The sequence below is a fragment of the Girardinichthys multiradiatus genome, chromosome 21 (assembly GCF_021462225.1).
Source record: "Girardinichthys multiradiatus isolate DD_20200921_A chromosome 21, DD_fGirMul_XY1, whole genome shotgun sequence".
Taxonomy (NCBI): Eukaryota; Metazoa; Chordata; class Actinopteri; order Cyprinodontiformes; family Goodeidae; genus Girardinichthys; species Girardinichthys multiradiatus.
The window spans coordinates 31,829,261-32,117,618 of NC_061813.1; the positions used below are offsets into that span (position 1 = coordinate 31,829,261).

Here is a 288,358-nt window from a genome sequence, read left to right on the forward strand (position 1 = left end):
CCAGAATCAACATATGCCAAGGGTTTAAAAAGTTAACAGTTTCAAAACCACAAAGCAATTTTATTAATGTCATTCCTAGGATTTAAAGTCATTTTAAAGAAAGGTCAGAAAAAGTGCCAGACTCATTTTCCTTTTCGGCATAGGGTGGCCTATCGCTTCCCCCTCTCACACCTGTTGTTACGCATTGCTGATCAGCTGGCTGAAAAAATGCCTCCTAATGTAACTGGGAAGATAAATTCGGCTGCTCAAAATTATTTCTGCCACTTTATGGTGTAGAAACTAGGGCAGCTTTTATTAAATGCGGTATATTCTTAATGATTTATTTAATTTGTTTATTGACTCTACATTCCTAAACGAGGGGGGTCAGTTAACTTCATTTTTTGTGAGCATAAATAATTAGCAAAAAGCTCCTCAAATGAGCATTGGTGAGTCTCTCAGTCATCACACAAGCGTCTGTGGAGAATAAATGCTTTGTCAGCTACAAATCCATAGAGTGAGCCCTTTTCTGGTTTTATGAGGTCCCCAATGATGGCAACAGGTTCAGAGTCATTGGTTATTACTGTCACTGTATATGCAGCCTGTAGTTTCTAGCCAGAGATTACCTTTATGTTCAGGTAGCCTGAAATAAATCCCTTAAGCCTTTTAAGGAACTGAATGTCAATTTTATTTTCAGCAAAAAAGATAAAAACATCATTTGCACAGTTCTGCCTCTTTGAAATAAATAATAATACACAGCAGTTGCACATGTGCACACCCAGTTGTAACATAACTTGTTTAAGCTGGGAAAGAAAAAAGCAAAAATAAAATCGCCACAATATGATTATCATACAGTATTTCCTTTCACCATCAATATTCAAACCATAAATTTTTTTAAATTTAATTTTCAAATGACAATATATGCTGGACTTTGCAAACTACAGAAGCAAAATTAATTTACTTACAAACCGGACCTCTGTTAGGTCTGCCACTTTAAAAACAATTATTTTTTTCCTAGAGTCTAGGTGGCGTGAATCTCTAGTACAACATGGACAAATCCATCTTAAAGGCTCTTTGATCAGACCCACCTGCCTCTTAGAAAAGTTTAACAACTAAACCCCGACTGTTCATAGCTGAGAAAAATGTGACTGTTGGTAATAGAAAGGCAGAAGTAGAAACAAACTGAGACATACACTATCTTTCGACATTTGCAAAATGTACTTTCAGGAGAAGAAAATGTTTGTGTTTCTCTGTGTCAACCTGCTGATATATAAAAAGGATGGATGTTATTCTTTTTATGATTCACACAACTTCCTTAGCACATCAACTACTGTACTTGGTTATACTGTATTATATGTACGAATCGGTGTGTCATAAAGATACTAGCCAGAGGAGTATTTCTTTTCCGAAATAACTGTAAAACAATAATAAAAATACAGCTTATTAATGAAGCCTGGAATGCTAAGTTTTTCAAAAGCAGACCTAAAAAAAAACCTTCTAAGTCCAGTGTGTTTGTATTTGAACTGATGACATCACATGAGGCAGTAAGAATCAACAACGTAGATTTCGAAGGATTTTCATCTATTGAGGAACACAATTCAGATGAAGAAGAATACAATACAATGACATCGGACAGAGCGAGAGTTCAAGTTGTGACACATTCAACTTTAGCTGTTTGAACCCGGTGCTGGACAAGGATGATCTCTGATGATGAAGCTGAAGCAAACATTGACACGGACATTGATTGGCTTTTGAACATAAACTGGTTTAAATGTATGTACAGTGTGTTGCAAAAGTACCCATAGAGCTTGAACCTTTTTATAGTTTGTCACTGTCAAACCCCAAACTTCAATTTATTGGGATTTGTATGTGATGGGAAAATAATAATACATCCCAAAGTAGGGGTGGTGGGCAAGTGGCTTGGGAGGGCTGGTGCCTACCTCCAGCAGTCATTGGGCGAGTACACCCTGAACAGTTGGTGGACAGGGCGACACAAAGACACACAGGACAAACAACCATGCATGAACACACTCATACCTAAAGACAATTTAGGGAGACCAATTAACCCAAAAGTCATGTTTTTGTACTGTGGGAGGAAGCCGGAGTACCTGGAGAGAACCCACAAATGCACAGGGTAGACATGCATAGAAAGACCCCAGGCTTGGATTTGAACCCAGGACATTCTTGTAGCAAGGCAACAGTGATACAAGTTGTGCCTTCGTGCAACACCTAATAATGATGTTTCATTAAATTTAAAAGCACCTTTCAGGTCACTCAAGAACACTGCACAATAAAAGACAGAATAAACACAACTGACACAAATTACAGCATTATTGTTTAAAAAGGGATACTTGGTATTCAAACTTTTACAATTAATAACCTGAAAAGCATGGTGTAGATTTGATTTTAGCCTTTCTGGGTCAGTACTTTGTAGAACCATCTTTAGCTGCAATTATTCCCCAGAATCCCTTTGGGGAATGTCTCTACCAGCTTTCCCCATTTTGAGACTCAGATTTTTGCCGATTTCACTTTGTTTCTCTGTTTAAGGTTTCTGACCTGCTGAAAGGTAAATCCTCACCCCCAGTCTTAAGTCTATTGCAGATTCAAACAGGTCATCTTCTAGGATTGTTCTGTATTCAGCTCAATGCAACTTCCCACGAGCTCTGAACGGCTTCCCTGTCCTCTACAGTCCCTATAAAATGAAAAGCAGTATTCAAAAACACTCTTTGTGACAACGTGCAAAATGTGAAAAGGTTCAAAGGGTATGAGTACTTTTTGCAGGGTTGTGCATGTTCCTGAACTGTTCCATCTGACTGGTTTCCATCTTTACCACTTGTAAATGCCTATTCATAATTGTTTGGCCTCAACATGGCATGTAGTAGCAGTGAATGCTTGTTCTGGACTACATACTAATCCAATATATTATACAGAATAGACAAATTTACTTCCCCTTTTGCTCTTTCTGGCTGCACAGCAATTTGAAAAATGGCGATGGCATACAATGGTGGAGCTAACTGGTAGGATTTGGCTCATCATAAGTGAATATGCCTGGCAATCATTGGTGGTAGTGGTGGGTGATGCAGCAGCTCTGCAGCTACCAACAGGAAACACTGTTTTTACTTTCTAATCTTCTTTCAGTTCCAATTTAAAGTAAAACACTGACTAGACTGTTTGGTTTTTTAAGAACTTTGCATACATGGTCACTGCAGTACCTAAAGGATGAAATTCTGGTGATCTCAGCAAATGATTTCCATGTTTTCTTTTTTCTTTTTGCTATTATTTGGAAATTCATGCAGTACTTTTATGTACTACTGAGAAATGTTGCTGCTACCATTTAGAATACAGGTAAACACAACTGAAGAATAAATTTGATTAAACAAACATGCAAATAAAAACATGACCAGAATAGACTGGTCTTTAAAATATGACCTTGTCCTCATTTGAGAACACCCAATACTGAAAGGTCACTTGTTGGGGATGATGTTACTGGGTGAAGAACTTGTGTTCAAAAGTGAAAACAGAGAAAGAACAACATAAATAAATTATATTTTATACCGTGTGGAATTTTGTTTATTTCTCCTTAAACAGTACCATACTGCATTTGTAAGGAAACTACACGAACAATACACCAACACCTTTAACCCTCACTGGAAAACAAGGATTGTCATTAAAGGAAATATCAATGCAGAGAGATGTGAAAATTATATTCTACAACAATCCTACACTCCACTCTTAGGTGCCAAACACTATTCTCCAAGATAGCTACACGCACCCTACCAAAGTGGGGTTTATCAGAAACAACTTACACAATTTGGGAGTGGAGAGGATAGAATGGTCTGCACCAAAGCACCGAATTGGCTAAATTGGGTTCAATGCTGGTTGAATAATAGGATGCCGTCCCACAACTGTGTGTGACCAAGCATGTTCTCAGCAAGATGAGGCGCTGCAACACGGTTGTAGTTTTGTAGTGATTTCTTATGCGCTACTGAGCCCCATTTGTTAAAGAAATAAACACTTAAATTGTTATGTCTTGTTTCTTCAAACTTTGATCATTTAACCCAATAAACCACACCAAACAGGCATTAATAGTAGAATAAGGTGTTTGGGATTGGCAGAGAGGATTTAGCATTACTCAATTCTGCTGCTCAACCTACAAATGCATTTTCCTTACAAATCTGGTGCCATTTAAGGGAATACATACAGGCTTTCCAATTATATAAAATGTAGTTCCAAAAAGCATTGTTACTACAAAGAAATAAACTACCAAACGAAACTGTCCTTGCTTTTTATGCTAACTATATGTTTTTGGAGGTGCTGTATGTTGGCTGTTCACTCAGGCTACTACAAAATAAATTAAGACTTCATCGACTAGAAGCCATTGTGCTTATTTGCCAATCTGTACTTTTGCAGTTTCAAAACTACACCAACCTTGGGGTAGTTTTGTCAAACTGCAAGAGGGCAACCCACTTTAGCAGACAGCAGGAGGACTAAACATGTTACAGCAAACCTATGACATATGTTGGATTCAGAATTGTTTAGCTTTTTTAACAACCTAGAGTTAAGAATCTATATTCTCTATTATCCAGAAAATACACATGGAGACGAGTGTTTACTGTAATACTAACTGTGCTAATTATGCTAATACCAACTACAAAAAGCTGAAAACAGTTTAAAATATGAACTCCAAATCATTTTATCATGGCTTATAAAAAGCAAAACAATGGTTTACAACGATTAGGTGATGTTTTCTCTGCTTCTAATACAAATACGTTTTTACAACTCACAGCAAGAAGGCTGTAAAATATAGTATAAGCTTCTGATTGAAGTTCCTAAAGAGAACTGACAAAAATTGGTAGGTCAAAGTTTGACAAAAACTGGAGATCATACACATATCTTTGATTGCTGCATCCCCAAAACTAACTGATCTTTGCCTTTTGTGACATCAGCAGAGGTCTGTGCACTTTTAGGGATGTGATTTTAGGAAGGGGATATACAGCAGTGATTTACAACAAAATGCAAAAATAAAGAGAAAAACTGATATTACTATGTTGCATTATACAGTAGGTTAAAAACAATACCTACGCTGAGTTTGATCGGATTTTAAGGAAAAGTCTGGCTAGTAACTTTAGGAGGTATGACTGAGTCCATGAGTAATGTGGCTCTGGGTGTAAAGGTTTATAAAATACAGCCAATTTTCAACTGTCATCTGCAAAAAAAAAAAAAAAAAAAAAACGGAAATAAGAAACATAAATTGTTCTCATATTTCATCTGAGCAGTTCAGAGACTACTGATTAGCTGCCAGGGGGACAGCCTTTCATGAGAAACTTTTTGTTTTTTAGCACAGGGATAGCAAAGGAATGCATCAAAGCAGGAGTGTTGTGCCTGTGCCCATCACTGAAATGAAAGGACAGGCTTCTCCCTGTAAATAAAAAAAGAAAAATGCTTCCACATGTAATGCATTCTGCAGTCAATGGTTGGACTCAGGCCCAAAATGTGAAACCTTTAATGTCTTTTGCACACAGGGCTTCCTCCTCAGTCAAGCCACTTTTGAAGTCAGTGTCAAAACTCACCATGGCATGCTTTTTAAAGCCCATACAGGGAGGTAAACAAACCAAAAAAACCTTTGAAGTCAAAGTGTTTTTCCTTCAATCACTTGTGTTGTCTTTGAATCTCTTCCTCAGCTGCACCAAGGCAGACAAAACCACTTGCTCTGACATTATATTACTCACGTTTCAAAGTTCCAGAACTGTTAAGAGAGATATTTGGGGGCTATGAGAACACGCTGCCGCTGTCACTGTTGCCGTACAGATCGGCCAGCTTTTTAAAGCGCGGCCCCCAGTTGCTGAGGTAGTCGTAGTTCTGGTCCGAGTCTGTACTTAACGACTCCAGCGAGCTCAGTGACTCAGCTACGGAACCGCTGCCCTCAAATGCGTATGTCTGCAGGGAGTCGTACGGGGGAGCCGTGGGGTCCACGTCAGCGTCCTTCAGCCGCTCCCAGATGAACTCTCGAAACACCACGTTGTCAGGCAGCGATTTGTAGGGGGGCCGGGAAGCCGAGGTATAGTGGTAGAAGGTGGGAGTGTCCGGCGTGACATCTCGCCGCACGGTGGGATCTCTGATGATGTTGAGGTTGCGCAGGGTGACCATGTCGAAGGCCTCTGTGTCCTCCTCTCCCCCTCCTTCATCGTCATAGCGGACAATGTTCTCCCTGATGTCCCTCTCCTCCTCCAGAATCAAGGGCTGCTTCCTTCTTCGGCGCATTGTAACAATCAGCAAAACCATCACTGTAAAGAGAGAACGAGAGATCTTTGAGTAAGTACAAGAGGATGATGTGGATTATCTGTGTGCTGGTGAAATTATTAAGATAAGGCTAAAAAGGATTTAAAATGAAATTCCTAAAGTTTTTACTTCTTGACACTGACTGACACTGACACTGACATATCAAAGGAAAACTTGGGACACTCCTTCTCCCTGGTTGTCTTCAGAGGGCAAAGTGGTAGAGCCCTTCCAGTCCTTCAAAATGTGATTAATTAGGAGCATATAAGCAAAAGCGAAAATATTTTCTCTGTTAAAAATATTCCATGTTCACAGCTACCACTGGAATGTTAAGTTCCATGTATTTTAATGTGCTACATCATTGTCCTTGTTTCCTTACAAGAACAAGTGTAAAATTGTTTCTGTAAAAGATAAAAATTTCTAAACAATCACTAAATTTGGTATAATTTAAGATTTTTCATTCATCCATTTTCTATACCTGCTTCTTCCGTACAGCTGGTGGTTATCTCCAGTGGTCTACGGGTGAAAAGCCGGGTACACCCTCGCCAGGTCACCAGTACATGCCAGGGTAACACAGAGACACACAACCATGCACACACCCATTCATACCAAACGGCAATTTAGGGAGACCAATTAACAGTACTGTTTTTGGACTGTGGGAGAAAGGAGTACCCAAAGAGAACCTATTAATGCACTGGGAGAACATGCAGAAAAACCCCAGGCCAGGATTCAAACCCAGGACCATCTCGCTGCAAGGCAACTGCACTACCAACTGCACCACCATTTAGCATTCACCATTCAAGACTTTCCTTAATTCAAAACTGCTATATTTGTTCCAACATGAAATTCAGTTGCTTCCACATTTATTAGTGGCCTTAGTAACGATGTGTAAAAAGCCCTAGAATAAATTCACCTTTTATTTAAGTAGAAAATGTTGATTGATTTCATCTATATCAAGCTTTCAAGTTAAATTCTGTATCACAACCATTAGACACTATTTGCATGCCAGCTTGTTTTTCTGGGAAGCATGTAAGGAACATTTGCTAATCTGTTACAGGCCTTCAACTTGAAATATGTGCTTTGGTTACATGGATCTAAGATTGAGCTTTTCAGCAACAATCAATAGAGGTGGTATGTGAAATGAAGAATAAATATGAGGAAAGCCATGTTAGACAACATGGCAACATGAATACTTTAAAATACCCATTTTAAGGTTAAAGAAAAGGTGGCTTCCCAGGAAATGCCACTGGGTCTTTCGAAAGGATAATGATCCAAAAAGGCAAGTAAGCCCCAAAATCAACCTTCTTCCATGGCCATGGGAAATAGAATAGGAGAAGACAAAGTGCTGTGCAACTGGCAAAAGGGGTTAGTAAAAAGTATTAATAATGTTTGTATATTCATAAACATGGAATTGAATTATTGTACAATATGTGTTTTTGAAAGTAAAAGACAAACCTGCAAGTATTAAACTGAAACTAAATTATCAAAATGATTGGACCAGATAACAAATGGTTAACAGTCGAAAAGATGCTAAGAATCATGAATAAACTGTTCAAATATTAAGCAGAGAACACATAGCTAAACCTTTTATGTAATTTACTTTTGTGTTTTCCGTCACCCACATACCGCTTTGAGGCTTTTTCACAGCTTCACCATACTGAATGTACGGGCGTCTGAGATCATATAGCCTCCTTCAACCTCTGCTCCCTCTTCCCATACATTATTGCTGAAAATAACTCCACGCCCAAGCAAACTGGCAAACGTCTAATGATCCTCTATCCATCAATGTCAAGCCAGAGCCTGTGAAATATCGTTCTATGGGTCCATATTTCTTTTCCTGCCCAGCATCCACCTACTGCTGGCGGCAGAGACAGAGGCCTAGGAACCAAATTCAAAGACCACTTCACACCCTCTAATAAAGGAGCAAACAGAGGGGATGGGAGTGAGGGTGTCACACCGAAGGACTGAGATGAATGGGCAGCCGGGTTAGCCTTTTGGCAATCCATCCAGGGTACCTATGCAGTCTGGAATTTTTAAATTTGATTTAAGTTTTTCCAGAGAAGAATGACGTTGGGAAAAAAAAATTGGCATGTCCAAAATTTATTCTCCAAATTTTTTATCCTTCCTTTATTCTGTCCCTTCTTCTCTCCTTCTTACCTCCCTTATGTTCATTCCTTTTCCTTTCATTTCTTTCCTCCTGCATACTCCCTTCCATTATTTCTTCCCCTCACCATCCCTTATGACCTTTCTTCTTTGTATCCTTCACTCTGTTTTTCCTTTCTTCCTTGCATTGTACCTTTATTTTCCGTGTTATTCCGGCTTCCTTGTACTCCCCGTGTGTCCTGTCTTCCACCTCTTCTTGCTTTATCCCGTGTTTCACGCCTGCATCCCTTCCTTCCTGTCTGCCTGCCTTCCTGCTTCGGGCCTTACCTTGCTTCATCTATTCTACCGATTTCATTTTCAAAGTCTGTCAGCTATATAAATATATCTAATAAAAGGTGAACTCATGGTAAACTTCAGTATTTTATATTTTGAAATTAACATAAAGAAGTGAGAAGTCGAGAATGTTGAGTACAGAAAAGTCTGGAATTTTTACATAAGAAATAAGTAGGAACCCTACAACACTGGTATGAATATTACAACTCACTGGGTTTTGTAAAAGACTTTGAGTGGTCCCTTTTGTCCAATAGCACTCCTTAGATCCTGGACACATTTTAGTGCTTCCAAGCATTTCCAAGGGAGACTGTTTCCTCTGTTTTTCGGGATTGAAGTCATTCTAAATTCTATTCATTCAGCAAGGCTCCGTTAAAATGAATTACAAAGTGGCACATCCAAATAGAGTATTCCAAGTGCTTTCCAGCAAAGCTCTTTAGGCTTTAATGCCTAGAAGGCAGCCACAATGTTTCACAGACTGGAAACAGGCCAACATCCAGTTACAGCCTTCTAGGTGGAGCAGGTTGATGGCGGAGAATACAGATAGTTTGTGTCGAGGCTCTTGTGAGACATAGTTTGCTGTCTGGACAGTTTAGCAAAAGCAGCCACGGTACGACAGGTACCCCCTCTTCACTTTGGAGAATGTGTACCGAAGATGTAAACTAAGTGAACAACAGAAGAAAGAAAGGAGATCAATTCTGCACTACAAAGGCTTTTGCTGTAATTGAATTGTTTAAATGATCTACCCCACGTAATCAATAGTGAACAAGGTGAATTTTCTCCGCTGCCCTTTTCTTACCAGCAGCCACCACTTTCTCATTAGAGTATTTCTGTGTGTGTGACTCAAGTGAACATGCGACAGATTATTTACTCACTCCATCACCCACACAGTCTGTTTCTGTGCCACAGTGCAGTTTAATAAAGATATATTAATCAACAACTTTGTGAGACTTTCTGTACTCCAGGTTAACACATCCTGAAAGCCAGGGCTTGGTTGTAAACTCGTAACATTAACTCAGTTACATTTACTTGAATAACTGTCTGAAAAAATTTACTTTTAGGAGTAGTTTTACTGCACTGTACCTTTTATTTTTTTGTAATATTTTAATGAAGTATCACTACTCTCACTTGAGTAAAATTTCCACAAGTTACTTTACTAAATAAATAAGATAACAAGCTTGTTTCAGCGACATATGCCACAGACATAGAAAAAACATTAAACATGGAAGCTTGTAAACATACAAGAAGTCTCACTTTAACAAAAACGATGAGTGTATCTTTCTACTTAGCCTGCTATGCCATTTGGAGGTCAACATACAGTAAAGAGTAAATATTGTCACTGGAAATACTTCGCATTGTTTTAACATATAAACATAACTTACCGTAAGTAGTGATTTTTTCAACATCTTTATGTTGGATGTTGAAAAAAATTGATTTAAGTGTTTTTTGTGCCTGGATGTGTTATGTAATTAGGTTATTTGTATATATTTTTAAGTATAACCAGCGTTTGCTATAACTTTATAGTTTTGTCTTTCTAATTGCATCGTTTTAAAATATTTTACATAACCATAACCTTATAATTATGTATATTTTGGTAGAGATAGAATGAAATGGAAACATCCATTTCTACAGTTCAAACCTCATATTATTAGCTTTTATAAAAAGCATTCATAACATGTAAAAAGTCAGCCCAAATAAACATTATGCTTTAGTGAAGGTGAAGCATTTGTTTAGTTATTATGAAATGTTTCTGTTATTTAGCATTTTGGCTCAGTTTCATTATGTACAGTGTTTAAGCGTTATTTTACTAGTTGTCTTGTATTCAGTCTTACGGAGTTTCTTTATCCTTTGAAATAACTTCAGGTACCCCTTTATTAAACAGCACTTCACCGTGTTTCCCAATATCCAAGTACTAATACACATGATCCTTAACTTTCTTTATTTTCTTCACACATTTATGTTTGTGACAGTGGGCCAAAAACAAGTTTTTCCCAATTGTTACGACTTGGCTCAAAGGCCGCAAAAAAAGGCAGACACACCATGTATAGGAGTGCTAAAATATAGATTTATTCAACACAAACTATTATACAACATATGATAACCGGTATGCTACTCAAAGCATTAGACATTCCTATTATAATTCGTGTAGTGACTTCCTACGATGCAGAAGGACAAACTATTCAAACAAAAACTACATGTATTCAAGTTGCTGAAAATTGATTGACCAAGGTGTGCCATAAAACAGAAACAATGCTGGCAACATGTGACCAACAAGAAAAAAGTTTAACCAAATGAATTATTTGCCACACATACCAAAAGTAGCAACTAATAATGCGAACCAAACATGAACTGTTGTCACCACAACACAAATGGTCACACAACAAAGTGGTGCAATACCACAGCAGGTTACCACATTAACAAGTCAGCTAAACATACAAGTGACCAACAAAATATGGAGATCCACACCCACAAAGTAATCCCTATCATCATGTACATCAATCAACCATCACCACACCTAAAGTCACTGCTTCTACACAGCCAGCAACACCAGAAGTGATCCAACCAAAAGAGGGCTGACCTCTCCACAGCACCAGATCACAACACAGGAACAAGAAAGACGCTCCTTATATCCACGTCTTAATGACAGCCAAGCAACGTTTAGATTAAACACAAAAACATATATTATAACCACCACAGCATGATTAGACCTCGTGTATGTAATGATCAGTTTAAAAAAAAAAATATTTACTTAAGACTTTATCTTTGTGGTGAGTTTTTCAACTTGCAACAGCTATTTATAACTTTCTTTATTTTCTGCCAAGTTCTCTGCTAAGGTCCCATCAATCCTTATTCACATCAGTAAGACTTTGTTTCCTTCACTGCCTTGCCTGAACTTTGTTTGGCTTACTTTAATTGGTACCTTTGGTATGTTTGGTTTAACTCCTCTATTTCCTGCTTTGCCAATTGATTTTGTCTCATAAACAGCTATTGGCTCCATGATATACTTGCTTCTGACATGCTTTATAGTGTTTTTGGGTCTTCATTATGAAATAGATTTTGTATTTATTTATGTTTTTTTGCCTTGGGTCAGACCTATGCAAAATTGATTACATTTAAATATACAAATAAAAGTGACTGACTCACCCCTTCTAGCATACTGATGAGCTACAAGAGAAATATCAATGGTGCTTAAACATTTGGACTACAGAAACTAGAGGGAAAGTCTGACTTATCAAATGTGAATGTTTCTATCCCCCAACTGCCATACACCCACACATTGAGCTTTGTTTACTGTGAATTCAACCCGAGTAAAACAATTCTTTCCAAAAGAACAAATACATTTGCAACATGAGCAACACACTGAAAAAAGATAATAAAAAAACTGTCTGGTCACATAAAGAGGTGTTCTGGCAGATATCATTCTCCTTCAAGGATGTGACTGTCTGTTGCAGCGAATGTACAAAGTGATGAATCATAGTCGACAGCCACAATCAGAACACAGTTATACGGGACTTATTTTCATCTTCAGCAATGCTTCTAGAAGAATTCTGTGTGAATGCAAGATAACATTCAAGTGATACTTTTGCAGTTCTTCAGTCACAAAAGAACTCCAACGTACTTTGTGGTATTTCAACTATTCAACTTGTTCAGCTAATTCAGCAGATTAGTGTTTTGGCTTCTGTTATAACTTTTATACTTGTTAAAATATTTTACATTAAAAAAAAAAATTTTTTTCAAAAGGTCTGAGACATTGGGCTATCACTAAATGATTTGTTTTTTGAATACTATTTGTTTCATGAAGCCTTTGGACAAAGACTGTTTTTTCCCTGCCTAAAGCTGATGACCTAAACCACTCTAAAAGCTGAGCTCCCATTTGTTGGATAAATATTCATCCTGCTGCCACATGTTGACATTACATCAACAAAGTATAGCTCAAAATATGAGAAAGTTCCTTCTGTTTCACATTGTGTGATTTTCCAACAGTGTCTTAAGAAATTTGAACTACATGCCTCAGAATCAAGAAAATCCAAGCATATTTAACAAAATGAATATAACATGAATTGTTTTATTTAGGTTGCTGCTGTCTTTTGAACATCTGACATAGCTGTTTAACTAAGATAACTTAAGGTTCAGTTCTAGGTTTACACTCTTACAAAGATGGTTCATACCTTCTCAAGCTCTACAGCACCATCTTCAAATAAACAGGCCCACATCATCACAGATCCTCCACTATACTTAATGAGCATAAGGCATTTTTCCACATATCCATGCTTTGCTTAACACCAACACCCCTAAAGGGTTTGTTTCGTTATGTTCAATGTTATTCTCAACTGACCAAAGGAAAAGGTTTCTGGAAAAGTCCCAGCAGTGTTTGGAAACTCCACACATTTATGTTTGTGACAGTGGGACAAAAACAAGTTTTTCCCAATTGTTACGACCTGGCTCAAAGGCCGCAAAAAAAGGCAGACACACCATGTATAGGAGTGCTAAAATATAGATTTATTCAACACAAACTAAGGTTTAATCAAAAGTTTATATTATGAAGTGTGAAAGCCTGTTAAATCAGTGGTTTATGGTGTGCATAAGTGGAGGATGTATGTGAAAGTGTTGTAATGTGCAATCAAAATAATCCAGAAAGCAAAAGATGGCAGCATACCTGTGAAGGACAGCAGAGTCAAGTTAGCTGTCAGTGAGGGTTTAAATAAACTTAGAACCTTACCAGGTCCTCAGGTGTCCCATATCAGTAATCAGTGTTGCACATGAAAAGTAAATGCCCAACATAAACATAAGGGGTCGTACCACCCCTATCCTTAAAATGGTGTCCCAAAGGAATCACCAAAACAAGGTCCTTCTACTGCCTCCCCAACATATGATAACCGGTATGCTACTCAAAGCATTAGACATTCCTATTAAAATTCATGTAGTGACTTCCTACGATGCAGAAGGACAAACTATTCAAACAAAAACTACATGTATTCAAGTTGCTGAAAATTGATTGACCAAGGTGTGCCATAAAACAGAAACAATGCTGGCAACATGTGACCAACAAAAAAAACGTATAACCAAATGGATTATTTGCCACACATACCAAAAGTAGCAACTAATAATGCGAACCAAACATGAACTGTTGTCACCACAACACAAATGGTCACACAACAAAGTGGTGCAATACCACAGCAGGTTACCACATTAACAAGTCAGCTAAACATACAAGTGACCAACAAAATATGGAGATCCACACCCACAAAGTAATCCCTATCATCATGTACATCAATCAACCATCACCACACCTAAAGTCACTGCTTCTACACAGCCAGCAACACCAGAAGTGATCCAACCAAAAGAGGGCTGACCTCTCCACAGCACCAGATCACAACACAGGAACAAGAAAGACGCTCCTTATATCCACGTCTTAATGACAGCCAAGCAACGTTTAGATTAAACACAAAAACATATATTATAACCACCACAGCATGATTAGATCTCGTGTATGTAATGATCAGTTTTTAAAAAAAACTATTTACTTAAGACTGTATCTTTGTGGTGAGTTTTTCAACTTGCAACAGCTATTTTGTTTTTAATTATCCAATTTTTCATATTAGTTCAGGAATTAAATTTGTCTTGGTAGCAATATGTTGCATTAAGCCCATGACTGTAATTGGTTGTACAATTAAATTCCTTTTGGCTTTCTAGAAACAATCACAAAATCTGGAGTAGAAAGGCCTGGGTTCTATCTAGCAAAATTACATACCAGCATTCTGGTACCAAAGAAGGTTCTAAATCTCAGAGTTAGTCTCGATAATTAGAACCTCTATACAGACTCAGAAAAGTTTGTTGGCAACCTGGAAGAAGTGAATTACCATCTTGAATTTGACGACACCTTAAACATTCCCATGTAAGGAAGTATTTTTTAGGATGAAATCCCTACTGGCACAATTGTTTGTTCCTCAAGGAATCCCTTTAAAAAAGGAAAGTTAAGTATTTCTTAATTCATAATCCACTTGTATCACAGTTTATATGAACTACTAAGAAATATTCCATGACTTTATTTCCCTGGGTTAGAAATACATAGTAACACAGAGGCCCATCGCTATTAGCCAGTGGGTGCTAGACTACATGAACATCCGTATTTATATGGCAGTGAGCCGTATAGTGAGAGAGGTTTAAAGATATTGTGGTCACTAAGTCTTTGTAACAACCATATGACATCTATGTGCCAGCCTAATTTTATTGAGTAATTCTGCAGAAAACAAAATTGCTTTCTGACCTACCATTACGAATGTAAACATGTGGGGTTTATTCAACTCTATATGGCTTTTATCTAGAGCTGTGTGCTTTGGTCTGATGGGTCTGAGAATGAACCTGTCCCGATCTGAGGTTGTTTCGGACCAAAACCCAGACAAGAACTGGGCAGCAGCATGTTCAGAGAAGGCTAGTTTTAATAAGGCTTGAAATCAGCACTTACAATTCCGCTGGGAGGAAATACTCCGTAGCACAAAAACAGGAGAACATGAGTTGCTCGAGGAGAGACGTGACATAACACAAGGAACCAGCAGGGAACAAAGAAAACAGACCAACTAATACACAGAGGGAACTGAGTGTGGAACAATAGGTAGGTAATCAATGGAACAGGAGACAGGTGTGACATGGCTAGCAGGGAGGCTGAAGGACAGGTGAAACTAATTACAAAACTAAACCATGGGAGAAGGGACTGGATAACAAACTCAGAGAAACAGATCTAAGAAAACCATAACAACCTGGAAAATAAGAACTAGCAAAGTAACCTGAAGACATAGTGGCAGACCTACAGTACAGACCAAAAGTTTGGACACACCTTCTCATTCAAAGAGTTGTCTTTATTTTCATGTCTATGAATATTGTAGCTTCACACTGAAGGCATCAAAACTATGAATTAACACATGTGGAATTATATACTGAACAAAAAGTGTGAAACAACTGAAAATATGTCTTATATTCTAGGTTCTTCAAAGTAGCCACCTTTTGCTTTGATTACTGCTACGCACACTCTAGGCATTCTGTTGCTGAGCTTCAAGAGGTAGTCACCTGAAATGGTTTTCACTTCACAGGTGTGCCCTGTCAGGTTTAATAAGTGGGATTTCAAGCCTTATAAATGGGGTCGGGACCATCAGTTGTGTTGTGCAGGAGATGGATACAGTACACAGCTGATAGTCCTACTGAATAGACTGTTAGAATTTGTATTATGGCAAGAAAAAAGGAGCTAAGTAAAGAAAAAGTGGCCATCATTACTTTACAAAATGAAGGTCAGTCAGTCCGAACAATTGGGAAAACTTTGAAAGTGTCCCCAAGTGCAGTTGCAAAAACCATCAAGCACTACAAAGAAACTGGTTCACATGAGGACCGCCCCAGGAAAGGAAGACCAAGAGTCACCTCTGCTGCGGACGATAAGTTCATCCGAGTCACCAGCCTCGGAAATCGCAGGTTAACAGCAGCTCAGATTAGAGAACAGGTCAATGCCACACAGAGTTCTAGCAGCAGACACATCTCTAGAACAACTGTTAAGAGGAGACTGTGTGAAACAGGCCTTCACGGTAAAATAGCTGCTAGGAAACCACTGCTGAGGACAGGGAACAAGCAGAAGAGACTTGTTTGGGCTAAAGAACACAAGGAATGGACATTAGATCTGTGCTTTGGTCTGATGAGTCCAAGTTTGAGATCTCTGGTTCCAACCACCGTGTCTTTGTGCGGCGCAGAAGAGGTGAACGGATGGACTCTACAAGCCTGGTTCCCACAGTGAAACATGGAGGAGGAGGTTTGATGGTGTGGGGGTGCTTTGCTGGTGACACTGTTGGGGATTTATTCAAAATTGAAGGCATACTGAACCAGCATGGCTACCACAGCATCTTGCAGTGGCATGCTATTCCATCCGGTTTGCGTTTAGTTGGACCATCATTCATTTTTCAACAGGACAATGACCCCAAACACACCTCCAGGCTGTGTAAGGGCTATTTGACCAAGAAGGAGAGTGATGTGCCAGATGACCTGGCCTCCCCAGTCACCGGACCTGAACCCAATCGAGATGGTTTGGGGTGAGCTGGACCGCAGAGTGAAGGCAAAAGGGCCAACAAGTGCTAAGCATCTATGGGAACTCCTTCAAGACTGTTGGAAAATCATTTCAGGTGACTACCTCTTGAAGCTCATCAACAGAATGCCAAGATTGTGTGGAGCAGTAATTGAAGCAAAAGGTGGCTACTTTGAAGAACCTAGAATATAAGACTTATTTTCAGTTGTTTCACACTTTTTTCTTCAGTATATAATTCCACATGTGTTAATTCATAGTTTTGATGCCTTCAGTGTGAAGCTACAATATTCATAGTCATGAAAATAAAGAAAACTCTTTGAATGAGAAGGTGTGTCCAAACCTTTGGTCTGTACTGTAACTGAAAAGTAAACAAACCCCAACAAATACTGACTGAACTAACTGGGAGGGAAGCAGAGAAAGCGATGACCTAGAATCAATGCAAACCAAAACATAAACAATAAGTGGAACTAAGTATAACGGCAAACAATAACTAAAAGCTAACATATCAGAAGGAACTGAAACAATAGAGACTAACACGGGGAACTGAACTAAGGATAAGGCTGGGAAGAACTACAAATATATAGGGAAATGAACACTGAGTAAATAATAACTGAAGGGGAACTAATGACAAGAGGAAGAAAAGGGAAAATAAACTAATAAACTAGAAGAGTGCAGCAAGAACAAATAACCTAGCAATAAACAAGCACAGAAACACTAAGCACGAAAGTAAACTAGAAAACCCAAAGAAGCAAAGAGAACTGAAATAATAATAACAATCAGAGGAGAAAACCATTCTAAGTAATAAATAAATGAGAAAGCCACTACCAAGGGAACTATGGGTGAGGGGAGAAAGAACAACTAAAACTAGGAGGCAGGAGCGAGAACAAAATTATCAGGGAACAGAAGGAATAAATAAACATAACTACTAAACCCAAAGGAATAGAAACATCTAGCTGAAAAGTAAACAAACACAAAATCACAACAAAGTCCAAAATGGCAAATCTTGACAGAACTTTTCAGAGATAAAATCTGTGATGCTGTGGGCTTGTTTCTGCTCCAAAGGGCGTGGCAACCTTAGAGTGAATGGAATCATGAACTGAAACACTCAGCGGGATAATGATCCAAAACATATGACCAAAACAGCACAAATGGTTAATTGGACACAAAATCTACATTCCTTCATGGTTGTCTCAGACCCCAGACTGAAATCCTTAGAAAAAACAATGGGTGAGACGAGAGTTAAAGAGAAAACCCCACAATTTGGACAGTCCAGAGAGACTGTCTATAGAGAAAAACAAATTTAACTCTCTCTCTGGATGCTTTAACTTTGTGGAGTGTTGTAGCAGTAGACGAAGCCCTGTCCTATTGCCATAAAGGTGTTAGGAGCAGGGGTACCAATAAAGTTGTTGCTGCCGATTGTGTTAAAACAAATGATTACCTAAGTGAGTTTTTGTTTTGCCCACAGTATTACCAGTGGTCCCAACAAATTGGTATACATCTGTGGGTTTATCATACTGTATAGCACAGGCTTCAGACTCTGCATTTATTTACACCTCCATAAACTTTTGTGTTTATATTTTCCTCTATGGATTGTTTTAGGAAGCTCTGAGCCATTTCCTCCCACTTCTCCCATGTGAGGCCTTTCCAGCTTTTTCCATGTGTAACAACAGTTAAATCTGCTGGCAATGGGCTTGTTCAAGCAAAGAAAAGTCTGACTTCCAACAAAACAGCTTGAATATAAAATATCTTTGACTACTTTAGAGATGTCTAAACAGAGAAAAACACACAAAACTTCCACAGGGGACAGCCAGAGCAGATATAGAGATTAATTAAATGAGTCTGATAAGCAAGTCCAGATAGAAAAAACAGCCTGCAGATTTGGAGAGATACGTAATATCCTAATTGGTTCTCAGGAGGACTGAGCCATACCTGACCTGCACTAGGGGGAAAACGGCACTGGATCTTAACGAGATAATGATCTTCTCAGTAGTTTGGATGTACCTTCCAAAGTGGCTGGATCATAAAAAAATGGTTTTCAAATGACATTTTTCAAAAGTGCAGTTGTGTTCAGGCATTTTCAGAGGTATTAATGCAAAACGCAGAAGCTTGGTAATTAAATCTAAAAATACCAAGCCATGATTGAGGGCCACTCAGCTCATGAAAATGTAGAGGTAATGTAAATGTAAACACAGCACTGAGTGGTTTTTAGTTTGGCAGGTGAAAACAGCCCATTTTCTAACATCAGTTCTGTCTGAAGAACTCAAAGCAACTGATGCAATCCTGAGAAAATCAACTCTTTACATGCAACATATATACTAGTTATTATCAGTCATGATGATAGATAACTAGAATCGCTGTTCCTGGTGGTCACCTGATGAGAAAGTGAGAGACTGAAGGAGGAAAAGAAGTAAAAAAAAACAACGTAAAAGTGACGGCACCTGAGAGTGACAGCGGTGAGATGAAGTCAAGCTCAATTGTCATCCACAACAACACAATCACACGCAATCACGGCCTCAATTGCAACCTACAGATTGAAAAGGCTCCTGATGGAAGACTATCAACGGAGATAAGAATAAAGGATCCGACAGAGCGGTCACACATGGGCTGGTTAATACAAGGCAAGGACAAAGTCCCACTACAGAGAGAGAGAGCTTGGGCTAATATGCACAAGGAGGAAGAGCAGAAAAGGAGGAAAGATGCTGATCTAATTGAGCAAAATAGACAGATGGGGACAGAGAATCATGAACAATTAAGTTCACACACAAAAACAAGGCAACTTGGAGATGTATTAGTCTGGAGGCCTTAGGCATTAGCACTAGGCCAACGAGTGCAGTATAAAATAGGTATACCACAGCTTTAAAAAGTTACTACCACAGCAACTGTTTGTCAAAACGCTCCCACAGTTTAACCTAATTTTCTTGACAATATAGAGACAGTGTCCTATGCAAAACTAAGGATTGTGCCACAGGCTATAACTAGGTTAAATCTGGTCAAAAGGTGAAGTTCCGCAGAGTTCTAAATCAAGTTTAGGACATGTTAAAGAAGGACAACATCCAATTCTTTAAAACGTATCAATATCCATTCATTTGTCCAAGTTCAAACTTGGACTCTAATGTACTTTGTTCAGGTTTTAACGTGATACACTAATACAAAGCAGAAGATATTTGTAAAGTGGCAGAAAAATGATACATAGTTTCGAAAAAGTCTTCCAAATACAATTTTGGTCCGAACATGTATTAACCACCCTCACTCAATACTTAGTAGATTCACATTTTGCTATAATAACAGGTGCAAGTTTTTCCTCAGTATGATCCTGCCACCACTATTTTTCACAAAGTGTATTGCTTCTTAAGGGTAAATTGCAGTGTCAGAGGTAAAATAAGTAGCATTTCTGTTTCGCAATAGGACAATTTGAATGTGAACATTTAAATGTATTTTCGCTTAATTTGCAGATAAAATTCAATTCAGTTTTCAATTCAGTTTATTTATATAGCACCAATTCACAACACATGTTGTCTCAAGGCACTTCACAAAAGTCAGGTACATACATTACGATTAATCCTAACTATTGAACAGTGCAGTCAGATTCAGTTATTTATTCAATTTGGATAAAACGTTTTTCTGTCTAAGGAAACCCAGCAGATTGCATTCATTCAGTGACTGGCAGCATTCCCTCCTCCTGGATGAGCATGTAGAGACAGTGGACAGTCACTGGCGTTGACTTTGCAGCAATCCCTCATACTGAGCATGCATGTAGCGACAGCGGAGAGGAAAAACTCCCTTTTAACAGGAAGAAACCTCCAGCAGAACCAGGCTCAGTGTGAGCGGCCATCTGCCACGGCCAACTGGGGGTTTGAAAGAACAGAGCAGAGACACACAAAGAACACAGAAGCACTGATCCAGGAGTACATTCTATGGGAAGGAAAAGTAAATGTTAGTGGATGTAGCTCCTTTAGTCGTTTCATCTAGAAAAAAAGAACAGATAAACTTTGAGCCAGTTTTCAAGGATAGAGTCTGAAAGAGAGCAGATATAATTAGTTACAGTAAAAGCTCAGTCAACTGCTATATCTAGGAGAGAGAAAGGGTTAAACACTGAAAGACAGGGCCAAGTGGATCATCTGTAGAAGGTGAGCATTAAGTTGTTGCCAGCAGAAGCTCGGACAATGCTCCTCTCCAGAAAGGTGTCACAGGTAGACAAAGAGTCAGGCCAGGTGTAGCTTCTAGGAAGAGAAAAGAGAGAGAACAAAGTTAAAAGCTGAAATAACAGCAAATAATGCAAAATTGGAGAGTAGTGTGAGAATGTAGCGAAGAGGGTTAAAGTGGTCATTAAATGCACCAAACTGCTCCATAGGAAGCTATTTTAGCTAATCAGCTAGCAAACCTTAGCTTTGCAGTCTATTAGCGCTTAAAAAAAAAAAAGAAAAAGCAGTGCAACCAATTAAGAAACACTATTCTGTTTCCTGAACAGCTTTGTTCAGCATCAGTGTAGATTGTCAAAGGCGGCAGTTGATGCACGTTAATCGACGAGATGAACGGAGGTGCTCCTGAAGTGTTTTACTCTAAACACCTTCTCCAGTGCGTACATCTGGTGTTCTGGGCAACCTACGTTTTAGCGGTATCACAATGATTAAAATTCGATTTAACTTTACATTTCTAACTTCATTGATTCTAACTTAATTTTCTTTAACGCTCTTCATGTACATCTATACATCTAATGAAATATTTGAAAATATAAAAACCTAAATACTAATAGATAATAAATTATAGACCTAAAACATCCAGAAATGAAATTAGCAGCATTTGTGTTTTTAAAATCTTTTGGAGTTTTAAATAGCTGTTAAAATGCAATTCACTGCAGGCTAGCTACTAAGGTAGCTAATAACAGTAATAATCAAGTTAACAGTCCATTAGGGCTTTTTTTTTTTTTTAAAGTGGAGAAAAACAGGAGAAGTGACGTAGTCCGCACGGTAAATGTTAACTTTAAAACTGCTATAGATTTTCACTGGAGCTCACCTTTTGCACATTTTGTGTTTTATCTGAAATTGGTTTAAAGGTTTTTCTCAAGACTTTTTAAATTAGATTATATTGTTTTTTCATTTAGTCTCTTTCTGTACATTTGTGTTAAATACCTGTAGAAATTCAGATTTTTACTAGTTTTATTTATAAATTTGGCTTTACAACTAACATTCTGAAACTATTTAGGTAAAAGGTTATCAAAGTCAGAATATCATACCAGCAAACGGTTTGTTTAGAAATTCTGGTGTTGAGTTGTTCTACCATTTTCTTTCCCTTTTTGCTCCTTTAAAGTTTCAGTTCATCACACTAGGCATTCTCTGTTGCAACGATGGTGAGAAAAACTACTAGGCAATCAGAAAAAGAGAGACGTTTGACCTTATCACAGATCCTATCTCAGTTTTTAAATATACTGTTTAGATCTTCCTCCTTCTCTTTGAATGAAGATCAGCTAAGCGTTGAACTGTGTCTCTGCTTTCTGATGGGGTACACTGATTCTTTGTCTGTAGGTTTTTATGAGCTGTAATGCTCCATGGAGGTGACAGCTCAGCACTGCATCATCTGTGCGAGTGTGGTAATGAATGCTCATTTCCAAGTGCCTTTACTAACATCCTTACATATACAGGTCCTTCTCAAAATATTAGCATATTGTGATAAAGTTCATTATTTTCCATAATGTCAAGATGAAAATTTAACATTCATATATTTTAGATTCATTGCACACTAACTGAAATATTACAGGTCTTTTATTGTCTTAATACGGATGATTTTGGCATACAGCTCATGAAAATCCAAAATTCCTATCTCACAAAATTAGCATATTTCATCCGACCAATAAAAGAAAAGTGTTTTTAATACAAAAAACGTCAACCTTCAAATAATCATGTACAGTTATGCACTCAATACTTGGTCGGGAATCCTTTTGCAGAAATGACTGCTTCAATGCGGCGTGGCATGGAGGCAATCAGCCTGTGGCACTGCTGAGGTCTTATGGAGGCCCAGGATGCTTCGATAGCGGCCTTTAGCTCATCCAGAGTGTTGGGTCTTGAATCTCTCAACGTTCTCTTCACAATATCCCACAGATTCTCTATGGGTTTCAGGTCAGGAGAGTTGGCAGGCCAATTGAGCACAGTGATACCATGGTCAGTAAACCATTTACCAGTGGTTTTGGCACTGTGAGCAGGTGCCAGGTCATGCTGAAAAATGAAATCTTCATCTCCATAAAGCTTTTCAGCAGATGGAAGCTTGAATTGCTCCAAAATCTCCTGATAGCTAGCTGCATTGACCCTGCCCTTGATAAAACACAGTGGACCAACACCAGCAGCTGACACGGCACCCCAGACCATCACTGACTGTGGGTACTTGACACTGGACTTCTGGCATTTTTGCATTTCCTTCACCCCAGTCTTCCTCCAGACTCTGGCACCTTGATTTCCGAATGACATGCAGAATTTGCTTTCATCCAAAAAAAGTACTTTGGACCACTGAGCAACAGTCCAGTGCAGCTTCTCTGTAGCCCAGGTCAGGCGCTTCTGCCGCTGTTTCTGGTTCAAAAGTGGCTTGACCTGGGGAATGCGGCACCTGTAGCCCATTTCCTGCATATGCCTGTGCACGGTGGCTCTGGATGTTTCTACTCCAGACTCAGTCCACTGCTTCCGCAGGTCCCCCAAGGTCTGGAATCGGCCCTTCTCCACAATCTTCCTCAGGGTCCTGTCACCTCTTCTCGTTGTGCAGCGTTTTCTGCCACACTTTTTCCTTCCCTTCAGACTTCCCACTGAGGTGCCTTGATACAGCACTCTGGGAACATCCTATTTGTTCAGAAATTTCTTTCTGTGTCTTACCCTCTTGCTTGATGGTGTCAATAGTGGCCTTCTGGACAGCAGTCAGGTCGGCAGTCTTACCCATGATTGGGGTTTTGAGTGATGAACCAGGCTGGGAGTTTTAAAGGCCTCAGGAATCTTTTACAGGTGTTTAGAGTTAACTCGTTGATTCAGATGATTAGGTTCATAGCTCGTTTAGAGACCCTTTTAATGATATGCTAATTTTGTGAGATAGGAATTTTGGGTTTTCATGAGCTGTATGCCAAAATCATCCGTATTAAGACAATAAAAGACCTGAAATATTTCAGTTAGTGTGCAATGAATCTAAAATATATGAATGTTAAATTTTCATCATGACGTTATGGAAAATAATGAACTTTATCACAATATGCTAATATTTTGAGAAGGACCTGTAATGTTGCAGAACAATAGTAGCGGTGCGTCCTTGAAATGCAACACAAAGCCCTTACCTCTATTACTCTTAGATTCAAATGAAGTTTAAAAAAGAGAACATCAGGAGATTTCTTTAGAGAGGTTATTGCATTACTGACGAATGACCCGAAATGGCACAACACTGACAGTGGACATTATCATTCCCAAAGTGAAACATGGTGAGGAAACCATCATGCTTTGGAGATGCTTTCCCACAGCAGGGACAGGGAAGCTGATCACAGTTGGTGGGATGCTGCGGCAGACGTTCTCCATTTAGGAAAATGACCCTAAACATACAGCCAGAGCAACAATGGCTCTACGAATGGTTAAGATCAAATTATATTTATATCTAAGAGTGACCTAGTTAAAGTCCAACTTAAATCCAATCAAAAATCTAATTAACAATATTGCAAACTGATTTGAAATTTTTTTCATCCAAACAGATTGAGTCTCTGCCATTTTTGCAAGCTAAATATGTAATAATGCGTCACAGCCAGCTCCACTTTAGGAAAATCTATTTTCTTACATTTCTCCAAAAGTATTGTCTCTGAGGTCAGTATGACCAACTATGTTCGGTTTACTTGCTTCAGAAATTTGCAGGTTGAGATTTTACCTTTAATATTTTTAACTGAAAATGCTCCAAAACCTCTTCCTAAACAAATTCAAAAAACCTTAACTGTACATTGATGTTTGCTGGTGCTAAACTTGTAAACATCAGAGCGACTATTCAGAGCAGCCTGACCAAGGTCACGTGTATTTACCAGATAGAATAATAATATATAATATAAGGGAAAATGTCTCCTCCCAGGCTTAATCTGCACAAGCACATCAGATGTCAAAGCTCTTCAACCGCCTGAAGATAGGTCAGGACTGCCTGCACACTCTAAGGTGCAATTTGCTTCCAAGTACGGGACTGTATGCCTGCATTACCTCCGCTTACATCTGAACTACTCTCTGAACTGCAGGGGTTGTTATTTTAAATAAACTCCCACTGCAGCTCAACGGACAAACAGAGCTGAGTCTGGAAGGTGGAAGTTCAGGCAGACCATGAGGTGTGTAGGGTGTATAAGCTGTCAATGTATGGCCCACTCCTTAGATTTGCTAAGAGACTGAATTTTAATGGGAGCACAGGGTGAGAGGAGTTTTTATTTTCTGTTTGCTAAAAGTAAATAAGTAAATTATTTGTTTTCAAATAATTTTCCATTAATCTTCTAATCTGTTTCTGTTAGCTGGGATGTTTTAAAAGATAATTATGGGCCAAGTGCTGCTTTCACTTAGAAACCTGCCTTTTAAAGTTGTGTTTATAGAATAAACACAAAAATTCTAAAAGTAAATAAAGCAAATTATTTTCAGTCTTCCTTCCTAACATAATTACACATTGAAATGAGATCACCAACCAAATGAAACATCTGGAATTGAACATAATGTGAAGACTGGATGTGGAAAAATAGAAAATATGCAAGAGCAAGACAAATGGAAGAGTCTGAAAGGTCTGCATGCATTTAATTGCACCTTTATCAGTTCCTAAATTGTGGCACACCAGTCACACATATGCATTCACTTCAGCCCAGCAGGTGGTGATAATATGACTAAAGTTTATTTGCCAGGTGTGAAAAAGATGCACAGCATGCACTGTGTGATAAAAAATGTTGACAAACAGTAAAAGCGCACAAGACAGCACTGCTTTGACTTGTCTGTTTGTGCAAATTGTGCATCAAAGAGATTTCATATCATCACAACACTTCCAGCCACCGATATCTCTACAGTGCACAAGATGTTGATTCGAGGATAGACACAAGAGCTAACGTTAGCTACAACTTTCCACAATATACCAGAGGAAAGGGTTCACCACAACTGCTTAACGATAAGGCCTCTACTTTATTCAATTAATTATTTTATTGCATTATATCGCAATTTAAAACAGATGCTGTTGTACCTTTGAAGTTTAGGTTGTTTTGTCAATGACTTTTTCAGCTAAAAAATATTGTTGCTTCTTTCCATTTGCATCAGTTAGTACTACCCATTGGGACCTTTCATAACTGATGATGATTATATGTTTTCTTGAAATTGTTTTATAAATGTGTTAACATTCCTGTAATAATTTTTGTGCACTTTTGCTACTTGAGTTGAAGAGCTACAGGTACAAAAAATATCTGTAACCTTTTTCCGATATTAAAGCCTGATCCAACCTTTACGCTGACTAGCACAGCTAAGAGAAAAGCAAACAGCTGCAACATGGCTTTGTATTTCTCACACTGAGGTCATCCAGTTCTTACCCAGAAGTGTGATGATGCAGCCCAGAATAGCCAGGAGGGCTCCAGTGCTAAGGCCAGTTGCCGTGTAGGCCACTGCTCCACAAGACAGGGCCAGGCCCTCAGAGTCGCAGTCGCACACTCGCACTGAGAGGGTGTTAGTGCTGCTGAGAGCGGGACTTCCACTGTCTGTAATCAACACGGGCAGTCGATACATAGGCTGCTCGCGTCTCCTGAAGCCCCCTCGCTTTGTCAGTATGGATGCTGTGTTGTCTGCAAAAGAGAGAAAAAACAGGTGTCAAGGTGTATCCATGCAATGTAAATACAGTATGTCAGGGGAGTAACATCTACATTGGTTTGGTCATGCATTTTTAAATGACTTTAACAGAAAGGCTAACAGATGGTATCATTAACACAGTTTATTATATGACACACTGTGGTGCCTTTCCCTGGTCCTGACCACCTGTTGGCTAATAAAAGCTTTGGTTTGATGGTAAAATTCTCAGTATGAAAGAGAGCATCAGGAAAACAAAAAAGGGCCATTATAGCTGCTAAAAAGAACAAAAAGCATTTTATGATGGCTGTTTCAATAGAATGAAAAACACTTTCAAACTAAGCCATCATGATTGAAATGTAGATTTTACTTTGAAAGACAGTTCCTTTATCTGAGTGGTATTCAGATGGCTTTCAGAAGTCTGAGGAAAAAGGTGAAATGTTTTACAAAGGGGGGTTCTATTGTAAAGAAAAGATGATCATGGAGGAATAAAAGCAACAGCTGGTAGACTTGAAAGATGTAAAAAAAACAATCAGTTAAAATATGAGGTAGATATTCTTAGTGTAAAAATAAAATGCAGATACAAGCCAGAAATTAAATGAAATGCATGGTATGAACAAAAACATTTCCTTAAATAGTTGTAAATGTTGCTCCCAACCATTGATCATCTGCTGCTGGTTATGTGATGGTTTTGGAAGACAACAAAAATGTGTCTGTCCCAAAGTTGTTAGTCAGGGTTAGAAATAGAAATCTACATAGACATGGCTTGCTTGACATATTCAGTTGGGACAGATGTCATTTTAGAGCTCTAGATTAATTAAAATAACAATTTTACTGTATAAATACTGCATAATTTACTTTATATTTTACTATATAAATTACATTATATTACCAATAGTATTGGTTCTCTTGCCCTAATGCAAACAGGAACTGGAAAAGATCTCCAAAAGCTTCAGTGGCATGTTTATGGGATTTTTGGACAATTCCTTCACAAATGCATTTGTAAGGTCAGACACTGATGTTGGATGAGAAGGTTTACTGTTTCCACTCTTACTTAGGTTGTTCTACCAGATTGAGGCCAGGACGTTTGTGAAGACCAGTCAAGTATTTCCACATGAAACTCACTCACTCATTAACTTATGGATCTTGCATTGTACTCTGGTGTGGAGTCATGGTGGAACTATATCTGCAAACTATTTCCACAGAGTCAGGAGTATGACATTGTCCAAATCTCCTTTGGATCCTACAGTATTTGGAGTTCCTTTCACTGTAACTCAGACCAACCAATGGGCCCAACCCATGAAAATAAAGAAAAACACATTTTTCTCTCTCTACCAAACTGTCCACATGGCAATATGCAGTTAGAAAAATACCCTTTTCCTGGGAATTGCCAAACCTAGGCTCATCCATTGGATGTACATGCCAGGTATGCATGATTTGTCACTCCTGAGAACACACCTTCACTGCTTTGGAGTATACTGGCATGCTTTACACCACTGAGTGTAAGCTCAACTGCTGCATCCAAGCAGCTGATAGCCCCATCTCAAGTATTTTGCAGCATCTAACAAGTTCCGGATTGCCTTATATTTAGCTCCACCCACTCATTTTTCAGTGCCTGATGAAAAAAAGACCCCCCAACAGCAGCTCTGTGCTAACTTGGGTAAATGAAAGACTCAAAATCAGCAATTCCTGTAAAAATGCCAAATTATATATGATCTGAATGTACTAGGCAAGTATGAATCAGTCCAAGTCTCTCTTGGACTGATTCTTAGTTCCTCAGAAATTGATTTGCCACAGTAGTTTTCTTTAACAGGCTTCCTAAAACTGTCCCCAGTTCAACTTTCTCCTAATCTGCATTGGGATTACTTTGAACATACACTTCGATGCCTAGCACGTGTTTGCACTCATGTAGAGTGCAAACTGTGTGGCAGCAGCTGCACCTTGAGAAAGGTAAGGAGAAAGTCTCAATTTATCTCCCACATGCGTGAGTGTACTACTCAACACAGGGTATTGCCCCAGAGTCTATCAGCTCTGAACATGTTTCTTTTTCTTTTCAAAGCAGCAGGGGTTTGTGCAAGAACATAACCATAGAGTCAGGTACAACTCTCGTAAGCCCATACATCTATACAAAAATTAAAATGACGTTTTCCACCCACTTTTATGTGTAGGTGGTCAGCAGATTATGACAGTATATAAGCAGTTTAATCTTGCATGCAAAGGTTAAAGGTATATTGTGATGCAGAAAAAGAATGTTGTCGCAAACTATGTTGTGTCGCAAATAGATATGTCATGTTGATTTTGCTTTGAGTCTTAAACAGAAATGTGGCGTAGGTGGTGTATGTCGTACAGAGTTCCAGTGAGTCAGTTGCTTTGACAGGTTATATTAAATAGAAGCAAGAAACAAACAACTCATATACAGGGGTTGGACAATGAAACTGAAACACCTGGTTTTAGACCACAATAATTTATTAGTATGGTGTAGGGCCTCCTTTTGCGGCCAATACAGCGTCAATTTGTCTTGGGAATGACATATACAAGTCCTGCACAGTGGTCAGAGGGATTTTAAGCCATTCTTCTTGCAGGATAGAGGCCAGGTCACTACGTGATACTGGTGGAGGAAAACGTTTCCTGACTCGCTCCTCCAAAACACCCCAAAGTGGCTCAATAATATTTAGATCTGGTGACTGTGCAGGCCATGGGAGATGTTCAACTTCACTTTCATGTTCATCAAACCAATCTTTCACCAGTCTTGCTGTGTGTATTGGTGCATTGTCATCCTGATACATGGCACCACCTTCAGGATACAATGTTTGAACCATTGGTTCGGTAGTCCTTGGCAGTGATGCGCTCATCTAGCACAAGTATTGGCAGCCCAAACCATCACTGATCCACCCCCATGCTTCACTCTGGGCATGCAACAGTCTGGGTGATACGCTTCTTTGGGGCTTCTCCACACCGTAACTCTCCCGGATGTGGGGAAAACAGTAAAGGTGGACTCATCAGAGAACAATACATGTTTCACATTGTCCACAGCCCAAGATTTGCGCTCCTTGCACCATTGAAATCTACGTTTGGCATTGGCATGAGTGACCAAAGGTTTGGCTATAGCAGCCCGGCCGTGTATAATGACCCTGTGGAGCTCCCGACGGACGGTTCTGGTGGAAACAGGAGAGTTGAGGTGCACATTTAATTCTGCCGTGATTTGGGCAGCCGTGGTTTTATGTTTTTTGGATACAATCCGGTTAGCACCCGAACATCCTTTTCAGACAGCTTCCATATAAAATCTATAAAAAACTGATTCATGTAGTTGGTTGAAACAAGTACAAATAATACTCTTCAAGTGACAGAAATGGAGAATAGACACAAATGGAAGAAACTGAACTAATGACAAAAGATTAAGAATAATTGAAAGTAAACCAAAGTAACAACTGTTGAACTAAACCAGAAATGACCAAATAGAGCCCATAATCATAATGCACAGTGTGTTCCATAATTTATTTATAAATTTAAGACTTTCTATTGACTCCAATGACTTTTTGAGTGCTTTTAGCAGCACACACATATTTCTGGGTATTTCTGGGTTCTATAAAGTCACTATTAATACAGTAGTAAAACACTATCTTTGAACAGCATCAAAGAGCAGCACAAAAAACGAAGTTGGACCTTTGTTATCTCGAAGGGTGAAGTTCAGATTGCCAGCGACGGTTCCATCCAGGGCAAAGTAAAAGCGATGCCCGCTCAGAGGTTCGTCCTTATCCACAGCACTGATCGTCTTAATAACCTAAAGAAGAAAAGAACAAAAAAACAGACATTTAGGATCAGTTAGATTGTTGATTTTTATCTGATCTCACAGTCCGATTAGCTGAGACTGAAACTGTGAATGAAGCTGTAAACTTTTTAATGTGTGAATGAAGTTAAAACATGCCCAGATCCTTTCTCACTGTATCACTTAGATGTGTTTATTAACATTAGGTTCTTTGTATAGTGTCATGTAAAACTATTTGTCCAAACAATGTCCTCAGTTTTTTTTTTAAACATACGGTGTTTGAATGCTTTACCTTTAAAATAATTGCTTTTTATATTTACTTAGGTTATCTCTGTCAAAAATGTAGTTTCCAAATGAAGATTTTATTTATAAAATGAAAAAGAAATTTAAAAAACCTGGCCATATGTAAAAAATAAAAGCCAGACAGTCAGTCATTTTCTACCGCTTCTTCCATAGTGGGTCGTGGGGAAGCTGTTGCCTATCTCCAGCGGTCTATGGGCGAATAATAAATGTCCCCTTTGTTAAATAACAAGGTGACTCTCATTAATCATATTTTGGTTCAATTTACTAACCACACAGCAGCCTAATTACTGCCAGACCTGAAAAATCCCTTAATTTGCACATTTCTGACAAAATAAATCATGGTTAAAAATCTTAAAAAGCAACACATTATGCCCTGATCTAAAGAAAGGAAAATTAAAACCAAAGTCACTGACATCTATCATTCTGGAAAGCCACTTATAAAGCTTTGGGACTCCTGCAAACCACAATGCAAGCCGTTATCCACAAATAGAGAGAACATACAACAGTGGTGCACCTTCCCAGGAGTGGCTGGCCTATCACAATTGCATCAAGAACATATGGACAACTTATCCAGGAAATCACAAAAGAACTAAGGACATCTAGAACACTGAAGACTCACCTCAGCGAAGGTCAGGGTTCCTGATTTTACAATAAGAAAGAGACTGGTTACAAATGGTAGGAGAGCTCCAAGGCCAATATCATTGCGTAGCAAAATAAAAGGCCCATTTTGTTACCAGAAAAAACATCTTAATGATCCTTAATACCTTTGGGAAAATATTCTGCACAATACTTAGACAAAAGTTGAAAATTTTGTAAGATATAAGTCCTAGAAAAGGCCTAGAAAAAGTATGGAACTAAACCCAATTAAGGTGCTGTAGCATGTTTATAAATAGGATGTTCATGCTAAAAAAAAATCCTCCAACGTGGCCGAATAAAATCAGTTCTGCAAAGAAGTGTAGCCCAAAATTTCTCCACAACAATGTGATCGACTGATTGCCAGTTATAACAACTCCTCAGAGGTAGATGTTGCCATCAAGGATGGCACAACCAGTTATTAGGTTCTTGGAACGGTAACGTTTTCATATTGGACCAAGTTGGTTTGGATTTTTTTTTTCTTAATTCATAACACCATTTTTTGATAACTACTTTTTTTGTATTTCCTCAGATTATCTTTGACATTACAATGTAATGATCTAAAAAATTCTGTCAGTCAGTCAGTCATTTTCTACCGCTTATTCCATAGTGGGTCGCAGGGGAGCTGGTGCCTATCTCCAGCAGTCTATGGGCGACAGGCAGGGTACACCCTGGACAGGTCGCCAGTCCATCGCAGGGCAACACACATACAACCATGCACACACTCATTCATACACCTAAGGGAAATTTAGAGTTACCAATTAACCTAACAGGCATGTCTTTGGACTGTGGGAGGAAGCCGGAGTACCCGGTGAGAACCCACGCATGCACGGGGAGAACATGCAAACTCCATGCAGAAAGACCTCAGGCCAGGAATCGAACCCAGGACCTTCTTGCTGCAAGGCAACAGTGCTACCAACTGCGCCACCGTGCAGCCTTCTAAAAAATTCTGTGTGACAAAAAAGCAAAAATGGAGGAAATTTTAAGGTGGTTAGTAGTCTTTCAAGCGTTGTATATCTGGTGCTCTTCACTATAACAAATTTAAACACTTTGAGGCACACATTCTGTTTGAAGGGCCTGTTTGAGTAAGTGGATTAGAGAAAACCAACTTGATTCCAACTGATGGAAAATGCTTGCTTTATAACTATTTGCCGTGGCTCTGTCATTTATTCCCTGTAGTACTGTAAGTGCTTATTTGGCAAGAGTTTAACAACCATTTAGGTTTAAAATCCTTTCTTTTAGGAAGTGATTGCTCCAAAGCAAATCATTTTAAAAAGATTATTTTTCTGTCCCAACTGTTTGTCTGCAGCACATTTCATGTGTTTACAATTCATGTAAAATTCCTTGGAAAATAATAACATTTCAGATAATTTAAATGCCTCTCCTATGTAGTTGTGATAGGAAAAATTGACTGTAGAGAGATAAATGTTTTCATCAATAGGTTATAAAACTGTTTATTGCTGCTGTAAAGTTGGGTATTTTATCATGGCGGTCAATGAGGAGTGACTTTTCTTTGGAGGCATCTGCAAGCAACAGTAAGGACCTGTAGTTTTTGACTGTTAAACATATACACTTCAAAGCAATGTTGGAAATTGTTTGCAAAGTGATGTTAATCAGGTGTTGTGGAAATTTGAGAATATATCGGGAATTGTGTCTCCTTGACCTGTGTGCCAAGTGAGCACTAAAGAGGATCAAGTCGGATTGACTACTTCAGATCTCAAAACATTTCTTAGTACAAAGACATTCATTAGCTTTTCAATCTGATACAAGATGATGTGTCTTAATTTCTTTTCTGGATTAAAAAATGAATTTATTTTATCATTAGTTTTGGATAAACTATGAAGCACTTGACTCCAAGCCAATCTAAATCTTTGCTAATTTTTACCACCATTTTCTACCTATGCATTGCCATGTTGTCCAGTGCTACTTCTATTCTGCAGCCCTACAAAACATTAAATACTTAAAATCAAACCATTTCATACCAATTAACCTAAACTATTGAGTATCAATACATGTTTAGTATAGTTAATTCCTGAATGATTGAGATAAATGGTCATAACAGTTCATAAATCTTATGTAATTTCAGGCAATTGTAAATTGTTTCAAGAAAACGTATTGCACTTTACTCCAAATTATGTTGGTTCTCTTTGCTGAGAACCAGTTGGGTCTTATAAAAAAATGACAGATTATGATCCCTGATTATACCAAATTAACTCTAAACAACCTCAACCTTCGAGTCACAAAACTAATTTACCTGACAGTAGACTACAAATAGATATTAGAAAAGCACTGCAGAACAAAATGTCTTTGTAAAATGGTAAAATGTGCTTGTAAAATGGTATGAAGCAATCCAATTGGTGAAATGACCGGAATCAGGAATCAGGCATCAGCGTTTGATGTATATTTTGTAAAAATAAATTTCATTCATTTTTTCAATTCCATTATTTATATGCCCCCAATTCACAACAAAATGTCCTTAGGCACTTTACAAAAAAATGTCAAATTATACAGACAGATTTGAAGTCAACTACACACATTCCAATTTAATATTGGCAAAATAACAGCTCTTGGTCAGCTGTCTGTACACCACTGGGGTAGAAGTGTTCAGTGCATCTTAAGAAGCGAAGCAAGAGATCCTCCAATCAATCTGCTGGTGACTGGAACTGAGCGGCTCATTGGTCACTTAAACCTCTCATTATTTTTAAGCCCTTAAGCTATGTGTAAATTTAAGCTAGCAGCAGTCTTCATTTGGTGAAAAGTTGAAGTGGTCTTCAGGACTCAGATATGATTCGGTATCACAAAACAGTTGATGAAAATGTTTAATATCAGAATTCTATACTTAGTGCTTTGAAAAAGTATTAGAACCCTTATAGATTTCTTTCGTTTTTACATTTCTGTCTTACATTTCTCAGATCACATAAAGTTTTACTTGATAACCTGTAAGTATTGTATAAGTAAATACAAAGTGTATTTTTCAAATAATAATTTCATTTATTAAAAGGAAAAAAAGATTTCCAAGCCAACCTGGCCACAGATGAAAGAGTAATTACCCCATAACATATTTACTGTTTGTGCCACACTTATAAGCAACAAGTGCCATCAAGTGACAGATAACATTTTCAATAATAATGAGTCTTTTATGTTGCTGGCCTAGGGTCTATCTGGCCTAGGGTCTTTCTGCATGGAGTTTGCATGTTCTCCCGGTGCATACGTGGGTTCTCTCCGGGTACTCCGGCTTCCTACCACAGTCCAAAAAAATTACTGTTAGGTTAATTGGTCTCTCTAAATTGCCCTGAGGTATGAATGGATGTGTGCATGTTTGTTTGTCCTGTGAGTTGCCCTGCGATGGATTGGCGACCTGTCCAGGGTGTACCCTGCCTCTTGCCCATAGGCCGCTGGAGATAGACACCAGCTTCCCCGCGACCCTGTATGGAAAAGCGGTTATAGAAAATGGATGGATAGATGGATGGATGTTACTGTAGAGCAATTTTGGTCCACTCTTCCTAGCGCAATCACCTATATAGAACCTGTTTGACAACATGAAGTAAGATAAAGTATTCACATGTCCTCCAAAACTGGACAATAACAGATTAGTAAAATGTTGTTGATGAATCTCAATTTCTGCAGCATTCAAATGGTAGGGTCAGAATTTGGTGATAACATGAAATCATGGATCCATTCTGCCTTGTTTCAATGGTTACAATATTCTCTTGGCATAATTTGGGCCAATTTAAGTACCAGTTGAGCATCCTAGAGCATTATTTATTTCTTCTGATGGCTACTGCCAGCTGCATGCAACATGTCACAAAGCTCAGGTCGTCTTAAATTGCTTCTTAAACCTTGTACTCAAATGGCCTACACAGTCATAAAAACCCAATGCAAAACATGACAAATGTTTAGCAAACTTTGTAATGCTTTTAGAATCCATGCCACAAAGAATTACGGTAGTTCTGACAGCAAAAAGGGGTGCAACCCTGGAGTAGCACTGTGTGTACCTCAAAGTAGTGAGTAGGTGAAGTTGTCAGAGAGAAATGAGAATCTTTCTTAATCAACATAGTGTCATAGTTTGGTTTCTTGTTGGACCAATATGCGGGAAGAACTCCAGAAGCTCGAGGTTTTCAGGTAAGAGGAGTCTTTATTATCCATGGCAGGACACAGACAGGGTGGCAAACACACGAGATCACACATAAACTCACATAACATAAGGAACCAGTGGGGAACAATAGAAACAAACGGGCTTAAATACAAAACTGAACAGCAGGGGGAACCAATGACAAACGTGACAAGACAATCAGGGGAAAACACAGAACAGGTGTGGACTTGGGGTGCAAGGAGACAGAAAACAAAAGACTAGACCAGGTAATTTAACAAAATTAACACATTTTATTTCTTAGCTTTTGTAACAAATTATTCAGTTTCTAACTATCAACAATGAAAAATAATTCATTAAACCTCTTATGGCAAATTCATTAAGACAATTATGGAAGACAGGCCTAATCTGTGTTTGCGAGAGAAATAAATTCCAACTCTCACAGGGAAAAGTTGACAACACACACACCCCTTATTCTAATATCCTGAGCAGCATCGGATCCATTGGCCTTGAGCACCAAATGAAAAATAAATACAACGTCAGGTCAGTCTGCTGCTGTGTCATGACACTAATGCTGTCCAAAATAAATGTGTACGCTGTGCAGCCAGGCATGTTTACTTCATTATCTGGAATAAAAATGAGTCACGATAAGAACTACTCTCGCTCGAGGCGTTACAAGACAAGAATTCATATCTGTGAGTGAAACAAGTCGACGCTGTTTGTTTTGGCCCTTTTTGTTCCTCGGACTAAGATGAGCCGTACACCCTTTATTATGCAGCAGTGCTGACACCTATAGAAGATTGGAGGAAGCATTACTAAATAATCCGATTTATCCACACCCAGCAGCATTTGCTGTGATGATTATTTTATTCATACAAACACACTTTCTAGAAATCAAGTTATCTCTACCTAATTTGAGTGGCAAACTGCAGAAAAAGAGTGGGAAACAAAATGGAAAATCTGAATCTGTACATCATGTACATGAAAGGAACATCACACACCAAGATGCCATATGGATGACAAATGATAGCCACTGGGACGGCCATCAAAGTTGGAGTTACTGTGGCAGTGCCCACATAAATTTAGATCAAGCCTCCTGAGTCTTTTGTTGGAGATCTAGGGACTCAACCTCGCGAAAGCTAACACTCATGGATGTGATCCAAGAGATTCTTAGAAGCAATTCACACATGATTAACACATTTCCCAGCCCAAAACAGCTTTTTTTCTAACATGAAGAAAAAAATAATAATGGGGGGAAGGGGGACTAGAAGGGTAAGGAAGAGAAAAATGAAAGTCAATGATCCATCAGGGCAGGGACATGGATTATCAGTTGTCAGCTGTGATTAAATGCTGCTGGTTACAAGCTGTCAGGTATTAAGTATTCGTGTAGGTGGCAAAAACATCATGCCAATTATTAAAACTGGCAGCGAGGGTGAAAAAGAACATAAATTAAAATACTGTGCAATGCAAAAATATTTGTACCCCATAAACTTTTCCAAATTCTGTTAGAACCACAAACCGCATTGTATTTTAATAGGATTTCATGTAGTGGACCAACACAAAGTAGTGGACATTTTTGAAGTGTAAGGATACAGAATTTCCTTTTTTTTTTTTACAAATACAAATCTGAAAAGTTTGGCTTGCATTTGTATTCAGATCCTTTGACTATTTTTTTTTTTTTTTGCAATTAGAGCTTCAAATGGAGACAATCTGTGAACATAAATTTTTAAGTCATGCCACAGTTTCTCAGTTGGATTGGTGTGGACTTTGACTGAGCCATTCTAACACGTGAATGTGCTTTTAAGTAAGCCATTCTGTTGCAGCTCTGGCAACATGCTTTTGGGGAAAGGTAAACCCTCAACCCAGTCTGTTGCAGTCCCTAATAGGTTTTCATGCAGAATTGTCCTGTATATAGCTCCATCCATCTTCCCATTAGCTCTCTCTGACCAGTTTCCCTGCACTAGCTAAAGGAAAGCAGCCCCATAGGATGATGATGCCATCACCATGTTTGATTGTGGGAATTCAGGATGTGCATCCCATCAACTAATTTGTTTTTGTGCTGTTTTGTCAAGTGGTTCACTGTGATGTTAACAGCACCTGGAGTATTGATAGAACAAAATTTTGTTTAACTGCATACCATGTAGGTAGCAAAATGACAAAACAGTTGAATTATTTTGCTTTGATTTGAGTTCCTGTCCGTGCGGATGAAAACTGGATTTATGCTAATAATCTGCAGAATAATTCTGTTTATGTTACACCTGGAGGCAGTTGCTTGCAGTGGGCTTCAGGGCTAATAAAAGAGGGCTGAACACAACTGCACACCTAACTTTTCAGATTTTTATTTGCAAAAGTTATTGATTGAACTATGAATTATTGAATTATGCACCACTTTGTGTTGGTTTAACACATAAACCCCCCAAAATATTAACTGGTTGCAACAACAGAAAATGTGAAAAACTACAGGGATGTGAATACTTTCGCAAGGCCATTCATCAGAAAGGTAATCGAAAGTATTATTATTTACAGCTCAGTTCTGCAGAGCTGGGGAGAATTTAAACAGAGCGGAGATGAGTAAAAGGTTATCATCAGCAGCTCAGGAATATTTGTATAAACAGACATAAGTGATGTTTGTGTTGGCGTCAGATCAACGACAGGCAGTTAGCGATTCAGCACCCATACATGCAGTGTATGCGAGCTCAGCCGCGTATCACCAAAGCTGCCATTGATCCTGGAAACATAATAATTCGCATGCCTCTCACTCTGTTATGGAAATTCCAGATCTGATAGAAAGCTGTTCTTGTGGCTCTCAACAGCAACAATGAATTCTATATACCATTTGAACCTTTTGATGTCCTTTGAATTCCGCAGGTGGATTCTGAGCTTATCTCAGGGAAGGTTTCCATTTCTCAACGACGAGGGAAAAAGGACTGTAAATCATCCCTAAATCAAACACTTTGTAATGTATAATGCCTTTCATTAGTGTGGCTCTTGATGGAAGGCGTTCCTGCGAAACCTTTGGTGGGGAATCCTCTAATGGGTTGAGTGGGAGATAGGAAGAGAGAGGCGCAGCTTTAGACATAAATTCTTGCTGAGAGACATTAACGGCAGCAGCCGACTGGTGCCTGTCGCAAGGCTCGATCGAGGAGGCCTATGAATCACAGAATTAAAGGTTTCTTGAGTTTATGCTTGGCTGCATGTCAGATCAAAAAGATACAGAGGGAAAATGTTTCAAGCATTTCTCACTTTTGAGCAGGATTTGGAGAATTTGTTTAGAACAGAAAAATCCACCCACTTGCCACTTTATTTGGTACACATTGTTAGGAATGGGTTGGACCCCATTTTGGCTTCAAAATTGGCTTATTTCTTTAAGGCATACATTTAACAAAGTGTCAAACCTTCCTCAGAGATTTCTTTCAGATTGATTTACTAGCACCACACCGTTACTGCCATCTTTATGGTTGCACATCCATAATACCAATCTTCCAATACAGTGCATTTGAAAAGTCAATGCTCAATTGTTACTAAAGGGCCCAAAGAGTGCCAAGAAAATATCCCCCAAGACATTACACCACCAATACCAACCTGAACTGTTGATACATGAAGGATGGATCTATGCATTCATGTGGTTTACACCCAATTCTGAACCAACCACCTTAATATGACAGCTGAAATAGAGATTCATTGGACCAGGCAATGTTTTTACAATCTATTTTTGTCCAACTTTGGTGAGCCTGCATGAATTGTAGCATCAATTTCCTGAACCTAGCTGACAGGAGGGGCACCTGGTATGATCTATTGCGGCTGTAGTTACTCACTGGGTACTTTCTGTTTTTCAGACCATTCACCACAAACCACAGATTTTTTTAAATTGTCACACAAGCCTGTCAGCTCTTTATATTTACATACAAATATATTGGGGTTTTCTTTATCAAATGCAGGACTGGCATACAATAAAGCATAAATATGAGGAATATGTGAGGATCTGTGACGCTGTGGGTTAACTGTAACTAATATCCAGTTACAGTGCACGACACAATCAACTCTTAGAATTACCAGAACATTCTAAAAACTATTCAGGTAAACTCAGAAAACTGAAAACAGATATTATGTGATTTATCTTTACACAGAATAATGTTCCAAAGCAACATAGAACTGGATCAGCAAACAGAATCCGCCTTCTCCTATGGCCATCTTAGTCTCACTCAAATGGCAAAAAGGAGCAATAGTTTTTGTCTGTCAGTGTTAGATATTATGTGCAAAGTGACGTGTAAATAAAATTTCTGTGAAACTTGTTACTGTCGATGTAGTAAACCACAATTTATGAACTAATTTAGTTATTTTTGAAATTTTTAAGTTCACAAACAAATGTATGTAGATATCTTTTATCATTTGCATAAAAAAAAGACATCTGGCTTTTAATGATGGAAAACCATTGGGAAACATATTTACATGTTGGTATGTTTTATAGCTTTAGGGAGAAATATGTTTAAAGACTATTTCAAATTGTAGGGATATTACAAGGTGCTGGATGAAGTAAGGCAGCATCTAATGAAAATTATCCAGGTGTATTTTGCAATATAAACATCTACTTTCCTGGATCTCGATCCACACAAGGACCTCGAGGTCAGAGTGCAGATTTCTTTGATTATTTGCTACTAAAACAATGTTTGGCAAACTTCCTATTTTACTATGCTCGAAGCACCCATTCTGGAGAGAAAGTAATTTGCAAAGTATATCCTAAAACTAACAGTAATTGGATTAGTACAGTAAAATTGAGTGTGCATATATAATACTCCTATGAAACAAAAAAAAACAAAAAAAGATTGATGTTCTTATTTCTGTTTCTGCTTCTTATCATAAAGTGAAAAAGTAAGCTCAAGGTGTGTGGAACTAAAACGGGAAACATCCATCTAACACTTGATATTTTTGATCCCATAATTTCTGGTCTAAACAGTTTCCCAGACTGAAATATCAGACAAAGATGACCTGAAGAAATACATGATGCAGTTTACCTTAATCTAGAAGAATATGTTCTGCAATGCTTTAGAAGTTGTTTCTGGTTCTTTTGTGACCTACTGGATGAGTTTGTGCGCTCTTGGGAGTAATTTTGGTTAGGGGCTACTCCTGGAAAGGTTTCCCACTGTTCCATGTTTTTTGTTCCCATTTGTGGACAATTTGTCAGGATTTATGGGTGTTTTGGGTTTTTTATTATTATTTCTTGATAGGTTTTGAGTCATGCATCTGTTTATTATTTCCCTAGTTTCATGTCTTTCAAGTTATATTTTCTATTATTGACTCAATTGCTCTCACTGTGATTCACTGATAGATGTCAATGTCTGTTTCTTATCTTTTGTCAAATTTATTTAGATCAGGTCATGCTGTGTTGATGTTTTTTTGCAGATTAATCCTACTTCCTGTTGTCAGACATCTTTGTTTTAGGTGATTTCTTAGGTCAGGATGGGTGTGGCTGGTGAAACTGAACCTGGAATGTGGTTAAACAATGTTAATTCCTGATTTAACAAGGGGTCTATAACTTTTTTTATTGACTTTTTATGTATTTACTTTGTCTGGTTTTAAAATTAGTTTGATGATGTTAAACATTTGAATGTGAAAAAAAAAAAAAAAACAGGAAAACACATCTGTTTTCTCAATGACATATTTTTCTCTCTGTAATTCTCATCCTGTGCAATAAAAAACAACTTTATCTTTATTCTAAAGTAAAATTTTCAGTCTAGACTTTGTGCAGCACAGTTATTTGGATTCCTCATGCATCTTGCTACCTGAGTGATGAAGCCGAGCCTTCACAGGTGAAATCCTCACTGTTCTCTTCACTCGCAGTAATTCCACAAAGAGTATCCTGCCAAGTAAAACGTTTCTTTTTTCTCACCAGCAAGCGGTTCAAACAATCGAGCTTTAACCCCCCACCCCTAACCACCCTGCCACCTACACCGTTTACTTCCACTTTTCCCGAATGTGTAAGTGAACTGCAATGACTACCATTCCCTGTAACTCTATCACAAAGCATCTGTTTTCCTCTGAGTCTGGCGGTTTGGAAATGTGGCCTGTTTAATGATGGAAGTAATGTCGGCTAATGTAGCATGGTTGGAGTGAGAAATTGCAATCTGAGTGATAACAAGGTCTTATCACGCATTTTATTTTTCCTTTTTCACACTTGGAAAATAAACACTACATTTTGATTTCCCTTCACTCTCCTCCTGTAAAGTCTGCAGTCCTGTTATGAGCGTCAGGCTGTCTGTTAAAGTGTAATTATCCGATTCTGAGCGGGATGGGACTGGCTCTGCCGGTTAAGAGCCTTTTCCTTTAAGCCACCTTAAAACCCTGTTTGTAGATGAGTCACACAATAAGATCAAGCCAGCCACTTCAAAGTTGAACTTAGAGTATAAATAAGCATCACATGAAATAGGTGGCACTCGTTGCCATGGCAATGTGACAGCTGTCACCAGAGAGTGTGTTGACGAAGGAGGAGGTGGGCATGCTGTTTTTGCACCACCTCACTCAGTCCCTCGCTGCGCCGCTTCCCATGACATCGACGCCCCAAACATCACCCACATGTGATGCCCATAACTCCTCTCACCCACCAGTCAGCAGCACCCACTCACACTTCACACCCTGATGCAGGGCACACATTTAAAAAAATAAATAATAATACTTGGAATCAATATCATGAGTTCAGCAACATCTGTCGAAATCATCAATTATTTTCCCTTCAGTGTGCTTCACTGACTTCCACCGACTCGGTCATTTGCTCAGACTGAGCTTGTTACAAGTGCACGTCTGTTGACACGATCCTGACAAGCCAAAGCTATCGAGGATAAGTCATCTTCTGGTGAGATCCAATATTAAATTTCACTCTGTCTTTTTATAGAGCAGACGGCAAGCTGCTGCTTGCTAATGTTTTCTTTGCCCCTTGTGCCGTGGTATATGTGTTTTCCTCTTCCACCGTGATGCGACACCTCTAATAAACTGATAATGTGAATAGTGAGCAGAGGTGCGAAGACGTCTTCTGTTCTGACAGCCAAGTCCTTGCTGTAATTAAGCAAGGAAAGTAAAGGTAGATTTAATCAGAGGAAGAAGGTGGGAAAAGGCCTTTCACAAGAGTGTTTAACGTCTGAAACTAAGGGTGTTGTAGGGAATTACAGGTCCTTCTCAAAATATTAGCATATTGTGATAAAGTTCATTATTTTCCATAATGTCATGATGAAAATTTAACATTCATATATTTTAGATTCATTGCACACTAACTGACAATACTTGGTCGGGAATCCTTTGGCAGAAATGACTGCTTCAATGCGGCGTGGCATGGAGGCAATCAGCCTGTGGCACTGCTGAGGTCTTATGGAGGCCCAGGATGCTTCGATAGCGGCCTTTAGCTCATCCAGAGTGTTGGGTCTTGAGTCTCTCAACGTTCTCTTCACAATATCCCACAGATTCTCTATGGGGTTAAGGTCAGGGGAGTTGGCAGGCCAATTGAGCACAGTGATACCATGGTCAGTAAACCATTTACCAGTGGTTTTGGCACTGTGAGCAGGTGCCAGGTCATGCTAAAAAATGAAATCTTCATCTCCATAAAGCTTTTCAGCAGATGGAAGCATAAAGTGCTCCAAAATCTCCTGATAGCTAGCTGCATTGACCCTGCCCTTGATAAAACACAGTGGACCAACACCAGCAGCTGACACGGCACCCCAGAACATCACTGACTGTGGGTACTTGACACTGGACTTCTGGCATTTTGGCATTTCCTTCTCCCCAGTCTTCCTCCAGACTCTGGCACCTTGATTTCCAAATGACATGCAGAATTTGCTTTCATCCGAAAAAAGTACTTTGGACCACTGAGCAACAGTCCAGTGCTGCTTCTCTGTAGCCCAGGTCAGGCGCTTCTGCCGCTGTTTCTGGTTCAAAAGTGGCCTGACCTGGGGAATGCGGCACCTGTAGCCCATCTCCTGCACACGCCTGTGCACGGTGGCTCGGGATGTTTCTACTCCAGACTCAGTCCACTGCTTCCGCAGGTCCCCCAAGGTCTGGAATCGGCCCTTCTCCACAATCTTCCTCAGGGTCCGGTCACCTCTTCTTGTTGTGCAGCGTTTTCTGCCACACTTTTTCCTTCCCACAGACTTCCCACTGAGGTGCCTTGATACAGCACTCTGGGAACAGCCTATTCATTCAGAAATTTCTTTCTGTGTCTTACCCTCTTGCTTGAGGGTGTCAATAGTGGCCTTCTGGACAGCAGTCAGGTCGGCAGTCTTACCCATGATTGGGGTTTTGAGTGATGAACCAGGCTGGGAGTTTTAAAGGCCTCAGGAATCTTTTGCAGGTGTTTAGAGTTAACTCGTTGATTCAGATGATTAGGTTCATAGCTCGTTTAGAGACCCTTTTAATGATATGCTAATTTTGTGAGATAGGAATTTTGGGTTTTCATGAGCTGTATGCCAAAATCAACCGTATTAAGACAATAAAAGACCTGAAATATTTCAGTTAGTGTGCAATGAATCTAAAATATATGAATGTTAAATTTTCATCATGACATTATGGAAAATAATGAACTTCATCACAATATGCTAATATTTTGAGAAGGACCTGTATCTGTGACCCAGCTGCACCAGATAAATAACTAATTCCAACATCTTGTATTTCAGGGTGCAATGAAAGTACAGTTACATCTAAAAAAAATTTTGAATATGGTGGAAAAGGTCCATATTTTCTGTCATTCATTTTAGAAAGTGAAACTCATATAGATTCATTACGCAGAGTGAAATATTTCAAGCCGTTTTGTAATTTTGATGAATATGGCTTACACATAATGAAAACCACATATTCAGTGTCCCAGAAAATCAGAATATTATATAAGATCAGCAAAAAATAGGATATTTTAAACAGAAATGTCAGGCTTCTGAAAAGTATGTTTATTTCTATGCACTAATTACTTCTCCTTTTCCATGAATTACTGCATCAATGCAGCGTGGCTCGAAAGAGATCAGTCTGTGGTTCTGCTAAGGTATAAAGGAAGCCCCAGTTGCTTTGATAGTGAACTTCAGGTCATCTGCTTTGTTGGGTCTGGTGTCTCATCCTTCTCTTGACAAAACTCCACAGATTCTCTATGGGGTTCAGGTCAGGCCAGTTAGCTGGCCAATCAAGCTCAGTAACACAAAATGGTCATTGAACCAGCTGTTGGTCCTGTTGGCAGTGTGGATAGGTAGCAAGTCCTGCTGGGAAATGAAATCAAGATCTCCCTAAAGCTTGCCTAGAGAAGGAAGCAATCGTCATTACTGTAAATGAGGGAAAGATGTAGCAGTCTTCTTCAAGCCAGCAAAGTGGCAGTGTGTAGCAGCAGAATGGGGGAGCACTGTGTTGCTCCATGTAGTTGAAGAAAATTGATCACTAGACAGTTTTTGCCAACTCAAAGGATTTTAATCTATAGAAACTGTATGATGTCAAATATTTGTATTTTTAAAGCCCATGTCATAAATGTACAAGCCCAAAATTATCAATACGCCTAGAAGATTTAGGTGTCAGATTAATTGTATTCAAAACAAGAATTTTTTTCTGATTTGGAAATGACACAGGTATTTCTGAACAGAGAATGAAAATAGATTTTGAAAAAAAGTTATTTAATGTTTTTTATTTACTTTTATTAAAAACATGGGGTGTGTTACACTTCTCAATAAATTAACAGGAACATCTTTATTGGCATTACAGCAATCAAACTCCTGTTATAATTATTGACCAGCTTTTTGGATGTTTCCACTGGTATTTTGACAATTTCTCTTTGGTGAGGAGCTCCAAGTCTTTGACTTTGGAATGCTTCCTTTCCATCACCCTAATCTTTAGATTACGGTAATCAGACTCAAGACTCTGACTGATCCACTCCAAAAACTTATTTGCTTACAGTCAGAACTTAAAAACATGTTGGTAAAATTAAAATATTACTTTAGAGAGATGAATAGTAAGCTTGTGTTTTTAGCTGTTTCACGTTATGTTAGAGCTACATTAGTAGCCTAATAGAGAAACACTTTTCACTGTAAGTGACTGGTTTTATAAAGCTCCAGTTCACAACACATATAGTTTAAAGGCACCTAACATAAAGTCATCTCAATCCACTCATACAGACAGACATATTTTGACCGAAGCGTTCTTCAGAGTGGGGTATTTACATTCTACGTTAAAAGGTACATTAGTAAGGGACCAACACAGAGTAACCCATAAATCAGTGGTCCCCAAGCTTTTTTGATTTGTGTACCCCCTGAGCCATTTTGATGCACCATAGATAAACCGTCCAATGGTTCCTCTAGGATTTTGGTCTTGGGGGTGAAGGTGGGTTTGACAGAAGGCATGTAGACACACATATATATAGTCAGTCAGTCAGTCATTTTCTACCGCTTATTCCATAGTGGGTTGCGGGGAAGCTGGTGCCTATCTCCAGCAGTCTATGGGCGAGAGGCAGGGTACACCCTGGACAGGTTGCCAGTCCATTGAAGGGCAACACACAAACAACCATGCACACACTCATTCATACACCTAAGGGCAATTTAGAGAGAACAATTAACCTAACAGGCATGTTTTTGGACTGTGGGAGGAAGCCGGAGTACGCACACACATATATATATAAACAGTACAGACCAAAAGTTTGGACAAACCTTCTCATTCAAAGAGTTGTCTTTATTTTCATGACTATGAATATTGTAGATTCACACTGAAGGCATCAAAACTATGAATTAACACATGTGGAATTATATACTGAACAAAAAAGTGTGAAACAACTGAAAATATGTCTTATATTCTAGGTTCTTCAAAGTAGCCACCTTTTGCTTTGATTACTGCTACGCACACTCTTGGCATTCTGTTGATGAGCTTCAAGAGGTAGTCACCTGAAATAGTTTTCACTTCACTAGTCATGAAAATAAAGACAACTCTTTGAATGAGAAGGTGTGTCCAAACGTTTGGTCTGTACTGTATATATATATATATATACTATGCATATTTGACTGAACATTCCTAAGGAAAAATTTTCTATCAGCAACAGAACACTTAACAAAAATAAAATTCAGGCTCACTATATCAGTTTTACTTCATTTTCATCATTTAACTCAGCTTTAATGAGACACCTGAGATTGCGTGTCCTTGATAAGCTTTGATAGATTGAAAACAGCTGTTACTTCTCTCTCTCTCTCCAGGTAGCAGAGCATTGTGCAGGTTAACAGCAATGACACCCCTGCTCTAGGCTTTCCCACCTGTAATTGTTTTATTGTGTCTTTTTTGTTTTGTTGGTTAATAAAAGCTTGGTGCATTTTGCATCTGGGTTCTAATAAAGCATCACACATCCAAGAATTACCCCTAACTTTTGATATTTACCAGTCATCTTGTAAATAAAATATTAAATATTTCCACATACCCCCTACAATGTGCTCTTGAGTACCTTCAGTTAGGAATTACTGCCATAAATAACCATAATGTAAATAACTGAAAATCTGAAGGAAAATGGTTTCTGGATGAATCCCGTGTAAAGTTTTAAGATTACAGTTGTTTTAAAATGGCAGAAATCAATCTGTCTGATACTCCATTAGCTTAGCCCTCCGGTAAAAAAAACTGTACACTGGATGTTTAAACTGCATCCTACTCCAGGTAACATAACAAACACACAAATTTTCATTTGAAAGAAATTCAGAATATCTCAAGAAAATTCAGATTATTTAGATAAACTTTTATGTGACATATATAATTTCTGTAGATTAAAAGAAAACGTGTTTTATTTTACTTAGCCTGTAAATAAGTACCCCGTGACCCACTATGGAATAAGCAGTAGAAAATGACTGACTGACTGTAAATAAGTAATTCCTAAGATAAATCAAGCTTGTATAATTGGAATTTTACCCTGTATATTTCAGCTTGGTCAGTTAAAATATGCTAAATTAAGTTTGGGCTGTAGCCTAACCTACACCTAATTACTACTTTGGCATATTTCATGATATTTATGAATTGAAGAAGATTTCTGCATTTATTAGTATGCAATGGACAAATGTAGCACCACAGATATCACAAATTACTTTATTTTTGTTGTTTGTTTGCATAAAAGTAAAAGAAAAACATCGTACAGTGGTGGTTTCAGGCCCCACATACATATGTAGGTCATAATTTCAATGCAAAAATAAACTCTTTAAAAAGGTAAACACAAAACAAACTAGAAGCAGAGACATAAACTCAAGAGAATTAGACAACAGGTTAAGCTAAACATGAAGTATAAGTACAAAGGGCTCTGATTACTGACTGAGGACAGGTGTACTGATTGCAAATAGGAGACAGATATTGCAAGCTGAACAACTATGACAATTGAGGTAAGACCAAAAAAACACTAAGGAACTTAATCAGAAACAGCTAAACAAAATATGACAAAATAATTGTAAAAAAGAGCATTGTTAATTTATATATTTGGAGAAATTAAGCAGTTCTGTTTTTGCTCCATATTTAATCTAATTAAACAATCCTTAAAATCCACAGTCTTGCACTTTTAAGGAAAACTGAATGGGCCCATCTTAATGCTATGTGCAAAAATGTATACTAGTAATTTTTGTGTAATCTTGCTAAGGGACAACACTAAACACATGCTTATATATCAAATAATAGAACTCTCTTCTCATAATTTTTTTAAATCCCTTTGGGAAGCTGCACAGCAGACTAGGGACAGCAAATTCCAAGGTCCACCCATGTGTGTAATGATTACGATGAAGTGATTGTACAATGTGAATCTACCCCTCCTCCCCATTGTCCCCCTCGCAGTCCACAGTGCCCTGGCCCTTTCCACCCCCATCATGATATCAATTTATATTATGGCAGAAGACAGACGCACCAATGAACTGTAACAAGTGGCATCTCTGGAGAGAGCCAGTGCCACGAGACTGCCTTAATTAGGCCTGAAAAATGGCAGGTTATTTCATCGCAGCACTGCCTGTTAATCTGAGCTACAGAGCCACAGAGTCAACTCTGGCCCCAACTGGCAAATGTTATTATTTCATCTTAGCTGTGGCTCTGAATAACCCATGGGCGTGACAGCCCGTGGGCAGCATGCAATATTAATTTATTTGTTTATATTTTAGCAAAGCTTTACAGGTTAGCAAGCACATTTAGTACAGCCAACTTGTTCACAGCCACGTCCACACAAACAGTATGCAACGGGAGCATTTTCATTAATTAGGAATCACCGAGGTGGTGGAGCGCATTTTAGAAAAGGAATGAGTCCAACCTGCCTGTTTGGAAACAGAGAGCAGACACCTCGTTGTAATTCAAACTGTGTTTTCACATTCAAATGTCAACCCCTCTCCTTCCCTTTGCTCTGTATGTGTTTTTGGGTGTAAATTTCATCATGAAATTTCCATCTTCCCTTCCTTCATTATGCAGTCTGAAGGTGGGATCCCACAGGTGCACTGCAGTGTTGCCCACCAGCAGGCTGTGTTTGAATGGGATTGAATAGAAATTGGAATACGTGAAAAATAAAAACAAAAATAAGCACTTCTTGTTTCTGGTTATGACTCACTATAGCAATAAAAGGAGGAAACACGTAAAAATGCATGCTTTACAGCCTTAATTTATGTCATCTAAAATACACGTACAGCACCACTCTTCATGCTTATGAAGATGTGTAAAAAGCTGTGTAAAAATTCAAGGCGTAATCTCAGGCAGAATATGTAGAAAAATCTAACATTTAATTTAACTATATTTATTCAGTGGGACCCTTAGAAGATAAACAAGCCCAAAGCATCACAGATCCTCCACTGTACCTGACAATGGGCATGAGGTACATCTGCCTACATTCATCCTTTTGTTTTACACCAAACCTACCTGGAGAGTTTGTTACTACAATGATCAACTGTAGTCTTGTCTGACAACAGCACACACTTTTCCGTACTGTTAAGGTAATTTCACGTTTATATTTTAGATAGTAAGGCAGAAAATGCTTTTTCCTGGCATTATTCCCAAACAAAAAACTGGCATTAAGATAGTGTCCAGTGGTTCTTATGGGAACATGGTGATTTCACTGTTTTTATACCTACCTTACCATTCTCCTCCCTGTGCATGGTGGGAAGACAAACTCCTCATACAGCCTAGGGGTCATTGCTAATAGAAATGAGGATCACTAATTTTAAGTTTCTAAATTTTTTTTAAAATAATGAATACATTCATAAAAAGTGTCACCTACTTTATTAGGAACTCCTGCCTATTACCAACTTAAATCCCATTTTGCCTTCAAAATTGCCTTTATCCTTTGTGATGTAGAGTCGACAAGGTTTCAGAAACATTCCCCAGAGATTTGAGTCCACATTGACATTATGGCATCACACAGTTCCTCCATATTTCTTCGGCTTTATATTGTATCTATGATGCAAATCTCTTGTTCCACCCACATCCCTAAGGTGCCCAATTGGATTGAGTTCTGGAGGCAGTGGAGGCCACTGCATACAATGAACCTATTGTCATGTTTAAGTAACCAGTTTAAGATGATTTAAGCTTTTTGATAGGGTACATTATCTTTTATAAGGTCACCATTAGAAGATGGGTACACAGTTGTCATTAAGGGATGGACATAGTCAGGAACAATGCTCAGATACGCTGTGGTGTTTGAACTGTTTCTTAACTGGTTCTAATGGGGGTATAGTGTGCCAAGAAAAGATCTCCCACACTATTATACTTCCACCACCAGCCTAAATTGTTGTTATAAGGCACAATCCATGCTTTCATGTTGGTTTCTGTTCCTACTGTGTGAATGTGGCATTTTTCCAATCTGTTATTGTCCACTTTTAGTAATCCTGTGTAAATTATAGTCTAATCTTGTGCTGCCATGGCCCACCTGCTTCAGGGTTTGAAAAGTTGTGCATTCAGAAATGGTATTCTGCTTACCTTGGTGCAATAATTTATTTGGGCTATTGTTAAATGTAAATCATCTCAAGCCAGTCATACTCTTATGACACGTGACAACAAGGTACTTTCATCCACACAATTCTTACCAATATAATGACAAGCAAAGAATGCGTTTCACAAATGGAGTGTAAGTTGAACCTTCATTTTTGTGGTTTGCGGTTTTTCATGTTATTTTTTCTAATTTTGTCTGAAGACCAAGTTGTACAAATTGAATTCTTTTCAAATTGCTTTTTACAGATTACATAATATGACTGTATATAACAGCAATTATTAGGACTGCCAATAAGTGTGGAATGTCTGATTTTGTTAGTAAACTATCATTTCTTAATATAGGATTATTTCCCCCATTAAATAAAAGGACAACATTTTAATGTCAGATTTTTCTAAATTGTTCAGTTTGAAATAACACAACTAAAATAGCAATTTACCTTAATTTAATTTAACAATGTCCTTTTCTTAATTACACCACATATTTACCATGTTATGATGTTGATTATTCAAGTCAGACAGGTCAATTGCATTGCTCAGATCTACTGACACAGGTAAAGTCAGATAGCGATACCTATCCAGCACATCCCAAGCATTCTAATTTGTTTATAGAATTAATTTCCCAAAATGTTTTAACTACTCTGCTTTTGCACAATGACTGTCATTATTGTTGTCATGGTACAAGCCGGTCTAAGATGTCAAGATTTAGTAAATTAGCATAGTCTTCTGACTCTGAACTCTAGAAACGACTCCAGATCACAACACTTCCCTAAAGGCTTTTATAGTAGACCCTAAGCATGACAGATATAGTCATATTCAATAAATTAGAATATTATTGGAAAGTTCAAATATTTTAGTAACTCATTTCACTAAGTGAAACACATTATGTAGATTAATTACACACAGACTGATGTTTTCAAGCCTTTATTTCTGTTAATTATAATGATTTTCCGCTTACAGCTAATGAAAACACGACATTTAAGATTATTACATCAGGCCAATAAAAAAAAAAAACATTTTTAGTACAGAAATGTAGGCCTAATTAAAAGTGTTTATTATTTGCTTAATGGCTGTTATTTTTAGAGGTTTAATCTCACAAATGAGCTTCATTGGAATGCATATTCTAATTGAATATGACTGTATCAGTTCATTCACCACCCTTCCTATGTAAAGAAGCCATCACTGTGGAAAAGAAGAAATCTAGACTCATCAGACCACATGACCTTTTTCCACTGCTCCAAAGTTCAATCTTTACACTCCATAGCCATTTTGAAGTCACCTTTTCTTCTTCTACCCCACTGATAAATGTTTTTCTTCAGGCTACACAGCTGTTAAGTCCAAATACAATGAACTCTCTATGAAAAAAAAAGTTAAGAGGGGATCATATTTGCACAGTTAACCATTGTTTGCTGTTCTACTGTTGATTTTCTTTGAAATTATTACACTGTGTTTAAATAAACTTGGTTCACAGTGGAGTTGTCAGTTGCATTTCCTCATCAAAGTTATTTCAGGGCGTGCATCAGACAATTTAGACAACATTGTCCTGATTTGTTTCTTATCTTGCTACAAATCAATATTCTAAGCATGTTAAAGCTGGTTAATAAAGAATGTATTGCTCTACATGGTTGTTAAAGAGAAGTTGTCACAATCCCCGCAGGTCTTTAAGCTGGTTCATAAAAATGTTTAAGCACATAAAGTTCCTATGTTTAAACACATACATGTGAAACATCTTATGCGTATTTGCTTTGTACTTTAATTGTAGGTTGGGAAAACCAACTAGAACACCTCTCAAAGATTAAATTCTTACCTGAAAAATATGAGGGTCTCACCGGCCTACAGTACAAATCCAAATGATTGCCTTAGGTTAAAAAGTGCTGATAGCAAAAGTAAAAAAACAAAACAAAGATTTATTTCCACTTTTGTCAGTTTGTATTATAAATTAGTGAACATTTTACTGCAATGCTTGGCTGCATTAAATACAAAACTTGCAACTCCAACTCAATAAAGGTCATTGTGATGTAATTTGCAGATTAAATTTCTATGTTGCACGTCAAAATTTTCTTCAGCTGAATCAAAACAAAATTTAAGTAATAATCTTTGGACAAAAGGAAGAGTGTTTAAAAGTTAGCACACAGCTGATGCACTCAGACCTGAACCTTCAGAGGCACATAAAGATAGTAACAAGGTCAGCCTTCTATCACCTAAAGAACATCTCCAGGATCAAAGGACTAATGTCTCAGCAGGACCTTGAAAAAATAATTTATGCGTTCATCTTTAGTAGAATTGATTACTGCAACGGTGTTTTCACAGGTCTGCCTAAAAAGTCGATCAGACAGCTGCAGTTGATCCAGAATGCTGCTGCCCGCGTCCTCACTAGAACTAAGAAAGTAGAGCACATCACCCCGGTTCTAAAGTCCCTACACTGGCTCCCAGTAGCTTAGAGAATAGACTTTAAAATACTTCTGTTAGTCTATAAATCACTGAATAACTTGGCACCAAAATACATTACAGACTTGTTGTCAGTGTATCAACCACCCAGACCCCTCAGGTCTTCTGGGTCAAATCTACTCTGCATACCCAGAACCAGAACCAAACATGGAGAAGCAGCTTTTAGTTCTTATGCTCCACTAATCTGGAATAAACGCCCAGAAAACTGTAAAATCGCTGAAACCCTAAGTTGCTTCAAATCAAGATTAAAAACTTATTCGTTTAGAGTGACCTTTGAATGTATCATCTAAACATTATTACTTAAGTTTTCAGTCCAACTTTCCTTTCATTTTCTTATTCATCATTATATTCTCTTTATTTTTTAATTATCTATGTTGTTTGATTTCCTGTATCATTGTAATGTTTTTCCATATGTACAGCGCCTTGAGTGCCTTGTTGCTGAAAAGCACGATATAAATAAACTTCACTTGACTTGACCTCCTGTGACTGACTGCATACATACCGTAATGTTTAATTGCACTGTTACACCCCAAATCTCTATATATCATATTTCACTGATATAATTGGATTTTTGACACCCACAAACAACTACTTGTTGCTTCTCTGTGGTGGCTATTTTGTCTGGATGTGTGCTATAATGCCTTTATACTGTCCTTATATTTAATGGTTTTCAATGTTTAGTAGGGGTGAGATGATACACGTATTTATACCAAAAATATCTGGTATAGCCAGGGGTCAAAGTGAGCCGGTACGGTCCGGTACTGCGTACTATTAAAAGATTCTGCGCCGGTACACAGTACCGGGAAGAGGGAAGAACCTGGCTGTCTGCTATGAAGCTGTCATCCAGAACCAGTTACGGCTGCAAAAACTCACGAGCACACAAAGAAGGCCAGATCCGCTACCAATAGGCAGTCTAAAACACGACTTAATCTGTTTATAAATATAGTTGTTTTCCCCTCATTCCAAATAGTTTCTGAACTGTTCTGCTATGCTGGAGCCTCAATGCTCTTGGTTTGCTTCTCTCCCCTCAGCCTTTAAAATGAGCACCGCTACGTTTAATGTCTGTCTGCTTGCTGCTAAATACCCCAGTTAAAAGCAAAGGGAGAGTAACTAGTTGTGTTTAGTGTTATTTTGCTGAATTACAACAACACAGTACAGCTTGAAAACACAGCTTATGAACAGACATTTCACATACACTACACGAGAGCGCATGCGCGCTTACCTCCAAAACAGAGCGGTTGCCAAGGACATCGGTGCGTTCGATTTAAAGGACTGGGAAATTTTACACAGGTGGTGCACAGACATAAAAAAACGCCGCTTCCATTAGGACAGGACGAACAATAAATCACTTACCATCTACATACTTTTAAATAAAAACTGTGAAAACAACCAAACTGTCAAATTTGTCATTTAAATGAATGTTCTTTAACAATTGAAATATATACATCGTCTACATTATCAAGTGATTCTAATTTCTGCATATACAGACAGCCTACATTAAAGTAAAATATTGATACATTTTAATTAGTTTGAGTTTGGACTTTGCTGAGAGAGAGAGATCTTGAAGGGGGTTCTCTCACAGATGAGAGTAACAGCACACACACACATTATATATATATATATATATACAGGTGTTGGACAATGAAACTGAAACACCTGGTTTTAGAGCACAATAATTTATTAGTATGGTGTAGGGCCTCCTTTTGCGGCCAACACAGCGTCAATTTGTCTTGGGAATGACATATACAAGTCCTGCACAGTGGTCAGAGGGATTTTAAGCCATTCTTCTTGCAGAATAGTGGCCAGGTCACTACGTGATACTGGTGGAGGAAAACATTTCCTGACTCGCTCCTCCAAAACACCCCAAAGTGGCTCAATAATATGTAGATCTGGTGACTGTGCAGGCCATGGGAGATGTTCAACTTCACTTTCATGTTCATCAAACCAATCTTTCACCAGTCTTGCTGTGTATATTGGTTGCTGTGTGTATTGGTGCATTGTCATCCTGATACACAGCACCGCCTTCAGGATACAATGTTTGAACCATTGGTTCGGTAGTCCTTGGCAGTGATGCGCTCATCTAGCACAAGTATTGGCAGCCCAAACCATCACTGATCCACCCCCATGCTTCACTCTGGGCATGCAACAGTCTGGGCGGTACGCTTCTTTGGGGCTTCTCCACACCGTAACTCTCCCGGATGTGGGGAAAACAGTAAAGGTGGACTCAGCAGAGAACAATACATGTTTCACATTGTCCACAGCCCAAGATTTGCGCTCCTTGCACCATTGAAATCTACGTTTGGTATTGGCATGAGTGACCAAAGGTTTAGCTATAGCAGCCCGGCTGTGTATAATGACCCTGTGGAGCTCCCGACGGACAGTTCTGGTGGAAACAGGAGAGTTGAGGTGCACATTTAATTCTGCCGTGATTTGGGCAGCCGTGGTTTTATGTTTTTTGGATACAATCTGGGTTAGCACCCGAACATCCCTTTCAGACAGCTTCCTCTTGCATCCACAGTTAATCCTGTTGGATGTGGTATGTCCTTATTGGTGGTATGCTGACATTACCCTGGATACCGTGGCTCTTGATACATCACAAAGACTTGCTGTCTTGGTCACAGATGCGCCAGCAAGACGTGCACCAACAATTTGTCCTCTTTTGAACTCTGGTATGTCACCCATAATGTTGTGTGCATTTCAATATTTTGGGCAATTATATAATTATATAATGTTCCTAAGTACCGGCAAGAATTTAAAACTACTTTCACCCCTGGGTATAGCCCTGTCGGTTCGGTTCACACCGTGGACTGAATGAATACAACTTTGTTTCACACCTGAACACATGCAGACTGTTTATATGTGGAATGTTTTGCCCTTGAGTGTGCAATGCAACGTTCTGTAACGCAATTCCAAAAAGCAACACCAAAACAAAACAGTGATGACTTCCATATATCACTAAACTCTGCAATTGGTGAATATTACCAATGCCTACATTAAGAATCCAACATTTTCGTATAATCTATCTATCCAGGCACTGACTATGTCTGCTTATACTAATTTATTAATTGAAAAAACCCAACCAAAGTTCCATACTTTCTGCTCGATTTTGCTTTAGAACTTACTAAAATAAAATTTAATTCAGAACTTGAAAAAAAATATTTACTGCTGACCGAAATAGAAAAAAAAATCATAAGCTTATATAGTTCTTATTTGATTGAAGTGTGCCAAACATGTATCGTACTGTATCCTTAAAATCCAAACACCTACCAAACCATGATTTTTTGGTGCACCGTTACACCCCCTAGAATCCTAAATTCCAGTTTCCTTAAACAATACAATGCTGGCAACGTTTTATTTATTTATGTTTTTAATTTGTACATTCGTGTGACTTTCAGGCTTTTAAAGTTTATGAAATATTTAAATACTGCTACAAAAAATACATCAAAGTTTCACTAAGACACCATTTTATAATTTAGACACCTATATTGACAGAATTTGAATGCATCACGTCAGTTGCTGGGTGGACAAACACAGATGCTGAAGCTTCTCACTTTACAACAGAGGAGCCGCTGGCTACACCAAGGGTGGGGGACTTTGCAGCTTAGCTATCATAAGGGTTAGGTAAGCGATCTGTCGGCTCGAGCTGAGTAATTACAGATCTGCTATACCTTTTTCCTCCTGATGATGCTGTCATCTGCAGTGGCTGTTTCTGTGTCCTGGAGGTTGTTATGATTGCTGAGGAATTACTTTGGTTAGGTTTAATTTTTCAGGTTACTTTGAAAGAAGTGCATCAAGTATCACCAAAAGTTCAGATGTTGATGGGTTGTAGGCATTTATTTTTTTGTAAATGTCAGTGTTTTGCACGAATTGTGGCTCGTCACAAATATCTAAAGTAAACCTTAGTTCAGTTAAGACAGAAAACACATTGGCTTACAAATGTATTAAAACATTTTGAACTTTTTCATATTTTGAATCAGCCCCATGTATTTATATTCAGGCCACCTGTGTCAACCCTAACCCTCACCCTACTAGCTTTGCATATCCAGATATTTGCAAAGCAGCTCAAGTTCTGTAGATTGCATAGAAAGCGTATGTGAGCTTTCATTTTCAAAATCATCAAGTCACAGATTATTAATTGGGTACAGGTGTAGACTTTGAGTAGTCCTTTCTAAGACATGAATGTTGTGGTGCTTGTCTCCAGCAGTCATTGGGTGAGAGGCAGAGACATCCATGACCGGTTAACAGATCCATCATAGGGCAACACTGAGACGTGTGAAACAAACAGCCATGCACACACACATTCACCTAACATGTTTTTGTACAGTGGTAGGAAGCCGGGATACGCCGGCTGGCATCCATCCGTCCGTCCGTCCGTCCGTCCGTCCGTCCGTCCGTCCGTCCGTCCCATTTTCTAAACCCATTTCTTGTGTACAGGGTCACGGGGAGCCTGGTGCCTATTTTCAGCGGTCTACAGGCAAGAAGTGGGATACACCCTGGACAGGTCCATAGTCCATTGCAGGGCAACACAGAGACACACAGGACAAACCACGACACGCACACCCTCACACATAAGTGCAATTTAACCTAACAGTCAGAGGAAGTCAGAGTACCTAGAGGGAACTCATGCATGCATGGCTAGAACATACAAACTCCAATCAGAAAGACCCCAGCCTGGGAGTCAAACCCAGGACCTTTTTGCATCAAGGCAACAGAACAACCCAGACATGGCACCTTTTAAGGCCTGCAGACTGATTGCCGATTGAAGATTTGTGTGCAGGAGTGTCAAATAGGTGCGATTCAGTAAGTTCAGACGGATCTAGGTAGCTTCTAATTGTTATGAATAGGTGACTTCTGTTTGGTTACCATAGTGAAAACAATGGAGTTTGGACTGTTGAACGACATCTGTGTTAACTGTTTTGCAAAAGGGTGGGGAAAATGTGTCAATCCAATGAGAAAGGGTTAATACATTTGCAAAAGGTGTATTCTGCTCTGCTGAGATAGTAATGGTGAAAACAAGTGGATCCCAGTTTCTTTAAGCAGGTCAAAGCAATCAGGAAAAACTATGAAGTCTATAGTTGTGACTTGACAAAATGTGAGACAGTTCTAGGTATTTAAATACTTTAGCAAAGCAATGTTCCTCCAATGTATACTTAATTCTTCATTTTAAGTCCATTTCACTCTTGGTATTTTCATTAAAATAAATATCTCAGAGCCTGCAAGGCTGCGTGACCTCTTTAAAATAAAGCCATACCACAGTCAAACATTATGCACAAAAAACAAAAGAACACATCCAGCATGAAATATTGTGTTTCATTTTTCCAAATATACCCATTTAATTTTTTGCACAGCCACCATCAACCCAATAATGAAGACGTGCAAAATATGAATACAAATAACACATTTAAAATGGCCTAATAGCCATTTCTAATAAAAATACATCATTCTGATCAATTGTACGTATTCAGGCATACACGCCTTCTTTAGCCTTTGCCTCCAATTGTATTTTCCAAATGCCATAAGCTGAAAAATGACAAAACACGCAAGTCATTCAGCAACAATGGGGCCAAATGTTCTGGGAAAAAATGCCATGCAAGGACACAGTTTATTTTCCCCACTTTTTCTTCTAGTAGCCAAAATTGCACTGGATACCATTGCGCTATACTAAGATAAACTTTCTGTTCTTGTTCCCGACAGGTTTATTATCAAACTATTACGGAACACCACTCCAACCCTCTATAAAATATGACATTCAACTGTGCAAAAAGACCACAGGCAGAGTCTAGAACAGTGACGAGAAAGTGAATGAGAGAAAGTTCCCTAATGAAAGGCAACTTCTACAATTCCTCCTATTAAATTTGAGGTTGTCTCCTACTAATGATGCTGTCCACCTGGCGTAACCCTGAGCTGCAAAGCAGATACAGTTTGTGCACAATGTAGTTGTTTAGAGGGAGGGGAGAGTTTTAATGGCTATGAGGCTCAGCAGGCTTTCTTTGTGTGTCAAACTTCAAGGGAGTTTAGAGAGAGAGAAGAAAAGACGAAAGAATGCTATACAGAGGTGTCTCTTGGTCTTACCTGCCCTGGCATTGAGTTTTCACACAGGATTGTTTCGTAGTCTATTGCAAAGACTGGGGCGTTATCATTTACATCCAGTACCGTGATAAGAGCGATGCCTTTCCCAATCTGGTTTGGATCCACTGGAAAAAAAGAAAGAAGAAGGAAAGAGTCCAGGTTCACGTCCACTACCGGTCAAAGGTTTTAGATTCACTTTCTCACTAAATGGGTCTCTTTCTTTTCATGACTATTTAAATTGTATATTGTCACCAAAGGCAACAAAACTATGAATGAACACACATGGAATTATATAGTAAACAAAAAGTGAAAATAACTCTAAAAATGTTTATATTTTAGATTCTTCAAAATAGCCACCCTTTGCTTTAATTGCTGCTTTGCTCTCTTGGCATTCTCTCCATGTCCATATGTTCAATCACTGTTGATGCCTTCAGTGAGAATCTATGTACAATGTAAATAGTCATAAACATAAAGAAAACCATTAACTGGTTAAAATTTGCATGTTACCTCCCAAAATTATTTTAAGCTAATGTTAGCATATAAGCAGCTAAAGCATATTATATATTTAATGCTAGCAAACATGCCTATGTTAGTTCAAATTAGCATTTAATGGTAATGATAGCATATAGCGTGCAACTACTACAGTAGCTAGAGTTAGGCCATGTCCCAATACTCGCACCTCCACCCTTGTGTCCCTCAATTGCACGTTCCTGTTGATGGGTTTGAGTGCATAGTGTGTCCCAATTCTCTTCATGGAGTGGTCTTTCGCCACGCCCTCTTTGCGCCCTCGATCCACACTTCAGCTAAGCACGCATTTAAGCAGACTTCGCCAAAGTATATTATCCACAATTCATTGCTGCATGTGATGTTTTGAGCAAAAACCAATCACAACCATCAATGTAATCAACCATCAAAACAGAATAATATGAACTTCCAGTAACCTGCAAATAGCATTGTAGATAATGTGAGCTACCCCCCTTCATGACAAAACAGCTAACAAAACAAAAAGAAAGTTTGGTGAAGGACGCAGACAATTTCTAGATTAAAATAAGATTGAAGAGCCATAGGATGACCTAAGCAGACTGTTCATGCTCAAAAACCCTCCATAGTGGCTGATTTAAAACAGTTGAACTAAGAGTTGACCAAAATTCCTTCAAATTTGTGAAAATGATGCAATTATTACAAATGCTTGTTGGCAGTTGTATTTTATCACATAACAACAGGCTAATTTGGATAACTCTTTTGCTTATTAAACAAAACTGTCATTTAAAGACGGCTTTTTATATTTAGTTAATCTTGTCTATATAAAAAAAAAAAATTCCAGAAATCTGTAAGGGCACAATTTTTGCACCACTATAATTTTCAGACTGCTTCAAAAAGCTGGCATTTTTGACCAATCTACTGTTGATCAGCTTGAGCGATTAACCTCAGTAAGGGCTTGTTGTTGGGGAAAGCCATGTGCGTGAACCATCTTCCACAGTGGGCTTCACGCCTCTGTCTGCTTGACACACACTGATGGCTAAATGGCAGCGTCTGGGTGCGAGACGATAATTTAGTCTGGCGTTGCCATGATGCAGGCCAGAGATGACGGTCTGACATTCGGGGCGGCTGATTTGATGGTGATAAAAAAGGCGTGCAGAGCCTCAGGCCAGAGACTTGTTGTCATTGGCATGGACTGGATGAAGCAGAGCGGAGAGCGGATGAAATGTGAGTGACTGTGGCTCAAATGTCCAACAAGCCTCAGCTGAAGCGTACTTGCTCTCTTTTTAGCTACAAAGAACACATTTACTATTAATAATGTCATAAGACTGTGCAGGGCAGGGAATATCAGCGCCAGTCCTTCAGTGCATGAGTATCACTGTGTGTCAGAAGTCCGTACCTCACGCATGAGGGACTGTTGTGACATTTCATAGGGCTATTATTATATCCTGCCTTTTCTTTTGTGCTATATCAGGCAACATTCCTGAAATGAACCAAGAAGTACATCTGTGTGCCATGAGACGTAAATAAAAACACAGCTTTGAAGCAGAGAAGCAAAAAAAGGTTTTGAAAAGAAAAAAAGAATGAGCACTCTTTAAACAGCGTTCACTTTTAAGATAGGAAAGCAGAAGAAGTAGGCTGACAGGCTGCTAGTCTTCTTTAACTTGTACTTGTGTGACGCAGCCATCTGAAGTGCCCAGGGGGTGCGTGCTGATAATAGTTGGCCATTGTGTTAGCGTAATGTCAGTAAAATGATGGGACTGCAAAGCAAAGAGGGAAAAAAGGTGTTCATGTCCTTGTAACATTGACAGATGAACAAAAAAAAAGGCATGTGGCAGTTCTTCACATCACATTAACATTGTTCACCCGTGGGTTAGGCGGTCCGCCCTTAGTCAGCACCTCGTCCCCACGGCTCAGGGAGACATGGAGGTCAGAGTGACCGTCCTGCGTGTAAATTAACATTCCCTGACAGCCGTGCGTCAACCCCAAGACTATGTGCCATAATTTCCCCTGTACTGCAGACTAATGGGCATTAGAAAGTCTGAGAGGAGCGACGATTTTTTACTGACAGGCTAAATGACACTGTTCTAAACCCTGGGGGGCATTTTTGTAGAAAGAGGAAAAATGATAGAATCTTAAATACGTACATGGTGTAATAAATTGACAGCCACAATTGAAGAGAGTTACAAAAATATGAAAAAAGGACCCGGCAGTACACTGGGCCAAACAATAAGAAATTAAGATGACATTTTAAAATGTTCTTCAAAATGTAATAAAAAGCATATTTCTAGTGTGGAATACATTTGGACTCCTTCACATTTTATTTCCACTTAAAACGACTAAAATCACTAGAGTATCTCATCCGGTGCAGTTAATGAGAGCGTGGTTACTCAGCATTTTGTTTGTCCTGTTCAAACCTCAAACATTCAGCTTGCTGTAAACCTGACTGTTGAACTATTGTGAGATTGAAATAACTATCTGAGGCCTTCATTAAGATTTTTGCAGCTTGTCAGTCTGGTACGGGATTTAAAGATGTCTCAAAATAATTTTAAATCAGTTATCCAACTGTATGGAAAATGGTCTACAAATGAAGGACATTAAAAACAGTTGCCAGCGTGTTCAAATCTGACCTTCCAACACAAGTTTACCTTGAAAGCATACTGCAAGATGCTACAAGAACACCTGAAAAACCCTAAAATGTAATTGCATGACCTAATGAGCGTACTTTTTATATGAATGTACATCGCGTACCCTCAGAAAGAAACGGCACAAGTTTAACTTTCATGCAACCTGTGCATTGAGGAAACCTTTGCTCTCACTCTTTAAGGCTTTGAATTAACTTTAACTTTATTTTTTTCATAAGTAGGATTGAAACTGTATATCAGTCACTTTATTACATGGGTTTTGCAGTATCTTAAAAGGCCTTAGATTTAATCATTTGAATTTTAGCCTTTAAAAATTCATATATATGGGAAAATGCTTTATACCATGTCTTAAAATACATTTAGCTACAGCAATAAGCAATACGCCCCCTGGGAAAGGATTCTCCCTGGAATTCAGCCTTCCTGGAAAATTTGCAAAACCTTGTAGAACTCAGCTTCCCAATTACCTTTTTTTCTTCCTTTTTTGCTTCTTTCATTTATTGCATAATTAATTATAATTTATTTTTTCTGCTTCGCCAGACCATGTCTGTATTGGCAAACTTGTATGTCTATCGGGTTGTTGTTTTTTGCCATCCTTTCACTTTATTGGTTCAAACAATAGACACTTGCAACTGATTGGATGAGGGAGGTAGAATGTGTAGAGGTTAATGTGTGCAATTGCTAATTATGGTTACTTAGTGATTGGACTAACAGTGGAGATTTTAGCAAATATTTCACTCATATTGAGAGCAGGTTGGATACTGTTGATACACTTACAGCTCTCGATGGCAAAAATGGTGAGATTGTGGATGGAGTTAGCTTCTCGGTCCAGAGGCTTGGCTGTACTGATGATCCCACTCAGAGCATCCACATTAAAAAAACGCTCCAAGTCAGTGTTCCTGTCAATAGAGTACCTGGGCACAGAAACTCATCTAAATTACACATGACATATATGTGAAAATTGATTTAACTTGTATTGATTTAACATTATGGTATCGCAGTTTATTTAACCTGGAGGAAAACATTATGATTATGTTCTTTTTCACCAGTTTGTGTGACATTAAAATAATAAGCTTCATACAAGCATCAGTGTATTGATTTTAAACTTCATAAAATATTTTTTCCAATTGTTCTCTAAATGTCATAGAAAATATCACAATTTTTACTTGGAACTTAGGACCACGAATGACATAAAAGCCTATTAAATTTTGATCAAACTGAACACCGTCCTTCAACACACAACACTTATCAAGCCCTTTCAATACTCATAAGCTCATTTTTCAAGAGAAAATTATAACTTCAATTAGCATATATCCAAGGGGTGTTATTGCAATGTAATTTGACTCTTGTGGCTGCATTAGTTCCACAGTAATTTTAATTCCAACAGATGTAGAGAAATATATTGCTGATTCTGATAACAGTCACGGGGGCAAAAAAGGCAATTTACAGCTACAATGGAGCAGTAATTAGATTTTCTGATTAAGATTACAAACAATTCTAACAGACCAAGCATGAATACCATACAATATTCATTCAATTAGAACAGAATGGGTGGTGGGGAGGGTATCTCAAGAGTGACACTGCACAGATTGACAATATGAATGCTTGTTTGGAGTCATAAATGCCACTGCGCAAGTGTCGGGCCTTGACCCTCCTGCAGGAATGCCCTTCTCTTGTTCAAGATGGCATTTTATATTTGCAAATGCAGCACTCCTTGGCCCGCCTACCATCTGCCGCTGTCTTTGTGACACCCACATTGGGGACTTTCAAGGGTCTGTAGAGTCTGTGTTTGTAGATAATGTTGAGAGGCAATTTGTTTGCATATTTGGGATATTATTATTTTCCTCTACAAAAAACTCTGTAAACTAATTGCAAAACTAAAAGTTGAAAGGAAGGAAAGTGTGGAGGCTTTTGTGTTCAATTAGATTTCTGGCTTATTATGTAGCACAGCAGACAAGCATGGCTTTTGTACCTGATTGCGCTGTTGGAGGTATCCGGGTCATGGGCAGAGACTCTCCCAATCGAAGTGCCCACTTTGGCGTCCTCAGAAACCATCATTTTGGAAAGTGGTGCGGAAAAGATGGGTGGCTCATTCACATCTTCCACGGCAACTTTGACAGAAGTTGTGTCACTAAATGGGCCCAGGCTCAAGAAATTAGAGTCAATGTTCCTGTTAGTGGCCTCTATTCGTAGAGCGAAGCCACTTCTTGTCTCAAAATCTAGAGGCTAAACAATAATACAGGACAAAAGAATAATGGAAAAATGTTACATGAAGGTCCCCACACAGGTGTTAAGCCAAAATGCCACATTTCCAGATTCAGATTTTCAGAGCTCTCGGCCCATTTCCAGCAAATTTTAAACATGAAACACTTCACTTGGCATTTAAGGTAAATATTTAAATACTGCTAAGCCTTTAAATATGAAATCTGCAAAAATTACTGACTGGATGAGAGATGAAACGAAGAAAGGATGACTGGCGGATGGATGGATAGATGGATGGAAGAATGGATGGATGGATAGATAAATAAATAAACTGTGGGCAGATGGATGGATGGACGGACGGACATGCATGGATGGATGCATGGAAGAGGAATGTTGGGCAAACTGATGGACAGATGGATAAGTGGATGGATGACAAATAGATGGATGCCTGAAGGGATGGATGGAAGGTGGACAAACATCCATTTAAACAACTTTTATATAATGAGCCAGATTAAAGTCTGGATAATCAAATATTTTTCCATACCCAGTTTTCCTTTGTCATGCTCACTCAGACGTACCTAAATGAAAATCCAGACTTTCCCAGACTCTGAAGAAACCTTGTTACTTGTCAAACATAAAAAAGTGCTGCAACTGGCAGGTTTTTTGTGAGTTTTGTCCTTGGCTGTACAACTGTGAAATATCAGCATTTTCTGTCAAGGATAAATGAACAGATTGTATATATATATCAAGTTATATTCATTTACCCAATGTGGTGATATTGATCACGATTAAGGTTGTGGTCTCAAGCACCATAAAATTTAACACACTGTCACACAAAGTGATCTGATGATGAATTGTAGTGACTTTGTCCCATGAATGAACAAACAGTGATTATAAAGAAAGGCATGCAGCGTGGATGAAAGCATACAAAGATGAACGCTTCTGAAACATTTTGTCTGGCTTATTAAACTCCCTGTGCAGCATATAATACTGAGCATGCTGATTTGACAGTTTCATTGCCAAAGACTCACTTCTTTTTTCTTTTTGTTTTTTACATTCAAACTTTATTTTAACCAGGTAGGTCAGTTGAGAACTAATTCTGATTTACATTGCCCTCCTGGCCAAGTGGCAGAATATGAGGCAGATACAAATTAAGAGCAAAAAAAAAAAACAAGAGACAAAGAATTAACAGATGAGTAAAATACAAAATGTGTACATACAAATGGTGATATGTATGTAAAAGTGACAAATGGTTAAACACAAGAGAGTGTGGTGAGTTTTATGACTTCTGCCTTGTGTTTGTCTGAATTCTGGCATGAAACAAACAAAGGATCAAACTGGCCAGTCTGACAAGAACTGCCTGTGGCCAACAATGGTTCTACCACTCTGACAAAGGAGAGGCACCAATGAGCTGTCACTTCCAGAAGGCCTGAAGAGACCATTTCAAGACTAAAACCCTGAAATCTGACCCATTACCTGCAAGCTGAAGCACACAAAACAGAGGTGAGTATGTCCAGTACTTTTCCTCTATAACTGAACAAATACAGATACCCTCTTATTATTATTATTATGATTAAAATTGCTAATAAGGTGACTTTTGAAGGCAATTGGTTGCCTGGGCTTTCTTTAGGAGCATCGAAATAAAGCAGGGGTCAATACAAATATACGGAACAACAATAATAAAAATTATTTAGGAAAAACGTATTTATTCATTATTCATTCTACTTCACAATAATGCGCTAAATGTTCGTGTTTGTATCATGTCAAAATGTGGAAAATTTCAAAGGGTATGACGCTGTATGTGCAGATAGCGCCCACCTATTAAATAATTACAGGCAGAGTTCATTTGTTTTTTTGTTCTGTGTAGATGTTATGAGCACTCAGTATTTTACCTGTGTTCTTTTTTAGCATGTTCAGTTTGTATAAAAGCAGACTGTATTTCACTGTAAAATAAAACCACGGCTAGTCACAGTGACCTTCATGATTACAAATCTAACATGAAAAGGCTGAGAATGATTTTTGTCTGTCTCCTCTATTCCAAGAACCACAACATCTCTATTGTCAACATCAATTCCTTTCACTCCCGGTAAAGACTTTACTGTAATCAAAAATGTGTTCAATAAGTAGGAAACCGTCAAGTATAACAAGGCTGTCTCAGTGTTTTAGGTCCGTAAAAAAGCTTGTGTATATTTTTACTGTGAGATTAATAATTATCACATTTTTGCATCACACCATGTGTAACCCATGTATCAACCATGTTTTTTTTAGATAAAATGCAAAACAAATTCATTCAATTATGCACAAGTTACTCTATGACACTTGCGTGGTTCTATATAAATATGTAGGTCATATACCATATTTCCAAAATAAGTAATGTCAGTTGGCAAGAACGCTTTATGGACTTCATAAATAATTTAGTAACACTCATTTGAATTTAATTAAATATTATTGCTGACAAATCTTGTAGGCACTCTGGTCAAAGACAACATATTGGCACTTAAGTTCTGCAATTATTGCTGTACCTAAAGTATCTTGACTTTTTAAAATTTTCCTTATACAGCAATGCACAAAAGACTTGCTTTTTTGTTGAACCTAAATGTTTTAGATCACAGGTAACCTGAGTAAATACAAACTGCAGCTTTCAAAAGATAATTTAATTTGTTTAGTGAAAATAGCTATCCAAACTATTTTTTATCCACCCTATGTGGATAAAATAAAATTGCTAATGGCAGCAACAGCTAACATTAAGTGTTTATATTAACTGCCAATGAGTTTTTATATTGCTGTGAAGAAATGTTGGTCCAGTCTTTCTTGAAGGGTTTTTGAGTTTGAAAGGCCTTTATGTTTTTTTTTTTAACCATTCAGAGGGGGACTTGCTGGTGTGCTTTGGATAATTGTTCTGCTGCATTACCCAAGCGCACTTGTGCTTAAGGTGACAAACTGATAGCTGCATATTATGCTCCAGGATTCTGTTAAAGAACAGAACTCATGGTCCAGCACCTTTACAGGTTCTAAAAACGTAAAGCAGCCCCAGACCATCATACTACCACCACCATGTTTAACTGTTGAATGATCTTTTTCCGAAATGCCGTGTTACTTTAAATTAACAAGACAGAGACACATTTCTGAAAAGCTGTTGTGTTTTTTGTGGTCACCTTTAACTCTACCATACATGTTATTTTTGTTAAGTTTCTTTCTTACTGTTGAATTAGGAACACTGACCCTTTCGGTTATTGTGGCCTGAAGCGCTTTAGATGTTATGTGTTCTTTTGTAGCCATTTGATGAACCATCGATGTACTTTTGGGGTAATTGTGGTAGGTTCAATCTTGGTATGTTTCAGCACTGTCCCATAGTTTTGCCATTTGTGGATAATGGCTGTCACTGTGGTTCACCAGAGTACCAAAGCCTTAGAAATGGCTTTGTAAAGCATTCTAGACTGATCGATGTTAATGACTTTTTTCTCATCTGTTCTTGAATGTCTTCAACTCAAAACATGATGTGTTTACTTAAGTTTGTCAGACAGGTTCTATTTAAGTGATTTCTTGATTCTGCAACTCTAGCAGTGATGAGGACTGGGTTTGATTAGTGAAACAGAATGACAATAATGTAGTTAACCACTTTTAATTCATGATTTAATAAAGTAGGCAAATACTTGTTCACTTAAGGGCAGGTTGATTTGGATAGCTTTTTTCTTTGCAAATGAGATTATTATTTAATAAACAGATTTTTTGTTTTTATTCAGTTTATCCTTGCCAGATAAATAATAATAATAATAATTGTCTGAGAGACTGAAGTGAGACAAAAAAGCAAAAACAAAAGGAAGTTTTTAGGAAGGCAAATGTTTTTTTTCATCCTAATTACTTTTTTATTAAAATTACAGATAAAAACCAATTTATTTGATTATTTTTTTAGTTGATGTTTATTTTTTATTTTAAACACAAGCAATTTATGTTTTGTCATGTTTATAACGTTTGAGTTAACACCATCACATGAAACTGTGATTATTTTTATTTAAGGTTATTATACTGTGAGAATCACATACTGACACATGTCCAGTCCACATAAGAGTTTTTGCCACAAGAACATACGTAAAGACTTGACTTCAAAGAGTGAAGTTTTTATGCTATTCTATGTTAGTGCTATGATACACAATTTCCACATAAAAACTGACAGTTTTTTTTCTGTTGTGACAATATGCCGGCTTTCTGAACTGTACCTTTTGCAGGATAATAACCCCCTCTTGTGTGTCCTCATCTGTCGTTATGTTGAACATGCCGGGGCCGTCACCGTCCATGATCCTGTAGTCCATCTCAGCGTTGGAGCCAATATCAGCATCTGCCGCTTTGATTCTGGCCACCACAGATTGCACCGGCAACGACTCCAACACTGTGTACTGATAGCTCTCTGGAAAGGGAAGGACAGGAGTGGATGTTTGTAATGGATGTGCCTATTTTTTGTAACTAGTACGCCTGCATTAAACTAACAGGCAGGAGCAGTGACACATAAATCTTTTTGTTTCCGCTACAATTTGTGGTAAAGACGGCAGAAAAAGCAAAAGGAAATTATGCTATTAGAACAGCAAGACCAGTTTTAGTTTATGGTGTTCTAGAGGTTTGCTTTTAGGACAATGAATGAGGCTGGATTAAAAAAAATATTCTCTTAGAGGCTGTTCCAGCAGGAAGTAAAGGAGTCTCATTTATATTCCTTTGTTAAATTTCAGAGTATTGTTTGTAATCTGTTTATTGTTTAGAAGAAGGCATAAAGGAGTAAAGAAGCTAAAACTGAATCAGCTTAGAGTCCGTTTGCCCTTTTACCAATTTGCCAATTCATACCTATGCAATGTTATTTTGTCTGTTCCTGTTTTCAGTTCGTACCTGTAAACAAACCGTTTCACACCAATGTACTTAAACCATTGTGTATCAGTTTATTTTTCATTAAAGTCAATCTTTATAAGGAATCATTGAGAAAAACTGTCATAAAAATGCACAAATGTCACCTTTTATTTAATTAAATTGGATATTATTATCTTAAACAAATTTCAAAGTACACTCTATTGCCATTTATGTTTCTACTAATTCTCATTTGGGCCAGTTGAGACTGTCTAACAAGAAAAGAGACATTATGAACAAAATAAGACAAAGGCCAGTTTAAGTTAATTTTCTGTATTTTGCTCATAGTGTAATGTAAGGAAATATCAATAAATGACTTAATAAAATTATATCCACCAGCAGAAGGTCACTTACAGGTCTTAGTGATCTGGGGTAATAGTTCTCTCTGCCAACTTGCCCAGATTGGTATCAGAACTACTATACATGGAAATAGATTGTAATACATAGTTTTGAGACAATAATATACAATAGAAAATATCTACAAGAGATCAGCATACTTTATGTCTATAATTCAAGAAAACACTCAGCTACTACAATAATTCAATTCGGACATTTATTTTAAGTTTATGGGTACTAAATGGTTCTGTTTTACAAAGCAGAAGTAAATCAGAATGAAATTGCAATTGGGTATGAATTGTGTTGGGTCCAGCCATGGATTACAACATTTAAAGGCCAGTTTGATCTTTCCTGGAATTTTCGAAATAAATCACAGTAAGCTACTCCTAACAGCCCAGGAACAGGAACAAGAGGGGTAACAGCGGACTTCCCGTGACATCACTGTTGGAATAAAAACCTCGCGTTCCAACAAACAGATCTCTTCCACACAGGTCCCAGTGAAGCTGGAAGGAGAGATGGCGTATCCTTGCTGGCAAACAGATATAACTCTTCAACTTGGATCCAGAGTGAGTACGATCACATGCAACAAAGTTAAGTAATGATTTGTTGTTCGAGTATCCGGCATTCATTCATATAAAGGGTGTAATGAGACAAGCATGACTTGGCTTTTCTTCTGAGGCCTCCAGAAGCAGCCCTAACGGAAGCGGATTTCCCCCATGGCCTGGAAAAGAAGGCCGGGACTGCATCGCACGTCAAGGCAGCGAGAGCTACGCCGCCGCATCACGGCCGCTCAAGGAGCCGAACATGCCTTTGTCGTACGGTTCTGCCGGGGCAGCTAAAAGCCCTTCCCCACAGCTACGGAGATTAGCTGCAAGCTAACCCTTTGTTTACCCACACGATGTTTCCTCAACGCCCAGGACAACTTCTCAGCACGATTCACGTAAGAGGTAGTGTGTGGGGAGAGGAGATTATTTAAAGTTAAATATGTTTGTTTAATGACGTTTGTTTTGTTTGTGTTGAGAAACTCAGCTGATGATGTGTTGTTGTTGTTTTTTTTTAAGTTAAGACATACTTTATTTAAAGGGTTGTTCTTAAACACAGACTGGCCACTGTAGTAGTGGTATTTTAAAAAAGTACATGTTTTATTCTGGTAACAACTATAAGCTTCTTTTGTTAGCTCCAACTGCTAATGGCTCAGAACACGTGCTCACCCACCTTATGAGTCACCTACACCATTTATCCAGAAAGGTTGTTGGTCCTCATTCAAAGTAATATTTTCTCAAATATCATTTTGAAATTTCCTTAATAACATTTCCTTCAATATTATTTGTACTAGATGAAGCCAGCTAATTAAACACCATTAAGACCCATTTATCCAAAAAGGTTTAGCTCTTAATCAAAATAATATTTCCCTAAATATTACTTTAATATATCCTTAATAATATTTATTTAAATATTATTTCAATAAATAAATGCAACTAATTATACACCGTTTAGAATTGGTCTTCCAGAAGGTTGGTTTTATTCAGCAAATCATTATTTAAAATATTATTTTATTAAAATAATGTTTTATCTGATCTTGCATTGTGAATGGTTGTTTGAAGGTATACCAATTATTGCCTAAGTTAGGTCCAAGACTAACTTAATTTCAATTCCAGATTCTTCAAGATAAGATAAGATAAACATTGCATGGTAATGTTGCATCACTCTTTTGGTCATGGTTTTCACCCATCCTTGATTCACTGAGTTATATTGTACGTAGCCCATTAGTCTTCCTTATTCTTTTATTTTGCTTGGTAGTTTAGTTGAGATGTTTTAGCATAGTAAAGAGTTTGTTGATTGAAATATGTTTGACTTGAGTTGATATGTTTTTGTTAATAAATTCTTGTATCTTAAAAAATTGTGTGAATTTATTCTATGTGTGTAGCTACAGAATTTTGCTGTTCAATAATGTCAGAGCTTGGCTCATCCCTTTCACTTTTGTCCTAATACCACCGCCTTATTGGGCTGGTATTCACAGGACAACACTTAACAGACCAAAATATATTTTTAGAAAATATTAAAATATTAATATTAAATAATACATTCATAATCACAACACTTGGCAAACAAGTGAAATGTCCCAGCGCCAATCTGATAGCTGAAATTGCATCTCCACATCTACTTTAAGTACAAGCTAGTGTTGGCATTGGTGTAAAGCTAACAGTTACAGAAAGCTAGTAAGAATAGCAAAACTTTGATAAACCATTAAATTTGATGTAAGGCAAGTATAGATTATATATATGATAGATTCTTCATGGCTATTCATTGTTTAAAAGAATGCATAGATGAGTACAAAAATAAAGATGACAGATTCACTTGTTTAAGTAAAATAGTAGAGTTTCTAGTAAGGATGAGCATTGCAGTATAGCTAGCACATAGAGGAAGTTATTAAAAGAGCTAAACTTCTGTTAAACGCTGATTCATAATTAAGACATTGACTGACTGGACCGGTTGTGATCTATTGACAGTTTTGGCCAGAAACAAATGTACAGTATATAGCTGAAATTGAATCTCCATATGTTGCTGAATGCTGCACAGAATGTTGTAATTTTGTAGAACAGATGGCAGAGAATTATTGTATTAGAACAGCAAGACCAATTTAACTTTATAGTGTTCCAGAAGTTTTACTTGTAAGAGAATGGATGAAGCCAAATGAAAGATTTCTTCTCCTAGAGGCTGTCCAGGCAAGAAGAAAAGAACAACACGAGTCACGTTTAAATCCCTTTGTTACATTTCACTGGATAAAATTGTCCACTCAAGGATTCTATTACTCCAAAAACTCTCTATTGTGTTCTCCATGCTTTTGTTTGATCTCCTGAATTTAAAGTACTCGTACAAGAATAAAGAAGGAATCATATTCATAATCATAATCTCCCCAATCACCATGGCAGAGCTCATTACCAGACCTTTCTGTGTTCCTCAGTGTCTCCCTTAGCCACAGTCTAAATGCTAATCTGCCTGACATTGTTTGCCACCATGTAATCTTTATAATGGTTTTTTAATTTGCCATGGAATAGCAGCTCTTTAAAAGACCCCAAAAAATACTTCCCTCCCATCCTATTACCCTTGCACCCACCTCCTCTCCTTGCCTATCATGAGCCTGTCTTCTCACAGAACTAACACCTACTTCAACCAACCTGAATTCAATCTGCTCTGACACTCTACAATAGTGTGTCGATTCTGACCCATGACCCTGTGAGCACAACAGCAGGAGTAAACCACCCCCAGATTTTTTCTTAAGTCTCTTTCTTCTCAGTGTGACAGCACTGGGTTAAAACAACACTGATAACTTGTCTTGCAAACTTGAATCTCTCTTTCCCAATAGGGAATGGCAAATTGACTCAGCTTCATGGCAGTCCAGTGCTGACTGTGCGGCAGCCGGACCAGTGGTGGGGCTATCAGCCGTAAACCGATTGCCAGTGCTTTGGGATTATCTTGAGAGGCACTGCACACCTTTGAATTCTAAAGCTTTTCCTGGAAGCCATTAGTAGCCTCTGCAAAGGGCTGACAAAATGAAAGAAAAAAAAATAATAAACCTGATTGATCTTGGTATCCAAAGCTAAAGGAACAACCGTCTTTGATGAAGAATGAAGCTGGGAGGTGCACACTTTATAAGAAGGCTGGTTTTCCATTTTTCTGTAAAATTCCAAATGCTTGCTGAAAATATAAATGCAATTCAGTTGCACAAAATTTTTTTGTCAATTAAATGGAGGATTTTCTTCCACATAAGTGAAGTATTCATCTCCCTTTATTTTTTTTTCACATTTTCTATCTCTGTTTTCATAATTTGATACACCTAAATAAAATCCAGAGCTACCAATTACCTTCAGAGGACACCTAATTAGTAATACGAGTCCAGCTTTGTAAGATTTCCACTGAGTGTTCTGTGAAGGCCTTAGAGGTTTTTTAGAGAACACTAATAAACAAACAGCATCCTGAAGACCAAAGAACAGTTGACAGTTCATGGAAAGATTTGTTGAAAGGTTTATAACAGGCTTAAGTTCTAAAATAATATCCCTAACTTTTTAGATTCCACAAAGCACTATTAAAAACATAATCTGAAAATGAAAAGAGTATGGTACAACTCCAAACATACAAAATTTCAATTCAATTCAGTTAAATTTAATTTTATTTATATAGCGCCAATTCACAACACAATGTCGTCTCAAGGCACTTCACAAAGGGTTTGGAATGGTGCGGGGTTGTTGGTGAGGTTAGAATAAACTACTGAGTGTTAGAGTTTGGCCATTTCAGAATGGGCTATGTGTAGGGTACTAAGTAAAATAATACATTGATAAAGTTTGTCCATCAAGGGCCCACTGGTGGTCATTGTTATACTAAAAAGCACAAGGATTGGCGATACATCGCTCTGTCAGACTGATTATAACCATTGGAAAAGAGAAGGGGTCGCACAGGTAGCAGAAAATGATGGCCCTTCACCTAAACCAGACATAAATCAAATTGAAAATCTGTTGCAAGGATTGACAATTGGTGTTCATAGATGCCTCTACATTCAAACTAACAGAGCTTGAAAGCTCTGTTAGAGCTGCAAAAACTAATTGGCAAACATTTCAGTCTCTATAGATGTGTAAAGCCAGAAGAGACATACTCTTGTAGGTGTCATTTAAAATAAGGTTCTACAAGTATTGACATAGGAAGGGTTGAACACAAATGTCCTTCCCAGTTTTCAAATGTTTATTTGAAAAAGACTGAAAATCATTTATCAAATTTCTTCTTCACAATTAGGTGCTACTTTGTTTTGGTCTATACTGCTAAATTTCAATAAAACCCATTAAAGTTTGTGGTTTTAACATAGAAAAATGCGAAAAGTTTTAATGGGTATTAATAATTTTAAAAAGTGTACTTTATGCATTTTCTGTGAAACTTTATTCAACAAAAATTACAGGAAACCAGTACTTGTTGCTTTTCTTTATAAAAAAGTTATATAGAAAATGTAACACATGTAGAAAAAGTAGTTTCTTTTATGAGTGAAAAAACATGCCAGCTTTCTTTGTACCATTATGTTCATCGAGTACCCTCATTAGGTTCTCTTAGTTCAAGTGGTCTTCCAGTGATATAAGATCTTAACAGCTGTAGTCTGACAGGAGAAAAAATTGGTAAGAAAGGTTTCATTCTGATTGCTAAGTAGCTGCTGAACGTGGCATGTACTGTGGAGGTAGTCAGAAAAAGGTATCTTACTGTGAGCAAACCGTGGTGGGTTGTCGTTGACATCTGTAAGCGTGACCGTGACAGAGGTGGTGCCGGAGAGGCCGCCCATTTGGCCCACCATGTCTTTCGCCTGAATGACCAGCACGTACTGGTCCCTTGTCTCCCGGTCCATGTTGGGCAAAGCTGTCCTTATGACACCTGAAGAGTAAGAAAGCAATAGAGAGTAAGAGAAAACAGGACAACAATGGTTCTTTCTGCCACAAATCCCATCTCAATATCCCACTATGGTTAGTAAGGGACCCATACCTATGGATCACTTTATTGAAAGGTGAATTTTAATCAATTTGAATATCATCAAAAAGTAAATTTATTTAAATAGTTTAATTCAAAATGTGAAACTCATATGTTACATAAATCACACAGATAAATGGATTTCAGGCATTTATTTCTGTTAATTTTGAAAAGTAGAATATTATATAATCCAGAATGTTGGCCTGCACATTCTTACTTTGGAAAGACCAACAGACAGTAACTGACAACCTCTACAATAAGAATGAGCACAAAATGTTATTGCTTAGGAAGCTGGCTCTTCTTAGTCCATATATTAATGGAAAGTTAAGTTAAAAGGATAAGGTTTGACATAAAAATGTGCACAAGAAAAAATTCTTAACCACAGCCTCAAAAAGATTAAGACTACGTTTATTAAGACTTTTAGGAAGATTGACAAGGCATGCTCCATGGGTGTTATTCCTCCTATTTACCTCTGGCATACCACACACAATGTATTCATAAAACCTGTGAACTCGTAATTTGTATGCAGTGTTGTGTGTTTGCTTTTTTTTTTTAAATCAGCCATTAGGTTTTTCAAGAACTTATTTCAAACCCCAAAATTACTCATTACAAAAAATTTGTAAGAAATTATTTATTTTATTAGCCAATGATATTAGCTTTCACACTTTCAATCAGGCATTTTTTTAGCACATTAGCAGACAAAATATTTTGACTTTTTTATAGTTTTTTTTTAAATAATTATTTTCTTTATGAGTTGTTTAAACTTTAGACAGAGGACACAAATTGACATAACTACATTTTAAATGCAATCCAGTATTAGCAATGTAGCTAAACGTCTTCAGTTTTTTGCTTTTTTGCACCAACCTGATTAGTGCCTGACCTGTATAATCAAGTCATCACCTAATTGAATCTGTCTGACAACATGAAGTAGGTAACAATATCTACACAAAAAATAACTCATCATGTCCCAATGTGAGAGGGGTATATCTACAGACTTTAAGTTGGAGGTTTGAAAGTTCATGCCTCTCATCCACACAATAATTAATTGGTTTGTTCTGTTGACCCTGTTTTCCATCCATTGTCTCAGTTTTCCCTCTTTTTCCTTTCTTTCGGCAGTTGCAATCCATGATGAAAAGACTGAAGATAAAATTATCTTCAGTCATGAAGTTGTTGTTTCAGAATTATTTAAAAAATTTTCCTCAGTTTTTATTGTGCACGTGTATAAACATACTGTCATGATGTAGGGTTGTTTGGTTTTTGGTTTCGGGGTTTTTCCTTATGTTTTTCACTGTTTTGTTTTGAATCATGTTTCTGTTTATTTTCCTGGTCATGCTTTTGTTTTGTCGTCTTGTTCATGTTTTGTCAAGTTTGGTTTTCGGATCTGTTTATGCTTTTGCTTCATGTTTTTCTAGTTTGTGTTCAAGAGTCTCTGTTTTGCTCCAGTCACGTTTTGTTCTGTTAATTAAGTTTATTCATTTCACCTGCGTCAAGTTAATCTGTCTCCTTACTCCACCTGGTTTTCACGCCATACATTCACACCTGTTCTGTTAGTCTTTGCGGAAACATCTTTCATTCTCATGCTCATGTCTTGTTCTAAAACCAAGTCTTGTCTTTTTGATCTTGCCATGCCTGTCTTGCCTGCCCGTTTGTTTTGTTCCTGCCTCCTGCTAAGTGTGAGTTTTTGTAATTAAACCTTTTTTTTCACTTAAAATCACGCTGCCGGCTCATCTGCATTGTGGGGTCCAATATCAAGACAGAACCGTGACACATACATTGAAAAGTAACTAATCAGATAAGCCCTTAAGCTAAAGATACGCCCATGGTGACATACTCATCCAGTCAGGTGTTTTGCATTAGGTTACACCTTCCTTTAACTTGGATACACCTTCCCTTGTTGCAGATGTACCTACTTGCCCCAATGTAAAGAAATTCAGCACCAAAGTCATCGACTTCTGTCAGTCTGGACTGGGTTACAAAACCATTTCTAAGGCTTTTTGGAACTCCAACAAAAAGGAAACAGTGGTAAACTGGTCCAGAAGTACCCAAAACAACATCTAAAACACCACAGACCTCACTGGCCACAGTTAAGCTCAGTGCGCTGAACTTAAGAGCTTGAAAGAAACTGGGCATAAACATCATCCACGAGAAAGTTGCAAGGCCAAAACCACTACTGACCAAGAAGAACACAAAGGTTTGTCTAATATTTCCTAAAGAAAAACATCCCGATGACGCCCTAGGCCTTTAGGAAAATTTCCAGTGGACTGACAAAACAAAAGTGGAGCTTTCTGGAAGGTGAGCACATCTGGTGTAAAACTAATGCAGCATTTCAGTAAAAGACCGTCACACCAAAGTCAAACAAGGTGGTCGTAGTGAGATGAGCTAAGGTTGCTTTGCTTCAGGATTGGTACAACTTGCCCAGTTCTTAAATTTAAGGGCAATTGATTTTTCACATATGGTCTGGTTGGTTTGGATAGCTTTGTCTGATAATAACATTGATTTGATGGTCTGAAACCTTTAGGCATGACAACAAAGCAATAGGAAGAAATATATGATGGGTAAATACTTTTTTACAACACTGTGTATATTTTACGGTTTTTATTATATGATTAACTGTGATCAGAGCTCATAATAAAACAGCTGGAGCTAAGTAAAACTGTAATTCAGTTTTTGATTACATCCACCTGTTATGTTTGTTGGCAAGCACTCCACTCAAGTCCTTGAATGCTGCAGTTTGCCATCTAACTGCTCTGAAGATATCACTTCAGACTTGAAAAGACAGTTAAGATTAATCCTTCAGTTGGCAATTCTGAGCAGTCTGCGAGTCAAAGTTAACATCTATGTTGGCTGTTGCCTCTTATACTGTGACTGGTGTGTGTTCTCTGCTTGAGAGGTCCTGTCAATCAAAACAGTTTAGTAGTCAGATGTATGATGAGGCAAATGTTCAGACACTGTCACAAAAGTGAACACATACAAGGGGACAATTTGGCCCCCAGGGGAGGAATCATCTGTCTATTCCCGCTGTCATGATTGATCTCTATCGAGAAAAGACAAGAGATGTGACAAAGCTGGCATCAAGTAACTGCCATTTGTCTAGTTTCACCTGAGCCCCTCCAAATAACAGCTACAAAAGCACAGAGCCAAGCTGTGGTAAACAAACGACTAAAGAGGAAAATATTTTTATTTATGGCACTTTTCTAATCTATCCCTTAAATGCAAAGATAATTCCAGAAAAATTAACGCAGCCCATTTAAATCAAAGAAAAATGTTGTAATCCTTCAAAAGCAATCAGGGGTGCTTTCAAAGTTAATGATTTGCCACACAACGTGTTTCATTCATTAAATGGCACTTATTAAAGATTCCCACAGAGTATGGAAGATTACTCATTAAGAACCACATAAAGCCGCAGAGCACAGTTCTTGAATAAATGAATCATATTTTCGTGCTTTATCATATTCACAGTCTGATAAAGAAGATGAAAATAGGGCCTCGTTCTTGGAGCTGAAACCTGATGAATTTCAATTTCTAATCCTTAAAAAATTGCATAAAACATTGCATAGGATTCAATTTAATAAAAGGGTATGCGGATAAAGGCAGATGTCTTTAGGTACCCATACAGTATATTGCAAGTTACATGTGTTTTCAGTCAAAGTTGGTTTATGTTAAAAGTGCTAATGTAATGCTCTTAACCCACGACAGCCCTTGTAAAGCCGTTTAATCATCCAATTGAAAAATTACCTACCTGCATCTTGTTTCGGGTCCCTACACTATTGTATTATATTGTGTATTAAAGTGTAATCCAACAGGTAGTCATAAACAACAGAAATTGACCAGCTTTTGAGTAATTTATCCTTGTTTATTAAGTTTAAACTGCTGATAACAGTTTCATACCTTGCCACAAATCATGGTAAAAATATTTGACATGGGTCTGAATGTGAAAAAAGGAAGTGCATTTTGTGAAACATCAAGTCCTGTAACTTAATGTGTGCGTGTCTCTGTGATCCATCTTGTTTTGTATATTGTGTGTGTCTACATCTCTATTTTTTTTTAATATTCTTATATGTAATGATCACCTGACCATCTAATTTCTAAGGTTCCATGCTTTAAACAACTAATTGCTGCCAGTTGGGCAAACATTTATACGCTGAATTACTAAAATGACATGGGCTAACTCCCCTGTCCCCAAGACAGCTGCTCCAAACATTTGTCATGCAGAGGTTCTTCATCTGTGCAGAGAGAGGGGGTCTGCATAGCATAGAATATAATTAAATAACGTTATCATCAAATCCTTGCTGTGAGATTTGCCTAACAGTTACAAATGAAAAGGTATTTGGTTTTGATGTTTTTGTCCCTTAAACGTTTCAAATTATCAAACATATTTTCTGATCAGACGAGAATAATCTGAGCAAATACAGAATGCAGTTTATCAGATGATTCTAATTTATTAAGGGAAATAATCTATTCAAACCAATCTGGCTATGTGTAAAAAAGTAATTCCCCCCCCCTTAACCTAATATTTAGTTGTGCTACCTTTGGAATCAACAACATTAGCGGTAACTGGCTATGTCTCTTTTAAATCCATGCAAGGGGAGTTTGACCCACTTATCTTTGTAGAATTGTTTTAATTTAGCCACCATGGAGGGTTTTGAGGCATAAACAGCCTATTTAAAATCATGTCACAGCCCCACAACTGGATTTAAATCAGGACTTTAACTTTGCTAAGCCAAAACCTGTATTTTGGTTTTTTTTTTTAGCCCAACAGAGGTGCACTTGCTTGTGTTTTTTGGATCATTGTCTTGCTACATAACCCAAATTCCTGCTAGAAATCAACACCGACAGTTCTATTAATTATGTCAAATTCCCAAGGTTCTGAGGTGCACAGACACCATAGACACCCAGTTTGACTATTGGTATTATGCTGTTTTTCTATAAATGTTTGTAACTTTTTCCACCAAATGTGATGGAATAAACGCATTGCAACTCTCTGGTGGATGACTTTTTTTTCTCTGTTTCTTTCTTATTGTTTAATCATGAAAACTTGGGGCGGTGGAGCATGTCTTGTGCCTGCACTGGGGCGGCTGGTGGGTTGTGCTTGGCCTGGAGCGGTTGGCCTGCCCGGCCCGGTTACCCAGCTTGTGCATGTTTTCCTCTTACAAACTGATGGGCATGGGCTGCTGGAGCTGCCGAATGGTTGGGTGGGCTTGGCAGTATGCTGCTCTGCTAGCTGTTGTGTCGGGGGGATCAATGCAGTGGGCTAGAGGGTAGCGTGGGGGGACAGCAGCGTGTGGGGTGGGCGGGTTGTGACCTCTTCTTGGATGTGGGGTCACCGGCATTTGGATCGGATGACCGGCGGTGGTAGAGCTGAGCTGGATAATGTTTTTCCCTAGGCTATCATTGCAGTGGCAGTGATGTGGTGTGTCTGGGTGGTTGCAGGGGCGTGGTGGGGGCAAACACTTGCCTGCCCCAAATGCTTGCCACTGGCCAGGGACCTGTTGCCGGGTGAGTATGTTCCATATTGGTGGGCGCGGTGCCCGATGGTGTCTGCCCTATTGCACCTGTGGGTGGGGGCTGGTGTAAATTTGCGCGGGGCCCTTGTCTTGCCGTCACGGCATGCCATGTGGTGGGGGCAGGATGTGGCGGGGTTGCTTGGAGCGGGGCTGTGTGTGGAGCTTGCGCTGTGTGGGTGTGCCCATGTGCTGTAGGGAGGGGATTCATGGTGTTTGGGGGCATGTGTTCAATTTCTGTGTCCTGGTTGGGGGTGGTCCTGTGGGGAAATTCATGTTGGGGTTCATTGAGGGTGGGGGGCTCATGGGGTTAGGATCGGATTTCATTGGGGGGTTGGGACTATTTCATTCTGTGGTGGCTGTGGTTGGCGGGCTAGTTTGGACCATGTAGACCCCTCTTTTGTACATGGCCCCCTCTCCGGATGAGGATGGGGGTCGTTGGAGACAGGTGTTGCTCAGGTTCAGGCACCAGCCCAGGCTAGCCCGGACCAGGTTCAGGTGCTGGGGCGGTCTGCCTGTCTCCACCCACGGAGGGAAGGGGACCTCCTCCTGGGTCCGGGGGCTGGTTGCCCCTATGGGGTATCGGCACCTGGACCTGGGAGTATAGAGTGTGTATGGAGAGTGTGAGTGAATGTACGACGTCCATTGTTTGTCTTTACGTTGGGTGCGTGGGTGTAAGCGTTTTTATGTGTACGCATGAGGGTGGGAATGTGTGATTGTGATTGTGACTGTGTGTGCCTGTTTTTTTGCGTCAGGTTGGGTCTTGGGGTGCTCCCTCTCCTGGATCAGTTTATGCACCCCAATAAATGTGGGGCCTGTAGGAATTATGATTATTGATTAATTAATATTTATCAAGAATTATCATTTAAAATCATAATTTGAGAAAAATGTATTTCTTAACCAAAAATCTTTACTTACAAATCAAAATCAGAGATGTCCTCTGGTGTTGTAATTGTAGCTCAAAGCCCTTGGTAATTAAAATTATTAAATTCTCAATAATAATTGATAATTATTATTAGATGTCACTGTTTAATCAACCATTTCACCAAAACGTGGGGAACTTTGACCTTATTTTGACAGACAAATCACTCTTGCTCAAAATAAACACAAACGCTTTCTCTTTAACTATGTAAATTTTTATTAAATCAACAGCCCTGATGCACCTCGCTATTTCGATTCAATAATCTTCACCTAATCAAGCATGCAACGTTCTATACAAAAGGGGTAAAATAACTAAGTAAACAGGATAAAACAGCATTGAGTGTTTATGAAATCAAACCAGCAGTTATTGCAAAAACAAGAGATAATATGGTGCTGAGCGAAGCTTTGGGAGTGGCCCCGCCAAAGTGTAGCTCAGTGGAACATACAAAGGGTCATAAAAACCCCCAAAGTTGTAGCTCAGTGGAACACACAAAGGGTTACTCTCACTCACTTAAAACTGTGCACATATATTTATATTATATTGTAGATATGTTTATACTGTTTAATTTGTACTGTATTGCACCGACTACGCCAAAACAAATTCCTTGTATGTCCAAAAACGTACTTGGCAATAAAGCTTTTCTGATTCTGATTCTGATAAAACTTTTCAGCAGCAACCAGTGAAAAACACAAAAGGGTGAAGACAAAGGAATGGTGAGTTTTCCACCATGAGGTTCTAACAGTCCAACGTTTAAGTTTACCTGAGTCTGCGCTCAGGTGTTCAAAAACACCGCTAGACACACACAGCTTCAAAGCGCAGCGGCTTTCAAGACCCAACAGCAATCAAAGTTTCAATAAAACATGGCATGCACATACAACTTAGAACACATTGGACTATAAGAGAGGTTTCTAAATCGCCCTAAAATCCTACTCTATCCTGCCAAAGCTATTTCTAATATAAATAAAACAAAACGGGATTACTTGGTGCCGGGTCGCCTCTTCTGGAGTAGGGGGAAAAAGAGGGAGACTAGCTGCACTTCCGCAATTAACTCCAAAAAGCGGTCGTCGTCGTCCTTGGCCTCCTTTGGCAAAAAGGAACAATATGACGGACCTTCAGCAGTTGACTGGAACAAAACAAGGAGAAAGATTTCGTCTCCTTGAAAACCTCCGTGGGTTTTGGTCACGTGTTAAATCCACGTCTTCGATGGGTAAAGTAAAACTTACAAGTCTTCCTATTCTTGTAAGCAGAATTTGTTGAATTTTTTGCCAGTGGGGAGAATTGATGAAAACCCACGTGTGAGTTTCTTCTCCAGAATGATGCGCTTCAGTTGCGTGGCTAACCGGTCCCGGTTTCCAGCATGAAAAGCAAAGATGAGAGAGACCTCATATTATTATATAGTCCACTGTGACGTCAGAGCTGCAACGCCCCCCTTCCTATCAGCTGCAATTCCTGCTGGTAGTTGTAGTAGCAGACTATCCTGGGTTACATAATGGCAGCTGACACTGGAAGGCATAGTAGCGCACAAATGTTCCAACATTCAACAAACAAATGGTCCAACATTCAGCAAACAGATGGTTCAGCAGGCTTATTTCCTCCCTGCCACACTACCTGCCAGTGGTTGGTGTCTCTGCCCGCTGGTGTACTTGTGGTTCTCGGTGTCTGAGGCTGGGTGCTTTGGTGTGTGCTGGCTCACTCCCGGTGGCTGCTTACCGGAGCATGGAGCCCTGGGCTCTGTCGGGCCTCTGCTTGGGGAGTGATGTGTCCCGGGGTCTTGGGTCTCTGGGTCCATGGCTGGATCTGCTCGGGCATAGACGGCTGCCGGGGGGGCCTGTGGGCTCATCACTGCAGCCCCTGGGGCTTCTGCACTGTGGCTTCTGGGTGGTTCCCCTGGGACTCTCCCCTGCTCTTCTCTGGGGAGGTTGCAGTAGTCCCGGCGGTGGTTCTCCTGGGGTTCCTGTGCTCTGGGGGGCCTTTGGATGTCCGTGGCTTGGACCTCCTCCATATCTGTCCCGGGTCCAGCGGAGCAGGTCTGTGGCTCCTCACACTCGCTATTGCATATTTTTTATGGAGAAACCGTGTATACAAAAGCACGCTCACACTCAGACCCAAGGGTGTTTAGATTTGGGTGTTAACAGATACAGAAATGTTCTATTGAGATGCATTTACCACTAAATACATCTTGCATTCATAAGTACCTTGCAAGTTTTGGTAAAAAAGCTGTTAATATGAATGTTTCTGCAGGTGTAGAAGCAGGGTGTTATCTTGTATTCTTTTCATCCTTCTTTATTTCCTCCATTCTTTTCTCCTTCTCTCCCCTTTTACGTTTTGCTCCACCTCTCTCTTTGCCATGGCGATTGTGGCTCAGAAGGAAGAGTAGTCGTCATGCAATCAGAAGGTTGTGGGGTTGATTCCAGCTTTCTCCTGCCATATGTCGATGTGCCCCTGGGCAAGGCACTTAACCTCAAGTTGCCTGCCGATCTGTGTATTGGTGTATGAATGTGTGAGCGATGGTGAGTGCAATTGGGTGAATGTGGCTCTAAGTGTAAAGCGCTTTGAGCGGTCTGTATAACTGGAAAGGCGCTATATAAATTCAGTCCATTTACCATTTTTCCTTTTCCTTTCTGTCTCCGTAACAATTGAAATAATCTGAACGCAGTTTGTAATAAAGTTTATTTTATAAATATCAAGCAGAGCTTTAAAGCGTTAGCTGTAATGCTCCACTTGTGAAAGTAAATCTGTTGGGCTTTTTCTTGGCACTCCGGTAACAATTCTAAGCACTACTCTACCAGACAGGACATGGTTAAAAACAAAAACAAATCCTAAAAACTTAACTCAATTGAGGCCTGCATTGCTTTAGACATTGTTTTGGACTCTTTAAGACCTCCTGGATGAGTTTTCGATAAATTTTAGGAGTATTTTTGGGAGACTGGCCACTTCTGGGAAGATCACTCTTCCATGTTTTCTTTATTTGCAGATAATTGCTTTCACAGGGTTTTGCTGTTATCCCAAAGCCTAGAAATGTGTCTGGACCTCTTTCCAGACAATGATTTTGTTTTTCATTTCTTCTTAGAACTTCAGCTGGACATCAAATTGCTTATGCTATAGTATGACAAGCATAGAAAATAAATTTGGATTGTTGTAACTTAAAGCAGCGCATATTTATTTGCTCTTGTACACTGAGCTTGTTCTGTTATACTTTCTCTCAAATACTTTAATACAATAAATGTTCAGAATGAGTCACAAGTATAACCTATTTATATACAATGGGACAGCAATATTTTCTTTTCCCTAATCTCCACTCTAGATTTCAAAAAATGTCCTAGCATCATAGTTATTCAATCTCAAGAGAGTTAGTAGACCTTGACCCACACAGTAATGGTATAATACAAATGTCATTAGATAAAAAAGCCAGAATGGACAACTTCTACTCAGTGAAACAATGCTGTGATCCCGAGTACAGACACATCTGATCCATCAGCAGCAGAACCACTCGGATCACAAGTCTCTTGAAACAGATACCCCACAGCAGGCCTCCATCTTCTTCTAGAGCCTCGTGCATTTCCAAAGGTAAAGCGGGATTTCCCTAGATACCAATATTGTCAGTTTACTCCTCCCAAGCTATTTTGCTTATTGTATGATTGACATACATTTTTCATTTTGAATTTTTTGTTTTTCACAAACACATCTTAAAGCATCACATTCAGTTATATTCATTCCTTTTTCTTCCTCCCGTTCCCACTTGCCCTTTCATTCTTGTGAGGCCACCTGACTGAACTTTAATCTCCGCTCACCTGTTTCCCCTCAGGCAGTCAGCCTGTCCACATTGGGCTTTTATTGTTTTATACCTCATTGTCTTCTATCTGACCTAAATTGTTTTAATTGTGACACTGGAATTTGTACAACGGCTGTCTATATCCTTGAAACACTCCCAGATGGCAAAGAGAAAGGACTTGTAAGACATTCTGCTATAAGCGAGGATGTACAGGTGCTTCTTTTAGACACCCAAGGCATACAATGATGTGAAAAGGGTATTTGCCCCCTTCTAGATTTGTTTTTCCTTTTTTCCACAAAATCTTTCAAATCATCATACAAATTTTAATATCAAACAAAGAAACCTGTGTAGAATAGAAAAGAAATACCCTTTATTAAATTAAGGTGCAACCGTAAAATTAAAGTCAAATGGATGCAGGCTGGTACACATAGAGATACAGATATTAGAACAGACAGAACAATGTCGTCTCAAGGAACCCCACAGATTTTTGGGAAAATATTCTGTGTACTAATGACAGAAAAGTGGAAGTGATGTTAATCCCGTTACATTTGCTGTAAAGTTAACACAGAAATTACAGAAAATAAACAACAAACTGACAGTCATACACTGTGGGTGAAAGGCAATAGTCAGAGACTACTTTGCTACTTTGGCAGCTTGACATTTAGCCCTAATTGATGGAACCTTGAATTCTGTTCTCTGTAAAAAAAAAACCTGATTGTGAATGTCTGGACATCAGTTTGTGACCTTAAGTTCAAGCTCACTTGGGTTGTACAGCCGAACAATGATCCAAGAACACCAGCAAGCTATCCTCTGAATGACTCAAATTAATAAAGGAAAAAAGGTTTTTGGGAGGCCTAGTCACAGTCCAGACTTAAATGCGATTGATAAGCTATATCATGACTTCTGTTATTACTGGAAATGAATACTGGAAATAACGTCCAGTGTGGCTAAATTAAAACAATTCTGCAGAGACATGTAGGCCGAAATTCCTTCATAACAATGTGAAAGACAAAGAGATTAATAGTTTTCAAAAACAGTTGATGGCAGTTGCTGCTACCAAGGGTGGCACCACAAGTTATTATGTTTAGGGTCCATTTAGTTTGTTGCAATTATTTTTTCCAATAGAACGGGGTTGTTTTGGATAGCTTTTTTAAATAAAATTACCATTTGAAAACTGAGTTCTGTATTTACTCTTGCTCTCATTGTCCGATATATACATTTATTTAATGATCTGATTAATCGCTAAAAAAATAAAGAAAAGATAAATGTGTGAGGGGGAAATAGTTTTACACAGTACTGTGTGGTAATATTCTGCCTATCCACACTGGGCTCTTCTGCATTATAGCTCTTTGTCATCTCTCTCCCCAATAATTCTACCTGTGACATGGAAATTTGTTTAAGGGTTTCTAGATTGCTGTAATGCTCCCAGCTGACAAAGGAGCAAGAAGATGGAAGATTTCTGCAATAAGGAAGGATACACAGGTGTGTCTTTTTAAGAAGTGTTTCTGACACCCAAGGCATGTACAGGAAACATGACTCATCAATCAGACATTACATTGTGCACCTTTTTAGATCATCTTATAGCAATCATAAGATAGATAGAAGCCTGTATTAACAAAATGGACAGAAGATGCAGCTACGCTATATGCTATCTTTAATTGATGATGCATTAAAAAAACTGCTGTGAAAAAGTATTTTTTCACTTTCTTGCTTTTAACTGCTACCTTGACTTTGTTTCTTTCCTTGTTCACTAAGAGAACACAAAAGAACTAGTATTGTCTTTCGTTTATACAGGCCTTGTTTAGCAGCTTTGGCTTTTCATTATAACTACTACAGGGTTCTTGTGCATTCCTAATGCTTTGGACCTACTTTCACTGTTAATTTTCCTAATGTTGCTATTGTTTTTTTAAATGGATAGATAACGGGAACTGAAAGCTCTAAAAATAAACTTTGTTGCCATTTTTCATTAAAAATTATAGCTTCGTGTGCTTATATCATATTTTAAAGATGGAAAACCTAATAATCTTGAAAGTATGAAATATAAATATGATCAGACCTTCCATTGGTTTTCAAAGCCACAAAGTAATTTTAAAGTGCACATTTCTGACACAGCGGGAGAGTTTTGGGAAATTCCTAAAACTAATTAAACAATGTCGTATATAAATGATGACATTGCAGATATATTGGCCTCATCTCTAAGCATGCCACCCAGATAACAAAATGTTCCTTGATGAAGGATACATTTTTAATGGGCATATATTAAATGGATGTGTGGCAACAAGGGAAAGGATATAGTTAGCACTTTTGCCACAAACACTGTCTACGTAGGAAGGACTCCATATTCTCCTGACCCACAAAATAACCCTCTCGGTTGGAAACACTTTTTGCCCCAGGATTATTTAACAGTTGGAATTTTGGACCCAAGGGTCGCAAAAACCCAAAGCAAAGGGGTTAGTACTTAACACAGTTCAGTTGCTTCAAGTGATAGCTCAAGGAAAGAGTCAACAGCCAGTAATAACTTATTACTGAGTGAGCAGCAAAGTGACTGTTAAGGCAGTGACTGTTTTTGGAGCAAACAACTTGCTGCTGAAAGAAAACTAACTGGACTGACAGAGTTTAAGTGTTGTGATAGTGTCATAAAGTGGGTTTTTGATGGACCAAAATGCAGGGAAGAACTCCTGAAGCTCGAGGTTTTCAGGTAAGATGAGTCTTTATTATCCATGGCAGGGCTGACAGGGTAGCCAACAGACGCGATCGCACATACACATAACATAAGGAACCAGCTGGGGCCTTTGGTGAGGCCGTAGAGATCTGCGGCGGGGAGAGGTTGCATCCTCGCACCCCTCAGGGACAGAAACAGGAAGTGGAGGCAGTACATCCACGAGCCCCTAACGGACAGGAAAAGAGTGTGAGGGCGGCTTGGCTTGGGACCCCTCCGGAACAGAACTAGGAATAGGATCGGGGGGTGTGGAGGTGGTTTATCCATGAACCCCTCCGGAACTGGACCAAGAACAGGATTTGGAGTCGGAAGCAGCGGCGATGGCTGATCAGGAGGATCCGAGGTTCAGGAAAAAAATCCTTCCTCACCTCGAGCTAGTCTTGAAGGCTTCCAGCTATTTCCAGCCTTCTCCATGGTGAGCTGGGAGAGGTCACCAGGTGAGAAAATAATTTGACCAGAATCTCACCCCTCTTGAATTCCCTCACCATTCCTCCTGCTTGGTCCCAATGGCTGGTTCCTTCTGTCATAAAGTGGGTAATTCAACAAAAACACAAGTTCAAGAACTCAAAACACAAGCAGGTATGACAGATAGACAATGTCTTCTGAATAATCTTTTGACTGCTACATTACTGCAGTGCTGTAGCTGTAGTTGAACCCTCAAAAGTAAAACACGGACTGGTCATGTGGAAAGGTTGAGACTTGCACAATGTCTGTATGGCTCCCTAGTATTATACATTCTTGTGACAGCTGTTTGGAGAAATCAAAGTGCAAAAGCATCTCAATATAAAAGGAGCCAGAATTTAAGTGTTTCAAATGACAAATGTTTTTGAAAAAAATATTTGCTCCCACCTATGGTAGATTTTCATTCAGACTGGGCTCACCACAACATGCATTTAAATCCTTGGGTAGGGAGCCAGTTTGTTAAGTCTCAAAGCTTCCCTTTAATTGGAAACAAATTACTATCATTAGTTTATGAAGTCAAAATAGAGACACTTTTCAACCACTGCTTATTTCTTACATGACCTCTGTGTTATATATAGCGTTTCAACGTAACGTCATGAATCTTTTGGAAAACTTGTAAAAATGATCATGTATTCTTGCCTTAATGCTATACTAAATCTACCTATGTCTCATTAGGTCCTTGCTATCATGCAATCCTTTATAACCTTGCCAAAATTTTCCTTGGTTGAAAAAAATATTGAAAGACAAATATTTTCACTATTGTATCAGACTGCAAACATTCTTAAGTTCTAATACTTTTTAAAACTGTATGTGAACCATGGTAAAAAGAGAATCTAAATTAAGCTTTTGTCACACAAAAAGTATTGGTGAAACCTAATTAACTTTTTTAAGTTAAACATTTCTGAATACTGTAGAGTAAACAAATCTGCTCAAACAAAAAACTTATTTTTCTTAATCACTTAGCTTCAATTCTTCTAAGAAGATTAAAGCTAAATTAAAACTATTTCACAGTTATGAAAATAAAACCAATTCAAATGTTTTGAAGTAATTAGATTTTAAGTTCTATGGCAGTTAAGGTTGGCAGTTAGTTTCCAAATTCAAAAATAAATTTAAATAAATGTTAATATTTTTTTCCTTGGATTCCACTGTTAGCAAATTGTGCTTTGGATGAAAACATTTTTAATACTGAAATCTTTTTTAATAACCTCATCATAATCATAAGGTTAGTTGGCTGATTCATGCTGCAAAAGTTATTTGTTAGAATAAATAATTGTAGTATAATTGTAGATATACAGACAACATGGTATATATTTTGATACAATTTTCAAAAGATAGAAAACTGATTCTGAGGTTACCTGGATATATTTAAGTATATTAAAGCATAATGAACCACTGTTTTTCTAGTCAGATTGATAGTTTATTTTTTAACAATGCTTTGACTCTGCTGCTTTGTGTGCACAAAGAATTATTTCCACATCTGGGTTTCATGTAAAATGGGATGCACATGAACTTTTCCTCCCTAACCCATAATTGAACCACACCTTGTTTTTGTATCCTCAGTTGAAATAATATACAGCTCAAAGAAGTATAATTTTCTTGGGCTATTGTAGAAGTACAAAAATAAATTAGGCTCAGGTAAGGGTAAAATTAATAGAGAAATTTTAGAAATTTCCAGACTGATGTTGTAAATGTACAAGAATAGATTTGAGTATGTCTTTAATTTCTAAGAAATTAAATGTGAACAAAACACCGAGATACCTGAACTCCTACTTGAGGCAGGAACTCCCCTCCAACCTGAAGAGGGCATGCCACCCTTTTCCAGTTGGGAAAATTGCCTCGGACTTGGAGGAGGTGATCCTCATTCTAGCCGCTTCACACTCAGCGGCGAACCACCCCAGTGCATGCTGTAGGTCTTGGCTAGAGGGGGCCACCAGGATCACGTCATCTGCAAATAGAAGAGACCAAATCCACTAGTCCCCAAATCAGACCCCCTCTGGCCCTTGGCTGCGCCTAGAAATCCTGTCCATTAAAGTTATGAACAGGACCGGTGACAAAGGGCAGCCATGCTGGAGTCCAACGTGCACTTTGAACAGGTCCGACTTAGTGCCGGCAATGGGGACCAAACTCCTGCTCCACTTGTACAGAGACCGGATGGCCCCTAATAAAGGGCCTCCAACACCATACTCCTGGAGCACCCCCCAATGGGCACCACGAGGGACAAGGTCGAATGTGTGCTCCAGGTCCAAATCCCATGCAGATCGTTTGGGTAAACTCCCATGAACCCTTGAGCACCTGGTAGAGGGTGTAGAGTGTGGAAGCATTTTGTGTGGTTAAAAAGTGTTTTGTGTCTCAGGCAGACTATTCCTGGACCTCGGGTCCTGCACGGCCAAAAAAGGAAATAACAAGGTTCCAGTTGAGGCTTGTTATTGTGTTTCAGCTGGGAAAGTTGTGATACCTCTAACTGCTGCCAGGTCACTCTGACATTAGAGTTTTGCATCCAGATAAATGATGAGAATGTTATTGTAAACTGTCACGTCCAGATGTCTGGAGTGTATTCCCGGAACTGCTACCGAGAATCAATGTTGTGGATGCCAAAAGTTTTATGTAAATGAGTATGATGATTTCAATTGGCCAAAAAGGACCAAATACACATCAATGCTTTGTATCTGCATAAAAACGCCCTGTGAAGACTGAAAAGCAGGAATACTTTGGGATTTTGTTGAAGATGTAATTCAGAGATGTGTCCTGAATAAAAGGTCCCCGCGTCGGCTCTTGAAAGGAAACCAGTTGTCTCTTCATCATTTTTAAATTTGTAAACTTTCTTCCCCTACAAGAGCTGGTCCAGTGTTCCACAGCTGGGATGAAAACCACACTGCTCCTCCTGAGCCTGAGGTTTTACTATTGGCCAGACTCTCCTCTCCAATAATTCAATTTTCAATTCAGTTTTATTTATATAGCGCCAAATCACAACACATGTTGTCTCAAGGCACTTCAAAACAATGAGGTACATACATTCCAATTAATTCTAACCATTGAACAGTGCAGTCAGAGTTAGTTATTTATTCAAATTGGATAAAACGTTTTTCTGTCTAAGGAAACCCAGCAGATTGCATCCAGTCAGTGACTTGCAGCATTCACTCCTCCTGGATGAGCATGTAGAGACAGTGGATATTCACTGGCGTTGACTTTGCAGCAATCCCTCATACTGAGCATGCATGTAGCGACAGCGGAGAGGAAAAACTCCCTTTTAACAGGAAGAAACCTCCAGCAGAATCAGGCTCAGTGTGAGCGGCCATCTGCCACGACCGACTGGGGGTTTGAGAGAACAGAGCAGAGACACAAAGAGAACAAAGAAGCACTGATCCAGGAGTACGTTCTATGGGATATGAGTCAATACCCTGACATAGGCCTTACCAGGGAGGCTGAAAAGTCCAATCCCCCCTGTAGTTGGAATACACCCTCCGGTACCCATTCTTGTGAAGGGGGACCACCACCACGGTCTGCCAGTCCAGAGGCCCTGTCCCCAACTGCCACGCAATGTTGAAGAGGCGTATCAGCTACAACAGCCCCACAATATCCAGAGGCATAAGGTACTCATCCACCCCCGAAGCCTTGCCACCTTGGAGCTTTTTAGCCACCTCTATGACTTCAGCTTGGGTAATAAAATAATTCAGCTCCGAGTCCCCAGCCTCTGCTTCCACCAGGGAAGGCGTGACGGCAGGATTGAGAAGATCCTCAAACTACTCCTTCCACTGCCCGATAATTTCCTCAGTCGAGGTCAGCAGCTTCCCACTCCTACTGTAAACAGTGTTGGCGAAGCACTGCTTCCATCTCCAGGGGCGACAGATGGTTTGCCAGAATCACCAGTTGTCTCAAGTTCCAGCTCAGCCAGGCAAGGTCCTGCGAGGAGTAACCCGGCCACCAGATGCGTGCCGACGAGTACTGACCCCAGGACTGGCTCCAGGATGGGTCCCCAGCTCTGCTGTACCAGGCCACTTCATGTGCCTCATTCTAGTGGTCCTCATGAAGGCGTCTGAACCGCTCTTTGTCTGACCCGTCACCCAGAGCCTGTTTTCCATGGAAGACCCTACCAGGGTCATTTAAGACCCAGACAACATAGCCTCTAGTATTATTCGACTCAAACCCCTCCACCATGTTAAGGTGGCAGTTCAAGGAGGGGCAACAGAAATCTCTCACATAAAATTTTTGTCAGATGGAAGACAATCCAGAAGAATTAGGCCTCCATTTGAACATTTGTCATGGTTGTAAAAATAAAAATAATTCCATTTGGTATTCAGTTTCCTTCTCAGCTAATCTTTAATAATGTCATTACAGTTTTACCACCTGACAACAGTATTGGCTATTTACTAACTGAGTAAATGACTCAGTTAAATCATAGTGAGTTGTCCATTTCTTTTTCTCTAAAGCCACAGGTTGTTGGCTCAAACCTGGATGACGCAGGTCAAGAAAATAATAATCCTTATTTTGTTTTACAAAACATGCCGTTTAATGAACAGTGCAACAAACTGTGTGGAGGGAAATAAATGTCTTTCTCTTCTAAACAACATGTTTTCTTTTATTCCAAATTAATGCCTTAATATTCAAACATTTGCTGTTTATCCATTGCATCCTAACATGCATACTTAACATTTATACGCAGCGAAACCCAATTAAAGAGCGCAACTTACATCATCGACTGCTCCCCTGGTGACTCACTTCCATCAGATAGCTGACTTCAATCCTGCAAAGCTCCGTAAATATCAGCAAGATGCAAACAAAAGTTGTTTTGTTCTTCTGGTTCTGTGCTCCATAAACATCAGACAGATCATCTTTAAACATTCGGGACAAGTAAATCTGACGAGAATGCTGGTTAATGGTTGGATTATCATAAAAGCTAAGGAAAATAAAAATATGCTCAGCTTGTGGAGCTGGCAATGGGAAAAATAAATGTTCTCACCAAAGCACAAAAACAGTTCCTTGCAAAAGTATTATTATCTCTAACTTTTTCAACATTTTGTCACATTACAACCACAGTGTATTTTATTATGGATTCTATGTGACAGACCAACACAAGGTAGTGCAGAATTGTGAATTGGAAGGTACAGTGTCTCACAAAAGTGAGTACACCTTAGATTTTTGTAAATATTTTATTATATCTTTTTATGGACCACACTGAAGATATTACACTTTGATACAAAGTAAAGTAGTCAGTGTGCAGCTTGTATGCAGTGTAAATTTACTGTCCCCTCAACACTGCCATTGATGTCTAAACTAAGTGAAAATGTCCAAATTTTGCCCAAAGTGTCAATATTTTGTGTCGCCGCCATTAATTCACCGCACTGCCTTAACTCTCTTGGGCATGGAGTTCACTAGAATTTCACAAGTTGCCACTGGAATCTTCTTCCACTCCTCCTGGATGACATCTTATAGAGGAGTGGAGGGGTTTGTTGTTCTATCACATAAAATACTAATAAACTACACTGACGTTTCTGTCTGTTACATGACAAAATGTGCAAAGGTTCAAAGGGGTGTACATTTGCAAGACACTGTACATTTTATACACCTTAAAAATATTAATTTAATAGTTCTATAAATCTGTAATTCCAAACATCTAAAGCAAAACACAATAAAGGAGTAATATGTTTCCCCTGCTGGCTCTTTAGAAGCACATACGCTTTACACCAAGCAACAGTGCTAATCCACACGGGGATGTTGCAAGCTGCTTGTTTGTCTGCTGGGTGCCAGTCGCCTTCCCCTCACTCCCCTCCTCCACCCCACCCCACCTCGCTCTCTGTCTTTGTTACCCCGTGTGGCGCTGGTGTCATTCCTGGGGAGCGCTGATGATTAAAACCCTTCTGTCGTTATCACAGCACGGCCTCCTCTTTGCACCGTGACTCCTTGCCTCCGGTGTGAGCCAGACGCATTGTAGCCATGCATTCATCTAGCTGTCTCCAAACCACTGGCGGCAGACGGGTGGGCCACGCTCCCTCCTAAAGCCTGGATACTTGACATTTGTCTTGTGAGGGGAGGAAAATAAAGGCACTGGCTTTAGAGGAGCCCTCTGGCTCGGCGTGCAGCTTTGAGATCTCCTGATGAAGGTGATGTACACTTAAACATGAAGGGTGTAGTATGTGATTTGCAGAGCCCTCGGGCAGTCCACTTACAAGGAATAGATTATTTCAACAGACACAGAAAAAAACGGCCATACAAACAGGGAATAAAACCTCCAGCTCAGGTAGTTTATTACTGAGTGACATTCAAGCCTTGTACTTTAATCACGAGTTACTATAGCCACCCAGGGATCCACAAGACTGAAAGAGCCACATGATACTATGGCTGAAAAGGCTGGAGTGTTAGACTTGTACATCATGATGACCAGTGTGTGGCAGAAAACAAAATCCACTCATTGCAACATCAGAAAGAGGGGAAATGTATTAGTCTGTGTGTGGCCTGTGGTAAGAATTAAAAAGAGATATCTATTAGATAATGTATGAAAACACTAATGGTAAACCAACAAGAAAAACAAAAGGGTAAATTGTTGTGGGCCAAAAAATTATCAAGATAATTTTTTTTTTCAAAATGTACCTGTTTGTGAAAAAAATGTATGCCTAAAACTGTTTTATGTGTTTTATTTCTTCCTGAAGAGAAATAGGTTCAGCAAATGGCATATTGGGTCCAAGTCTAAACATGTAACACCAGCAGTAGCCTAAAATACAACCAATTTGATTTGCCTAGCATGCATGGTATTGAAGGCCAAAAGTGCCACATTGCAATAAATAAAAAATTGATAAATATTTTAAACATGTGAAATTTCCAATAAAGCTGGAAAAGCATGTGCCAGTTAGATTAACTGATCTTTATCTTAAATACATGAATTAGAAAAGCATTTTTATTTTTATTTTTAGTTGAATGTATTTATTAGAAATAATTATTTAATCATTGTTCATCTTATGGTTATGTGCTACAGCCACCATGAATTTATTTTAAGTCTCTTCTTTACAAATGAAAATCAATCAGTCGGGCTAACACTAGTATAGAAAAGCAGCTCAGTTGCTGCACAGGTTAACAAATCAGATGTTAGGGTTTATTAAGAGAGACACAGCAGCAGTTAAAGTTTCTTCATGATGTGCTGTTGCTTAGGAAATAAAAAGTAATTTAATTAGACCAAAAGAAAAGTAATACCTTAATTTAGTAATAAATTGAGGCCTTTAACATAAACAGTCAAATCTTAATTACAGAATATGCATTTCGATTAGGCTTGTTTTTAAGATTAAAAGTAACTTTTAACATAGTATATTGTACAAACATGAAAAGCATATTGTTAGACCAATAAAGTTTTTATATTATAATTTGATAAAGCTCTGTTTAACTTTTCCTGGGTGGCGGCTCTATGTTTCAATAAAATTGTGCCCAGTACAGGTTATATGACAAAAAGTTTCAAAACTGACATTTTTTTCATGAAGCTAGAATATTCGTACTCGTATTCGTCGTCTTCCAATTCATCTGGGACTGGGTCGCAGGGGCAGCAGACTCAGGAGAGACACCCAGACTTCCCTCTCTTCAGACACCTCCTCCAGCCAAGAGACATAGTCTCTCCAGCATGTCCTGGGCGGTCCTCTGGCCCTCCTCCTGGTGGGACGTGCCTGGAGGCATCAGGTATAGATGCATGAGCCACCTCAACGGGCTCCTCTCGGTGTGGACAAGCAGCGGCTCTACTCCGAGCCCCTCCCAGATGGCCGAGCTCCTCACCCTATCTCTAAGGGATTGCCCAGCCACCCTACGGAGGAAGCTCATTTCAGCCGCTTGTATCCAAGATCTTCCGAGTTCATGGCCATAGGTGAGGGTAGGAATGTAGACCAACCGGTAAATTGAGAGCTTTGGCTCAGGTCTCTCTTCAAAACAGACCGACACAGTGTGCCCATTACCGCGGCAGCCGCACCAATCCGTCTGTCAATCTCCCGCTCCATTCTCCCTCACTCGTGAACAAGACCCCAAGATACATGAACTCCTCCACTTGAGGCAGGAACTCCCCTCCAACTTGAAGAGGACAAGCCACCCTTTTTCCAGTCGAGAACCATGGCCTCGGACTTGGAGGAGCTGAACTTCATCACAGCCACTTCACACTCGGCTGTGAAACGCGCCAATGCATGCTTGTAGGTCTTGGCTAGAGGGGGCCAGCAGGACCATGTCATCTGCAAAAAGAAGAGAGGAAATCCACTGGTCCCCAAACCAGACCCCCTCTGGCCCTTGACTGCGCCTAGAAATCCTGTCCATAAAAGTTATGAATAGGACCGGTGATAAAGGGCAGCCCTGCCGGAGTCCAACATGCACTTTGAACACGTCCGACTTAGTGCCGGCAATGGGGACCAAACTCCTACTCCGCTTGTACAGAGACAGGATGGCCCCTGTTGAAGAGTCCAACCCTAAGTTCCCAGCCTCAGCTTTCACCAGGAAATGCGTGATGGCAGGATTGAGAAGATCCTCGAAGTACTCCTTTCACCGTCCGATAATGTCCCCATTTGAGGTTGTTTTGAAGTAATTAGATTTTAAGTTCTATGGCAGTTAAGGTTGGCAGTTAGTTTCCAAATTCAAAAATAAATTTAAATAAATGTTAATATTTTTTCCTTGGATTCCACTGTTAGAAAATTGTGCTTTGGATGAAAACATTTTTAATACTGAAATCTTTTTTAATAACCTCATCATAATCATAAGGTTAGTTGGCTGATTCATGCTGTGAAAGTTATTTGTTGGAATAAATAATTGTAGTATAATTGTGGATATACAGACAACATGGTATATATTTTGATACAATTTTCAAAAGATAGAAAACTGATTCTGAGGTTACCTGGAGATATTTAAGTATATTAAAGCATAATGAACCACTGTTGTTCTAGTCAGATTGATAGTTTATTTTTTAACAATGCTTTGACTCTGCTGCTTTGTGTGCACAAAGAATTATTTCCGCATCTGGGTTTCATGTAAAATGGGATGCACATGAACTTTTCCTCCCTAACCCATAATTGAACCACACCTTGTTTTTTTATCCTCAGTTGAAATAATATACAGCTCTAAGAAGTATCATTTTCTTGGGCTATTGTAGAAGTACAAAAAGAAATTAGGCTCAGGTAAGGGTAAAATTAATAGAGAAATTTTTGAAATTTCCAGACTGATGTTGTAAATGTAAATGTTGAGGTCAGCAGCTCCCCACCCCCACTGTAAACAGTGTTGGCAAAGCACTATTTCCCCCTCCTGAGGCGCAGGACAGTTTGCCAGAATCGCTTCGAGGCCGACTGGTAGTCCTTCTCCATGGCCTCACCGAACTCCTCCCAGGCCCGGGTTTTTGCCTCTGCCACAGCCCGGGCTGCAGCACGCTTGGCCTAATGGTGCCCGTCAGCCACCTCGGGAGTCCCACAAGCCAACCACAGCCGATAGGACTCCTTCTTCAGCTTGACAGCATCCCTTACTGTCTGTGTCCACCACGGGGTTTGGGGATTGCCACTGTGACAGGCACCGTAGACCTTACGGTCACAGCTATGGGCAGCAGCATCAACGATGGATGCAGAGAACATGGTCCACTCGGACTGTATGTCTCCATCCTCCACCGGAATCTGGTCAAAGCTCTCCCAGAGGTGGGAGTTGAATACATCCCTGGCCGAGGGCTCTGCCAGACGTTCCTAGCAGACCCTCACTATGCGCTTGGGCCTGCCAAGTCTGTCCGGCTTTCTCCTCTTCCAGCGGATCCAACTCACCACCAGGTGGTGATCAATGGACAGCTCAGCCCCACTCTTCACCCAAGTGTCAAAACATGCGGCCAAATGTCTAAAGACATGACAACAAAGTCGATCATTGACCTCCTGTCTAGGGTGTCCTGGTGCCAAGTGCACTGATGGACACCCTTATGCTTTAACATGGTGTTCATCATGGACAATCCGTGACTAGCACAGAAGTCCATTAATGAAACACCACTCGGATTCAGATCGGGGAGGCCAATCCTACCGATCACCCCTCTCCAGGTGTCACTGTCATTTCCTATATGGGCATTGAAATCCCCCAGCAGAATAATGGAGTCCAACGGAGGGGCACTATGCATCACCCTCGACAGGGACACCAAGAAGGCCGGGTACTCCACACTACAGCTCGGGAGACCTGTCCCCAACCCCAAGGCGCAGGGATGTGACCCTCTCATCCCCTGGTGTAAACCCCAACACGAGACGGCTGACTAGGGGGATGAAACTAGAATAAAATAATAAAATTGTGGTTGTTTGTTTAGCCCTAAATTCATGCAAACTAATAGGCAGTTGAAAACTAAATCACTTCTCCTAATGCAAAAGTGCCAAATAAATTGGCCATAAAATGTAAAACACTCAATCATTTGATATGGGACCGTTTCAACACTAGATTGCATTTTAAAGTGGTGATTATTTAGTGTCTACTGGTGAAAATGATGCTGGATGTCAAATTAGGAATAAATACAGAAACAGCTGGCCTTTAGCACAACTTGCTGCCCTCTGCTTAATAAGAACAAGCAGATAACGCTTCAGCCTTCTTTGTTGTCATCATCACTAGGTATTCTTGAAGTAGTTTGGAGATGTGGGCTTTCTACTTCTTTGCTTGTATTCGTAAGTAATATTGGTTTGTTGAGCAGTTTGGTGCAAATACATGAACTGTTACACCACTGCTATCAACAGTTGGTCCTGCCATGATAAGCTGACACTGATAAAATATTGAAATATTCAAAAGAGCCGACATAGGAAACAAGATCGCAACAACAAAATATGCAGCCACAGGAAATCCCAAACAATTTTTATCCAATATCACGACTGTGTTTTAAATCTATTTGTGACAACTGTAGCAGAAGTTAACTTCTGAGGGTCGTTTCAAACCCCCCTGCTCGTTTTCCATGTACCAGAGCGGGGTCCAGACCCCGTCGTTGGGAAACAACACTCTATAATACCTGCCTGAGAACTGCAGGAGACAGCCAGATTTATATCTAGCCTTCAGCTGTAATGTTTTTGATTTAGTTCAGTAGCCACAGCAACAAGATTGTGTAAAGCCAAAACATGTACTATAAGGAATACAAAAAAAAAAATAAACAGAAGGCTTATACTGAGGCACGTGGTTTAGGAAGAGAAAAAAGAACATGAAAATATCCAAAACCAAAACTGTCGCATTATTTTCTGACCTTGGTGTCAAACATTCACAGTTGCAATGCACATAAGGGATAGACATGTGTTTTTCCTTTGTGTGACCTGTTTCAGTTTTAATTAGATTCTTGGTCTGAGGGTAAACACATCTCAGTCCGCCACGGCTCCTCTCCCACCCGAGTGCCTGTCATATTCAGATGTCATACTCACCTCGCCTTGTCACATCTTTAAATACTCCCCTCAGGATGTAATTAATCCTCTCATTCAGGCACCTGGCATTTCCTACAACCTGAACTCCTCTCTTGTTATTGCAGCTTACTGGGGGTTTATGCGTGTGTGCATGTCTAGGAGTGCTAATGTGCATGGATAATTGTCTCCAAAGGACATTTCCATATTGCTGAGCTGCGTGGCGTTGGAGGCAGCTGTTCAAAAGCCTCCTTGAGGTCTGTCATCAATTAAAGCACAGTCCTTGACAGTGTTCCCATTTCAGCTTCACCTTCTGACTGAACTACAGGTAATCAGTCAATATATATTACCGAATACAGTCCTTAGTAAGCACCTTAAAACTGTATTTTCCATTATGCACCGCTTTGACGTTATTGGAGTTATCCGGGATTAGGCTGTTTTCCCAAGGGCACCTTGTTGATTCAATTTGGGATTAAGAACTAGAGTAACTTGTCCGAGACAGGATGCTACCAGCCGAACACAGGGTCACAAGAATTCCTTCCAAAGCCATCAGCTCTCAGCCAGTTAATCGCCAGCACTGAATTGCAGCGCAAAGCTTAGAATGTATTCCGGCTCCGGTACTTTGTCAAAGTCAGCAGGGGCCATGGTCCGGGCTTGTACTGCAAATGAGACTAATTAGAAACTTACAGAGATGGAGGCACAACGCTGATTGCAAAACACTCAATCCTGGGCTGCTGACTAAAAGCTAGTGTCTCATCCCCAGGGTATATTCTGAAAGATATATGAATCAACGGGATGTTACAGACTTAACAGCTAGCACACACAAACACAGCCAGTTTAACAGTCTGAGAATGAGCAGAGTATTGAATACCTATGAAAAAAGACATTGTTTACAATAAACTGAAAAAAAGGGAAATAATAGCTCTAAATGTTCTTTAGAAAAGCACATACTGACTAACTCAGGAGAGTTCACTACTATATTTCTTTAAAAATAAAGGTGGAATTTAATTTTATATTTATGATTTCTGTTACCTCTGTTACCTTTCTGTTAAAAAAACTTTTTTTTTTTTTAAAGTGATGTGAGAAACTGTTCATTTGTTGTTTTCAGTGCCACAGTTTTCAGTTCAGTTGTAGTGAACTGTAATCAGCTAGGGGTATTTTGCCCCTAACACTAAGAATAATTACACTATCAATTTCTTGGCCGACTGCCTTTAATATCCACTGCTGATGTGAGCCTCATACTGTGCTGCAACAAGTGTTAATAGGCATAAAAAGCTCGAAGCCTAAATGTCTCTGTAGTATGTCTACAAAAACACAAAAAAGTAAGCAAATGTAAACCTTTTTTTCATGTCTATTATGCATCATTTGGGAAACCATTTGTATATGAAGACTTTATTCCTTGTCACATTATCTACAAATTGCATCCATCGGCTTGTCCATCCGTCCATCCATCAAGCAACATCAATTGCGATTTGTTTCAAAGGTCGTCACTGATCAGTTAAAATGTTTAGAACCATGCTGAGTATATTTGAGGGTTTCAAATATCCTAGTTGGATGTAACAAAGCATAGCTAAAGGTGCAGGAATGAAAGAGAAACATCAGAGGGAAGATGTGGGGGTTATGGAGACAGGGTTTCCTCTAGGATTTTTTAAAATCATGGCAGTGGGCTGGGGGGGCGGGGGGTTTGAAACATTAAGGTAAAAATTATATTTGACGGAGAGCGGGTCCGTCGACGGTGACGTTCGGAGTAGTCACGGAGAATGTGGAACCGTTCTCGTTAATTAACATAACAACGGAGATCCTCCGTCAGTCGGAACGGAACAGAGCAGGAACAGAAAATGTGGAATTATTTTACTCTTCTCTATTAAACAAGAACTGCAGAAAGTTTAAAGCCTCAATTTATATATATTTTGTAGAAGAGAACATCACAAATCAGTTATTTCGTATACTTGGCTTATTTTACTTTCTTTTCCCACTGCATGTGATACATAATAAAACCTACTGGTTAGGCAGAAAACTGCCATCAGTGTGATTCAGGCAGATCTAAACCATGATTAATGTCAGCATATAAAACAACCCGGTACAATGCATTCAGTTTCAAGTTTTTTAAAAGATGACTTTTCAGTGTTCATCATGCATGTTAGGAATCATTTACCAGATGTAAACAGTCAATAACAATCTGACATTAAGTAACACCTGCCAACATAATCATCCTAGGTCACATAAGCCTATTGCAGGAAACTTGTGCTTTTTATTGTCTATGAGTTCACCTTTTAACCTGACAAAACTGTGTTCTAGTGACTGATATGCTCTGTGAACCTTCATAACTATACTTCTATAAGTCTTAGGGAGTTTTATTTTTATTTTTTACTAAACATAGAAAATATAATGTACCATAAATACCAAAAACTGACTTTCTAGATTCCACAATCGTTCCAATGTGACTGAATTAAAACAATTTTATAAAGAAGAGTGAAAATAATTTCCTCTATAGTGATGTGAAAGGCTCATTGCCAGTTATTGCAAACTGCAACAAGTTATTAGGTTTAGGGGGGATTTTCTTTTTCACATATGGTCAGGTCGATTTGGTAGTTTTGTTTCCTTTTATAAATTAAATTATCATATGCTTTTTGTATTAACTTATGGTATTTTGTTTAATATCAAAATTAGTAAATGTTTAAAATGTTTAGGTGAGACAAAAAAAAGCAAAATCTGAAGAAATTGCTAATGGGGCAAATGATTTTTACATCAGTATATGTACGCCACATTTTTCAGATTGTAAACATTTTAAAAATCTTTATACATCCACTTCACAATTATGTGCTACTTTGCATGGCCGATCACAAATAAATCCTAGTAAAATATACTGAAATGGTTGTTACAAGATAAAATGTGAAAATGTTGAAAGGCAGTTGTTTTGTAAAGGTTTGGGTTAGGTGCACAGTTCTATAACTTTTCAAAAAGGGGCCCACAAAAAAGTAAATTAGTGACCCAGAAGGCCAAACATTGTATGTTAAATGTCCCTTTAAAACGTAGAAGTAAACAACAACTTGGAATGCTGTCAGCCCAGTTCATCCATACAAAAAGGTGAACATGTTAGATTACGTTCTTGCATCTCAGTATATAGGCCTACCAGGTGCTGTGTGCTCAGTTGAAAATGTACTTAGCACACACTAAACCCTTGTGAGCATTGCACTTGACTGTAAAAGAACACAGACCACTCAAAGCAAGTAATTATATCACATTAAAGCTTTCCAAATATCAACCTTGGGGATTCAAAGAATCCACTTAGCTTAATGAAACTCCTCAGCTGAGGTTGTGAAAGTACGAGCTCTGGTCATTGAGCCGAGAGTCTAGAAAACATGATATGAGAATAATGGGAGGTTTATGAGGGAGACACACCGTTTGAACATCATTTATGTAAATGTCTGCTCTCACTCTAATTGATATTGATCTAATGAAATCTCATTCAAGAGTCATCAATGGGTGCAAGTGTTCTCACACAACTTTGCTAGAGAGCATTGAACAGCTAGAGGCAAGTGATTGAATTTTTATCAGACCTCTGCCAGCTTAAGACATTTTTGCTGGCTCACCGCTTACAAGAGTCTGTCACATTTCTTTTATGAGTTTAATTACTTAAGCAGTGATCCAAAAATGTTTTATCCAATGACCCACAATAATATAGTCAGAGATTCGTGGTCCTAAATCTTTTTCTCTTTGAGGTATTTGTAGTAAAAACGAATCACTCCTGAACTGGTGACCTGTCCAGTTTTACCCTGAGGCTGCAAGAGATAGGCACCATCCACCCTGTGTATCACTTTCCTACTTTTCTCGTGACAAACTCCTGCATTTACCAAACTTTCTGCCATGGCATCAGAAAACTGAGAGGAAGAGCTAATTTGCCTTGCAGTAGTTTTGGAAAAACAAAAGAAAAACATGTAAGTAAATCCAAGAGATTGCTGTGTATGGATATCCCATTAGGTCAGCAGCTTCTAAAATACTCCAAAAAAGACCAAAAAGCATGCCGAATTCAAAATCACTCAAGTTCCCTGTCTTCCCTTTTCACCTAGTTCGAAGGTCAGCAAGTTGTCTTCACCAAGTCTAGATGCCTAGGATGCATCACGTGTGAACCTAATAATGTATCCTATTTTATTTATATTCCGATAACAAGTGGCTATAATGACAGAACTTATGTAAATTTACGCCATAGAAATTATGAAAGCCAAGTTTTTCAAAATAGGAACGCCCCACTGCTATTATTTTCCTTGCAAACAATTCACCAGAGTGCAATTATCATATGCAGAATAAGGAGAACAGGGAAGCAGCACTTGTTAAAACCTGAAAAAGGGCACAGCGATTTAGTCTTATAACAATAAATGCACACGGAGGCTATGGGACACATAAGCAGGGAATGGAAGCAAAACCAAAGATGACTGGGCATTGAGCAGAGCCTGTAAACCAAATATAACAAAGCCTGTCAGCTTTAACCCTCCAAATTCAATTTGGGAGTAACAGGGTAGGCAAAGGACACTTTACAAGCTCATGAGCTCCAAAAATAAAAATAAATAGTTTGCCAATTTTCTAAATAAATAAAAAATGGTGGCACCAAGTAGCTTAATGGGAGAGCTTAATGTGTAATTTCTGCGTATGACATAACAACAGCTTTCAGTCAGTTAAAGCAATCTGCTGAGTCCTCAGCTTAGATTTGGTTAGCTAAATTCGTACTCGGGTTGTACTATGTCCAAAAAAACAACCTTTAAAGATGATGTCCTGGTCTTGTAACCCTTCTTCAACACAGCTAATCTAGTTGTTATTATTTCAGTATTGTGATCTGTTAGTGACAGGTAAAAATTTTCAAAGTGAAAAAATGTCCAACCTTTGGACTTTTAGCATTTTTTTAGCTCAAAAAATGTAGTCCATGATTCCCCAGTAATACATACAGTGTTCTATTCAGTTAATCATCTATTGGCTTTGAATTGTTTTTAATGTTGCTGACGTAAAAAAAGGATTTACCCAAATTCAGTGAGGGGAAAGACATTTAGCAGTGCATTTTAGCACTTTAATTAGCCCACTGAGGTTTGAGCTTCTCAGCATCTTGAGAATCTTGACTCATATTCAAAGATTCATTGAAAGCTTCCAGAGGAGCTGCAGGGACCTAAGGACTACCAACAAAAGTAATGTATGTTTAGGGTATAAAAACTTTGATTGTTCAACACAAAATATATGTTAATATGGATATGTTGGCCATTAAAGCTCAGCAAGAAGCTTCATTAGCTGAAAGTCTCTAGAAAGGGAAAAAAAAAAAAGAAAATTCCTGTGATTAAATGCAGGCTTTTTTACAGTTCAGCATGTTGGACGTTGAAGTATGCCCCATCTTTTCCTTCTCTGACTCCAAAAATCTTAATGCCAAAACACCATAATGTCATTTCCTTTATTGTGATGTACATTATTTTTATTTCAGAAATGTTCCATTTATTTCCAGTGGTGTAGCTTAATGAATGTTTACTGTGAAAATGATAGCTTATAGAGGAGTTAGTTTTGTCAAGCATCCCTCTGATTTCCGTGTTTGAGCGTAAAACCCAGAGATAACAGTGTCCCTGCATTGCAGTGGTTTTTCCAAGTCTATGATTTGGAACGACATTAATAAAGCTGCAAGATCATGTGTGGACGTGTTGCTTCTAGGCAGAGGATGAGGACCAATATTATGGGATGGCCTCAATGTTTTCTTGCAAGACTGCTTTGCATGAGTTTTGCAAAGCCTCGGCAGGGCAGTGGCTAATGAGCTGGATATGAAGATGTAGCTAGGACTGCAGTGGTACTTTCTCAGAATGATACGAACCAAAAGTCAACAAACTTTCTCACAAAGGATGTTGCACCATTTTTAAACAATCTTTAAAGACTTTTCTCATTTTAAAACATATTTCCTATACCATGTTACAGTAATTGCTAGATTTAGGTTTTCTGCCCATTTATTTGAGCTTATAATTATTGCAATTTTCTGAAATTGAAGACAATAAGCATGAATTAAAAGTACATTTTCAACTCCAGTATCCAACAACTAAATCATGCTGTTAATATAATACAAGACTTGTATTGGTAAAACTGATGTCATATTATTATTTTTTAGCTGGCTGCATACAGTATGTGCAATGTAAAACACCAATTTAAGCCTCTCATTGTATCTCTGGCTTGTATGTTTAGAGTTGTTGTCCAGCTGGAAGGTGAACCTCTGCAGTCCGAAGACTTTTGCAGTATTTAACTAATTGTCTTCTATGATCTTCCATTAAATACCAACCAGCCTCTGCCCCAGCTGAAAGCAAGAGCATTCCCACAGCATGATGCTACCATGACTATGTTTTACGCATCGCAAACACACATACTGTTTGGCATTCAGATAAAAAAGGTTCAGTTTTGGCTTCTTTTGACCAGAGCATCTGCTTCAACAGGTTTGCTGTGTTCCCCTAAATGGCTGGTAGCAAACTGCAAACATGCTTCCTTATGGCTTTCTTTCAGCTATGGCTTTCTTCTTGCACAGAGGCTAAATTGTTGGATTGCACAACTAATAGCTTTCTTGCCCATAGATTCTTACACCTCAGCTGTAGGTTTCTCCAGACCCACGGCCCTCCAGAGGTAAAATTGAACTCTTGGCTGCTCTTCTGATTAAAGCTATCATTACCTAGCCTGTCATTTTTGATGGAAGCCCATGTCTTGGTGGGTTTGCAATTGTGCCACACTCTCAACAATTTCAGATTATGAATTTCATAGTTCTGTGTGGGAGGTTTGAAGCTTGGGATATTGCTTTATAATCTAAAACTGCTTTAATTTTCTCCACAACTTTATCATTGACCTGTCTGCTGTGTTCTTTCATCTTGATGATGCTGTTTGTTAATTAATATTCTCTAGCAAACCTGTGAGGCATTGACAGAACAACTGGATCTACATATACTGAGATTAAATTAAAATCAAACTGGCTTTATTTAAAAATTATCGGACTTCTGAAAGTAACTAATATCACTTTATTTTTCTTAAGGTGGGCAACCTTTTTATTTTGTTTTTATTTATAGCTTAGCTATAGAATGCATATGAAAATATTTGTGCGTACTTAAGGCCCTTAGTTTTCAGACCCCAAAAAAACACAAGGCACAACCGTATGAGAGGGGTATAAGCAAAAAACACATCGTCTTCATATTAATAAGACCTATGGATACAAAGCTTCACGCTAAATGCTAAAACAGTAAGTTTATTGTGTGTAGACTTCTAATATGGACACCTTGTGTCTTTTGTTATCCAGTAAAAAGGTGTTGAGCAGGTCTTTCAGATAAATTCTCAAAAGTGAGAATTAGTTATCTTTACTATAAATGTTTTGCTTCTAGCAACGTTGAAAAAAACATATCTTGTAAATTCAAGACCTCCAGTTTTGATGTGTATTTAACATAATGAACAATTTTCAGAAGGTCTGGGCAGTACGTAATTATTTACTTTACATCTAAGTCAAAATATAACATCAGACAAGAGACTGTTTTTACATTAGATAACAATTTTTTTCTTTAAAGCTATGCAAGTGTGTGAATTCACCCATCTCACAGCCATTGTCTCAAGTGTGACAATGTGTTATTTAAACTGGCTACATCTACAGATGCTCATTATCTAACCACAGGGAAAAGTATGAGCCGAAACAGTTGCCATTTCTAACACATTATATCATCTGAAAATAAATTTTTAAATGCAAAACTATTGGTTTCTGAGAAAGTTGATTTTCTAAAAACTATAAGGTAAAAAAAATTAGAAAAATAGAAAATAAACAACTTCTGATACTGATACGTTTTTTTTTCTGATATTAATATCTGGTTTACAAAGGCAATAATAACAAAAACTATCCCAGGATAAGTATCCTGTATCAGTATTTAACCAAAAAGAGCAAGGCCATTTTGTGGACATATCGCCTATCACTGAGTCAGTGTATACAATATATCAGAAGCAGAAATGAAAACATATTATTCCCACATAAATCCGCTGTAAAATAGAAATTATTGTGGAATAGGTTGACAAGCTGAGGTTGTGTTCAGCTTTCTAAAAAAAAGGCCAATCTCTAAAAATTGGGCAATTGCTTTTTTCACATATTGCCAGGTTGGTTTGATTAGGTATTTCTGCACTTTTATAAGTTTATTTAGCTTTTGAAAACTGTTTTTGTATTTACATGTTGTTGGATGACATTTGTTTTTAACAAAAAAGCAAAAAACTGAAGAAATTTGTAGGAGGTTAAAAACGTTTTTACAACACTATGAAATATATAACTAAAATTAATATATTTTGTAATTACATTTTAATTCATTGAAATACACTTTATTCAGCCCATTTGTAGTCAAGTAAGGCAATAATCAAATTGTGAAAGGAAAATGAACAGCCCTAAAATAATCTAATAGTGAATATGTGATCTTTATTAATACACAACATGATATTGCACTTTCTTCTCTGAGCCTACTTTAAGCTGATGTGAGCAGCCCATCAGAAACCACAAACACACAGATAGCCACACTGTCTGACATTTACAGTAATTGTGTGTGCTGACTGTAAGCATGTGGGATGAAATTACACCTACCTGTCTTGGGCTCCACCGAGAAGTACGGCTGCCCATGGATGATGCTGTAGACCACCCGGGCACTGTTCCCGTATGTCGGGTCATCTGCGTCTGTGGCTGCCACTTCCACCACCATGGTTCCTGTGGGCAGACGGCCAATCATTAGTTTCCAAGACAACATTCAAGGGCTAAGTCATGCAGAGCTAAATTTGGAAATGGTCATATCAGCTCAGAGTGTGACAAATTTGACTTGAAAAGGAAGGGAGGAGAGAGATGAAAATGTGACTTCTGAGGCACTAAATAATCTCATTAGTCATTGTCTTCACACTGTCGTCTTTTATTGAGATTGGTGATTACTCTGGATTTGTATATTGCTTCATGTAAGTTGCTTGACTGAGTTTGAAACAGTTTTCCACAACAAGAATGAACGATTAAAACCCATTTATTGATTCAAATTCACAGAGAAACTGAAACAAAATTAAAGCATGACTTCCAAGACTTTAGAGTACACTCTTTCTTGTCATTTTATTAAGTCCGAGTCAATAACAACAAAGTAAATTCAAAAAGGTGCTACACTTAAGGGCTTTAGACAAGTCAAGTATTTCCTCTGGCAATGTTAGAGGGCTGTATCTTCCATCTTATTCCAATCAGACTAAATAAAAATCTATTAAAAGTTTCAGACTCAAATGGGAAATAAATACTCCTGTATTTACACTATAATACCATGTTTGCACTGGCAGTGTCACATTCAGTAACAGCGTTAAGATGGAAAAATATATTGTTCTGCAGAGGGAAAATTGTAGCTGTGAAGTTCAAATTATATCTTAAAGCAAGGGGAATATTGCAGCCAAAGGGTGCAAACCTCTGAAGTGTTTTTGTTTGCTTGTTTAGTGTGTGCTTTTAACATTTTGTCTAAGCTTTACAGAACACAGAGGGGAATGTTTTGTGCTCTGGAATTTAAATAGGGGGAGCTGTGCTGCTGTTTGTAAAAAGGAAATGTGTTTTTGAACACCATGATTTAACTCAACATCTTTGTTTGGTTTTATTTTAAAACACAAAACACAAAACTGGACAGAAAATAATTATATTTAGTTCATGATCAGAAAATAAATTTGGCATTCAGATTTTTTACTGCAATTTACTTTACAAAACAAAATATTACTAAAATCAATTAAAGAAAGCCACTGTGAAGGGTATGATCAATTAATGCTGTTGCTACATACATGTTCACAAAGAGAAATTGCTGTAAAGTCAATGACTTGATGCACAATACTCAGCTTTCTTAGAAAGATACCTTTTTTCCAATGTGGATAATAAACTAAATTTAATTGCATTGCATAACTAGGATCAAGTTGGAATGTGTTTAATTTAAATCTGTCCATATAGGTTTATTGACTTGACTATTTATTTCTGTCTATAAACTGGGTTTGTCTTGTAACATTGCCTTGAGATGTCATTTGTTGTGAGTTAGAACAGGCTTAAATTAAAGGCAACCAGACTTTTGTAGTTGTCATGACTCGGATGACTGGAAATGTGCATAGGCATTATTGTTGTAAATTGGTGCCACAGAAATTATCTGAACTGAATGGAAAATGCTGAATAAATAAATGCTGATTTTTTTTAAAGAAGCTGACGTGAGCCAACAATATTTATTTTTTTAAAAGAGCAACCATCATAGAAGAAATCTGTAAAAAAAATAAAATAAAGGGTGACATGTTGTCTGAGCAGTGAAGCATATATGGGGGAACTTTAATGCCAAAAATCAAGAGCACATATTTTCAATTTGAGAACAGGATTTAATTCTGCTTGTACTCAAACTTAGTAATGCTTGTACTCAAAACTAGTAATGCCTCCATGCAAAACTTCTGCTTTCTTTCAAATATACTCTTTTCTCTCTCAAATCTTTGTTTCTGCGCTCTGATCTAATGCTTCTTGCATAGATAATTTCTCCTTCTGCTTGCTCTATCCTCCGGGCCGTCCGCCTGAACTCTTTGCCTGCACGGGACGACCTTTGGGCCGCCTGCCTGAACTTTGTTTCTGTTTTTTGTTTTGATTCCGCCCTGTTCGAGTTGTTTTTGGTTTGCCAAGCCTGTTCTGCCTCAGTTTATCCAAAGCCTGTTCTGCCTCAGTTTATCCATGCCTGCTTCTGCAACTACCTGCCTGCCTGTATGTTTCTTTTTTGATTATTAAATCCTTTTTTAACTCACCATGCCACGCTGCTTCCTGCCTGTCTGCATTTTGGGGTCCACCCCCACACTATGTTCTTGGCAAAAACCAACAGTACAGGTATGCTTTAGTGATATTTTTATAATTAGAGTGACTTAAAGCTGACATGTTGGAAAGATTAGACAGTTTGAGATTCATATACTCGAAAATTAAGGTATAATGATTTATTAATGTATTGATAACATTCCTTTCATCCAATTAGCTTATTATACAAGAGTGTCAAACACTTTTAGAATATATTCCGAAAGTTAAGTTATTTAGTCATCCAGTTCAACAAGAGAAAATTATTATTTAGATTAATTTGCATCAAAATGACATCAGTTTGTTTGTTTCTGTTCATTTTGATAATTGATTTGATTGATTTCTAAAATTTTAATATTGTACAAAACCAAGAAAAACATGCTACATAATGCTGAAAAGTAAGTACACATACTCTGCAATTTAACAAATTTTTTTCTACTAGACTTTTTCCTTCAACTTAACTTTCCAGTAACATGCTTGGATACGGCACTGTGTGAATAGTGTGCAGGCCAAAACATGACCATAATTTAAAATTACTGTATTCTTATCCTTTTTATCAGTCTTATGAAGAATAAGCAATGATATACTAATCTTAAGCAGTACATTTATATTTCATTAAAAATAACAGAATAGTAAAAACAAATTTTAAAAAGCCAAACAGTAGTCTTGCCAAGAAATACAGAGAAAATTAAATAATTATAACCTGCAAACAATGCTGGAAAACGTAAAAGTCAAGTTTGTGATTACTATCTTCGGGTCAAAACTGACACACTATGCAAAAGTCAAGATACAAAGCCTGCTCCTGTAATCGTATCCTGCTGTTTGTAGTAAATCTCCACACTTCTGCCAAGCATCCCGGAAGGAAATCTGTTCTTAAATCCAACCGTTCACAAACCCACCGACAACTGATAAATGTTGTGTCTGCATGTAGCACAGCATTGTCCTCTCCCACATTTCCTCTGAAACACAAGCGTAAGACCTTTTTTTTTGCACCTCTTTATACCTGACTCATGTAAATTAAACTGACAGCTATTGGCTCAGAAAGCGAAGCAGAGAAACATTTTCCGGCAAAAGCAAAATCAGCAAAAATCAGTGCCATTCAATTTCAGTAAGACATTCATTATGGTATAAATGAGCCTTTCTGTTCCAACTGTGCATGTTTAAGGTGCATGAAGAAAGCAATTTTAGGTCAAAGAATTGTTATCCGTCCGATAATATGGGGGAAAAGCTATTTAATAACTCCTACATTATCACAAACAGCCGTGATGGTTCAGGGTATTTTCTGCTGAGTTAGACTATACGTCAGTGCCGGTCTTAAAGCTGACGCCTACAGGCAGTCTCTAACTTGGCAGCAGTGAAATCATCAACACCAGACATTGTTAAAATAACCTTGAAATAGTCCCCAGACAATCTAACAGCGCAAAGCCTTTCCGGACTGCAATGGAAATATCCTGCTAAGAAAAAGTATTTGCTCCACAGATTTCTTGTTTTTGTTTTTTTGCCACACCTTAACGTGTAAAATGATCAAACAAATTTCAATATCAGACAAAGGTAGTTATCACCCCCTTTGTAAATCACATTTTCGAATCATTTGCACAAAGGAATCTAGAAAATGATCAAAAGCACTGCAGGCCTCACTGGTCAGATAAACTCAGTATTCAGAAAGAGACTTGGCAAAAAACAAGAAGGCATGAGTTACAAGGCAAAAATCCCTGCTGACCAAAACAAACACAATGATTCGTCACTCATTTCCCAAAAAAACATGTTGATGATGAACCCTAAGACTTTAGCAAAACTTTTCTGTGAACTGTTGAGACAAAAGAAAAAAAAAAATTGGAAGATGCCTGTCGAATTATATTAACCATAAAACTAACACAGCATTTCAGAAAAAAGAACATCAGTCCAATTTCTGATAGAGTAATGCTCCGGGGCTGCTTTGTTGCTTCAGGACCTGGACAACTTCTTGTGATTGATGGAATCATGAATTCTGATGTTTAGCAGAAATATCATAAAGGAAAATGTCTGGACCTCGGTTCAAGACCAGGGGACATATGCAAAATCCACTTTTGTAGCCCTTAAATACATTTTGTTGTGGACTTAGAGTCTCTAGGAGTGAAGAAAAGTTAAATTTAGGCCCTCCAGATGCTGCATAGAAATCTTTATTTTCTGTTTGGGTCATATTTTTCAATGCGTTAAGTTTTCTCTTTTCTCTATTATGCTTTTTGAACTGTTACGTCACAGTATTTGCTGCGGAGCAGCTAAAGGCCGTATACTTCCTGCTAATCAATTTCGCATATCCGGCATTTTTATTTCTTGCTGTGATTTTGTAGTCTAAGCCCAAGTATACTGCAAATAGATAAGTCTAAATGTTCCGTTGTTGGGAGTGTTAACCCACGCAACACATTACACCGCCCCTTGCATCAGAACCTCTTCATAGTGCCTGGTTAAATTTTATTTTTAATGGTAATGTTCCCACATCGGAGGGTAAATTCCTCTTTGTTTGTGAGAAGCACTTCAAGGAGGAGCTCTTCAGCAACCTCCGCCAGTATCAAGAAGAATTTGATGAAAAACGTAATCTAATTAAAATGGTCAGTTCATTTGGTCTATGGAAACGAAGGACACAGCAAAGCGGTAAGTTGCAAATACTACAATGACAACAAACTTTATTTTAGACATGAATTTATTGGGTGTTGATATGACGTCCTGGCCGTTGTTTTGCTAGCAGTAGCATCGTGTCTTCTGCTTATGTTAGTGCTGTGTGCTGCTTTTAGCTCCTTGAAGACATAACCGTACTGGGTGTTTTGAATTGTATTAAAAACAGTTTTACATTTATTTTGCCATTTTCATCTTGTTTTGTGCCACTAGATAATTGTATCTTAGCTATCAAACTACAAAAATGGCCAAACGGGGTGGGGTGGAATGCTCTTTCACCTGGAGGGGGGTGAGTTGTGAAGTGCCTCAATAGCCTTTAAAGAGACCACACCAAAACAAGTTGCTCTCAGACGCACCTCAGAACAGGGGTAAAAGAGGGGCCTGTGGAGCTACAAAAACTAGGTGTTGAGACCAAAGCATTGCAGTTTCACTTCATATAGACGACAACTGAATGATATAAGTTTTAAAAGGAAGGATTTAAAAGCTTAATATGTCCCATTTAAGCGTAAGCATACTTGAGCCTAGTCAAAGGTCGGATTTAAATTTCTTTGACATGGTGTGGGAAGGCCTTGCAAAGGCACTTCTAACAGTAAAGTAAAGAAGAGTCGGTCAGAATTCCCCCAGTTATGTCAAACATTCATTGCTAGTTATCACAAACACTTGAGGCAGTTGTGTACACCAGGATGGCACAACCATTTATTAGGGTTAGGGATCAATTGCTTATTCAAATAGGGCCAGTTTGGTTTGGAAGCTTCTTTTTCTCATAAACCAAAATCATCTTTTGATGATAGTTATACTATCTAATAATAATATGTTTAATGATCTGAAACATTGTAGTGTGACAAAAAGCAACAACTGAGGGAATCTGTAAGGCCTGAATACTTATCCACAGCACTGTGAGTGCCTGGTGCTTGAATATTCCACCTTTTCTGGAACCATGGACATTGATGACAGAAAGTGCTGCTTTTACTAGTTGTTTATTTACTCTGGAGAGAATGTACTAGTAAAAATCTCACTTCTTACATAAGATATATTTTACAGGCTTTTACAGAACGAAGTGATCATGAAAATTGAAAATTAGAGTCCCCCATTTTGGTCATAAAGCAGAATTAACAGGCTTTGGCCCTGGATGTGAACAATATAAAGGCAAAAAAAAAATCCTAGAAGTTATCACCAGACCAGCTGGGGAAGGACACCAAGATTATATCATCACCTCTACGTTTTGACAGGTTATATTAGTAGTAGTTTAACACACCAAGGTCAAATTGTATGACTGTATGAAAGAGAACTCAGGCAATGTTGGGATTTTTATTACGGGATGATCATTTAATGTAAAGAACGCTGAGGATTGAAATTTGCATTCCATAAAGAACAGAGCACAGCTTTAAAAAGTTACTTTTTAGATGTTTACTAGGATGTGTCACCTTTGTTGGGGACATAAACATTCTTATAATTCTCGCATGGTGAGATAGATGAAATGAAAAATACAAAAACAAAACTACAGAAAAAAAACACTGATGAGCATCCGGATATGTGAACCAATTCTTTCAGCTCCACCAGGCTGTCAGCCTGTCAGTGCCCCCTTAATGTCTGTCCATCTTTATTGATGTGATGGAACAAAGCTCTACATTTTCACTCATTGTCCAGAAAACGCGCTTTCTAATCGCTTCTGTATCTTTGGTGAACAACTGTCATGTGTCAGTAATGAAAATAAATGTGACGGGCCTATCATGAAGCGTAGGCAGGTATTCTTCAGGCCAACACATAAACAGAAAGTAGGACACTTGCAATTTGAAATACGAACATTATGAGAAAAATAACAATACTGTGATGTGAATTACAGAAAATATCCTACTTATACAAAAATATTTTTTTACTGTGGCAATCATTCTTAGACATGCACTCAGACTTGATAAAGCACAAGAAATACAAGTGCAGGCCAGTTACCATTTTACCATTTATCAAAAAGCCTAAAGCAGAATGTCTGACGATCAGTTTGTGATCTTAAACTCAAGCAGGCTTGGATTATTCAGCAGAATAAGAATACAGAGCCCACAAAAATTTAACTTCAAATTTTCATTAAAAAAAAAATGTTGGAGTTGCTCACTCAGGTTGCTGAGATAAATGTGACTGGCCGTGGCAAAACCAGGAACAAGTCTACCTGGGGTTGTTTTGAGTTATTTACAGATCCTGAAAGAGTGGAGTCTAAGCTTTCCAATCATGTCAAACGTTTGGAAATCGAAAAAGAAGTGAAGAAGATATGACCATCTGAATGTCTGCACTCACCAGACTACTTTTCTGAGAAATCAGCACCGAAAGATTAATTGTTTTCTCTGCCTGAAAGCAGGGCGGTGACAAAAGCTGCTAATTTGAATAACTTTGATTAGCCCACCTCCCCCACCTGTTTGTAAACAGAAGCTTCAACTGACTGCAACAGACTTCTGTCACTTAACTCATAGTATTTTTCTATGTAAAGATAATTTACAACACTGCATTACAATCTATTTTTTTATATTATTTATGTCTGCAAATTGCATCATAACTGCAACCTAATGTCTGCATCCTGGTGATTGGTTTGCTTTCCTCTGGTTTTTAGATAAGTCTCACTTAAAGTTCCAGTTTATTAAATGTTCTGCCTCAGGCCGAGTTTCAAATCCTATCTCACAGCAATTAGTAAAATATCAGGGTAATATGGATGTGTTCTTCTTGATATGTAATATGAAATGTCCAAAGAATATTGTAGCATGCAGAAATATTGTTTATCAGTCTTCATTTTATGTGTGCAGGTATGAATAGAGTTATGTGCTAATAGCTTACACCTTTTGAATACGTGTTAATCTAGAAGAGGCTGGTGCTACAGCTATTTAATCTGTACCCATCAAATTTTATGTCTGCAAACCTCTTGACTTAAATGGACCCAGGAAGAGAAATGGGCAATAACTTGACTTTGATCATGTCACAAATGTGATTTTTATTTACAACTCTATACACATTACAAATTGCCATCTTCCAGTCCGACCAGCTGTGGGATGTTGAGGCGACTTTCAGGAGAGCTGTTTTCCACTACCTGTACACAGAAAGACCATAATACAAATAAGCATATTAGTTTTCATGCATTTGACTGACTTTCTTCTTCGACTTTCTATCACATGGAATGGACTTACTTTGGTGATATCTGCCAATGTGCTGACCCTGGTCCTCTTGTATGCTTGTTTGATAAGCCCAAAGCCACAGTCCGGGGCAGATTTGGTGTGGTCAGCAATCAGGAAGTGTGGAGTGAAGCTTGTGCGCTACCCGCCAGGCGCCATACCACAATATAAAATTGGTTTTGTTTTGTCTCGATGTAGACGGCCCTCTCTTTTTGAACAAGCTGAAGATGATCCTGTTGCTTCTAGATTGCTGCAGTCTTCCTCTCCTCTGGAAGGTTTGCACTTCTTATGAGCTGGTCATTATTCCGTTGGCACTGCCAGCAGAGGTCGGCGCGGGGCCTACAGCTTCTTATGTGTGGGAGTAGCTGGGTCCAAAGTACCTTGAAGCTTGATTTGCAAATTGCACGCTCACCTGAAAGAAAAATATCACAGGTTTATTCATTTTTGATGAAGTTTTACATCACTGGTCATTACAAGAATTTCACTGTTCTATAAAAATATATTTTTATACATACTAAGCTCCTTAGCAGACTTCATATGGAGACGTCACACTGAGGCCTTTGAGACATGTGTTGGCAGTAGTTTCACATGCCAATCCCTGTGGCCAGGATGTCGACCAGGCAGCATGATGGCGTGATCCGCTGCGTTGTTATTTATGAACTCCATAACTCTGCGGAGTTTCTCACTGCTGATAAAATCGGGATCCTGTGGCCGCTGGCTCTTTTTCCTCAAGTGGGGTCTTGCATCGTTCACATCAAAGTTTCTGATGATGTCAGTCAACGTGGCTTTACAGATTCTTAGCAGGGGTAAAAAAGGAAATATTCAGATTATGGTTTACATCGACGAGTGGTGACAAAATTGGTATGACAACACACCATGTTTTTTCTGCATATAGGTGTGTTTATAGAAATAAACATCTAACACAAAACATAAAAATAGATATTTGTTTTTTTTGTTTTTTTCCAACCTCAAACTTTAATTAAAAATACATTTTCACATTGTGAATGGGATACAGTAGATGCTAAGCTCGTGTAGCTACACTAGACAAAAAACTGTTGTTGTGACCACCGATCACCCAGTGCAGGGGGAAGAAAAAAAACACAACCTCAAGTTTAGATTAAAAATACAAACACAAACCGCACTCAAGTCAATTTTAATATTTGACTGGTCAGGTTTATGTGATTTGTCTGCTTCAGTACATGATTTATTTACAATATGATGCATCATAATATTTTTTTAAAAAGTTATGAAACTCACCTCATGAGAAACTGAAAGGTATTCCGGCAGATTTCGATGCCTCCGATGGAATAAGTTGTCCTGGCGTGTTTTCTTTCCCTTGGTGTCTTCTTGGTGGATGTAGTCATTGCTGACGTTTCTACTGTACGCCGGTTTGCTTCAAGATGTCCGATTATTCTCATGTCCTGCCACTCCCTTTCTGCTTTTAAAGAATCCATCCGTATGTTGTAGATGATCTCTGGAGAAAGTTTGCGGCTACAGGATTGTGTCCCAAGTGAAGAGTTCTCCTTTCTTCTTCCGTAACATTTACAGTCAAAGATACATATCTTCTTCATTTCACAGTCTCTGTGTTCCTCAAATGTTGTGACAGCATTAGCTTCTGATATCTTACGTTCTAGGTCCTCAGCCGCCAGTCCAAAGCTTTCTTCGTCATCCTCGTCTTGGGTTGAAGACATCTACAAACTAGGAATGTTCTCCAAAGTAATGCAGTAACTATCATCTTCTGCTTCATCTCCTTCTGATTCAGAATATGGAGAGAGTCAGCGGTGCTGCTGAACATGTTCTCCCACAGCAAAGCACTGTATCAGCTGCAATTCAGTTCATTTGCAACACGTTGAGCTTGGTCCATCGTGAAGAAACACATTATTTTTCATAGGAGCTGTTAAGTAGCCACGAGGTTTCTTGAAGCACGCTGGTTATTGGTCGACAAGCAGAACAAAAGCCAGCGCGGAGCCAAACAAAGCTGCAACAGAAATGAGCTGAGGCTTTTCCCCTCCCCAAAATGTAAATACGAGCTGGCTGAGTTTTAGGATGAAAACAAGCCGAGTTTAAACATAAAATTTACCATTTTAAAACCTCCGAAACTGTCATTTAAAGAATTTAGTGGATACTTCATAATGTCAACTTGCACATTTTGCAATAAAACGAAAATGACTATTTTCTCAGAAATTGACGGTTTTTCCTCATTTTCTCCGTTTGTGCTCTGCCGACTTGTTCCTGGTTTCCCCGTCACAAATTTCATTTTAATCCAGTGGGCAACCTCAAGCTTTCATGTAGAGTGAGGGTTTTGCAGGACCAACATGCAGACAGGAGTGTGGAAGCGGCATTGTAAGTTGAATAGTTATTTAATAACATAAACAGTAAACTCACAGGAAACCGACAGGACAAGGAGCAAAGACAAGTATGCAGACAAGGAGCAAGTAGTAATCAGGAGGAACCAGAGGTGAGCAATGAAAACCAGAGGAGAATAAGAAAAGTAAAACTTCTAACACAGACTGATCATGACATAAACAGGCCATTAATGCAGGAAAACCCTTGAATGTGGTATTTCCTTTTCAAAAAGAAAAGACTTTTGGCAGTTGTTATTGCCTGGGGGTGCACAACCCTTTTAACTGTAGGGGCATTTACTTTTTCACACAGGGCCGTGATGATTCAAATAGCTTTTTTCCCTTCCTAAATTAATATGTAGAAATTAGTTTGATGACCTAAAACATTTAAGTGTGACGTGCATAGTGAGTGAGTTAGCTAGTTAGTGATTGAATGAACATTTCAAACACATCTAGAAAGCTCACAAATCTCAGTCAGTAGGAGATAAGGACAATCATCACACACAAAATCAAGAAAAGGCTAAAGACCAACGAGCTGATGTAAATCTTCTGATAAGGTAAACATAATGGAGCACCATTAATTAAAATGAGACAATGCAATTCACCAACTTTTTTAGAGGCAGTAATCAGTCTACTCAGTCGCACCATTTTGAAATTTGTGGGTTTACATTCCCTAGCCTCTTTTAAATAAACTAAATGTATGGCAAATGTAAAATAATGACAGAATATGTTATTGCATGATTCAATTTGCAGGCTAAAAACTTTGAAGAAACAAATATTGCAGGACTGTTTTACTGGATTGCATCAGGTTGAACATGTTTATCTGAAGTGCTCATTTATACTCTATAATAATTAGTAACAAAAACCTGCATGTACAGCAAAGGATCTTAACCAACATGCTCCTCCAATTCCAGTTTTAAATAATGAAAAATACTCCTCCGTGATCGATGCTCTTATGAATTAGACAGGAAATATGACAGCTGGATAAAGTTGAAGTAGTAAATTCTAGAGCCGTGGCCTTGGGCTGACATTACATTCCCCATGCTTGTAATGAACCCTCTAACTGCTCCTTTGGCCCTTCATGGTGCAGGAGGAGAGGGCCCAGCCTCATGACTGTCACACCTCCAACTGTCCTCGAGCTCTCTTGTCTTTTATTTGACACCTCTCCAGTGATTAAGACAAAAGGCTTCAAAGATCCTTGGGCCCAAAGGTCACTGTGTATCTGGATGGGTTCTGCCTTTAATTACTTTAATTAATTAAATTCATGATTTTCTCTAAATTGAAACCATTCATCAGTGAGGCAAAGCTGTGACCATTAATGATTTTTAAGACATCTATAAAGGAATTATTGAGGACAGAAGGTGCTTGGCCCTTCCTTGTTCTTTATCGCATTGGTGATTGCTCTGGGCAGATATTTACAAAGAGAGGTGATGCATTATTCTCCTGTTGCCCGAACAACTTGCAATGAAGACTTTCACAGGAGGCGGCAGAGTAAATAAAGTGACTCAGGTGACCCGTGTTTCAGCACTCGATGGTGTAAATGCGCCCTCCCCTGTAGTTTGCGCACCGACTTCCTGTCTTATCTCAGGTTGGACACGAGACTCTGAGCCCTTGTACTCTAATCCTCTGGTTCTTTAAGCCTGAGCACTGTACCTCCCGTTGACAGTCAGCTGTGTAATCCTTTAGAGATCTCCGCACCTGTGCTGTACGCAAAGCACTGCTTCCTTTGGAAGGTTTCCTGGTGTCACTGTATGCCTGGTTAAATACTCATATTGACTTTGACTTTCTAAAAATGCTTCAGCGCCTTTGTTATCACTGACTTATATCTGGCTGGTGCTGTCTGTGGGAGGTAATGAAAGAATGATTCCTTTAACTCAAGATTTATGCACTTCATGTGAAAGACATTATAGTTAAGTGATGTATTCATTGCAATAAACAGACTGAGCAACTCCATTTAAATTAGCAGATTTAAAAAAATTTTTTTTGCTAATTTTATGCACTGATTTGCACTGTTAACTGCAAAGGGACAAAAACTGCTTAACATCTACTACATCATTCTACTGATAAAACATAGAATGATCATTAAAAATGACTAAAAATTCATCAGAAATTATGAGTCCTAACAAGTTCCTAACTCTGAATACCGGTCAAAAGGTTTAGAACCCCTTTCTGATTTAATCGGTTTCTTTATGTTTATGACTATTTACATTGTACGAAGATTCTCAATGAAGGCATCAAAACTGTGAATGAACACATATGCCATTATGTTGCAAACAAACAAATTGTAAAATAATTTTAAATATGTTTCTATTTTAAAATCCTTAAAGTAGCCGCTGTTTGCTGTAATGACTGAAATATTAATCTTTAGCTGTCTCTCAATGAATGTCTCGGAAGTGCCTTGAGACTCTTTGGAAAACCATTTTAGGTGGCCTCCTCATGAAGCTCTTGGACAGAATGCCAAGAGAGCAAAGCAGTCATCAAAGCAAAGGTAGGATATTTTGTAAAAATCTAAAATATAGAAATGTATGGTTATTTTACACTTTTTGTTTACTACATAATTCCATATGTGTTCATTCACAGGTTTGTTGTCTCTGGTGAGAATCTACAATTTAAATAGTCATGAAAATAAAGAGACCCATTAAGTGAGAAAGGCGTTCTAAGACTATTGACTGGTAGTGTAGTTACTTTACCATTGTGAATATGTCAATGATAGAAATACTGCTAAAGGCAGCAACAGTACTAAACTTCCAGTCTTACAGTACTATTTGATGTGATATAATAACACGAGCAGATTTTGTACAATGATTTACACAAATATTGAACAAACTCACTACAGTAAATATATACGTCAATGGATGCATCTATAGGTGGGATTTGGGGGTCCCTGAAAGGAATGGGCCGTACAAAAGCCTGGCTTGTTTTTACATTTCTGTATTATGAAGCAGTTTGCCTTGGATAACTAATTTTATCCAGCAAATAATCACTTTAAGGAATGACAAGGTTAGAATCAGTGGATGTTAAGTGGTGATGCACATTATTTGTTAATCCATACTTGACTAAAATATTTTCTGGCAAATATTACACTTAGGTTTTAATAATTTTTATTCATGTGATAAAAAAAAAAATGTACTGCTGTGCTCCCCTCCTTGTGCTTGTTCTGTCTCACCAAGTGGAGTAAAAAATAAGTTATTTCAAAGAAGTTATTTCTTTTAAGGAGTCACTCAATAGATTTGGGTTGTTTGTTAGTGTCATAACTATATTTGCAAAGAAAACTAGTCAGTCAGTAATTTTCTACCGCTTATTCCATAGTGGGTTGCGGGGGAGCTGGAGCCTATCTCCAGCAGTCTCTGGGCGAAAGGCAGGGTACACCCTGGACAGGTCACCAGTCCATCGCAGGGCAACACACAAACAACCAAGCACACACTCAGTCATACACCTAAGGGCAATTTAGAGTGATCAATTAACCTAACAGGCATGTCTTTGGACTGTGGGAGGAAGCCGGAGTACCCGGTGAGAACCCACGCATGCATGGGGAGAACATGCAAACTCCATGCAGAAAGACCCCCGGTCGGGAATCGAACCCAGGACCTTCTTGCTGCAAGGCAACAGTGCTACCAACTGCGCCACCGTGCATCCCTGCAGCAAAAAAAAAAAAAAAAAAAAAATATATATATATATATATATATATACAGGGGTTGGACAATTAAACTGAAACACCTGGTTTTAGACCACAATCATTTATTAGTATGGTGTAGGGCCTCCTTTTGCGGCCAATACAGCGTCAATTCGTCTTGGGAATGACATATACAAGTCCTGCACAGTGGTCAGAGGGATTTTAAGCCATTCTTCTTGCAGGATAGTGGCCAGGTCACTACGTGATACTGGTGGAGGAAAACGTTTCCTGACTCGCTCCTCCAAAACACCCCAAAGTGGCTCAATAATATTTAGATCTGGTGACTGTGCAGGCCATGGGAGATGTTCAACTTCACTTTCATGTTCATCAAACCAATCTTTCACCAGTCTTACTGTGTGTATTGGTGCATTGTCATCCTGATACACGGCACCACCTTCAGGATACAATGTTTGAACCATTGGATGCACATGGTCCTCAAGAATGGTTTGGTAGTCCTTGGCAGTGACGCGTCCATCTAGCACAAGTATTGGGCCAAGGGAATGCCATGATATGGCAGCCCAAACCATCACTGATCCACCCCCATGCTTCACTCTGGGCATGCAACAGTCTGGGTGGTACGCTTCTTTGGGGCTTCTCCACACCGTAACTCTCCCGGATGTGGGGAAAACAGTAAAGGTGGACTCATCAGAGAACAATACATGTTTCACATTGTCCACAGCCCAAGATTTGCGCTCCTTGCACCATTGAAACCGATGTTTGGCATTGGCATGAGTGACCAAAGGTTTGGCTATGGCAGCCCTGCCGTGTATATTGACCCTGTGGAGCTCCTGACGGACAGTTCTGGTGGAAACAGGAGAGTTGAGGTGAACATTTAATTCTGCCGTGATTTGGACAGTCGTGGTTTTATGTTTTTTGGATACAATCCGGGTTAGCACCCGAACATCCCTTTCAGACAGCTTCCTCGTGCGTCCACAGTTAATCCTGTTGGATGTGGTTCGTCCTTCTTGGTGGTATGCTGACATTACCCTGGATACCGTGGCTCTTGATACATCACAAAGACTTGCTGTCTTGGTCACAGATGCGCCAGCAAGACGTGCACCAACAATTTGTCCTCTTTTAAACTCTGGTATGTCACCCATAATGTTGTGTGCATTTCAATATTTTGAGCAAAACTGTGCTCTTACCCTGCTAATTGAACCTTCTCACTCTGCTCTTACTGGTGCAATGGGCAATCAATGAAGACTGGCTACCAGGCTGGTCCAATTTAGCCATGAAACCTCCCACACTAAAATGACAGGTGTTTCAGTTTCATTGTCCAACCCCTGTATGTATATATTTGCAAAAATGAGATAATTATTCCTCCAACAAGTCAATGCCTAGTAGAGCAATGGCTGAAATTTATTTTTCTAACTACCTGCAGAAGCTAGCTGTGCTGCAATGCTCACTCTAGCCTCTAAATAAGAACAACAAACATAAACTATGTTTCAGTTTGGCTATTTTTAATTTTTTTTTAACAGTACTCGTACTCGTCGTCTTCCGCTTGTCCGGGACCGGGTTGCGGGGGCAGCAGATTCAGCAGAGACACCCAGACGTTCCTCTCCCCAGACACCTCCTCCAGCTCCTCCGGGTGGAGCCCAAGGCGTGCCCATGCCAGCCGAGAGACATGGTCCCTCCAGCGTGTCCTGGGCCGTCCCCTGGGCCTCCTCCCGGTGGGACGTTTACTTCTAAAAACTGCTTACTAGTATCTGTGCTTTTAAAATCATATCACATATTTTGCTACAGTCATATTTTTACATCTAAAGTATTTGGGATATGAAAGCCATGATAATTCCCTACTTCCTGCTCAAATGGCTCTGGATGGATCTGTTATAATGAATTTACAAACATTCCAAGCTGTGACACATTTCAGAGCATCGATGCCTTAGCTTTAGGAATTCACTATTTCTTTTCTAAAAGCTACGGAAGGGAAAACCAGGAAAAACCAGACTCCATTGCTCAAGGAAATGCATGTCAACACTTGTTTAAAGTTTAATGTCGAACATTTGGATGAGGAAATTAAACACTAGAATAAAATTACTTTGTCTGACCAGATAAGTCAAAAACTGAAACTACTGGATGTCACTGAAAACACCAGGTTTCCTGGAGGAATGGCACTGCACATCACCTCACATACACCTTACAAATACACAATACAAGTGTGGAGGTGGGAACATCTTATGGAGCCCTTATTAGCATGTAGCACAGGCAGGCCTTAAATAGTTGAGAAATGTGGTGGGACATTCTTGAAAGGAATCTGAAGATTAAATAAGAATTAACTCTTCTGCAAACTATTTTCCCAAAGACTCAACCAAAGAAAATCTCAATTAGTTTCAGAAAAATAAACTAAAACGCCTAGAATGGCCAACTCATTAACCTGACTTTTAGCTTGTTTGGAAGAATGGGTTAAAATCACATCTGAGAAACACATGTAACTAGTTTCTCCATTTAGAAACCAAAAAGGGTTTATTATTAAGTCTTAGAAAGATTTTAGTAGGCATGTTCAATACTTATTTCCTGTTCCATTACACATAACTTCCATACTTAATGTATAGACTTTTCAGAAAAAAAACAGTAATTTATTAACAAGGTTTAGATTGTGTTTTTTGTTGTATTTGGAGTTTTTTTTGAAAAATAACTGAATGTTTTTGTATATTTATTTTCTACACCAGTTCAATTTGATGCCTGTCCTAGTTTTAATATGCATCTAATATGCTCAGTGAATTCATTACTTCACATGTAATTCAAGTGTTTACTGTTTGCTCCTTGTTCTGATGCTTTGACAATTTTTCAGTTTATATTTCTGTTTCCTTTGTACATCTTTAGACTTTGTCTACAGCTGATACACTCAGCCAACTGTGCGCAACCCAATTTTTTTTAGGTGAAACAACTTCTTTGGTTTTTTTGCCCAACATTTTGAAAGAGTGGGATGTCATTTTGTAAGCAAACTGAAAAAGCTGACCTCTAACCTTTTACTTTTTAACAAAATCTTAAGCTGTCATTTTTTCCTGTCAGTGGGCAGAGCTCACTCATCCACATTCCACCCGGTTACCACTTAACCACAAGCACTTACACCTCTGATGCAGTTTCACCAATGTCATCCAACTAAGATGTGCCACTTACTATTTATCTGGAATAAAATCTTGCTAAAGGTTATGTATATAACAAGAACTCTCTTTGCAGTTTACAAGACCAGCATGATTACGTTATGTTTTTAACGTGGTGTAAAAACTGAATAAATAAGGATTTAATGCAATACCAAAAAAAACCAAAAACGAATTGCTTCCACTCTATGGTGCATTATCTGTTTAAACAGATTCAATTATTTTTATTTGCAGCATTCACACTGTACACCTTTCTGTAAGGTGTTTATATTACTTCTGGAAAAAATGGATGTTTTTCAACTCTTAGTCAGAACACTAATAATAAAAGTCATCCCTAAAAAAAAAAAAAAAAATCTTCAAAACACTTGTCAACAACTGCTTTGTGTGAAAAGTAGGTCATCCAAGATGAAAAGGTCCAGGCGGCTCCTTTCGCCCCATTCTGCCCCTTGTGTCAAATCACTGGCTCTACTCACTGCTATCTGTTGATGTGTATATAGAATGGAGAAATAAATATTTACTAGAATTTTTTTTTCTTTTGTTTATTTTTAGTAAATATATGTTTGCTCACTAAAATCTGGTTATTCTCTATTGCCAACTAGGTTTGGCAATAAAGTTCTCAATATTGACATTTTTGATAATACTGTAAATGATTTCTGATACCCTTTCTTTCTTTGCAACTAAGACCCTGACTACATTAATCCAGATTTTTTTTTTATAAATCGCTTTTTTCACTTTTTAAAACCATGATTTTATCCACAAAATCTGCACTTATATCTTCATGCAATAACTAATTACTGTGCAATGAAATGGCAACAGATAAGTACCAAAGGTGGTAGGAATTTGCAAAGGGGCCAACTGACCTTAGAATGTTTCAGCAAAGGTGCTAAAGTACCATAAATACAGTTTCATTTAAAGTCACGTGTCACAGAACATGGTACATCAGTCACTAAGGGTTTGTTTTTGTTTGTTTTTTGTTTTTTTTGTTTTAGAGAGAATGATTGTTGCAGGTGCCTTAGTTCGATAGCATTTGATTCAAGTTCTGACTCAACATTTTTCAGTTCACTGCATATGTCCTTGTATTTCTTCTAGTCATAAGTCATATAGATCTGTGTTCAGCCTGCTCAGCTAGTTGATCAGCATTCTTCTAATGGCTGACGCACAGCACTGCCAATATTTCCTTTTTCTTTCTCAGTTCTTCCAGCTCATCTTCCAAAGCTTTTCTCTTAGGTCCACCCACTTTTCCGTTTCCCTTCATCAAGAAAGATCCTATTCCAGGTGCATAAGTCCGTAGTTCTTTTGTAAAAGCCACTTTAAGAACTATCTCCCACACAAAAGCTCTAACTTTCTAACTTAGTCATAGACTAGTCTCTGAGCCTCGACAGTTTCTTCTTTTTATGTTGCAACTCTACTTCCCTATTCACAGAGAAGCCTCTCTCTACAGTAGATTGCCCATGAGAGGTTAGCAGGAGGCGGCTGAAGGAAACTTCGGAGCTCAGCATAACACTAGTTGAGAGTGTCATGTAGAAAAGCATGAAGTTGTTGCTCCATGGCTTTGAAAGAGAGGAGCTCTTCACTTTTGTCATGCAGAGAGAGAAAGCTGTCAAACTGTTGCACAACAGCATCAACTGCATTAGGTGAACAAAAAAACATTAAATCTTATCAGCTTAAATGGTTGGCCTTTTATTCAGATATCCCAATGGTATAGCATATTGAAATAAACTTTTTTGTGGCATGTTTGATTGCAAATTTGACTCCCAACCCAGAGGGGGCAGTCCACCTTTTTATGGTCGAAAACCACGGCCTCAGACTTAGAGGAGCTGACTCTTATCCCGGCCTTTTCACTCTCAGCAGCAAACAGGCTCCAGTGCACGCTGGATGTCATGGCCTGAAGAGGCCAACAGAACCACATCATCACCAAATAGCAAAGAGGAAATCTTAAGGTCCCCAAACCAAACACCCTCCTCTTCATGACTGTGCCTTGAGATCCTGTCCATGAACACCACAAACCCAATGATGTGGTGTATATGTGTATATGGCATATATGTATATTCTGTAATGCAAAAACAAAAACCAGAGAGCAAAGTGTACTGGAGTCAAATTCCTTGTTTGTATGTACAAACTTGGCAATAAAGCTGATTCTGATCAGAAAAGCTTTATTGTCAAGTACGTTTTTGGACATACAAGGAATTTGTTTTGGCGTAGTCGGTGCAATACAGTACTCAAATTAAACAGTATAAATATAGGTACAATATAAATATAAATATATGTGCACAGTTTTAAGTGCATGAGTGAGAGTAAATGTAGAGCAGTATGTAGAGAAGTATAAGATGCGAGAGCGGTACAACAGTGCAGGTGATCAGTGTACAAGTATGGCAGTGCAAGTAAAGCAGGAGTCCAAGCTGAGCGTTAATGTAATGCATAGAGTTGCAAGTTACAAGTGTCCTGTCAGCAAAAAAGGGGGGTGTGGGGCAAAGGGAGAGTGTCAGGGTGGTTTCCGGGCTTTGTTAACAAGGCTGGTAGCAGATGGGAAAGAACTGTTCTTGTGGCGTGAGGTTTTGGTCCGGATGGACCGCAGCCTCCTGCCAGAGGGGAGAGTCTCAAAGAGTCTGTGACCGAGGTGGGAGGGATCAGCCAGAATCTTCCCGGCCCGCTTCAGGGTCCTGGAGGTGTACAGTTCCTGGAGCGACAGTAGACTGCAGCCAATCACCTTCTCAGCAGACCGAATGACCCGCTGCAGCCTGCCTTTATCCTTGGCTGTAGCAGCAGTGTACCAGATGGTGATGGAGGAGCTGAGGATGGACTCAATGATGGCTGTGTAGAAGTGCACCATCATAGTCTTTGGCAGGTTGAATTTCTTCAGCTGCAGCAGAAAGAACATCCTCTGCTGGGCTTTCTTGATGAGGGAGCTGATGTTTGGCTCCCACTTGAGGTCCTGGGAGATGATGGTTCCCAGGAAGCGGAAAGATTCCACAGTGTCAATTGTGGAGTCACAGAGGGTGATGGGGGCAGGTGGGGCTGGGTTCTGCCTGAAGTCTATAACCATCTCCACTGTCTTTAGAGCGTTGAGCTCAAGGTTGTTCTGGCTGAACCAATCCAACAGATGGTCCACCTCCCATCTGTACGCGGACTCGTCACCATCAGAGATGAGTCCGATCAGAGTGGCGTCGTCCGCAAACTTCAGAAGCTTGACAGACTGGTGACTGGAGGTGCAGCTGTTGGTGTACAGGGAGAAGAGCAGAGGAGAGAGAACACAGCCTCGGGGGGAACCGGTGCTGATGGTCAGGGAGTCAGAGACGTGCTTCCCCAGCCTCACGCGCTGATTCCTGTCAGACAGGAAGTCAGTGATCCACCTGCAGGTGGAGCCGGGCACACTCAGCTGGGAGAGCTTCTCCTGGAGCAGAGCTGGGACGATGGTGTTGAAGGCAGAGCTGAAATCCACAAACTGGATCCTGGCGTAGGTTCCTGTGGAGTCCAGGTGCCAGAGGATGATGTGAAGGGCTAAGTTGACTGCATCATCTACAGACCTGTTGGCTCTGTAGGCAAACTGCAGGGGGTCCAGGAGGGGGTCGGTGATGTCTTTTAGGTGTGAGAGCAGGAGGCGCTCAAAGGACTTCATCACCACAGAGGTCAGGGCGACGGGTCTGAAGTCATTAAGCCCTGTGGTCCTTGGCTTCTTGGGAACAGGGATGATGATGGAGGACTTGAAGCAGGCTGGCACATGACTGAGCCCTTTCCAGACAGAAGCATAGTTGTTGGCTGAGAACTGGTTTTGGAGCTTCTCAGAGTACAGTTGTTTGGCACCTTTCACTGCCTTGCCAAACTTGTACTTCGCCTCTCTGTATACAGGTCCTTCTCAAAATATTAGCATATTGTGATAAAGTTCATTATTTTCCATAATGTCATGATGGAAATTTAACATTCATATATTTTAGATTCATTGCACACTAACTGAAATATTTCAGGTCTTTTATTGTCTTAATACGGATGATTAAGGCATACAGCTCATGAAAACCCAAAATTCCTATCTCACAAAATTAGCATATTTCATCCGACCAATGAAAGAAAAGTGTTTTTAATACAAAAAACGTCAACCTTCAAATAATCATGTACAGTTATGCACTCAATACTTGGTCGGGAATCCTTTGACAGAAATGACTGCTTCAATGCGGCGTGGCATGGAGGCAATCAGCCTGTGGCACTGCTGAGGTCTTATGGAGGCCCAGGATGCTTTGATAGCGGCCTTTAGCTCATCCAGAGTGTTGGGTCTTGAGTCTCTCAACGTTCTCTTCACAATATCCCACAGATTCTCTATGGGGTTCAGGTCAGGAGAGTTGGCAGGCCAATTGAGCACAGTGATACCATGGTCAGTAAACCATTTACCAGTGGTTTTGGCACTGTGAGCAGGTGCCAGGTCGTGCTGAAAAATTAAATCTTCATCTCCATAAAGCTTTTCAGCAGATGGAAGCAGGAAGTGCTCCAAAATCTCCTGATAGCTAGCTGCATTGACCCTACCCTTGATAAAACACAGTGGACCAACACCTGCAGCTGACACGGCACCCCAGACCATCACTGACTGTGGGTACTTGACACTGGACTTCTGGCATTTTGGCATTTCCTTCTCCCCAGTCTTCCTCCAGACTCTGGCACCTTGATTTCCGAATGACATGCAGAATTTGCTTTCATCCGAAAAAAGTACTGAGCAACAGTCCAGTGCTGCTTCTCTGTAGCCCAGGTCAGGCGCTTCTGCCGCTGTTTCTGGTTCAAAAGTGGCTTGACCTGGGGAATGCGGCACCTGTAGCCCATTTCCTGCACACGCCTGTGCACGGTGGCTCTGAATGTTTCTACTCCAGACTCATTCCACTGCTTCCGCGAGTCCCCCAAGGTCTGGAATCAGCTCTTCTCCACAATCTTCCTCAGGGTCCGGTCACCTCTTCTTGTTGTGCAGCGTTTTCTGCCACACTTTTTCCTTCCCACAGACTTCCCACTGAGGTGCCTTGATACAGCACTCTGGGAACAGCCTATTCATTCAGAAATGTCTTTCTGTGTCTTACCCTCTTGCTTGAGGGTGTCAATAGTGGCCTTCTGGACAGCAGTCAGATCGGCAGTCTTACCCATGATTGGGGTTTTGAGTGATGAACCAGGCTGGGAGTTTTAAAGGCCTCAGGAATCTTTTGCAGGTGTTTAGAGTTAACTCGTTGATTCAGATGGTTAGGTTCATAGCTCGTTTAGAGACCCTTTTAATGATATGCTAATTTTGTGAGATAGGAATTTTGGGTTTTCATGAGCTGTTTGCCAAAATCATCCGTATTAAGACAATAAAAGACCTGAAATATTTCACTTAGTGTGCAATTAATCTAAAATATATGAATGTTAAATTTTCATCATGACATTATGGAAAATAATGAACTTTATAACAATATGCTAATATTTTGAGAAGGACCTGTATGTCTTTGTCCCCACTCCTGAAGGCCTCTTCCTTATCCAGTCTTAACCTTCTGAGTTTGGCTGTGAACCAGGGTTTATCATTGTTGTAACTCACCCTGGTGCATGATGGTACACAGCTGTCCTCACAGAAGCTGATGTAGGAAGTCACAGCCTCTGTGTACTCGTCCAGACTGTTGGTAGTAGCCCTGAACACATCCCAGTCTGTACAGCCTAAACATGCCTGGAGATTCTCCACAGCCTCACTGCTCCACTTCCTTGTCGTCCTCACAACAGGTTTGCAGAGCTTTAGTTTCTGCCTGTATGCAGGAATCAGGTGGACCATGATGTGGTCGGATTGGCCAAGTGCAGCACGTGGGACGGCGTGATAAGCGTCTCTGATGGTGGTGTAACAGTGATCCAGAATGTTGTCCTCTCTGGTCAGTCATTTTATAAACTGTCTATATTTGGGGAGTTCGTGGGTGAGATTGCCTTTGTTAAAGTTGCCAACGATGATAACTAAGGAGTCCGGGTTGGTCCGCTCCAAACTCAGTATCTGGTCGGCGAGCATGCGCTGTGCGACCTGCACGTTAGCTTGCGGCGGGATATAAACACCGACCAGGATGAACGAAGCGAACTCACGGGGGGAATAGAAAGGCTTACAGTTTATGATGAAGGCTTCCAGGTCTGGAGAACAGTGCTGCTGAATCACTGTCACGTCGTTGCACCAACCACTGTTGAGGTAGAAACAGATTCCTCCACCTTTCGCTTTGCTGGAGAGTTCCATGTCTCTGTCCGCTCTGTAGAGCTGGAATCCTGCCAGCTGCAGCGCAGAGTCCGGTATTAATCCACACAGCCAAGTCTCCGTGAAGCACAAAACTGCCGATAAATAAAAGTCCCTGTTTTTCCCCAACAGCAGTTGTAGTTCCTCCATTTTGTTGGGAAGTGAGCGCACGTTAGAGAGAAATATTCCAGGTAACGGTGTTCGTAGTCCACGCTGGCGAAGACGTATCAGCACCCCAGCCCGTTTCCCTCTCTTCCGGCGTTTCACCACGTGAGCAAAGGTGAGCGCACCTTTGACCAGGATGTCCAAAAATTCCAAAGCAGTAGGCAGAAAAGTCGGAAATAACTCCTGTGGTGTAGTAGCCCTGATGTTGATGAGATCTTCTCTGCTGAGAGAGCTCCGGGTACCATCACAGAAGAACGTTTTAAAGCAATCCTCAATCAAGGTCCATAGTTCATTAACAGGTATATACAGATTGGGATGGTCCCTGTTTCCCTTTTCTGAGTGGCCAATTCCCCTTGCAGCTGATTTATGGCTGTCTGATTGCATGTTGAGATCTCAAGGCGTTGACACCCATTGTCCCAAGCTTAATTCTTTTTTTAAAAAGACTGCAAAATCCTTATCCATATTTACCATCAACAAACAGGCTATATTCATGCTCTGAATTCTTTATTTTTCCAGCCACTTTCTTGGAATTAGCATTTCCACATTCTTTACATTTTTTCTCTTCCTGTCCAAACAGCGGACTTCTTTTCAAATGTCCAGCTTTACAACCAGCCAGAAGCAGTTACCAAAAGGGTTCTGTATGTTCATGCTAATGTACTTATCTGACAAAACACAATCCATAATTACACAAGTATTTTTCTTGAAAAGTACAACATTTTTAATGGTACCGGGACTCAGATTTATTACTTTTTAATCCAATTTAAGGCCTTAATTTTTGTAAAACCATTAAATGATTTTTAATTCTTATTAATGATCTGCATAAACCTGGTATGCGAATCTCATATTGGCCCATGTTTATAAGAAAGTACAGTACAAAACATTTTATGAGATTTTTCTTGAGATAATGGATGGTGAGGGGTGAGATTCTCATAACAAATATATGTACATATATTGTTTTTGTTATTGCAAAATATTTATTTTTGTAATAATGATATTTCCTTGAGTTGGGGGTAATAGTTTGGATGTTCTAAACTAGTAAGATTATTATGGTGCAAAAATCAGTAGTTTAATCATAGACTCTGTGCTTTGGACTAATTACTCACTGGTTTAGTTTTATTAATTTGTCAATGGTAACACACTTAAGGCAACACGAAGTGAGTCTAAATATCATCTATGAAATCAAAAGAAATATACTAAACTGGCTGCTAAAGCTTCATGTCACATAAATGCATAATTTTGAAATCAGGAATCTGATTTTGTTGGGGGATTTTTGTTTTATCTTAACACTTATTTTCAAAAGATAATTGCAAAAACAGAGTTTTTATTCACACCCCTAATCCCCACATTTCTGGTTATAGCTCACCTGTGATTAGACCACAGCTCCCAGCATGCGTCAGAGCACATCGGGAACCCCTCAGGAGAAGCTGGAGGAAGTTAGAGATGTCTTCGTGCTTTTGCCTACCTTGTTGTCATGGTGAAGAGTCGGGTGAATGGATGGATAGGAATGTGTTCATTAGAGTTTGACATTTTCAGCAGGCAGGTACTCGAAAGCTTCAGCTAATATGAACACCAATTTATGGGGAAAAAAATGCCCATGGGCATCAGGATGGATTTAGACCTTAAGTCAGTTTTCAAACATGCGTCACTCATCAACATTTTTAAGCCCAGAGGTGTGTGCTGGCATATGTGAAGTGATAAATTTGTAAATAACTGCTCCTCAGAACTCACATTACTATACAGTGTGGTAGGTCTATTTAGAAACACAAAGAGAACCAAACATTAGTCTCTTTCAGTGTAGTTTCAATGCAATCTTTGCTGTTATATAGTTCAGTTATTACTTTGCATAGATATTTACAATACTGATTTTTGTCTTTAAAGTTTCCTTGAAATATCCGGTTAGAAGTAATATTACACATAAAAGTCAATTTAATAAGTGGTTCTCTATCAGTTTGGACTGAGGCCGGCTTTACGCAGGGGCAAGAGGGGGCAACTGCCTGGCCCCCTCAAATCAATTCTCAATCACACAAGCACAACCCCCCCACCTTGCCTCTCCCTCCTCGTCCTACACTTAAGAGCAAAACATAGTGGCGCTTGACTCCACGGACATGACGCGCGGACTCAAAGCAGACGTCCACTGGACTTGTCCACGCAAACCTCAATTTTCACGATCGCGTACGCGATGTTATGCTTAACATTATAGCGATGCTGAAAACAATACGTGGTCCGAAATTTCTTTAGAGAAAGGGCCGGGGCAGGGGGGCACTTTGGCGCCACACCTGCTGAAAAACGCTTGCATTTTCTTCCAATCAGCATCCATGCATGACCGCCTAACACATTGCCTACATGTTTTGTACTCATGAAATCCAGCAGTTGACTGATGTTTGTCAGGTTTAATGAAGAGATAGAGAGGGGGATATACAACCAAACAGACAAATTAGAGCATTTCACTCGTTTCATTACTAAATCACTAAATTAATTGGATGGTAAAGTCTGAAGATAAAAAGAAAAAGCATGACCACAACTCTTTTTCTGAATGTCTAGTAACTCTTACAATAAAGTGTAGATAATAAAAAACAAACATACAGTATTGTATAATTACAGCTTGCTGGCCAAACTATGTTCTGTGTAGGTAAAAGTCATTTTAAGTCAAGGAGCTCTTTTCATGCAAGCATTTCTACTCCCAACAGTTGAGGAATTAATTTTCAAGCTAGTTAACATTACAGGCTAATATATGTTGAAGGCTACATTTAATGTTCTATGATATAGAGCAGAAAACGCAAATGATGAATAAATAAGAAATTGTTACTTAGCTGTCTGTTTGATTTTATTCGCATACTAATAGAGCTAATGACATTAACTACCTAAAGTAGGTTTGTGATTTGAAATGAAAGGTGGTTCTTAAGTTGACTTACATGAAAGTGTGGGGAGTTATGTTGATATTGGTATTAATTATTAGTGTAATGTTTCAACTCTGTCAGAAAACAGTCAAATAATATTTAATGTTTTCTCACCTGATTCAGTGAGTCTCTTTTGATAATGATGCATAGCAGAACATTGATTTATTTCATTTACCAATTTTGCAGCATATTTCCAAGGAAAGGGAGGCTATAAAAGCATAAATATATCCTGTTTTTTATTTTTATTTTATAAATAAATTTGGCAATGGATGCCCTTTTTCTGGCTGAAGCACCTGCCTCCAAAAATGTCTGTGCATGTTCTGGTCTGGTTTTAGCTTTCTCGATATCTTTTGTATTTTCCTCTTCAGCATGATGCTGTCTCTCAACATCAAGTCAAAGCTTAACAAAGTAAAGGCTGCACCTCACTGTATATTAGATGAACTCTTAACAGTGTTTTGGGTGTTAACAATTAACCAATATAATTTCACAGTGACAGTTGATTAACCAATGACCATCACTGATTGATGACAACAGGTTCAACAGATTCTCTTTTTCAAAATAAATGAGCTATTAGTGAGTAAAAAGACAACATTTTGAAATGTGTAGGTTTTTACTTCTCTGCCACCAATGACAACTATTTTGATATAAATAATTACTAAAAACATTCCAAATGTTGTGAAGGGAGCCCAAACATTAGCAACCCGCCCAAAACTATTTTGTTCAAAAGAAGCCCAACTGGGAGGAAACCGTGCAGTCTGGCAAATTGCACAGTGCTACACAGTTTACTCCAATCCCATAAAGAAAACACTAATCAACAACAACTATAAACATGTGCATGCGCATAATGTGTACCTATGATAATGCCCCCGTCACATTTCTGCCTGCCCCCTCATATATGCATGCCTAAAACCGGCCCTGGTTTGGACATATCTTCACGTTTAAAAAACATCAAAATTCACTTAAATTAGATTTGCCAAACTGGATCCAATATTTTCTGATTTAAAAGAAATCACACTCAAGGCCAATATCTTGTGTTTATCATTCACCTGCTCAAGTGAACAGCCTTGGGATGTATTTGTCAATCATTTGGATTATTTTGAATTTGAGAAAGAGTGATGGATTGGAAGATATCTTGACAATCTTGACATTAAATTATTCATTAAATCATAATCATGGCTGTTTGTCCCGACATTTAATGAAATATTGCCCTGTTTTTTGTTTTGTTTTTATTCTTTTGTTCTGTGCCCCCATGAAAAAAAACACTGACTACATCCTGGCCTTCCTGGTAAATTTGGTGTAGAGCCACCACTGGTTATATATTTCCTAATCCTGTTTATTCCTCTCTAAATGTTGCCATATTTGTAAGGAAAATGCATTCGTTGAGCAGTAGAGTGTACGTGGGTTGCACCCATGAAAAGCTTTCCAAAGGACAGACAAAACGTGTTGCACTTGGAGGCTAGGCATCAGACAATTTCATCTCTGCCTTTTCCTGCTAATGTTCATCCCCTTGATAATGAGATGGATTATTTACTCACCTCCAAGTTAAATAATGCTGTGTTTTGCACAACATCATAGTATTGTAGTAGTATTGTTCCTGAAGCCAGCCAGGCTTGTTGGAGGCTAACATTTTTCGATTTAGGCGACAAAGTGGTGGTTCTGCTGCATAAGGTGCTGGACCTGTATTTGTGGCACATCTTTGAGCTAAGACCCATAGCAGCAATAGATGCTGTGGGCACTACAGTTAAACTGAATTGATCTGATTTGCACTAGAGCAGTTTTTTATTACCATTGAAACTCCAAGAAGTCATATAGATTTACCCAAGTTTCTCTGCTGCTTGGATGCATGTAAATGCAACTGATCTTAAGTGGTCGTTTAACTCATAAATGAAAAAAATAATACTTCATCTAAATCTTTCAAACAAGAAAACACAAATTCATCACATAAATTGGACTTTTTGTTATATATGAAAAGACAAATAACAACTTTGTTACATGATTAGCGGGCTGTAACAAAACGAATTTGATTTTTCCAGTATCTCTTTTTTTTTCACAATAAAATTTAAGGTAGACCTTTCGTTCAATCACACGTGTGTGATTTTACAGTAGAAATTATACTGAATATAACATTTCTGGGGTGCACCCCTCTAACAATGAATGAAAGTAGAAGGGAAGACAACAGTTTCTTAATATGAAAGAAGGTATGCTAAATTCATTTTGGACATCTATTTAACATTTATCTCGAATAAACATTAATTTAAAAAAAACTGTTCAACAAGGTTTGCAAAGTTATGGCTTATGTAAGGCAAAATGTATGTACCAAAACTGTTTGACTACTAGATTAAAAGTGTTTTTACACAAGAAATGTACAAATGTACATTTGTTCTAGTCTATGAAACAAAACTCTGGGTACACAAAGTACATTTTGATATGCATGGGGGTATTGTGATAAATATAGGGAAATATATAAACACTCTTATTACCCAGAAGATTTTAGTGAAAGAGTGTAGTGATATTGTTCTGGTAGTTCTTTAATCATTAGAAACATTTTTCATGATTTACTCACATCATGCCAGATAATAAAATGTGCATAGAAGCAGTTTTAATCAAAAATATAAACCAGTGACATAACATACTCACACAAAGTTAAAAAATATATAAATGAATACCTCACATGCTCACATGTTTGTGTGCATTTCTTCCAGTCAGACAGTCATTGTTTCAGAGGCTTTTTGCTAACCGTTCCCCAAACACCCACATTCTTACACTATATGCTTTAATATAGCATACTGCTTGGGGTTGTGCAACTCTCCAAAGATGTTACCTTCTTCCTTTTCCTTCTACAATAATGCAACCATACAACAACTCATCCCAGCATAAGCACCTACCTGCCTCCCTTGAATAATTAACAGCATATTGTGTGATGCTTCCAGTGGGAAGAAGATTCTTATCTTCCTGCTTTTAGGCAAAATATAATGGCGATTCTTTGCTAACGGATCAATATCATATTAGGACATTATTGTTTAGAAACACTTGTTATAATTTTGCTTTTCATATTTGCAAAACAGCTTGCAAGCAACATTTATTAAATATAATGTTCATATTATCTTCAGGGAGCTGCATGGTGAAACAGCTTTTACCACTGTGGCCTTGCAGCAAGAAGGTCCTGGGTTTGATTCCCTGCCTGGTGTCTTTCTGGGAGTTTACATGTTCTCCTCATGCATGCATAGGTTCTCAAGCCGGGTACTCCGGCTTCCTCCCACAGCCCAAAAACATGACTGTTAGGTTAATTGCTCTGAATTATTCTTAGTATGAGTGTGTCTGAGCATGGCTGTTTGACCCTTGTGTCACTGCCTCTTGCCCAGTGACCCCTGGAGTTACCCCCCAGCCCCCCAGCAGCCCTAAAAAGACAAGTATTTTTGAACCAAGAGCAAACATTATTGACACTTGCTGCTTGTGTCTTTAAACCTCAAGTTACTTTTAGAATATTCTTTTATACCTCAAAAAATTATACAGTTCACACTGGGCGCTAATAAGGATGAAAAAAAAACTGAAAAAAAGCAAAAGCGTTTTAAGCATGTTTGGCAAAGTGCTACTATTAGCCCTCATAGCTAGCTTAGGTTTACAGTTATTCGATCATTTATCATGCTAATGGATTACTAGATTAAAAAAGCTGGAGCTGTTACAAGTAATAAAATAAAGTAGGTCAACATTTTGAAAAGGCATTTTTTTATATATGTCTAATTAACAAGACAAATTAAACGTAGCTGAAAATATTTCTTACACTATTAAAAATTAACTAAAATCCTAGAAATTAATTTCCATTTTTGAGGGTCATATTTCTAGATGTTTGGGTTCTAAAGCAGCTAAAATAATACATCCAAAAAGGAGGGGAAGGGCTGGTGTGTGTTTTTCTAACCCTAACCCTTTTCATTATGAGCTTACGTTAAAGTACTTCAGATATCTGATGTCTGTGAATTACAATTTCTTTACCTGTTTCTCTCTTATTAAATGCTAAGAAGTTAGCTAAGAAACTATGAATGGAAGAATGTCCCTGTTCTTATTTGTGAACACATTTGTTGCACATTTACAATCAGGCAAAGACGAGCATAAATGAACAGTTTTGTCATGTTTCAGATTTGTGAAGGACTTAAATGCAGAGATGAACAGAGGTGAAGTTGAGTACTTTAAGAAAAAAAACAAATAAAGATAACTGACAAAATGATTTTGCACTCTGAGAACAGACAAGAAGCACAGCTATTGGAAAAACAAAAGAATTCAGCCGTAAACAATGTGAACCAGTGAGCTAATATACTGAGGCAGGGGTGAAAGATGATTAATGAACCACAAGTGCTAATCAGAGGAAATGAGGAGCAGCTGAGGCAGAGTGAAAGCAGAGAAGCTGAAAGAGGCAGACTAAATAACCAGAACAGAAGTGAAGATCAAAACAAAAAATGTTAAAATCAATGAGAAACATCTAACAGAGATCTAAAAGAAATTACTCTAAAAGTACAAAGGACACGAGAATAAACTAGGAAGCAAAACACAAGAATGAACCAATATGAAGACTACTTACAATAATGAACACAGAGAAATGAACATAAAAAGGAGATGATCAAAATACACACACAAAAGAAAATCTAAACCCAAACACCTGAAGATCGTGACAGGTTTAACCTTGGCCTTGATTTACATGGAGCTGATGAACCAGCAACATTTCATGTGAGTCAAATTTGATGAGCACAATTTTCAGTCTTGCAAAGTGTTGGACTCATATTAACACAGGACACGTCCCAACCCACCTGATGACCTAGAGGCAGATATAGGAAGATGAATTCAGCGAGGTGGAAAATTATCAAACAGAGAAGTTAGAGCGAGGGCAAGTCAAAGAGAAAGTAATCCAAGAGCTGAAAGAGAAACTCGTCCCATTATGTTTAAAAACAGAAAAGAGAGGCTTACCTAAAGGTGACATCTCCGGTACCCCTGCCAGATACGGTCCGTCAAGAAACTTGGGTTCATTGTCATTGATATCCTGCACCTTGACCACAAACTTAGACCTTGGCTCTACAGGTACGTTGGTCATCCGGTCTATGGCTTGAGCTTGTAGGGTGTAGTAGGCCTGGGCCTCCCGATCGAGGCGCTTCGTGGCATGGATGTCTCCAGTGTTCTCGTCGATAGTGAAGATTGAGGTGGCACCCTCGCCAGATAGCACATACTTCACTTTGCCATCTCCTTTATCCACATCAGAGTGCAGCTGTTAAAAGAAAAGGACGGTGTGTCATATAAGATGCTTAATGAACAACTGGAGCAAAATTTCTTTAATATTTAAGTCAAAATGCTTGGGTTAATAAAGGATGACTTCAGGGCTTCTGTCCCAAGAGGATTCTCACCAAAGAAATGATTAAATAATGACTATACCAGTGAGGTTGGTACCTCACATAACCCATTCAGAGATAACAAGCCAAGTTCATTGATTTAACTGAATTAGAATGTAAACCATGTTGTGCTTTAGCACATTTCATGTTTTTCACATAATTTAGCACATTTGTGTATTACCAAATGCAATTATGAAGTCAAGCCTTATAAATTATTTAATATTCAAACCATGTAATTTGTCCCCCTTTCATGTCATTTGCAAATGTGTCGGAGATCAAAAGCTAATACATGGTGTTCCTAGAACAAATAAAAATTATCTCATGCAAATGTCTGCATGAATTATTTTCATTCATACAAAATGCATTTGGTTTCTCACAAACAATAGAATGAAATGCTGACTCTTCACATAGTAATAATACTACTAATGCAATGGTCAATACTAAGAAAAAAACAGTTTTCCAAGAAATCAAACAAATTCACATAAAAAAATGCACAGCAAATCCTATCATAATCAATTAAACATTAGGGATGCACTAAATTGAATTTTGTTTTGTTTTTTTTTTTTTACTTTTTTCTGAAAAGATATAAAAAATTTATATAGAGATAAAGTGATCCTCAGTAAACATGTGTATACATAATTTATTAAAAGCCTCCTACGGCTTTTGGGCTTAGAAAACATGCTCTGGGTTCAATTCTCAACTTTTAGACCTTTGCATGTCTTTCCCCTTTCTTTCTCTGCCCATTTCCTATAACTATACAAAAAGGCCACTACTGCCAACTAAACATCTCAAAAAGATAAAAAACCATGTCCAAGGTTAAGATTTAAAAAAAAAATCCTGTGCTTAGTTAATGAATGCTGGTATTTCTTCAGTCCCCCCCTTAATAGAAATTCTTCGGAAGATATTCATGAATCCAAATGTGCAAAGCAACTGTGAAGTTAAGAAACTGGAGTGATTTACCAGGACACACTTTGCATGAAGTATTCATACCATAATGTTCAATGCATTTAATTGGGATTTTGTGTGATAGACAAACAGAAAGTTGTCCACCATTGTGAAATGGAAAGTTTTAATTTATTTGCAAAGAATCTGAAAAGTGTGCTACTCTGATATCCCTAAATAAAATCCAATGCAACCAAATATCAGGAATACTGTTGGAATCACAAAACAAACAAATGGACCATTTTAACTATGGAGGAACTGGTGGGAAATCTTTTGACACAATATATATTAGTCATTCTCTCCTCAAATCTGACCAATATAGAAGTGAAAGAAGTGAAAGAAGGAATTCTGGTGGAACAACATGAAAAATGATGCATGTGGTACAAAACAAACAAGCCTGAACACACCGACCAGCATCATTGTAAGAGGGTTCTTATCATCAGAATTGATGGAGTTAAATAAAGGACAATATCCCTCCTGCCCTGAAAACATCCTAGGATGCCCCAGAGCAATATTCAGAATGTTCCTGAGGAGAGAGACATCTGGGTTTTTTAATCTAGACTCGTTATTCTTGTGACTTCATCTCAGATAAGCAAAATACAAGGATGAGTGGATGGATAGAACATGTCAACATCTATGGGGTATGAGAAAATAGTTCAGAGGTTTTCTGTACCTAATTTCTCTTGAGATAGTAGTAGTATGGCTTAATTAAGTACACCAGATTAACTTAGACAGTTAAAATTTAAAAAATTGTTTAAAGATGAGTTCATCCAGGTTTTAAAATCCTTTTTTTTTTAAAAAACAACCGTAACCCAGGCTTTCTTTAACGCACTGAAGCTACTAAGGTACAGATTGTAAAAACGGTGTAGGCATCAGAAAACAAAAGCCTCATTTAGGATATCCTTACAGCTTTACTTTCTTGTTTATCATTACATTAAGAGTGTGGCATATCTTGGAGAAATTGAAACTTTTTCCTGACTTCTTTTCACCTTCCTTCAGTATTGTTCTATTGTGTTGCTTTTGGATGTCCTCTTGTTTCAGGTTGAGTTGTATAACAAAGGCTGAAACAGCTACTCCAGGTCACCCTTAAGCTCTTCACATTCTCAGAAACAGTACCAATCTTCAAAGATGTTTGGTTTTTTGAGTTTCCTTTTTGAACTGCATCCTGAAATGTTTTCAAAGTTTTATGATGGTGAAACTTCTTGATAATGTTTCAAACTTTTCAGAGACCATATTTCGAGGCCTTTGGCAGCGCTGCCTTGGGTATAATAATTTGTGATAATAATGTATTTTTTCCACCACTGTGAAAAATTGTCAACTGCCAACAAAAGTTAATTCCCTGAAAATAATCACTGCTTTGTTTGTCTTTAAGTTGGCTTTTGGAGACTAATTCATTTTTATCAAAAAGATGATAAAAGGTCTGTATTTAGTATTTTCCTGCATAAAAACCTGGTTGTAGTCAAATAACCTTGACATGTTTTTTATATTCAGAATAAGCTTTGGTTCATCAGCATTAAATTCTGGAGGCATTAATTCACTGTTATAGAACCGGCGTGGCTGTAATTAAGAACATCAGTATTAAACAAATAAGAAAGAAGTTGCACAGTCTAACAATGCATATGTATTCAGTAGGAATATCCCATACCATACGATCCATGAGAGTAATGGCAGTTGTTAAAAAATGCATCTTGAGGTGCAGTGATGGTGCAGAGGTATAATGAGCAACCTATGTTAAGAGGCCGTGACGGGTTTGAGTCCCCACCCAATGACCTTTTTATCCACATGAAGTGATCACAGCGTATCTGAAGGAAAGGCTGCGCTTGGTGTTCGAAGATGGGCAAACTGATTACTTTTTAGTTGTCAGCACACTGCAGTCTACAAATTTCTCTTTCTGACAGAAAAATCATCATCAGTGCATCCGGAGCACAGGTTTGGGGGCATGTTTTTCCTGATTCTTGACATTTTGCTTTAAACATTTAGCAAATTAAGTTTGTTCTAACCCCACTAGTTGTGTGTGAAAGTATTAAATACTTTCTCCCTGAAAATTTGGTCTCAGTCTAAGCCCCAAGGCAAGCTTTCCTATTCAACTGCTGCACAAACAGGCTGTAAATCAAAAATCAGTAAATGGCAACCATGACTTTCATCGAGCTATAGATAATTAGTTAATGCAATGTCAATGAAACTTGACAACTAGCTCATAGTATGCAAAACCCGATTCAGGTTACTATGAGCATCAAAAAAAAACATTTGTGTTTTCACGCACCTCCCTTTTATATATTTTTTTCACTCATGTTAAATCGACTTCTTGAAAAGCTTCAGTTTCAATGCAGCCCACGGTAAAAAAACATTAATGTCCCTGTCGAGGCTCTATTGTAAAGATTAGCAAACACTCTTTTTCTTTCAACTGTACCTTGAGATTTTTTGACTGAAAATAACAGAATAGGTAAAAAATTCACTGCCCTTGCAAATAAATTACCTTATTTTACCCAAAATTCTTGCATTGGTTCAAATCCATTCATGTAGTTCCGAAATACAACAAAGCTCTGTCTTATAATCAATCATATGAAAATAGACACCCTTAACAGATGAGGTTGTGCAGCTTTATTGATAATAAAGGTTATTTAATACAAAATTTAAACGAAACAATAGAAACACTATTGTTTCTATGTAAAGACTGAACCGCGATACATCAAAATCTTATCAAAGTCCGTTTTAGTTTATTACAGTGCTGGATTTGACCCAGACCATCATAACATAGTTGTTTGATGAACTGGACAAATGGATGGGTTTTTGTGGTAGTGCGCTGATTTGGTTAAAATCTTAGATTGGGCCTACTTAGGGTTATTTGGTAGTTTTAAATGTGAGAAAATAAACATATTTGGGGCCTCCTCAAGACTCCATTGTTTGACGCTCAGATTATAGAGTATAATAACATCCCCAACCTACCTATGCTGATGACATACAACTTTAACACCTCACTGATAGTTACAGCTAACTTCTTGACTCATTCACAGTGTCTACCCCCATTTAATTTCTAGTAACTGCAAACAGTGCAGATAAATACTATAGTAATTGATTTCAGTAGTTTCTAGCTGTGGCATTGCTGAGACGGATTAACATTAGATCATCATCTAACATTACTTCTTCAAGCAATTACTCATGTGCTGTCACTGTACAATGCCAAAGCTAAAGCTGCCCAACAGAGAGATATGTATGACGGTAATGTGCTTAGAAGTCCTTCCCATCTTTCTCCACACTGGCCTTCGCGGTTATTTAATACAGGACACTGAAGCAACATGAAGGTGTATAAAATGTTCGTTAGTTAATTTTCTCCTCCCACTTCATTAGAGAGCTCTAGTGCCTCCAATAAAAACTGGTAAACTCTGCTCTGAATCTGATTGCCAGCACATCGACCTCTTAAATTCACACCTAAGTTCAGGAACTCTTCACTTTTTCAATCTCTAACTTGGTTGGCATCTCTCAATGAAAGGACAATGCCTGTTCTCTTTTCCTCTTGAGTTGCCTTGTGATTTGGCAAGACTTCTACTTTTTCTCGTCATAATTGAACTGGATCTTAGGAGCACAAGAAAGCTATTGTTTCACTCCATTCAGCAAAACTTTGAAACAAAAAATCTATTGGAGCAGTTCAATACTGTTTCATTTTCAGGATCATAGCATACACAAGATTTCGGCAGCAGTTTTCAATTAGTCACTGGCTTCAGTTGCTGTTTACTGTGTAAAGCAATGGGGAAAAGTGCCTATTGAACAACATTTTATCTATCTTACCACATACTCATGCAATAATATTGGTAAAAGTCTTCTTTCAATTTATCTGTAAATGTCAACATCTCATTATGGGATAAATAACAGTGTTATTTCAGGTTGCAAGCCGGTGCTGCAGGGGAGGAGAATGATTAGGTCAATATTATTTTGGTGGCACTGACAGACTACATGCTGTACAGAGGATACAACAGCAAAGGTCTTTTATTAATGGAATCCATCAGCTCCCTGATAGATGCTGCACTGAGAGGGAACGATGATTGCATTGGCTGTGTCCTCAAGCCTAAGCGTGTACACATATATACTTGGCCTCTTTTATACACAACCCACCATGTTTATTCACCATCTCCGGTTGTAGGGAGCGAAGTCGAGGTAAACTGTCAGTCTTGGAGAGAGTCAACATTTAATCTGGAGGAAGCCATCTGTGACAGTTTGTTTCCAGTGAATGCCACGGACAAGGAGGACAAAGCGGGCCAGGTCAGCAGGTCAAGCACACCATGTGGTCTTTTCAATGAACTGTTTGGCTTGCTGTGTCTCCAACTTTCCCCTCGATTGTAAAAGTAACACAAAAGAAGGGCTACTGGCTTTACCTTGATACATCTCATTGCTACTGAGTGCCGCATGAAATATGTATAGGTAGGAGTTCTTACAGTAAGACTCGAGTAAATGATTTTATCTCTTATTAATCTACTGTGTTTTAAAATGCCTGCTTCTCCCTTTAAGGCACTATTTGAAGAAACAATTCATATCACTTTCACAACGCTGCTTCACTTGCAAAAAAAAATAAAATCAAAATAGTGGCTTAGTAATTCTTCCCTTTGCTTCCCTCAGGGCGAGCTGTAACACAGCACGGAGCACGGCGCTGCTCAGCAGTGTAGCTCAAAGGCACTCCTGGGAATTGCGAGAAGGGGTGGGATCTAAACACAGAGCCTTCTGAAATCAGTCCTGACACTTATCATCACTTTGTGTGCTGTCAGTTCTCCGGGGACCAGCCTGTTAACTTCCATGTTTGCTCGTGTACCGTTCAGCGACGGAGAAGGCAGGTCAGAAAGCATAAAAGAGCCAATAACAACTCAATGATTCCAGCTTGTTCTCTAACGAGAAATTCTGCTCGATGAGTTCAAGCATCTGAATCCTTATGTTTCACCCTAAGGTACAAGAAGAAAACACATGCTTGAAGGTTTGAACATGTATTTTCCTTGGTCTTTCTGCACAACACCAAAAGGAAGAATGTTTTGCTTCAATCAGAAGTTCAAATAAATAAAGACACTCAAGCCAGAAGACAGATGTTTCAAGGTTTGTAAACACATTCTTTTCTTGAGGAGAATAAAATGCCCTGCACTCAAGAAACTCTCCACACCTCAAAATGGACACAAAAGCATTAGCATTACTAAATCTGCAGCAGAAAAACAGCCCTCCCCCATTGCCTAGCAGCTATCAACAAAGAGCTACCACTAGGATTTTTCAAAGGAGTTCAAACAGAAACGTTCATCAGAAATTTGACAAGCAGGGTAGGGCAATTACATGAGAGACCATCCACACAAATTGGTACTCCTGTTTAGTGCACACAAACACATCAGATCTGACCTTTCACACACATTTAACATATACAGAGCTGTGAAAGTCTTGTCCCCTTGCAATTTCTTCTGGGTTTGCGACACATTTAAATGTTTTAGATTATCAAAGAAATTCAACTGTAAATACAAACACTGGTTTTCAAATAATAATTGCATTTATTAATGTAAAAAAAGCTTTTCAAACAGACCTAGCCATATTTGAAAATTCGTTTTCTCTCTTCTTTAATCATGAATACGTTAAATTTCCCTCGTTTAATTTCACCATTGAAACCCAGGCCTGATTAGTGCCTGACCTGTAAAACCACGAACCTCTTTAAGAGTACCTGTCTGACAACATGAAGTAGCATTAAAAACATGAAAAATGCAACACATTATGTCTTGATGTAAAAAAAAAATTTAAATTTCTGAACAGGTGTGATTACTTATAAATATAGTCCTTGACTGCATGTAATTTATTTAAATGATGATGAAAATCACCTAGTCTTCATACCAACCGTTAGATGTTCCCTACATACCAACCAGTTGTTTCTAAATCATGGCAGGAAAAAGCCTTGTTTGTCCAACCATCACAACTGTAAACATGTAGAGTTTGCTGAACACTGGAAACCTGTCTTTGACAGATGATACTGAGGTCGAACCTTTCAGTTAACGGATTTCCCTAGGGAAATGAAGATTGGTTTTGTGTTCAGCTTTATTTTGGTATCACATAGGTATTTATGTTCTGCTTGCTTCTTCCCTGTGTTCTATCAGCCATTTTTCCTATATCCTCAGTTAAACTTCAGCTGCTTGTCTTCCCTCACAGCTGCACCCTGTTTCTAATCAGCCACCTGCTCCTTGTTCAGTAATTAACTCTCCAGCTTAAATGCCTCTCAGCTAGTCAGCTCTTGGGCAGGTTCAAGATGAAGAAACATAATACAGGAAAATGTGATTATTGTGGAGAGGAGGAAACAATAGAACATGTAATATTGAAGTGTCAGAAATATGAACAAGAAAGAACAATTTTAAGGAGAGAATTTGTAGGTATTAAAGAAAATTTTATTTTGAGAGATACTTTGCAAAGAAGTTTCAGTAGCAAACATATTCAAATTATAATTAGATTTTTCAAGAGCACTAAATTAATAAATAGAATTTGATTGTTGTAATAGTAAATAAGATTTAAAACCATGAAGAACCACACTCCATACCAGTCGGTGGCGGTAATGCACATCATTACGTTATTTGCCAACTGCCAAAAAATAATACAAGAAGAAGAAGAAGAAGCTCTTGGGCAGAGCATGCTGTTACTCACACCTGGGTGGCTCCTTGTGGTCCACAAGTCTCCTTGGGGTTGAGTTTTGAATTTTCTTTTTTTAGTAAAACTAATTCTTTTCACCTGCCTGCTTCCTCCCTGCATTTGGGTCCTGCTCCACACCATTACTTGACACTAAAACCTGGGCCCAAATGGTTCACTCGACACAAAATCAGCCTACTTCCACTGCCACCTCTTTTCCTAGATCTAAATCCTACGAGTATGAGCTGAAAAGCAGAGTGCATCAGATAAAGACCGAGGACTATGAACGATCTAGACAGAATTCACTGAACACAACTAAAGGGGGATTGTGCATTTTAATACCAACAGGGCTGCAAATAATTTGGCTATTGATATTTCTGTGTTAAAATCAATAATTCTTAACGTGACTTTATTTTTGTTAACAAAACTGAATAAATGAACTCAAAGATTTTTTTTTTTTTTTTTCAAAGATTCCACTGTTAGATCAAGCTACTATAACAAAACTGCTTTCATTTTAATGGCAATCAGGGAGCTAAATCTTAAATAATTAAAACAATATGTCAGGAAAACTACTGCTGAGAAACATTTTGAGTGTAAATTTTACACCAAAAAAAAGCTATTTGTTTTACCTTCTTAACTGCTTACTATTACTGTGAGTGTCTTACAGTAAAGAAAGTACACCTAAAACATATACAAATGTCAAATGACACCGAGCATTAAACTGGGGAAAAAAGGGGACCACCACCAAAAAAAAAAAAAGACATTCACAGAAGGAGCAGCTGTCGGTGACATCGGGTCCAGAAATGCTTGGTTTTTCATCTATTTACTCGGCCATGTTCTGGTGAGTAGCCATGGAGCTGTGCTTCTAAGAGCGAGGCTCAGTTGCTCTTTTATTTCCAACTGGGAGGTGGGGAATTAATAATCATTATAGGGAGACTGTGGGTTCTCACTAAGCGGAGCGGAGTTGCATGGGATTTGTACATATTGGCTTGGCACATATTTTCGCTAAACCGCATAAATGATGTGCTTCACTTGTGTGCCTATTTTTGTAGTGTTTTATGTATTTAATGCAGCACTGTGTTTGATTCTACTAGCTTTTAAAGCCCATTGTCTTGACAAAATATATTTAAACTGTCAGGTCGAATCAGTCACATTTGTCTATTCACCAGTTTTTATGACGGCAGAGTTATGTGGATGCTGTTATTTTATGACAGGTTTTTATTTTATTTGTCTCTAATTACCTGAGACAACTGAAGCATCTGTGGAGCGAATTTCTGAGTTATTCATCTTAGAGGGGGTAAAAGGTGAAGTTGAATATAGAAGGAAAATATTTACCTACAGTACTCGTATGACCAGTAAATTCTAAGGGTTTAGCAAATTCTAAATATCTGGTACTATAAAGCTTGTAGAATTAGGCAAACACAACTAAATGACTGGACGATTTTAATACATGAATGTGCTTTAATTTAAATCATTTCACTGTAGCTCATGTTGCATGTCTAGGGTCTTTATCCTGCTGGAAGATGAACATCTGTGTCAGTCAGGTTTTGAACAGGTTTTCTTCCGGTATTGCTCTGTATTTAGCTCAATTCATCTTCTCATAAACTCTGACCAGCTTTCCTGTTCCCGCTCAAGAAAAGTAGCCCCACACCATAAGGCTGCCAACACCATGTTTCACAATAGGAGGGGTGCGTTTTTTGCCACACATTTATTATTATATATTTTTTTGTCCTGCAACTCTTCCATAAATGCCAGATTTCTAGAGTGCACAACCTATTGTTCCTGAGCTGTGGATCTTTCAAGATCTTCTGGAGTTACCAAGGGCCTATTGGCTGTTTCTCCACTTAATGGCTTTTCCTGCCCAGGCTTTCAGAGTGGATGGCCATATTTTGGTTGGTGTGCAGTTGGACTACAGTATTCTCATTTTCATATGATGGATTAAACCATTCTATGTGAGATGTTCAAAGCATAAAAAATTATGGACTCTCTATGGGGGAAATTTACTGCCAGGCGACTGTGGTTCAGTAGGAAGAGTAGTCATCTTGCAATCAGAAGGTTGTGGGTTCGATTCCAGCTTTCCCCTGCCATATGTCAATGTGCCCCTGGGCAAGGCACTTAACCTCAAGTTGCCTACCGATCTGCGTATCGGTGTATGAATGTGTGAGCGTTAGTGAGTGCGATTGGGTGAATGTGGCGCTAGTGTAAAGCGCTTTGAGCGGTCTGAATGACTGGAAAAGCGCTATATAAGTTCAGTCCATTTACCATTTACCAAAAATCAAGAGCACATATTTTCAATTTGAGAGCAGGATTTAATTCTGCTTGTACTCAAACTTAGTAATGCTTGTGTAACCTATGTCACTTAAATTGAGTGCCCGTTCAGCCATCAGTGGCGCCGTTATAAAGGGAAACGCTCTCAGAGTACGTCACGTCCTCCTTGCTGTTGGCTGTGCATGGCTGGAATAAACAAATGACTGATTCAACACGAAATCCAATTAACACCTTATGTAAATCTTCCCATATTCATTGGTCAGGTTTTTTTTGGACTCCCTGAACCTCTTCTAGAGTGGCGAGCTGGTAGGATTATTTATTTTTCCCTTTTGATGCGGGACCTTGGACACTGGCAGAGTCCTGTTTTTTTTTTCCCCCAAAAGGAACTTAACTAAAAGAACATGGACAATAACTGAACTTTCATATTTAGTTTGGATAACCACAAACGGAACCATTTTGAACTGAAAAGGATGTGAAAGTCAAAAAAAATAATAGTATTGCATTTGAATGACTGGATACTTGTCTAATGTAATCTTGTCTTGACACACATATCTGGTGTCTGTCTAATTATTTGTTTGTTGTAATTTAAGTTAAATATATATTTCTGAATCAGATGAGCATTTTTTATTTTTTTTCCTTCCTCTGGTTGTCTTGTTCCATCCCAGGCTCCTATGACAAACTTAATTTTCTGTTGTCAGTTTTGTTAATATCTTTGCGATAACTGGTCCATACCAAAAAAACGTAACCCATACAAGCATATTGTGTCAGTGTTACACTTGCACTCAAAACTTCAGCTTTCTTTCAAATATAAACTGTTCTCTCTCAAATCTTTGTTTCTGCGCTCTGATCTAATGCTTCTTCCATAGATAATTTCTCCACCTGCTTGCTTCATCCTCCATGCGCCCAAACTACGCTCTTAAGTTTCTTCCCTGCTCGCAAATTCTTTTTGCTCTCTCTCCAAGATTAAAATCGTATCATCTCCTGGCAACCACATCAGCCAATAGAATGACATTGTGCAACTGCTAGGTCACAGGCTTAGTTGGGGAGCACTTGTTTCCATCTACAGAGCGTACCTGTGTTGCTACTTCCCTGACACAGGTCATACGGAGCAAAATCTGGAAGGAAGTGTTTGTATGCATCTGGTGCATCTGCTGGATTATGCAGTTTCCTGGTTGTATTAGGTTGCACACCCTTGACAAATGTTTTGTTCAAGCAGCTTTTGGTTAAAAACCGGATTCAGGTTTTCAGTATCCCAAATTGTGACTTGACAATATTTTCCCAATTTGCATTGCAAAAGTTCTCTAAGTCATGTCAGCCTGTAAGGATGTAAGATCTAGTTTCTGGACTTTGGCTAGATCATTACAAAAACGTAGTTTTCTAATGGTGAAAAGTATTGTATTGCTTGGATGTATGCTCGGACTCCCTGTGACGTTAAAAGACAAAACCTTTTCTTGGTTTTCTTGTTTTTTGCAGAAACCTACTGGATTTAGAACTATTCTAAACTTCATCCATCTTGACAAAAAACCTCAGTCCTATCTGAAGGAAAGCAACCCCTAATCATGATGATGCCACTGTCTAGTTTCATACTTTCGGAAATGTGGGCCAAGTAGGTCTATATTTCATCCTGCACCACCTCGACCACCCAGGGACATACACCAGGATCCTTGTGGACTTCACCTCAGCCTTCAACACCATCAACCTACATATCCTCCACCAGAAGCTAACCAAGCTCATGGTGTCGGCCTTCACCTGTAGCTGGCTCACCAGCTTCCTGACTGACCAACAGCAGCAGACTCATTTGTCAAATGCCTGAGGTTTGCGGATAACACTACTGTTATTAGTCTGATCCAGGAGTTTTCATAAAGACAGAAGATGGATCGGCTTGTCCAATGGTGCGGTCTCTTCTTTTTCTTTTCCAAAATGTGCAAAGTGACAGCAGTAACGCGTACATTTGATGGAATCTTTAAGGAAGCTCGACAATGAGGAGAAAATATTTGTTTGGTTTTATTTTTGAACATGAAACATAAATAAAGTTCCTACCAGCAATTCTGAAATGTTTCTTTAATGATTATGACAGCTATTCTACCAGAGGTATAAGAGGAAAAAAGGCACCTTAAATGTCAGTTGAAATATAAACTAAAGCAACTGAAGCGTCACTTTATGTTCCTCAAAGGAGACACACACTTTCTTACGATTAGAAGAAATCCTATATTCCGTTGAAAATTATTGATTCCAAATGTCCCAGCAAGGTGTGGGTTGCTGAGTTGTCTCAGTGCAAACAGATACAGACATGTGGCGCAACTTGACAGCAGACACAAAGCAAAGCGCAGACAGTTATTTTTAGAGGATAAATATGAAAATGCTGAAGGAGCCCTTTTCAGCAGGGATGAGACCGCTGTGTCTCCGAGGCGGCAGCTGTACACACGAGAGAAACAGCTTTCGGTGAAAGTCGAGAAAAATGATTTTCAGTATTGTGACTGCCATTCATTCATTTTGTTTCCATCAGATAGCGACAGCTCATATCTGCACCTGCTGACTGAGTCATAACACCAGGGACATAATAGGCCTGTTGCAGTATGTGGAAACTGAATTGAGATTTTCACCCACCTTTTAAAGGCGTGAGGCAAGATCCCCATGCGAAGAAAATAGCATGGAAATTCAATATCTCATTTTATGAATTTGTGGTTCTTTCTGTGAGTGATTTAAAAAATACAAATTTAGGTGCTAAATGCAATTATCTATGCATTGGCCAGAGTTTATTGAAACTCTAAAACGTAATACAACCATTGCCAATGGTCCAGAAGGACCTTCTAGCAGTATCTGGCAGGAAATAATGGAACTTCCTGCTTTAAGACTCAGACTAAGACTTGTCTATCTTGTCATTCAGATTTGCATCACTAAAAACACTGTATCTGGACAAGATGGTGTTGCAATAACTCAGGAAAAATGCAGAAAAGTCAAAGTATGTCTAAATAAAATTTCTAACATACTAAACTGTGCACATACAATATATTGCACATTGCAAATTAATTTTAAATTGTCTGCAACTGTCTGTTAACAAGTGAAGTCTGAAAGAAATTTCTTACCACTGTCTATTATGATCTTTTTTAGTGTTAATTAAACATCTCTACAGTCCAGTTGCAGTTTTGACAATTTCTAATATTTGCAAGGAAAAAATAAGTTAAAAATATAGTATCCAGGATGGAAAAAAAAACTGCAGAAAGTATATGTGAATTATTGCTTTTCTATTTTACATATAGAAAACAATTAGATAATGTTATATATTTTTGACAGTTTTAGTGTGAATATGATAACTGGGTTTCCCTACATGTAATTGATTATGGCACACCGCCACACGTTCAGAATAAAGTTTTGACAAAAAATTTATTTTTTTTTTTTTTAAATATACACACACACACGTGTGTGTTCGCAAGTGAGGGGAGAATGGAGCGGGAGATTGATAGATGGATCGGTGCGGATGCCGCAGTAATGGGGGCACTATGCCGGTCTTTTGTGGTGAAGAGAGAGCTGTGCCGAACAGCGAAGCTCTCGATTTACCGGTCGTTCTACGTTCCTACCCTCACCTATGGCCATGAACTCTGGGTCATGACCGAAAGAACAAGAACCCGGATTCTATATAATTTTTATTACGCACTTATACTAACCATAATCAGACAGTTTAAAATTTAAATATTATTAAACCTTAAAATTTACTTTATTTTGAAAAACGTCCCCCACCCATACTTCGGCCTCCCACCGCCATGAATTAAAAAATCCTAGAGGAAATCCTGTGATACTGGTGTATTTTTAGTCAACATTGTCGTATCTACCTTTGTTATTTTTAAACAGAAAAGGCAATAAAAATAAATAACGTTTAGTTTTCACCCATGACGATTTTTACATTACACCATGTATCCACTGTAAACAAACTATGGAGAGTGCAAAACAATTGCTAAGCTGTTGTGTCTTAGCAGATTGATGAAAATATAAAAAAAAAATAATAATAATAAATTGATAACAAAAATATGGTTTTCATCAGTGAGTTGCCAGTCAAACTGAAAATAATAAGAACAATAATGCTCATGGTAGAAAAGTTATATTTGGAACATGGATGGATGGATGGATGGATTGATATAACGTTTATACAGTGGGATAGTGAATAAGGTATGAAAATCCAAATATTTTTAAATATTCTGTTTCAATCGTTACCCATGTACCTAAATAAATCGATGTTTTTCCATATTGCATATGAATCCTGTGTAACACTTGAAATGTTGCATTGGTGATGGTAGAACTAAAGTGAAGATAATCTTTTAGAATGCGTTCTAAACGTTCAAGAGTTTAGTGCTAACAGAAACAATGAAAATAGTCTGGTCACTGTAGTTTCTTTAGTTAATTTCAGCTCCGCATTAGTTGTGCAAAACATTTTCTCACCAACTAGAAATTTCTGGAAACTCACATTAAACTTAAACTTGTGCACAAAATTTCTAGTGAGGTTTTCTTTTTTTTTTTTTTCCAAGAGAAGCAACGAAAAATTGCCGGGTGACTGAAATCAGATGCTTTTTATCATCCTTATCTCTCTGCTTCTCGTTAAGCCTCTATTGGTCAGCAGCGCCTTCCCATTATAATCCTTTCTCATGGCCAACTGTGCTTCAAATTCTCTTTGACCAAATTATATCACCACCCCTGATGCACTGCAAATGACCCAAATAAGCTACCACCACATCCTCAAAATGAAGGTTTTGTGCATGCTAAAAAATCTTTGGGAAACTGTAATGCTGTATCAAGCAAAATTTGGGAGTCTACTATGCTCCTAACACAACCCATTAGATTTCAGCAATACCCCGCAAAGATAATTCGCGTTCTGGTAGATTCTTTTACGTTAGTAGCAACTTTTTCTTGGCCGTAACCAACATAATTAACTCCGCTGCTGGACCTACAAATGTATTTTCCTTACAAATGTGGCATCATTTAGGGGGATAAACAGGTTTTCCAGCAGGACTAACTCCTCTACTAAGATTTATTGCCAAGAAGCATTGTTACAACTAATTATTGGATCAGTAAACACAAATGTCATTACTTTTTGTGTAAAACATTGCTTTTACTTAGATGTGCTCCAAGTTAAATTGCACCTTCTCCAATTTGTACTATTCCATACCAACGCATAGCCATTTATTCTATTCACATTCAAATTTTGCACCTATAAACAAGCCATTTCATACTGATCTACTCAAGCCATTGAAAGCCAAACTAAGTGGTTTGATAAATTATAGAGATTAATATATATAAAAATGAAATATTATGTTAAATCTAATTTATTTGTCCTCCTGTCCAAAGACCACTGGAGATATGCAAGAGAACCCAACCCCCTGTGAACCTGCAAGGAGATGGATGGATGGATGGATGGATGGATGGATGTAATTTAATTTAACTCTAAATCATTTCTAAAGATTTTGTATATTCTGAAGTTTTAATTGCTTGGGATCCCTGATCATAATTTGGGTCACTTGACTCTTTTGAAGTGTGAGAGATTAAAACCATGGTGTGAGCGCTGTTGCCCTGCAGCGAGAAGTTTCTGGGCTTTAATCCAGTCCTGGGGTCCCATTTTTTTTTCCTTGAGTTTGCATGTTATCTCCATGCATGCATGAGTTCTCGTTAGGTACTCCAGCTTATTCTGTGACCTTTTGTTGGTAGATAATTATTGAAGTGATGAAACCCCTTTACTTTAGAATAAGAATCAGAATCAGAAAAGCTTTATTGCCAAGTACATTTTTGGACATACAAGAAATTTGTTTTGGCGTAGTCGGTGCAATACAGTACAAATTAAACAGTATAAACATATCTACAATATAATATAAATATATGTGCACAGTTTTAAGTGAGTGAAAGTAAATATAGAGCAGTATAAGATGCAAGAGCAATACAACAGTGCAGGTGATCATTGTGCAAGTATGGCACAATGGCAAGTAAAGCAGGAGTCCAAGCTGAGCGTTAATGTAACGCATAGAGTTACAGGTTACAGGTGTCCTGTCAGCAAAAAAAAGGGGGGGGGGGGGGTGTGGGGGAAAGGGAGAGTGTCAGGGTGGTTTCCGGGCTTTGTTAACCAGGCTGGTAGCAGATGGGAAAAAACTGTTCTTGTGGCGTGAGGTTTTGGTCCGGATGGACCGCAGCCTCCTGCCAGAGGGGAGAGTCTCAAAGAGTCTGTGACCGGGGTGGGAGGGATCAGCCAGAATCTTCCCTGCCCGCTTCAGGGTCCTGGAGGTGTACAGTTCCTGGAGCGACAGTAGACTGTAGCCAATCACCTTCTCAGCAGACCGAATGACACGCTGCAGCCTGCCCTTATCCTTGGCTGTAGCAGAGGCGTACCAGATGGTGATGGAGGAGGTGAGGATGGACTCAATGATGGCTGTGTAGAAGTGCACCATCATAGTCTTTGGCAGGTTGAATTTCTTCAGCTGCTGCAGGAAGAACATCCTCTGCTGGGCTTTCTTGATGAGGGAGCTGATGTTTGGCTCCCACTTGAGATCCTGGGAGATGATGGTTCCCAGGAAGCGGAAAGATTCCACAGTGTCAATTGTGGAGTCACAGAGGGTGATGGGGGCAGGTGGGGCTGGGTTCTGCCTGAAGTCCGCAACCATCTCCACTGTCTTTAGAGCGTTGAGCTCAAGGTTGTTCTGGCTGCAACAGTCCAACAGATGGTCCACCTCCCATCTGTACGCGGACTCGTCACCATCAGAGATGAGTCCGATCAGGGTGGTGTCGTCCGCAAACTTCAGAAGCTTGACAGACTGGTGACTGGAGGTGCAGCTGTTGGTGTACAGGGAGAAGAGCAGAGGAGAGAGAACACAGCCTTGGGGGGAACCGGTGCTGATGGTCAGGGAGTCAGAGACGTGCTTCCCCAGCCTCACGCGCTGCTTCCTGTCAGACAGGAAGTCAGTGATCCACCTGCAGGTGGAGTCGGGCACACTCAGCTGGGAGAGCTTCTCCTGTAGCAGAACTGGGACGATGGTGTTGAAGGCAGAGCTGAAATCCACAAACAGGATCCTGGCATAGGTTCCTGTGGAGTCCAGGTGCCGGAGGATGAAGTGAAGGGCTAGGTTGACAGCATCATCTACAGACCTGTTGGCTCTGTAGGCAAACTGCAGGGGGTCCAGGAGGGGGTCAGTGATGTCTTTTAGGTGTGAGAGCACAAGGCGCTCAAAGGACTTCATCACCACAGAGGTCAGGGCGACGGGTCTGAAGTCATTAAGCCCTGTGGTCCTTGGCTTCTTTGGAACAGGGACAATGGTGGAGAACTTGAAGCAGGCTGGCACATGACATGTCTCCAGTGAGGTGTTAAAAATGTCTGTGAAGACTGGAGACAGCTGATCAGCGCAGTGCTTCAGGCTGGCTGGTGAGACAGAATCTGGACCAGCAGCTTTCCGGGGGTTTTGTCTCCTGAAGAGTTTGTTGACGTCCCTCTCCTGGATGGAAAGAGCCGTCCTCGGCGTGGGTAGGGGGCTGGTGGGGGGGAACTTCAGGGTGGGGGTTGGAGGTGCCAAGGCCACTCTTGAGGTTGGGGAGGTGGGGGTGGTGGATTGTGGCTGCAGCTGTTGGGGGGCGTCGTGGGGGATGGTTGCAGGACTGTCCCTTTGTCTTTCAAAGCGGCAGTAGAACTCATTCAGGTCGTTGGCGAGGCGTCGGTCGTTGATGGAGTGGGGGGCTTTCGGCTTGTAGTTGGTGATTTGCTTGAGCCCTTTTCAGACAGACGCAGAGTCGTTGGCTGAGAACTGGTTTTGGAGCTTCTCAGAGTACAGTCGTTTGGCCTCTTTCACTGCCTTGCCAAACTTGTACTTTGCCTCTCTGTATATGTCTTTGTCCCCACTCCTGAAGGCCTCTTCCTTATCCAGTCTTAACCTTCTGAGTTTAGCTGTGATCCAGGGTTTGTCGTTGTTGTAACTCACCCTGGTGCATGATGGTACACAGCTGTCCTCACAGAAGCTGATGTAGGAAGTCACAGCCTCTGTGTACTCGTCCAGACTGTTGGTAGTAGTTCTGAACACATCCCAGCCTGTACAGCCTAAACACGCCTGGAGATTCTCCACAGCCTCACTGCTCCACTTCCTTGTCGTCCTCACAACAGGTTTGCAGAGCTTTAGTTTCTGCCTGTATGCAGGAATCAGGTGGACTATGATGTGGTCGGATTGGCCAAGTGCAGCACGTGGGACGGCGTGATAAGCGTCTCTGATGGTGGTGTAACAGTGATCCAGAATGTTGTCCTCTCTGGTCGGACATTTAATAAACTGTCTATATTTGGGGAGTTCGTGGGTGAGATTACCTTTGTTAAAGTCACCAACGACGATTACTAAGGAGTCCGGGTTGGTCCACTCCACACTCAGTATCTGGTCGGCGAGCATGCGCTGTGCGACCTGCACGTTAGCTTGCGGCGGGATGTAAACTCCGACCAGGATGAACGAAGCGAACTCACGGGGGGAATAGAAAGGCTTACAGTTCATGATGAAGGTTTCCAGGTCTGGAGAACAGTGCTGCTGAATCACTGTCACGTCATTGCACCAACCACTGTTGAGGTAGAAACGGATTCCTCCACCTTTCGCTTTGCCGGAGAGTTCCATGTCTCTGTCCGCTATGTAGAGCTGGAATCCTGCCAGCTGCAGCGCAGAGTCCGATATTAATCCACACAGCCACGTCTCCGTGAAGCACAAAACTGCCGATGAATAAAAGTCCCTGTTTTTCCCCAACAGCAGTTGTAGTTCCTCAATTTTGTTGGGAAGTGAGCGCACGTTAGAGAGAAATATTCCAGGTAACGGTGTTCGTAGTCCATGCTGGCGAAGACGTACCAGCACCCCAGCCCGTTTCCCTCTCTTCTGGCGTTTCACCGCGTGAACAAAGGTGAGCGCACCTTTGACCAGAATGTCCAAAAATTCCAGAGCAGTAGGCAGAAAAGTGGGAAATAAGTCCTCTGGTGTAGTAGCCCTGATGTTCATGAGTTCTTCTCTGGTGAGAGAGCTCCGGGTACCATCACAGAAGACTGTTTTAAAGCAAAAAACAAAACAAAACAATGCGCACCAACACGCCGAGGCGACCATCTGTGGCGCCATCTTGGTAATCTGGAACCTCTGTGGGGAATTAGAAGGCAAACTATCAACTTTTACATCTAACAAATTCTGGAACAGGAGAAGGGAAAATGGCGGGAAAATAAAGCAGTATTGAAATGAAATGAACTTCTGGATATTGGAGTCAAACATGCAGGATCTAGCTACTTATTTGCAGAGTTTGAAGAATATATTACTACTCATCATGAATGACATAACAAAGCAATTGTGTGAAATTATTTTTAAAAACTCTGCATTTGAGAGCCCCTCCAAAGAGACTTTGAATTTTAGAAACTCACATTCTAAAAAAAAACTAGCATTTTTTTTTTTTCTATCACTGTGAATCGTTTTATTAAGCTGGTGATTTTAAAAACATCCAGGACCATAACTTTTACTTTTGCACCAACAAGGCTGAATGAACCAATTCATAGAACCTATATGAAAGATCACTTTTACTCCATACAAGGTTAAAAAACAGTCAGCGCAAATAGTTTTGTGCCACTTTTCTCATGTCAGGAACTTCACGCAAGTAACCTTCGCTGTATTATACCCTTTTAGACAAAAATATATTTTATCAGTTGTCGCTGTCAAAACATCTGCAGACAACAGCATCAAAATAATTTCTACTTTGCTTTACCATTCAGTAAAATGTCAGATGGCTAAGGTAAAAGCATCCATTTTGTGTGGTCATGATTTCTTTTGAGGGGAGGTGGGAAATAGACATGTTTGCTTTACAAAGTTTGTTTTAAAAAGATGAAATGCTCTGCAACTGTACAAAGCCCTGTATTCTGCCAACAAAGGTGAAATTTAGGTGGTCTGCTTTCCATCTTACTTGCATTTGCTTACTTTTGGGTTCAAGGAATAAATAAAAAAAACAGACCTGTATTTACAGAAGATCTGCTTTTTGTGGATGTATAACATAACAGTTGGCAGAAAGATGTCTCATGGTTTCTAATGCCGGGCAGCTTAACGGTGATTTTATCCATTATAGGTTTTTTGGGGTAGCTAAGGTCATTCGTGAGGTCACACGACACTCAGGAGAGTTGTCAGAGTATTTGTTAATTAAATACAGTATGAAGTGCTGACCTGCTAGGAAAGGACTCCTCTGGTTCTTTTCAGTATAATGATTATTTTACATCTAAAGCATTTTAAAATGAGATACAGCTTTTATTGTCACATTAATGATCACCTCCTCTTCCTTAGACTATATAACTTGTCGAATTAAATAAAAATTGTCCTTTTTGTTTTCTACAGAGAGAGACAAAATCATAATTTCTGCCTTGTCGGTAAACACACATGTTCTTCTTTTCATCACTAAATCATATTTTGCTGAGAGAAGTTTATAACATCAGCAGGATAAAATCACAAAGAGTAGTATGCAGAACAGCAGGAGAGTGTCACAACTGGGCCTTACGGTATATTACTAGATACTAAAGGTCTCAAACAGCAACTTTCCTACTTGTTATTTTTCCTTCCCTATAATGAAGTCAGTCTGACTATACTGGGGTAGTTATTACGTTTCTTCTTTGCAAAGCCTTCCATCTGGGTGCTTTTCTTTTCGGTTTCCACTGTATGTGCATATTTAATGGAACAGATTCAAAGCAAATCCAGTAGGTTTTACATAAATAGCTGTGAAAATGTGTGTTCTTATGTCTCAACAAATAACCTGTCTTCAAGTGAAATGTCAGACAAAAGTGTATTCAGAGAGGAAAACATATATACACAAGCTAGCTTTAAATTGATTACACGTGGTGGCATCAATAATCACTTAATCTGGTTCTTTTTGTTATTCTCTTCCTCCAGGCATGGATTAGGGACCTAAAACCTCCACTCCACATTAGAGCTGTATATTTAGTTTTTTAAAGTCAGTAATCTCTTGATGCCAAAAACAACTTTCGATTTACAGCTTTATAGAAAAATAACCCTTTTTAAAGTGGTGTTTCATATTGCAATTCCACTTTTTACTAATGCAGTGTATATCTATTATCAAACCTATTACGCCTAGGGTGAAACCTGGAAAGGAAAACTGTCAGTGTTAAATGCTGTTGCAGGCTTCATTTCTATTCACAAAGCCTATTTAGTTTTTTGTTAACATACTTAACAATTGCTATGCAAATTGGCCTCAATCTTGCTTTCCCAACATAAACTTTCTTTTAATTATTTTGTTCTTTCTTTTTTTGTATAAAACACTGCCTCTCTAAATCAAATTTTGAATGTCATTTCCTCTTGAATTACGGGCCAAGGCATAGAGGTCCACCCCTTTCCCTTTCTTAGACAGTGGTTCAGTGGGAAAAATAATTGTCTTGCAATCCGAAGGTTGTGGGTTTGATAGCATTACGTCATTAAGAGACCTTTACATAGAACCTGTTTTTAATTTCCATATATACACATTACATATGATTTTGATTAAAAACCTGTGAACCCGTAAAGAGCATGGATGACTCCCAGCACTCGGAGGTGACCGCTGATGACAATGACATCAATAATCGGTTCCCAGCAACAATTCGTTCGCAATCCCTGGGACAAGATAACCGACAAGGACAATGAACAATCCAAATATCATAGATCTGGATCAGCACAATGATAACGACCACTTTATTCACCATAAATCACACTGTTTCAAGAAGCTGGGACTGGCAGTTTTTTTGTTGTGTTGACATTGCAGCTTTCTCTCTAACTGCTTGGCCAAAACAGAAAAAAAACATCAATACAACCACATGTGTGTATAAAAGAAAGGATAAGGCAGAAAAGCATGATGCAAACTTTTCGAGAAATTTGACCCCTAGAATAATGAGTAAACTGAGGATGTAAAATGTGCCAAAAAAGTAGATTTATGCAATTAAATAAATCAAATTCATCAGCTTCCCTTCCAGAGCTGCTCTTTGCAAGTGTGGTGAAACAACCCCGTATACGTAAGGGGCTGAGTGAGGGAGGGCTTTAACATTTGGAGAAGCATGGACATGAAGTGAAAGGGCAGTCCTCCTCAGTGGTGGGAATAAATACTGCCATCACCAGGGGGAAATACTCAATTTGTTTAATGTGCCATTTCGGAACTGGAACCCTTGTAATCATACCGACATGGTAACCTCATGGTGTATAACTCCCCTCTGGAATTTGATCAGAACTGAAACTGTTTACCAATATTTGGAGCCTGACATTTATTGAAAATGGCCTTTAGTAAAAGTCATAGCGGGACCGTGAAGTGGTTTTCAGATGAGCCTGTGAAGTTTCTTCTTCATCTGAGTCAGTAAGATGTATCATTCACATCAGCCGAGACACAGGCACCCAGCCTCCAAACACTTGTGCACATGTTTACACAGACACAGGCAAATTTGGTTTTAACTGTTAATGTTGTCCAAGGTATGAAGAAAAGGAAAGTCATCAATAATTTACAGGGGATTCAATATAATGTATAAATATAACAGCATAATGATCTACTGTAGCATTACTACCATGTTAAGGAAGTGAAAGTTTTTATAATATCTTATTGCTCTAACTCCAACTTCCAAGTCATTATAAAGGAAATGTCTTTTCTGTATCTGAAACCTATATTCCTTAGCTGGCATAAGCTGCAGATAATTATTTCTCTACTTGCTTTGTTTCTATAAAGCACGTTTATGCTACATTTTTCCTTGTATGATAACTGCTGCAGAAATATTGTTTGTTCAGTTGACTAGTTGATTGATTGACTGGACAGATTGACTGGACAGAGCTTCAAGAAATAGACTTCATTTTATATTTTGGCATTTTAATACAACAACATTTTGTGCTACCAGAACTGTTTATACCCTTGACACAGAAGTGCTAAAAATGGTTAGAATTTATCAAAAAATCTGACAGAATCAATAAAGAATCAAAATTTGGAACGTAGCGTTGTGCATAACAATGTAAACCTTAAAAATGGTTGAAAATATGTGATAAGCAAATAAACTATAAAAAAACTTAAGGAAGGCTCAAATGCTACATAATCACTAAAGAGCAAGGATGCAATTTTAAAAGATACTGTCTTTTTTTAAATGGGAAAAAAGCTGTTAACATGGTTATTGAGGAGAATATTGTCTTTCTGTGTGTGTTTTTTTTTTTTTTATACTTAGTAAGCCAACAACCTGACAAGCTGGTGTGTGCTAGTTAATAAGCCAGTTAGCGAGACAGCAGCAGGACTGTTAAGTTTAACAGTGGACATGGTAAGCATCGTAGCTTGTAGCAAAATGTTGTTTCAAAACGCATGGAAAATAGGCCATCTCAGTTACATGCCAGTAAATCTGTAGATTTGTTAAATAATAAAGCCACCACCCATTAAAATCACAAATTTTCTCTCATCGGCTTCCATGGTCCAATTGATAAGTACCCTCAAATTTGGCCATTATATTCTATGTAAAGCAATATGGAATAGTGAGGACCACAGAAGATATCCATGAAGGAGACAGGTCTTTTTTCTCTAAATGTAATTTTTTGGAGAACAGTGGTCCATCTACTGCTCACATGACACTTGGGAACTTTGCTGTCAAGAACAAGTTAGCTTTAATTCCATCTGCCACTTGTGGGAAACCAGTGTTCTGCTCCTGTTACATGCTGTTGCCTTAAGTGCCCCAGACAGTACAGAAGTGAGCGTGACATGTCTACTGCATGAGCCACCATCTGCTGAAAAGACCCTGAGGCCAACCCATGAAGAGTCAGCAGAAGTTTGGGTAAGGCAAGGATGTCAGATCTCCTCATGGTCCGAAATGCTGTTTCTAACCAGAACCACATGACATGGACATTTTTTTTTTTACTCTCATTCCTTTATGCAGAAGATCTGATAAAATGGTAACTTTATCTGAGTAAGATTTCTAAAATTACTTTCCCAAAAACTTAAAGTTGTCTGGAATTATGTTGCAGTTTGGGAACATCATCCTTTGAATAAAAATAAAAACAAAAATGTGCTGTGTGAACAGGATAATATGTTTAAGAATAAAAGGTTATAAGGCAAGCACTGCCAAAGCCAGACAATGCACATTAGATGTGTGCTAATCTGCTTGTAAAAATATTTCATTAAGTACAGTTTTTTTTCTGTCATTGTCTAGCTTTTAAGCTAAAGCATATAGTTGACTGTGTGAAAGGTGTTGATTGTCAGAGCATTAAAATGAATAGTGATGCTCTAAAATAGGCACCATTTACTCTGCACATACTGATAGCAAGAATTAGAAGTAGACAAGAATTACTGTGATTTCTGAGGTACTGGTTATAAAAGGACTAATTGATAAGCATGGTAACCTGTCATTTTCTAACATCCCCTTCTGGGATGTTAAAGAAAAACCGCAACCTCAGAGTTGACAAACGTCTTCAGCACAGATCATGAAAATCTAATTGAAATAAGCACACTTATATCCTTCATTGATGTTAGATTTTCTAATGTTCGCATCATGTTTCACCCCTATACTATAGTGTGAAAGCATGCGTTTTTGTTCTCAGTGCTAATGAAAATTCAACATGGAAGACTCACCATCACCTCCAGCTTCGTCTAATTACTCCTCCGTGCGGCTCTGCTCCACCAATCAGCGTCAAGTCTGCATTTCTCCCCGGCCAATCATCCTTCAAGGCTCCGCTTTAAAAGATCTTCATTCATAGAACCCTCCATTCTTCAGCTGAACTAAGACCCTCCTCCAACCCATCTCCACCATTTGGCTTTCAAACCCCTTCCAAATCTCCTCAGGCCTCCACTCCACCACCAGGATCGGATCCCAGGGGGGAAGACATCTTTAAATCTAACCCTAAGATGTTCATTCAGGCGCACGTCATTCTTAGCATTTACGTCTTCCACTGGGGTCCGAGCGCCAAAAGAAATAAACATTCACTAATAAACTTTTCTAATTGCATCCCTGTCTTCTCTTTGTGAGTCTTTCCAGATTGAATTATAATGATTCAACTTTAAACTGGTCTGTCTGTCGTCTAACAATTTTAAAATGGAGACTGTAAGTCAAATGTAATCCACTAGACAATAACAAAAGGGATATTGTTAATAATTTAAAGCCACGTGGGCATATTTAGAGTGTTTGTCTTTCAGAAATATGTTGAATGTGTCTAGGACCACTAATTCATCCTGTTCCAATCATCCTCAAAACTGCTACACACTTGCAGCTGACATTTGCTCACAGTAAACATGCACATTGTAGATTCAGCTGAGATTTGTTTACCTATTTCTGTCATTTTATTCTGATGTGTTCCTCCATTCATACATAATTAATGCTCAGAGCTCTCAGTGCAACATTTAATTTCAGCTGACCCTGACTTCTTGTCTCATTCGGCGAGTGATTTCTCAGAATGCACAAAGAGCACACCTGAAGTTGTTCCAGAACCATTAGGTGGAGCGCTGTAGAAAGTAATTATGAGTTTGGAAACCGACCTCTGCAATGTGTGGCCTTTGAGTAACTTGATTTGATTTTCTGTAAATTAAATCCACCATTAAAGGTGGTGATCTGCATAAAATTCCTTCAAAAATTAATATCCGTTGTAATTATATAAAGGGATTTTCTGCTTGATCCAATTTCTGATTACATTTGCAATCTTTTAACCTGGCATGCTAATGTGGGTCGCAGAGATAAAGAAATTGATTTACATTTAATAAAATTTACATTCGAATTTTAAGAGTGAAGGCTATGAATTTCATAAAGAATTTATTTCAGTCATCTGCATTATAAAAGTATATGCGGCATCTGTTTAACTTGACAAAAATGATGTTTTATACATACCATTATGTCATGAAAAAGTAGATCTGATCATCTTAGAACAATAAGCGCAAACGATACCAATTTACAACTGGTTATTATGAAACCCCGCTGCTTGGATTCAGCATCAGTCTGTACGGCGACAGAAAACTGCTTGAATTGACGCCCGTCTCTAAATAACTGTTTGGTTCTTGCACTGCTTCACGCAGAGCTTTCTTCTTTGCACAGGTAACGTCATTAGGACTGTGAAAATCAGGTAAGCCTCTCTGCAGTTTCTAGAAGCTGAGCAAAATGTAGTGTTGCAGACAGCTTACAGTGTATCAGCCAGTCAATATAGTTAATGTCACTTTTGTTTTCCAATATATGAACTCCTAGTTTCGTTGCTCAAGGCTTTTGTGGTTATGATTGGATTTCAGAGTATTTTCCCGGCACACAGCGTCATTGACAGAAAGAAAATAAAAAGATACGTTTTTCTCTATATTAAATAACTCTTTTTGTTGTGCAAAATACAACGTGTCTGTATCTCAGTAGGTATGGGTCGGTCAAAACGACTATAATTTTCCGCCATACTGTTTTTACAAGTTAAAGACCGTAAATAGGACACCAAACAAAGTAAGTTTTCCCTGGCTTTCTACCTTTTACCCCTCCCCCACATGTTGTTGTGTGCTGCTAGTGTTTCACTTTTTATCGGTTACATGAAGAAAAAAATCTGAGCCGTTTGGAAATACTCCTCTTAACGAAAAATAGACTCTTGGTGTGGAAACTAAAATAGTACCTCACACAACTCCTACTGAGGTTACACAGTTAACAAACAATTAAAAAGCTCCAAGCAACATGCCTTTTAAGAAAGTGACCATGTCCAGACTGCCTAGCTAATATCAGCTTGTCAGCCTTCTGTTACTTTAAACAGCCCAATGGCATAAAAGTGCAATATTTGGTGTTTACTCTCACATTTATTTTATATTTGTATATAAATGCAAAATATCAATAAATACATGTTGCTCATAACATTTTTAACTGTAATAATCAAGGCACAGGTGTATTAGAACATCATCAGAAAGCTTATTTCACTCACATATAGACATTACATAATGATATATTTGAAGTGTTTAAGGTAGGTAAAACACTGAACAGTTTATGTGCAGGGTGTGTGGGGTCTGCAGAGATTTTAGCAGCTCTTTTCCTGACCCTTGACCTGGATAAGTCCTGGATGAAGGGAAGGTCAGCCCTGATTATTCTCTCTGCAGACCTGATTATTCGTGGCAGTCTGGACCTGTCCTGTTTTGTGGATGAGCCAAACCTCATTGTTGGATGGAAAACATGTGGTAGAAAAAGAGCCACAAGCAACAGGGACAACTGTAGCCTTGAGAGGAATGTACAGCAAAGTCAATTCAGGAGTTTGATGGAGATTCATAGGGTGTGTACTGCAGCTGCAGTCAATTTCCTTAATGAGAAACCACACACAGATGTATCTATGACATAGTCTACGAGCTGTTGCATTGCTTTTTCTGAGCCACTCCTGAACCAGAGGGAAGATCACAAGCATCTTAACTGGGTCATAGAAACGCTAAAATAATTGGACTGGTACTTAGGAGTAGAAAGTCCTCTTCGCACACGGAAATAAATAGTATTTTATTCTGAAATCAAGGTCCCACAGTCTGGAGGAAGAGTAGAGAGGCACAAAAATCAAGTTGTTGCGGTCCAGTGTGAAGTTTCAACTGTCCATTATGACTTGGAGAGCCGTGTCATCTGGTGGTGATTGTCCATTGTGTTAGCAAGTCCACAGTCAGCACCCACACTGGTAAAAACACCACTGCCTGGTTTAATGACCAGGGTATCATTGGGCTTGATTTACCCTCAGACTGAGTTGACCTAAATCTAGGAAACATTGTCAAAAAGAACATCAGAGGCACCAGAGTCAACCATGTGGAGAAGGTGAAGTCCACTATTAAAGACACTTTAGACATCGGTAATACAGACTGATTACCTTTATGGAACATTGCTGCAGTAATTCATGCAAGAGGAACACTGACCAAATATGTAGTGCATATACTCAACAATACATGGACCTATTTTTCAGTAGGCCAACACAACTCTTTTTGTTAATTAGTTTTATGTAACGTTGTAATTATCTAAGAAACTGAATTGTGGGTATTCATTAACTGGAAGCCATAATCATAAATAGAAATAGAAATGAGCAGTTTTTTCAGCAGAATTTATTGAGATGTACCTCTACTATTTTAGCAGCACTGGGAGTAAATGTAATGTTTATGTTTTAAATACGTTTTGTTATTCAATTGTATGTTAAATGTTTACTGCTTTTACTCAAGGTTTTCATATTATTACAATCTCAAAGTGGCACATGCTTTTCCATGAGGATGATACATGAACAGCTCAAACTCCCAGATATGTGCAGAACATTTGCTTTGGAAACATTGTCAAATTTTACAAAAATATTAAATGGTTGATAATAATAATAATCCCATTCAGGACCTAAATTACGCAAAGCTGAAAGTTGTTGACCAGTGACTCATCCCAGCGTTTTAACCACACTTAAAAAATGAGACGTTCAAGGACTTGTTACGAGAGTTTTTTCCACTCATCCCTGTTTTTTCTGTGAGGTTGATCCTCTCTATAAACAACAAGCGTGCCCACTACCATCATTGAAGTATATACCGTGAACTCTGTGACTCAAACCTTCCTTTATTTCTTTTAGGAGAGAGAGAATAAAAAAAAATATATGTAACTGAAGCTCTGTGTTCAGACGGAAAAGAAAACATGAGAATAGTGCCATTTCTTTTACACAACTGACTGCACTGCTGCTCCAATCCAAAGGGACTATAAACAACTCAAACAAGCAGTACTACTTCAAACAATAAAATACCTTATTAAACTCCAACATGAGAGAACCTTTGGGAAGGAAAACTTTTGATGTGTACACAATCCCTCCAGTAGTGAATATATTTAGTCTTGCAACAGGAAAAAAAAAAAGAACAAATCACTCTCCTGACTCCATTCTTCATTCTGAGGGATATCGGGAGCCAAATTCAATAACAACCTTAGATCACAGCCCAATCCATCTCTGAATCACCCCGTACTCTTTGCATAGCTTCATTCCCCTCAGCATAATTTAGAACTGTCAGGCTATGAACTCATCTCCGCTATAGCAAATGAATGGGCTGGGTTCCAGGAACAGAGTATCGTCACAGAAAATACCTCAAACTCCTGTTCAACCATAAGATTTAACCAAATCTCAGATGTACACGTAAACATGATGTCCACGGGTAAAACAATACTGAAATGGAGTGCAATTTAGTGTGAAAACTCTCTTAAGTGAAAAGACAAATATATATGAATAAAGACAGGATATCTGGAACCACAGAACACTGTTATAAACAGAAAACAGATTATTGTTCTGTAGTTGTGTAAAACATATCAGTGGTAAATGGAGGCAGATCGTTTTTCTAAACATAGTTTTACCTGATTTTGTTTTACACTACACTAAAGCAATGTAGCTGTGAATACTTCTTCGAGAACACCATCTGACCCTGGAAAAGCAACTTCAAGCTAACGGTAAGCATATTTTTCCTTCCACTCATCTTTTCACTGTTATGCTTAGATATAGCTCTCTGTGAACATCCAACTTCTTTTGCAATAATTGTAGCTTACCCTTCTTGCGAAGAATGCCAAGGACTGTCTGCAGAAGACTCAAGCCATAACATTAAAAGTTGAATGACATTCCAACTTTTTGTTTATATTCTATTTTATTGAGATTAGTGAAGAGACATTTACGAAAGATCTGATTCATTTGAACGCCTCTTTGCCTTGAACAATAGGACTGCTTGCTTACTTTGCTTGCTTATAATGCTACTTTTTCAATGTCATTTAGAACTATATTAGGCTGCATGAAGCGGTAGAGAGGAGGAGGACGGTCACAGAGTGCTTCTTGCTCGAAGACGTAACAAAGATGTGGCGCAATAAAAGGTTTGTACACTTTATTTGGTTAAAGCTTACAGTTAAGTGTTGTTTACCATAAGTGTATTGCTTTAATTATTATTTTTAATTGTCTATTTTGGTGATTTTTACTTCTGCCAAAGCAACTTATTTGTACTTTTTCCTCTTTTGTTACATTTTGCTCACTTTATTTTGTTTCTATTTTATGTTATTCTAATATCTATTTGATATTTCTATTATATTTTATACTTAATTTTATGAAAATATATACCTAAAGATAGATTATTTTTTGCATCAACATACTGTGGTTCTATTGCACCATTTAAATAAAAATATTAATCTTAGTTAATACAGATGATGTAACTTTTGTTGTGAATTTCAACCATACATGCCAGGTTCCCCAAAATGATTATACTTAGCACTATGTTACAGCTAAAATGGCTTGTTCTTTGAAATATGCACACTTTCAAAAATAGATCATTTGAACGGATCTTTTAATGAGCCATAAATCCCATCACTAATTGAGATGTGTTTATGTCAAAGTGAACTTCATTAAAATGTAGTCATAAACTAGGGAAAATTACTTGTAGCTAAGTTACACCACACTCAAGTACTTGCTTGACTGAAAGTGTGAAGAATGTTTTTTTATAAATTGAACAATAACGCATAACAAAATGAAAGAAAAATGAAAATAGATAGCAAACAGGACTCAATATTTATACGAAAATCCAAATAGTATGTCCAAATCTCACAAATAAGGAATTTCCCTTGTTCTCTATACCATCAAACGAAAGACAGAAAAATTGCCCTTTCCTTCAAAACATTACCCACACAAGACAACATCCACTTATCTCTGTTGTCCCTAAAATGGAATAAATGCTTCAAGGTAACACAATAAAAATTTAACTGGACTGATGACGCCACCAGCACTTTCAAAATAGTAACTGTACTTATGGTTTAATGAGCCAAGAGCTTCTGAAATCTGATCCTAAATGTATTACATTTCTAAAATGAATAACATGAAGTCAGTGAAGAAGAAACAGGGTTAGTTTGGTTCTCTGAAGCATCTTATATCTAAATCAACACTTAAGCTTTAACAGCCATGCCTGTGACTCAGACAAGGCTGAAACAAGAAAAGATCACTTCCTCTATTAGGATTATTTACCATCATTCGGTCATTAAGCAGAGGCATTAAATTGTAAAACAAATAGCTTTCATTTAGCACCTTAAGCCTAAAACTAGCCAAATGTAGCAATTAAAAACAATATTTGAGCATTGTCTGTCACACCTTAAAACTCCCACTACAAAAGTCCTGCTACAGTTAATTTAACCACGAACATGCTGTTTGGCTCTAAAACATTTTTCCAAGCTTATTCAACAAAACTCCTTTCAGCTGTTGTCCACTTCAAAGTGGAACGAAACTCTAAATCAACTTTTTTTTTTCCTAAATTGTATAAATTGGACCTTAAGCATAGTATCTTTATGTTGCTGTGCAACTATTTACTTTTTCGTGTAAACTTGTTTAATTCTGCAATATTTGTCTAAAAACCATCTTAGTGGGGGCTGCACGGTGGCGCAGTTGGTAGCACTGTTGCCTTGCAGCAAGAAGGTCCTGGGTTCAATTCCCAGCCTGGGGTCTTTCTGCATGGAGTTTGCATGTTCTCCCCGTGCATGCGTGGGTTCTCACCGGGTACTCCGGCTTCCTCCCACAGTCCAAAGACATGCCTGTTAGGTTAATTGGTAACTCTAAATTGCCCTTAGGTGTATGAATGAATGAATGAGTGTGTTTGTTTGTTTGTGTGTTGCCCTGCAATGGACTGGCAACCTGTCCAGGGTGTACCCCGCCTCTTGCCCATAGACTGCTGGAGATAGGCACCAGCTCCCCTGCGACCCACTATGGAATAAGCGGTAGAAAATGACTGACTGACTGACCATCTTAGTGCTGCCCTCTTTGGGTTGAATGGTGGCTACTGCAGTTGAATTCTCCTATTGGGTCAAACAGTACAGCTTGGTACATGTCTATCACAGCCCATGGTTAGTTTTAAAACTATCTCAGTCAGACACAGGCCCCTGTAGTGTGGCTAGAGTTGAAACTGCGAGCACTGATCATAGCGCTTAATGCTTCATACCCTCAATTATATGCTTGCTTGAGATAATATAAATCTACAAGTAAACTTCCTGAAGGTTTTTTACTGCTTTAAACGTTAACCCATGTTAGCATTGGCAGCACCAGCTTCGGCCATAGCTTAGTCAGAACTTTGAGTCAGCGGCTCGAACTGATGAGGTTCAGGCCCGCTGGGCTCCACAAAGCCTCTCTCAACATCCGGTGATGAGGGGGGTGAAAAATCTTCCACCTCAAAAGATCTATCCATGGCAAAACTACCTGGGTCGCTCTGCTCACTGTCGATGTTTCAATGTTAAATTGAGCTAACTGTAACTTCGCCTCAACCTGACCACAACCCCACATAACCCCCTCCACTCATCCCCACACTTGGCCATGCCCCTCACTGACTCTTGGCACTGCCCACATTGGTGGCATTTTCCACCTCAATCCAACAAATCATGGCCATACTTTTCCAGTAGTAGCTTACTGACATTTTAAGCAGCAACTTTTCTAGCTTCCCATGGCAGCTACTTTTATTGCAGTGTCAACAATAGTTCAGTGATTCTGAAAGCTCTTTAATTTATTTTTAAATATTTTTATTATTATTAAATAAAACGAATGTATAGTGTTCCAGAGTTTTACCTGAGATGTATTTCTGTATTACACAATAAACAAAGCAGCATTTCCATGGTAACTAAACAGCATGAAGTCAGATGAGACTGTCCCGCCCCACGCATATCAGTCCACTGACATGTGACGAGCTGTCTGAGAGAAAAAAAATTTTCTTTTAGTTTAAGAGGAAACAATGTTCACTTAGTAGAGAGGGCATTACTTAAATCAGGAAGACCTGTGTGAATAATAATGTTGGACCATTTTGTTTGCTGAACGTTGGACCATTTGCACGTTGCTGGACGCCACCAGAACTTCTGGCATCATCGGCCATTTTGTACCCCAGGATAGTCCGCTACTTCAAATCCCAGCGGGCACAGCGGCTGATATGATGGGGCCGTTCCAGTTCTGATGTCACAATGGGCTATTTAACAAAGTGAGCCCTTTAAGGAGGTGCTTTTCAGCTTGAAACCGAGACGCGGTTACCACGCAACTGAAGCCGCATCATTCTGGAGAAGAAATCCCACGTGGACTTTCATTTATTCTCCCAGTTGGCCAATAAGAGAACTAAGCGAATTAAGCTTACAGGAATAAGAAGGCTTGTAAGTTTTCAACTTCACTGATTGAAGACGTGGGTTTAACACGTAACTAAAAAACCACGGAGTTTTCAAGGAGACGCAATTTTTCCTCCTTGTTTTTTTTGTTCCAGTCAACTAATGACGGTCCGTCATATTTTTCACCTTTCTGCCAAGGAGGTCACAAGGACGAAAAACGAACTGCTTTGCTAAGTATCCACGAACGCGTGGAACTCTTCAACCCCTTTCTCTCTCTCCCTCTGCTCAGAGGAGACAACTTCAAGTAACATCCATCCTTTTATTATTATTTCTTTATTAGAAATAAGGTGGGTAGAGTAGGATTTTAGTGCGATTTAGAGTCGCCAATTATTATCTAATGTGTTCTAAATTGTATGTGCATGCAACATTGTTATGATTCTGGCCCGTCTGCCTGCTCTGTTCTCACTCATGCAATCAACTCATCTGCTTCACCTGTCTTGCTGCTGCGCAATCACCGTCATACCACACACCTGTGGAGCTGCAGTTATATACAGCCATCTGACAGGCAGATGGTGCCAGATTTTTAAAAACATTTGTGAGTAGTTATCCAGCGTTCCCTCCTGACTGATCTTGTTCTCTGACCTTGCCTCGCCTCACGGATTTTTGCCTGCCTTCCTGCTCCTTGTCTGACGGATTGAATTTCTGGATTTCAACCCTGTTTTCTGCCTCTGGTTTTCTGCCTCTGCCAGCCCCTTGTCTGACACCTCTAGCCCTGGAATTCGACCCTGTTTCTGTCCCTGGATTTACGCCTCAGCCTAGCCACTGGTTTATTCAGCCTGAGCCTGCCTGGCTCTCTACCCCGCCTGGAATTATTGTCAAGAGGACAATCACATCTCTCTGTGTTCCTGTCACAGCTTCAGCTGATTTCTCAGAGGATTTGGATCAGTCGGCAATCCGACTTCAGTCTGTTGGACGCTTCCTCATTAACTATCTGGATCACTTCCTCCTCTGGATTCTGTGCCTCATCCCCAGACTGAGAAGGTTAGTGGCTTTATCTAACTCCTTGCAAATCCTGAGTTTTATTCAGCCATTAACTAGTCTCTCTGTTCTCCGTGGTTCAAGGAAGCTGACTGCTGTTCTCCTGTTCTCTGATCCTGAGTTTCTGAATAAACCTTTTAACTTATCACTTTGTGTTTGGCTGAATTTGGGTTCTCTGTCTCTGGTTGTGATAAACATTTTATTTAAACTTTGATTGCTGTTGATTTCTGAGGCCGCCGAGTCTCGCAAGTTGTGTTTTTACTGTCTGGACACCTGAGCGCAGGTACGCTGCGGTACTGAACTGCTATAATAACCTTATGGTGAAACTCAACCATTTTCTTTGTCTTCAACTCCATGTTTTACTGTTTGCCACCAAAATGTTTGTTGTTCTTTGTCCTCTTGGGTTTACAATTTTGCTTGGAGGAAGTTTTATGACTGCCTGTGTCCTGCTGAGCTACACTTTGGGGAGTGGAGTCCCCGAGCTTTGTTCAACCATATTTCTTTTGTAATTTTGCCATAACTGCTGGTTTGATTTCATAAACACGCAATGCTGTAGTTTCATTTTGTTTAGTTAGATATTTTACCCTTTTTAGTAGGACTTTGCATGTTTTGATTAGGTGAAGATTATTAAATTGGAGAGCAGGTTGTATCAGGGCTGTTGATTTTAATAAATGTCGCATAAATACAGAGAAGGCGTTTGTTTTGTGTAAGAGTGATTTGTCAGTCAAAATAAAGTTAAAGTTCCCCATGTTTCGGCAGAAACGGTTGATTAAACGGTGACATCTAATAATAGTTATCAACTATTACTGAGTATTTAATAATTGTAATTATCAAGGGCTTTGAGCTACAATTACAACACCAGAGCACATCTCTGGTTTCGATTCATAAATGAGGATTTTTGGTTAAGAAATAAATTTTCTCAAATTATGATTTTTAATTAAGTCTTGATAAATATTAATTAATAATCATAATCCCAACAATAATGACGTATGCACCAGTAGCCAGTGTGTCTATGTTTCAAGCCATACAAACATAAACTGACTTAAAGACAAGGGCAACAAGGGTTGAGGAAAGAAGTAGTGACACGAAGACAAAGAACAAGCTGTTGGAGTTGCAGTGAATGGCAAGAAATATCCAACTGTTGTGTTTGACAGCTGAATGCATCAAACTGAAAAAGTACTTACATGTGTTGATATATTGGGCTACATGTCATGTAAACGGCACAACTTTCTTAAATGGTGTAGTTATGTTTACTGTAAATTTTAATACCATGTTGTCAGACTTCAGTTTTTATGGATTTGCTGAGCTTCTTTGTACAACTTATATTTGTTACTTAAATAAAAAAACATTTCCTACTTGAGTGTTCTTTTCAAAAAAGAAAAGAACAAAAAGCAATCTTAAATTTGAAAGACGTACATTACAAAGGACTATTGTAAATTTGTAATATTATTGATATACGTTATTAAATTGTAAAATTATTGTGAATTTTATTTTTCCTTCACTGAAGTCACTATCACTTAGGGTTTTGTTTTTTGTTTGTTTTTTTTTCAATTCTTGCTAAGGAAGACTGTTTGTATTCCTCCCATGATGCCTAAAAACTCTGAAAACCCCTGTCCTATATAACCTAAAATGTGTCGTTTCAGGTTATAATTTGTTTTCAGGCAGCATTATTTTAGCATCTCCAATGTAGAGAAAATCACAAGTTTTTTGTGAAGCAGTTTCTGTAGATTTTCTCTTTTGTTGCTAAATCATTGAGCCACCTCAGGGTGAACTACAAGGATTGAGTTCAATAAATGACTTTATCCAGACTTGTGTTCTTACATCTAACCTCTATGGCATTTAGTACTAATATGAAAATGGTGTTCATTTACTCTGGAAAACAAAATGTAAAACACCTTTCACTGAGGCATTAGAGGGCCCAAAGTGGGCCTAGTATTGTTATTCTAACTTTACAAAGACAAATCAGAACACAATGACCATAATTCAAATCCACTGATGTTCAAAATTCAATAACATTTCTTTCAACCTACAGTGCTGTGAAAAGGATTTGATCTGTTTTTGCTTTATGCCACACTTAAATACTTTAGGTCATCAAACAAATATTAATATCAAACATAAGATAATTGTAAACAAAAAAGCAGTTTTCACATGACAATTTTATTTATTGAGGGGAAAAAAGCTATCCAAACTAATTTTTCTCCCATGTGAAAATCTAATTGTTCCTCTTGTCAATTCAGCAGTTTTGTGTACCTGCATGACATGTACAGGTCCTTCTCAAAATATTAGCATATTGTGATAAAATTCATTATTTTCCATAATGTCATGATGAAAATGTAACATTCATATATTTTAGATTCATTGCACACTAACTGAAATATTTCAGGTCTTTTATTGTCTTAATACGGATGATTTTGGCATACAGCTCATGAAAACCCAAAATTCCTATCTCACAAAATTAGCATATTTCATCCGACCAATAAAAGAAAAGTGTTTTTAATACAAAAAACGTCAACCTTCAAATAATCATGTACAGTTATGCACTCAATACTTGGTTGGGAATCCTTTTGCAGAAATGACTGCTTCAATGCGGTGTGGCATGGAGGCAATCAGCCTGTGGCACTGCTGAGGTCTTATGGAGGCCCAGGATGCTTCAATAGCGGCCTTTAGCTCATCCAGAGTGTTGGGTCTTGAGTCTCTCAATGTTCTCTTCACAATATCCCACAGATTCTCTATGGGGTTCAGGTCAGGAGAGTTGGCAGGCCAATTGAGCACAGTGATACCATGGTCAGTAAACCATTTACCAGTGGTTTTGGCACTGTGAGCAGGTGCCAGGTCGTGCTGAAAAATGAAATCTTCATCTCCATAAAGCTTTTCAGCAGATGGAAGCATGAAGTGCTCCAAAATCTCCTGATAGCTAGCTGCATTGACCCTGCCCTTGATAAAACACAGTGGACCAACACCAGCAGCTGACACGGCACCCCAGACCATCACTGACTGTGGGTACTTGACACTGGACTTCTGGCATTTTGGCATTTCCTTCTCCCCAGTCTTCCTCCAGACTCTGGCACCTTAATTTCCGAATGACATGCAAAATTTGCTTTCATCTGAAAAAAGTACTTTGGACCACTGAGCAACAGTCCAGTGCTGCTTCTCTGTAGCCCAGGTCAGGTGCTTCTGCTGCTGTTTCTGGTTCAAAAGTGGCTTGACCTGGGGAATGCGGCACCTGTAGCCCATTTCCTGTGCACGGTGGCTCTGGATGTTTCTACTCCAGACTCAGTCCACTGCTTCCGCAGGTCCCCCAAGGTCTGGAATCGGCCCTTCTCCACAATCTTCCTCAGGGTCCGGTCACCTCTTCTCGTTGTGCAGCGTTTTCTGCCACACTTTTTCCTTCCCACAGACTTCCCACTGAGGTGCCTTGATACAGCACTCTGGGAACAGCCTATTCGTTCAGAAATTTCTTTCTGTGTCTTACCCTCTTGCTTGAGGGTGTCAATAGGGGCCTTCTGGACAGCAGTCAGGTCGGCAGTCTTACCCATGATTGGGGTTTTGAGTGATGAACCAGGCTGGGAGTTTTAAAGGCCTCAGGAATCTTTTGCAGGTTTTTAGAGTTAACTCGTTGATTCAGATGATTAGGTTCATAGCTCGTTTAGAGACCCTTTTAATGATATGCTAATTTTGTGAGATAGGAATTTTGGGTTTTCATGAGCTGTATGCCAAAATCATCCGTATTAAGACAAAAGACCTGAAATATTTCAGTTAGTGTGCAATGAATCTAAAATATATGAATGTTAAATTTTCATCATGACATTATGGAAAATAATTAACTTTATCACAATATTTTGAGAAGGACCTGTATAATCAAAAAATTACTTTAATAGGCACTGTCGGACAACGTTAAATAGACTAAAAGATTTTAAAATGCAACAACATTTTATGCACTGATCTAAGAAACTTTAGAACAGATGAAAAGCAAAGATGTCTATCAATTTGGAAAGAGCTACTAAACCATGTCTAAGACTTTGGGGCTCATAGTGAGAACCATTATCTACAAATGAAGAAACCATGGAAAATGGGTGAACCTTTTGAAGGAGTGGACCTCCTGTCAAATCAGTTCAAGAGCATATTAGCAACTCTACCAGGAGGTCACAAAAGAACCTAATGTAATGTCTAACTCAATCTAACTCAATCTCACTCAGACCAGTGTTCACATTTTAACAAAAAAATACTGGACAAAAATTGCATTCATGGGAAGGTCCCAAAGTAAAAACACCTGCTGACCAAAAGGACAGAAAGCCCAATTTTAAATTTTCAACAAAAATCTTGAAAAATTGAAACATGGAGGTGATAGTTTGATGGTCTTGGGCTGTTCTACATCTTTAGGACCTGAATGAATTGTCTTAATTGATGGAACCATCCCTCTGCTTGAACTGCTAGCTTAACATCGTGAAGGGGTTTGAGTGCTGGAATGATCCCAGAGACGATGTTGTCCGGGGTTTAAATGCCCCTGGTAGGATCTCCAATGGCAAACAAGTGCTGGTGACAGCTCAGAAAGAGAGTGGTTCAGAAGCCTTCATGAGGACCAATAGAATGAGGCACTTGACATTGCCTGGTACGGTGGAGCCGGGGCCCTACCCTGGAGCCAGGCCTGGGGCTGAGACTTTTCTGCGAGTGCCTGGTGGCTGGGTTACTCCTTGTGGAACCTGGCCAGGTCAAACCTGAATGAGAGATCCCACAGTATTCTCACTACATGCAGGGGGACCATGAGGAACCGGTGTAAAGAGGATCGGGCAGTGATATGGCCTATAACAGGGTGTTATATAGGAGAGTCCAGCCAATTGTTGAGCCTTGGCTTCAGGAGAAGTGTGGTTTTCATCCCAGCTGTGGAACACTGGACCATCTAAACACACTCTACATGGTGCTCGAGGAGGAGTTTGCACAACTGGTCCACATGTGTTTGTGGACAGGGAGAAGGGATTCGACCTTGTCCCTCGTAGTGCCTTATGGGGGACACTCCAGGAGTAAGGGGCCCTTTATGGACGGGATTTCTCCATTTCGCATAGGATGTTTTCCTACTGGACCCCTTTAGTCAAGACCAAGTATCACAGGGTCTTGTTCATGAGTGAGGGGAGAATGGAGCAGGAGATCGACAGACGGACCGATGCAGACACCGCGCTGAGCTGAGCTGAAAGGCAAAGCTCTCGATTTACTGATCGGCCTACGATCCTACCCTCACCTAATGGCATAAACTTTGGGTCATGACTGAAGAAGCAAGAGGTGTCAGTTGAGGTTGCTCAGGCATCTGTTTCGATTGCCCCCTTGACGACTCCCTCAAGCGGTGTTCTAGGTTAGTCCCACCGGGAGGAGGCCTAGGGGATGACTCAGGACACACTGGAAGGACTTTCTCTCAGCTGGCCTGGGAACGCCTTGTGCTTTTTCCAGAGGATCTGGAGGAGGTGTCTGGGGAAAGGGTAGTCTGGGCGGCTCTGCTTAGACTGCTGCCCCCACAACCCAGTCACAGATGGGGTGCAAGTACGATGGAATTATGAATTCTGCTCTGGGCCAGGCAATCTCCTTTAGGATTTTCTGGCAATCAATTTGTGACCTTAAGCTCAAGTGAACTTGTGTCATGCAGCAGGACAATGATCCAAAGCACACCAACAAATCCAACTGTAAATGCCACAGAAAAACAAAATGCAGATTTTGTGTGATTTAGAGTCTAGTTGAGGTGCATTAAGCATGCTTTAAGCATTTTTTTTTTAGAATCCCCCCAAAAGGCTGAATTAGAATAATTCTGCAAAGGAGACCGGGCAAAATTCCTCCAGAGTAATGTAAAAGACACTTTGACTGTTATTTCAAAAGCTTGATTGGGGCGTGCCGGTGGCATACGGAAAAGCATGAGACCCATGTAGGGAGACTACAGTCCTTGACGCAGGCGTTACAGGTTGGGTCAAGGCCTCGACTTTTGCTGCATGTCTTCCCCTCTATCTCTCCACCATATTTCCTGTCGGCCAACTTACAAAATAAAGGCCATTAGTGCTAGATGGTACTTGTTACTGCCAAGAGCCCAAACAGTTATTAGGTTTAAAGAGGCAATTATTTTTCACATTTGTCAAAGTTGGCTTGGACAGTTCTTTTAACCTTAACACATGAAATTTTCATTTGAAAACTGCATTTTATAATTGGTGAGGTTCTCTTTGTCTGATTTTAAAACTTGTTTAATTATCTGAAAAATGTAGGAGTGACAAAAATAAAAATGCAAAGCAAAAGAAATCTGTAAGGGGGCAAATACTTTTTACTAGTTTTCTGGCTAATGCCGCAGTTGACAGTCTTCCACCGAAAATTACCAAACATTATTGATGACAATCACGACAATGCTGCTCGCCACTCCTAATTTACCAAGAGCTCTAATCAAAATGAAAACAGAATTAGGAGATAATGAGGTTTATTCCTGCCAGGTGTTTGTGGATTAGGTGTTGTTATTCAGATAATGTATCCACCACATGTTACCATGAGGTATTGGAAGCTTTCAGCTCTGCTATTTAAAAGAATAACATACAAAAGAAAGCATAATATGTGCCAAAATAAACAGGCATTTGACAACATTAAAATAGTCTTCCAGTGCTTCATGTTTTATAGTGCATCATTATTATTTGGCAAGAACAAAAGCCTGAATTCATTCATTCAATTAATGGTTCAGGCCAATTAAATAAGTAAGACTAATGAACTGAATACAGTGATTCAAACATAAAACAGATAGAAATCATAATTAATGGGCTTTCTTTCACAAAAAGCCGGGTTGATCTTTTCCTTCTCTATCTGAGGACGTTAAAAAGAGAAAAAACAAGGTTCACATTAAATTTGTGTTCTCCCTGCTGCCAGCTGCAGTTTTTTTTAAACAATGGCTCGCTGACAGTATCTTGGGCTGCAACCAACATGGTCTACAAATGATAAAAAACACCACAAAGAGCAAAGGTACGGCGGCACCATTGTGAATCAAAAGCATTAGCCCGACGACTTCCTCTTACAATTCCCTAATTACCTTGTGTTATATGCACGCATTCTTCTCCGCCAAGCAATGAGCCGTTGCGCATTGCATTGCTATTCAAGTCACAAAACATTAGCTGAACGAGAAATGTCTGAAGAAAGGGATGTTTGACCACGTTATTAAGAAAAACCCACACACTGTGCTGTGTTATGAGGTGCTCAAAGCCGCAGACAGGTTTTGTAAACTACGACTTGTGTGATCTATGTGCTGCATAATGAAAAACACTGATACGGAAATAGGCGTGCAGCACTCATTTACTTTTTACATAGCTTTAAAAGGTTTGTGTGCATTTGTCTTGATCCGTGACAGAGAGCTGTAGCAAGAAAGACTACACTAAGAGCTTTTCCAGTACATGTAGGTCGTTTCCCCTCCTAGTGGAGATAGAGTCTGTATTAGGATTATGTAGGGGGGCTATGATTCATTACAACTGAATTTAATTGCAGCGAGAGGAGGCCAATGCATCCCCAGTTTTAGTATATTAGGGACCCTTCATCCACTGGATGGTGAATCTCTGGAAAAGAGGATGGGGAGTTGGGGATGAGTAAAACATGTTTGTGTGTAGATGGAGAAGAATATAAGTCCAGAGCTTCACATTTAACATGTATACCGGTGCACAAGCATAAATAAAAGGTAGACTGTAATCAGGTTAATCTGACATAGTTCATTTATGTCCTCGATTTTTAAAGCAAATATGTTTTCTTAAACCCTAGTCTTGTGTTTACACTGACCGGCAACATTTTTAGGTAAACCTTACGAGCACCAGGTTAGTTCCACGTTAGCCATTTGGATTGCCTTAATTGATTCAACAATGTCAGAAAGATTATTTACTACAGAAATTAGAAGATAATGGACATTGTAAGGGGAATGTGGCTATTACATTAAACTCTTAAGGATAACATAATCAATTTAACCTTTGCTTTAATTTATACCAGGCAATGAAGTATATCCTGCTAGGTGACAATAGGTTTCTAACTTAAAGCGATGTTTTACTTCTTGATCTTTTACAAAGAACAACTAATAAATTCATTGAAACTTTTGCTTGACATTCATCTAAAAGAAACGTGCAGAACTACTCAGCATGCACACTTTAAAAGAAAATCTATCATGCTAAACGCAAAGCCAGTAATGCTTGTTAAACAATATGGCAGCTAATATTTTAGCAATTCTTTTCAAAATTGTAATCACAAACAGTGTTATCCTTGTTCCACCAGGGATACAAGTATTCCTGGTTGGTTCTCTAATACAGCAGCTGCTATTGATTCACAAAGTATTGCACTGAACAAGGCAACCTAATTAACTTTACATTTGTTTTAACTCTTAATATTTTTCCTCTCTTAACCTGAAACAGGGAAACTTGCTATTTAAATCAGATGTAACTCAAATTAGAACACATCTTGAAGTGAAAAGCAATCAAATTAGGAGAGGAGCCAGAAAATGTTTGTCAAAATCAAATCTATAGGAGTTTTGATAGACCTTAAACCCACAGTCCCATCAGCAACAGCAGGTTATACAAAACAAAACAAAACAAATCAATTTCAAAGCACACTCGACATAATGAGCACCTACCTAAGGGATGCTGGAGTGACACAGGCACTATAAAGATGGGAAATTCAATATCTTTATAGGTTTTATAGTCAAGGAGTCATATGTGACTGCCTTTGTTTCCAGTTCACTGCTGCATCAGGCACATTGACAAAAGATTCACTGAGATGGAAATGGCAGCACTTCGAACTGATATTAATAGAAAATGTCTATGCATGATAAATGTACATCTTAAAAGCTCATTGCATCTTGAGCAGAAGTAGCTTCATTTTAAGATTATTTCTCTCCCTTGCAGATTATATCATGTCCTTTAAGGTTTTCCATCTTCACGAATATATTCATACATCTCACAAAAAGTAAACAGGCTCCCAATCCATCTTTCTAAACTTATCAAACCCATCTATGAAGATCGAAAGAGACAAAAGTTTAGCAAACCTTCCCTCAACTATCTATTGATATTTGCTAACTTTATTCAAAGCAGAGAGAAATGCTTGATAAAACTATCACACCAAATGCAATAGTCTCCAGGCCACTTGTTATCCACTTTGTTGAGGAAAAATACGAAGATTTGAAAACTTAACTTTTGTGTATATTCATAATAAATCTATACTCTCGGCACTGGCTGAGGACCTCTCCTGAATTATTCAAGATCCGACCTGTTGGGGATGCTGAAAAGTCAATACATCAGCACTTCAGGAAACTTCAGTAAAGGCATATTCAGATAAAAGTATGCTCTTAAAAGAACATCTATACAAACTACATAAGATCAAATACAGCAGCTTCTAACCATATCAACACTACTTCCACTGCTCACAAAATCACCCTGATACTTGATAAAGTTACAACGTTACCAACTATAAAAGAGTATTTATCATGTACAGCCCACCAAGACAATCAATTATACATTTTTACCTAAAATTGGGTATTACTGCTAGTAAATGACAGTAGAAGAGAGAACAAACTGTTTTTTTGACAGGGTTGCTGTAGAAATAAATACAATTTCACAAAAATACTAAGAAATACTGTCTCTGGCTTAAATAATTTTCATAAAATAAATAATCAGTTATTACTAATTTACGAAATGTTGCCTGGGTGTGGGGTTTACGACAAACCAGTTCCAGTGCTAAAGCAGGTTTAGTTTTACCAATTCTAGCTCCAAAATTAAACTGAGCTTTTTCCACTGGGCCAGAAGAAAAAAAACACACATCTGCATGAGAAAAAAACAAAGTTCAATAAGCACTGGAATAACACACCAATAACCTTGTGTCACTTATCACCATGAACACTTGTCAGAGCACCCTAGGACTGTATTTACAATTGTTTTCTAATGAGTTTTATGCTTTCCATGACTTCATTTATAAAGTCCTTCAAGTCTTCGCCTGGTGTTTGTACATCCTGCTTAAAAAGAGTGTCTAACTACTGTTTGCAGCACTGCTTTAACCACCAGTGTTAAATCATAAATGTTGCTCAGCACTGTGAAGTGTAAATTTGCTGACATCAGCAGCACCAGTTAAATGTTGCATTAGCACACTTGTTTGTGTTGTTTTTCTCTGGCAGAAATCATATGCAGATATAAGATATTTCTGTGAAGCTTTGTAGTTATACAGACCTAAAAAGCAATGTGAGGTCATGAATCATGTTTAGTTTGTAATGTAAATGATCCACACAACTTCTCAGCAAAGATCTGCAAAGGGATTCCAGCAAACATTCAGGATTCTCTATGCATGGAGGTTTTTACCAATTTCACCTACCCATACCTCAACAACTAATTTACAAAGTCTTGTACTATTCATTGGAGATACTTGAAAGTCATGTACCTCTAACGCTATGAGATGACCAATGGTTAAATGTTGCTGTTTCAAAGTTTCTGACCAAGAGTCTTGTTCTGTGAGGGTGAGTTGACTGTGTCTTAACCAAGCAAAAAACCTGCAAGTAGGATTAATGCCGGATCATTTTTAAAGGTCTTGCAAAATAGAACAGTATATTACTGACTTTCTTAGTTTCAAAAGTAAAATGTAACAATTGTAATGCTAAAGAAGTAACAGGGAGTTAGTTCACTTTAGCACTTCAGCAAACTCCCCCACAGGTAAACACATTGGGATAAGCAAACATGAATTTGCTTGAATAAAGGCTCCAGCCCAAATTTTTCCTTTGAATTGCCTCAGTTTATTTAGCCCTTTGTTCTGGGTTATGGTTGCAGTTATTTATGTGCATTGTTTCTTCAGAATATAGTCTGTAGTGAGCAAATCCCATTCAGTAAAATGTTATACAACCAATCAGCCAACGTAATAACATTCAGAACATGTGTCAGAGAGAGACAGATTTCAAGACCCAATAGAAATCATTAAAACTATCTTACAATTCCATTTATCGAAACCTATGGTAAGTTCAAAAGTAAATGAAACCAACCTGTACTGTATCAGTAGACAGGATGTTGCTTTGATAAACGTTGACATATGCTTCTTATCAAATGTAAGATCAACAAGATTACAACTGAATTAAATTTTGTTCTTGGACAAAACACAAAGATCCATCATCATCTAAGGGGCTCTCTCTTTATCTGGGATTACATACCGGTTTTAGAAGAAAGAAAAATTTGGAAAAAAAGGAAGAAAAACTGACAATTTTTGCCAGGAAGATAATTGCTGGATTTCAACAGTAACAACCATGAATTAATTTTGCCATAACAAATTTAAAGTGAACCTTCGTGTGCACAATGAAAAATATTTTCATCCTGCTTGTTTTGTCAGGGCTAGGCAGTAACTTCCAGGAGAATCCTTTGGTTGCCCTGAAACAGACCAGAATGCAACTGACAAAAGTAAACAACAGAAGAAAAGAAAATATTCATTTGAGAGACATAAAGGTGCTCATTGGAAGACTTTGTTACTTTGTGATAGCTGCTTCCTCTTGTTTCCAGTCTCTATACTGGATTTAGTTTTATAATCAACTAACGGATATCAGAATTGATCAATTCTGTCATCTCAAAGACATAAATGAGGCAAAACAATGTTTATTCTTTTCTGCAATCAGAAAGCATTTGAAGTGTTGTTTGATATTTATTTTTTGGATTTTGTTATCTAGATATTGCCTGGTGGATTTAAAGAAGAGCAGCTTCATTTTCCCACCCATATGACTGATATAACTGCCATATTTGAATGCCCATTTCAGGATCCAGAACTAGGAGTCATTGAATCTGCAGCTTGTTTCAGAGTCAGAATCAGATTCAGCTTTATTGCCAAGTTCGTGCATACAAACAAGGAATTTGACTCCGGTACACTTTGCTCTTTTGTTCTGTTTTTGCATTACAGAATATACAAATTTACAATTTACAATATACAATGTACAATGCAATATTCTGCATTACAGAATATACAAATTTACAATGTACAATATACACATATCTAATAAAGGTGCATTTGCAACATCTGTATGCTGTTGTTTTGTACTCTATTGAATGTTCATCAGAGAAACAGCCTGGGGGAAGAAACTGTCTCTGTGGCAGCTGGTTTTAGTAAACAGTGCTCTGTGGCGGTGGCCTGAAGGTAAAACTCTAAACAGTTTATGTGCAGGGTGTGTGGGGTCTGCGAAGATTTTAGCTGCTCTTTTCCTGACCCTAGACCTGTATAAGTCCTGGATGGAGGGAAGGTCAGCCCTGATTATTCTCTCTGCAGTCCTGATTATTTGTTGCAGTCTGGACCTGTCCTGTTTTGTGGATGAGCCAAACCACACTGAGATGGATGAAGACAGGACAGACTGAATGATGGCAGTGTAGAAGATGACCAACAGCTCCTGTGGAAGGTTGAACTTCTTGAGTTGCCTCAGGAAGTATAGCTCAGGAAGGCCCAGTCTCTGCTGGGCCTTCGAAAGGAGGTCCTTTCTCAAAAGGACCTCCGTCTAAATTGCAGTGCCTCAACTGTGCTCTGACCTCCCACTGGACTTTTACTCGAATTTCACAGCTAAAAGAAAGTCACCAAGAAGGTGTTGACTCCAGCCCCACCCCCTCACAGCACATATGAGAGAGACTCAAAGTGTAAACAATGTTCTTCTCTCCTGCCCTGCTGATAACAACCCTCTGGTTGACTTTTTTGCTGCTGTTTTTTTATCCTCTTTGAATCCCAGGCTCAGATAAAGGCTTCTCCCATCATTCCCATAGGCCTCGAGGATGGCTTACAAGCTCCCCACAATGTGAGCTCCTGTCCCTGGGTAACGGTGTATGATGTCCCCCTCCCTCTGTCAGTTTGAATCAGCCTCGTTCCTCTCTGGCTCACAAAGCTCCATTCTCTCCTCAGCTGCTACGGTGCGTTTTCAGCACCAGCAAGTGTGAGGAGATGCCATTGAGCCTGACCTTTGCAGCAGCACCCTGTGCTCTGATTTTAACCCATTTGACAGTAAACGCCAAACAGAATGCAAATGAAGCAGCCTGCATCGTATTGTGCTCAGTCCAATGTAATTATCTATGGGATTACCCTGTCCCCCCTGAATATTGAATAAATTACTATCTTTCAGACCCCCAAATTCTCATTATGAGCTCAAAAACAGCTCAAAATGAACAATCGTTGCAGTTAATGTGCTAACACTGCACAATAAAAGGCAGCATGATAAAAGAAATACACCCATCTAGACCCATCTAGACAACTCACAGCTATACATTACGATGTAAGCCGGTGACTATGAACCCATTCAAGTGTTGGGCAAATGCTTAGAAGAAATCAATGCATAGATGGGCCAAAATTTTCTTCAGCCAAATCAAAACAAAACTGAAGTAATAATAATCTTTGGACCAAAGGAAGAGCGTTTAAAAGTTAGCACACAGTTTCAGTTAATACAGCTAGAAACCACCAGTCAGGCTCGAAACCTGGGTGTAGTGATGGACTCAGACCTGAACCTTCAGAGGCACATAAAGATAGTAACAAGGTTGGCCTTCTATCACCTAAAGAACATCTCCAGGATTAAAGGACTAATGTCTCAGCAGGACCTTGAAAAGCTAATTCATGCGTTCATCTTTAGTAGAATTGATTTCTGCAACAGTGTCTTCACAGGTCTGCCTAAAAAGTCGATCAGACAGCTGCCGATCCAGAATGCTGCTGCCCGCGTCCTCACTAGAACTAAGAAAGTGGAGCACATCACCCTGGTTCTAAAGTCCTTACACTGGCTCCCTGTAGCTCAGAGAATAGACTTTAAAATACTTCTGTTAGTCTATAAATCACTGAATGGCTTAGCACCAAAATACATTACAGATTTGTTGTCAGTGTATCAACCAGCCAGACCTCTCAGGTCTTCTGTCTCAAATCTACTCTGCATACCCAGAACCAGAACCAAACATGGAGAAGCAGCTTTTAGTTCTTATGCTCCACTAATCTGGAATAAACTCCCAGAAAACTGTAAAAGTGCCAAAACCCTAAATTGCTTTAAATCAAGATTAAAAACCTATTTGTTTAGAGTGGCCTTTGACTGTGCCATCTAAACGTACGTTTTCAGTCCAATTTTCCTTTCATTTTCTTATCCATCATTATATTCTCTTTATTTTTTTAATTACCTCTGTTTGATTTTCTGTATCATTGTAATGTTTTTCCTTATGTACAGCGCCTTGAGTGCCTTGTTGCTGAAAAGCGCTATATAAATAAACTTGACTTGACTTGACTAGAGATTTCATTGCAAATATGGCTAATCTTTATGTGCCTTTCTCAGTGGAATAAGTCTCAGTCACCAGGATGTCCAGGACCGTGTAAACGTCACTAGATAGACGGATAAGGAAAGCCTGTTTTTAGGGTGAGGGCAAACAAGGCATTACTGCTCTACTACAGGTGTTTTCCTATTGCTTCGTTAACTATCCTTTCACAATGCTACCACAGTATGTTTCACATCTGCTCTAGAATGTTTTCTTCCAATTTATGGATTACCCTATAAATATATCTGAGCTTCAACCTTCAGTTTCAGCCTGACTATGGAGGAGAAAATCTTGTGTTTCACTTATGAATTGAGTTACTGAAATAAATTAACTAACTGAATAAATTCACTGAACGGTTATAAATTCCCCAACATCTTGATAACTGGGAATGTTAAGCCTTTAAACTTGCATTTGAAGCAATATGAAAATTTGTAGAATGCTTGCAAACATAAAATATAATAAATTAATATTTTAAAGCAACAAGACTTAATGCATAACCAACATAAAGACATACATTCCAATGTTGGGACCCACAGCCATGGTTACAACGTGAAAGGCCAGTACAGACTTTCCTAGAACTTTCAAAATAAATTGCATTAACCTACTTCCGGCACAGCCAAGAAACGGGGTAACTGCGGACTTCCTGTGACGTCACTGTCCAAATAAAAACACCGCTCTTGCTACATCCTGCCTCTTCTACGCGGGTCACATAGGGACCTGGACAGAGAGACCCAGCACGCTAATGTCTCTTTGCTGGCAAACAGACATAACTCTTCCACTGGATCCGATAGTGTCATACGATCATCGATCATATGCACTGAGTTAAGTACAAATGAATCACTGTTCGTGTATCCGGTAGATTCATTCATAACGGGATAATTAAGGTACAAGCCTGGCTTGACTTTTCTCTCCGAGATCTACAGAATCAAGCTGTGATATAGAGAGTTCCCAGCAGAGACGCCGTCTCTACGACGCCGAGTGGAGCAGTTTCCCGATCTGAAAGGAGGACAACGGCACCGCATCACCATGGATACGGCAGTTAACATGCAGTGTGGTCAGCGGACAGAGCGAGCCGCCCATCCACTGCTCCGGAGGTTAGCTGGAAGCTAACCCTTTGGTCACAGAGCTTTCTTCAAACTTCATCGTCGCCTGGACAACTCCTCAGCACGGTTCATACAAGGTTAGGGTTTAGGCAGAGTAATAGAGAGGTATTTAGGATGAAATGATCTAAACGTTTTTTTTATTTTATAAAGTCTGGTTTTGTTTGTGTGAAACTCCGCTATCTTAGTGCCAGCAGGCTATCTGCAACACACGTGCTCAGTTTTGTGTTCTGTGTTTGTGTGTTTTTAAAGTTAAGACAAACTTTACTTGAAGGGCGATTTTAAACATAGAAGATTGATCATAATGCGCCGTCCGCGCTTATGCATATTGACCCTTTTATTGACGGTATTTTTAAAGGTGTGTATTTGATTCTGGTGCTAAGCTATCAGCTTCTTTTGTTAGCTTTAACTGCTAACAGCTAAGAACATGTGCTTGCCTGCTAAAGAATATTTACCCAGAAAGATTGTTAGTTTTCAATCCAGTAAATAACAGTTCCCTAAACATTATTTTACTAAACTTGATAACTAAGTAAACACCTTTAAGCACCATGTCTCCAGAAAGATTTGGCTCTTTTCAAAACTATTTCCTTAAGTATTTTACCATTTCCTCAATAATATTTATTCAAATATTTTTTTAATAAATAATGGCAGCTAATGAGAGACCATTGAGAATTAGTCATCCAGAAGGTTTTATTCAGCAGATCATTCTTAAAACATTTAAAACATTATTTTAATAAAATAATATTTTATCTGATCTTGCATTGTGAATGGTTGTCTACAGGTATGCTGATTATTGCCTAACTTGGTTCCAAGACTAACTTAACTTAATTTCCAGGTTCTTCAAGATAATCCTTGGTTCTCAAACATAAACATTGCATGGTAATGTTGCATCACTCTTTTGGTCATGATTTTCAACCATCTTTAATCAACTTGTTTATATTGTACATAGCCCATTAGTCTTCCTTATTTTTTAATTCTGCGTGGTAGTTTACTTGGATTGTTTTTGCATAGTGAAGAGTTTGTTGATTGAAATATGTTTGACTTTGAGTTATTTTTGTTAATAAATTCTTGTATTTTAAGAAATTGTGTGAATTCATCCCACATGTGTGCAGAGTTTTGCTGTTCAATAATGTCAGAGCTTGGCTCACTCTCTTCGATTTTGTCCTAATACCACAGCCTTACTGGGCTGGTATTCACAGGACAACCCGTACCAGGCCGAAATATTATTTGATGAAATATTAAAGTATTAATATTAAATATTAAATAATATATTCAGATTCATAGTCACGACACCAAATTGCATATAACAGGGTTTTTCCTAAGTTGCATGAACATTCCCTCTGAACCTTCCTTGCTCAGCAGATGCTTTGCAAATATTTAGCAGCATGAACACCCTGCAGAAATTGTTAATAGTATCATGTTTACCAAAATTGCAAGTGTTTGTTAAGTAGCTCACCCAAAGTGGTGTTGTTGCTTGTTTAAATATAGGCATCACCAATTTCTGTTTAGCTTTTCGGAGGCTTTGTAAAATATGTAATGTTTCCACTGGCTTGATGTGACTGCTGCTGATTCCAGGCCACCGCGCTTACCCGAGGCCGAATGCCAAGGCGTAATGAGAGATTTGGTTGTGGAATTTAGAATCTGACAGAATGCATTAAAGCCAAGCAGACTGCAGATGCAAAGAGAGCAGCCGGGGCCAAAAGCGATGACTTCCCGTTTTCCAACCAACTGTATCATATTTTCCCATTGCTTCCATCCACACATCGTGCGGCAGACTGTGCCTTTGTTTGGACACAGATTCCCATTGTTTGTCATGTTAGAAATTTGGAAGCAACTGATGAAAGCAATTACTGCTCATGCCACTCTGGTGGTGTGGTTTTGCCTGTAAAGTTGCTGGAAATTTATAGCTGCAGCCGCATCAATTTTATTTTCTCCCCATATCTTTTATTGCAGAGACTGCATGAAGAATTCATTTCTATTAAGGTCATTTTCCTGACATGGTAGGACCTCCCATGTCGCTCGAGGTCACGGTGTCCCGCCCAGATATTTTACAGCAGCACGGTGACCTTGCGATACCAAACAAACCCACACTGTGTGACAACTCTGATCTGAGGGAACAAATAATGTGACAGCCTCTCAAGTTCCCAGTCAGCCTTGTCCTCCCACTGGGAGAAAATGAATCAGATTTCAGTATTTTTGAAAGGGTAAGACCGAGTCCTGGCAGGAGGCTAGATGTGAAGATGTAGACGGTTTAATTTTTTACACTCCCAAAGTTGCGTTTCCTCCATCCTCACTACTTGTATTAAGGGCCATAATTCAAATAATTAAAATTTTTGTCATAATTTAAATACGATTATAATGGTTATGCAGGTCAAAAAATAATCATTTTTTGGGATCTTTCGGATCTATGTGCCATAGAGACATTTATAATTATTTTATCATGGACACTTGCACATGAATAGGAAACAGTGACATAAATATAAAAACAAAAAAATACATCTCTCCAAAACCTTCACTGTGGGTGATTTCAGCCATTAAGAGGTGGGCTAGCAAATGTTTGTCTGATCATTGTCCTGCTAACCCAAGTCAGCTTGAGTTTAAGGTTATGAACTGATTAAACTTTCTTCTACATAATTTTCTGGTGAAGAGCAGAATTCATGGTTTTGTCAATTACGGTAAGTAGATCACCATCGGTGGTATGAATTCCCTTTTCTGAAATGCTTTGTTAATTTCAAACCAGAAACAAAAGGATGCACACATCCAAAAAGTTCCACTTTTATCTTGATACTCCACATACTTTCTCAAAAGTCTTGGGGATCATCATGATATTATTTGGCAAATGTGAGATGGGTATTTGTATTATTTTTAGTCAACAGTGGTTCTCACCTTGGAACTCTCTCATTGATGTTCTGGGATCTTTTGTGACCTATTGGTGCACTCTTCTAGCAATTTTGGTAGGCCAGCCACTTCTGAAAAGGTTTACAACTATTTATCTATGTTTTCTCAATGTGTGGAGTTTTAAAGCCTTAGTCTGAAAAGAGTCACAAAACTGTTTCTAACAGATGTTGATGACTTAATTTTTTATCTGTTTTTGGATTTCTTTAGATTGGGGCATGATGTGTTGCTTTTTGAGATCTTCTAGCCTACTTAATGTTGTCAGATAGATTCTGTTTTAGTGATTTCCTGATGAGATTGGCCCTGGATGTGATTAGTTAAATTAACCTCAACAATGGATCCTAAAAATTGTTGTTAATAATTATTTTCTAATTTAACCTATAGCACGATGTATAGTTGATATAGTTTTCGTTTATACTATCACATGTATTAATATTTATTTGAGTTATTTATTTGTAGGCCTCCAAAAGACTTGTTGAACAAAACCTACAAACACAAACTAACTGAAGAATAATTCAACTCATCGAGAAAAAACAAGGAGAATTCTTCAGAACAGAGCTTGAAAATAAATTTGTGTGTTTTCCATGTGGATAAGCAGCTCTCAACTACACATCTATGAACAAGTAATCAGTCTGTTCGCATGCTTCAGGATTTACTAACAAGAAAAGCAGTCAGATCTGAGATTTTAAAAAAAGGCACTTCAGCTTCTACAGAGAAATCTCGCTGTTTTACTTTCAAATGGGGCTACCCGAGGCAAAGATGAAGCATTGGAAGATGATAAAGGCCCACACTGCTCCTCCCTACAGTCAGATATAATAGATATCTGGAGACACACAGATCATAGTTGACAATATTTCACCATGGACACTTGGACATAAAAATGACCCTTAGCTGAACTCCAGTCGAGCCGCAAATATGCTCGGTCTGATTTAAATGCTTTCCCCTCGCAGCATCCTCCTGGCAGAAAAGCAGAGAAGGAAAACAATGGGACAGTAAAATGTATCCTAATTCCAGCTGGAGATCCTAATTCAGTTCAGAGACGGCAAGGAAATGGGCTTGTGAGAGCAGACCTGGCAAATACGCAGCGGATAAGAATGATTATCCCGCAGATGAGCGGAAAGATGAAAACTAATTTAATAATAAGACCAGAAAATTCTGCAAGATAACGGGGATCTAGAGACCAATCCGAGGCCCATCTGGCTTGTACCGCACGTGCATTTTCTGCAGCAGGAGGAGCCCATTTATACTGGTGTTGCTAAAAGCTGAGAAGCAACATTACTCTGCACAGTTTCACCATGAAAAAAATTCAACATTATTATATATTAAAGTGATGAATTCTTTCTCCTAACACTCTTCAGCCAGCAATTTTAAGGTGATTTTAGCTGTTTTATATTTGGATTATGTGCACAACACATACGGTTACAAACAGAGATTGAATGATCAGGCTTTAACCTGGCCAATGCCAATGTATAGTTTTCTTTGCTTCTCACTGATTATACCTTCTTATTCTCAACACCAAAAAAAGAAAACAATGTACTGCAGGTTCTCTCATAGAGGTAGTAGTTTGGAACCAAAATGAAGGAATTACAAGATCTTTCTAATTTATGGATCAATGCAAATATTTAAGTTTTATTTAGCTATAGAGAAGATGCATCATAGTACATGCTGATGGTTACTGTGTTTTCTAGACTGAAAAAGGTGAGACCTCTTAATATTAATGCATTCAATAAATAGCGAATAAAACCAGCCTTTTTAGGTTTAACCTGCTCATCACAAATCAGTACTGACCAATGGAAGATTGGCCGATTACAATCTCAGGCCATTTGATTGAAGCAACTATTGCTATAAAGCAATTCAACCATTTTAAGCTCTGAGTCTCTATTTTTATTCAACAGAAATATTGTCTGATTTCAGTTTTTAAACTGCATTTACTTTATGTCAGGTTTGGGGTGGAGGTTACCAAGGGTCTTTGATATGTTGTTCTGTTGCTTTTCCCAAGAGGTGGCACTTATCATATTAAGGTAGGCGTCACATGACGGTAACATTCACATGAAAGCCAATAACTAATACTTTAGTAACTATAACTAATACAGAACATTGCATTGTTTGGAGGCAAATCAATGTTAACTTCACTTGCATTTGATTTAATGTTTTATCTGTGAACTATACTCCTACTGTACGTTAAGAGAGTCTATGCCCTTTTTAGAAAAGCATATTGCAAGATACAATATATTTCCAGCAGCAATTCCTCTGAAAATGGAATCAGCAAGTCGTTGACATTGTGAACACATGCAACACATGGCTTTTTGCCAAAGGAGCTCTTATTGTCACTACTGTTAATCCCCTACTGTATATTCATGCGCAACACCAGAATTGAACCCTATGAAGGACAATGACGAACTATCTGTCAAAATGGATGCATCTCAACAAATACCAGTAAATATACATTATGTCGCTATTTTAATTTTATCATTGTAGCATTTTGTGATATTAATAATTCAAAAATCTACATTTTAAAGCAGCTGAAGCTTATTATGATAAAAGGTAATGAATTCCGACATCGTGGCATATTTTGTTCAATATAGTAACACCAATCTTGCAGCTACGATGCTATTCCTAAAAAAGATGGTGCGACTCAAAAGATGAAAGAAATACTGTAGATACAGAAAAAAAATACAAGAAAGGCCAAATGATTGGATTTATACATCCAGCAACTTGTTTTCCAAAGGATTCCACAAATGTTTAAGAAAAACACAGGTATCTGATAAAAAAAAAAAAACACTGTCCTGCGAAGTTCTGAAAACAATTTGCTTACAATAATTAGTAAAGGTTTTCTTCCTGTAGCTCCTGTAGCTACTACTGTGTGAAACTCAATCCATCTTCATATCTGCTTTGACCAGTTTTCCTGCAGCATGATGTTGCCATTGTTCATACTATTGTAAAGACAACTCTGTATTCTTATGAGCTGTTTGAATTCCAGTTATATAAATCACATCTTAAAGCTGAATCTATCACTTTTTCCTTAAAATATATTTACATCCTATAAATATGTAGGATGTTATTGTTTAAACACATATTTTATTGTCTAGGGAAAAAAGCAATACCTGTAGGCTCTTTTCACTGAGAGATTCACGAAGAAACGGCTATGTTGCCACCTCTCATACAAGAAGGATTAGTCCCTATATTTTGCCTTTCCTTAAATGTTATTGTGAGGGTTTTGTACTTATTTACCTGCCAAAACAGGCATCACTTTGATCTATCAGTTCTTGCCTTGGCAGAGTTGCACAAAGGCACATTTGTGTAATATATACTCTTCTTCGGGACTTATTACAATGCAAATTACCTTGTCACATTGACGGTGAACTCAAAACAAAAAGTGCAGATTTTAAGCAACATGGCTGAAAGAAAATAGAGTTCCTTTCTTCCCACACAGTCTGTGTGTAGTCTTTTCATTTGTTTCCTATTTTATATAGGACAGTGGAAATATGCACCACTCTGTAAAAACTCTGCTGTGCTCCAGTTTCTGCAGGTCGGTGTGTTAACAGGTTATTGATATACATATTACCATACAGGTGCACTAAACCTGCAGACAAAAGGAAATACTTTTAACCAGAGAAAGTTTCCGACACAGCTGAGACACACTGCTGCTAGAAAGTATTCACACTCTTTCATTTGTTTCCACATTTTGTTACATTACACACTTATTCTATGCAATTTCAGGTATTTTCTTTAAGATTTACTCACAGTATCCCCACAATGACAAAGCAAAAGCAGCCTTTTAGATCAAGTATTATTTACCAAAGGCTTGTGTTACAGAAGCATTCAGTCCTATGGCTTAATAGTTTATTAAATCACCTGTAGCAACTATTATAGCCCCAATGCTTCTTGGGTATTTGTCTACAACCTTTCTCACCAGTTTTGGGGTATTTTGTCCCTGTAGATCCTCTCAAACTTTGTCAAGGCTGACCGGGCCCGATTATACGGTCTTTCCACAGATATTCACTTGGAATGAAGCGTGGAGTAGGCTCTTGTTAGGTCATGCAAAGACATTATCAGACTGCTCCTGAAGGCACTCCTACTTATTTTTTATCTTGAATGTGTGTTCCGGTCATTGTCGGGTTATAAGACTAATCATCACCTCAGTCTCAGTTCCACAGCACTCTGGAGAGGGTTTTCTTGAAGAATCTCTGTATGCTGACTTGTCGCCCATTTCTTCTCACAGAAAAGTATCCTCCAGCCTAAAGGTGCCGCCACCATGCTTCAAAAATGACATTAGCCAGGTGTGCATTGCCTGTTTTTCCTCCAGATATAACAATGGAAGCCCAAGCAAAAAAGTTATATCTTTGCTTCATCAGACCTGAGGATTTTATTTCTCCTGGTCTAACATTCTCCATGTTCTGTTTTGGCTAAATGTAGGTGGGCTGCCATGTGCCTTTTGTTGTGGAGTGGCTTCCACCAGGCCATTCCACCATAAAGGTCCGATTAAAGGGGTGTTTCAGTAGTAGTTGACCTTCTGGATGGTACTGATTGGAAAAGGGGTGGAGAGAGGGGGAAGACATGCAACAAAGGTCACCTGGGCTGGGTGTTGAACCCGTGACTGCTGCACTGAGGACTGAAGCCTCTGAATATGGGTCGCAAGTTTTACCTGTGCCACCACTGTGCCCACTGGGTGGTTCTTTTAAGTACACAAATAAACACTGGAGCACTTTAGTGACCACTGGGTTCTTGGTTACGTATTGATCAAAGCCCTTTTTCCCCCATTTGGCTGGGCAATCAAATCTAATGAATATTTTTGTAGTTCCAAACTTCTTCCATTTCTAAATTATGAAGTCAACTGTACTTTTTGGGACCTTTGATGTTGCTTAAATGTTCCTGTCCTCTCTTGAGCCTTGACACAATTAGGTCCCCAAAGACTACAGACAATTGCTTTATGCTTTGATATGCACTGTTATGGAGGTTATTTTGAAAACCTAAGAGCATAAATTTCCATTTGGGAACAAGTTTCCTTATTTTCACACTCAGATGTTATACCGCTCTCCAACAAAACTCAGCTCTGATGGGCAAAGTCCTACTGGCTTACAAATGTGCTCTCCTTTCCCCAAAAATATGTTTCGGCACTCAGACGTTGTCTGTTGCACAAATATCCTCTGCTCATGTTTGAATCCTGGTATCTGGGCTCAAACTATCTCTGCTTGTAAGTAAGCTAATCGAAGAGATGCACCACAGCTTTCCAGATGTGCACTCCTCCTAAATTATGTTCAGTCAACAGGATTTAAACAATGTTTATACCAATGAAGCTGCAGGAACATCAGAATGATGATCAGTGGAAACTAGAAGCAATGGACCCAGTTTTCAGTGTCATAGCAGAGGGTATGAATACTTTGGCATATGTTATGTTTATATGTTACAATTTTTTCTAAATGTTCCTAAATCTCTGAAAACATGTTTTAATTTGTAATTTTTGGCTATTTTGAGTAGATTTTTTTTCAACAAAAAAATCTAATCTCTCTTGAATCTGTAAGTCTCCAATACAACAAAATTAGAAAAAAGTAAAGGGATGTGAATACATTTTGGCATCACTATGATTGTTTCTCTATTGCAGCTATAGACTGTTAAGTTTTGTTAACCATCTCTTAAGTCACAGATCACTCACCTTGCCAACGTAAAGAGGCTCATTTCCTGTGTACTCTTCCAACACGAAGAACTGGTTCCATACCCAGCTGCGTTTGTGCCTGTGCAGGGCCTCCCAGGAGTCCGGATCAGAGCGTGGAGACTTTTCCCCGTCCCCAGAGCCGGGATTCAGCCCCCAACAGCAGCAGCCTCTCCCCCTCAAGACAAACAGGAGCACCAGGAGAGCTAGGGCTCTGCATATGCCTGAGCAACACCAACCCATCGTCTGGGCTCCCCTCCAAAATGCACTGAAGCAAGAAGAGGAGCAAAAATTAAAAAGAACTGAAATGTCAAAACCCTTGGGCTTTTATCCGTACAGTCTGGACTCTGCGTTTCACCAAAAAACAGGAGCAGTCGAACCCTGAAAATGAGTCAAACTCTGCATTTTGCTGCACAGCTCTTCTGTTTTCCCTTATCGGAGAGGGAAAATGGGATAATTCCTGTCGCTTTGGAACCAGAGAGCTGGCCCAAGAGGGTCACCGTTGACTAGACGGGGGGGCTTGGACACTGACTCTTTGTAATTGGCACCTATCAGAACAAAAAAAGAAGGGAAAGACAAAGACAGAGGAGAGAAGAGAGAGAGGAGTGTCAGCAGAATTGCCTCTATGACCGCAGTCACTTCTGATGGCGAGTAATGGACCTGCTGATGCAATGATAATGGCATTTTTCCAGTAATCCTAAGGAAATAGGTGAAAAAATGAATAGAGAGGACAGGTAGTACATGCAACACACACACTCTCACCTACAAATGCTACAAAGAGAATCAGGTGAGCTCAAAGTGTTAACAAGGACAAGATGGAGGGAAAACTGACAGAGCTTCTCGATGAATGCAAGCAAATAGATTTCACACCAAGTGAGACAAAGACGGCATAACAATCAAACGCCATTCAGGTGCCTCACAATTATCCAGGCCTCCACTCACCAAGGTCATTATTTTGTCATATTTCTTTTCTAGAAGATGACGACGACGACAGTGGATAGGACTTGACCCTCAACTCTTAACGGGCCACATGATCTGAGCGGCGAATGCTCTCATCACTGCGATTAAAAATAAATCTGGGCTGTCAGCAGCATGCACAAAGGCCCGGGCGATCCTGACCTCTACTCCGAGTGGGAAAAACCATGTTGCCCTGGCCTGAGCACAAGAGAGGGGATGGAGAGAAAGATGGGGCTCATGGGGTGTGGGGGTTACGGGTCTGTGTTGCTGCCATCGACATGCTGTGACAGATCCCCCCCCCCCCCCAATCATGCCAGAACATGACAACTTGTCAGAGCCCAGGACACGTAGGGCTCTGACAGATAATGTTCTTCATGTCACAATGCATCCTGGCAACCTCATATGATGGCTGCTATTATCAGTCTGTTTGAGGCATAACAGTAACTTCAACAATGAATAGTGGCTCGCAAACATATTCCTTTTGTCACATTTGCATCCTGTGATAACAAACTGCTATATATCTTGATGGGATATTGCATGATTAAACCAACAAAAAGTAGAGCATATGAGCATTTGAAATAGAAGGAGAAATTTCTTAAGTGGTGTTCCTACAAGGTTTGCATATCTAGAGACTAAAATGTTTGTCCCTTCTTTGTAAAATAAATTGTCTCAGTCAAATTGGATGGAGAGCATCTATGAACATCAAATCGAATACATGGAAACATGCTGTGATCTAAACCATTTAGTTTTAGATCTAGCTCTGGCTGTGTGTTTAGGGTTCTCTCAAGTCTTTTACCACCAGTTAGTGTTCTGCATGTAGGCCAAATAGCCTAATTATCCTCTCATCTGTTCAGAGAACCCTTCTTCAACATGTTTGTTTAGTCCCCTATATCAGCAGTTGCCAACCTTTCTTTTATAATGGAACAGCTTAATGGAAGACATAAGACATTCGCGGATCGATGTGTAACAAGTACGGCTGCACAATATTAGGAAAACATGCAATATGCAGACCTCTTAACCTCCCTAAATAATGCTCTCCTGGCCCGGCTTGACAGTTTAGACATGCCATGTCTTGGCAGGTTTTCAATTGTGCCCAACTCTTTCTGTTTGTACAATGGATTGGACAGTTCTCATTTAAAAGCTTGGGACATTGTTTAATAACCCAACCCTGCTTTAAACTCTTCACAACTTAATCCCTGACCTGTCTGCTGTGTTATTTGGTCTTCATGACATTTTTATTCTTAATCTTCTTCAACAAACTACTGAGTCCTTCAGAACAACCGTGATTCATTCTAAGAAAAAAATACACATGACAAGAGAAGAAGTCCAGTTTTTTTCTACTTAAGCACTAATGATCTTTACATAATATTTGCCTTCTGAAGTGCATTTTATTAATGGGCATGAGTTTAAATGAGCCTGAACACAAATGCAAAACACACTTTTCAGATTTTTATAAGTAAAACAATTTTAAAACCATGTATCTTTTCCATTGACTTCACAGATATGTACTACTTTATGTTGGTCTATCATGTAAAATTAGAAAAACAAACTTAAATTAAGTTCTTAGGTGACAAAATGTGAAAACGTTCAGGGGGTGTGAATATGTTCATGGGACTTTGTTCTGCAGGACCATGGGTAAGTGTAAACTTTGGAAAAGATTTTTGCACCACTATTTGACCACACCTGCGTATGTTTGTTTCCTCTCTGACCTCTCTTTGTCTCTCCTCTATGTAGAATATTGGCACGGCCCTGGGTGAGAAAGGTAATTGGTTTGGCATACAGTGACCTCTTTCTTCCCACACAGATCCCTCCACTTCTCATTTTACTTCCTCTCCATTCCCCTCAAGCAAGACAGAAAAAACAGTACACCACACACATCCTGTGGAAGTGATTTGTTGTACTTCACCACAGGAAAGTCATTAGGCAATGCTAATAATTAATACAGAAATAAATCACAGCTGCACACTGTCACCTTTGCATAGACAGCTAGATGTTTGCAAAATAAATCTTCAGCAATTGCAGATTTAATTACAATCTGTATGTATTTTCAGTCTGCATTCTCAAAAAAAAAAGGCACAAACTCTTCCCAATCGACTAAAAAAGTCGAAAAATATGTACATATTCACACACTCTTTATTGCGATTTAGTGGCAGAGGTTAAAAGTGGAGCAGATGTGGCTCCAGGGCAACACCACTTGCGAAGGCCGGCCGCAGCGCTGGTGTTGTTCGCCGGGGTCAAATCGAGCCGACTTAATGCATGTCATTTCGCTAAAGCACCAAGGCGAGAGAGATGAGATAGGAGCCTCATACAGATTGGAGATAATGCAGCTGCGGTATACAAGAAGTGGGCTCACTAAAGCAGATATTGGCTTTTTATTTAATGAGTTTCTTCTGATTTACCATCGAGTTGATTTTAATTTATGAGGCATGTCACGCACTGTGGAAATCAATGTTTTATTTTTCTTCTTGATGCAGTTGTTTATCATTTTAGAGAAATAAAGCATCAAATATAAATGAAATGTTTGACTGGCAAACACGAATGTGAACATGATTACTAGATCTTCATGCAGGCTTACGATTTCTCTGCATTAGTATAAAAGCAGATAAAATCTTGATTAAGAAGGCAAAGTAAAAGCATTATATCTAATTTTATTATCACAGCAGATGAGTTTCTGTCTGGTTTTGTGTAAGAATGAAGAGTGTTCATAGTAAAAGGCTTAATCTCTTTAAATAAAAAGTGACTGTGGAGCCAAAAGTGTTTTTTGCTGGCACACTGAGGTGTTTTATTTTACTTTTACGGTGGAAAATAACTTGAAAATGCTTTCTAAGGGATATAATGACTTGCATAAAAATATTTCCAATATTTCGTGGCCAAACCCTCAAAATTTATAGATTGAAAAAATAACCTTTTACTTTCAATTTAAATATATTTTATTATTACCTAAATACCTAAAAAGTATAACTGTGGAGCCAAAAGCATTTAATGCAGGCACATTCAAGAGTTTTATTTCACTTTCAAAAAGGAAAGAAGATTTTAAATAAAGGTCTTTGCAATGGAATGCTGCCGAACCCTCTAAATGCTATTGCATTTCATTACAAAGTACCACCATCTATGGCTAACTTCGTTCCCCAAGCTGAAAAAAACAACCACACAGCATGATGCCATCACCACCGTGTTTCATGGTTGGGATGGTGGCACAAATACAGTGCAAAATATCTCAAGCTCGGTCATATTGAGCTTGTTAACACAAATTAATGGGTATCATATCCAATTTTAAAACTACAGTAGATAAGTTTGTGGAGCCAAACCCTTTTTACCTTTTTCACACAAGTTTTTTTTAGTTCACATGGTTTTCATAGCAGGGGACATAGCTTTCAAATTATGTTTTTAAGGGATAATTACCCTTTTTTAATAAGGACGTTGTTTCAACCTACTTGCAAGAAAGTATTTGCAATGGTTTGCTTCCGCACCTGCCAAATGTCTAAATTTCAACAAAGATTACAAAATCATATTTACAAAATTGTAAGTATTCTAGCATCACCACAATATATATTCACCTCTTGCTAGGTTCCCAGGCCCTGATGAAAAGAAGCATCTCCCCAGCATGATGCTGCCACCACCAATTTTCATTGTCAGGATTGTGTTTTCAGAGTGATGTGCAGTGTTAGTTCTCTACCTATTACAGTGGTTCTACGTGACTGTGGTTATGATCTGTCTTCAACACACAGTGCATGGTCAAATGAAAAGTAAAACGTGTGACCATGAAGCCAAAAGCATTTCACATTACCACATACAAGTGATCAATTTTAAATTTAAATGTCAACTAGCGTGGAAATTTTCTTTCAATGGGACACCTTTCCCTCTCTTCACCAAAGAAGGTGCCTGCATTAAAATATTTGCAATGTTTTGCTGCCAAGGTCTCTAAATGTTCTTAACTTTTCAAGATTACAATGAACAAAGGAGCTTTTTACATCTAATTTAAATATATTGAGACATCACCACAAGGTCTCACTAACTCTGGCTACTGTCCTTATCATTTGTGGAAAAAAAAAACACCCCAAAGCACAATGGTGCCAACACATGGGGAAGCTGGCACATGTAAAATAGGTTAGGCCTAGTCACATTGGAGATGAATTTAAACACATTCTGACATCACTAGAAAGTATCACAAATCTGACACCAGGTGAGTCTGGCTGGCAGCACCAGCCACCATTGGATCGCTTGTGGATACTCATCACAAGCCTGTGTCAAAATGACGACGCTAAATTAAGTGAAAATGTGAGATAGAGCTGTGAATGTAAAGCGTCTGTCAGTCTTCCTCTGGCTCTGTTTTTCTTGCTCTAATCCCATTTGCCAGCCTCACAACAGGATTACCAGCACTGCTGCTCTCACTTTACCAATCGCACACTCTCTCCGATCTGCCCGCTCATCCATCACTGGGAAGGTGCAGCGGAAAACTTCATGAGAAGTGGTGCAGACTTTGAGTTAATTATGTTTTAGGATGGTTCCTAAATAAAGATTATTCATCTTTGTTGAGCTAACCAACATGCACAGCTGCAATGAACGTTTTTTCTTCGTTATTGGAATGAAACTAGTAGTTGCCACATACTGTAATAAGAAGATTCATATATTTTTACTGTCTGAAGGAGCTTCCGTGTTATCCTTCAGGTTATTTACAACACACACACCGAGGAGAGAGAGCGCAGACTCATGCTGAGACAGAATCTTGAACCTGAGCCCTCTGGCTGAAAGGATCCTCTCACTGACTCCTATCATTCCATCATTGATTTGCTTGAATACAACTTTCTGAAGTAGAAATGCAGCTGATTGAACTTTGCGGCAGAAAAAAAAAAAATGTTTACATGCAAATGTGATGTCATAGAAAAAGTAGAAGATGGTTTGCTTTAAAGAAAAAATTAGTAATGAAAAGTATCAAGAAAGTATGGAAGTTGCTTTTAGCAGTTTTGTGTAAAGAAACATCTCTATTTCCAAAATTACCTTTTGTAATTCATCATTAAAAAGAGAAGAAAAAATTGTTTCTCATCATGAATTGCTTGAAAACAGGTTTTTTTTTCACATTAAATGTAAATAGGGTCACTTTCATGGCTTGAGTTTACATTTTAGCCATCAGTAATATGCTTTTTAACACACCAACAACCAGCAAATACTCATAGGTTCATACATGTGATAAATTGGGTTTTATACAGCCTTAGGGGAGGTTTCATGGTTTTTGGAGCATACATATAAGCAATTTACCACACATACGCTACAAACTACAACGTGGATATTAAAAGAAAATGAGTTGAAAAACTGGGTTGAATCAATAAAGTTTTGAAAGGGATGGGGTTTGGGTGATGTGGGTTGGGCACTGACTGTGTTGGAGGTTTCACACCAAAAACTAAAAGCCAGAACAGAATTTTAATATTAAATTTATTATGATGCTACTGTCTTATATTAGAAGCTGGGGTCAAAATTAAGCGATAGATTTAAAAGTGGCTCTCTAAGAAAAAAAAATTTAATAAATATTTGTTTAATAATAAAAAGCATTGGGATTTAGCATATGTTATGTAATGATTAATTAAGTAACTATTACTCATACAAGCTTATTATTATTTTTTTATTAATATAAAAATTCTGAGAAGGAGCAAAATTGAAGGGGTGGCCATTTTGTAAAATGAAGTGTTTTATTGTATTAGAGTGCACATTCACACAAAACATTTTCAAGCAAGTTAACAATGTAACAAACTGTTTTCTATTCTTTCTGTTTTTTCCATTTATGGCCTAAGATTCTGTAAGAACATACAAGTGGCACTGAAAAGGTAAAGAATTTTATTAAATATTAAACTGTTTCAACTGCCAATAATATAACTTTTTTGTTCTTACAAAGCATGTACCATTCTGAGAATGTTCCATTATTAGTTTGATGAATATTTTCTATTGTTTTATGAAAATATTAGATAAGACATTTCATTAATCTCAGAAGGGAAAGGATTTTGTCACAGTGCCATTTGCCTTTTAACATGAATTAATGCCAACAGAGCAAACAAAATAACATGAAAAGTTTAAAACAGTTTGCACATTATTATGTTTAGATGGAAAATACACACATTTTAAGCAGAAATAATACAGATAAACTGAATTGAAAATAAGGAATGTGAAATTTAAATTGAAAAGCTGTAATCAGAAGATTGCAGGGCAGTACAAACGAGCACAGTTAGCCTGCGAGGATTAAGATCATCCAGTGTTTTAAGAAATGTGAATTCTTGAACCCATTTAACTGTTAAGGCTCTACCTGTGTATCTTAGACACCAAAATATGCTTTTTCTTTAAAGATTGCCATAAATGAATGTATTTCTTTTCAATTATAATTCCCATTTTTAACTTAGCCCTCACCATATGTAACACATATTCATAGATTTCCTGAATTTCTAAACCATTAATTGCCTTAATTAGCTCAAGAAGTTGTTTATAATATATCAAATTTGAGCAAAATGTAATTTGTTGTAAGGGAGGGTTGCTTATCTGACCCTGGGACTGTCAGAAAATTGGTTACGATCAGTTATTTTGTTGTGCAAAGTCCTTAAAAAAGTCCACAAAAAGTAAATTTCACCCCAGCCATATATAAAAAGTGCAAGGTTTACTATACATGGAAAATTATCTTTACCTACAATAAAGCATTACAATAGGGTTTCTATCAAATAGAAATCATATTGCAATGGTAGTGTATTCAAGCAATGCATGTTGAATGGGAGTCAATGACACACACACACATACGGATTATTCAATTTTGCTTGAAAGGCTGATTAAAGACTTTGGTGAAAATCATGGAAAATTTTAATCCACTCCAAAATACACAACCTGGTGAAATTGCACGCCATTTGCATCAACACAGCCAAAGTTATTCAAAGACAAATTTTCTGTGACCTGGCTGCTATGACCCTCCTGTTAAGCATCAATCATTGCACATTAACTGTCAGCACAGCTGCACCGTGCAGGGAAAGTTCGCAGCGTGCCTAGATCCGATTAACCAGCAACGGTTTTCCCGACGAAATAAAATAAAGATTAAACATGCACGAACCATTACCCGATTAGACCGATTAGAAGTTTGGAGGGGGGAAACAGATCAGCAGAGAACATTAGCAACATCAGGAGGTGGTAAATAAACGCATGATTGGGAGCCAGGCAGCAGGGAAGCGCCGACAGTAAACATCCCTGTGAACGTCCGCCGCAGGAAACCCGTGTCCGTGGAATACTAATGACAGGATAAAGCAATGGGATGAAAATGACCCAGATCATCTCAACAAAGACATGAATTAAGAGAGCCTCAGAGTGGAAATGACTTCAAAAAAATAAATGCACATGCTTTTTTATTTTAAAAAAAAACATAGAAATTTACTTACCGAAATAACTTCACATGAATGGTGTCCGCTGGTAAAAGTTGCACCTTTCCTCTCTTTGCGACCCACAAAGAAAGCCGGATTATGTGAGAAATAATAGTTTAGAAGTTAGCATGGTGGAATTAGTCCCAGAGAGGCTGGAGATGTGCTGTCGGATCGCGCGTAAACGCTCAGCCACAGCAGGGATATGGGGCTTCTGACTCTTCCCCGACTCTGTATCTCACCCTCTCCTCCTCTCTCCCTCCTTCCGTCCGTCTCTCTCTCTTTCTCTCTATCTCTATCTCTCTCCTGCGCAGTGCCGACTCTGTGATGTGCAGGGAACCCCAGCTTCAGGGTTCGGGGTTTAGTCTCTACATCCCTCTTGTCTTGAACAGGCAACAAGGGACGCGCAGCAGCGACAGCAGCTGCGGAGGGGAGACGGGAAATAACGCTCTCATCCGAGCCAAATCCTCTACTTACTGGAGAGGATGGAGTTTTTTCCTTTTTTGTAAATCAAAAATAAGTTGGCGAGGTGGTAAAGCCAGAAGACACACGCGGCGCGTCTGGCAAGGAGCAACGGCGAACCCAAAAATGATTGCTGCCAGGTTTTTGGCAGCAGATGGCATGTGTGCTGCTAAATGAATGCCTTCGTATTAGTGACAAGTAGAAGAAGAAAACAAATCAATGCAAATTCCCCGACATCTTTACCCAATGTGAGGAATCATACATTCACCTGCCGCTGCCTTGAGGGTTAAATTAAACCTGCCACTAACATGTAAAAAGAGAAAATTTCCCAAATATATTTAGTGCCTTGCTAAAAGACACAAGTTAAACTTTTCCTTATTCTGTCTTTTTACATCCACAAACTTTAATGTATTTTACTGGGATTTTATGTGACAGATCTTTACAACAGAGAAAAATTCCCACATCGTAATGCTGCCACCACCATATTTTACCATGGGGTTGTTGTGTTTAGGTTGTTCAGGGTTAGCTTTCCACCATACATTATGTTTTCACATGAATGTCTGCTTTGAACATTACCTCTAACGACGGAAACGGTGCCTTACAACAGTGTTCACATCCTTTGACAGTTTTTTACACTTTGTCCCCATTTGATCGCTGTTGAGAAAAAAGGATTCCCACAGCATGATGCCGCCCCCACCATACATCAGCAAGGGGATGATGTGTTCTGAGATATCTGCACAACATGTATGATATTTTGCCAATGGAGCCATACTTCTTGAACAGTTTTATATTTTGTCTTACTACAACCACAAACTACAAATACAAGTGGAAAAGTGTGGCATTGGTTTGTATTTACCGCTTTAGTCATTTAGACTATGTGTGGACAGGGATGAAGAAGATCACAGGCTTCAAGCAGAAGGATGATCGGACCGATGGAGGTCTGGACAGAGCCAATGAACTGAACACATTCTTCAATAGGTTCAGTTCAGAAACAAGCTTCACATCCTCCTCTCCTGCTCACAGCCAAACAGACATTCCACCTTCCTTTGACCCACAGGACCCACAGCTGTCCAGTAACACCTCAAATGTTTTATCTTCCACCCTTCTGCTTCTACATGTTTGCCTTCAACCATATCAGAAGATGCTGATGATTCCTTTGCTTCCCCCTTCCACCTGTGTGTCTCAAGAAGTCAAGTGAAGATGCAACTGGAGAGACTGAATCGGAATAAGGCTGCAGGTCCAGATCATGTCAGCCCTAGAGTCCTGAAGGCCTGTGCAGAGCAGCTCTGTGGGATTCTGCAGCACCTCTTCAACCTTAGCCTGGCCCAGAAGAAGGTTTCGGTGTTGGGGAAGACCTCCTGTCTTGTTCCGGTACCAAAGAAAACTCACCCATCAGTCCTCAATGACTATAGACCTGTTGCCCTGACATCCCACATCATGAAGGTCCTAGAGAGACTCCTGTTGGCCCACCTGAGTAAGCAAACAATGAAACCATCAGGACCCCCTTCAGTTTGCTTATCGCTGTGGAGTTGGAGTTGAAGATGCCATCATACATCTGCTTCAACAAACCCACTGTCATCTGAACAAAGCCAGCAGCACTGTGAGGATCATGTTCTTTGATTTCTCCAATGCATTTAATACAATCCAATCTGATTTGCTTTGTCAGAAACTCCATAAGACTCAGGTGGAGGCCTCAACAATCTCCTGGATCAAAGACTACCTGACAAACAGACCACAGTTTGTGAGACTGAAGGGTTATGAGTCTAACCAGGTAGTCAGCAGCACAGGAGCACCACAGGGGACTGTACTCTCACCATTCCTTTTCACTCTGTACACCTCAGACTTCCAGCACAAGACAGACTCCTGTCATCTGCAGAAATACTCGGATGATTCTGCAGTCGTGGGGTGGATCAGAGATGGACAAGAAGCTGAGTACAGGAAGGTGGTGGACCACTTTGTGGCATGGTGTGGAAACAATCATCTCATTTTGAACGTGACTAAAACAAAGGAGATGATTGTAGATTTTAAGAGAAACAGGAATAAGTCAAAAACTATTTCTGTCATGGGAGAAGAAGTGGAGGTGGTGGTGGAGTATAAATACCTCGGTGTTCACCTGGACAACAGACTAGAGTGGAGATGCAACTGTGAAGCCATCTACAAGAAGGGGCAGAACAGACTGTACTTCTTGAGGAAGCTTAGGTCCTTTGGTGTTTGCAGCAAGATGCTGCATATCTTCTATAAGTCTGTTGTGGAAAGTGTGATCTCTTCTGCCATCATCTGCTGGGGAAGCAGCATCAGAGCCAGGGACATAAAAAAGCTCAACAAGCTGATAAAGAAGTCTGGCTCTGTTCTGGGGACTCCTCTGGAACCTCTGGAGATCATGGTGGAAATATGGATTCTTCATAAAATGAAGAACATTATGGAGAACCCTGAGCATCCTCTTCATGAGACTGTCCTACAACAACACTGTCTTCAGTCAGAGGCTTGTTCAGATCTGCTGTAAGACGGAGCGCAACAGGAAATCCTTCCTGCCCACAGCCATCAGCATCTACAACAGCTCTTTAAAGAAACCCTCATAATGAGATACAACAACTTTTAATTTCCCTTTGGGATTAATAAAGTATTTTTGAATTGAATTGAATTGAATAATCATCTTTTACATATCAAGAGGCAAATTTTCTTTTGCTCATTCTGTTTTGCGAAACACCTAATTCTCTGTCAGATTGAATTGGGAGCATCTGTGAGCATTAATTTTCAAGTCTTGCCACAGATTCTTTATTCTCTTTAAATTTGGACTTTGATAGGGTCATTTTAAAGCATTAATATACTGTAATTTGAACCATTCTATTGTAGCTCTGGTTGTATGTTAAGGGTCACTGTCCTACTGCAAGGTAAACCTCTATCCCAGTTTGAAGTAATTTCTAGACCTTTAACAGGTTTACTTCCAGGATTTCTTTGCATTTACCCAGATCCATCTGCCCAACACCTCTGACCTGATTTTATTTGTCTCCCCTGAAGAAAAGAATTCCCATATTATGATGCTGCCACCACAGTGTTTCACCATGGAGATGGTGTGTTGTGTTTATGGTGACAGATCAAAACAAAACAAAGTAGCAATGAAAAAGCAAAATAGAAGAAAAATGAGGATATGGTTTCCACACAAAAAATGTGAAAAGTGGTGTGTGGTTGTTTTCAGTCTTCATTAATCTGGTGCACCAAAATAAAAATTCTGACATAGTTTTGAAATTTGTTTTGCAAAAAAAATAATCTAAAGGGTTGTGTGCATTTGTCCCTATTGATCTATTTGACCAGTTTCTCTCAGTGTTAGAGAAAACGATCCCCACAGTATGAGTCTGCCAACACCATGTGTGACCAGATGGAGAGCACACAACGGTGGACTTTTTGTTACTTCTGAAGGTCATTATTTCCAATGGACGTTTTGGGGGATATCAGATTAAGGAAGGCTGAGATTTTGATTTCTAAAAAAGGAACATCTTTGTGCAATAAAACTTGTTGACATAACCTATCCTTTTTTCTTTGTTCTCTCCATCTTAACTCCCACTAACATCCAAAATGTTATGCTTAAGATACACATTTATGTTCTGAAAGTTTTATTTTTTGCCCAATTAGGTGCAAAGTAAGCTCCTGGGGTGATAGGAGAATGCAGAATAGGGTTGGCCTGTACAAACTACAGTAAACCTCTGTGCTCACAGCCCACTGAGAACAAACCTGTATTAGTCATATGCCTAATTAGTGCCAATATGCAGCAAACTCTATACATCCTCACATATTTAACTAAAATCTTTGGGGTCTCTTAACTTGCTCTTTTGAGTTTGCTTCCAGCATTAGGTTTTAACATTGGAGTCATTAGTCATGGATGGATTATCTTCTTTGTGTTTTTTGCATTTTGGAAACAGTCACATTACAGTAGTGCAGCTCCTTTTCATTTGGGAAGGGAGCACTGACCCAAACTAAAAGAAAGAGCAGCCTCTGTCTGTCATACCTGGAAGAACAGCTGGCAAAGTTGAAATTCAACAAGCAGCAGCTGAGAATAAACAACTGCTTCCTGGATTATGGTGAGCAAGTGACAGAAGCAAAGATGGTAAAATTTAAGGGTGGATTATTTTGAGATCATCACATGTCTTTAAAAAGAGCAGCAGAGATTGTAGGGAGGGACGGGGAAAGAGCATGATAATAGAGAAAGAGGTGAAAGGGAGGAGAAGGGGGAGGTTTATTACAGTATAGGAGGAGGAGGAGGAGGAGGAGGAGGAGGAGGGGTCCGCAGCAGTTCAGCAGTGAGAGTTATTTAATTGGAGAGTGACTTGGCAGCTTGGCACATCAGCTCTTCCCCATCAATCGCAGGTGGTCAGGAGAAGGTGACATAGCCCTGCATCCCAGCTACCTACACCCCTCCAGTTTCCACTCCAGCATTAAGCGGCCATGCCTCCATTACACCCCCTTCTTACACCCAGCTCCTCCCCTAGACAAGATGCAGTGACCTCCACTCACCTGGACTATAGTTATCTTCTTCCCAATGACACACACGTGCGTATAAAGGTTGATGGGTCTTTTCCTTTAAAGAATAAGAGAAACGGTGAAGGGACACTGAAACGGCTGATGGCAGAATAATGAAATATGACCTCCAACAACAACAAGGTTTGATTTCTTTTTTTCTGTTTGTCCCAAAGTAAATCATGAAAAAGGTACAAAAAGAAAATCATTTTATTGGTTCAAATGGAAAAATTGTCCATGTTGTTCTGCCAGCACAAAGTGTTTTCCTTGTTTTTGAAGTCATTGCCTCAGCAGAAAAAAGAAGTTTTAAATATGTTGTGGACTGAAAGACTGGGTATTTTTAAGCCAGGCTTGGTGTTTTTTTACACTGTTTACTAAGAAACCTATGTTTAAACCTAACATCCTTGCATAGGTGGGTAAACTTAGACTAATTTAGAAAAACAGTTAAATGTGGGAAATACGAAAACGTTGTTTTAATTCCCCATCATCCAATTAGATCTCAGAATCTTGATTTTTATCAAGATTCTGAGTATTTATCAAGAGTATTTTTGAAGGTTTGGTTGAAAGTTTTTGATAAGTGAATATCTTAACTTTAGTGGATTAATTTATTAACTAGAGATGGGACCGATGCAATCCAATCTCAGTACTGAACCCAATACTGACATCATTCTTGGATCCGGAATTGGACTGAGGTTATCAATCCATCCACTGAACCAGGTCACATGGGGTTGTGTTGCTGTAGGTCATATTTTGGAAGAGTTAACTATGGAAGTTTAAACTTAATGTTAAACTTAATGTCAATAATAGTTGTAATGTTAAAGAACAACATATACAGTACCAACTACACTGTATGAAAAGTCAATCAGTTTTCCTCACTATCTGAGATTAAAACAGACCCAACCTTTCCCATTTTAGATCAGTTACAATAGCGAAAATGATTTATATTTAAGAAATACGGTAGATGAACGTCTTTTGTGAACAGCTAAAGGTTATTTAAGGATGCTGTTTAAAGCTGGTGAGACAGCGTCATTATTCATGGGGAAAAAGGCCTGTACCAACATGGGCTGAAAGACCACTGAGAAAGGAACAAGCCATTACTCCGAAAGCAAAATAAAATACACAAGGAGACCTTAATTTCTTGAGGCATTTTCTATAGTCCATTAAACCAAGATTGAAAAAGTGTTTGGCCTTGATGCCCATTTGTTACATTTGGAGAAAAACGGATGGAGCTTGCAAGCCTGCAACAATATTGTGACTGTGAAGTACGGGGTTGGCAGCATCATGTTGCATGGGAGTTGCCACAGGATGGACTGAGGCACTTCAAAAAATGATTGTCATAATGAAGCAACATTATTATCAAAGGTAACCCAGCAGATTGTTTTGAGTCATTGATTTAGAACATTCACTCCTCCAGGACCGGCATGTAGCGACAGTGGGCAGTCGCTTGCCTTCTGTCCTTGAGTTTGCTGTGATCCTTCATACTGAGCATGCATACAGCAACAGTGGAAAGGAAAACTCCCTTTTAACAGGAAGAAACCACCAGGAGAACCAGGCTCAGTGTGAGAGGTCATCTGCCACTTTGAAAAGACAGAGCATAAACAAAAAACACAGAAGCACTGATGCAGGAGTACTTTCTATGTTAAAGTTATAAAATGTTATTTGCAGAAGTAGCTCCTTCAGTAGCTTTCAGCCTAAAGTTAGGCAATCATAAAAATGCGATGTTGAAATCACAACAGAGATGTTTGCAAGTCATTTTTTCCAAGTCAAGTCTGTATTGTTTTTCCTCAGGCCTAAATTACTACATAAACTTTTAATAATTATCTTTAAATCTATTAATTTTCATAAACATTTATCTCTTTATCTTTTACATTTAGTTTTTTTATTTATTACTGAGAGCAAAGAGTCAAATTCCTTGTTTGTCTGTACAAGCTTGGCAGTAAAGCTATTTGTGATTCTGATTAATTAACTATCCAATAACCTGCTAAAGGCTTCTTTATATTATTTTGAAAACTAATCAAATTTAATATTTATTCCATTATAATTATAAAAAAGGGTTTATACTCTAAAAAAAAAAAAAAAACACACATGGAGATTAAAATCTGTTAATGTTAAATTGCCAAATAATAAAAAAAAACAAAGTGCCTTTTTGTCTTGGTAATGACTAAGTTAACACCAATTTATCCCTGTCCTTATATTGTGCACTCCCTTATTTAATATTGCACGAAATATGGTTTGCCTGGTTCTTCTCTTCTCACTCTGAGCTGAAGATTTTGTTTTTATCACAAAATTGTTAAAACTTCTGTTTTTCGTTATCAATACTAAAGACCTCCATATCTACTGTATAAACTATAAACTACAAACATTTGGTACCTATGCAAAGGTAAAACATAAAGGAATATTTTTCCAGTGGAACCACTAATGCAGATGTTACTATGTCTTATTTATTTGTGATTACAAAAAGAAAAAAATCACATTTTTTGAGCCTCGCAAAACTTTTTCACTCAATAACCATTGCAAAACACAATGAGAAGCCTCAGGTTTTATCCATCAACATCTTGACTATAACTGCAGTAAATGTGGACTGAATCGGTTGAAGTATATTTGTTTCACAAAGGTTTTAGTGAGCAATGTGCCAGGTGGCACAATTTAGCCAAGTGTGCCAAAACTGTACCAAATGTGTTTTTCACCTCATAGAAGGGAATCTGATCAAATTCAAAAGCTGATTTCCATTTTAGGTGTCCTTCTGTATATGACCTAGCCTTTAGTTATGACATTTATCCTGTGTATCATCAAAGTGATACACAGCATAAAGTGAATATAATGAAATGAAATCAAACTAAAGTGTATCCTTTTGTCTCCAGCTGGAGGACTTTCATTGAAAAAAAGAATAATCCATGATAAACTGTGTAAACTAATTTGTAAAAAAAATATTCTATGAAAACAATTATTAAAAATATTGTAAGAGTGCAAACATGTTGATATTGATGATTGTTGTTTACAGATTTCAATCCTGTAGAGACTCACAATAAGAAACACAAAATGCGATTAGAGAAGTTACACAATGGATGTTTATTTATTTGGCGCTCAGACCCCAGAGGAAGACATGAATGCTGATAATGCATGAACTGGTAGACGTCTTAGGATTAGAATTAGAATTGTCTTCCCCCGGATCTGGTACTGGTGATAGAGAGGAGGCCTGATGGTAATGGAACTGAGAATCCGATGGAGGCGATGGGGCGGAGGAGGGTTGAAGCTCGACTGACAGCAGAGAGATCCATGAATCGGAGAATTTAAAGGATCATTGGCTGAGGATTATTGCAGACTTGAAGCCGATTGGTTGGCATGGAGACGCATGGAGAAGCCATTGGGTGAAGCTGGAGGAGGGGTGAGTCTCCCCGATTGAATTTTCGTCTTTACTACATTTTCTACACAACATATGTCCTACACAAGAGTAATTTCGAATATAAAATAAGTAAAAAATGTTGAAATAGCAGACATGTAACATAAAATGGTCACATGTATTGGAAAGCAACCCACAGCTAACATTGACAGATTATTATGAGCCATTAAAAGCCTATAATCAACCATTGTCACTGGCTATTAATCAAACGCAACCCTTCACCTTAAAACATGCACTGCAGCTGTCAGTTTTCATTAATGTAAAAAGACTCAAGTCTCATACCAGGACTCAATGAGAAACTTACTGCTATCTATCAAATGTTTACAGCCTTTATCCCAATGCACATGCCATTACTGTAATGGAGGCACATTTTAAAGAATAAACAGACTTCATTGACATGACCAAATTTGCCTAATTTCTTCATGTTCAGATGCTGTGATAAAGCTTTTTTTTTAATACCGCAATATAAGTGATCATAAAAGGAATTATTAATTGATCACAATATCTACAATATATGGTCACCTAATAGAGAGAAGAGGAATTACAACTTCATATGTTAAATTAAAATAGGAGAGTGAACTGGGTTCCAATATTTCTGACGATTAATGGTCCCATGTTTGGAGAATGCAACAGACAACTACTTTGTCACATGTTTGGAGACGATATTGTTGGAAGAATTTAATAAGATTCTTTATCACACCTGAAATTAGAAGTAAATACATTTAGAGTAAATGTGGAGCTTTAAATGTTGATCACTCGTTTTTTTTTTTACTTTGCCCTAACATTATAAAATTTGAGGAAGATGTTCACCTTGTTATTGTCAGAATTCTGGGCTGTGATATATCTAAGTAATGTATGTTTCTGTATTTTGGATATATGAAAGAAGGAAATGTGTTAAAAGAAGACAAATATTTACTGAGAATTCTGTTGGCAGCTTGTAAGAAACCAATCATGAGAAAATATAATAAGTCAGATCCACCAACACAAGACGACAGTTGTGAACGACATATATGATGGAACAGGTGACTCATTAGTAAAGAAGATGAGTGCTATGGAAAATGGGAGAAGTGGACTATCTACTCATCAACGAAGGCCAAAGGATGACTGAACTGATAATTTAATCCAGCATGTTCCCCCTTTTCTTTTATATGTTTATTTGTCTCCTCTTTTGAGAGACCTGTGTTATGCTTTCAAATAAGCAATAAGGAAAAATGATCAAAAACAAACAAAAAAAAACTATTTTCTCTTTGCTATTTTGTAATTATATATATCATAAGTGTTTTTTTTATTGAATTTGTTAGTTATGCGGATGACTGTTATCAAGAAGATCTGGCCCAGACTGGCTTACTCAGATGCAGATTGTGAATCCCATCCAGAATCTGTGCATAGATCTGACAAACTCATAAAAGAGCCAACAATTGTTTGCCCAGAAGGTGTTGGTCTAAAATCCAAAGGGAGACGCTGTGATTAAAAATGCAAATTTTCAGTCAGAAAAACAGAATGGACAGAGAAAAACTTTGGGTAATTTTGGACATGGCTTTTTAAGCAGGACAAAATTTAGCAACGGTAGGAATAAATTTGCACCTAATAAAGAGAAAGAATAAAAATAGACAGCAGAAAAATGAGGACATGTGTGTTTGGAAACCACAGTCCCTCCTTTAGAAAGTGTACAGTAGCTGTTACTTAATTTTATTGCTGTACAACATTCAATTCCTAAAACCTAATTATGGTTTTGTAATTAATACTTTCTTAATCAACCCAACAGATACCGAATTTACTCATTTCTGCTGCAAATATAGAACATTTAAGATATAAGTGTATGTTTGCCAGCCAGACTACTACTTTAAATTTCTTTTCACCAGCTTCTTCACACACACAATGCAATATCCCAGCAAGCTAAGTATACCTGATCCTATGTTTATGTTTATGCTATAAATTCTACTTTTTGGCTAAGAAACTCCACAATCATAACAAGCCTCTAAGCTATTGCTGATATGCACCTTGGACTACACCTGGATACATCTCACTCCTCTAACCATACATAATGTATGGGTTTATATGGGTTGATGCTTATAACTGCAAAGTAAGTGGAAAAATTGATCCGCAGTGTTGATTGCTGGTCGGTCTCAAACAGTTGACATTCTGATTCCAGTAACTGCCATTTACTGTCATTGGAAACAGATGATTGTGCCCATTGACTGTCCAATTTCAGCTCTAAACAAGGTATTGATTTTCCCGGTGGACAAAATTGTGCTGATGTGCTCACAGCTAAAGAGCTGTCATAACATGCTTTGGCTTTTGGGAGCGTCACTGCATAAACACAAAAGGTGAGCACAAGGAGAACAGCAGAATAACGGTAAAATGTTCAAATGTGATCTTGCTGTTCAACAGTAAAATGTCTTTCTTTGGAAAAAGAGGTCACATTTATATTGCAATTGATTTTATTCTGCTTTTTAAACTCACACAAAAAAAAATATCTGTAGATGTGTCAGCCTTCACATCTTTAACTCCTGCAGAGAAATGAGTCAAACTGAGCGGTGTTGTTCTTATTGTGATTTTTAACAGATGTGGTGTTTTATTATGTTTTTATTTTTTATTTTCAACTAGAATTCAGTTGGTGTGTGTTTTTTAAACAGGGTGGTGACTTGGAGGGTTCGCAGAACCTCCAGTGAAATATGATTATTGTTGTCAAACCACTGGAACCCCAGCTTTGACATGTAGTTTCTTGTGATTACAGTTTAAATTAATTTTAGTTTATGTTCTGCTTCTGGGTGGTGACCTAAGGTTTCTTTATCAACTTTATGAGTCTTGGCTTACAAACATTGGTGACCACCCCAAACTCTGAAACAGTTAAGCCTAAAACTATTCATACACCTTGACTATTTAGGTTTAAAGTAATGTTTTCATTTTACCAGCATCTTTGTTTTGACTGGAAGTAATATTAACGTTCTGGTGTGGTCCAGTCAGAATTCTGACTTAAATCTGATTGAGAGAGAGTGATTACATTCAAAGATAAATTGTCCAATGGAAACATGCAAAATACTGGTCAACAGTTATAAATATAATTTGTCTGCTGAAATTTCAGTAAAGACTTTTCCACTGATTGAGAAGGATATGAACCAATATTGATAAGATATTTTATTATTAATAGTAGATTAACAGATGACCCCAAGGTCTCACTTTAAGCCCCAGTTTAGTCAGTCAGTTCTACAGATTATGTTTTTTTTTTACCTCTCTTGCCATCTTGCTTACTGTGCATGGTATGAAAAAGATAAATATTGGTCTCGTTTTAAGATCCAGGAAATGATCAGTCAAAAAATAATATGAATCTATTTAAAACATGGAGCCTTCACCTTGTAGCTAAAACCTTTGAATAAAATATTATAACGTTTTTGTGTGCCTGTACAAATATACTGTATTGCCAAAAATCACCCATTGAAATCATTCAAGGGTTTCAATCATTTCCATGTCCAAATGTGTATAAAATCCAGAACCAAAGCATGCAGACTGCGTTTACAAATATCTGTGAAAGACTGGGTTCCGTATCCACCAAGTGTAATGCAAAGCGTTGGATGCAGTTGTCATATAGTGGATTTGTTGAGAACCCAAACACAAATATGACCATGGAAAACACATGGCAATAAGATGATTTAATTATGAAAATAAAGGAACTTGCAGATTAGGAATGAGGAATACAGGACTTGGAACCAGGGTGACAGCAACAAATGAAACCGGGATGTTTAAATATTGACAAGGTCTTAATAGTGACATGGAAACCAGGTGAGTTCAATAAACGGAATGGATGACAGCTGATTGGGGAAAAATTAAGAAGCAGAAAATAGCTGACCAATAAACACAAACATAACATGGAAGGGGTTTAAACAAAAACACAAAAGGATCTAAAAGCCAAGTGGTAAAATACCAAAATGCAGAGAAAACAGAACACAATAAACTCAACACAAAAGAATAATTTCATATAAAAAAACATTAATGCCAAAACACCCCAAAGTAACCCAAATACATGAACATGCGAGAATATAAAATACAAACACACACACACACATCCGTGTTTTACTATCTTTATGAGGACTTTTCGGTTACTTCCATTGACTTCCATTCATTTTCCTTGATTTTTAGTGCCTAACCCTGACCCTAACCCTAACCCTAACCAGTTAATCCCTAACCCTAACAATAACTCAATTCATACCCTAGTCCTAAACCTAACCCCTGTCCCAAGAATGGAATTTGAAAAGGTGAGGACCAGGAAAATGTCCTCACTTTGTCAAAATGTCCTCACTTTGCGATAAAAATACGAAAAATGGTTCTCACTCAGCAGCAAGTACAAGAACACACACACACACACACAGTAGTGGTGTACAGGCACTGGACTATAGCAGTAGAGACATGTTCTCTGGAGTGTCAAATCAAGCCTCTTTGAAAATGCGATGGACAAGCCTGGATTTGGTAGTTACCAGAAGAATGGTTCTTCCCTGGCTGCAATGTGTCACATGTTAAGTTTGGTGCAGAGTAGATTAAGGAGCTGGGATGTTTTTAAGGAATTAGGCTTGGCCACTTTGTTTCCACAAAGGAATTCCTTATGCACACCGAAACATTTCGAAAACTGTATGCCCCAGTGTCTGGCCTGACAAACGTTCTTCTGGAAATGATAAAAATTCCTATAAGCACACTTCTAAACCTTGTGGAAAGCCATCCTAGAAGATTTAAAGCTGTTGTAGCGGCCAGCTATGACAAATATCTATAAATTTGTGTTTGCTTAATAACAGAAAATAACTTTTGCTCACCAGCAACATGTTTCACGTATTGCTTTTAAAGAACAAATTGAAATATTTTTGTTGATGTATTTCTTGTTTTGAGCACATCGTCTGGAGTCCCGGCAGGAAGGTTTGCACAGCAGACAATACCCGTGTGCATTTCAACACATTTTGACTTTTAAAAAGGCAGAGAGACAGACAGGAGAGGATCAGATGCAGCAAAGATACCTTGATGTTCAAGAAAGAAGGCCAGTATTCTGACACCCCCTCCAGCCCCCCTGAATTCCTGAAAAAAAAGCCAGGACACAGTTGCATATGCTGCCTCAGAACATTCCTGCTCCACCTTTTAAGAAGCAAAGGATTTGGACAAATCATCCAACAAGTATCGAACGATTACATTTTCATCAGACGCAATGCGAGAGAGTCGAAAGATCAACCGAACTAATGGATGACCTAATTACGGGGGACTGGCTGTATTGATTCAGATGGTCATATCCTTATTGTTTGTCAGATCTACAGAAGCTGTAGGTGGACACGTCCCCTCACTGGCTAAAAGTGCTGTACTCAAGAAACCCTCATTCAGATTACACCAATTTAGCCCATACCTCTGCTTTTCCCTTGGGGGTTAAATAGATTACTGTCGAGGGAGGGCAATCTTGCTGAGTTGCAGCTTAGACGTTGTCTTGCAGAAGGTTAGACTTGGAATAATTTACTGTAACAGGTTTTTATCCACCCTGCCTGAATGTAGATGTTTTATTTTTCTCATATTTCCTCTCAAGCAGATTCAGCAATACCTCTGGTTGCATGCGCCATATATATATTGTCTTAATTTTCCTTGATATACAGTATGTTGCAAATGCTGTCACGCTTGCAAATGCAGTTTTGCACACAAGCAAAATTATGACTTGGTGGTTTGTAACACTGGCTGCCAATGCCGCAGAGGCAGTCATTCTTCAAGGACAATCTTCTGAATCTGTGTGAATAATCAATGTTACTGAAAGTTTATCATGAACATGTGACATATTTCATACAACGACATCGCTTCTGCAGAGCGGCTACACAAATAAAGCAACATCTTCCTCAAGAGAGTCAGAGGGCAGAGAGCCTAGATAGAAGAGGGAAAATATTGGGGTAAATAGTTGAGATTGTGAGAGGAGGTTTGGATAACAGACAGGTGCAAAGGTTGTTCTCAGTAATTTCCCTCCAGACACGTCACAGCAGGTTGTGAAAGCGAGGCGTCTCGCTGCAGACAGACATGTTCATTCACCTCAGCTCATGTCGACCGAAGCGGCATCCTGATCCGAATCCTAATGACGCAACCGTGTTCCTTGCATTCAGTGTTCTGTCTGTCATGGAGCTGGAAAGCAGTGGCAAATCAACCTGTGATCTAAATCCTCACAGATTTAGATCACATCGCTACATAAGGGAAACAACTTGTCAACATTTATCCTATGATTTATCATATTTTGTGCTTTGCATCAAAGTCACAAGGCCAGGACTTTAATTCTCAAGCAGCAAATCGAAAACTAAGAAGATTTCAGAAATTATTGTTTTTTGAACAGATTACAGGATCGCAAATACAAAGAAGTGAAATTACATAGGTCTACTCTGTTTTGTATGTCATTGTTCAGCTTTTTACACCACATCAAAGCACACCCTCCACAATCCATTTGCTTCATAATCTTTTAAAAGATTATGAAGCAAAGGTTATTTGTGGTGCTTGTACCCCGTTTTCGAATACACTTTTTCCTTCCACTCAACGTCCGGTTAATATGCTTGGATACAGCATTCTGAGCAACCGACTTTTACAGCATTTACCTTGTGAGGCTTATCCTCCTTGTGGAGGGTTTCAATGGCACACTGCATATTTATGCGGTCTTTAACATAATACATGTACAATAAGTACCAAAAATCTCTAATTAGTTTTCATTGGCTGCATGCCATAAAAAAATAATATAATTAAGTACTTGATATATGTCACTCCGTGCATATTAAATGTATATACTAGTTTCACTTTTTGAGTTGCTAAAATAAATAAAAAACTATTTAAGATATGTAAAATGTAGTTGTAAATTATAAAAATCTCATTATGCAGTCAAAATGTATTTCTAATTGTGGCACATTGTTACTGTAGCTATAACATAGAAAGCAATAAAGAGAAATGGAATTAAAAACATAAGAGAATTGTTCTTTGATTGACAAAAAAAGAATGTTTTATTCTAATATAGGTCATCCATACTAAGAAGCAAAGATGTGAAAGATGTTCCCATTGATGTTTCAATAACTTTTTTTTCTTAACCTTTTATGTGCTGGAATTGATTGAAATTCAAGGTGACTGGAGCTGCCACAATCTGAAGGACCTAAAACTCTACATACTTCCTGGATTTGCACCTCAAGTCTCCAAGGTGTTTTTTGATACATTTGCTGTGAATCATTTCTGAGATATTACAGTGAAACATACCATTCAAGGTATTGCCTTTTCAACACTGTTCAATTACATCATTAAATGTTTAATTAATTAATTTTTAAAGGTGCATTTTAGATTGAAAAGTGTATTCATGTTGTTTGTTAGTTGTAACATTGGCTTTTGAATAAGATTTCACTGAAGTATTACGTTCTTTTAACAGCCTCTATCACCGATGTATGTCTCTTTTCATTATGTATGTAAAAAAACTGGAAAAGACTGGGTAAATAATGTCACCCTGTATTACCAATAATGAGAGCGAGAGAAAGGAAGAGGCAACAAGCAAAACAAAAATGGGGACGGAAACACAGAAAAAGGAGCAGGAAGGCAAATAAAAGAATAGGCAAAGGCACTGGCTTTGTCATGACAGTCTCCTCTCCCATGGTGGGGAAGATGTGTGTTCATCTGCTCTAGCAGTCAGGCTGAAAAAGCCAGTCCTGTTGCATTCACTCCAGCAGAGCAGTAGGACTCATGGTTGCCTGGTTGGCAAGAAAGCTTGTTATCGCCCCCCTCATCCCTTCATTTTCTTTTCCTCTTCTTTTCCCCACACCACAAGCCTCTACAATCTGTTTGCTTCAACAAGCCCCCGCGTTTCCTGGCCTCCGTGTAACGAGGAAACAAGCAGCGCTGTTTTATTCGTCTTGAAAGACTCAGGTGAAGACAAACAAGCCTAGGTGGTTGTTTGTGCTGGTGCGAAAATATCCTGATCTTAAAAACCATACGCCTTCCTGTCAAGCTAAAGCTGGTGACCCTGCGGTGTTGTTGCTGTCCAGCTGCTATAGGAAGGAAACTTCAAATCCCCCAAAACAGAGATCATCTAATGGACTCAATCAACTAAAAAGTGTCACAAGGGAATGCAGCTGTAGAGATGGGATGGTTTACTGAATACACGAAAAATATAAGCTGAATGTGCCAACCAGCAGTCTTCCTCCTGTTTACAATAAAGGCTCCAACAGTGTCGGGCATAGTTGACTCTTCGGACTCCAGCATGTACTCAAGGTGGACTCAAGGCAGACCCAAGGTGGACGTACAATGGATACGTCAAAGGAAATTGTTTAAAATCAATACCTTATGTTTAAATGAAATTTGCACCCAGAATACTTCTGGAAGCTTTTTGCCCAGACAAGGAAAACAATGTGCTATTTAGCCACAATGACAAAATGTTTGTTTGTAGATGGCAAGGTGAGATCTAAGAGTACTGTTCCAGCTGTCAAAAACAGTGGTGGCATCATCCTGCTGTGGGGATTTATTCTGGAGGCTGAATAAATAATGAACCTCATATCAACAGACAGTTGAAATCTAGACACAATTGGATGTTCCAACAAGACAAAATTTCCAAACACACATAAAACTGGCTTTGGAATTGATAAAACATTATGTTTCTAAACTGGCCTGACCTCAACACAATATAAACTACATGGGCTGTGTGTTAAAGCAGGGTCCATGCCCAGAAACAGTACCAATTCTACCAAAAAGAATGCAACGAGCCAGAACGTTTTCAAAACCTTGTTGATACTTTCAAAAAGTGCATGGTTTCGCTGCAAGATTATTGGGCACCTTTTGACCTCCACCAAGGGGGTAATTTTTTTGTCGGCATCAGCCAATCTGTCTGTCTGTTACCAAAATATCTGAAAAACTTAGCAATCGATTTGGATGAAAGAGTATAGCCCATCATCACAGAAAAAAAGCTGACATGCGTCAAGGACCCCATTGCCTTAGTTGAGGTCTGCGCTTTGTTTTTTTTATTTTGACCCTGTGTGGATTAGACATTTGCAATAAATTAAATCCTGTGCACCCAGTTGATTTTTTTTTATTGTTTTTAAAATTCATCTAAATTGTATCAGCTCATCATCACAAAACAAACTTAACTTAATTAATTTAAAAGGCCAAAACAATGACATTCATGCCCATGATGAGTGTATGTAAACTTCTGAGCACAATTGTTGCTAAATAGACAACAAAAACAGTGTAAATATGCCTTATGGAAATATGCACTATAACCATATTAACATCATAATCCTGCTTCTGTTTCTTGTGAACGAAATAAAACTGGTAAAACATTCGCCTCCATTCATCTCAGTTTCCTCTGAAGTAACTGGTTTTAATGTTTAGTTGTGTTCTTTTATTTCAGAAAATACTCAAAACACACAATTGTCAGTTCAGCCAATGCAATCAGCTTCAGTCTAAAATGTCAATAGAATAAAAAACTGGACATGGATCAAACAAGTAGAGCCTCAATTATTCAGCTTAAGTTTTTAAGTAGTGGTCATATGTAAGAAAAAATTATTAGGAATAAAAAACTTTATGTAAACATTTCCACAACTCTGACTCTATTGAGCTGGGACTTAACATGGGACATAGAACTCTAAGATGAACCAGTTATCTTTGAACATGAAATCATGCTCAATTGTTGTGACTTTGAATCTGAATATATTATTTAATATTAATAATTTTATATTTTATCAAATAAGATTTTGGTCTGTTAAGGGTTTTCCTGTGAATACCAGCCCATTAAGGCAATGGTATTAGGACAAAATCAGAAGGGTGAGCAAAGCTCTGACATTATTGAACAGCAAAACTCTGCACACACATGGAATGAATTCACACAATTTCTTAAAATACAAGAATTTATTAACAAAAATAAGTCAACTCAAAGTCAAACATATTTCAATCAACAAACTCTTTACTATGCTAAAACAATCCAACTAAACTACCAAGCAGAATTAAAGAATAACGAAGACTAATAGACTATGTACAATATAAACAAGTTGATTAAAGATGATTGAAACCATGACCGAAAGAGTGATGCAACATTACCATGCAATGTTCATGTTTGAGAACCAAGGATTATTTTGAAGAATCTGGAAGTGAAGTTAAGTTAGTCTTGGAACCAACTTAGGCAATAATCAGCAGACGTTTAGACAACCCTTCACAATGCAAGATCAGATCAAATATTATTTTAATAAAACAATGTTTTAAAGAATGATCTGCTGAATAAAACCAACCTTCTGGATGATTAATTCTCAACGGTGTCTCATTAACTGCCTTTATTTATTGAAATATTATTTAAGGGAATATTTTGTAAAAGAGCCAAATCTTTCTGGAGAAATGGGGTTAAATTGTGTTTCATTAGCTGTTAGCAGTTAAAGTTAACAAAAGAAGCTGATAGCTTAGCACCAGAATCAAACACACACCTTTAAAATACCATTAATAAAAAGGGTTAAAATGCATAAGCGTGGACGGCGCGTTATGATCAATCTTCTGTGTTAAAACCACCCCTTTAAATAAAGTTTGTCTTAACTTTCAAAACACACAAACACAGAACACAAAACTGACCATGTGTGCTGCAGATAGCCTGCTAGCACCAAGATAGCTGAGTTCAACACAAACAAAACCAAACTACATAAAATTATAAACTTTTAGATCATTTCAATCTAAATCTTTCTCTGCCCAAACCTAACTTCTGAACCATGCTGAGGAAAAGCTGTCCAGGGCGGCGAAGGTTGAAGAAACGTCCACAGTCAACAAACCGTTAGCTACAGCGAACCTCCTTAGCTGTGGGGAGTGGCTGCCCGTTACTGTAACCACGGTGATGCGGCTCCTGTTGTCGTCCTTTCAGACCAGGAAAAACCCCTCCATTCGGCTTCGTAGAGACAGTGTCTCTACTGGGGACTTCTCTGGAACACAGTTTGCTTCTTCAGGCCTCAGAGAGAAAGTAAAGCAATGCTTATACCTTAATTTCCCCTTTTTATGAATGAATACCGGGTACACAAACAGTAATACATCTGTACTTAACTTAGTGCATATAATCGATGATCGTATGACACCCTTGGATCCAGTTTGAAGAGTTTATGTCTGTTTGACAGCAAAGAGGCGCACTGTGCCTCCCCTATCCCGATGATCACCGGTGTGGAAGAGATCGGACCATTGGAAAGGTGGGGGTTTTATATGGCCAGTGGCATCATGGGAAGTCTGCTGTTACTCCCCCTTTTCCAAATGTTGGAAGTAGGTTAAATGCAATGTATTTTGAAAGTTCCAGAAAAGTTTGTACCGCATCTTTCATGTTGTTTCCATGGCTATGGGTCCCAACAAAAGTCAACTTGCTCATGTAAATATAAGTTGTATGAGCTTTTTGTATGTTGCTGGACTTTCATTCATTCATCCATCCATCCATCCATCCTGTCACTGTCTTCCTCCCATTCAGGACTGGGTTATAGAGGAAGCAGGTCCAGGAGGGAAATCTAGATGTCCCTCTCCCTAGAGACACCCTCCAGCTAAACAAAGATTGACCAGTAAATCGAGAGCTTCGCCCACAAGAGAGAGCCACAACGCAGATTCAAGCAGTCCATCTTTTTCCAGTCGACTTAGACGAGCTGTCTCTCATACTGCCCACTGTTGATGGGCAAGGGTTTATACAGTCAAAACAAAAAAACATCAGTTTTATTTTAGCTATTTAAACATCTGTGTTGGCTGTGTTCAATGTGAACTGTGGTGTTGACATGACATAGAATTTGGTCCATTTCACCCTTGTATAAATCCCAGTAAGTCTTCAACAGTAATTTCAGAGGTCTCTTTTGTAAGTTCACCACATGTATAATAATGGTACTCTGTTTTCTTCTATGTGTTGCAAAAATTGAACCATTTAAGCAGATTTAAGATTTCATTTAACAGAAAGGATGAGCAGGAGCATGAAAATTATGCTTTACATAAAATGTCAGCAAAACGTTATAAAGGGAACTCAAGAAATCCCAACTTGTATGTCTTTATGTAAAAACTGACGTTAACACTGTAGCAGAGTTAGGTGCTGCAGAAAGTGAGAAAAGTAACCGTTTCTGATTCCCACAATCCATTGCCAGTGTTGTGCACATACAGTACATGCTCAAATTACCTACTTTTAGTGTGTCATTAGCATCTTGCACCACTTTTAGCACAACCATGCTGTTTTTATACAAGATTAAATTAAACTGTCTTCCCTGTTGACATGAAAAAGTTTTAATTGAGAAACTATAGGACAATGCAGAAAATAAAGATTTTTCCTCAGCAACACATACTTAGAGATTTGTGATTATTCATACTACTTCAGGCTGTTATGTACATGTCTGGCTTTTTGGTCATCCATTATTGATAATGTTTCCCTAATTTCTCACTCTAAACCTAAAATAAAATAAAGGCTCATGCAAGATGTAGCTGAATGCTCCACTAACATTTTTCTCTGAACACAGTGAAGGGAAGTATATCAGAATATAAGCACCTAGGGTGCCTTGCAAAAGCATTCATTTTTATGAACATTCACATTTTGTCACAACCACCACAAACGTCAGTATAGGTAAAGCATAATTACGTAAAGTGGAAGGAAAACTGTAGTTTTAGATTTTTTTTTACACATAAAAATCTAAAAAAGTGTGGGGTGCATTTGTATTATACCTAATGAATGAAAGTTAGAGCAAATGTCACCTATGGTCTCCAAATGTCTCCTAATCAGAAAATGGAGCTGTTCTGTCAAGACCTTAGAGGTTTAGAGAACATTAGTGAACAAACAGCATAAAACCAAGGAACATCAGAGAGGTTAGGGATAAAGCTGTGGAGAAGCTTAAAATGTTTGTCCATATAGCAAAAGTTGTGAACATCCCAAAGAGTACTGATCAATCATCTAAAATGGAAAACCAATGGCACAACTGCAAATCTACCAAGAATAGCTGAACTGACTGGCCAGACAAGAAGAGCATTATTAGCAGGAGATGCCAAGAGGCCCATGGTAACTCAGGACAAGCTGCAAAGATCCATAGCTCAGGTGGGAGAATTTGTTAACTATGACTCGTGCAATCCACAAAACTATCCTTTATAGTAGAGTGGCAACAAGACTGCCATTGTTAAAAGAAAGACATAAAAATGTCTAGTTTGCAGTTTGCCCCAAGCTGTATACGTGACACAGCAAACGTGAAAGAAGGTGCTCTGGTCCAATTAAAATATTATTTTACTTTTTGGCCTACAGGCAATGGTGGGTGTGTTAGAAAATTATCTGTGTGAACACACCTTTTCCTCGGCAAAACAAAGTGGTGACAGAATCATGCTGTTGGGATACCTTTCTTCAACAGGTACAGAGATGATGGTCAGAGTTGTTGGGAAGATGCACATAGCTAAATACAGGAAAATGCTGGAAGAAAAACTATTAGAAAAACTATTATCTATTTAACACACTTAAGAGTAGGGTGGACATTCACCTTCCAGCAGGAAAATTATCATAAACATACAAACAGAATTACAAAGGAATGATTTGGAACAAATTATATTTATGTGTCAAAGTCCAGACCTGTATCCAATTAAGAATATGTGGCCAGACTTGAACATTTATATTTGCAGATGATCTCCATCCAATATTCCTGAGCTTGAGCATTTTTGTAAAGAAGAATGGGCAAAACATTCAGTTTAAGAGATAAACCCCCAAAGACTTCCACCTTGCTGGAATTTGCAGCACAAGGTAGTTCTAAAAAGTATTTAATCATAAAGGAGAATACATATTTCCAGTTGTTTTATTTGTAAAAACCTTTGAAAACCAGCTATTCTATTCCTTCCACTTCACAAATGTCCACTACTTTGTGTTACAAATCCAGTTAAAATACATTTTATTCTGGGGTTTCTAATAGTGACAAAATGTGAAAAAGTTCAAGGGATGTTAATACTTTTGCAAAGTGCTTTATGTAAACATACCAAAGGATTATAACAAATAATCAATGTCTTAAATTACATTATGTAACAAATATAGGACCTTTTGAAGATTGCAATCACATTGCAACAGCCAGAATATGCAAGTCTAGTACACACTGTTTTATTTCAGACTCAGATGTATCTCCACTAATGTGAAGAAAGATATCAACCTACACATCTTATTGTGTGTGACTTCACAGCAGTTAAAATAATGAAGAAAGGCAAGAGAAGGAAGATAGATGGTGATTAAATCTATTGTCGCACGAACTGATGCAATTGTTGCAAGGAATAAAGATAGTGTTATGAGATAAGCTGAGAATCTCCGTCATATAAAAAATATAAATCTGTCACTACACATTATGAACCTTCTGCCATATATTTGTTCCGTTTTTCACACTTGGGTGATTTTCTTCGCCTTTTTAAACCTCAAGTCAAAGCTAGATTTTCCAAAGCAGGAAAACTTTTGTCCCAGTGCAACACCAGAGTATCAGAAGTTGATTGACTTGATGCTCAGAAGCCCTGTGAGCCCTTTTCAAGTGAAGCTCCCGTGGGTTTTCCCTCTGTGGTTCCGGCATATGCTGTGGGTCACGCCGGCTCCAGCTGACAGGGTCCCCCTCAGGTCCCGACGTCTGCCAAGGATGAAGAGAAAGCTCCCAGCAGACACGCAGTGACAGGAGCTGATGTGTCCGTCACTGCTTTCATTTCCTGTGCTTCGCCATTGATTCGTCAGCGGCGTGACATTAGTGACACTCTCTTTTAATCTGCTGCAAAGACCTTGGCCTATGGAGCACATCTCCTGAGGATAAGAACAAATCCTCGGCTATGGGGGCCCAAATGGAAACTATCACCTTTTTGCAGCACCATGACTGCATCTGGAGCTTGCTTTGCTTTTACAAGACAATCCAAGGGGAACGCGACATCAAACGTTGGGTAAGAGCAAATTGCAGAATGTAGTAGGCTGCATAGGGACGGTTATTATCAAAGATGATATTGATCAAACAAAAAAAGAGAAAAAAGTTATAGACAATAATTCTAGGGGGAGGCTGTGGCCTATCATTTCTGATGGATATTTGAAGTTTGACAGTGACTTCAATTTAAGCTGTCAGACGCTTCTCTCTTGCGAGCAGGTAGCTTCCTCCCGTGTGTTGTCAAAGCGAGTCTGACATATTGTTTGAGAAGCAGAAACGGGGAGGGTGTTGCCAGCAGAGACACAAGCTCGCATTTTGTGAGCAAAATTAAAGGTCATTTGGAGAAAGTGAAAATTAATGTGAGCTATCAATTTCAGCCTTTTAAAAAATGTGACATATTCTGGCTTGACACGTCTTAATTAGGCTATCAATAGTATGGCAACAGTGGCTAATGGTGCTGAAGACTCAGTCAGGATGAGTTGTTTTTCAGACATTTGGAAACATTGCTGTAAAAAGAAATTAAACCAAAACAGTTTACACTTCAAATATGGGTTGATTCCTATAATAAAGTACAGCATCCTTCTCATTTATTTACACTTTTTGTAAACAATAAATAAATGCATCTTTAATTGCAGCACCCTAACCTCACACTGAAAAGTAAAAAAAAACAACAACAACAAACGATTAGCAATACAATATAATAGCAATGCTTCTCTGGGAAGAATGCCAAAAAAAGCTACTTCTTTCCTACCACAACTAATGTTAACAGCTGGAGGTTGTCGAATGCTACAGGGACTTTAACAATGTGCTTTATTCAGATGAGACTAAGTTTGAGCTCTCAAGCAACAAACACCCGAGGTGGGTTTATCATGAAACAAAGGATGAATGTGCGGAATGTGCCCACTGCCAAGAATGGTGGAGGTTTAGTGATGCTGCAGGCCAGATTTCTCTTCCAAAGGCCCTGGAAACCTTGTTAGAGTGAGCGGGATTTCCCACTTTTTAAGATACCAAGTTTAAATCTGGTGACTTCTGCTAGAAAAAGCCTGGAGATCAAGCTGAAAGGAAGAGAGCATAAAAGAGGACCAAGGACTTTGAATGGTCTGTACAAAGATCCTTCTCTGTCAATTCTTCCACCTCAAGAAATGTTAAAAAAGAAGACCAACTCCTGTCCTATTGCCAAAAGTGGTATGAGGAAGTTTGGTACACATAGTTTAATGTACTCTGTAACTATCAGTATGTTTTTATATTTTTTTATGTGTGCCAGATTACGATAAATTCTACATTTATTAAAGTACTTTTTAAATATCGTTACCTGAGGAGCCAATTAAATGTGAGAGTACCATATTGTTATATGCATTATTGTTGCACAGCAGCTATAGACGAGGAACAGCAAAACTTGCAGTGTTCTTACTTTATACTTTGAATCTTAACTACGATTGAGAGATATCCGCAAGGATCCAGTCTAAAGTGTCTGATTTAATTACATTTTACTTTATAAAAACTTGACAGTCTTCCACCAGGAGATTCTAATTCTCCAAAAGGAGGAACTTTCTTTATTAGCGTCACACTCTTTAAACTCTTCCTGCTCCCTCTGTCCCACCCACCACCCATCCCATACCACTCAGAATAAATAAGATAAGAGAGAGCAGAGAACGCATCCATCATTCAAAGTGGAAAAGGGTAATTTAGCTGGGCCCTTCTGACAGCTTTACAACTTTGCATGCTATTCTGTTTTAATTGGCAATCATGAATTAAGTGAATGAGAGCCATGTTGGCTGCCAATGTCTGTTCTTATTGCAGCTTTTAATTGGGTTGACTTGATGAGTTCCTGAGATAAAACCACACAATATATTCTCGTGATTGGCAACCCGTTTGTCACCATATAATTAGGCCGCAGACAAATCAGGTATACGAGGGTTTCCTCCTCAGCCATACTGCATTCGTCCTTCTGACACGTCTCGTGGGATCGATGGAACATGTTCGGTTGTGTGTAACATATCACTAACGGACATTTGGTGCTGAACACAGTGATGAAGCCAAACGGGTGTGATCTCCAAGTGATCCTTCATGTACACTGCCTTGCAAAAGTATTCATGCACCTTGAACTTTTTTACATTTTGTCACGTTACAATCATTTTTATGTGACAGACAAACATAAAGTCATGCATAACTGTTCAAGCAGAACAAAAATGTGATAAAAATATGCAAATAAATATCTGAAAAATGTGGTGTACATTTTTATACAACCCCTTTTATTCTTATTAATGATGTGACATTCACGAACAATCTGATTCCTTTGAACAGCTCCTTACCTTGAACGACAGGATTCGAGTCAATAAGAGCCGTTCTTTGTTTCTTGCTACTGTGCTTGCTTATAATCCTCTGCATGCACTGCACTTTTTTCAATTTAATTTATTATTAATAAATTAATAAATTATTAAGGCCAGTGCAAGCAATACCTGTAGAAGTCACTTATATTAAACACGCCGATATTACAGTAACAATAAATTTAACATACTTTGTGAAGCCTTACTGATGCATGATGTTTTTTAATTTGCTATGTAAATTGGCATAAAAATAACATGCATTACGTGGGTATTAACATTAAGAAATTCAACGGATTTTGTGCCGGGTAATTCAGTGTTGTTCTGTTTCAGGGAGGGGTACATTACTGTTCCCCTTCAATATATTAAGACAGTGATTTTTTTTCATTATTGTCTTAATATATTTATTTTTATATTTAAGGATAAACTGGCATTCTGGTATGAATTCTGTACGAATTTTGAAAATCATGAATAGTTTTCTTTTCACTTCAGTTATGTGCTACTTTGTGTTGTTCACATAAAATCCCATTAAGACAAGGCAAGTTTATTTACATTTTGATTCATTCTTACATTCATACACATAGGAATCAGATTAAAGTCTGTGGTTGTAAAGTGATAAAAGGTAATAAAGGTTCAAGGTGTATAAACACTTTTTTTGAGGTGTTGTATTCCTCAGTTTGAAGCACATACATATTTTCTACGATTGAATGTGAGGTGGGTCATCCTACAGCATAAGGAAGACCTAAACTTTCTTGAAGATCTGAGATATTTTCCATTCATTTAATTTCCTTTTTTTTTGTTTTGCAGCTGGTTCTTAATGATTAAGACAATCCCTACAGGTTTTCAGGCTCACCACACACTTTTACATATAAGGTCAAATGTTCAAAGCTTTTCCCTTTCCTCTGCATTTGAAAAACAGAGGAAAAAAAGAAATTAAACATTAATGGGCTGATGAATAAATATTTTGTGTCTCCAGGACTCAGCACTTTCTCCCCTTCCCCGTAGCTGGCTTAATTAACTCTTCCAGGCGTCTTTAGTAAATGAACACGTCTCTTTCAGTGTCCTTTGACGTTGTTTGCTTCTTCATTTCTTATATTTTTCCCTGGTCAAAATTAGTAAGGCAGCTATTTAATTCAGCATTGTGCCACATAAAGGGACGCATAATAATTCGACCTCAGAGTCACTATTTTAACTTACACTGCATTTATTTTTCTTGCTTCTACTTCAGATGTGATTTAGATCATTAGCTTGAGGCAAAAGCACACTTGGGATGTTTTTGTATTCGCCAAATTGCACGTGAATCACTTCTGGTTGTAAGACTTTAATTTCTGATTCAGAACAGTGCAGGTCTGTTTGGACATCTTAGTAATCAAAAAAGACATGAATTTGTCCCAGAGGGAAACGCTGCTCTTAAATCCCATTGCTTTTTGCATTTTCTCAACCGTCTAGTAAAGAGACTCAGATTTCTTCCTACAAAAAGCTTCCAAGATCTATTATTGAATATTTTCCTCTTTACTATTCCAGGTGGAGGTTAGGCAAAAACCCAACCTGTAAGTGCTTTTATCTTGAACTGAGGAAATGGAGGTGAAACTTTTACAATAAAACTGACCTTCCACCAATTGGAAAAATGTTTACAGTTTTACAGAAGGATGAATACAGGGGAAACACTGGGGATGCAGGACTCTAAACCTTTTCATGATATTTGTTTAGATGTACCTGTACAGACTGACTTTAAAAATATAAAAGAACTGTGAAATCAGGACTAAATTACATTGGGAAACCAGAATATGGAAACAAACAAAAGAATGATGATAACACAGGTCTTAGTAACGCTCCCATTTTGATCAAACAATACACCAAACAAAGCATCCTTGTAGCATAAGATCCCAGGACTCTAGAGCAATGGGTACAGTTGAAATACATGACCCAGAGAATTTCAGGGAAAAAAATAACACTACCTTTCATGCTCTCTGAAAAATAGCATATTTGTACAAATCCATAATTTAGACAGGACTGCAGAGCCTCATCATGCCAAGATTTGCAGCAGGTAGGTGTTTGGCGACTGGTCAGTTGCGTCCAAGAAGGTCAAACCGTATACCTCACTCCTTGAAAGCCTTTCATTCTCATTACTTCTCCCTTCATCTGACCTCACTCCTGCAGGCTCCTGCGCTCTAAGATAATTAAATCTGAATATGAGCAGAGAATGTCCGCTACATGAACCAGCAGCCTCTGTTATAAAGACCAAACTTTTTTTATATGCTTACAAAACCACCTTCTGAACAGTTTAGACTACAATTGCAAACAGAGGTTAAATGTTCATCAAAACCCAGTTTTTTCAAAAGATATTCTTTGTCCACCTTGTTTTTATGTCTAGGGATATTCCAACTGTTCTGTGATGTAGAGAAGGGGGTAACATGGTAATTCACCCATGAGCTGTGCTGTATCAGACAAACTAATGTACAAATATCCTTTGATCTATATTCTTTGTTGTTACATGGTTGTGATGTCTAGAAGCGTTTTTTTCTCAAGTAGTTTGTTTGATTTTAAGCTAGATCTTCTCAATGGTGGAGAAGTGGTTTTACAATCAAGACGTTTATGTTGGAATTTGCATCAGATGATGGGACATATCTTTTTGAAAGGGTGAAATAATTTAAGCACCACCCAAAGTGACAGTAATTGGAAGTCTGAGGGTTAGAGGTTCTATTTACTTTATTTCAGTTTATTTATATAGCACCAATTCATGACAAATGTTATCTCAAGGGTCTTTAAACGACAATAGGTTCAGTTCATATCCAATTACACAGAATCCAATTCATTCCCTAGTCAATTCAGATCAGTCCAATTCACTTCCATACTATCCTGTTATATAGTCACATTCAGAAAGAGTTACATATGGTCAGATTGATGAAAGCAATGATTCCGTTGTTGGCTCCAGTGAGTGCAGTAAAATACAAAACACACACACAAAGGCAGGAGTACTTTCTGCATGGTGAAAAGAAACAAAGACAGTCATTGGCAGCAATAGCATTCCAGTATTTTTTTTTCTTCAAATCTAAATTTGGAAATCTGTTTTACATTGAGTAAAAAGTTTCCGAGCAAATAAACAAACATGTCAGCTCAAATTGAGACTGGCTTGGAGACCATAATTTGTAGGATGTGGTATCATTTGGTTATCATGGTTATATTTTCACCCTTCTCATAGTTTACAAAGTATTGTCTTTTTTGCCACTAAGTTTTTACATTTTTCTTACAGAGAGCAAAGCATAACCATCTGTCTTCATATTTAGTGTGTCTGAACACATTTCTGTCATTTTTCTCTTAATCTTGAATATCTCCCGCTATAACTCTAAAACAAGCTCCTGTTTTAGCATGCACTGTTTCTTCTTCTTCTTACTTTGGCCCGTGCTCTCTTCTCAGATCCCACCCTGCCACAACTGCCAGCACATGATAAATGTTACATCCCTCCATCAGAGGATCATTACATATCAGGTCCTGCCGTGACGGCGAAACGTCATGGCAGATAGTCAATGATGCGGAGGAGGGGAGTGGCGGAACATGGAGGAATTGCACCGTGGAGAAGCATGCTGGGGAGGATCAATGACTCATCTAACACCAGCATGCCCACCGCTGAACCAGGCAAAACTACTCAAACACTCTGCCTGGCGATGAGGTTTTCCAGCTGCTCAGAGATGGGTTTGCCCTGCCAGACTCAGCTGCTTGTAGTGATTTCTTGATGCAATGCAGGCAAAAACTGTGACAAAATGAGAATTCTCATTTTGTCACAGTTTTTGCCTGCATTGCTGTGTTGGCTGCAGTCTAACATTCGACCTTTAGTCCAAATCAACGGAAAAATAACTAAGAGGATGCGACAAAAGTAAATAAATCTAGTTAGAGAACTAAAGTCATGTATATTGTTTGCATGGGAATTGTAGATTTTATAAAAGTCTTTTCACACTTTTGAAGCAGTTATTAGTTGGTGCTTTAAATTGCTACTTTTCCAACTACCTGCCGCACTTAGCTGTGCTGCTGTACTAACTGTAGCTTATATAAGTGGGAAATTCTAGTGAATATTCAGCTTCAGCTGTGATATTCTTGTTACTAGTTTGAAGTAAAAATACAGCTACCACCCATCAAATGCATGTTTCAAAGAAAACAGATTGTACTTTTGCCATTTTATTTAAGTTAGGTTGCAATATCATCGCAACTACCACATCATCCAAGCCCACTCCCACACTAAATTTTATAGTACATGTTGGTCTGTGGAATTTTGCCCCTTTTCCAATTCAAACCTACTGTTTCTTATTAGTTTTTTTGTGAAAAACCTACTAAGATGTCAGACTTATGAAATGGCAAAGGTGCTAAATGCCAGGCATCCTTTTAAACTTGTCAACAGAAAAACAAAAACACAAATGCTTTTCAAATGTTTTTTAAAGGATTTTTTAATAAACAGAAAACCAATTCTTTGGGCGCCAGTCTTGGAATTAGTGCTTAAAATAAACTATGATAAAAAAGTATTAAAGCAGGAGTTTTGATGAAAAATATCAACAATGACTTTGGGAAAGCCATTTTTAATTTTTTTTAGAAGTTCATCATTCCACAGTAAGAAAGTGTTAAGGCTTACTTGATATAGGACCCCTGAATGCAGACGAGCAGGCAGCGTGACGGTAGGTGAAAAAGGATTTAATAACTACAAAAAAACAAATACTCACTCACAGAAGGAGGCAGGAACCAAAACAACAAACGGACAGGCAAGATAGGCAAAAACAGACATGGGCAGGTTGGCAAAACAGGCTTGGCGTGAATCACAGAACAAGAGCATGATCTGAAAACAAGACATGAGCATGAGATATGTTTCCGCAATGAATGACAGAACAGGTGTGTATATATGGAGTGTAAACCAGGTGAAGCAAGACAGATTAACTAGGTGCAGGTGAACCGAATAAAGTTGATTAACAGAGAACACAATGTGACAGGAGCAAAACATGGCTTGAACAGAACGCAAATCCAAGGAAACAAACTAATAGAAACATAACTAGAAAAACATGAAACAAAAGCATAAACAGGAAAATAATAAACAGAAGCATGATTCAAAACTTGGGCAGTGAAAAACATAAGGAAAAAACCCAAAACCGAAAACTAAACAACCCCAAATCATAACAGAAAGAAAGATAATTCACAAGTGGAAAACATTTAAGTCACCAGATATCTTTCAAGGAGTGGATGTCCCAGCTTATTTACCCAATGATCAGAGCATCAGCAAAAAAAAGCTGGATCTCAGACTGTACAACGCTCAGTTAGCATGTCAAATGTAAAAATTGCTGACAGAATAGATAGCAAGAATGACATGTTTGTACAGGTTACGGGAAGAAGATTTGAAAATAAAAAGAAGAAAGCTGTTATAACTTAGGTTGGCAAAGTTGGATCTTAAATTGTTGAATAATTTCTGGAACAAAGTTCTTTGGTGAGACTAGACCAGGTTACAGATGTTTGCCCATAATGCACAGCGCCATATTTGGAAAATATACAAACATACTAACTGCTTGGCATCTTGCAGCCTTTGAGTCAGGAACTTCTCTGTATACCAAAATGTTGTCAAGTTAAACTGGATCGCCAACAGAAACCAGCCATCTGTAGAAATACTCAGATGTCTGTGCAGTTGTCAGGTGTATCAGAGATGGACAAGAAGCTGAGTAGAGAGAGCCGGTAGACCTGTTCATGGCATGGTGTAGAAACAGTCATCTTATTTTCAGTGTGAACAAATCAAAGGAGGTGATTACAAATTTCAAGACAAAAACAGAAACAGGTCAAAACAGGTATTTCCATCATGGGCGAGGAAGTAGAGGTGTTGGGGAGAACAAATACCTCAATGTTCGCCAGGACAATGGACTGGACTGGAGCTGCAACAGTGAAGCTGTCTACAAGAAGGGGCAAAGCAGACTGTATGTCTTGAGGAAGCTTTGTTTCTGCAGTAATGTGCCGCATCTCTTCTATAGGCCTGTTGTAGAGAGTGTGATCTCTTCTGCCATCATCTGCCAGGGTAGCAGCATCACAGCCAGTGACTTAAAAAAGCTCAACAAGCTGGCTCTGTTCTGGAGATTGCTCTGGAACCTCTGGAGATTATTGTGCAAAGGATTCTTCATAAAATGAAGCACATTATGGACAACTAAGTATTTTTAAATTGAATTGAACAATGGAACAATATCAAACACAGCAGTAAATCTAGAAGTACATTTCTGACAAAGAAAGGAATCACAGTGTTGTAAAGGCCTAGTCAAAGTTCAGACCTCAACCTTAATGAAATGCTGTGTTAGACAATCTTGCTGAACTGAGATGATGTTAGACTGAAACAACTTCTTCAAGTTATTGGTGCCAAAGTTGGTTCTACAAACCCTTGAATCATGGGGTGTACCTAAGTTGTTCACACACCAGTTTTGCATTTTTGCTTTGTTTGTGTTATATTTACTAAAAAGGTAAGGCAGTGTAAATTCATTGTTATCCATTTTTGGGACTTGGCGGGTAGACAAGTCAGATGACTTTTATTATGCCCTGATATATAAAAACAATATACCTGAAACAGTATAATTTCCAATCTATTACATTTTTATTATAAAATTACTCAACTACAGTTTGTATTGTGTCAAAAATAGTATAAAAGTGTTAGAAACTGTATATAGGTGTTCAGAATTAGTTTTCTAAAATAATCAGTAAACTCTTATTTGGGGTTGACTTTTCAGTGTGGATGTTAAATCCGTCTTATTAGTTAGTGTGTTCTGCTACTGGAGTTATTCTTCAAAGAATACATTTTTGTTGTTCTTCACTCTGTCAAGCTCCTCTGTTCCCAAAACGTCTCTCAGCAACATCACAACTTAGGTTATGTAGAGAAGACATTAGATAAAACAAGCCTTTAAAGAATAACCTGACATTTTGGGAAATCAGATGAATCCGCACCCATTCCGGAACTAGTCAGTCTTCCAGTGAACACAAGACACAACGGGCTAAATACAGGAAGGTAAGGCATGTAGCAGATCCCATGTGGATACGCTAAACTAACTTAAAACATTCTACTCTTCTTAATATGATTATTAAGCACTGACTGGTATATGATTCTGACATTACAATCCAACCACTTGTCAAGAAAAACCTAATCTACTGTAAATAATTCGTATTTAAACATGTTCAAACAAATCTCCAAGCTGAGGCTTTTTTTTTTTGATCATGAAAAAAGAGGAAATATTACATGCTCAGATACTTTTTAAATAACAATATAACAGAAACAAATACAGACAGGCTGAAGAACCAGTCATAGCAAAGAATTAGCTCTGTTTAAACTTTGTCATGACTAACTCTAGCCTTCAAACAGCGGTAAGTTTGTGTGTTATTTGTTGGATCTGAACACAGCCTTTTACATGTTTGACTGTATATTTTATTTCTTCTCTAGGACCTGGTTTGAATTTGTAAGAATGTCCTTCAGTGGTTCAGGTCTTATCTGGCGCACCATACACTGTTTAGATTAAGAAAAGACTCTTCCTCTTTAGCAGCTCTTTGTCAGAAGAATCAGAATATCCTTTATTGTCACAAGTACAACGAAACTGATAAAAAAAAAACTATCTTGTCTGTGCATGAGGAATAAATAATTTACGTAAAGTACAAAAATAGAAGTAGTTGTTAAAAAGATAAAAATAAAAACAGATGTGCACCAATTCATACTGATTGCACATTCCTATCATTGCATCTCTCTTTACAGTCCAGCTGTGTTGGTTTCAGCTATTGCTGTTGATAAAAACTGTTTTTGAACCTGCTTGTTCTTAATTTAATTGATCTGTAGCTTCTGCCTGACGGTAACAGTTCAAACAGAGAGCAACCCATGTGATAAGTGTTCTTTATGATGTTATGGGCTTTTTGGAGACAGAGGGAACTGTGACGTTCTTCAAGTGTGGGGAGAGGGCAGCCAACGATTTTTTGGGGTGCCCTAATGACCTTCTGGAGCGCTTTTCTCTGAGCCACTCTACAGCTGGTGTACCACACACAGACACACAGATGCAGTAGGTCATTATTCTCTCAAAGGAGCACTGATAAAAGGACACCAGCAGTCTCTTTCTGATGTTATTTTTCCATAAGAACCCAATGTGCAGTCTCTGCTAGGCCTTTTTCAGCAGCTCAGAAGTATTAAAGCTCCAGGTCAGGTCCTTCATGATGTGGACTCCCAGGATGCAGAAGTCACCCACCCTCTCCACACAGTCCCCGCTGATGATCAGTGAAATGTATGTCCTCTTTTTCCTGTTGTCCTCAATTATCTCCTTGGTTTTAGAGATGTTGAGCAGCAAGTTGTTCTCTGTGCAGCAGTCAGACACTCCACCGCATCCCTATAGGTGGACTCATCCCCCCCAGAGATGAGCCCCACCACCATAGTGTCATCTGCAAACTTGACAATGGTGTCGTTGTGGTGGACACTCTAGGATCCATCCTTGGGGCAGTTTTATTTACATTATAAATGCTTCCTTCGGGTCACATCTTTCATATATGTAACAGTTCAATGCGATGCAGATGATGCACATATCTTTATTCCCTCAAGTCCCAATAAACCCATATCAAGAGCTATTAAAATGAATTTGTTCTTTCATGAATGTTTTTTATGTTTAATCATAGTTCTAAAGTAAGTGCTTATTGGGCATTATTCAGTAATTTTGAGGTCTAACAAGCTGATTTTACCTTGTAAATTAGTACTGTTATCTGCTTTTGTAGCCAGGGTGCAGGGGATCCCTTTTTGACCAGTAAATATGATGACGTTTACGTTTAAGCTGACAGCTTCTGGCAACAAGTAGGGGAGGGAGAAATACGCTGATATGGACAATAACCTGCCCTTTCTCAGGTATCTTGATGAAAGTTTAAAACTTCAGAATTTGCAGTGCATATTTTGACACATTGAGTCTTAAAATTGTATGTGTTTTAACTGTATGGCAGACAGACATATTGAACACATTTGTTTTTTTTTTTTGGTTTGCTTTTTTCTAGTATATCTTTCTATTGTTGCTTTGTGGGTATAAAAGGGGGACAAAACACATCCTTTAATTGAATCCCAGGCAGTTACACCTATGCTGAGAGTTTTAAAGGCTTTAATCATTTATTTGATTGTAACAGTCAGTGAGGCATATATTGTTATTTTGTCCCAACAATTCATGTTTTTAGTCTGCTGTCTAAATAAAATGGACAACTGACAGAACTTGAGCAGTGCTTCAACTTTAGGCCTTTAGGCTAATAACAGTCAGTCTCCACACAAGTGCTTCCATTTAGTCATGTGTTCACAAATTGTTTGATGCCACACAAAACTTTAAAAGAGTGATTCTATGAAGTGAAGGGAGAAAAAGCTGACAATATGTGCCAAACCAACCTGATACTATGGAAAAACGTTATTTAAGTTTGTTAAATCATGAATAAAATGTAATTAACCACATTTGTTTATCCCCATCCAGGCTTGATTAATGCCTGAGATGTTAAATCAAGAAAAAAACTTTTTGCAACTTGAAGTAGCATTAAAGATCTCAAAAAGCAGCAGATCATTTCCTTTTTTAAAGAATATATGGGAAACAATGTCATTTTTATCAGTCTGGAAAAACTTAAATACCCAACTCTTAGGATTTGGTACTTCTGCAGACGACAAACAAGGCTGGATGAGGCATTATCCACAAATTAAGGAAATATAAAACAGAGGTTAACCTTTCCAGGAGTTGTCAGCCTACCAAGAGCACATTAACAATTTACCAAGGAGGCCATCAACAAGAAAGAAAATGCAGAACAACATCTAAAGCATTCCCAGGTTAACTTGCCTCAGTTAAGGTCATTGCTCACGATTCAACAATCAGAAAGAGTCTGGGCAGAAATGGTATCTATGGGAAAGTTCCAAGGATAAAACCACTGGTGACCAAATAAACACAAAGGACCTTCTCATATTTACTAAAAACAGCTTTTTGATCCCTAAGACGTTTGGAAAAATATTCTGTTAACTGATGAGACGAAAGAAGAACCTCGTGGAATTTCTATGTCCTAACATTAATTCAGCCTTTCAGAAAAGGAGCATCTTACAGGCAGTCAAACATGGTTGTGGTAGGATGGAAAGTCTAAGCCTGATTTGCTACAGCAGGACCTGGTTGACTTGCCATAATTGGCCAAACCCTAAATTCTTCTCATCAGAGAATCATGAGTTTGAGACCTTAACAAAGCAGTTTGTGACCTTAAGCTCAAGCACACTTGGGTTATGCATCAGGACAAAAATTCAGAGCACTCCAGTCCACCTTTGAAAGGCTCAAAAGAAGAAAATTATGCTGAAATCTGACTGAGATGCTGTGAACAGGACGTTCATTTTAAAAATCCCTCCAATGTGGCTAAATTGAAACATTTCAACAAGACTAAAATTCATCCACGGCGTTGTTAAAGACTGTTGTTAAGGCCGCAACTTAAAATGAGACACGCCATGCATAGGAGTTCTAAAATATAGATTTATTCAACACAAACTAATATTAAAATCAAACGTTTCTAATATGAAGTGAAATGTGTGATGGCAGTAGTTGTTTTTTATTTTGTTTAATAGAAGTCAAAGATAACCAAATGATTCAGTTAAGCTTTATCTGATAATATAATTAGTTTTATTTCTAACATTAAAGTGTGACAAAAAAGAATAAACAAAAGAAATCCATGAGGTGACAAATACTTTTGACTGTTTTTTTTTTTTTTTTACATATTTTCCAAATAATTCTGTGTACAGTTGGTGCTTATGAATGTTTAAACAAATGGACAAATGCTCATTTATTTTAAGCAATCTCAGTGCATCTGGTTATATTCTGTGCAAACTGAAAACAGACAAATTTTTTATGTGGCAACAGTCTAAACGTTATTGAAACAGTAATGTACATAGTTCTCTTCGAGGACAGCCAGAAAAAAACAATAGATTCATCAGGCAGTGGCTTCTAAAGCTTTGAATCCTGACAGAGTTAAATGAATTGGTCTATCAGTGAGACACCTGAGAGAGACAGTCTGTGGGAGTCTGTCAAGATAAACTTCGAAGGATCTGGAGGAGGGTGCGCTGCAGCAAGGTCATCGCCACATTGCATCAAACGAGGGGCGCCAGGAGGGAAGCTTTTGTTCTGGTGTGTGAAGTCCCATTTGCCAGAGGTAACAATTAAGACTCTTCTGTCAGCACAACACCAATAAGTTCATTTGTGATTCCACACTGGAGCTGTTTCTCTGGCTTGTTGAGGTTTCATAGGCATCAGTAAAGTCAAATGTGCCCCAGCAATCATCGTTGTCTGTCGTAATTAGCTTTCATAAGTGTCTGCTGCACTATTAGGAGCTACAAAATGATTGACTGGTGAAAACAGAATAAAGGTTGCATTGGAGTGTCATACAAGTTTCACTCAACCAATCTCCTGGTGCCCTTGCTGTCCCCGGGTCGCCCCCTCAGTTCCAGTGAGCCTAATCAGATGTGACAGCTCCGGCCCAATAAAGTGGAGGTCTTTAACGAGTGCTCTTTTTGTTGAGTTTGTGTAGCGGGCAAACTGAAGATTGCATCTTCCATCTTGAGGCAATTTCTTACTTGGGGTTTTGTCGTGGTTTGATGTTTCTATCATAGTTTAAGGTCAGAGTTTGTTGTCAAGGGTTATTATATAATCAACTTTACAATGCTTACAGAAGCAGCACCAGAAAGAAAACAAGACAAAAGCTGTTGTATGTGGAGTAAATTAGGATGCAAATGTTACAACACCAGAAATGTAAGAGGAATGTTTCCTTGAATCAGAGCCGCATTTTTTAAGCGGTAATGAAGCTGCACTTGAATGAGCGGAAAGCCGTTTGTGATTCCAGTTTGTGGGAATAAGAGACTGCGAGTCAATTCCAGCAGGTCTGTCAGAGAGTGTGGCGGCGAGATAAAGACAAGGCCACATTGAATGAGTCTTGATCCTGATTCAGCACCCTCCTCCCTCCTGCTCTGCTTGGGGATTGCTCTCTAATACGTTTTCAATGTTGAAAACCACCTCGCTTCATTGTCCTCTCATGCCCTCCCCACAAAATGCAGAGAGAGAGAGGAACCCGAACATTTTCCCTCCATCTCAAGATTACACTTTGGCTGTTTCCTTGCCCCCTCCCCTGGTCTCCCCTCTTATAAACTCTTTCATTTCATAAACATCTGTTGGCACAGTGGAACCCCTAATCTCTCAAAGGCTTTCTTTCAGATTTCATTATTGAGACAGAATGCAAATTTGAGTAGCTGCAGATGTAGCCCCGGTTGTATATCCCCCATTCTTATTTTATTGTAATGGATTTATGGAAAAAGTAATCTAATGTGAGCCATACACTAAATTACAAGTGTTTCATATTAACTTGTTATGACTTCTGGGATGAGTTTACTTGACTCTCATGAGTTAAGGCAGCTAGTCGTCATGGTTTTTCTTTCTGGTGGGAATACTTTTGGGACCAAAGTCTTGTATGTTAAACACGACTTAAAAGGGGGAATAAAGCAATATTTTTGATGAGTTGATGAAAATAAATTGATTGTATATTGAAAATGACGCTGATTTGCTCATCATACATTAATATTAGAGACTTGAAACAATGGATTATTAATGCTTTTACAGTGTTTAATGCTAAGCAGTTTTTTTTTTCCAACATTTCTAGATATGTTTGATAACTAGTGTGATATGAACTAATTTTGATAACCTATTTAATATTTGATTCTTCATTTGTAAATGTTCAAATATCAATGTTTAATCTTCATTTTTGATTTATTCCTGGAGAAGAAAGTGATTAAATTGAACTTAATCTGCTTTTCTTATTTTTAACCCAGTTCTTTGTGGATCCGTTGGTCTATTTTGGGTCACTTAGTTTTAGATCTCGTATTTTCCTCAAGCACTCATTTGCCCACAGTAAAATTCATCACGGATTCTATGACGGTGAACTTGCCTATGTCTGGCTGCAACAAAGCATCTTCCCACCATAACACTTCTATCTCATTGCTTCACAGTTAGTAAAAAGGTATATTTCTGGAATGATGCTTTTGGTTTCTGCCATCAATGTCCTCTGTTCTTGTGTCCAAATAAATAAAATTTTAACTAATCTCTCCAAAGAACATTTTTCCAGATGTCCTGATCATTGCTTACATTCTCTTTGGCAAACTTTAGTCTGGTCTTCATGCCTTTCTTAAAAAGCAAATGTTTATTCCTTGATCTCCTCCCATGAAAGGCAAACATGTTCAGTCTCTTTTCTGGTTGTGCAGGGATCCACCTTCATGAAATGTTTGTGTTTTTTTTTTGGAAAACCTCTTTTAGCGTCTTGTTGTACGCTGTCAGGCTGAAGTTGCTTGGACACACAGACTTACACATGTTAGCGGTGGATGTCCTTCACTTCTACACCATTTTCTTTGCAGTGGAATGACGGATATTAAATTATTTTGGGGTCCTTCCTTACCACACCAATAGGCAATTAAAATCTTCTTTCTGAAGATAGGAGGTATCTCTTTGGACTTTATAATGATGTTCCCTCTCACTTTTACAGTCTGAGGCACACCAAACTACACAGGCAAAAGGTCCTTCGAAATCTTGAGTAACAATGTGCTCTTCATCGGCTCGTGATAGGATAGGCGTGAATGAGATTGTAGCCATTTTAAGTGGGAAAGAATTTGGAAGTGTCCTGATTTATGTCTTGCCAGAAACTGCATATATTTAAGTTATACATTAGTTACGTTTTTCAGTATTGTAAAAATTATAATATGAATTATCGACTGGATCAAAGATGTTAGACCAACACAGGAAATTGTGGGTTGTCCTTTTTTTCACCTAACTCTCTGGCAACAGCTTTTTAAAAAATGATGTTAAAGACTTTTATTCACTTTGGTGGCCAGCACACATCCTGTGCTTCCGAAAACCTTAAAAGACATTTACATTCCCCTCCACGCATATTAAGGCCCCTTGTAAAGATGTAAAATCTCCTTAAATTAAACTCATCTGTTTGGCATCAATAGGAGTGTTCCAAAGTGAAAATCACTACTGACCAAAAAGGATCCAAAGGCTTCACCTGCCATTAAACATATAGATGATCCCCAATACTTAATACAAAAGTGGAATTTGTTGGAAGTTGTACATCAAGTTACGGGTGGTGAAAACTAGCAGAGCATTTCAGAAAAAAGAACATCATGCTGACAGTCAAAGATGGTGGTGATAATGTGATGGTCTTGGACTGCTTTGCTTCTTCAGGAGCTGAAGAAGTTGTCACAATTAAGTGAACCATAAAGTCTGTGCTGGAACATTGTCGAAGTCTGACCCTAAATCTTTTTTAGATGCAGTGAAATTACCTTAAAGACATTGCCTATGCTCAAAAACCTTCCAATATGGCAGAGTTAAGACTATTCCATATAAAAAAGTAGGCCAGAATTCCTCCACATTGATGTAAGAGTCATTGCCAGTTGTCGCAAATGCTTGATGGTAATTATTGCTGTCATGGGTGGTACAAGAAGTTATTAGGTTTGGGGGCAATTTCTTTTATACAAAGGGCCAGATTGGGTTGGACAATTCTTTTCTCCTAAAAAAATGACATTGGTTTTTACAAGTTTTGTCTTGCATCTAGTGCAAAGAGGATTGGGCGGCAGACGAAGGTGGAGACCTCAGCGGCCGATCCTTAGGCTGGCTCTAGGGATGTGGAATGTCACCTCACTGGGGGGGAAGGAGCCTGAGCTTGTGCGGGAGGTCGAGAGATATTTACTAGAAATAGTCGGGCTCACAGCGTGGGCTCTGGAACCCATCTCGTCGAGAGGGGCAGGACTCTCTTCTAGTCTGGAGTGGCTCACGGGAGAGGCGGCGGGCTGGGGTGGGTTTGCTTGTTGCCCCCCAGCTCAGCCGTCTCACGTTGGGGTTTACCCCAGTGAATGAGAGGGTCACATCCCTGCACCTTTGGGTTGGGGACAGGTCTCTGACTGTCGTTTTGGCCTACGGGCTGGGCGGTAGTGTGGAGTACCCAGCCTTCTATCCAGCGGGGATAGGTGCTCTAAAACAGTTTAAATTGCTGTTTAATCTGTTTCACCACGAAAAAAAGAGAGCTGACCAGTGGATTTCGTCTTTTCTTTTTGCGGATGATGTGGTCGTCCTGGTAAGACCTACAGCACGTGCTGTGGCGGTTCGCAGCCAAGTGTGAAGCGGCTGGAATGAAGATCAGAGCCTCCAAGTCCGAGGCCATGGTTCTCGACCAGAAAAGGGTGGCTTGTCCTTTTTAGGTTGAAGGGGAGTTCCTGCATTAAGTGGAGGAGTTCAAGTATCTCGAGGTCTTGTTCACGAGTGAGGGAAGAATGGAGTGGGAGATCAACAGACGGATCGGTGCGGCTGCCGCAGTAATGGGGGCACTGAGCCGGTCCGTTGTGGTAAAGAGAGAGCTGAGCCGAAAAGCGTTCCTACCCTCACCAAAGGCCATGACCGAAAGAAGAAGATCCCGGATACAAGCAGCTGAAATGAGCTTCCTCCCCAGAGTTGCCGGGCACTCCCTTAGAGATAGGGTGAGGAGCTCGGCCATCCGGGAGGGGCTTGGAGTAGAGCCGGTGCTTGTCCGCATCAAGCGGAGCCAGTTGAGGTGGCTCGGGCATCTACAGGTCCTTCTCAAAAAATTAGCATATTGTGATAAAGTTCATTATTTTCTATAATGTAATGATGAAAATTTAACATTCATATATTTTAGATTCATTGCACACTAACTGAAATATTTCAGATCTTTCATTGTCTTAATAAGGATGATTTTGGCATACAGCTCATAAAAACCCAAAATCCCTATCTCACAAAATTTGCATATTTCATCCGACCAATAAAAGAAAAGTGTTTTTAATACAAAAAACGTCAACCTTCAAATAATCATGTACAGTTATGCATTCAATACTTGGTCGGGAATCCTTTTGCAGAAATGACTGCTTCAATGCGGCGTGGCATGGAGGCAATCAGCCTGTGGCACTGCTGAGGTCTTATGGAGGCCCAGGATGCTTCCATAGCGGCCTTTAGCTCATCCAGAGTGTTGGGTCTTGAGTCTCTCAACGTTCTCTTCACAATATCCCACAGATTCTCTATGGGGTTCAGGTCAGGAGAGTTGGCAGGCCAATTGAGCACAGTGATACCATGGTCAGTAAACCATCTACCAATGGTTTTGGCACTGTGAGCAGGTGCCAGGTCATGCTGAAAAATGAAATCTTCATCTCCATAAAGCTTTTCAGCAGATGGAAGCATGAAGTGCTCCAAAATCTCCTGATAGCTAGCTGCATTGACCCTGCCCTTAATAAAACACAGTGGACCAACACCAGCAGCTGACACGGCACCCCAGACCATCACTGACTGTGGGTACTTGACACTGGACTTCTGGCATTTTGGCATTTCCTTCTCCTCAGTCTTCCTCCAGACTCTGGCACCTTGATTTCCGAATGACATGCAGAATTTGCTTTCATCCGAAAAAAGTACTTTGGACCACTGAGCAACAGTCCAGTGCTGCTTCTCTGTAGCCCAGGTCTGGGGATTGCAGCACCTGTAGCCCATTTCCTGCACACGCCTGTGCACGGTGGCTCTGGATGTTTCTACTCCAGTCTCAGTCCACTGCTTCAGCAGGTCCTCCAGGGTCTGGAATCGGCCCTTCTCCTCAATCTTCCTCAGGGTCCGGTCACCTCTTCTCGTTGTGCAGCGTTTTCTGCCACACTTTTTCCTTCCCACAGACTTCCCACTGAGGTGCCTTGATACAGCACTCTGGGAACAGCCTATTCGTTCAGAAATGTCTTTCTGTGTCTTACCCTCTTGCTTGAGGGTGTCAATAGTGGCCTTCTGGACAGCAGTCAGGTCGGCAGTCTTACCCATGATTGGGGTTTTGAGTGATGAACCAGGCTGGGAGTTTTAAAGGCCTCAGGAATCTTTTGCAGGTGTTTAGAGTTAACCCGTTGATTCAGATGATTAGGTTCATAGCTCGTTTAATAGATAGATAGACCCTTTTAATGATATGCTAATTTTGTGAGATAGGAATTTTGGGTTTTCATGAGCTGTATGCCAAAATCATCCGTATTAAGACAATGAAAGACCTGAAATATTTCATTTAGTGTGCAATGAATCTAAAATATATGAATGTTAATTTTTCATCATGACATTATGGAAAATAATGAACTTCATCACAATATGCTAATTTTTTGAGAAGGACCTGTATATCGGATGTCTCCTGGACGCCTTTCTCGGGAGGTGTTCCAGGCACGTCCCACTGGGAGAAGGCCCAGGGGACGGCCCAGGACACGCTGGAGGGACTATGTCTCTCGGCTGGCCTGGGAACACCTTGAGCTCCCCCCGGAGGAGCTGGAGGAGGTGTCTGGGGAGAGGGACGTCTGGGCGTCTCTGCTGAGTCTGCTGTCCCCGCGACCTGGTCCTGGATAAAGTCGAAGACGACGACGAGTCTTGCATTTTCACAGGTTACCTTTTTTAAATGTTTTATATGTTTGATGATCTGGAATATTTTTAACAAAAAAAACAAAAGGAATCTGTAAGGGGGGAAATACTTTTATTATGTGATTGCTTCAACTGCTCTAAAACAGCTTAAATTGCTGTTTAATCTGTTTCACCATGAAAAAAAGAGAGCTGAACAGAACAAGGACACTTTTGGAAAAGTTCCAATGATCATTTTTAACACAAATATATTGTAAAACGTTCAGAAGTTCTGAATAGACACTGAATACAAAAGAATGAAAGAGAAACATTGAACCCTAACTGAACCGTAGTGGGTCAGTTTACCACGTTTGAATGCAACTCTTTTCAACAAACCTTTCCTTTTATTTCTCGTGAGATGGAAAAAAAAAATCACTTTTTTGACTACTTAACAGCCAAGGTACATTCTGCTTTTCTGAAGTAGTCCTAATTGTTCTCTGTCATTGTGAAGCGCCTCAGGCACATGAAAATTCAGGTAAATTTATATTCTTGTTAAATCTCATCTAACGGAGTTCACATGACGCAGTTTCCTTTTATACCTACTGTATATGTAAGAAGAGAAAAGCTTTATTGCTGTCAATGTCCAACTCATAAAACTCTGCATTAAAACTTGTCATAAGAGCCAAAGCACAGGTTCTTCCAGCCTCCCTCTGGGGATTGAACAAAGCAATGGCCCCTCATCCCACATCAACTGCATCGCCCCGACTGGGAACATGATTGGGAAGCACAATAAAGCAAGCAGAGAATGAAGTCTAAATGGAGATAGGCACTTATAATGGAGTCTCATGACATTTGGAATAAATTGACTTGATGAATTAGTACATTAAAGGGTCATTTTAGCTTGCTCTTCTGCTTTTGGTGAATCCAATGAAGTGGATTCACACTTAGAGTAATTTTGATAAACAAAAAATGTGCCAATGTGTTTAGGGAATACAGTTTATTTTTTTAAAACCAAACAAACACAGATGCATTTTGACATCCCTGTTATTATTCCCCCAAAACACTAAGAAACGTTGTTTTTTTACATATGCACAGTGGAGATATGAATAAAAAAGAAGATGGAGTTGATTAGTACAAACATGCATAATATCGATTTGGGCTCTATGGGACTGTTAAGAGACAACCTTGGGGAAGAAACTGTGTCTCGTTTTTGCAAACAGCACTCTGCAGCACCGACCTGAAGGTAAAACTCTGAACAGTTTGTGTCCAGGATGGGTGGGGTCAGCAGAAATGTTAATAATAATAAAATAATAATAATAATATTTGTGCTGCACCTTCATCACCAAAATCTCAAAGTGCGTACAGGATTTTAAAAACAATGATTAAAATAACAGTTGAAATCGTAATCAACTATAACAGATTGAAAGCTTTACTAAACAGAAATATTTTTAGTCCTTTTTTATAGCTGTCTGATTCCTCAAAGTGTCAGGAATGGTGTTCCACACACGAGAAGCAGCAGCACAGAAAGCTCTGTCCCCCATAATGCTCAATCTGATTCCAGTAACATGAAGCAGGTTTGCGTGATGAAGTGGAGGGAGCTATTGTAGTTTGTGGGATAAGTAGTTGTTTGAAGTAGAGAGGGGCATTTCTCTACATGTTTTGATGAGTGAAGAGAGAGATTTTGTATTTAATTATGGTGGTCAATCATGCAATATAATGCTTGGCATGCATTTGCTTTGAAATTCTGTGGTAAATTTGCAAAAGCATTTCAGTTTTTTAAGGCTTGATGAAAATTGGTGGTTTGGTTGAATTTAAAGCTCTATGCATAATCTTCTGTGTGTGTGTGTGTGTGTGTGTGTGTGTGTGTGTGTGTGTGTGTGTGTGTGTGTGTGTGTGTGTGTACACTGCCTTTCTAAAGGGATTTTCACACAGATCTGTCTTTCTTGTTTACAGAGAATGGTGAAAAAATACAAAATTGTCAGTGATCAGTGGTTGTGTAGGAAAATTGTTCTAGAAAGGAAACAGTAGTTTAAATAATGAGTTCTTACACCCAAGGTACAGTACAGACCAAAGGTTTGGACATACCTTCTCATTCAAAAAGTTGTCTTTATTTCCATGACTATGAATATTGTAGCTTCACACGGAAGGCATCAAAACTATGAATTAACACATGTGGAATTATATACTGAACAAAAAAATGTGAAACAACTGAAAATATGTATTATATTCTAGGTTCTTCAAAGTAGCCACCTTTTGCTTTGATTACTGCTGTGCACACTCTTGGCATTCTGCTGATGAGCTTCAAGAGGTAGTCAACTGAAATGGTTTTCACTTCCCATGTGTGCCTTGTCGGGTTTAATAAGTGGGATTTCAAGCCTTATAAATAGGGTTGGGAGCATCAGTTGTGTTGTGCAGGAGGTGGATACAGTACACAGCTGATAGTCATACTGAATAGACTGTTAGAATTTGTATTATGGCAAGAAAAAAAGAAGCTAAGTAAAGAAAAATGAGTGGCCATCATTACTTTAAGAAATGAAAGTCAGTCAGTCCGAACAATTGGGAAAACTTTTAAAGTATTCCCAAGTGCAGTCGCAAAAACCATGAAGCGCTACAAAGAGCTACATGAGGAAAGGAAGACCAAGAGTCACCTCTGCTGCGGACGATAAGTTCATCCAAGTCACCAGCCTCAGAAATTGCAGGTTAACAGCAGCTCAGATTAGAGAACAGGCCAATGCAACACAGAGTTCTAGCAGCAGACACATCTTTAGAACAGCTGTTAAGAGGAGACTGTGTGAATCAGGCCTTCATGGTAAAATAGCTGCAAGGAAACCACTGCTGAGGACAGGCAACAAGCAGAAGAGACTTGTTTTGGGCTAAAGAACACAAGGAATGGACATTAGACCAGTGGAAATATGTGCTTTGGTCTGATGAGTCCAAGTTTGAGATCTTTGGTTCCAACCACCATGTCTTTGTGCGGCGCAGAAGAGGTGAACGGATGGACTCTACATGCCTGGTTCCCACTGTGAAGCATGGAGGAGGAGCTGTGATGGTGTGGGGGTGCTTTGCTGGTGACACTGTTGGGGATTTATTCAAAATTGAAGGCATACTGAACCAGCATGGCTACCACAGCATCTTGCAGCGGCATGCTATTCCATCCGGTTTGCGTTTAGTTGGACCATCATTTATTTTTCAACAGGACAACGACCCCACACACACCTCCAGGCTGTGTAAGGGCTATCTGACCAAGAAGGAGAGTGATGGGGTGCTGTGCCAGATGACCTGGCCTCCACAGTCACCGGACCTGAACCCAATCGAGATGGTTTGGGGTGAGCTGGACTGCAGAGTGAAGGCAAAAGGGCCAACAAGTGCTAAGCATCTCTGGGAACTCCTTCAAGACTGTTGGAAAACCATTTCAGGTGACTACCTCTTGAAGCTCATCAACAGAATGCCAAGAGTGTGCGGAGCAGTAATCAAAGCAAAAGGTGGCTACTTTGAAGAACCTAGAATATGAGACATATTTTCAGTTGTTTTACACTTTTTTGTTCAGTATATAATTCCACATGTGTTAATTCATAGTTCTGATGCCTTCATTGTGAATCTACAATATTCAGTCATGAAAATAAAGAAAACTCTCTGAATGAGAAGGTGTGTCCAAACCTTTGGTCTGTACTGTATGTAGAATATGATCTGTGAATGCACATTAAACCTGGAAGCAGATGGAATACAACAGCTGAAGGTGCCACTTTGTCAGTTAATAACAGGAAACTGGTGCTAAAGTTGAGACAGATTTACCAAAGCTGGACAATAAAGATATAAAAAATGATGTCTGGTCCAAACAGGCTTCATTTCATCTGCAAGATTTAGATGATATAATAAAAATTTGGCCTAAACAACAAAACAGGATCCTTCTGCCTTGGATCAACAGTTCACACTGGTGGTGGGGGATATTTTCTTGCCACGCTTTGAACCCTTAGTACCAGTAGAGAAACTGATGTGCTCATTGTTGATAATATGCATGTTTCTTTTTGAACATAGATGTACACATCTTCTTTTAATTATTTCCAGCATTATATTGTACCATCTCACACAGTCTAACATAAACTCAAACTGGTGTCTTGAATATTACCATAGATTCATTGTCCTCCAATGGTGTCAACAGTCACTGGATCTTAATCCAACAGAACCATTTTGGGATGTGGATGAATGGGAAATTTCTATCATGAATAAGAAGCTGACAAATCTGCAGGATCTGCATGATGCTCTCATGTCAATATGGACCAAAATCTAATTGGAAAATTTCCAACACATGGTTAAGTCTATGCCATAAGAATTTAGGCAATTCTTTGATTTCATGTAATGTAATAAATTACATTAATAAATTTTCAATTTTGTTTTCATCAGGCCACAGGACAGTCTCCAAAGATTTATGTATTTGTCCCTAAACGCATTAGAAAACTGTAATCTGGCCTTTTATGTTGCTTTAGGAGTAATTGCTTCTACCTATCTGAGTGGTGTTTCAGCCCATTCTGGTAAACATCTCGTTTCTCTGTGGATAATGACCCTCTCTTACCAGCTTCAGCTATCATCTTCACAAGGTCTTTTGCTTTTGTTCTGGGGATGATACACACGTAACACCAGAAAAGGCTTATCTCTGTGACCCAGTTCCTGTCTCCTTTCTGCATTCTATGATTGCTGGACATCCCCTGCTTTTTATTCTTGCATACGATTGTTTGAACAGATCGTCAAACCCTCAGGTATCTGGAAATTGTACTCAAGGATTAATCAAACTTCTGGAGGTCCACAATTCTCTTCCTGACATCTTGTCTGATTTGCTTAGAACTGTCCATGCTCCTATTTTTTTAATGGCACACTAATCTTGTTTATGTTTTGCAACATGCTGACCTCTTCCACAGGGACACAGCGTGCTAATGTCTCTTTGCTAGCAAACAGACATAACTGTTCAAACTGGATTCAAGAGTGTCATACGATAACGCGATCATATGCACTAAGTTAAGTAGGAATTAATTGTTGTTTGTGTATCCGGTATTCATTCATGAACAGGGATAATTAAGGTACAAGCGTTGCTTGACTTTCTCTCTGATGCCTACAGAAGCAAACTGCGTTCCAGAGAGTTCCCAGCAGAGACCCTGTCTCTACGACGCCGAGTGGAGCAGTTTTCCCAGTCTGAAGGAAGGACAACGAGACCGCATCACCGTGGCTACAGCAGTAATGTGCAGTTTTGCTGGCCGACAGAACGAGCTGCCCCACCCCACAGCTACGGAGGTTAGCTGCAAACTAACCCTTTGTTCACTGTGGCTTTCTTCAAACTTCGTCGCCCTAGACAACTTTTCCTCAGCCCGGTTCACATAAGAGGTTAGGTTTGGGCAGAGAGAAGTAATTTAGAATGAAATAATCTAAGCATTTTTTGTTATGATGTATGGTTTTGTTTGTGTTGAAACTCAGCTATCTTAGTGCTAGCAGATTAGCTGTAAGCATATGTGCTCAGTTTGTGTGTTCTGTGTTTTTTTTTTAAAGTTAAGACACAATTTATTTAAAGGGTGATTTTAAACACAGAAGATCGGCCATAATGCGCCGTCCACGCTTATGCATTTTAACCCTTTTATTAATGGTATTTTAAAGGTATGTGTTTGATTCTGATAATAAGCTATAAGCTTATTTTGTTAGCTTTAACCGCTAAGAGCTAAGAACACATGCTTGCTACTAAAGATCATCTACCCAAAAAGGTTGTCAGGTTTCAATCTAGAAAACAATATTTCCCTAAATATTATTTTACTAAACTTGAAATCTAAAAAAAGTAAAAAAGTAAATACCATTGAGCCCCATTTCTCCAGAAAGATTTGGTTCTTATTCATAATATTTCCTTAAATATTATTTTACTATTTACTTAATATTTCTTCAAATATTATTTTAATAAATAAAGGCAGCTAATTAAACACCATTGAGAATTGGTCATCCAGAAGGTTGGTTTTATTCAGCAAATCATTCTTTAAAATATTATTTAATTAAAATAATATTTTATCTGATGTTGCATTGTGAATTGTTGTCTAAAGGTATGCCAATTATTGCCTAAGTTGGTTCCAAGACTAACTTAATTTCACTTCCAGATTTTTCAAGATAATCCTTGGATCTCAAACATAAACATTGCATGGTAATGTTGCATCACTCTTTTGGTCATGATTTTCAACCATGTTTATAACAACTTGTTTATATTGTACATAGCCCATTAGTCTCCGTTATTCTTTAATTCTGCTTGGTAGTTTAGTTGGATTGTTTTAGCATGGTAAAGAGTTTGTTGATTGAAATATGTTTGACTTTGAGTTGACTTATTTTTGTTAATAAATTCTTGTATTTTAAGAAATTGTGTGAATTCATTCCATGTGTGTGCAGAGTTTTGCTGTTCAATAATGTCAGAGCTTGGCTCATTCCTTTCAATTTTGTCCTAATGCCACCGCCTAATTGGGGTGGTATTCACAGGACAACCCTTAACAGACCGAAATATTATTTAATAAAATATTAAAATATTAATATTAAATAATATAATAATATAATCATATAATCATATTCATAATTACAACACAACTATATTATCATCACTGATCTTGAGAAAACACGACTAGAACCAAAATCCTGGTTTTTAAACAACTGAGATTCATGAGAGTTTTCTAAAAGCCAATATTACTATAGGATCCCCCTCCATCCTTCATTAGCAGATTTTTAATAACATGTACCCCCTTTATAAACAAAATTACAATAAGTGACTTGTACTTTAAGATCATTGACCTAAAGTGACATATTATAAGTTAGGAAGAACAAACACAGCACCTTTTATTTTGTGCGTTTTGACTTCAACACAGTATAAGTTGGGCTTTTCCTTAAATATACTCCTAAGTACAGCAGCTGACTTGTAATTAGCCGCTGTGCAGTCACCCTCAGTAACACCATGCAGCCGATCAACATGAGCTCGACCGCAGATAGGGAGCGAGAGTGTATGTGTGTTTACTGTATTCAACTGAGCAGCTGACCGTGGTTGTGTTCATTATAGAGATATGCTGCTGATGGCATCATTGTAGCCAGGGAGAGGAAGGAGAGGGGGGTTTCTGACTTTCACCCTGTGCTAATTCGGCTTAAATGAAAGACGATTGCATTGATTTATATTGTAGGAATCGTATAATCAGTTGTGAGGACACTGAGGTATAAAAAAACAAACACAGCTGGGTGGCCTATCAAGTCCATAGAAAGTAGAAAAATAAGTAATTGCTTGGAGTTTAAATTGGCCCCCATATAGTGCAGACAAAGTTACCAGTTTCCCAACATTGCAGGTTGTTAGAGTAAAGAAGAGGAAAAACACTTTGGTGTGTTAATGAAACATGAAATTACAATAAAAAAGGGGGGCATTAATCTCCTCAGGGTGGGTTTGGGCGCAGGACTCAGGACAGGGTGAGGCAGCCAAGCAGTTTAACCCCTCTCCAATTAGCTGTGAAAAGTCCTTTGATTCCTGTGCAGCGCCACAGACCAACACGTCCCTCAACCCTCATTATTCCATTGCCTAATTTTCCAACGTGGCTCGCAGTATCTCCCCAGATGTAGTACTCGTGTTAATTACAGCTGCACAGCCGCAGCTGAGCAGTCGGAACAGTGGTAATGGAGTGTGTGTGTGTGTGTGTGTGTGTGAGGTGGGGGTGGGGGGGTGAAAAAAAGAACTCAGGAACGTGGACATGCAACTGGACGTCTGGTGGTGAATCTTTGGGAAAATCACAGATGACCCATGTAAATGAATGAGACAATGAAAATAACATGTGGAGAGGGTATTGAAGTACGTTTGCAAGTCTTCTGACCCAGAATCAAAACTGAGAGAAATTGAGAAATTTAGTCAGAAATGCTTAATTCCATCCATACATACATACATAGATACATCCATTGAACACATACATACTCTGGAAAATCATCCCTTGACGTCAAACCTTTTCACATTTGTCACATTACAACTACAAACTACAACCTACTTTATTAGAATTTTATGTGATAGACCAACAAAAAGTAATGCACAAAGGTAAAAAGAAAGAAAATGGTTTTCAAAAATTCTTCTTAACCAATGAGAATCTGAAAGGGGGGCATGAATTTATATTGAGCCCCCTTCTCTCCGATGCCTCCAAATAAAAACCAGGACAACCAGTGGCCTTCAAATGTCACCTAAAGTGGCTTATTGGTTTTATTAGTTGCACGCTCTTAATTTTAAGGAAAGGCGGCAAGAAGAATCCATTGTTCAAAGAAAGTCAAGTTTGAATTTTGGAACAAGCAATGTGCGGGACAAAAAAAAAACATGTTGGAGAAGGTGCTCTAGTCAAATGAGACCAAGATGATGCATTTTGGGGTGGAAAACTAATACTGTAGTTCACCCTGAACATACCAACCACATGATGGTGGCAGCATCACGCTGTAGGGAGACTTTTCTTTACCAAGCACTCGAAAAACAGAACAGAGTTGGAGGGATGATGATAAAGCTAAATACAAACTTTCCAGTTTCTTTTCTGGTAGCTGATACACACAGCATGGTGGTTCTGGTTGTCTTATAGTTCCAGAGGTAGTTTTGACATTCTCTGTGTTGCACAGTTAACTTGACAGAGTAAATTAATGGCATGACAGGCCATATCTGGATAAAGTAGCAGATTGACTATCTATGACACATAAATCCACAAAAGATAAAGAAGAAAAGCAGAAGGAGAAACCAGGAAAACAACCACAAACATAGCAAATAACACAAAACAAAAACAACAATAGTAATAATAATGCTCAATACTGGGTGCAGTACCATCACCAAGGAGCTGCCCCCCTATTGTCACAAATGTGGACCAAAACCACAGTGGAAACACTGACCCCGTGACACACAGTGCAGATGATGGGAAGATGTTTGGAGCTAAATACAAGACAATCCTGGAAGAAAACCTGTTAGAGGCTGCAAAAGATTTGAGACTGGGAAAATGTTTACCTTCCAGCAGGACACCACCTAAACAGTCAGAGATGCAACAGAATGGTTTAGATCAAAACATATTCACATAAGAACAGCCCAGTCAAAGTCCAGGCGTAAATGCAACTGGGAATATGTGGCAATACTCAGAAGAGAATGTTTCATTTTACTGCTGCTCAATTTAATGATTGAATTCACCTGTCAATCTTTCCCCTCATCCACACATTAAAGTGTATAAGGCAGTTTTGTTAGCTAACTCCCGGAGAAAGCTAGGGATTTCATCAAGGTGACATTGCTAAAAGCAAAACAAGCAAACCAAAAGAAATATCTATGTTTTATTTTGGGCCCGGGAGAAAATTCCTTTGTGACAGTGGATGGTGACCAAGGCACTCTTCTCAGTCGAAAATGTGGCAGTTTCATTATTTAAATCACAGAAATGTGTAGGCAAAGTAAAAGGGCAGGGCAAGGGGATGTTGACTGAAAGTTACCAAAAAACTCATAAAATAAAAACACATTTTCTGTATTACATTCCCACTTCATAAAAATGCCAAATGTGGCTATTATAGGCCCTATATATTACATATAAAGCCGTGAAATTGGAGACAACTTGATTAGAGCCAGGAAGCTCCTTTTTGTGGGCTTATTATCAGATTATTACATGTTATTTCATTAATGTGTGTGAAGAAAGTTAAAATAAGGAGACCGAAGTCATTTTCTAAAATCCTTTGATAGATAATATTTGCTGATATTGTTTGTGCTCTGACTTTAAAGGATAAGTGATGCATATATGCTTAAAACACTGGCTACCAAAGAAACCATCTTTATAGTTGAATATTACCAGCAAATACAACCTAGAATACGTTGGTTGTCAAAGTCACTGTGTTTGTTCTGTTTTCAGTATGCTACCAGCTTTGTATTTGATGCCTTTTATGTATTAAAACAAATATTTATGACATGAAACACATTCCTGTTTTCTCAAGTGCATTAGTGTTGATTTTACTTATCATTGATGGAGTTTAATGAAACATAACAGCACAGTATAAAACCCTGCAGCCATGTAAAACTACAGTACATATTTAAAACTGCTGCAGTTGTTCAAAGATGGAACTTGTGCTTTCAAGTACTGATACAGAGGATGGGAAAGTGTACACACCCCTGTCAAAATATCAGATGTCTGTGATGTAAAAGAACAAACCCCCAATAAGCTATCCTAAAACCTTTTACAACTCTAATTTGATATAAATACTTTTTCATTTAACTTAATAAATAAATAAGTGAAATGTAAATTGTTAAAAAAGGAGTTGTTATAACCTATTTGTCTAACTACACACACCCTTAAACTAAGACTTGCGACGTCTTTTAACGTTCAGTAGGAGTCTATGAGCATGCCCCATTTTAACTTAATATTGCACACTCTACCATGCAAAACACATCCAAACAACTTAGTTTGTGAAGACATCTGTTGTCCTTAAGCCTCTTCATGTGATCCCACCAATTTAGTTCTGTTTGAAGACCAATCTAAAACTTTAATTTTCTTCTGGTAAACCCATTGGTGGCAAAAGACTTTTGTAGATTTGGATGTATGCTTAAACTCACTTTGATGCTAAAAAATAAAATTCCTTTTCATTTTCAACTTTCTAGCAGATACCTTTCAGTCAAAACTCCCTTGTATTTTAAACTGCTCATATTTCTATCCACCTTTACCAAAACACAAGTTCCATTTGAGGGATGGTAACCTCACAGCATGATGCTGCCATCATCACATTTCACTGTTGGCATGGCAACTTTTGGTAAAGCCCAGCTGTGGCTTATTTATTTATTTATTTATTTGCAAAACTTAACTTGTGAAAATGTGGCCAAAAATGTCCAAGTTGGTTTCTTTGGATCACATACTTTTAGGAGATTTTAGCCAGACCTGGATGTCTTCTTAACAACAGCTGATTCTGCCTTGTAACCCTATTCCTTATTACAGTCATATAGAAATTGCTGCAGCTCCCTTAGTGTTGCTGAAGCCTCTTGAAAGCCTCTCTTGTACCATATTTTCTCAAGGTAAGAAGAGAGCATTCACACTGCTGGTTTGGTCCAGGGATCGGTAAAAGTGAGACAATTTACACCTTCAGTTGACGGGTTTGCTTTTTGCACAGAAGATTTTTAGACCGGACCAAGCAACGTCATGCAGTTGCGATGGATTGTTTTGGGGGTAGTATTGCACTAATCGAGAAGAAATAAAGCACAAAGAACAAAGTCTGTCTACTGTTTTCACTGTACCAACTGTACTAATTTGTATCAGGAGATCCAAGCACAATGAATGTTAAAATTAAAACAAAAAGGTGCTTAAGGAAGATGTCATCTTGTTGATGATGTCAACACTACGTTGATGACGTCAACACAACATTGATGTAGCTTTACTACGTCAATCTGTTTTAACCTTCTAGCAGTGGATTTGTGGTGCAGCCGAAGAATTCAAAGGTGCTCCTCTTTGTCCAATGTAGTACCACAAGACAAACCCTCAGCATGATGTTACCATCATTGGGATTGACAGTCGGTCCAGAGATCTTACGTCTCAAAACCTCCCCCAAATGACCTTGTTGTCATTGTGGCCAAATATCACAAACATCCCCTTAGCTGATCATCAGCAATTTATCCAGGAGGCCTTCATCTTAGAGGCGCAGCTTTCATTAATGCTTGAAGATGCTTATTTTGCAACAATCTTTGTTGGTCTCCACCTTTTCAGTCAATGGTGAGGTAAACTTGCTTCACTGTGGACAGTGACATTGATGATCCAGGCTAGGTTGTTTCTTAACAATTGGACCATTTCTTTTCATTTGGGTCAGATTGGCAAATCCTTGACACACTTCTGGCTGTTTCAACAGAAAATGGTGTTGAAATGAATAAATTGGGCTTACATCAAACTTTTGAAATGGCCCTGACCTCAATGCCATGAACAATTTGTGGACATTGCTTAAATGAAAGGTTTGCTAATATTTAAATGAACTCTGTTAATTCTGCTGAGCAGAGAGAGAGCGGTCAAATATCCAGCAAGAATTATGCCAAAAGCTTGCTGATGGCTTCATAAAAAGAGCACAAAAGAGTGGATGAATGCAAATATTGTAAGTAGCCTCTGCATAAGGAAACAGAGAGATGTGAGGGACTAAAATATATTAGATTATGCTGAAAAAAAGGTTTATGCAGAGTTTTTAATGAGACGGGGAGCTCGGTGTTTACTTACAGAACAGAAAGTGGTGTGCTTAGTTTGTAAAACAATGGATCAGAGTTGTTCTTAGCAACTAAAACATGATTTCAAATGATCAGACTGAACATACCTAAAATATTTTACTTTCTCATTGTTGACATTTGTTTTCAACAAAAGATAATTACTTTGTTTCTTTGATTTATGTTACCTACATGACCTCAATTTCTACATGATGCAAATGAAATAAAATTTATTTCTCCATAAGTGTTACTGTATGTTGAAATGAGTTTTAATTTTGTCCAAGTGTTTGATGACATTTTTTTTCCCCAAATAAAGCCAATTCTGATTGCACTTTCTAAATTCAGTCAGTCAGTCCTTTTCTACCACTTATTCCATAGTGGGTCACAGGGGAGCTGGTGCCTATCTCCAGCAGTCTATGGGCAGGAGGCAGGGTACACACTGGACAGGTCACCTGGTCTGTCGCAGGGCAACACACAAACAACCATGCACACACTCATTCATACACCTAAGGGCAATTTAGAGTGACCAATTAACCTAACAGGCATGTCTTTGGACTGTGGGAGGAAGCCAGAGTACCTGGTGAGAACCCACGCATGCATGGGGAGAACATGCAAACTCCATGCAGAAAGACCCCTGGTCAGGAATTGAACCCAGGACCTTCTTGCTGCAAGGCAACAGTGCTACCAACTGCGCCACCATGCAGCCCCTTTCTAAATTCACTACCTCTAAAAATTTATTTATATTTCTAATTTATGTTTTTCCCTCCCTGGAGTTTAAATTCCTTCACAATTCTATATATTTTTTTACTTGGTAAATATTCTTTTTTCCATGTACAGTAAATTTTTGAATTTTCATGTATGGGATGAAAAAAATTAATAATTTACTTAGAATAGAAAAGATGATCAGGATGTTGCTGCTGATTTCTGCCATACGTCCAAAAACAAAAAAAATATATATTTTGCATATAGGGAATAGGGCAAAAATACATTAAAAAGTAAACAGAGAGAAGAGAGACTAACTGTTAAAACCAGCATTTTGGGATCCAAACATAAAAAAATCTATGAATATTTGTTATATATGGTGAGACTAAAGTTGATAATGACATTCAGAAAAAGAAATTCCTAATACACCTAATACCTAATATTTCTATTTTAACATTTAAATGTGTCCAACCAAACAGTCTGGTGCACAAAATGAAGAAACCCCAAGGGTCAGATTGTCAGTCATTTTCTACCGCTTATTCCATAGCGGGTCGCAGAGAAGCTGGTGCCTATCTCCAGCAGTCTATGGGTGGGAGGCAGGGTACACCCTGGACAGGTCGCCAGTCCATCGCACGGCAACACACAAGCAACCACACACACACCTAAGGGCAATTTAGAGAGACCAATTAACCTAACAGGCATGTCTTTGGACTGTGGGAGGAAGCCGGTGTACCTGGTGAGAACCCACACATGCACGGGGAGAACATGCAAACTCCATGCAGAAAGACCCCCGGCCGGGAGTCGAACCCAGGACCTTCTTGCTGCAAGGCAACAGTGCTACCCATTTATGTTGTAAATAGAAAACGTTTTATTTACAACTTTTTTAATTATTTATATACTTGGAAATATTATGTTCAGCCATAATCTGGTCATTGGCAACTGTCACAGTTGCTTCTGTGGGCCTTTGGGACAGATGATTACTCACCCCTGCTTTAAACTTTCATTTGTGGATTAGAGAAAATCTGGATGAAATTCAAACTTTCACATCCAGTGCTTGTTCTAAAATTCAACCAAGTTTTATCTTGTCTAACCATTCCACACTGGGAAAAACAAATCAAATGTGTCATTAAAAGCATAAAGTTAATGTAATACATCCCAGATGAGGAGTGTATCTAAACCTCTTACTGCTAAGTCTTCTTACTTAGAGGTTGGGGTGGCAGTGGAGGATTGTCAAGGATCTGAAAGAATGTAAATGGGTCACATTTGAAGGTTAGCTATTGGGTTCTATTAACACTGCTTTGGAAATTGTCTATATATCTATGCCTTAATTTAGACGGTATATAGGGTGGTCAGCAAGTCGCTGCCTCTACTGTGGATGGAAATGAAACACACGGCCTTGCATTCCCCAGCCTCTCTACCCTGAAATAAAAGTCCTTTCTGATGATATGATCACATTTGTAACAGCGCGGAATACCAGCTGTAAGTAGATAATACATCCATCTCACATCCTTCTTATCCAAGCTATAAAAATTCTACATTAATTTAGCCAACAGCCCATTACGGCCAGCCTTCACATGTAAAGGTTTTGAGGGGCTGTGAAGAGGTTAAAGCCTGTAAATGAACGTCAAGTGTGCGAGCATTAGAAAAGGTGAGCCAGCTACTGGGAAAGGTTACTGGTTTTCCAATATCGATGAGAGGGCCCTGTCCATTTGTGCAATATTGAGTTTTCACTGTCAGGCCCATTTGCGTCCCGTTCCTCTGCACATTTTATCTGATTTACAAGGCTGCGCATGTGCTGTGGCATCTATTCATCTGTGTTTAACATCTCCGGGGCCACAGGTTCACCTGCCTCCCCGTGTTCCCGCTGGAGCTTATTAACCGTCGTCTCTTACAGGAGCAGTCCCAGTTAATTACATAAATGGATGCGAACACGCCAAAATGTGGAACATCGTGGTTTTATCTCCTATGGTTCACATAAATCTGATTTGACATCTCTCAAGCAGGAGCTCCTAACCATGATTGCACGGCTCCTTCAGGGGATGTCCTCGGGCTAGCCATGTTTCTCAAACAATGTAATATCAGCTATAGATAAAATAAATACCCAGAAAGTGATTACAGATTGCACTTTTCCCTCAAGGCACTTCAGTATTTAAAATATTGTTACTGGCCTGTTTTTGAGGCACTAGTTTGTTGCTTTTGCATACAAAGAACAAGTATTCTTGTTACATTGTGTTTCTTACCAGTTTTCCTCCTTGTCAACACATGAAATAGGAAAATGTTTCAAGATTAGCTCCAGAGTTGGTTCATGCATTTCTCTCCCAGAGATGCACTCACAAATCAGGAAATACAGATGCATCTCAATCAGATATTGTTCAAATAGTCAGACACTTATTAACTCAGTTTAAAATGTGAATCATATATATATTATATAAAGTGGTTCTCAAAAGTGTATACACCCCTGTTGAAATGTCAGCCTATTGTTATGCGTTTTTCTTTCCCAGTAAAATGTGTAATCCTGTACAATCCAAGTGAAAAACAAATTTATCACAGGTCTGTTTTATTAAGCAAAATTGCGAACGCTGAACCTGCTGGTTGTTTTAGTCCAATTGATCCACTGAGTCTTCCCGTCCAGTATTTTGTCCTGAGTGGTTGTATCTCAATCACCTGCTTTACATGCAAATAAACCTGTAGCCACGTCGAAGACTGGACTGTCAGCTAAGCAATCAACGGGTCTGCTGACGTTTCTGTATCACTGCAGATACTTTCGAACAATCGAACTATGCTATTCAGACATTTATTGTCCTTCTTTTATATTGTTTAGGATTTTTTCATTTTCTTATTTGTCTTTTGTAACTCTGTTTATTCCCTTTGCTATACTCTCAACATTTAAATTCAAATTCAGATTATTTAACATGGCTGAAGTTCATCTAAGATACAGACTACAGCTACCGACTCTTATAAGCTCCCCTGTGTAGTTTGACTGAAGTGAAATGGAAGAGTAAACAGAATACAGAATGTGCAAATTTTCAAAATTCACCATCAGCAAAGAAGAGATTTTAACTTATAAACTTTCAGCAAAAACACTGACAGTTGGTCATTCACATCTTTGATATTGTAAGAACATTAGGCTGTGTAGAAGTGACATATTTTACAAATTAAGATTTTGCACTGGGCTCAAGTAATTTTATGGTATATGGAGAATATGACAACTGGAGAACATGGTAACCACACTGGGTTATCCATCCTTTTATCCATCCATCCATGGTGTGTGCCCACTAGCCCTTGCAGGGTCGCGGGGAGGCTGATACCTATCTCCAGGAGTCGTCACCCATACAGCATTTTGATATGAGCTGCCCTCCAGGTGACTTGCTGTTTTAGGGAGCGTCACATAAGGGTGGTCCTCCAATGTGTTCCAGGACGGATTGCGTTCTGACTGGCAGAGTAACCTGGACACAAGTGTCTCAGACCGCCTCTGTAGTTGGTCTGAAAAAAAACAATCCTTAATGCATCTTGAATGCACTTACACTCGTATTCAGGAAAGGATGACTCAGGGCTCACGTAAATTCCTGGTGTGAACATCTTAGGATTGGGTGAAACAATGCATCAATTCTTTTTTAAAAGCCACTTTATGAAAACTTAGAGAAATACAGACGGCCAGATTTACATGAGTGGCTTCTTGTTAACTCACCTCTCACCAATTTGTAACTCCATTTCATAATGCCCTACTTTTATCTCCTTCCTACTTCCATTCTGTACCTGAAAACAAACCATTTTACACGAATGTACATAAACCAAGCCGTATTCATTTACTTTTTTTACCGTGGTTACATCTTTTCATGATATAGTTAAAAAGGACACTGAAATCTCATCTACAATTTATTCAGCTGTATATTATCACCTCAAAAGTTTCAATTACACTCTATTTCCAGTTATTCTAGTTCTATTCCTCATTTCACTCAGTTAACTGTTAGAAAATATAACAGATTAGGACTCCTGGTCAAAAACCAAAATAACTCTAAATGGCCTCCTCCTGGTAGGAACTTGAAATTTGTTTGAGTCATACATACGTATATATTTGTTAAAGTAAACTACAAGTAAAATATAGAAAATTACTTCAGATCATCATTTTTTAAAGAAGGGATGAAATGTTTCCCTGGCAGGTATGAAGTCAGTAAGAAGTATTGCGTGATAGATGGCACTATTTTGTACCCAAAGCATGTAAGAAGCAACCAAAACTGCATAGCTACAAATGACCAGGAATGAGGTCACAGACATTTTTTATGTTGTTCTACATAATTACAACATAAAATACATTATAAAATCTGTGTCCTCAAAGAAAATGAAAAAAATCTGTTTTATACTGATTAGGAACATAAATATCTCAAGCTAACTTTAACGAATCAACTATTAATATTCTTCCTTGACATTCGAGAGATAATACTAAAATAATGAGATGCACATGTGGATGAGATAATTAAAAAAAATTTATAAATATGCTGCTTAAACCCTTTGATTCTTGATAACATAAGTTGCTTAAAAATATAAATAGAAGTCACAGAGGACGGAGCTGTGCAGCGACTTCTCTAATCTCACTAAAAGTTGCATTTGCTTTCGAGGTAAAAGACATGGAGGGAGCTAAAAATATCTGTTTCTTATGTTAATTGCTGATTTTTAAAGAGAGTACATGTTTGGACTGCATAAAACAGTTTCAGTTGGAGTTTTTAATAAGGCACGAAGGGTTCAAATTAAGTGATTTTTGTTTTTGTTTGTTACAAATGTTTCAGGGGACGTAATGAAAAGGAAGTGTGATTTTTCTTAAATAAAACCAGAAAACAATTGACGATCCACTTAGCCTGTGTATGTTTGCAAGATTTAATCTTTCTGACCTTGTAGTGAAATGTGTTATTTCCCTTCAGCCCTCAGGTGCTTATTACCTCCCTGCAATCAGCAAAAAAAAAAGGAAGAAAAGAGAAGGAACCAGAAAACCCCCAAATAATTTCAGTAAATTCTGTGCACTCAACAAAAAGCCAAGGATGAGATTCATCCTTTGTGTGCGTGGGCAGGTTGAGAATAAAAAAAAAAATACAGGTGCTTGTGACCGGTTTTCATCACAAAACCTATAGAAAATTCAGTCTGGAAAGAACTGATTGTGGCAAATGTTCAAGGGCCTTCTGTTTCTTTGGCTTGAGACAAGAACAAAGAAATACAATTATGATCAGTGCATGAATGTGGTTGTTAACTAGTCACCCATCTTTACAAACAGCCTCTTCTGCTCTTCTCAGGATGGGTTAATCCTGCAGAGAACGTTCCAATTTTAGTCACCGCTGATGAAAATTAATTTGCTATTTTATGTAAATATGACGTGAGAACACTGAACAATTTGAACATATATATTTTAATCCTTTTTAAAAAGTGGTGAAAAAAATCCACTATTTGCAGTAAGCTAAGGTAAGGTAAGATAAGTTTATTTATATAGCGCTTTTCAGTAAAGAGACACTCAAAATGCTGCAATAGGTATAAATGTCAAATTAAAATCAAAATGTTCAGTATATTCGGGTCCAAATTTAGTAGTACTTGATAGATAGATAGATAGATAGATAGATAGATAGATAGATAGATAGATAGATAGATAGATAGATAGATAGATAGATAGATAGATAGATAGATAGATAGATAGATAGATAGATAGATAGATAGATAGATAGATAGATAGATAGATAGATAGATAGATAGATAGATAGATAGATAGATAGATAGATAGATAGATAGATAGATAGATAGATAGATAGATAGATAGATAGATAGATAGATAGATAGATAGATAGATAGATAGATAGATAGATAGATAGATAGATAGATAGATACATATCAATTAGAACCCATGTCAGGCTTAACAGTAAATACCTTTTTTACAACAACGCATTTACATTACTAAATTACATTTTTTGGAATCCTTCCTTAATGCTGGTTTCACTATTAATGGTAAAAACGTTTCTGCAAGTTTCAGTAACATAATTAAAAACTTTTTCAAAACCAGTTCTAGCTAACTGGTGAAATCCTTGTCATGCCAAAAAATGTTAAATTTAAATATTTACATGAAGACCAACTGATAAGCATGATTTTATTTTTATTTCAGTGCCCTCAAGAAACTACAAAAAGATGAAACTACAATACTTTCTTTAAGGGCTTGCAAGGAGGGCTAAATGTCAAACAAATTCCCTCTAGAATGGCTCTTTGCTGCACTGCATCATGTGTGGCGTAGTTTCGTCAGTGTATTAACACATGGATCTATGGAATGTCACCAGTTCATTGTTTAAAAATTAGTCAAAAAAACAAGTGACTTAAGTTTTAGTAGGCGAAATCTGTATTGTGTTTAAAGGCTTAAAGTGAAAATGAATAGATTTAAGAGTTTTTGAGACCCAGTAGAAACCCTTTAAAAAGACCTTTCCTATATCTCATACAGTGGTGATTGCTCTAAGACTGCAAGGGAAGCTCAGCTTCCCCTGAAATGTCAAAAAGTAAGTGATCAAATATATACTGTTGTGTGTACATGTCATTGACTAAATATGCGCTACAATGCGCTCAACTTTTGTTCAGAATCAGCTTCTTATCACTTTTAACGACACGGTTTTCCTCTCACTCATTCCCGTAGCTTCACAGTGCTTTAAACAGTGAGTTCAATAGCGAAGCAAAAATGCTGGCCTTTGTCCCGCCCATCGGACGCTCAGCGTCTCTGGGGGTCTATGGGGCAGTTGGCTGGCTTCTGCATGATGATTGGATGATCTGTCTGAGGCTGAGTCCCTTTTTGATTGACAGCGAAATGAGCGAATCAGCGATCTTGAAATTGAGCTTCCCCTTCTTGAAAGACCAGCATCTGCCACTGATCTCATACTCTAGTATGACACCATTGCAAAGAAAACTGCCAAGAAAAGCACAGACTAAATTACAAAAACAGAACTATAAACTGCATATGAAGTGCTGCATTGCCGGCACTAAGTTGGACCTGTTCCCGGTGCATGTTGGCTGCCCTTTGTCACCGGTCCTGCTTTCATGGACACGATTTCTAGGTGCAGCCAAGGGGCGGAGGGGGTCTGGTTTGGGAACCAGTGGATTTCGTCCCTTCTTTTTCCAGACGACGTGGTCCTGCTAGCCCCCTCTAGCCAAGACCCACAGCATGCACTGGGGTGGCTCACAGCCGAGTGTGAAGCGGCTGGGATGAAGATTAGCTCCCCCAAGTCCGAGGCCATGGTTCTCGACCGGAAAAGGATGTCTTGTCCTCTTCAGGTTGGAGGGGAGTTCATGCCTCAAGTGGAGGGGTTCAAGTAAGCATTCTGGGGTCTTCTTCACAAGTGAGGGGAGAATGGAGCGGGAGATGGACAGACGGATATAAGGTCCCTCTCTCTCTGTGTTCCAATCTTGGAAAATGTTCTAAAAGACGACAAGGTGCTTTTCTATTTGCAAACAGTATTTACAGCAGGTTTGCCAGTAACTGAAGAACAAGTGATTCAGTGTTAGATTCTGCTTTTCTAAGAAAAAAAATGCTTTTCCTCTTTGCCCGTTCACATGTCGAACAGAAACAGTGCTGTCATATGTCACATCTGCTGTGATTTAAGCGTTCAATTAGACACTGAGTTTTCTGGACCCTGAATGAGATTAAATTCTAAAGTTAAATTCTGGTAAAAGTTGCAGAAAACTAATGCTTGAGCTTTTTTAGATACAACATGTGCAAAGACAGAAAATAAATTTGGCTTCTCACATAACAGTCATCCAATATTCAGGCTTGCTTGATGCTTTGCACCTGAAAGAATGCCTCTATTTATTATTACATATGCACCTAGGAGGGTAAATTGAAGCCTAAAATTGCCCGCGTTCAAGCTCAGGCCAATGTAACTGTTCAATTTGCCTCTCGAGATGTTTTCTGTGAGGTGTACCTGGCTGCAGTATTCAAACAAAATAGGACAGAATTGTCTTCTTTTGAAATTAATATTATGCAGCCCCCTGTGATAGAAGAGATACATCTTCGAGCAGATTTACTACAGCTTTTAGCCTGACGCAAACTTAATTTTGAGGAAAATCACAATGACTGTCTTTTTAATCAAAGCAAAGCACTAAAAATAGACCTGAAAGACATGGACAAACAACTGTTGCGTCTGGCCCAGGTGCATGTTTATTAATGGGTGATTTACTTTAGAGTGAGAAATATGTAGAGAAGAGTGTTTAACCATCCTGGTTCCATTGACTTTTTTTATTTTATTTGTGCATATCTTTGGCTGTGTTTAGGCAAGCTGTATATAATTTTGCAGATTATTTAGAATTTTGTTTTTTCATTTTTCATATTTTTGTGTTGATTGTACTTGTCCCTCTTTACCTAAGTATTGAGCAATCGCTGTCCTTTTGGCATGTATTGTGCCACTGACTCCCACTTAATGGCCTTATATTATTTCAAATTTTTTCTGTTTTGATTTATATATATTTTTTCTATTCTTTGGTTTAAATATCTCTTCACAATTTCATGTATGATTTTTATTTTATTTTATTTTTGCATAACTGGTTGTGTTTACGCAAATTACATACTATTTGGCCAAGTTCTGTATTCTATAAACAGTCAGAAAACGACTTCATCAAGATGCAAACCTCAACAACAGGACCAATTTCACCCCGGATTACATCCGTACCCTGCTGGACCTCTGCCTGTTTACCACTTATTTAAAGTATAATGACAGTTTTTACAGGCAGAAGCATAGGTGTGTCATTGGATCTCCAGTGTCACTGATTGTGGCCAATTTCTACATAGAGGAAGTGGAAAAGAGAGCCCTGAACTCCTTCAAGGAAACACCACCGAGCCACTGGTTCATGTGGATGATACCTAGGTCAAAATCCAAGCAAAGGATGTAGAAATGTTCAGTAGTCACATTAATTCTGTAGACAACATGAAGTTCATCAGAGAGGACACTAACAACAACTAGCTGCCTTTTTCAGACTGTTTGGTGCACATGGAAAGAGATGGAAGCCTCATCACTGAGGCTTACAGGAAACCAACCCACACAGATCAGTACCTTCTGTTTGACTCTCACCACCCACTGGATCACAAACCTTCTGTCATCAGAGCTCCACACCATCAGGCCGAACACGTCGCCATGAAGACAGAAGGGAACGAAACAGAACAGAAACATAATAACTCTCCAAACCTGTGGATATCCTAACGGTGCTTTGTCGAGGCAGCAAGGATATCCTGAAAAAAAACACCACTGAACAGAAAAAGAATAAGAACCCCTACATTGCTGGAATATCTGAGAAACCTTGGAGGATTTTTTCCAAACCGGTGCATCTCGGTGCATTTCAGACCTAACTGAACTCTCAGACAGAGGTTGTTTTATCCTAAGAACAAAAAACCCAAACACAAACTGAGGACGTGGTGTATGCAGTTCAGTGCAGCGAGGAATGCCCAAATCTCTGTTTTAGACAAACTAAACAGCCTCTCCTCAGATGCATTGCTCAACACAGGACAGCCAGCTCCTTGGGACAAGACCCAGCTGTGCACCCACACCTCAGAGATAAGGGACACTCTTTTGAGAATCAAAATTTTTATTTTGGACAGAGAAGATAGATGGTTTGAGAGAGGAGTGAAGGAAGATGTTTATGTGAGAAAAAACAACTCTAAACAGAGGAGGAAGCCTCAGATTTCAGTTGTTAAAAACATACAGTCCAACATAAAGCCTGAGACCCAGTCAGTTTCAAACCAATTCACACCTTTTTGCTTGTGATCAAAACATCTCTCAGGAATCCAAGCCTAATGTCGGCACTAAAGACATTAGTGGAATTTAATTTGCATATTCAAGATTCAAGATTCAAGATTCTTTATTGTCATTATGTCACCATAATTAAATTTAGTTGAGACCCAGCTCAAAAGATACACATGTAGGTTACAAAATTTAAAAACAATTATAGAAAAAAAGAAGCATATGTAAATGAAATGTGGTATGTAGTATTTTGTATTCACATAAACTGCAGCTTGGGCTGAAACGGTCTATGAGATGAGATGGTTTGTTTGATTTTTAGCAGGGATGTGAAGTGTCTGCCTACAGGGGGTGACTTGCCTTCACTGCTTTGGGAAATAAACTGTTTCTGTCTATTTGTCTTTGATGTGATGTTCCCAAATCATTTTCCTTATGGAAGTGGGACAAACAGTGCATTGCCCAGGTGTGTGTGGTCTGTAGCAATGTGTCTGGCCCTATTCTAGACTCATGCTGCATAAATAGAGTTCAGATCTGTTAGACGACATCCCACAATCCCCTGTGCTGTCCTCACCACCCGTCCTTTCTCTCCTGTGCCTTGCAGCTCCCATACAACACCGTCACACTGAGGCACAGGATGCTTTAATTGTGGCCCTGTAAAGGTTTGTGAGCAGCTGAGTAGAAAGTCCAGTCCATTTCAGCTTTCTGAGAAAGATCAACTTGCACCTCTGCAACGTAACTGCGACATCAAAAATGACACAATCCGCTGTTTTTGCAGTCTTGCTGCTAAAAAATATTTTAAAACTGCAACAAGCATTTGTTTTGAGGAGAAGAAAGTGCAGAAAGCAAAGGACGTTTAAAAATCAGACCCTCACCACAACGCCAGTGTTTGTTTAAAGGTAATTTTAATGTTATGGGCTACTGACTGACCAGGATCACTCTGAAGCCGGTGGCATCTTACAGTGTTGAACCTGGAAAACCTGGCTTGCTGTTTAAAGTTTAGGCACTTCTTATTATTCTGATTTGATGTTTGATTACACTGATGGTTGTAATTGGTTTTTGCTCAAAATGTCACCTGCAGCAGTGAATTGTGGGTAATATACTTCGTCGAAGTCCGCTTAGATGCATGCTTAGCCGATGTGTGGATCGTGGGCACAAAGGGGGCGGGGGTAAGAACCACTCTGGAGAATTGGGACACACTACGCACTCGAATCCATCAACGAGAATGTGCAATTCAGGGATACAAGGGTGGAAGTGCGAGTATTGGGACAGGGCTGAGATGTGAATGCCCAGGAACAGATGTGAGTTTCCCTATCCTCCCCACCTGGGGCCTGTTGGTGAGGAAGTCACTGATCCAGGAGCAAAGTGGTGCAGATAAACCAAGGTTGTGGAGCTTCATGTCCAGCATGTCAGGAAGGATGGTGTTGAAGGCTGAGCTGAAGTCCACAAATATATTCCTAACATAGGTGTTAGGGTGCTGCAGATGAGTCAGGGCCAAGTGAAGTGCTAATAAGACAGGATCGTCTGTGGAGTGATTATCTTTGTAGGCAAATTGCAGGCGGTCCTGGCCAGCAAGGATGGAGTCCTTGATGTACTTCAGGAGGATCCTTTCGAAGCACTTCATGATGACTGGGGTCAGAGCAACAGGTCGGTAATGCCCGAGACAGGTGATGTTTTGTTTTTTGGGCACATGCACAATAGTGGAGGACTTCAGGCAGGCAAGGACCATGGAAAGCTTCAGGGAGAGGTTGAAGATGTTAAAAAAAAAAACGTGCAAGTTGCTCACCACATGATTTTAGCGTCCAACCTCACATCGTGTCTGGACCTGCAGCCTTGTCATATGAATTCAGATGTGCAATACAGTACATACCAAACAGCTTAAAAGCTTTGAACATCTCCCTCACTATCTTCAAATTGAGAAAGCCCTTTAGCTGAAGAGCAAAACCTCTTCAACTACAAGAACTGAAGTCTAATTGTTTTGTTTTTTAACATTTTTTGGATTTACCATGTCCTGGATGACTGAGAATATTTGCAAGCACGTGCCTTTTTAAATAACAAGAGCAAGCCGTGCCCTTTCAGCATTTGTTTTTTGTTTTTTGCTTTTAGCTTTTTTTTTTTTTAACACACTCCTATTGCACTTCTGCTTGTTTTTTAATTATTATTATTATCCCCTGGTGTTGAAATACATTCAAAAGTTTGTTTCATTGTTTTCCTCTAGGTGAAAATATGTGATCCTATATTATAACTCTACTCCATCCATCCATCCATCCATCCATCCATCCATCCATCCATATAATTTCTCTCTTTACAAAAAGATAAAATGATTTGAACCAATAACTATACATAATGCTATAAATATGCTTATTTTTGCTATTGTTATTATTTCCAACCACACTGTCACTGACTGCAGAGAAAGAACCGAATTTGGGGGGTCTGTTCTAAGGCTCGGCAGGTTACTATTCAAACGCCTTCTGGAAGAAAAGATGTTTATAGATATCCAAGAGCTGGAAAAAAAAAAGCACCACTGTGATAGTTTGCTGTAAGGTGAGAGCAAAATGCATTCCCTATTTTTGTTATTTGGCTCCAAGTTAGGCTTCATTGACTTCTCACTCAGTTGATGTGAGCTGTCTGATCTAGAACCATAAGAAAATAATACATTTGAATGCTGTTCAAAGACATGGATTGAAGTCTTATTGACATTCATGAGAATGTTGGCGTATATTTATCAAAAGGAGACAAAAAAAAACTTTTTTTTGTGATCTGAGCCAAAAAGCACATCATACATAAGTGAATGGGATATTAGGTTTATGCTTAATATATGGTGTGACTCTAATGTGCAGCATTCTAGACAGAGTGCAGATTGTGGCTTTATTTGTAGACCAAAGCAGTTTTTTTTTTTTTTTTAAACCAAAGGACGCTTCAGCCCAACAGGAGGTAAAAATACATACTCATCGAGCATCTTAGTATTAAAGGATGTGTTTCCTTTCTTTTGTCACCAGCAGGTCTTTGCATGCTCAGTAAGAGGATTTTGTTTGGGTTCACTGCGAGTAGCCTTTCCTGGTTATTATTGGTAAAAGGTGGGGTACAGAGCCTGATAGGTTACTAGTGGCCAATGAATCCAACATGAACTGTTCAGGCTGTGAGAGGATTTTTTTTTTTTACTTGTATTTAGGTATTTAACCATAGCCAGTCAATGTTTGATTGAAGTACACGTGCATGTTAATAAAAAAAAATTGTTAATTTATTAACGCACTTGTTTTTTCCAGGATTTAGCTTAAAAATCAAATTCATGCATTGTACAGATTCATTACACACAAAGTGACACATTTCAATGCTTTATTTCTGTTAAAATTCATGATTATGAATTAAAGCTACTGAAAACCCAAAATCAAAATTCTCAGAATATGTGAATATTACATGAGAATAGTATAAGATGTATTTTCAATGCAGAAATGTGTTGTTATTGCCGACATGATCATAGGAAAGACGACTGCCTATGACGGTTGTCCAACAGACAGTCACTAACACTCTGCATGAGGAGGGAAAGCTATAAAATGTCATTCCTAAATAAGCTGGCTGTAGACAGATTGCTGTATCCAAACATACTGTTGGAAAGTTCAATGGAAGAAAAAAGTGTGGTCAAAAACACAATGGGTTTCTTGGGACATTGTAATGATTTTATTGGGACTCATGAATGGCACTGAATCCGATCTCAAGTGAATGAGTGCATAAACAACAAAATTTGTTGAATCATCATGCATGGAAATAAACTGGACTGCTTGAAATTGACATATCATCAGTTGAGGTATACAAACTTTGCTAAAAGGCCAATTAACAGAGGTCATACTGACAAAGAAAGAAGGCTGTTGGTTAGACTTAAAAGTATTTTCTATATGCATCATTTAAAATTCCACTCAGCAAGACAGAGAAGCCAAAACTCAAAAAAAAAAAAAAATCCCATAAAGATCCAGATTTTTGGAGACATGTCTTGTGGTGGGATGAAGTTAAAAAGTAAATGTTAACAATGACCATTGTTACATTTGGAAAGAAAAGGGCTTGTCAGCATGAGAACACAATTTCACTGATGGTGGAAGCCAGTAGGTGGGTGGAAGGATCGGGTTTAGGGGTGTAACGGTACTGAAACATCCGGTGTAGCCCTGTCGGTTTTGTACACACATGTACCAAACAAATCCTGTGTTGTTTTATACCAGAACCCATGCAGAATGTTTATATGCAGAACTACTGTAAGTGCTCTCTGCAACATTCTGTAGCACAGCTTTAAGAAGTGATACCAAAACAAAACAGAGAGGACTCCCACCTATCACCAAGCTCTATTACTATTTTTTGGGGACATTAAGGTTTCTTATGCGGTTACATTGAAGAAAAAAAGGTGGACCGAACTTAATCTGTGAGAACAAACATCTTTCAACAGCAATAAGGTACATAGATCCCTCCGCACTTAACTGAATTACTTACCTGAAACAACATCAAGCTGAATGTAAGCATCACTGGGGCTGGAAAAAAAATCAGACAAAGTCTAAATCCAGCTGCCTACAGTATTCAAACAGTCTAAAACTGAGAACACACTGGTACTGTCATGACGAGTACCTCTGACCAGAGAGGATTTCCCAACAGTTGTGCATTCAAATACATCGTGTACACTGCATTGTCTAAATATCAAAGCAACTGATGCAAACATTTTTTATTCTCAAAACATCTGCAAACATGGACCAGTTGGGTTTTATTGTTGTGTCATTCATCCATCCATCCATCCATCCATCCATCCATCCATCCATCCATCCATCCATCCATCCATCCATCCATCCATCCATCCATCCAATCAATGAGTGGCTTATCCTTTATTGAAAGAAAAATCTAACCATACCTCCAGTCAGTTGGATAGTGCCACACAACATATTATACAGTTTAAAGGCAATGATGTCACCAAGGAAATAAATGTGAACTTCTGAATTAGAAAGAAATTATAAAAATATTTAATCCTAACCAACCTAAAAGGGAACATTTTAGTCTGATTCCATGTCAGACATTGAGGAAAGAAATATGTCTTTATACAACGAATGCCACATGCCTTAATCATTGTCATGCAACCAAAATTATTTGTGAAAAAATGCAATGCTGCCACTCTGTATACTACTAAAGGCCTCTGACTAATATCAAAAGAAAATGGAAATTTATGGTTTGCACTAGTAAGAAATAACAGCATAAAAAGAAATACAAATGCAGTTTCTCACAAATGTTTTACTGTCAAGAAGAAATCAATGGCTTTATATTAAATTGTCTTCCACCAATTCTTCAGCTAAATGTCACCTAGATTGTATTATTCGTGGATATCATGGATTTCTACCAGACTAAAAAGCTTCCTAAATCCCCTTCTGATCTTGGCTTTATAAGCCCCATGAGGCTATATGAAGGTAGTGTTCCTGGTCACAGAGCAACCAGCTTCTTTACAGCCAAACTTCTCCTTTTAGATTTTACAACTTCCATGTTTTATAGAGGATTATCTGCAACTGTCTAATTATAGAGTTGAATATCTAATCCCATCTTTTGGGTTCACAGTGTACTCATAAAAAAAAAAAAAAAAACATTCTGTGCACACTAATGTTCTAATCTTTAAAATAGGTTTTATTGGAAACCGTCTTTTAGATTTGAGTTGTTCCAGATGACTTCAGATGCACAAGTACACAAGAAAATAATTTTACTAAGACCAGAATTGTTTTTGCTTTATTCAAACTAGTTTTTCCGATAGTTTAATAAAGTACAAATGTTCTTGCACTGAAGTAAGGGAACAGCAGATATTTTTAAATACATATGAAAATATAAGCGAGTATAGTTGTCCTACTTCATAAATCATGATTCAAATGGGATTTACTAAATGTTTTGTGGTTTTTCACCTGCCACCACCAGGCCTGATTACTGCCTGATTTTTGGAATCTTAATTGAACCTGTCTGACAACATGATGTAGTCCAAAAAAATATCATAACGCAACAAATCATTCCCCTGTCTAAAGAAACCCAAGAACACAAGAAAAACAAGGTCACTGACATCCATCAGACCGGAGGTGTTAAAATGCCTTAAAAAGTGCTTAGTGAAACTCTTAATCATACTGAAACATGGAGAAACATTATACTGACAGTAAAGTATGGTGGTGGTAGTGTGATGGTCTGGGGCTGCTGTGCTCATTCAGGTCCAAAGTTTTTTGTTGTAATTGATGGAACAGTGAATTCTGCTTTTGTAGCAGAAAGGCCTAAAGAAGAATGCCCAATCATCAGTTCTTGACAATGTTCACTCTAAAAAACAAGACAAAAACAAAAAAAGAAGATTTTGTAGTTGCTTAGACAACTGAACTAAGCTACAACTTGAATCTGATTGAGGTGTTGTAGCTTTACCTTAAGTGGGCCATTATTCTCATAAGCCCTTTAATGGGGCTGTATTAAAACAATTTTGCAATGAAGATTGAAAGTGCATTTTCTATTTAATCAGGTTATCTTTGTCTAATATTAACATTTTTTGATGCTCTGAAACATGTCAGTGTTACACAAAGCGGAAATGGAAGAAACCACAGCGCTGTACAAGACAGACAGCAGAAATTATTGACATTAAGGTATTTAGAAAGAGGAAAATGGGGAAAAACTATCACATAAAGATAAGAGACTGAATGCCATGTACCACCACTAAATGTTTTTTAACTTCATGTAATATTGAATGCGGCTGCCCCCGTCACAGTCACAATCCTGACTTTTCTGATAGAGAATCTGTGAAGAGAGCCAAAGATTAGGCTGATGGCAAAAAGGGCTTCCAACCGCAAGGACTAGGAGCTCATCAAAGATAGAACGTCAAAATACCAGTGGAAGCATACAAAAAGCTGGTCGGCAAGTATAAAAAGGGTTTTGATTGCTAGAATGCCAGTAAAGATTCCCTGTATAATTGAGAAATGTTGTCACATGCCATTTTTATTAAAATATGGATGCAATTTGTAAATTTAGATCTAAATATGGCCAAGAAAAAAATTATTTTACGCTTTCTTCATTTGCATGCATTGTTTTCTATTGGAAAAACCAGCTTCATCCCACAGTCAGAGTACATGTATGTGCAGATAAATGCTGATTTCAACCTTCATGACACCTAAAAGAACAAAACAGGTAGAAAACTGGACTTAAACCCATCAGCAGTGTATGGTACATGTCAAAGAATATGTCTGTAATAATTCCTAGTATTACAGTGTCTCAGTGGTGGCATTTGGAAACCAAGCGCCATGGCCCAGGAATCATTCTCATGACTTTTCAGTTTCCAGGTTTGACAGCATTTGATAAAATCTAACCATCGCCTAAAGTCCAGTGATCTGTTTTGTATCAACATGGACTGCGTTTCCAGCTTTAGGGGATTGAGTGTATTTTACTGCATTGCAGAGTGTAAATTGTTTTCATTTCCCAATTCCACTTTAATCCATCTTCCTTTACCATGTCAGATGTACAATGTTATAGCTTTCACTGTGGTGTGGTATACGGCATTTACAACACAAGAAAAGTTTTAATCTAGAATTTTAAGGTCAAATCTTCTCATTAGGGAATTGCAAGAGTGGGGGAAGTGCAAAATGAATCATTCTCCATTCTTCAAAGACATGACAACATTTAAAACCTAAAAGAGTGCAGCTTCTTTAACTTGATTGAAAATAAAATCCACTAGATGCAGTTATTCCATAAAGATTACAGCTTTCTGTCATAAATGAGTTACACTGTTGTTGCAGAATATTTCCCCTGCGGTCATTCAATATTAATCAACTCTCTACCCTTCAGATTTACTTTGAGACTCTCATAACTAGATTTAAAAAAAACATCCAATCTGTCAGAAAAACATTGCAAATGGAAAGAATTATAAAATCTAAATAGTCTGATGTTTCTCTTTGTGATTCTGCACCTTCCATAATAGGTTCACTTTATGTAGTTTTACTTCGTTTTAAGAACTTCAGATTAAATATTCTATAATCCCATTTGGTGTTAAACTAAATCCCATAGAGCTAATGCAAAATTATATATACAGTACAGACCAAAGGTTTGGACACACCTTCTTATTCAAAGAGTTGTCTTTATTTTCATGACTATGAATATTGTAGCTTCACACTGAAGGCATCAAAACCATGAATTAACACATGTGGAATTATATACTGAACCAAAAAGTGTGAAACTATCACGACCATATACAGATAACCCAAATTCAGCCAAACACAAAGTGATAAGTAAAAAGGTTTATTCAGTAACTCAGGATCAGAAAGCAGGAGAACAGCAGTCAGCTTCCAGGAACCACTTCTCAGTCTGGGGATGAGGCACAGAATCCAGAGGAGGAAGTGATCCAGACAGTTAATGAGGAAGCGTCCAACAGACTGAAGTCGGATTGCCGACTGATCCAAATCCTCTGAGGAATCAGCTGAAGCTGTGACAGGTACATAGAGAGATGTGATTGTCCTCTTGACAATAATTCCAGACGGGCTAGAGAGCCAGGCGGGCTCAGGCTGAATAAACCAGTGGCTAGGCTGAGGCGTAAATCCAGGGACAGAAACAGGGTCTAATTCCAGGGTTTGAGGTGTCAGACAAGGGGCAGGCAGAGGCAGAAAACAAGAGGCAGAAAACAGGGTCGAAATCCAGAAATCTAATCCGTCAGACAAGGAGCAGGTAGCCAGGCAAAAATCCATGAGGCAAGGCAAGGTCAGAGAACAAGATCAGTCAGGAGGGAATGCTGGATAACTACTCACAAATGTTTTCGAAAATCTGGCACCATCTACCTGTCAGATGGCTGTATATACAGGGGTTGGACAATGAAACTGAAACACCTGTCATTTTAGTGTGGGAGGTTACATGGCTAAATTGGACCAGCCTGGTAGCCAGTCTTCATTGATTGCACATTGCACCAGTAAGAGCAGAGTGTGAGGGTTCAATTAGCAGGGTAAGAGCACAGTTTTGCTCAAAATATTGAAATGCACACAACATTATGGGTGACATACCAGAGTTCAAAAGAGGACAAATTGTTGATGCACGTCTTGCTGGCGCATCTGTAACCAACACAACAAGTCTTTGTGATGTATCAAGAGCCACGGTATCCAGGGTAATGTCAGCATACCATCAAGAAGGAAGAACCACATCCAAAAGGATTGTGAACGCAAGAGGAAGCTGTCTGAAAGGGATGTTTGGGTGCTAACCCGGATTGTATCCATAAAACATAAAACCAGAGCTACCCAAATCACGGCAGAATTAAATGTGCACCTCAACTCTCCTGTTTCCACCAGAACTGTCCGTCGGGAGCTCCACAGGGTCAATATACACGGCCGGGCTGCTATAGCCAAACCTTTGGTCACTCATGCCAATGCCAAACGTCGGTTTCAATGGTGCAAGGAGCGCAAATCTTGGGCTGTGGACAATGTGAAACATGTATTGTTCTCTGCTGAGTCCACCTTTACTGTTTTCCCCACATCCGGGAGAGTTACGGTGTGGAGAAGCCCCAAAGAAGCGTACCACCCAGACTGTTGCATGCCCAGAGTGAAGCATGGGGGTGGATCAGTGATGGTTAGGGCTGCCATATCATGGCATTCCCTTGGCCCAATACTTGTGCTAGATGGGCGCGTCACTGCCAAGGACTACCGAACCATTCTTGAGGACCATGTGCATCCAATGGTTCAAACATTGTATCCTGAAGGTGGTGCCTTGTATCAGGAGGACAATGCACCAATACGCAAGACAGGTGAAAGATTGGTTTGATGAACATGAAAGTGAAGTTGAACATCTCCCATGGCCTGCACAGTCACCAGATCTAAATATTATTGAGCCACTTTGAGGTGTTTTGGAGGAGCGAGTCAGGAAACGTTTTCCTCCACCAGTATCATGTAGTGACCTGGCCACTATCCTGCAAGAAGAATGGCTTAAAATCCCTCTGACCACTGTGCAGGACTTGTATATGTCCTTCCCAAGACGAATTGATGCTGTATTGGCCGCAAAAGGAGGCCCTACACCATACTAATAAAGGATTGTGGTCTAAAACCAGGTGTTTCAGTTTCATTGTCCAACCCCTGTAACTGCAGCTCCACAGGTGTGTGGCATGACGGTGATTGCGCAGCAGCAGACAAGTGAAGCAGATGAGTTGATTGCATGAGTGAGAGCAGAGCAGGCAGACGGGCCAGAATCACAACAGAAACAACTGAAAATATGTCTTATATTATAGGTTCTTCAAAGTAGCCACCTTTTGCTTTGATTACTGCTCCGCACACTCTTGGCATTCTGTTGATGAGCTTCAAGAGGTAGTCACCTGAAATGGTTTTCCAACAGTCTTGAAGGAGTTCCCAGAGATGCTTAGCACTTGTTGGCCCTTTTGCCTTCACTCTGCGGTCCAGCTCACCCCAACCATCTCGATTGGGTTCAGGTCCGGTGACTGTGGAGGCCAGGTAATCTGGCGCAGCACCCCATCACTCTCCTTCTTGGTCAAATAGCCCTTACACAACCTGGAGGTGTGTTTGGGGTCATTGTCCTGTTGAAAAATAAATGATGGTCCAACTAAACACAAACCGGATGGAATAGCATGCCGCTGCAAGATGCTGTGGTAGCCATGCTGGTTCAGTATGCCTTCAATTTTGAATAAATCCCCAACAGTGTCACCAGCAAAGCACCCCCACACCATCACACCTTCTCCTCCATGCTTCACGGTGGGAACCAGGCATGTAGAGTCCATCCGTTCACATCTTCTGCGCTGCACAAAGACACGGTGGTTGGAACCAAAGATCTCAAACTTGGACTCATCAGACCAAAGCACAGATTTCCACTGGTCTAATGTCCATTCCTTGTGTTCTTTAGCCCAAAACAAGTCTCTTCTGCTTGTTCCCTGTCCTCAGCAGTGGTTTCCTTGCAGCTATTTTACCATGAAGGCCTGATTCACACAGTCTCCTCTTAACAGTTGATCTAGAGATGTTTCTGCTGCTAGAACTCTGTGTTGCATTGACCTGTTCTCTAATCTGAGCTGCTGTTAACCTGCGATTTTTGAGGCTGGTGACTCGGATGAACTTATCGTCCACAGCAGAGGTGACTCTTGGTCTTCCTTTCCTGGGGCGGTCCTCATGTGACCCAGTTTCTTTGTAGCGCTTGATTGTTTTTGCGACTGCACTTGGGGACACTTTCAAAGTTTTCCCAATTGTTCGGACTGACTGACATTCATTTGTTAAAGTAATGATGTCCACTCGTTTTTCTTTACGTAGCTGCTTTTTTCTTGCCATAATACAAATTATAACAGTCTATTCAGTATGACTATCAGCTGTGTACTGTATCCACCTCCTGCACAACACAACTGATCGTCCCAGCCCTATTTATAAGGCTCGAAATCCCACTTATTAAACCTGTCAGGGCACACCTGTGAAGTGAAAACCATTTCAGGTGACTACCTCTTGAAGCTCATCAACAGAATGCCAAGAGTGTGCGGAGCAGTAATCAAAGCAAAAGGTGGCTACTTTGAAGAACCTAGAATATAAGACATATTTTCAGTTGTTTCACACTTTTTTGTTCAGTATATAATTCCACATGTGTTAATTCATAGATTTGATGCCTTCAGTGTGAAGCTACAATATTCATAGTCATGAAAATAAAGACAACTCTTTGAATGAGAAGGTGTGTCCAAACGTTGTGTCTGTAATGTACATCATATTTTCTTTCTTGCTTTAATAGATCTTCCTCTTTGCCATGTTGATGCACAAGTCTTACATTACACTAATTAACCAATTGTTTTCATTTTGGTTTGCAGTCCCTACTAAACGTTTGCTCTTCTAATTTGATTGTTAACAAACTGCTCATTGAAAAAAGATCTGGAATTTTTTTTTATTAACGTTGGTCAGAATTACTATCTTTTGATCAAGCCTTCACCAGTTTTGATTTTGTTAAGCATAAAAGTTTCATAATGCTGCTCTTTTCACTGAAATTACGGCATCAAAAAAGAAAGAAAAGGTCATGTTTTCTAAAGCAAAAAGGTTAATCATTTACTTTGACAATCACTTTTGTTTTAATTGTTATACATTTGTGTATGTAGCATTGCTTATGATTACAACTTTTATGACGAAGAATCAGCAGCCGACTGAAGTTGTAATCTGCGTCCGTTAATTATCTCCAGCAGCTTGGTTTTGTGATTAAATGTAATTAGTCAAAGATGCTCCTGATGTATTCCCTTCTTGTGCCAGATGTCTTAATAATTACAGTAACTGGTTCCAAACTTGTACTGAGGCAATCAACAGCCATGTAGGTGTCTTCTGCTGCTTGAGCTCCTGCCAAGATGTATGCTTTACTTCTGGATTTGGTCAGATTAGTGCCATATGTGTGTGAAATGGTAACTGTGTTGTGTATTTAGCTGATTATATAGTCTTTAAAATATGTAGGCAAGCATATAGATTATATACATTAATATAACTCCCATGGTTATTAATGTGTTTTTTATCTTTCTAGGAAGTTCATTTCAAAGAGGGTTAGTAGAAAATCAATGAATTCTTCCTCATATTCTTAATAGATCTGTGGAAAACTGCATGCAGAAAAGTTTATATAAAATCTGTAATTTATGCATATCCCCTCACTAATATTTGCTGAATGTCATCAACAAGCTTCTGTATGCTGGTGAAGAAAAAAAGGCTGAAATTTACAGCTGCCCGTAAGTTAAGCAATAGTCATGTAGAGAAACAAAGTATGGTCAGATAAATCTGAGCTTTTCTTACCACAATGTGAAGAAGTATGTTTAAAGAAGTCTGGGTGATGCATTCAAAACTGAGAACACTGACCTGACTGTCAAGCATAGCGGTGGAAGCATCATGCAGTGGAGCTGTTTTGCTGACACTGTTACTGGTGCAGTTCCACATTGTGGTTGGGAAAATGAATAGGGAGGACTACCTCTGAATGTTTCAACTTCACCTCGGTCAACAGCCAGTTGGCTGACACTGAGACACACTGGGCTGTTCACAAAGTGAAAATGGATTGAAACAAAAACAGCAGGCCCGCGTTAAGTGAGCGCCCTGCATGGATTATATTTGTAAATTGCACAATAATAAAATCCTGGAATAAGAACTCTTCAAATGCATCATTAAAATTGCTAAAGAAATATGACATGCATGCCTATTATCAATGTATGTAAACTTCTGAACAGCACGGCACAAATGTTGTAACAAGACGGTGTGGGGAAACAATGTGGAAATTTCGTTCCTTGAACATTTGCGAGTTGTCGCAGTCTTTTGCAACCCGGGATTCATATTTACTGATGATACACATCACTGAGGAACAAACAGCCAATGGAAGCGCTTGGAAATGTTTATCTTCATTTGCTGATCTTAATCTGTGCAAATTTGTGGCAGCGCAAACAAAGGGGAACTTGCTGCAAACAAAGCTTGAGGGATGAAAGGAAAAGCAAAAGAAAAAGACAGCAACTAATCAAAACCAATGGAATGCATTAGTTTCGAGTGCACGGGCCACGGCTTGGATGCAAAATGTCGCAGCCCAATGACCTCCTCATTTAAATTATGGCTGGGAAGAGGAGTAACAGCAGCCCAAGACCACGGCCAAGTAGCAAAATAAGTCAAAAACATTCTCTTTCTGACTACAGTAGCAAATGTTTTCTGTTATTTTGTTTCCTATGCAGGCATCTAAAACAACCTTTTTAAACTATCATGACCATTTTAAGTAAAAGAAGCTTCATGTTAAAAAAAGCACAATAATTCCATCCTGTTTTGAGGCTAAGTGATTTAGTGACTTTGAGCCCTTTCACACTTTATTCTCTTTAAAAAAGTAAGCTGATTAATAGTGGTGGTGGGAGGCACCTGCTGCAGCATATCTCTCTCCCCACGCAGCCTATTCTTTGATGTTGTTGTTTTTGTATGTTGCACCTCCCCATCATTTGAATATCACACGCAGAGGGGGCTCCTACTCGGCCACTCGCTGTGCCTTTGTTGCCGTGATTAAAGCAGGTGTCGCGCAGGGTTGTGTTTGTTAATGACAGTTTGCATTTACATAGCTGTCACTCGTCTGTCAAAGGGGAGGGAAGGAAAGGGAAATGTTTGTTCCTGGGCTGCTGATGTACTCGGAAATGCATCTCCTTTACATAAGCTTAACCTAGCTTTGCAAATAAGCAAGCAAAAGTTTTTAATGTACCTGTAAAACATTCTCCATCGATGCTGGCAAGTGATGAAAGTCCAAACTTGAAAAAGAAGGCAAAGTGCAAGCTAACTTAGTTGAAAGCATTGACTTGTATTTGTTTGCACCATTACCTGTCCTTAGTCTTTTGCCCGTCTTTGCCTATGCCTATGGGGGGGGTGTCAGACCCTCTCCCCACCGTTTTTCTTTTTAAATGCACACTGCAACAACACGCATCAACACCACATTTCAACTGGCGGAGGAAGGCTTGGGGTCTTTTCACACCCCCGTTCGCTATTTCCCATCTGTGGTCGGAGGCCGGGAGAGGGAGTAGGCCTTCTAGTCGGGTCTGGCCTGGGGTTGGGGGTCGGGTCTTAGGGATTGTCTGGTGCTGGCGTTTCAGCTCTATGGGGATCGCTTGGGTTCCCTTGTGTTGGACCACTTGTTGGCTGAATATTGGACTACTTGCACGGTGCTGGACGCCACCAGGCCTCCTGGTGTTTTCGGCCATTTTGTATCCAGCACAGTCCGCTCCTACAAAACCCCGTCGGACACTACGACTGATATGACGGGGCGTCCCAAATCTGACGTCACAAGACGCTATATAACAGGGCCTCCATTTTGAGCACTTGCTTTTCAGCTGGAGATCGGACCAGCAACTGAAGCGCATCACTTCTGGAGAAGAGTCCCAAGTGGATTTAATTTATTCTCTTTCGTTGGCCAACGGAAAATTCACGAGAGAGGTTTCTGGAATAAGAAGGCCAGAGATTTCACTTTGCCGATCGAAGACGTGAGTTAACACGTAACCAAAAAAACCACGGAGTTTCAAGGAGACGCAACTTTCCCTTCTTGTTGTTGTACCAGTCGACTAGTGACAGTTCGTCATTATTTTTCTACCTTCCTGCCACGGAGGCCACCAAGGAAGAAAACGGACTGTTTTGCTGAGTTACCCACGGACGCGTGGATCTCTTCAACCCCCCCTCCTTTTTTTCTTTTTCTCTCACTCGCCACCCCAGAAGGAAGACATCAACAAGTAAAATCCACCCTTTTATTTTTATTTCTTTATTAGGAATAGCCTGGCAGGGTAGAGGAGATTTTTAGTGCAGTTAGAATCTAATGTGTTCTGAAAGAAATATGTGCATGTAACCTTGTTATTGAAACTTTGATGTGCCGTGTTGATGTCTGGAAGTCGCTGCGCTCCCAGCTTTGCGTGTTTTGCGGGGTCATTGAGCACCTGAGAGCAAGCGCTGGTGCGCTGTGAGACTGGACTGCTAAAATAACCTCATGGTGAAATTCCACATTTTCTTTGTCTTCAACCTCACTGCTTGCTAGCTTGCCGCCAAACGTTTTATAACTCTTTGTCTGCTCAGGAGTTGGGGGAGGTTTTATGACTGAGTATACAGTGGAGTTACAGTGGAGCTGCGCCCCAACATCCTCACCACCACACCCCTTTCGTCATATTACATATTTTGCCATAACTGCTGGTTTGATCCCATACACACCCACTGCTGTTTCGCTTTATTTTTGTTTAATTAGATATTTTACCCCTTTTGTGTAGAACTTTGCATGTTGAGTAGGTGAAGATTATTAAATCAGAAGAACGGATTGTATCAGGCTGTGATTTAATAAATATTCACATAGATAAAGAGAAGGCGTTTCTGGGTTATTTTGTACAAGAGTGATTCGTCAGTCAAGATAAGGTTAAAAGTTCCACACGTTTCGGCAGAAACGGTCGATTAAACAGTGACATCTCTGGTAATAGTTATTAATTATTACTGAGTATTTAACGGTTGTAATCATCAAAGGCGTTGAGCCACAATTACAACAACAGAAGACATCTCTGGTCTCGATTCATAAATGAGGATTTTGGTTAAGAAATTAATTTAGACAAATTATGATTTTTAATTATAATTATTGATCAAGATTAATTAATCAATAATCATACTTCCAACACTTGGATCTGGGCTAGTTGCCCCTAGGGGGTACCGGCGCCTGGACCTGGGAGTATAGAGTATGCATGGGGAGTCTGAGTGAGTGTATGACGTCCATTGTTGTTTGTCTTTATGTTGGGTGCGAGTGATTTTATGTGAAATGGGTGATTGTGTCTGTGTGTGCCTGTTTTTCTTTTTGTTTTTTTTTGTGACAGGTTGGGTCTTGGACTGCTCCCTCTCCTGTATCAGCTTAGCCCCCCCCCCCCCATATTATGGGGGGCCTATTTCCTCCCCGTCACACTACCTGCCGGTGGTTGGAGTCTCTGCCCGCTGGTGTACTTGTGGTTCTCGGTGTCCGGGGTGGGTGCTTTGGTGTGTGCTGGCTCACTCCTGGTGGCTGCTTGCCGGACCTGGCCCCCTGGGCTCTGTTGGGTCTCTGCTTGGGGGGTGGTTTGTCCCAGGGTCTTAGATCTCTGGGTCCATGGCTGGATCTGCTCGGGCGTGGACGGCTGCCGGCGGGTTTTGGGCTCGTCGCTGCGGCTCCCTGGGGCTTCTGCACTGTCGCTGCTGGTGGTTCCCCTGGGACTCTCCACTGTAATCTTGTATTTTCTTCATCCTTCTTTCTCTCCTTCACTCTTTCCTCCTGTTCTCCCCTTTTTCCC

At 38.8% G+C, this 288,358-nt stretch overlaps 1 protein-coding gene across 1 annotated transcript; it reads right to left on the reverse strand.

The window, feature by feature from the left end:
* Positions 1-640: 640 nt before the first annotated feature.
* Positions 641-206,266, reverse strand: LOC124858401 (cadherin-7-like). Its single transcript, XM_047350423.1, has 12 exons — positions 206,049-206,266; positions 197,695-198,239; positions 139,484-139,778; positions 108,118-108,237; positions 74,552-74,719; positions 68,302-68,489; positions 63,855-64,108; positions 62,660-62,796; positions 58,764-58,885; positions 30,202-30,319; positions 26,289-26,537; positions 641-6,260 (listed from the first exon to the last, which is right to left on the reverse strand). Exons 2-12 carry the CDS (start codon positions 197,932-197,934, stop codon positions 5,746-5,748), a joined length of 2,406 nt encoding a protein of 801 aa, XP_047206379.1. The 5' UTR covers positions 197,935-198,239; positions 206,049-206,266; the 3' UTR covers positions 641-5,745.
* Positions 206,267-288,358: the final 82,092 nt, after the last annotated feature.

Bases quoted from the DNA above. Each gene is read 5' to 3' on its own strand.
- LOC124858401 (XM_047350423.1), bottom strand. From the start codon at position 197,934: ATGGGTTGGTGTTGCTCAGGCATATGCAGAGCCCTAGCTCTCCTGGTG. The intron at 139,779-197,694 runs GTGAGTGATCTG...TTCTTTTAACAG, and splicing joins AGCCTCTTTACGTTGGCAAG to CTGCACTCTGATGTGGATAA. The intron at 30,320-58,763 runs GTAAGACCAAGA...TTTCTTCTTTAG, and splicing joins AAAACTCAATGCCAGGGCAG to GTTATTAAGACGATCAGTGC.